Source organism: Globicephala melas, chromosome 10 (assembly GCF_963455315.2).
Source record: "Globicephala melas chromosome 10, mGloMel1.2, whole genome shotgun sequence".
NCBI lineage: Eukaryota > Metazoa > Chordata > Mammalia > Artiodactyla > Delphinidae > Globicephala > Globicephala melas.
In genome coordinates, this window is record NC_083323.1 from 24,865,522 (window position 1) to 25,153,879 (window position 288,358).

The window sequence follows — 288,358 nt, forward strand, 5'->3', positions numbered from 1 at the left end:
TTATATGTATCTCCTGCATCCCAAACTCCCACCATCGACTAGGAAACCGGTCATAGGGGAGGCGTCTCCCACAGCAACTTGTGCTTCCCACACCCCCTCACGGCTTCTTCACCAAGCATGTGAGGGGCAGAGCTCCAGGTACCCCATGCTTCTAGCCCGTGATAGCGATGTGCACTGTTACCCTTAACCTTCTGACAAGGGGTATCTTGAGTTGATCTATGTTGAATACAGTAAAGCCTCATTGGTCCAGGCTCTATTAACTTGAAATAGGTGATCATTTGGGTACTTAATGTTTACTTCTCTAGTCATTTCTTCATAAATAGGACAAAGTTTTATCATGCAGTTGTGATTGTAAGAATGATCAAAGCGTTTAAAAACATTTCAAGTAAACACATGGCTTTAGAAACACTCGTTTATATAATCATCCACTTTTTCTTTATGTAATCCACTTTCTTCTGTAATTTGTTCATTTCCTAAAAGGTTCTAATAGACACCACTGACTGGCTTCCAGGGCTGTAAACAACAACAATAATAGTGACAGCAAACATTTATTGAAAGCTATAGATTTTTTTATACATTTGTAATGTGAAGAATCAAAAACTTTAAAAAAAATTACATTATTGGATTTGGTCAAAATGCATCCATTACAAGAAGGTCCCTATACTTGTGTACAAAATGACAAGTCCTGAGCTCTGCTGTGAAGCTCTATTGCAAGGGTTGAGAAGAAAACAGAAGAATACCCTCCCTCAGAGGACCCTAATGCATTCGAAGAGCATCTAGAAAGACACACTGTGTGGGGAAAAGAAAAACTATTTGCTTATTACAGATGGCTACATTTTAGCTTAGTTTGTGGCATTTGACTTGGATTTCCCACTCCCCCCCACAATTTTCAGTAAATACAGTTTAAGAATTGAAATTTGAAAAGTAGAAGCACAATTGGAATTTTAAGCCATGTCTACCTATTTGCCAATCTGCATTTCCCCACAAAGGCATTTCTGTGATACTCCATCATATTAATCTGCAGAATATTTATAGAAAATCTTTGTGAAGTAATTTAATCCTTTGAGATTATCATCACCAATGGTTTACTTGCTTATACGTCCAGGTGCACATGTTAAAATAAGTGAATCCCCTGGGTTTTTCAAGTGGATAAACAAAATACAGAAATAGATTTAAGTGACATCATTCTGGTAAACTACTAAGGTATTTTAACTTTTAATATAACTGTATTGACTTAAACAGTAGAACAGTGTGCTCTTTCCTTACAGATCAATCATTTTTTATAGATGACTTTTCCTTTAGCTATAACATAATCAATTAATTCGTGATGGCCTCCAAACTGGTAAATCAAATGCTCCCATCTAGAAAGAAATCAAACATAAACGGATACAAGTCAAAATTATCACTCTGTCAATAAATGCTAATTTCAAAATACATTCTCTAAAAATTTTTTTACACTTAGTAGTTAATATTTGGGCTTTTTAAAAAATTGTAGAGTACTATGATAATTAGTCTATGATAAATCCAATATTGTTTAATGATATTAAGTATTTGATCTTAAAATATTTGATTCACATTAGAACAATGACTCCAGATCAGTGCTTCTCAAACTTTAGCATGTATCTTTTTCACCTAGAAGACTTTTTAAGACAGAGATGCTAGGCCCACTCCTGGAGTTTCTGGTTTGGTAGACTGTCCAAGAGGCCTGAGAAGTTGCATTTCCAACAAATTCTCAGAGGATGCCCTTGCTGCTGGGACTGCACTTTGAGAACCACTGTTCTGGGCTAGCAGTTGGCAAACTGTGGTCTGTGGGCCAAATCTGGCCTGCTGCTTGCTTTTTATTGTCCTTGAGCTAAGATAGTCTTGTTTGAGGTTTTCTAAATTAGGACTTAAAATGAAAAACAAAGACAATAATATTCTGTGACATAAAAATTATATAAAATTCAAATTTCAATGTCCATAAATAAAGTGTTATTGGAACAGTAAAAAAAAAAAAAAATTTGCTTCAGTTAAATGATGCATGAGTGGTAACACCAGCATCACTCTCGATAGAGACAATGGCTTATTACCCTTGAGAGTAGAATTATGATGGAGACACTCTCTTCTGTTGAACATGAGGTCCAAGGCCTGGCAGAGGCTTGCTAGGGTCCAGACACCATAGGATTCACAACTTTAAGATTTAGAACAATAAAACTCAACTTGTTACGCTGGAGGCCCAGGAGGCAGCAGGCTGTGAGTGAGTAATACAAAACAAGAGGCAGGAAAACTGAAGCAAGGCTTTTGGGATCCAGCAGGAATGAGAAGTCAGAGAGGTAATGAATCAGAACCAGGATGACAAGCCAGAGCTGGGACCTGCGTGGCCCAACACAAGCAGAAAAGGTCAGAACCCAAGAAGAAAAGCAAACACAGGCCAGAGGGCACAAGTCCAAAGTCCAGGTAAACAGAGCAGAAACCTGGAGATCTACGAAAGATATAAGATGGATGAAGAGACCAGAAAAGTTGGTCTACCCTGCAGTTTAGGACCTGGAGGGAGACTTTTTGCTTAGAAAGGGGTGACACTAAGAAGACTGGGTAGCTGCTGAGCTTATACAGAGCCTGACACTAATAATCAGTGGAAAAGGGATTTAAACCAAGTCTCCATATTACAGTGGGCATACAATAAAATGGCTCAGCTGGGAGAACACGCACCTGGATGAATTGATGATAATGAGATCTCCCCGTTTGCCTACTTCCAAAGATCCATGAGTGTGAGATTTTCCCAGGGCATAAGCGGCATTGATGGTGGCAGCGGCCAAGGCCTCGGGCATGGACATTCTCATGTTCACACAGGCCAGATGCATGACCATCGGCTAAGACGGGAAAAGAAAAGCATTGGAGGAAAGCAACAAAACGGCAGCTGCCACCTAGGACATTTCTCAACACAGCACAACAAATAATGATAGTTAAATGTATAAGTGGAGCTGGCTAAATCAGTATGAGAAAAGTTACATTTACATTTACACGTAAAGATCCTTATGCTTTGGGAAAGATTCGTTTATTATAGAGATTACTTACCCACCCACCCCCTATATGTATTTAATATTTATTTATTACTTTTCCAGGCCACTTACTGTGTACAATGAAGCTCACTTCCACATTTACTCACTAAAACTTACTAAACTTCCTTGAGCTTATGCAATTCTGAGAGGGGAAATAGGTTACTATAAAACCACAAGGCCCAGAGGCTGCATCAAAGCATAGTATCAATAGAACCTTCTCTCTTCTCTCTCAGCCTGGAGGCATTCAAGTGGCACAGAAATACCCAATTACACTGCTGTCCACACTCTTTTCTTGTTTCACAGGAAAATCTTTTCAGATCTTTGAAACATTTTAACAGTTAGTGAAATATTTTAAAATTATTTATATGCTTCGTAGAAGTTTCATAGACTATGAAAGGCACATTAAAAATAATTACCATTGCAAAACAATACGCATTAGGGTTGAAATCACTGCCCAGAGCGACTATTACCCCTTCATCTAACATTTTCCTGGCTCGAGGCTGCTTCAGTCTAAGGAGAGGGAAAAAAATGATGTCAGTCTCTAGAAGTGGAACTTTTGAAGAACAGATGTTCAGAGTTGAAGCAGACTTAAAGATATCCAACCCCTTCGTGTTCTGGAAGAAGAAACAGAAACTCAAGCTTCAGTGATTAGTGGTGGCGTCCAGCAGAAGCCCAGGACTCCTGATTTTTATCAGCCTGCTTTTGAAATCACTTGGCTGTGGCTAGCTTTTTAAATTTGGGATTATCATGACAATCTTTATATATATTCAGAGGTTCTTGCAAAGGAAGAAAACTTAAAATTGTTTTCAAATGTAATAAACTTTTTTTGACTCCCCAATATAAACAATGAGGTTTAAATAATGCTTTTTAAATTAACATTTTACAATTTTTTGTTCATATCTCTCCCACTCCTTTTTTTGGGAGGGAGAGGGGGTCTCAAACATTATTATAGGTCCTTTAAATTTTTGAAGGCCCAAGAAACTAATATGTAACATATTTGTGCTTCTTCCTGGATTGGGTATCTCCCTGACCTCCTTACAAGCTTTTTTTGTTTGTTTTTTTTTGTTTTTGCGGTACGTGGGCCTCTCACTGTTGTGGCCTCTCCCGTCGCGGAGCACAGGCTCCGGACGCACAGGCTCAGCGGCCATGGCTCACAGGCCCAGCTGCTCCGCGGCATGTGGCATCTTCGCGGACTGGGGCAGGAACCGTGTCCCCTGTATCGGCAGGCGGACTCTCAACCACTGCGCCACCAGGGAAGCCCTTGCGAGCTTTTTAAAGTAACTGCTCTAAGAGGAAGTTCAGAGGCCTATCTGCCTGTCACCAGGTATTACTGGAACAAACAGTTAATTTTCCTGGCAGGTTGGGCTTTCTCAGACAGGTATTCTAAGGGGGCCTGGGCTCATTCTAGGGAGGCATCCTGGAGCTGTTAGAAACTATGCCAGTGTTTGTTCAAGTCTTATAATGTTGGGGAAGGTGGGTGAATAAAATCATTTGTGCTAAGAACCTGTAGGTTTATAGGCAAGATTGAGGCTTAGTGGAGAGAGGGGCTCAGAGGAGCCTGAATGAAGTTTGGTCAAGGAGAGACCTCCGCTGGAAAGCCTTCCCAGTCACCTTGTTGGCCCTCATTTCCTCTGGCTTCCCCAGCACCCCACACCCCTCCATTTTAGAAACAATCGCTATTGCTTCATGACAATGATAGTGGACTGGTACTCAGCCATTATGAACCTGTACTGGCCAGGAGCTGTCTTTAAATAAAGCTGCTGAGGGTAACCCTGACCCCTCCTTTGAGACCCTACTCTAGCCTTAAGTTCAATTTGATTGGTCGGTTGGTTGTAAAGTACTGAGACTATATTACACCTGCCCCTCTGCTGGCAAGTCCAGCAGGGGCTAAGGATCACTGAAAGGATTATTTCTTTTTCTTATAATTTGTCCCAGCACCCAGTCCTGTCTCTGGCTAATTAATATTTTTGATTGAATGAATGAATGATACTGTTATATTCTAGGAGTGTACTAAATATGGCAAAGAATGGAATAACTTTATTATTAATAATAATTATATTAATTATTAATACTAATTCTGTGCTCAGAGTAGGTTCTCTTTATGTTTTATACGAAGTCCACCTAAGTTTGGCATTCGAGGCTCCCCACAAACTGAGCCCACACTTCTTTCAGGCCCTCCTTTCTCATCCCTGCCCTACCCAATACTGCACTCGAACCACTGGGGTTTTCTATTTGTACATTTCTGAGTCTGCCGTTCTCCTTGCCTAGAATATCCACCTCTCCCTGAAATGCATTCATATTCCCAGGCCCAGCTCACCTCTCACCCACCCATGCTCACTTTCCCTGGTCACTCAGCCAGAAGTGATTATCCTTTTCATTACCTCTATAGGTATTACTGTCTATTCACTTATCATGTTTCATATGCTTAGACTGCAAATTCCGTGAAGGACCATGTGGGTCTTATTCACCATTGTGTCTCTAGTACCAGTACAGTGCCTGCTATTAATAGCTGATTGATTATGTTTTGTTAAAGGAATTCTTTAATTTTTTATTATTGTGTTTTCATTGCACCTCAGTTTTATTTTCTCCCCAAAATACAGGGACTTCTTGGCAGCTTCAATGAAAAGCATATGGTAACTAACACATGGAGATCAATAAAACTTGCCTGGTCATTAATTCAGCCAGAGTCATTCTAAAACCATCCCATTAGTGAAAACTCTGTGCCAGGTACTAAAGCCTCAGAGTCATCCTTGAGTCATTTCTCACAGTCCACATCCAACCCATCAGAAAATCTTGTTGGCTCCCCCTTAAAACTATATCCAGAATCCAACTCATTTTTATATCCCTCTGCTACCACCTTGGATCCAAGTCACCATCATTGCTTGCTAGGATATTTGTTAAGACCATCCTAACTGGCTTTCCTGCTTCTACCCTCAAGCCCCTTAAAATATATTCTCTTCCTAGCAGCCAGAGGGATGTTTTAGAAAAATAAGTTAGATCGTGTCGCCGTGCTTTGAACCACTCTCAGTGGCTTCCCGTGGGCTTGCTCTCTGCACAATGAACTCAGCCCTTCAAGAACTGCCCCTCTTTCTGGCCTCGTCTCCTAACTCTCTCTGCCTGGCTTGTGCCTCTCTGGCCTCACTCTTGCTGTTCCTCAAATACTCTCAGTGCATTTCTACCACTGCACTCACCATCCATCCACTCAGAGCACTCTTCTAGTTATCCCGGCTCCTTCCCCCAGATATGGCTTGCTCCCTCACTTCCTGGAGGTCTCTGCCCAAATGTCCCCTCCTCCAAAAGCCTTCCCTGACCACCCTAAAAACACAGCACCCTCCCCTCAAACACTCTCTATCCTCTCGTCTCACCTGGATTGTTTTCACAGCACCAAGCATCACCTGACATTTTCTATGTTCGTTGGTCGGTTTGCACATTGTCTGTCTCTCCCCATTAGAATGTAAGCTCCTTGAGGACAAGACTCTGTTTTACTCGTGGCTGGATCCACAGTGCCTAGAACAGTGCCTGACAAGTAGTGGGCCTCCAACACGCGTGTTGAATACAGAAATTAATCAAGGATTGGGGGTACAGAGGTGACACTTGCCCTTGAAGCATTCCCAATCTACGACAGGCAGTTTCCAGGACCACTTAAAATAGTGTTTCTCTGCTAGGACAATGCGTGAGAGAGGTGGGTGAAGCAGAGATACAGAGTGAGGAAAGGGTAGACGTTAAAATTTCCCTGCCAGTCACTCTGACGGCCTCCCCTCCCTTTCCCGAACTACTTAAGGAGGAAAATTATATGTATGTACAAGGCAGTAAAATTATAAAGGGGGCTCCAGATAAGCTAAGGTGAATGTGTCCTGAATAAATTTAAATATTATATACAAAGATGCATAAAATAATGATTAAAAGAAGCCCTTGAGTGGCATAAGGCAATGGTTATTCTGGAAATGAGAGTCAAGAAAGTTCAGGGCGCAGCGGGGAAACCTGCAGGTTCCTCCTGATGGAGAGATCAGAGAAATACAGAAACAGAGAAGCCAGAGAAGAGCGTGGCTTTCTCTTTGGTTGCCCCTGTCATCCAAACAGGATGTTAAACCCATCTTGTGGTGATGGCACGTGGCAGCTGCCACTGGCATAGGGACGAAGTGCAGACTTTTAATGCTGAACTGCCCTCCAGCACCGCAGGTCTCAGATTTTTGCTCTGTCTTAAGAGATTCAAGGTGAGTTAAAGGAATCCTTTTCTTTTGTAAAAACTTATTCCTTGGGTGGTGGAAAGTTAACCAGATTAAGTCTTGATTGATCACTCTGATGACTATTGAGATTTGCAAGAAAAGCAGCTGATCATACTGAGAATAGTTATTGATGGATATTTCCTGACGGTAACCTACATTATGTCTACTCTTTAAGAGAATAGTAATAAGAGAAATGTATAATATTTTATATATATAGGTGTATAAAATCATAATAAATTTGAAAAAAGCACTGCAATATTCCTTTCCTCTCCCTTATAAAAGTTACTTGAACCTGTTTTTCCAATCACTCAGGCAGAGTTTCTCAATCGCAGCACAATTAATGTCTTGGACTGGATGATTCTTTGTTGTAGAAGGTTTTTCTGTGCACTGTAGGATGTTTAGCAACATCTCTGGCCTCTACCCACTAGATGCCAGTGACACCCCCTAGTTGTGACAACCAAAAATGTCTCCAGATACTGTCAAATATCCCCTGAGGAGCAAAATCACTCCAAGTTTGAGAACCACTGTCCTAAGGCCATAACTGCGGAATCACGCCCCTCCCCACAAAAAACCATGTATCACAACCGCAGAGAAAGCACCCAGTCCTAAGAGGAAATCAACTGCCTCTTGAATGCTGGACCTTCTGACCACAACTTCGGTGGCTGTCATGGAAGTGGTTCAATGAGTCAGGAGACCTCAGGTCTCATATTTGAACTGGAGCAATGGTCGTGATAAAAGATGGACTACACGGACTCAATCCATTGAGGGCACACAGCCAAATCCCTGGGCAGATGCCACAAAATATACTTTAGACATCTCCTCTTTCCTCCCACTCCCAGGATTTATGAGGATTATGGTCCCCACTCGTATCCTCTTAGAAAGCAGCTCATTCAGATTCAGAATACTGTGAAATATCCCTAATATCTTATGCATAAAGCCTTTAAAGTATAAAGCCTATATCACTATTTTCTAATTATAAAAGTAATGCATATTGATTTTTAATTGGAGAATTCCAAAAATGAGGAAGAAAGAAAATGAAAGCGCCACTCTCCCCAGGAATCCCACCACTCAAACACAATTTGGGTCTAAGCTCCCTCCTCGGGGTAATTCATTACAAATATCATACCAGTATTAGCATCTTCCATGAGCTAAGTTTTCCTGATCTGCATTTTTTTTTTTTTTTTTTTTTGCGGTACGTGGGCCTCTCACTGTTGTGGCCTCTCCCGTTGCGGAGCACAGGCTCCGGACGCGCAGGCTCAGCGGCCATGGCTCACGGGCCCAGCCGCTCCGCGGCATGTGGGATCTTCCTGGACCGGGGCACGAACCCACGTCCCCCGCATCGGCAGGCGGACTCTCAACAACTGCGCCACCAGGGAAGCCCCTGATCTGCATTTTTAAGGGATTTGTAAGGGTGATGAATATTTGGGCATCTTGGAAGTCTGTGTGTCCACAGCTTATACTTGCAGCTCTCATGTTGGGGGGAGAAACAACCTCACCTCAGCATGTAGGCCGTGGTGGGCAGGAGGACAGCAGAGCACCTGGCCGCTGCCATGGCAGCAATGCCTTCATCACTCACTTCTTCCAGGTGACTGATTGCCTGGGCTCCCAGTTCCACCCCGAGCTAAACAGAATGGGCAGAGAGACAGAGAGAAGTTTCACCAACAGCAACAACAAATCGATAACGTGCCAGCAAATGGTTTTTCCTGCAAAAATAAACAGCACTCTATTATTAAGATTTCTTGCCAACTACCTCTCACGAGCACAAGCTCGGTGATCTGAAGTCGGCAGTGTGGTCAAGTGGATCCAGAGATATTTAGGAGGAGAATTGGGAGGACTTGCTGGTTGGCTGAAATGCAGTAGGTGAGGGGGAGGGAGGAGTCAAAATGATATCCAGGATCTCGACTGAGGCAACAGATGGATAATGACGTCATTCACTGGGGCAGGAAACACGGGACAAGATTTGGACCTGATATTAAGAGATCATATTGAACGCGTGGTGGTCGAGACACATGTAGACTATCTACATCTGTATTTATGCCCCAAGGGCAGTTGTTTATGTAGCTCCAGGGCTTAGAGGAAAGAGCTAGACCCCCAACTGCAGGGATCTGGTGCGTCTTACTGCTGAATTCTCAGTGCCTAGAACAATGCCCAGCACACAGCAGATACTCAACTATTTGTAGAAAGCATGAATAAATTAATCTGGAAAAGACACATAGATGTGAAAATCCTCCTGTGGCTATTAATGGTATGCTCCACTAAAAGCCCTCTGGATGCTGCCACAGAAAGACCCTAGAAGCTACCTGTGAAATTAACAGACTGAGCTAGGGTGGCTTTGCGTGCCAATCAAAATAGGTTGTGAATTTAGTGAATGAGATCACAGAGGTACTTCTTTTTTCTACTAGTATCACCAGGAGGAAATAATAAAAGTAAATGATCAGCTAAAAAGTCTGGGATTCCAAGGCTCAACCACACCAACCTACACATACTTCAAACAAGTTTCCCCATTCTCTATCTTTTCAGATGGTTACTCCTTCCTTTGAACAAACTCATTAAGTTTTCCACAGCACGAGTGTCGACAAAGGAAAAGCAAAAGGTCCCCCATACCTCAGCAGCCTTCATTGGGTGGAGTTCATCCCCATGGAAGTTAATCTGTAACCCTATATCTTTCCCACTTTGAAGAATCCTTCTGGTGGAATCGAGATCAAAGACGCCCTTCTCACAGAACACATCTATATTGTCAATGCGTATTTCCCCATTTCTGCCAAGTTCCTTCAGCTTTGGGAGGTGGTTATTGATGATGTCATCAGCGGCTTCAGTAGCAGTTTTTCCTCTGAGGGAAGAAGAAAGTGAGATTACCGTGGGCAAGTGTTTTTTTTTAAATTGGAGAAAGGGTTTTTTTGGCACTTGGAGAATCTGAGAAATTGTAGGTAAATGACCCCAAGCCTCAGAAAGGTAAAGAGAAGATCAAAGCTATAACTCAGGACTCTTAGCAATCCGGATGAGCCTACATAGCAGAGGTATTGATAAGACTTCTGTATACACTGACCCTACAGGCAGAGACTCAGATGGTTCATCCATTCTGGCACATCTGGGTTGCCTTTGGGAATGCCTGGCTGAAAAACTGAATCTTCTTGTCAAGGACACGTAGAGGACATCCTGGATGCTTCCTTGACAACCCAACCGTGAGCCCCTTATCTGGGCCAAGCTGTTTCTAGGAGCATCTGCCTAAGGCTTTCTGCCTCATCAGACATAGGGGAAGAAGATAGTAGGAGGCCCTGAAATTCTTTCTAAGATTCTGGGGTAGTTATATATGAGAAAGGTCTGGGCTTTTGAAGTCAGACACAGAGCTGCGCCACTTGCTAGCCGTATGACTTTGGACACATGATGTAGACGTCATTTGGCCTCCTCTGGGCCTCAGGCTTTATCTTCGGGGATCAGGATCAGACCTCAGAGGCTCACTGGCAGATGGAGAAATTTCCTGTAAAACTTTAGCCTTGTGTTTGGCACACAGAAGGCTCTCAGCAAAAACCATCTGGGTGGGTAGATAGAGGTGGGCTCTGAGGAGACACGTACTTATATATGCTGTTTCTAATTCTCGAGACAACCATATAGGATAAGCGTGTTATTTAGCTGGTTTAAAGATAAGCAATTCATGTTCAGAAAAGTTAAGTGATCAAAACTTAACTCAAAATCACCCAGCTGGAAGTAGCTAAGCTAGACTCAAACCCAGGTCTGGTGTCCCTCCAAAGCCTGAGACTTTTCTGCCATGTCCCATTGTCTTTCCTACTAAAAAAAAAAACAGACTATAATAGACAGGATAACCCAAAAGTCTTAGTGCAGTTTCAAGCCATAATAATTTCAGAAGTATAAATGCTAAAAACATACAACAAACATCATTGGAAATATTAAGTATTTATATTTCTTTTCTACTTAGTTCTGTAAATTTTTCATAATAATTTCAATGTTAATTTTTTTAGTTCCTTTGATTAAAGATGGTAAATGAAATATTAACATTAAAATTTTCTTTGTCAAAGTTCACAGAACTAAATAAATGTACACATTTTTTTAATGATTAACCTTAAAAGATTTAATTAACTTATTAATGACTTAATTAAATGGGCTATTTATGTGATTAAACCATTTTTGTAAGCCTGCAGCATTTATTATCTAAGTTAGTTATCACAACTTAAAACTGCACTAAGACTTTGGAGACACCTGCGAATTTTCAAGTTCTGGATTTCTTTTGGATCGTTTGGTTCTGGGAATGCAGGCTTTCTGATCTAGTAATTCCGGGATGGATGAGATGTAGACACAGAAGGGGAGAGAATTCTCTACAGCAAATCCATACAGGAGGAACTTTCTAGGTAAAGAGGAAAGTTGAAAAAAACATTTACAGCATTAAAACAAAAATGTTTGCTGCTAAACAAGCAAACAGATGAACAAAAATAAAAACCTCCCTACGTCATCTTGACGTCAAGATTTGATCTACCTCCCACGGGGTGTTACTCAATTCCTGAAGTGCCTTTGGGCTCACTGTCATGGGAAACTATTTACATAAATATCTGTCATTTTAAAGGACCTATCAGGGGAATTTCTTTTTGTTAACCAAGAGTTTTGAACATCTCCTCTTCCTTCACTATTAAGGGACTTGCAAACGAATGGGGTCTGGTGGGGCCCGCCTTCCTAAACCCATGTGTGTGAGATGCCTGAAGGTTGGAATCAGAACACCTTTCCAAAGGCTCTACTGGTCCCTCTGCAAGAGCTAATGTGCTGGTGCACCTTCACTCCCTGGAGAACACAGCCCCACTTAGGCACCACAGGAGCCTTTCTGCGTTCTCAGTACCCTGAGTTAAACCCCGGTCCCTTCGGCTGAGGTTACTTTGGCACCGAGTGAGCCCCGCAGTAAGTGGCTGAGATGCTGATGTCCAGCTCCCGCCGGGCGCGCTCAATCACGCGTAGCATCTTGAGCTCCGTCTCCAGGCTGAGGCCGTATCCGCTCTTGCACTCCACCAGCGTTGTCCCCGCCCTCATCATGCACCCAAGCCGCTGCTGGAAGGAACTGAACAGCTCCTCCTCCGAGGCCTGGCGCGTGCGCTCCACCGTGAAGTTGATCCCTCCTCCAGCCTGGTGGATATCCATGTATGTGGCTCCTGCCAACTGAACACACGGTTCACCCTTAGGTCTGCAAAATGCAGGGAGGTTGCAGGCAGCTCTACAGAACCTACGTACAGAGATGATATTCGACATGGCTGACAATCGATATGGCACAGACACCAACCGATCAGGAAGGATGGTGGGGCACCATCCTTCTGGAAGTCCCTACTCTGCCAGGGTGGTGGGGAGTTGCAGGGGTCAGAGGTGTTTCAGGAAGGGACTGGGATGGCAGAAATGGGAGATGTGGGGAGGACTTGGGGCCTCAGGCTAGCGACAGTTTACCAACAGGTACAAAAGTATTTCGGTATTTTAACAAGCCAGTCAGTCTCGGTGTGTACCAGCTAGTCTCGGTACCTATGAGAAAGCAAAGCTTAGGCGATTAGGGACCTCACTGTGGTTATTCAAGTCCCCACTAAGAGACCCAGAGCATTTCCACCCCTCAGTATCTGGCCACCTAGAGTTTCGGGCCTGACCTCTGTCACTCAAGCAAATAAAGAGGCTCTTTCTGGGATCCCACTGGACCCCTGTTACTCTGGGCAGCAGGGAGTGTGGGGCAAACAAAGTGTGCCCGCCTGCGGGGCTCCCTTAGTCACACCCTTCCCTTCTGTTCTTAATTCTGTCACGTTCAAGTTATTGCAAACTTGAGCTTTTAAGGAAAGTTTCAATGGTTTTATAATAAATGATCTTTGTTCATTTCGTGTTAAAAAAAAAAACAACACCTGATGGGTTTGGCCCTTTTTGCATCACTTTCTGCATCATCGAATGAGAGAATTGGACCGTAAATCTCTAAGGTTGATTTTTGGCTCTGAAATTCAATGATTTAAGAAAGTCTTAAAAACAGTTCTAGATTGTTGAAAAAGGTAGACAATTTTTGAAGAAATTTTTTCTTTTTCTGAAATAATCCAATTTAGTTGTTAGGCTGCCCAGGTTTTTAAAAAACAGTGTGAAGAAAAGACACGGAGGGAACAACCTGAAAAGGCTACGTACTGTAGGATTCCAAGTCTATGACATTCTGGAAAAGGCAAAACTATGGAGACAGTAGAAAGATCAGTGGTTGCCAGGGACTGGGGCGAGACAGGGATGAATAGGCAGAGCAGAGAAGATTTTTGGGGCAGTAAAATTACTCTGTATGATACTACAATGGTGGGGGCATGTCATTACACATTTGCCTAAAGGATGCACAACACCAAGAGTCAACAGTCATGAAAGCTATCAACTCTGGGTGATGATGATGTGTCAATGTAGGTTCATCCATGGTAACAAATGTACCACTCTGGTCAGGGATGTTGAAAATGGAAAAGGCTGTGCTTTGGGCAGGGGGCAGGGAGCAGTGGTATATGGGAAATCTCTGTACCTTTCATTCAATTGTTCTGTGAACCTAAAACTACTCTAAAAAATAAAGTCTACTAAAAACAAGGAAATAAACAATGTGAAAATGGCTCAAACCAGGGATTTGAGGGTTGACTGCAGCTAATTAATGACTGACAAAGACTACAATTTATGTTTCTTAATAAGTTTCATTTTTCTGGAAAAAAAGTGGGAACAATATAAGACATTTTATTTTTGTGATTAATAATATGTTTTTCCAAGTTTGACCCCAATGAATGGTGATTTTCAAACTGTTTCCTGGAGTCCCTTCAAAGGCTACAGAGGGATGGAATGAGGAAAAGAAAAGAGAGGAGAAATTAGTGAGCAAAGCAGGTCAGCTCTATTTTAAAAGGAGGATTCGGCAGCTAAAACAGCTTGAAAACTATTATACTTGAAATGACTGACAGCCCTGGGCACAGTATAAAGATTTGGTACCAAGTTATAAATTGGTTAATTTTGTTGTAATTGATTTCCATAGTCCAAGCCAGTAAAAATATCCGTTAAAAAGACATGTAAACATTTGTTGTAAAGCCTAACAGCCTACAAACTCTAGAAAACCACGTCTATATTTGTGCTTTATTTTGATTTGCTATCGTTTATTGCAGTTACCTTCATCGCAAACTCATGAACTCTTTCACCAGCCCATACTGGATGTGTGTGTGCATCCACTAAACCTGTAATCAATAAATCAAATCACGTTTAAAGTTAAGAAACAGAAAGCACTTAGACAGCAGGCAGACTCTACTATACAGTTCTTAGGAAAGCACGATGGTGGTCAGCCATCTTGGAGGAGGGTGGAGAAGGGAGAATTTGTCTGAGTGGTTCCAAGAAGACTCCCTGCATGGTTGGTCTAGAAGGCTCTAATGGAGGAGGGTGACTCAACATGATGAAAATATCCCCTAAAGAAATACAGCTCCTTTTGCCCAATAAATCCATGCTCACCAAGCAACCTTTTAAAACAGGATGTCAAATCTATTAGCTGAGCAAAACCAAGGAAGAATCTGGGTGTGAAAAAGAATAATACTATCCCTACCCTCAACTTTGAGCAGGAAAAGTATAAAATCAGAAAGATGAATCTTTCTTTAAGAAAGAAAAATATTTTAATTAAAGAGAAACTATAAAATGGTCACTTGAAACTTTTGTTTATCCCAGTACAATTTGGTAAAGTCCGTCCTTCCAGAACATTCAAAGTGCCTTATAGATTAAATGGCTCATTAGTGGTTCCGATCAGAGTAAAATCAAAAGTCCCTACCATACATTCTCTACCATATTCTGCTCTTTCTCATGAGGTTTCACCCTGACTTTCTCTCCTGACCCCCAAGGGCCAGATAGTAGAAGCTCTGTCAGATGCGCACAGCACACAAGTATAAATCCTAGCCTCTGTGTTTGCGCAGAACTCAAAATTTGTGAAATTTGTTTCAGAGGATTACATAAAGCCATAAAACATAGAAAATGTAGGAGATAATGGTTAATAAACTGATTCTGTTATCAATCACTGAAGATACAAATGAACTTCAATGAAATCTCTAGGGTTTCTTGGTTTATGTTTTTTCGCCTGGAGATGGGTCCTTTGTTTCATACTCTATACAAATTTAGAGTATATTCTGGAATTACAGAGAGCAATTTGCTGTCTTTTCCTCCCCTATGCCATGGATTAATAAAATTCTTCCAACAGCTTTTGAACCCAAGCCCAGCACAGCTGGTTCTCTTCAACATATGAGTGGGAAGAAGTGGAGTGAATGAATGGGTGTGACTCCCAGCTTGCCCTTCACCTGTTTAGAGATCTTGGGTAAGATATTTCACCCCTAAACATCAGTGTTCTAATCTGCAATGTGTAGATAATGATACTTACCTTCCAGGGCAGTTCGGTTTCATTCAACATGAAAGTGTGTTTGTAAAGCAGCTAGACATTTACTAGTAGAAATTCAATAAATGGTAGCTATTATATTTTCATATCATTGTGAAACCTTGTTTAAAACAAGCTACTACTCTTCCTCTTTACACTACTAAAACTGCTTTCAGGGCTTTACTGAAAAAGAGGTTAATACCTGGCAAGATGCATTTCCCGGAACAGTCAATTCTTTCTTGAAATGTTTCTTCTGAAAACTGTTTTTGGATAGCATCAGCAGGACCGATGGCTTTTATGAACCCATCTCTGGAAAAAAAATCAAGAAATTATTACTAACTTTGGGGGAAATATTGTGAAAATTTTGACCAATGATCACATTATTGATGCCTTTTGGTGTCAGTCAATATTTATTGTATTTCCTTCTCGAGTGTGTGTTTTTGGAAATTGACTCTAGCCACATGCAAGGCAAAAAGTCAAATCAGGTGTAGCAGAGATTGCTAATTGTTCCCCAAGATCAATGTTCCCTTTTCCCACAGTGCTAGATTCCTAAATTTTAGCTGGAGGCATGACCACCCAGAATAAAGACCACCTTTCCACGTCTCCCATCAGCCAGGTGTGGCCACGTGACTAAGTTCTAGCCAATAGGATCGTTTTCTCTGCCTACTTCCTACTGGCTGGAATGTAGACACCATAATGAGAGATGGCACAGCAATCCTGGATGTTGGAGTGCCTGTGAGCAAGAGGGCAGTGCTCAGCTGAGCAAGACAGTAGGGGTCGGGTCTGGATCCTCTGTGGAGTACGGCCATCAACTAGCTCTAGGTTCCTACATCCATGCAATTCTGTTAACTCATTTTAACAAGTTTTTGACAGTAACACTGGGAATGTTTTTATTTCTTTGTTAATTAAAAACAAACACACACAGAGTCCCTAAAAGCTGGGCTCTTACACAACCCTAAGCAGATTCAGATAAGGGATGAGACTTGTGTAATCGCAGTGCCATGGGCTCTCCAATCCAGATGGGCACCCAACCCCCATTACCACTCCAAGTCCACCCTTCCAAACTTTGGCTGTTCTTTTATTCTCAGAAGTGTAAATGAAAATAACTGAAAATGTCCTCTCTATCTGGTGGCTGAATCTTAATTATCTATCACCCCAAACCATCGCCATCTGAACGTTTTCTGTGGTTCTCAAGCTTTGGGGTGCAGACGAAGTGGGTGGGAGACGTGCTTTGTAAAAATTCAGATCTCAGAACTCCACCCATAGAGATCCTGATTCAAAAGACCTGGGGATAGGTGGGGACTGGGTGGAGGGGATTGGATGAAGGTAGTCAAAATGTACAAACTTCCAATTATAAGATAAATAAGTACTAGGGATGTAATGTACAGCATGATAAATATAATGAACACTGCTGTATGTTACTTATGAAAGTTGTTCAAAGAATAAGTCCTAGGAGTTCTGGTCACAAGGAAAAAATTTTTTTCTACTTCTTTGAATTTGTATCTATATGAGAGGATGGATGTTCACTATACTTACTGGTAATCATTTCAAGATGTATGTAAGTCAAATCGTGCTGTTCACCTTAAATCTATACAGTGCTGTATGCCAATTATATCTCAAGAAAACTTGAAAAAAGATCTGGGGATGGGGGGGCGGCATCAGAAGTCTGTCTTTAAAAAAAAAAAATCTCAGGCCGTCTGAGTCAGGTGGTCCCCCGTCCGCACTTCAAGAAGCATTGGAGAGAACCCCTACGCCTTCAGATTGCTGCAATTATATTTTATCAGCAGAAGCGGGATCTTGACGCTCCCCAGTGGGATGTGCAGCTTGAGAGAGGTTTCTTCAACTGAATGACAACCGGAGGCGGCCAAATACATTAGCAACAGGCGCCTAAAAGGCAGGCGTGTCAATGACTCCCTGGGTGCGAAAAGGCTGTTACCGCGTTCCCCTCCACAGCGCACAAGTTACAGAAAGAGCACCAAGCTGGGCCTTGGCTGACCAGTGCCCCACAGCACACGACCCGGGTCGCCAGCAGCTCCAGAGCGCGCGGCCACTTACGTGCCCACCACCAGGCTGGCGCCCTCCAGCACCGCCAGGCTGCGCAGCGCGTCCCGCGCCAGGAAGCGCTCGCCGCGGGCGCACACCAGCACCACTTGCCGCGCGTTCTCCAGCAGGAGGCGGTGGCCGTCCGCCATGTCGCTGCGCACTGCAGGTCTAGCAGAGGCTGTGCGGCTCCTGCCGCTGGCGGCTGGCGGTAGAGGGGACAGGTCCGCAGGCGGCGCCGCCCCGGGGCCAGCAAGGAGGGGCGGGGCGGGGGCGGGCGCTCGTAGCAGCTGCCAGTCCAGACCGCCGGGGATGCGCGCCTCCCCCCACTACGAACCGGCAAGAAGAGTACCAGCAACGAGAATGATGATTAGTAATAAACGTTATAATGGAATCTTCTCTTTCCTGTTCGCTTTGTTCATGCTCTGGGTAAATGTGGTAGAGAGTCCTGTCCCTACTTTACAGGTAAGGAAACTGCGGCTCTGCGAAGGGGAGAGAGAAAGGCGGGCTGCGACGATCACGTGACCTGGCGGAAAGGAGTCACCGAGGGCGAGGGGGCCCGGAGTGGGCAGAATGGGGGAGGAGGGGGACCTGGGTAGGGGCAGGGGCCGGAACCTGAGACAGAGTCCCGGGAGGGGACAGAGTGGGGAGAAACCTCTGACCAGAAACTCGCGGCAGCCTGGGACTCGGGGGGCCGCCCGCAGAGGGAACCCGGGGATGGGGAGGAGAGGGAGGCGGGGGGGGGGGGTGGTCGCTCCAGGGTCCGCGCGACCGCGAGTACCGCACACTTTGCGGTTGGCCCGCTCCGCTCCCGGATCCACTACCACACGGTCCCCGAGATGAAGGAGGAGCAGGGCAGGGGAGGATAGAGCCGAGACTAAAAAATCGATTGGCGCCTTCGCTCATCTTCCCCTATCCTTCCGCCTTCCTGAAGGATAGGTTGGAACGGCTCCTGAATGCAAACTCGTCGAGGTAAGATTGGTTTCAGCTCAGTGTCGCCCACCGCAACTGTATCCGGTGGGGCCTGCCCTCACCGAGATTGGAGACCGAATTAAGTTTGTTTAAAGAAGATGGTCTGTAATTCTTAGCCACATCTCTTCCTGCCTGTCAGTTGCTGTGAATACACTGGCAGGCACTGGGTTTTGAGTTTCTCAAATATTTTATTTTGTTTATACACTTTTATTAGAAGCTCTGTGTTAGGCCTTTCAGGACATTCAAAGATAGGAAGGCCCTTTCCCTGCCCAGCAAAAACTTTACAATCAGAAGGAAGACACTTTATGGACGCAAATAGCATACGATAAAAGAAAGCTGCGGCCAGCAAAACCACAAAATCTAGAAGTCCATTTTTTGTCACTATAAAGCCATTTAAAAACGAAGAACAGAAAGCAAAAACGCCTTTAAATGAACACAATAAATACGAATATACTTAAGCTTCATATTACGGCCATGAAAGAGACAGATCAGACAGGTAGGAAAGAGAGAAAAAGAAGAGGGGGGGAGAATTAAGTAGATAATGTGAATAAAAGAGACCCTAAAGGGGAAAAAAATTCATAGATTACTCACAGCTCAGACACACAATCAGAAACAGATGTGTGTCTTTCACAGTTTTAAAAAGAAAGGTATAATATATACAGAGAAATAATACTATAAGAGAAGTATAAAATCCAAACGGAACTTCTTGAACAACCATAGAAACAGTGGAAAACAGAAACACATAAAGTCACTAATTCATAGAGAAATATTAACATTTTGTTTATAAAATTTCTGCTAAAGACTAGAATCTGCTACATTTTGCAATTATAGGCATATTTGCAGATGTTGCAATTAGAGGTATAAACTAAGCACGGGGTGAAATTATAGGCACATAGAAGGCTGTGGGGTTCAGTAAACTTGTCGTAATCCCACTTCTGTAATTTATGAGCTATTTGACCTTGGGCAATTTACTTAATTTCTCTAAGCCTCATTTTCCTCATCCATATCATGGGAATAATTGATTCTACTTTATGGACTTGTTTGAGCTTTAAATAAGAAGAAATGTAAATCACTCGGCCCAGTGCCTAGCTCTAAAGAAGTATTATTATTATTACTGTTAGTTTATTTTAATCCTGCTATTTGCCTTGCTGGTCAATTAAGTTAAAGATTTGATTTCAACCAACAGTCCTTCAAAGAATATACCATGTTCTTAAAGCGTACAAGCTCTTGGTAAATCTAAAAGAAATCATACTTTTTCTTCACGGGAATTTATATCTGTGGGTGAACTGAGTGTATCCAATTACAGTCCAGATAGACAACATTCCCCAAAAAGCTCCTGCAAACAAGAAGTTTGCAGAAGCAAGAAGGTTAAGAGTGGACTTCTCTCCTCCGGTCATTGTTAAATAATCATAGAGGGGTGAGGATAACACATTTTTCCTCAGAAATAACCAGCATCCCTGTAGCACTTTTTGGTTCACAAAGTACTTTTCACATCATGGGACTCAAATTGGCTATTTCTTTCCCCTACTCTTCCTTCCTCTTGAACTCCAGTAATATTTTCAGTTTGCAAAAGGTGCCGTCAGAAATGTCAACAGAAAAGCCCATACCAAATAGCTAGCTTGACGCCAGCAGGTCCTTAAAGGTCAAGCTGAAGGTAATTTCCTCACCGTCACGCTCTGCTTCTGACCTAATGAAAAGAGGCGGGTCCCAGAGCAGGCCAAGGACCTAGTGGCTCCCGGCTTTCCTGTAAATAAAAAATTGCTAGTGCTGGTCTCCACACACTATCCCAGGACACAGTTCACAGCCCTTTCTCCTAGTATTTGTCCAACTGGGCCGGAATGAGGTGGGAAAAACTTGAAAGGCATTGAGTCTGAGAGAATCTGTCTAAATCTTCATTTGCACGTGGGGGACAAACAGAGCTTTCTATCTCCTAATAGGAGAATCTGCAAATCCATTTTCATTGAATTGTAGAGAGAGTCGTCGAGAAAATCAAACACAAACTGCTTCAGAAAACATGTGCTAGATATTGCTACTGTGAATTCATTTAGAATTGGTCTAGGACTTTAGGTTTGGACATTATAAAACCCCATTCCTAGGGCTTCCCTGGTGGCGCAGTGGTTGAGAGTCCGCCTGCCGAGGCAGGGGACACGGGTTCGTGCCCCGGTCCAGGAAGATCCCACATGCCGCGGAGCGGCTGGGCCCGTGAGCCATGGCCGCTGAGCCTGCGCGTCCGGAGCCTGTGCTCCGCGACGGGAGAGGCCACAGCAGTGAGAGGCCAGTGTACCGCAAAAAAAAAAAAAAAAAAAAAAATTCCTCTTTCTCCACTTCCACAAAGATTGGAATAATAAGAATCAGCCCTAAGGTGAGTCAGATTCCCAAATTTGTATGGATATTGGTGGTCAATTCCTCTCAAACGACCGGGTTTCAATAACTTTAATTCAGGGTTCCTTAGGAAAGCTAGTTGTCACTTACCTCTCCTATTCTTTTCAAGTGCTGTGGTTATTCACAAGACAAAGTGGACCAGAAAGAGGACAGATCTGGATATCTACTCTGAAGAAAGTATAAGCAATTATCTCCCTATCAGTCTATCATCAGTAGGCACTTCCCATACATTACCTGTGCTTGGAAATTGCAACAAGGCTGTAAGAAAGGTATGAGTATCCACACTTGATAGAAGCAGCAGCTAAGGTGCACTGAGTTTACTCGGGTAGGCCTAAGAGAAAGAGCTGGGTGGAGTCAGAGGCAGGATTCAAACCTGCCTGTTCCCAAAGGCCAGGGTCTTTCCACAGTGCCATTCGTGCTGCCCCTACGATGACACGCATCAAAGGACCTGACTCAGTCTTTTATATAATGTGGTAACCACGTGTGATTGCATCATGTTAGAATAATGCAAGAATTAAACCAACCTGCATGGTGTTCACTTGGAAGAACAGTATATTTTATACCCACATCCCCTTAGATGTCTAATATTGATAGATATCTCAAACTTACCATGTTCTAACCTGAAACTTCGCTCTTCCCACCCACCCCTTTCCCCAGAGACAGCCTTCTCTGTCTCTGTTGATGGCAACTCCATTCTTTATTTCCTGGGCTCTTTATCTCACACCCCACATCCAAACCACCAGCCAGTCATGTAGTCTCTACTTTCCAGATATATCTAGAATTTGAGCGCCTCTCACCACTTCCACTACTATCCCGAGACCCCATAAGCTCTTGCCTCTCGATGGCTGTAACCTCCCAACAGGCCTCCCGACTTGACCCTCAACCTCTTCTATAGTCTCTTCTCAGCTCAGCAGTCAGAGTGATTCATTTAATGATCTTTATTCCACTGAGTAAATGACCTACAGGGCCCTTGTTGTCTCTTTGGCCTTGGCTGTCACTCCCCTCCGTTCACTGTGCTTAAGCTCCACTGGTTTCCTTGCTGTTTCTCAAACACACCAAGTATCTTCCCTCCTTAGAGCGCTTTCTCCATGAGCTTACACTTACATAACACTTACTGTGCTCCTGATGCTGTCCAAAGGGCGGGACATATGCTAACTAACTCCCCTAACAATTCCACAAGGTAGGTGCTATTCTTACCATCTCTTTTGAAAGAGGGGGAAATTGAGGGGTGAGGATGAAGGAGCATAATGAGAGTCCATGCTCTTAATCACAAGCCTGTAAAACTGATGGCTTGCAATCACACACCACCATTTTCAATCCCTGGTTTTCTGAGCTCTTTATCTTTTTCATCCATCAGAAGTTGGATTTGTACGTCTTTTAGATGTGAATTTGCACGCATTTGCTGTGCAATCCAGCAACATTTCCCCTCTCATTTGGGTACAGAGCCTTTGTTTAGTCATTCTGCTATTTTTATTTTGCACAACGAAGACATTCACCAGCTTCTACTTATTTTTCCTGGTTGGTACACCATATTGGTTTAGTTCGGGAACTTTATAATCCCTTCCTAAGCATAGCTGGTTCTCTTCTTCTCCTTTATGGTCATCACCAGCCCTTCATTAATCAATAGGGGGATTAATACATATGGAAATATAGGAGTATAACAACTTCTAGAGACCACTGATTCTCTTTACGTGTGCTATGAATTACCCAAGAGATGAAGTAAGAGCAGACGTCTGCTATTAGCAGTTGGCTTAGAGGAAAGAGAACTTCCAGTTTTTCTATGAGTGAAAAAGTGCCAGAACCTATGGATAAAGGTGTTTATTGCAGATAGACTTTGAGGATAAAGGGAATGAGAGTAGGGATGAGGAAGGGAGTGAATTTAAATAGAAGAATTGAAGAGGGGGAAATGTGACAAGAAAGAGGTGAGCAGAATCTTAAGGGTGGGGATGAGTGCTGAGCATAAATTTAAGAAAATCTCCTGCAAATCTTTAGTATTAGCCATCCAAATTGCAAATACATCAACCCAACAGATTGTTATCAATTTTTCACCAACCTTGCTTTTCTACCTGTCAGAATGAACCTAATGCCTGTGAAAAAACTTCAGTAATCTGGAAAAGTATAGTATCAATGTTGTAGGTTTTTATTAATATTTTCTCTTTTATACGCTTTAATATATTTTTTTTCTCCTGTTCATCTTTGTGTTTATAGTCACTAGAAGTAAAAACACAGGCTAATGAGTAATGATTAACACCTGGTAGCTCCCATTTACTGAATTCATCCCGTATTCTAGGCATCCTGCTTGGTTGTTTATGTACAATCTCATTGAATCCTCATGAAAGCCTTAAGAGGTGGAACTGTTATTCCCATTTTATGGAAGGAAACTGAGGCTCAGAGATGCTAAGGGATTAAAATGTAGGCTCCATGAAAACAATGGTTTTTATCTTTTTTTGTTGTTCTTTTAAAAAAAAATTGCCCTCTCTCCAGCACCCAGAACCGTGCCTGACACACAGTAGGCAGAAATATATTTTGAATGTTAAATGAACTTGCTTACATATCTGTAAGTACCAAATCAAGATTCAAAATCAGATTTGTCCACTCCAAAGTCTGCATTCCTGATCATCTGCTACAGTGCTGCTGGGACATTTGGGTCTTAAATGTGACTCGTTGAGATTACGGAGGCTTATGTCAATATTTAAATGGGCAGGACTTCCCTGGTGCACAGTGGTTGAGAATCCGCCTGCCAATGCAGGGGACACGGGTTCAAGCCCTGGTCCAGGAAGATCCCACATGCCGCGGAGCAATTAAGCCCGTGTGCCACAACTACTGAGCCTGTGCTCTGGAGCCCCGGAGCCACAACTACTGAGCCCATGTGCCACAACTACTGAAGCCCGCTCACCTAGAGCCCATGCCCCACAACAAGAGAAGCCACCGCAACAAGAAGCCCGTGCACCGAAACGAAGAGTAGCCCCCACTCACTGCAATTAGAGAAAGCCCGCGTGCAGCAACGAAGACCCAACACAGCCAAAAATAAATTAATTAAAACAAAAGTATTTAAACGGGCAACCTGAGATAGGATGTTTTGTCCCATTGTTCCTGTTGTGAGCACACCCTTTTATATAAACTCCTGAATACCTTTTTCCCTCAAATGAAAACATCATTGCTATTTTTTTCATTGTAAAAATTACATAAGCTCATTGAGAAATTTGAATGATACAAAAAATATATATAAAAATCTGGACAAGGATTAGCGTGAGGCAAGTGAGGTACTTGCCTTGGGTGCAAAATTTAAGGGGGAGGCAAAAACTCAGCAATCAGAATAAGCAACATTTTAATTCACTATTGTAAGAAATTAAAATTAATGCAAAAAAATCCATGATGAATAAAATATCAAAATTTTAAATAAAGACAAGATCAGTGGGCTGGGACGAAGGTGTGGCAAGTAAGGCACTCACTCTCAGGGTCATACAAGTACAGAAGCAGATCCATGGTTCCGATTTCATGAGGTTTGCTTTGCTTATCACTAGAAGTAAAGGTTGATTACAAAAAATTTTTTAAATCCTAATTAGAATGAGGGGAAAAAAATCTAGAAATGCTTACTAACCAATTCAGCTGTGAGGTCATGGTTTTCTGCATGTGTTCTATAGTTTGAAAGTATCCGATATTGAGAAAAGATTCAAGAAATGGGAAGCCTGATTTTTTTTAATGTCTACTGGGGAGGTCCATTTGCTCTCAAGTTTTCAGTTCCACAGAACCAATCCTTTCAAATCGGTGGAATCTCCAAGAGACCTGCATTTTGAGCAAGACGAGATCGTGAAAATAAAACCAGAACACTTTCCAGTCTCCTGTTTGTGAAGTTTATGTTTAATCAAGGTTGAACGTTCCGATCTTTGTGCTCAGCTTCATATGAGAAGGAATTGAAAACTGGCACAATCCTTCAGACAAAAGAACTTGAAGTTGCTTGTTTAACGAATTAGTAATGAGAAAAGGGCTTGTTGCACATGATAATTTTATATACAATCACTATTTTAACACATTATTTTCGTATATTAGAAATTCTGTTAAACTTTTTCGCTTGGGCAGGAAAAATTTATGAACACAGCATGAAAATCTACCAAAAGTCTACTTTTTCATCCCGAATGAAGAATCGTTCATACCTGGGCCAAATGGGAATCTTCGCTGACACAGGTGGTACCTCAACTGAAAAACCGGGGCTAGATCCCACTCTTAGTCTCAGATTTACAGAAGGTAAGGCTAAATTACTGTTTGATTAAGAATATTGTTTTGAATATTTACTGTTAATGTTAGGTTTGGGGGCTTTTCTGGAGGTGAGAAAAACGAAGTATGCAGTCTCATAATATGGTAGCGGGTCTTTGTAAATGGGGGTTGAGAGTTGGGAGAAAATCTATTTTAAATAAGAAAACATACCTTTTCCAAGAAATAGACTTGGGTTTCCCTGGTGGTCCAGTGGTTAAGACTCCATGCTTCCACTGCAGGGGGCGCGGGTTCCATCCCTGGTCAGGGAAGTTCAGCAGCTGCGAAAAGAAATAGACTATGACTCATTTTCGTGGCTCTAAGGAAGAAGGTCACAGCCAAAATGATACAGTATTAGAGCTATTAGCTCTGCCTTTTACACTCAGTTCTACCTTTTACACTCATCTCATTTCAGATGTAGAAATACAGAAACTTTCTAAAGTGGAGCCTTGACTGTTCAGGCCGTGAAACTCTTACGTCCAGAATTGAGAAGCTCATAGAATTAAGCAAGTTTGCCTGTTGTTGAAAAAATCATAACCTGTTTTAATGTTCTTTGAAGTCAACCTGTTAAAATAGTACAAGCTATTCATTATTGCTCTATGAATGAGGGCAATCTGGTCATCAAAATGTCATGGGCGTTTCTTACTCATCAGATCAAGAAGTGTCTATAAATGAGATTGATAGCAGTTTGAAGCTAATGAGGTTAAAGTGGTTAATGGTACGATGATGGAGTCATAAAATCTTCCCCCAAATGTGTCTTGTCCAAATTTTTAAATTGAAAATTAAAAGGAAGGAAGGATGAACACACATGGAGTGCCCAGCATTTGCTGTGGTAACTAAAAAAAAAAATTTCTTTGGCTCCCAAAATCCATGTACTTTCCCAAATTGTGGAAAACAAAAAAATCTTCAGAGAACAAGAAAATCACTTAGGAAAGGACTTTGAATTCAATAATTAATGTAGAAGAAGGAAGCCATGTTAACTTATTTAGAAGCTCTTGGAGGTGCATATTCTGCACTGTAATTGTATGAAAAATAGGCAAATGCTGGGCAACACGGTGATACCAGGGACTATACCTTTCTGCCACTTGTTAGCTGTGCAGTCTTGGGCGAGCATCTTGACATCTCTGAGCTTCAGGACCTCACATACAGAATGGGGATAGTAATAAGAACCTTACTGGGGTTATTAATAGAATTAAATTATATATTTTAAAAGTCTAGTGAAGTTCCTGGAATATGGGCATAAAATAAATGGTAGCTAATATTATTAAAGTAATTTTTCAGTGGTTACGAAAAGGTTTATCTGAAGGTATTTTTTTTAAGTCAGATACATACTGTATGCAATAATTTAATTACATACCTTTTATTTTATACAACATCTTTGAGGGATAATGAATCAAACCTAAGTCTATTTCAATTTTCTTTAAAGGTGCAGACACAAAAAGGACTGTCCATGAATTTATTAAAGACCACAGAGACAGATTTATGCTCGAGGTAGTTAAAATAATTTCTTTCTCCCATTAGCCAAATAGAAGACTTCCTGCATATACCTGCCAAATTTTCACCTGGACATTTTATTTTTCCATTTCATGCCCCAGATACATTGCCTTTCCTACCTTGAAGATCTAGCCTCTTCTAAACCCACTTCATTCGGGGCTTTTGTTCTCATCATTCCACCAACACCACTTCCATTGCCAAATTCAAATGGTCATTTCACAGTCTTCCCTCTACTCACTTCCAGCAGGTATTGGCCCAGGTGATCACCCTCCCTTGAAACACTTTCTTCAGCTGGTTTCTGGGCCTCTCTATGTCTTGGTTCTTCCATGGCACTGGCAGCTCACTCCTTCATAATTTTCTTGTTCCTCTTCACCCTGATCTCCAAATGCTGGAATGACCAGGGCTCACACCTCACCCCACGCTCTATCTACCCTTCTCCAGGCTGGAGGCTTTAATTTCTACTGCCCTGTTAACAGCTTCCAAGTTTACTTCTCTAGCCTGATCTTCTTTCCTGAACTCCAGACTCACAAACGCAACTCCAGACTCAACAACTGTAATCGTAGTTCTTAACATCTCTACTTAGATGCTCCATAGGCATCTCAAACTTTGCATTGCCAGAGCTGCCCCTGCTATACCCTTCCTGCCCCTGCAGATTGGAATCTCAGGCAGTGCTCCCTATCTCTGTAAACAGCAATTCCATTTTTCCAGTTGTTTATGCCCAAAATATTGGAGTTATCCTCAACTCCTCCTTCTTACAGCCCACACCCAAATATCCTTTGGAATATATTTTTTTCCAACTATATCTGTAATCACACTATTTTTCATGACCTCCTCTGCTGCCACTGTGGTCCGTGTTGCCAGTAGCTCTCGCATGAATTACGTTAGACCTTCTGAACACAGGTCTTGCACGTTTGCTCTCTGAACTCAGCCTGTCCTCCACACCTGCCCCTCCTTTGCTGAAAACCTCTGGTGACTTTTCTGGTCCCCAGCTCACTCGCTCTCTGACCTCATTCCTACCACTCTCTACTCTGTCACTCTGCTCCAGCCACACTGGCCTCCTTGCTGTTCCTGGGACACACCAATCATGCTCTTGCCTCAGGACTTTTGCACAGGAGGCTTTTCCTTCTGGGAGGAACACTTCTCCCTCAGATATCTGCATGCTTTGCGTCCTACTTCCTTCCAGTCTCTGTTTAACGTTCACCATATCAGTGAGGCTTTCCTGGGCTAAACCCCTGCCCTTGCCCACTGGACCACTTGTTCTCCTTTAATCGACACCCTTGCTCTACTAGAATGAATACTTTGTAAAAGCAATGCTGTTTATTTTGGTCACTGCTCTATCAGTACCACTTAAAACAGACCTAGGGGGCTTCCCTGGTGGCGCAGTGGTTGAGAGTCCACCTGCCAATGCAGGGCACACGGGTTCGTGCCCTGGTCCGGGAAGATCCCACATGCCGCGGAGCGGCTGCGCCCATGAGCCATGGCTGCTGAGCCTGTGCTCCAGAACGGGAGAGGCCACAACAGTGAGAGGTCCGCGTACTGCAAAAAAAAAAAAAAACAAAAAAACAGACCTGGCACACACCTGGCACTCAGTAACTACTTGGCAAACAAAGTAATAAATGAAATATCTTGGGGTTTTAAACTTGGAGTATCTAACTTTTGGTTGTTGTTTCTTTAAAGTTATCTCATTTCCATATTCTAATCCATTTATATTATAATATATGTGGCTTTGTTTATACTTTATTTTTCATGCATGGCATTAAAAACCCAAGTGGATTCTTATATTATGTACTAAAAAAAAAAAAAAGCAGCTAGCTATCAAGGTTGTATTTGGGGATCTAAACAGGATGCTCTGAGGCTGGTTAAACACCCCCCCCACCCTCCTACCCCCTTGGAGGAATCACTGGAACCTGACTCTCCCATGGTACTTCCTACAGGAAAGCTTTTGTGGCTACAGACAGCCCAATTTCCCAAGGCCTAGAAAGTATTGGAGGGACACTGAATAATACTAAGTAGACTTGCTCTTTGGAGCGATATGGACCACCACCCCCTTTTTTTAGGATAGAGCCTGAGGGGATACGTAGCTATTTTGATCTGCAGAACCATTTTGGAACAACATTGAACCTCTTTATAAAAGTGAAAGAAAGGCATAAGTCCCCGTTCTAACTATCCTGAAAATAAAATCCCTACATGCAATGAAGGCTGTAGCCCCAAGATTGGGCATACTGTTATTTCTAATACAAGTGATCACAGACCAGGCCAGTTATTTTTCCCTTTGTTGTGAGACCATGGAAATGTGCTAGAAATGTGGAATCATGTTCTTGATGCACTTCTGTTTTCAATATTCCTAGTATGCTCTGTCAACCAAAAGAAACACAATTCAGAAGTTTGAAAAACACACAATAATGAAGGAAAGACAATTCATGAAAGCAGAAAAAAAGCTCGAAGAAGACGCAATGGCCTTTGAAGAGTTCCTTCGAGAAAACGACCAGAGATCTGTAGATGCTCTTAAAATGTTCGTTTTTTCACTCTGGCCAGATCACTTTTTTCCCTCCTTCTTTCTTCTTTTTAGTTTCTCAGAACACAGCCCAATACAAAGCAAACTAACAAATCTGTTTCTTTTCAGGGCAGCACAAGAAACTATAAACAAACTCCAAATGACAGCAGAGCTGAAGAAGGCGAGTATGGAGGTACAGTTGATGAAAAGGTGAGGCCGGGCACCGTCTTCTCCTCATCAAGTGTCCTTGCCCCACTGAAACCTACTTGTGCCTGGCAAGACCTCAGTGGGACTAATCCTTATCAGTTGATGATTTCATAAGTATTATCACATTTTAAAAATAAGTAATCTGTCGATCAAGGATTATCTCTACCTGGGTGCCAGGACACAGTGACCTCTGGCTGAAACATTTCTCTAACTTGTCATTACAGAAACCAAGAAATTAGTTGAAAAGAAGTAAAGCAATGTTAGGGGTAAACAATAAATTATTTTCTAAGTGTCCTTTTATCTTCATTCTAAGGCACTGTTCTTCCCCCATTTTACCATCTCTGAAATTGGGGTGCTTTTATATTTTTACAGTCATCATACAATTATAATTGGGAGTATTTTTTATATTTATACTTACACTTGGTTGAAACTAACTTGGTTGATATTAAAAACTGGATTTATGTACCAATTTTTCTTAAGTCAATCTCCCAAGGCAGTAGAAATAAAAGCAAAAAATAAACAAATTGGACATAGCCAAACTTACAAGCTTTTGTAAAGCCAAAGGAAACAATAGACAAGATGAAAAGACAGCCTACAGACTGGGAGAAAATATTTGCAAATGATGCAACGGACAAGGGCTAAATTTCCAAAAAATACAAACAGCTCAAATAAGACAATAACCAAAATACAACCCAATCGAAAAACGGGCAGAAGATCTAAAGAGACATTTCTCCAAAGAAGACATACAGATGGGGACTTCCCTGGCGGTCCAGTGGTTAAGACTCTGCGTTCCCAATGCAGGGGGCATGGGTTCGATCCCTGGTTGGAGAGCTAAGATCCCACATGCTGCCCGGTGCAGCCTAAAAACAAAACAAAACAAAAAAACCCACAGATGGCCAACAGGCATATGAAAAGATGCTCAATATCTCTAATTCTTAGAGAAATGCAAATCAAAACTACAGTGAGATACCATCTCACAATGGTCATAATGGCCATCATTAAAAAGTCTACAAGTAGGGCTTCCCTGGTGGCGCAGTGGTTGAGAGTCCGCCTGCCGATGCAGGGGACACGAGTTCGTGCCCCGGTCCGGGAAGATCCCACATGCCGCGGAGCGGCTGGGCCCGTGAGCCATGGCCGCTAAGCCTGCGCGTCTGGAGCCTGTGCTCCGCAACGGGAGAGGCCACAACAGTGAGAGGCCCGCGTACTGCAAAAAAAAAAAAAAAAAAAAAAGCCTACAAGTAACAAATGCTGACGAGGATGAGGAGAAAAAGGAACCCTCCAACACAGTTGATAGAAAGGTAAATTGGTGTAGCCACAATGGAAAACAGTACGGAGGTTCCTCAAAAAACTAAAAATAGAGTTACCATATGATACAGTAATCCTACTCCTGAGCATAAATCCAGAGAAAACCATAATTCGAAAAGATACACACACCCGATGTTCATTGCAGCACTATTGACAGTAGCCAAGACATGGCAACAACCTAAATGTCCATTGACAGATGACTGGATAAAGAATCTGTGGTACATATACACAATGGAATACCACTCAGCCATAAAAAGGAATGAAATAATGCCATTTGCAGCAGCATGGATGGACCTAGAGATTATCATACTAAGTGGAGTAAGTCAGAAAGAGAAAGAAAAATACCATATGTCACTTATATGTGGAATCTAAAATATGACGTGAATGAACTTATCTACAAAACAGAAACAGACTAACAGACATAGAGAACAGGTTTGTGGTTGCCAAGGTGGGGGGAGGGGGGAGAAGGAGGGAAGGATTGGAAGTTTGGGGTTAGCAGATGCAAACTATTCTGTATAGAATGGATAAACAACAAGGTCCTACTGTATAGCACAGGGAACTATATTCAATATCCTGTGATAAAACATAATGGAAAAGAATATGAAAAATAATGTATCTGTATATATATAATCGAATCACTTTGCTGTACAGTAGAAATTAACAAATTGTAAACTATACTTCAATAAAATAAAATTTTTCAAAAAAGAGTAAAAAACTGGGATTTATAATGACAAAAATTACAGGAGCAGGAGTTGGGATAAAATTATTCTAATACCAGCTACTCTTTTTAAACCTTGGATATTTTCTTCTATGGTCAAGTGGATGTCAACTTGATCTAATTTTAAATATCTCAAGAAGCTTCCTTCTGTCACATCCTTAAACAGAAATTTCACGATCCAGGAGACACTTGGTCTTGGTATCGAGTCATGCTAAAACTTGTTTTTTCTTTTTGAGGACTCAGTGTTTCTCTCTTTTCTAAAACTAAGTCCTAGACTTACATCCCAGACTTTTTTGGGAGGAAGACAATAGCTTGTCTGAAACACAGCAAATGAACTGGATGACAGTTTCTTGGAAACTATTGCTACTAACAAAATGTGTGTTTCAAACGCATTCTGGCTTCAGCAGCCTCTTTCGTCAGGAGCCTAAGGTTGAAAGTGCTCCAAGTTGAAGAATCCTGTCCTACCTTCCTTCCCTCCATGATGTAATTAGAAGATTCTCTTTATAGAACTAGAGTACCAGCCTCTATGTTTGCATAAAGTACAGTAACTATACACAATTGCCACCCAGTTAAACCTTCCAAACAGCCTGGCCATAGAGAACTAGCTTGTCGTTTATGTGTCTTGTCACACTAAAAAGGTGCAAAAGGTCATGAAAAACAGGCTGCTAACAGAGCAAAGAGATGCAAGCATCTGCTATATATTTCCTCTTCTCTTTTTGGGCTCAGGATGACCCACAGAGGCCCTCTGCTGAAGGGAGGGCTGGACATCTGTTTACACAGAGAAAGGGAGCTTATTCTGAAGCTTTTGCTTGGAAGCTGTGCAGTTGTAGCCATTTTAATCCTGTTCTTTGTAGAACATCAGAGAGGCTTTCAGTCTAAAAATACTGTGGTGGTAGAATGAGGGGTTCCCAACATCTTTTGACGGCTGATACATGAGCCCGCCATTTATTGACTCTTGAATATCACTCCCAGCAGGACTTAAGGGAGGTTCTGAGCAAAAGAAGTACTGAGGCTGAAGATAGAGGAGTAATATTGATAAGGGTATTGACAAGGGTATGGATAAGGCAGGCTCTGAAGGATAAGAGTGGAGCTCCCTTTCACAAGGACCTTCATTGTTATTTTCAACATTCCTTCTGGGTCCATTTTGTAACATGATTTTATGGGAAAGCAATGCGAGGCTGGGGGAAGGCTTTCTGTCCAAGTCACCGGGTATTGTTGAGAGTGTGAGCATCTGAGTCAGACAGACCCAGGTTTGTGTGCTGACTTTGCTCATTTACCACACAGATGACTTCGCAAGTCATTTATTTCTTTTTCCAAAAGATAGGAATAACAATATGTATTATTATTATTATCATCAGTATTATCCTGTACTGAGGATGAAATCATACATGCAATGTGCCCTGCATATTACCCGGTCCATAGATGCTCGCTGAGTGTTAGTTTCCCTTCTTCTTCTTACATAAGTGCCATCTTTTGCTGTCTTCTAATTTCTCCCTATGTCTGAAATTTAACACAATATTTCCCTCAGAAATAAGGAGAGTAAATCTATTGTTACCAAGCAAGGGCTCACTGCCTGATGCACATAGCACCCAATACTATGGCACGGGCTTTTGAGAAATGAAAGAGCTTTACTGCGAGGTTGACTGACAAGGAGGCAGGAGGCAGGGCTAAAATCTGTCTCCCTGATCCAGGGTTTGGGGCGAAATGTGAGGGGTTGGGGGAATAAGCTGATTGGCTAGTCTTAAGTCAGTCCACATAAGCTACTCGAGCTGCTAGAAGCCAGATTTTCCTCATTTAAGGACTCTTCTCTTTGTAAAGGGCTCTGGTGGCAACATTTCTATTCTTTAAGTTCGTAGACTGAAGATTCTTTGTTCTGGGGTCATCCTGGAGACATGGGTTCCTGTCTAGCACATGCACGGTGCCGTCTTTAAAATAACTCAAAGTTTGATGAATCAACAACCTATTTGAGGCAAACCAGTTTAAGTTGGTCAATGTTGTTGTTGTTGTTGTTTTTAATATTTATTTATTTATTTTTGGCTGCGTTGGGTCTTTGCTGCTGTGCGCGTGGCTTTCTCTAGTTGGGTTGAGCGGGGGCTACTCTTCGTTGCGGTGCGCGGGCTTCTCATTGCGGTGGCTTCTCTTGTGGCGGAGCATGGGCTCTAGGTAGGTGGGCTTCAGCAGTTGTGGCACGCGGGCTCAGTAGTTGTGGCTCACGGGCTCTAGAGCGCAGGCTCAGTAGTTGTGGTGCACGGGCTTAGTTGCTCCGCGGCATGTGGGATCTTCCCGGACCAGGGCTCGAACCCATGTCCCCTGCATTGGCAGGCGGGTTCTTAACCACTGCGTCACCAGGGAAGCCCCTGGTCAATGTTTTACATGCTGTTTCAGTTTCCTTTGTCTTTGTACACCTCCTCAGTCTTGAGGGAAAGAGGGCAAGACCGCCCTACCTGCTCCCTGCTGATTAAAGGGCTTAGATTTTTATAAGAGGAATGAAATTGTTTTGCACTTAAATGTAACTACTTATGAGTCCCACCTTGAACTCTTACGTCTTGGCAATCATCATGCGGTCTGGGGAGGCCTTTTTAAAATAAAATGCAGACAATAAGTACAAAATTTGATGAGTAAAAGGATTAACTCTAAGATACACAGAACTATAACTCCTAATTTTAACAGTCCTTCAAAAATGGACCTTATTTCTTTGGGAATGCAAGAAAATATGTTATTTTGAGTGATTGAATTTGGATTTATATAGGCCTGATCTGGACTCAGGTTGAAGCTGTCTGCATTTCTCTTCCTGGCCAGGTGGAGGCTTAGCTCTCCTGTTTCTTTTGGAGAAGTAATTTAAGGTCAGTTAAGGGTTCACAAGTGTAATGAGCGTGGGGAAATCAGTAGTGGGTTTCCCTCCCGTGTTAGGACGGTTGGGTCCTCCTGTTTCCTCCAGTCCATGGAGAGTGTGCCCTGTTTGGGAATTGTCCATTCCACTCAGGTTGCAGCTGATTCTCAGGGTGTTGATTTTTCCAAGTTTTAAGGAGGACCCAATCCCCTGAGATTATGCAGTGCAGGGGAATGTCTGTGGGAAACATTTATGGACTAGAAACATATTTAGATATAGCAGATAAAGTAACACCTAGAGACTGTACACATTCTATAGTATCTAATTCTTTTATAGTATGATCATTTTCAAGACTACAATAATACTTAGTCTTCAGGAAGTGTCTCCCATATAACATTTCATAAGGGCTCAACTGGAACTTACTTCTAGGGGCTACCCTTACCCTAAGCAGGGAAACTGGTATAAGACCTTAGCCCAAGTTAAGTGGATTTCCTTACATATTAATGCAATTGTCTTTAAAGGTACGATTCATCTTTTCAGTCTTTCCCGTAGACTGAGGTCTCCATGAAGCATGTAACTTCCATGGTATTCTGAGGGTTGCAGACACCCCTTGAGTTACCTCTGTTGTCATTTAATTGAATGAAGCAACCCCAAACGAGGGATAATTTCTTTCAGTAAGGCCTCTGTTACCTTGGAAGCTTTGTCTGTCCAACGTGGAAAAGCTTCGACCCATCCTGTGAAGGTGTCCACAAATACCAGCATATATTAAAGTCTATTTGCCAGTCATTTCCTGGTTCTGTCTGTCGGGTTTGCACCCCTTTTATTACTGTGGGTGGCCCGGTTTTAGTATTTTTCTGGCGCAGATCCTGCAATTCTGTATTACCTTTTAAATGGTCCTTTGCATCTGTGGACCAACAATAAACTGTCGTAGACAATGATAGGTTGCCTCCCTCCCATGATGCATTCCTTGATGTAGATGAGTAGTAATTCTTTCCATTAAATGAGCACTAGTCCCTATTCAGTATAAATCCAGCCTTGTTTGGTTGTTTGGTACTGATCACCCTCTAAGTCTTGAGAATCAGCATGAAATCCCCCTTACTCTGTTCTCTCTGAATCCATTTCTAAATACTGAGCTTGAACAGGAGTAAGTGGAATGAGTGCTAGGGCCTTAGGATCTGGGTTTGGGGTTCTGGCTGCCCATTTTGTAGCCTGATCAGCCAGAATATTTCCTTTAGCTCTATTAATATCAGTCTTTAGGTGGCCCGGGCAATGTACTATGGCTACTTCTTCCAGCATTATAATAGAGTCTAATAAGGCCAGTATCTCCTCTTAATTTCTTCCCTTCCTGATGTTAGTAGATGTCTCTCTTTCCACATGGCCCCATGGGCATGCATGACAGAGAAGGCATACTCAGTATAAATGGTTACCTTTTTCTTAGCTCTGAGGCACAGGGCTCTTACGAAGGCTGTGAGCTCTGCCTTCTGGGCAGACGTACCTGGAGGGAGGGCTTCTGCTTCTAAGGTTCCTGAGGAGTTACTACTGTGTACCCCGCCTTCTGGAGTCCCCAGTCCACGAAGCTGCTCCCGATCATAAACATATTCATATCTGCATTTTCTAAAGGCTGATGAGTTAGGTTAGGACAGCTAGAACAGACTTCTTCAGTCATTTGTATGGTATGAGATGCCTTACGGCATTCCACAGTGCACTTAATGGCTCATTGTCATGTCCTTCAAGAGCCTCGTACAGGGGTTTGGCCATGAGTCCAAAGTTAGGAATCCAAATATTACAAAACCCAGCCGTTCCTAAGAATCCTAGCAATCGCCTTCTGGTCGTGGGTACAGCTACCCTAGCTAATGCTTCCCTTCGATCCAGCAATAAGGGATCTTTTCCTTTTGATAACTCAAATCCTAGGTATTTTACAGTCGGTTGAGAAATTTGCGCTTTTCCCCTGGAGACTTTGTCCCCAGTCTGCCAGAAAGTTTAAAGTGAGGGTTGCATTTTGGTCTGAAGTTTCCTTAGTTTTACTAGAAGCAAAGTATAAGGATTTGGCATCACGGGATGTATATCCCCTACAGTTTGGTTAATGGCTTTCAAATTCTGTACAAAACAATAATCTCTGGCCCCGGGTTTTTGTACCAGCAGGATTGGAGAGTTATATGGGGATTGACGAGGTCCGATTAATTGGCATTTAAGAAAGGTGGTTATCAGAGGGTTTACACCTTTCTTTGAATGCCTGTTTAAAGTGTATTGCTTTAAATTGGGAGCCTTGGTGCCTGGATGGAGTTTTACTACTATTGAGTCAGGCATCTTGACTCTCCCTGGCCTTCCTGCGGCCCAAACATCCGCTCTTACCTTTTGTGGAATTTCCTCAAGGACGGGTCTCCCAGTTGTAATAGTGCAGCTCAGAGGGCGCAGGTTTGATCTGGGAGTACTTTAATGTCTGGTGAGAAAATCATTTAATTTTGTTAGTAGATCTTGCCCCAACAAGGGAATGGGGGCATCAGGCATGTACAGAAAGCTGGGCTTTAAATATGGTTTTTTTCCAGTTACATAGATCAGAGGTAGAAAAGGGGGGAGTGCACAGATACCAACCCCCTGGGTTGACCTTGGTCATCTAGATCGGCAGGAACTTGTCTTAAGGGATATTGCCCTGCCTGAGGCAGAGGACCACGTGGACTCAATTGAATACGCTGGCATGTACGGGGAGGGGAGTCGATCCCTTCTGACTCTCTGGTAAGGAGGGTATGAGGGTAGGGCTGGTTGTGGCTGTAGGAGGATTGCTGGTAGAAGTCTTGGCACGCCACGCAGGACTTCCCCCTTCGTATGGTGGGAGGGCCACAGGGCGCCCAAGGCGAAGCCAAATGGAGTAAGTCGAGATCATCATTAGGCTCTGACTGCAGGCAAGACAGGCTTTTCCTGAGGGTCTTGCCTCTGAACCATGATTTTACATCTATTCTGCAAATTCTTATTGTGATATAAAGACCTAATTTGGTTACACTGCTGAAAAAATTGCAAAATAAGTTAGAAAAAACAGTCAAGTGACTTGTACCTGCTACCTCTTGATCTGAGGAAAGTTGATATTCATAGTGCAAGGCAGAGCTGATGGTAGGACAGCCAAGATTTCTCCATGTGGAAGTCCATCCTCTGGAGGAAAAAAAAGCCCCTTCGTGAAGCAGGAGCTCTGTCGTTGGCTGACCGGGCTGCCTCCATCGTTGTGCTCCAAGCACTTTACTTCTTGGCCAGCAAAAACACGGAGGAGCCTGGAACAACTGCCGTTAGCAAATGCCTGCTGCCTCTTCCCAGCCTCCATGGATTGGGCCCGATGTCAGTCTTATCAGAGACTCGACGTCCGTGGGATGCAATGCTGGCTGCACCTGGAAAACCCTTGCGTTCATGGGAGATGAAGGAAAGCACCAGGGTTTGCCAATCTGGGGCTCAGGGCATACTTTGTTCCTTTGTAGGAAGCACCTGGGCACACTCAGGGCTTGCCCCCTCAATGATTCCACCTTAGTGCTGATTCTGAGGGGTTAGCTGGCCCCCCTGAGAATGGACGTTTGGAGAGAGTGTGCAAACAAGCAACTCATAAGTCAACAGTTAGCCGGTACCCCAGGTTTCAAACCCAAGAGCTGAGAACAGTCTACGGATTGCAAACCTCTAGAAAATGGCCTTCCCTCACTCCCGCCGACCCGACCCCACCCAGAACAGCAGACAGCCTCAAGAGGTGTGAGGGAGAAAGCAAGCACCGTACAATTTGGGAACCAATTTCTTCTCCTAGTTGGTTTCTGGAAAGAAGCAAGCAAATGAAGTAGTGACTATTCACAACTTGGCTGTATGAATTCCCCCGAGAATCCAATGAGGAGTCAAAGATGGCCAGCATGGATGTGAGGGTTCACTTAGGGAACGCTGGAAACTTTCCATTAGAGGTGATTGCCAAGAACTGTGGCTTGAAAGTCACGCATGCTACCAGCTGCTGAGGAAGCTGCCCGGCAGCTCCAAGCCTGTAGTCAATTTGGCCAGAGGCTCCTAATAATTCTCCCCTGTGTGCTAAGGGCAGGCTTGCCTATTGCAGAGGGGCCTGTGAAAGTCCAGACTGTCTCCCTCGCCAGTTCAGAAAACTTACCCGATGAGGAGGAGGGTGAGAGAGGTGACTGGACCACCTTGAAGAAAGTGAAGTGAGGAGGCTGTCTTAGACTCAGTTGGAGCTGAATTTGAGAGAGGAATTCAGGAAGATACAGGCTGAAATACCCAAGCCCTCACTTCCTTTCTGAGCATGTTGGTGTTTAATCTTCCTGGTAGACGACCAAAACATTTTACCTCCCCAGCAGAGATCACAGATGAGCTAATCTAGACGTCTGGGCTATTTCTAGGTGGAATGCATTCAGCCCAAGGCCTCCATGTATGTAGTCCATGGCCTTAAGCACCACCACCAATGTTTGTTCCTCCAAGCAAACTTTCCTTTTACATAGAGAGAGACTTAAAAGCAGTTCAATGCTAACTCCCTGTTAGTTTGGCTCATGCAAAATAGGGTTAAAATTCTCAGTAAGGGAAAACCAAAATGTGTCCAATTATATAGAATTCCTTTAACCCAAGAACAGGGTATGTTCCTCTGGGATGGAGGATTTTCCTGCTTTACACGCCCTCATTTCTCCTTTACCCTCTCACCCCAACAAGGTAATTAGGGCTGGTTCCATTAAGAATGCACCCCTGTATCAATACCTTCGGGCAATCATATTAGGGACAAGTGAGAAAAAAAACCCCACACCTCCATAAGGCAAGGTTTCTAGTCAGGGAGCAATGTCTTTGGTCTCCTGAGTCAGAGGGCCCTCATTCATATCTGGTTTAATAAAGTTCTGGTACAGTCATACAAGAGCCAACCGCTATCAGCCAATCCTAACAAATAAAACAGTCAGACACAGACAAACATAGATAAACAATGAAACCAAAGGCCTGGGACTCTAACCCCATCCTTTGAGTACCTCAGTGGCTAGAACCTTTTATATTGTCTCCCTTAATATGGGACTCTAACCCATGATCTTGGCCTTGGGACTCTAATCCAAGGTTTGGGAATCTAACCCAACAAAAATCTCCCCAGGTTGGAGCTCTAAATTATAATCCCAACAAGGTTATTAGACAGGCACAGGTGCATTTTAATGAGCTTACTCGCCCAAAAGACCTCTGATCCAGGAGTTGCTTCTTTTCTCAAAAGTGAAAGTAGCACCAAGGAAGCTGGAGTGCCAGGCTGGGGAAGCAGGAACCTGACAGGTGACCCTCTAGACAGATTCGGTCTAGGTAGCCACTCTGGATTGGTGGCAAGGCACACACTCCACTAAGGGCCACAGTGCCTCTGGCAGGCACTCAGAAGACCTATGTCCCTTTGTGGTCGCCAAAATTGTTCCAGGCAAGGGCTCGCTGCCCGATGCGCATAGAAGCCAATACTACGGCACCGGCTTTTGAGAAAAGAAAGAGCTTTATTGAGAGGTTGACAGGCAAGGAGACAGATTTGAGAGGCTTGCCTCCTGTCGTCTTGCCGCTCAACCTCTCAGTAAAGCTCTTTCTTTTCTCAAAAGCCGGTGCCATAGTACTGGCATCTATGCGCACTGGGCAGTGAGGCCTTGCCCAGTAACACGATCATCAGTCTATTCTATGTGTGCATATCCTCGGGCATGTTTTATTCAAATAACATTCCTACAGGTTTCTTTTTATAAATTTATTTATTTATGGCTGCATTGGTTGCTTCTTAGGGGCTTTCTCTAGTTGTGGTGAGCGGGGGCTACTCTTCGTTGCAATATGCAGCCTTCTCATTGCAGTGGCTTCTCTTGTTGCGGAGCATGGGCTCTAGGCACGCGGGCTTCAGTGGTCGTGGCACATGGGCTCAGTAGTTGTGGCTTGCAGGCTCTAGAGTGCGGGCTCAGTAGTTGTGGCGCACGGGCTTAGTTGCTCCGCAGCATGTGGGATCTGCCCGGACCAGGGCTTGAACCCATGTCCCCTGCATTGGCAGGCGGATTCTTAACCACTGTGTAACGAGGGAAGCCGTCCTACAGGTTTCTTGCCTCTTGTCTCATATCTTATTGAAGCCCATTTTTTTTTTTTTTTTTTGCGGTACGCGGGCCTCTCACTGTTGTGGCCTCTCCCATTGTGGAGTGCAGGCTCCGGACGCGCAGGCTCAGCGGCCATGGCTCACGGGCCCAGCCGCTCCGCGGCATGTGGGGTCTTCCCAGACCGGGGCACGAACCCGTGTCCCCTGCATCGGCAGGCGGACGCTCAACCACTGCGCCACCAGGGAAGCCCGAAGCCCATATTTTTATGGCCATATTTACAATATTTGTTAAACAAATTATTATTCAAATACATGACCAAGAAAATGACTTTTGTAAAATGTTTTTTAAAAAATGAACATGATTTCACACAGGTATATCTAATCATATCTTTATTTCTTTTGAGTAGTGAAATAGCAAAAACAGAATTCCTCCTTAAAGAGTACATGCACTATGGATTTTTTCTGCTGAAACTGTCTCCAAAACAATGGCAAATCCAGCAAGCAACGAAAAGGGTGTCAAAGAATAAAGAAAATGTGAATGTCAAGCTTCCAAGTATAATGACAAGTAAGTCCCATACTCTTAAATTCAATTAAGTAAATATCCCTAATTCTAAAATATTCTGCCTCAATGTTTGTTTTTTATTAAATAGTCAGAATTTTTATTTTAAGCAGAACCTGAACAATCCCACTATCCCACTATCTCTGATATTATAAATTATTAATTTGGAAATTCAGGTTAATTTCAGATATGAAGTAATAAAAATATATACATGGAGGGCTTCCCTGGTGGCGCAGTGGTTGAGAGTCCACCTGCTGATGCAGGGGACATGGGTTTGTGCCCAGGTCCGGGAAGATCCCACATGCCGCGGAGCGGCTGGGCCCGTGAGCCATGGCCGCTGAACCTGCGCGTCCAGAGCCTGTGCTCCGCAACGGGAGAGGCCACAACAGTGAGAGGCCCGTGTACCGCAAAAAAAAAAAAAAAAAAAAAGTATTTGTTTATCTTTCTAGATGAACCTCAGAATCATTATGCGAAGTTCTACCTAACCCAACACCCAACTCCCTGACCAATTTTTTGTAACATTTTTATTATAATTCCATAAAACATAATTAATTTCAGAAAAATTGGCAGCTTTACAAAATCAACCTTCCTATCTAAAAACATGACACATTTCTCATTTGTCAAATCTCCTGGTCACACAATTAAGGTTAGAGGATCTGGAGTAGAGTGTAGGGGAGGGGGGTGGAGGAAGTAGGTAGTGGGGTCAATGTCTTCTTCTCTTTAAAATCTTGAATATAGAAGTCACTCAGTTTAAATAACATCCCTTAACAAGACGTTTTAGTAATATGTGTTCCAGTATCAGTTTAAAAGCTTAAGATGGGCATTTATGGCGGTGGTAGAATCCACTGGTTCTTCATCCATTTTCTTTCCTTCCCCCACTCACCATGTATATATTGGAGGCATACAACGTATCGGGTTTTTTTAAGACTCTGAGTACACAAAGACCAATAGGACATAGTTCTGCACCCTGGACCTATACTATACAATACAATAGGGCAAACGATACAGCAGTGATAGTGAGGGGTCTGGGAGCAAAAGCAAAAAATGTGATCTATGCCTGAGGCATTTAGAACAGTCTTTTTATATATATATATAAATTTATTTATTTATTTTTGGCTGTGTTGGGTCTTCATTGCTGCACGCGGGCTTTCTCTAGTTGCAGTGAGCGGGGGCTTCTCTTGTTGTGGAGCTCGGGCTCTAGGCATGCGGCCTTCAGTAGTTGTGGCATGCGGGCTCAGTAGTTGTGGTGCATGGGCTCAGTAGTTGTGGCGCATGGGCTTAGTTGCTCCATGGCGTGTGGCATCTTCCCAGACCAGGGATCGAAACTTTGTCCCCTGCATTGGCAGGCGGATTCTTAACCACTGTGCCACCAGGGAAGTCCCAGAAGAGTCTTTAAGAGGAGGTGATGTTTGAGCTGGATTTTGAAGAATAAGTAGGAACTTCCCAGGTAGAGGGTGGGAGAGTGGGACCTGCTGTGGTTTCAAGACAGAATAGCAGAAAGGGTGACTGGAAGTCACAAGAGCACAGGCATGAGGAAGTGTGGCCTGGCTGTGGGGGGGACCTGGGGGTCAGTGGATGGAGAGACCCAAGACCAGTTTTGCCCACTTCTCAGTTTCAGACCAGGGTCAGGCCCAGACACTGGTGTCAGGGGAATGAGTGCATGGGCGACTTGTATGGGCCTATGGTAGGTCTCTCCACAAGATGTAAAAATTGAAGTCCATCATTTTTATTTTATATATTGATCTTTTAAAATCTCTGATTAGAAATATGTATGATTAGGTAAAAATAGAACCATGGTTTATATTTCACCATCTATGTCCCTGATTTGTGACCTTTAATAGTTGTGCCACGTTTTTGACAAAATGCACCCCCCCACCCCAAACAGTGCCTTTGATTTTATGCTTGGAACCAAAAGTAGTAGAATAAAAGAGCTCTATTTCCTATACGATTATTATTCTAATAATAATTTTTAAAAAGTAATGGGCATATCGGTGCAGAAAAAATGAATATCTTGTACCAAATAACAAGGACTCACTTCTAATTACGTTATTTTTTTCACTTCCACCATCACCAATGACATGGACTTCGCCTGGACATTTTGAACAGCAAAACCGCGCAAGACGACCACTCCCACCCAGGAGCAAAAGAAATCATCCTTATCAAAGTACAGTACATATTGATTAACTCTCTTGAAAACTGTGAATTTTTTTTTTAAGCAAATATTTCTTTTAGCCTTTCTTTAACATACGTACCATGTATCCACACCCACCGTTAACAGATGCCGGAGGTAGTGGTTCTATGTGCTCCTGAGGTGACCAAGCTTTCATAGGCCTCCCTGCATCCTTTGATGAGGGCCTACAACTGCTATCTGCAGAAACTGCCTGTGCCCTGCATCTTGGGTCTTTGCCTCTCAGAATTCACTGCCCAGTTGTTTGAATCCACTGCTGACTTGTGTGTTTGCAATTTTACCATGTCATTCAAAATTGCTGCAATGAGACTATAAAGCATTTTTTGTTTCTTCCCTTATTTGATTATTGACTCATTTATACTCATTATTTCATAAATTGGTAGTTCTCAACCCTAGCTACCCCAGGGGAGCTTTTAAGAAAATATATTGATGTTTAGGATGGGTACACCAGCCCCAAAGGAAGGATCTGAGCCAGCACTGTATTATCCATGACAAAAGCCAACACAGATACTGTGCTCTGAATTCCAGGGGCTCTGGGGTGACTGCATTTCTGTGGCATTTAGGAGTCACTGTTTTGTTGTGTTTTTAATTAAATTTTCATTTTGAGATCATTGTAGATTCACACGCAGTTGTAAGAAAAAAATACAGAGAGGCCCCACTACAGTTCACCCAGTTTCCCCCAATAGTAACATCTTACAAAATTGTAATATGATATCACAACCAGGATATTGACATCAACAGAGTCAAGACACAATCAAATACAGAATATCATAAGGATTCTTCATGTTGATGCACACAGTAATACTCAAACGTCACATTCATTCTCTCAGAAAGCTCACCACTCTCCTAGTTTCTTTCATTTACTCAGCACATATTTATTGAGTGCCCTGCAGGGCCAGCAATAAATAAAAGACAGTCTCTGCCCTCCAGGGGCTTACCATCTAGTGAGGGAGACAGACGAGGAATTTGTCAGTTACACTATAATGTGATAAGGCCATTGGAAGGATAAGCTCAGGGTGCCACAGGCATGCAAAGGAAGGACTCTCAGCCCAGATGAGAGGTGAGAGACTCAGAAAGCAAGGGCGGGATCAGTGAACACCCTCCAGATCAGGTGGCATCTAAGCTGCTCCTGGTGAGGAGGAGGGGTCAGTGAGGACACTCTGGAAGAGGGAGGGGCCTTCTGGGACAGGGGTGACGGCGTTTGGCTCTGTTCAGAATGGCTGGGCCGCAGGGTGCAAGTGGGTGAGGCTCGAGGGGTAAATAGGTATTGCATCATGAACAGGGAAGCAGTGGTGCCATCCAAAGGAGTCTATGTTTTGTTCCAAGTGCCCTGGGGAGCCACTGAGGGTTTTAGCAAGTGTGTGACAGAGACCCAATCAGATCTGCATTTTAGAAAATTGGATATGGTGGTATTTTAAAGAATAAAATGGACAGGGATGAAACTAGAAATAAAATGGACAGGGATGAAACTCCTAAATGGACAGGCCAGTTAGGAGCCTGTTGTCACAGTTCATCAGGTGAGAGATAATGGACTGCCTCAACCAGACAGTGGCAGCGGGAACGAAGAAGGAAAGGCTGTGGGACACATCAGGGAAGTGGTATTGACAGGCGTCCCCTACACTTTGGGGGAAGTGTGAGGAAAAGAGAGTGGCCACAGACAACTCCCAAATTTCTAGTGTGGCAACCGGGTGTATGATGTTGTCATTCAATGATATTGGGAACACAGTAAGGGGAGCAAGCCTGGCAGGAGGATAAAGAGTGTGATTTTGGATGTGTCTGTTTGAGCTCCCCAGGGGACACCCAAGTGGATACTGGTGTCCAGTTAGAGGCTGGCCATTGAAGTCCAGAGCTCAAGAGAAAGAGAGAGAGATGTGAGAGTTAGTATATTAGCAGTGGTTGAATCTGTGAGAGAGGATGAGATCAGCCCAAAAGAATGGTTAGAATGAGAGGCAAGAAGGCTGAGGAACCAGAGACCCAAAGAAAAGGAACCCCAAAAGGTAAAAGTATCAGAGAGGTGGGAGATTGATTAGAAAATGCTATCACTGAGTCCAAGAAGAGTGGCATGGACAGCAGTACCAAATGCTTTCTCAGGGGATGTTTCCCAAATATTCATTTACTTCTATGGCCCTTTCTCAGTTTTCCTACAATTTATTTCCAATTGCCTAACGGGCAGCTCCAGGTAGGTTATTTTGTCCCCTCAAACTCAACATGAACAAAGCAGATATTAATCTTGTTCTTATCCCATCCTTTAACCGTTTTCCTCCGTTAGTGCAACCTCCATTATTCCAGGCTCACAAACTACAAGCATTGGAGTCATCTTTGTCTCTTCTGTTTTGGCCCCAGTAGCTCTATTCTTGGTTACCATGAATTCTTTCTTTCATGCATCTCTAGATTCTCCTCCCAAGCCCCACCCATTTACTCACTTTTCCCATCATCACTACCCTCTACTTGAAAGTGTTACTTACCTAGATCACACCAACAGCCGCCTTACTCTCTCCTTAGTCCCTGCCCCTTTTAATATTCCAATCATTTTCAATTTATCCTTCTTAAAGGATTTTTCCAGAGCCACCTTGCAAGCCATATAATTATTCTTTAAGGATGTACCTCATCACCCACCCACCCCCAACCAACATTTCCTCAGCCTGATCAGAAGATATTTTAAAAGGTAAAATCTACTCTTAAAAAGACAAATATTGTGTTACTTGGAACACACGTTTTGTTTTGAGCACTAGAGCACATGTTTAGTTTCTCAAGAATACTGCCTTAAAAAGGACAAAGCAGATGTAGCAATGTAGATTGTCATGTGTTTGTTTTTTCTAAATTTTTTTAAAATTTGAAATTTTATAGATGCACCTCAAATAATTGGTATCATGTGGCATGGCCCTTCCTTGTGGTCTGTTTGCATATGTCACCCTTGTCTGGGACTGAATCTGATTTTCTTTTGCATACTCATGGAATCCATGGATTCCTGCAATCAGCAATTCCCTAAAAGGCTAAACAGGCTATTGAAAAGAACTATGTTACCGTTAGGTTCCAAAGACAATTTAGAAATGAAAGCGAATCTGTTGACAGAAAGTGGCTCAGAAATCAGGCATTTTCTTTTTCTTTTACAGCCGAGCTGAAAGTATCAGTTCAGAAGACAGTTCGGAATTCTTTTTAGATGATGATATGGACTATGATCTGGTAACCAGATTATCTTTCTTGATTTAAAAATTGTGTTTGGTGAAAAGTATAAATGCTCATTTCTTCTTTTGAAATTAAAATGTCCTATTCCAAATATTTCACAACTTTCCAGAAGAAAATATGATTTTGATACTGTTCTCCAGTTATATACAGTTCATCTTTGTCATCAGACATTTAATGAAAAATAAATGTCAGGACTTCCCTGGTGGTCCAGTGGTTAAGACTCCGTGCTTCCACTGCAGGGGGCATGGGTTCCATCCCTGGTCGGGGAACTAAGATCCCGCATGCTACACGGTGTGGCCAAAAGATAAAAAAAAAAAAATTAAAAATAAATAAATAAAGGTCTATAAGAAGGTAACAATTTAGGAGATATACATTATCTACAGTCTTCCTATAAAAATAACCACCTTCTGACTGTTTATCATTTTATTGGGGCTTGAGGTATGCTGGGCAGCTGGACTGTGAGATAAATTGACCTTCAACAAAACAGCCCTGTATGGCTACAACCCTCACTTTGAGCTAATCCCACACTATATACAACCACAGAAACTCAAAACGAATGAAAAACACTTGAAATCACCATCCATGTATTATGTATAACATACCTTATCCAAGTCTTTTTTTCTTAATTGTAGAAAAAACATAATTTACCATCTTAACCATTTTTAAGTGTATGGTACTGTAGTGTTAGCTATAAGCACACTGATGTGTAACAGACCTCTAGAACTTTTTCACCTTGCAAAACTGAAACTATACACCAATTGAACAACTCCCCTATGCCCACTCCCTCTAGCAACCACGTTCTACTTTACATTTCTAAGAGTTTGATTACTTTATATACCTCGTAAAAGTGGAATCGTGCAGTATTTGTCTTTCATGACTGGCTTATTTCGCTTAGTCTCATGTCCTCATGTCTTCCAGGTTTATCCATATTGTAGCAAATGACAGGATTTCTTTTTTTTTAAGGCTGAATGGATATACCACATTTTCTTTACCCATCCATCCGTCTATGGACATTTAGGTTACTTCCACCTCTTGGCTATAGTAAATATGATGAACATGGGTGTGCAAATATTCAAGTCATCTTGCTAATAATTAAATTTACTTAAAGTAATATAAACTTATACTTAAAATTTTGGAAAATAGAAAATCATTAAAATGTGGGGAGAAAATGACCTCCACTTAGCCTCCTGTCTTTCTCGTTCTTCTGTTCCTCTCCCCTTACCTTTCTGTAGACCTGCCTTTTCCCTTTTTCCTGCCCTTGCCTCCTCCTCTGCTCCATCCCTTCTTCCTTCTCTTTTCCTCACCCTCTTCCTTTTCCCCTTCCCTAATAACCTTGATCTCCCCCCAACACCCAAAGTGCTCTCTTCCTGAAGGCCAGCTCTCATGTGGAAATAGGCTCCTTTGTCAATCTCTGCCCATGTCTCCCTCATAATCAGAACGGTATTCCTTTACCCCACTGTTTCTTCCCTAGATGTCACATGTACACAGGTAGCATGTTTTTAAGCGAATTATATTCTTCATTATTGATTGATTAGGAGCCAGAACTTTATTTCAAAGAACCCGAAGAGTTACTTCAGGTCCTCACAGAGCTGGAAGAGCAGAATCTTACTTTGGTACAATACTCCCAAGATGTAGATGAAAATCTTAAAGATGTAAATAAAAAAGAAAAACTTATACAGGATAAAATGTAAGTCATTAAAAACAAGTAGACTTATTCTATTAACCGATTTCTAACCAGAGATAAAGTCCAACTCACTTATGCATGGCCCTTCCTTGTGGTCTCTCTGGATTTAGGATGGGATTTTTGTTAATAATAGTTTACACTGAAGAGTGGAAAAGGTAGAAGTTATATTTACACAGAATAGACTGGCTTTAGTTTAATTTTAGTCCCTACTTTTCACTTGTCAAAATATTTTCCTAGCTAGCAATAATAAGAGACAATTTAAAAGATTAGAAAGAATTGAAATGTCACCTACTGCCTTAATTTTTGTTCAATACAGTTTTATGCTATCATCTGGCTAATCAATTCATGCTTTGGATAATGCTAATAAATGCCTTTTACTTGGCTGTGACTCTCAGCAAAAGTTTTTTTTGTGTGTGACTTAAATATATCATTTTATAATGTACATATTGATATATCAGGGCTACTATAAAAAAGGATTTCTGTTGGGAAGGAGGCTGGATTTGATGACTCACAAAATTCCTTTCTACTCTAAAATTTTATATGATTACAATTTTGGAAAATAGCTTCAAGTTGCAGAGAATAGACCTTTATATCTACTCATTCTAAAAATGTGTAGAACCTTTTTTGGGAAGAGTCTTCTGGATTAGAAGACAGCAATCATTTTAAACAGTTAAGTCAAACTACATTGAACTTTGGAACATATTAACTTGTTCATAAGTTAAGAACCTAAAACCATAATCTCATAATCACCCAGTAGACTACTGTATCCTTTTAATCCTTGTCTCCTCTCTCCCAGTCCTCAGTGTATGGGGCCCCCGCCCTGACAATATGATTTGAGGGGATGGGGTGGGTATGGTTGGGCAGGAAAAGGGCATCTATATCAGAATCTCTAAGTGAGTAGTCAGGAGTCTGTACTTTACCCAGTGGCTCCTCAGATATTCTGATTATCAGCCAGGTTTGAGAACGCTGACATACTAGGTCACACAGCTTGGGCTCCCGATACCTCAGCTCTGCTGCTTTCTATTTGGGGGACTCGGGGGAACCACAGAAGTGGGGGTGGGGTGAGAAAAATGCTTCCTGATGGAAGTTAAAAAGCATCTGTGCATTTATTTTTCTCACTTTAACCTGAAAAGTTGCATGTACTTTGTCAATGTCTTAAAATATAAACTTGTATTTGGCTTGCTAGACATAGGATGTTGACACATGATCTGGAGGGAGTGCTGAAGCTCCTGACTGATGGCTTATTTCACTAAACCACAAATTACAGACAAGGGTCTCTTTCTTCTTTTGCAATAGAAATACCAACATAGAGTTTCTTTTGGAACACAAGGAAATGCTTAAGGTTAACTGTGTAAGAGAAGAGGAAAAAGCAGCAGAACTGGAATTAAGGTCCCGGCTATTTAGTTTTGGAGAATGTAATTCAGATGCTCAGGTAATCATTCTTTGCCTGTAGTAATTTTATTTTGGCTCATGATATTAATAATCTGCATTCCCTGTGTATTAAGCATTGGAATAGGGGAATTAAAGCAAACCACAAGTCCCAGGTTGATGATGGAGCCCAGAAAGCAGCTTGGAAATAATTACCTTGTCAATATGTAATAGCTAATTTCACAGTAGATAGAAAGCATTTAAATTGGCATTGGAGTTCTCTTAAAATGTTACAAAGTATGATGCTGAGATTTCCCCACCTATAAATACATTTCTTTTAGTCAGTATACATATTACCATACATATGAAGTATTTCACTACCTGTGATCATTTTGGTATTAATTTGAGGGGCAAATAATTAACAGAGGAATCACTGAATCAGCACTGAAAGGAATTATCTTCCCAACAGTGAGCTTGTAATAGATTGTGGCCTCTTTCGGGTCTGCATAGATCCACGTGTGCTTATCTGTTTGCGTGCTGGTTTCTCCCAGCTCCATGCAAACCCCAGGGTAGGGGTTGTCTTACCCTATCTAGTCAGCTAAGTTTAGTGTCCTCATAAAGTAAGTGCTCAATAAATGTTTGTTGAATGAATGATTAGGTTAGTTTTAAGACCCATAACAAACTCCAGCTAACATTGGTTTTCTTGTAAAAATCTCAAATGAATAAAATTCAAAACTCATATGTGAGACTAATATCACAATTATAGTTATGAACTTGATTTTCAAACACAGGTAGATTTAAGGGGACTCTATCAGAAGATGACTATGCTCCCCTGCCCATAGGTGGGCAGGGTTATAAAAGACAAACCTGTTTATGGCTCCTTCACAGCCCACATTTCCTAGGGTGGCATAACACCCGGAGGTAGGAGGGGATAGGACTGTGCACTGCCAGAGCAGGAAGTGTGATGACAGCCACCTCTCAGTTCTTCAATGCTGGGGGTTTTTTTAAACCTTTTTTTAAATTGTGGTAAAATATACACAACATAAAATTTACAAGTTAACCATTTTAAGCGTACAATTCAGTGGCATTAAGTATATTTGCAATATTGCATAAGCATCACCATTATCTATTTACAGAATTTTTCATCATCCCAAACAGAAACTCTGTACCCATGAAATAATAATTCCCCATTCCCCCACCTTCCAGCTTCTGGTAACCTCTGTTCTACTTTCTGTCTCTATAAAGTTGCCTCATATATATGGAAGCATACAGTATCTGGACTTCTGTTTATGGCTTATTTCACTTAGCATGTTTTCAAGGTTCATCCATGTTGTAGCATGCATCAGAATTTCATTCCTTTTTACAGCCAAATAATATTCTGCTGTATTTTTATACCACAGTTTGTCTATCCATTCATCTGTTGACAGACACTTGGGTTGTTTCCACCCTTCAATTCTGTTTTAAATAATTCTGAAACTGAGTAACATGAAAAATGTCAGGTAAATATCAGTGGTATCTCCCCGTGCCCTCCACCAAGCCCCTTTCATCCAAATTTAGGGTGGCTATGAAAAAAAGTGGCATTTCAATACTCAAACTTTGAAGCAACCAGAGCCCTAAATGGAGAAGATAGAATTGATCTGAAAATTACTTTTTTAAAGACTATGACATTTGGGTCACAAGTGTAATTTTGGCATCCGTGTATTATATACTCTGGGAAAATGGAGCTAATAATTCACAGTGTCTCCCAAAAATGTGAAATGTTGGGGCAGAGAAGCAGAGGCAGAGCAGGACAATTGGCAGGGGAAAGTATTCTTTTCTAAGAATTTTCCAGCTTCCCCACTCCCATTCTTTTCATATGTTGAAATGTGCAAAACATAATCCTTTATGAGTGAATAAGCATAGCTGTGTCTAATTTTAATATTCATAAATTATCATAGGTATTTTGGAGCTATGAGTATTTTATTCTTTCAAAATTTCCACTCTTAACTGTACTTAATCCCCTAAAAACATTTTTCCTTGATTCAATATTTTACTTTTAAAATAAAATTTTAAACTCAACTATAATGTAATACTGAAAAGTGCACAGATCCTAAGTTTATCTCTCAAGGAATTTCCTCAAGGTGAACACACCATTACCACCCCCAGAAGCCTCCCGCATGCCCCGTTCCAGTCTCTGCCATACACCCAAGATGACCACTATCTTTACTTCTCTCACCATCGATTAGCTTTCATGTTTTTGAACTTTATATAAATGGAATCATGTAATATGTCTGGCTTGTCTGGTTTCTTCCTCTCAACATTATGTTTGTGAGATTTATACATGTTGTTTTGTGCAGTTGTTTATCGAACATGAAATGGAATGTAAGCTATTCCGTTGTTCAACTTGCAGAACGTCCTCATCTCTCGTTTTATCGTTCTTGGGCACAGGGAGCTAATCAAGTTCAATTGCAAAAGTTGTTTACAGTCAGCACTCAGCAGAACATAACATGGATTAGAATTACAGAATCCTTGAGTTGGAAAGGACTTTAAAGGTCATCTAGACATCTACCCCCTCGCCTATCCAGTTTTGATACAACTATTTCTCCTAATCATTGCTCTGGTCAGATCACTTCCCATTCACTGCTGAAGGCATCCAGAGTTCCTATCCAGTATTCTGAGCCTTTCACGGTCCTGTCCCGATCCTGTCCCGCTACACAGCAGGAAGCAGCATCTCCTCCCACTTCTTGCAGCCTCTCTTGGCTGCTCCTCCTCCGAGGTGCTCTGGGCTGGGCCCGCCATCTGGTGGCAGCTCCAGGGATGGGACTGATGCTTTACTTCTCTGTCATCTGTAGGCCTGTGCCTTGAGCTCCCTTTTTCCTTGTCCTTCTGCTCTGTTGGGCCAGGCCCTCAATCTCTTTTTCATACATGAGTATTTTCTTTAACCTCATTCCCCAATCCTACTTCTTACACTGTTCTTAACTTGTTATCTTAATAAAATATCTCTACTTGTCTTTTCCTCTCCTGTTTGACAGGCAGAACTTAAAAAGAAAACAAGACATGCTGAAAGGTCGCTGCCCATCCATCTCTAAAGCTCTTTCTAAGTGTTCAAGAGGTTTCCCCACAAAACTTCCATCAACGTACTAATCATTCTCATATTAAAGATGTTTTCTCAGAATATATATTTTTAATGACCCACATTACAGTAATTTTTTCCATATCCAAGTACAATATTTTAGCCCCTTGATGAGTTATACTTTTTTCTTTTATATTTTTCTATACATCTAAAGTTTCTAAAAGGAATGTGTTAATATAAATAGGAATACAATAAATGTTATTTAGAAAGGGAAAGAAAAAAGCTTTATGGCAAATAGGACTTTTGCTTTTTTATACTTTTTCCTTTAACATTATTTTGTATTTCTCCAAATTTCCTAGAAGAAGCATATTTTAAATATAAATAGGGAATACAGTAAGTGTTACTTTAGAAGAAAAACGGGGGACTTTATGGCAAACAGGACCATCAGAAAGCTTGTTAAACTAGGTGGGACAGACAAGCTGTTTGAAGTAAACTATTGGTAACAGATCTTGACTTGTAATTAAGTGTTGGTGGCTCTGTAATGAGTCTGTGGTTTCAGGAGGGGCCTCCCATGGCTCCTGGAGCTACATCTGTCTTGAGGATTATTTGTCCTTGGCTTTATGGTGATTCTCATCTTCCTGAGCAGAAGCAGGAATGAGGGCAGGATGCTACCTGGAGAACGATTTACTTTGCTCAGTTTATTGAGATCCTTTTATCTGCGAATGCCGGGTACACACTGGAGAGACAGAAAGTTTCCTTACGGTCCCGAAACATGTTACCTACAAGCTCGAGCATCTCTACCAACAGTTAAAATGGCACAGTGGCCAGGTACAGGGATCAGCAAGGTTTGGCCTAAGCCTCTGCTTAGACTGGAGTACTAGAATGGCTTCCCAGTGGAGAGAATGAAAAAACTCCTCAAAAGATTTTACAGGCCAGCTTAGGAATCTGTTTGCTTGTAACTTTTTTTTTCCTTAGAGAATGCATTCATTTAATCAGCAAACATTTATTAAGTGCACAGTTATGTGCAAGGTGCTGCTTTAGATATAAGTGTAAAAATAAGAAATAGCTCCTGCCTTCCAGGTGCTTACAGTCTAGGAGGGGAGATAAGGCATGTATGCAAATAACTATCATACAGGATTATAGTTTTAGCAAATTAGAATAGTAAGGGCAAAAAAGGGAGCTCACACACTGTGCTGCTAGGAAATGCGTTAGAGTGGGGAAAAAAAGGATTTAAAATGTTTATGTAGTGTCTACTTGAATGAGAATGATACAGAAAACATTCAAGCAAAAAGACAATCTGTCCTATTAAGTTATTTTTATACCTAGACTGAAATATTTTTAAAGAAAATAATCCAAGGTGTTACTATAGTAATGATCTGACTATAAATTATAACATAAATTCAATGCTGCATTTTCTCACTGTTCTATGTTGTACTAAAGTTTTTCTTTTAAAAAAGGAAATACTTAGAAGAACATAAAAGCCTTTTTCATTATAATATAGTAAAAGGGAATTTTACGTTTATTGAATGAACAAGAAAATAGTAATGAAATTTTATGTTTTCTGCTCTCCTTTTCTTCTCAACCTCAGGAAAAACTGATAGACTCTCTTAGTAAAAAAATTAATCAAGTATACAAAGTCTGCATTGGAGATGCTGAGGTTGGCAGCCTCAACCCAGTTCAAAAGCTGGTAAAAGTAGAGTCTCGCCTGGTGGAACTGAGTGATCTCATTGAATCCATTCCCAAAGAAACCGTGGAGGCAATTGAGAGGATGAAACAGAAAGAACGACGGCAAAAGTACAGTCACTGTCTTATGATATAAATGTAGTGAAAGACTTAATGAGAAGCTGTTTTGCTTGGATTCCACACACATTAAGGAAGTCTATTATATAGCAAGTCTCTATTATACGCAATATAGAGACACAGTGGAATCAAACCCAGCCCTGCCCTCCTCATGGAGCTATTATTTAGTGTGGAGACACATAACATCCATATTCTTACGAAATAAACATCTCGTTGTCAATGGTAAAACTAGCACTGTGAAGGAGAGAGTTCATCAGGGGCAAATGACATAGTTTCGGATGGGCAAGGGGTCCTTCTAGCCTGAAAAAGTGAATTTTCAGAGTGAATATTCACTACTTACATGAAAATTTTCAAAGGGCTATAATGTAGAAGGAGAACTATACTTGTGGTGAAGGGCCCAAGACTAGAATTAGGAGCCTTTCATTGGAAAACTACAGGGAGACTCAACCTATGAAGGAATTGTTTGAAAGTTAGAGCCATGTAATGAGGGTTTTCCTCAGCTCCTAACTGCCAACACTTACATACATCACATTTACTCATTAACTCATTTATTCCTCAAGATAATCTCATGAAGATTGCCATCCCTGGAACACATACCACCACCCTCACCTCCACCCCTGCCCAGCCCCCATGTCCCCACATCTTTGCCTAGCTTGGGGCCTTTCCCGGAGAATTCACTGATTTAGAAATTTCCATACCAAGTTAAATAAGGATTTTATGTACATACTACCTTTGAGGCAATGATTATTATAAATATAATATGATCCCTAGTATAATGTAGCATATAGAGAATGCTTATAGGTGGAATAATGTTCTTGTTATAGCAAAAAAACATGTTGGCAGGCATACTAGAACTATGGCTATGAGCATGGGCATTAGAGCTGACCTGCCTGGGTTCAATCCAGGTTCTGCCATTTACAACTTTTGTGACCTTAGGCAGGCCACACAACCTCTCTTAAGTTTCAGTTTCCTTATCTGTAAAATGGCAGTAATAATGGAACTTATCTCACAGGGTTGTTGTGAGGATTAAATTAAATAATCTATGTAAAGCGCTAAAGCATGCTTGGCATATAGTAAGTACTCAAAGAGTAGCCATTAATATTAGATACTTTGTTACTGCTTACGTTACTGGGGTGGGGGGGATATGGTTTCCTCCATATAAAAACAAAGTCCAGAATATATTAAGGTGATCCTGATGGGATTTTATTGAATATGAAGCAATTTTTTTAAGAAATCATAAATGAAAATCACTTCTTCCAGAAGATGACCTTTGACTAATTATACTAAGAGCATTTGCATCTTGTAATTACTACTATTTCCAGTACTGATACATGAACCTAATTCCAATTACTTTTCTTATCAAAAGGAGAATTTTACTGGATTTTTCCCATGGTTTGGAGGCACCTAACATAACACCTAATTTTGCATAAAAAATGTTCAGTGAATGTTATATTGATAATTATATACATCCATACAAAAGCTATCACTTGTCCAGTGGTTATTCTGTACCAGGCATTGGACTAGACAGTTTGCATAAGTCAGCTCATTTAATTTTATCCTCATAACAACTCTGAAGAGAACAAAGACAAATACTATTTCTTGGCCTTAATTTGAGGATAACATTCAAAAAGATTTACTGGAAAGTATGTTTTTGTGGTTATCCATTGAACTATATACACTTGTGATCTGTGTACTTTTCTCCACATTATACTTCAATAAAAAGGTTTAAAAAGAGGGGGAAATAGCTGGAAATTAATTCAAGTGGCTGCCATACGGATTAACTGCGAAGTACCGAACTGTAAATGGAGTGATGAGAAAACTTTGCTGAGGTGCTTGTTTTAGACCAAGATTTGGATAGATTTTACTTCTTCCAAAATGGTGACATGCATTTTCTTCCCATTTCAACACAAACAGGATTTGTTGTTGAAATTTCACCTGAATATTCAAAACCCATAGATTTGGGTGAAGATGAAGTATTATTTTCATTTAACCTTAAAGGAAACTTTATAATATTTACATAATTCTTTACCAAATAGTAATGATGTAGGTCTTTTTTACTTTCTGTGATTTATAGTTAGAACAATGTCTTCCCCTCTTGACAGGTTGCGTGAAGAGAAAGTGAAAGAAAAACAAAAACACCAGGAGGAAAGGCTAAAAACTGCTCTGGAAAGAGCAGGAGCACAACCAAAGAAAAAGGTTTGTGTTTTGTTATTAATAGGTTCCACTACATCAATGTGTGAGGGCTTCTGTGGTGCAAAAACAAAATACCTAACTCATCTAATTTATCCAGGTTAAACTTCAGTAAGATTGCTAACAGCTTAAATTGATCTCTCTCTGGTTCCTTGCTACTTTTAGAATGATTCAAATTACTGGTTCTACAGTTCTCCATTAGACTAACTTTTTGGTAAAAGAAACCTCTCCCCTCTCCTCTTTTTCTTTAGCTCCAGGTGCCATGAAACTAGAGAATTTAAAAAATAATAGTAAGTGAATTACATATTACTGGAAGGGTCTTTTAATCCTCACACTGTAAAAATAATGAGACTTATAGTTGAAGTTAAAATAATTTACCCAGAGTCACTTCAGATTTAGCAGCAGAATCTGACCAGAAGCCAAGGTTCTTCATATTTCAAGATTACCTGTTCAGTAAGTTTAGAATTGGGCAGTCACAGAGTGCACGTGGTCTATGACTCCCCCTAGGTGTGAAGAGCCTTTTGTTTCTATATGCCACTCTCCCTCCTCTGAGCTAGAGTCTGAAGTATGTTCCAGGAAGGCAATCTCATAGTTAACTGCAAAGCTAATATGGACATTGATTCTCACCATAGTCACAGCTAACCTATAGTGAATGCTTCTGTGCCTCACAACCAGCCTTTGAGGTAAGTACTTAAAGTTCTGAAGTATGGTAACTGTTAATATGTACTATGTCAAAAAGTGATGATTAATTTTATTTAAATAAGCATTTCATCTTTAAAAGGGTCTGTACTTATCTAGTTCAACTCTGCTTCTCTTGAGAAGTTCAACTCTAACTTCTCTTCTTCTAAGAGAGAATTAACCATTCATCACCCTGCTACATGTATATACTATTATTTACTAAACTCACCAAATTAAAGTGATTATTTTTTAATATATCCATCTTTCCTTTTACACCATGAATGAGTTTTATGATCTTTGTATCCCCAATGCCTGGCACATAGTGGACACTCAATAAATGCTTACTGAATTAACAGACTAAAAATGAGAATGAAAACTAAATCTGGAAGAAAATTGGAGAAAGAATGTTGATAAGTCAACAATGTATGAAGACCTCTGAAAGAAGACTTTACTCTTTCAGAGGACATTTAGGACATTTCATCACTGGCAATTTTCCCAGACAGAAATTAATAACAAAGGTTATCAAAGGAGATCATCACCAGTGAGGGAAAAAATATGACACTAGGAAAGGAATTCAAGGATTCCAGTCATCTAAGGATATTTTTGTTGTTATAATGAGGGGAGGACTGCTAGTGCTATTTAGTTCTCTGGAGTCAGGAATGTCAAACATTCTGCAATGCAGGGTACAGTCACACACAGGGTTGGTGCCCCTTTTGAGGCACAATGGAAATGTCCCATCAAATTTCATGTCTAACAGAACAGTTTTCTTATACATTTAATTTATACAAATTCAGATATAAAGGCAAAACAAAAAATAAATAAATGAATAAGGAGAAGGGGGAGAAAAGACTCAAAGAGAAAGATTAGTATGATATACTTGAGTATATGCTCCAGAGAGAATAAATAGGTATGAACTGGGGTATTCCTAAGCCTCTCCTGGTGGGACCAAGAGCCAACAGGATTTCTCGTGCCTAAGAAAAGAGTACATGGTTTTCTCAAGGTTTTGTTTAACAGGATTTTTTTTTTTTTTTTTTTTTGCGGTACGCGGGCCTCTCACCGCTGCGGCCTCTCCCGCCGGGGAGCACAGGCTCCGGACGCGCAGGCCCAGCGGCCGTGGCCCACGGGCCCAGCCGCTCCGCGGCACGCGGGACCCTCCCAGACCGGGGCACGAACCCGCGCTCCCCGCATCGGCAGGCGGACCCTCAACCACTGCGCCACCAGGGAAGCCCTAACAGGATTTTTAAATGCCAGTCAGCTGTTGCTTAGCAGAGGAAAGTGGTCTCTTTGAACCAATGGAGTAGAAATTAGCTATGGCAGTTACTGAGAAATGAAGTGTTGGCCTCAAACATGGAGTTTCTCTAAGCTTAGCATACCTGAAACACAAGCTATCTGATGACTTTATCTAAATCCTCCCACTTGCCCATAAAACCTAACTGCCCTGTCTTCTGCATACCATGGTGCTCCATTCGTTACTTAACTTTGCCTGCATTTGGACATCCATTAGGTTATCAATCCCTTTGTAATTGAGATTATTATTTACTATTTTAAACTATATTATTCTTCAGAAAAATCAAGTTAGTATTAGTATTTTAGTTACACTTCAATAGAAAATGGTTATATGAAAATATTAACTACTTTTTCTTTTGTTTCAGCTGGGAAGACAACTTATGTACCGCTCAAAACCTCCATCTGCTAACAAACGTGAACTACTTTTAGTCAAGGATACAAGAACAAAATCACTGGAGGAAGAATATTTTTTCACTTGAATAGGAGCAGTAAGACATTTATAACCAGAATGCTTTAGGCATATTTTGCAGATTTTTGCTTTTCAGTAATGGCAATATTCTGCCCCACACACAGGCCTAACCAATTTCAGGAAGACAGGTCCTTACTCTAAAAGGCTCTTAGGATTGGAAATGGGAGTTATTTTCTTTTGTTGAAGACCTTTATTATCCACATCCTAACCATTATTCCATATAGCTAAACATTTATACTTTCTGTTGTCCCAGGTGGGGATACACATCCAAAGTGACCTTACTGATGTAACTGTATGGTGAATGACCATTTAAGTGCAATAATGGCATTCTGACAACCTAAGACTTTAAATAATCTTTTTTTTTTTCAACCAGTCCACAGGAAAGTCCATAGTGTCAATTTTATCACTGTGGAGTATACATTTTAACAATGTGCAACTCTAAAATACTGATTTGAGGAGTTTAAAACTTAAATGAAAACTACTAGATTATGTTCTCATGAGAACATAATGAGACATAACCAACCATGAGACTGATTTTTAATTCACATTAAGGGGTTCTGTTCAGAAAACTTAATTCTCTTAAGTGAACAAACAGTATGTCTTCAGCCTACATGTCAGTTCACAATTTCTGTTGTGTTCTATACTCAAAACCATCTTAATTTTCAGGTGACGTTTCAATTTTAGCTGTAATGTGCATATCATTTAGCTCACGTTGATATAGAATTAACATGTAATTTATTGACTAGTAAGTAAAAGTCTATATTAACTCTAATAAAATATTTAACTTTATATGTGTCAAAAGTGGCTCAAAAATAACTCTAAAAGAAACAGTTGCTTTTAAAAGGTCTCAGTTAATATACAATTACAAGGGATAAAATTGACTTTCATAAACATTTATAGAGCATATAAATAAATTTCCCTTATAGAAAAAAAATACAGCATTGGGCTTACATGAAAACCAACTTGAATAAAGTTGGGTGGCTTTTAAAGCATTAGTTCTGTGAATAATTTTTCAACTGTTTCAACATTTGAGCTCTGCATGTAAATATCTGAATATGAATAGCTCACAGTCAAGTTGAAAAACAAACAAATCTTTATTGTCTACAAATATATATAAAAAAAATTCCCCCCGAAAGATGCTATTCTCTCATTTCCCCATCTTCTTCTTCTTCTTCAACACCCCTGATATAAAGGACATTATTACACCTGTAAACAGAAAAACAGTCCATTTTGTTGTTCCAACAAGAAACCATATAAGATCTGAATTACTACGTTTATTAGATTTTTTCATTACAAAAATATTAATGCTAAAATTACAATACATCATTTCTTTCTCTTTTAAAAAAAATTTTACCTTTGGTTTGTTAAAGAGCACATGACACTCATTTTTATACCATGCAGTTGTTATAAAATGGTATCTTTATGATCTTCCAAAGGGAATAATGACTAGAATTTGGAGATGTGAAGCTAGTTCTAGAAAATAAGTGTAATACGAATCCCTAATAGCAGCCAGACCCACCTAAAATTCAAAACCAAGCTCTTGCAACTAAAACCACTGAAAAAGGTACAGTTAAGAGCTAGAAAGTTTAATATCAACACTAGAAAAACCTTAAGAATGAACAACTCCCAAATATTTAAATCTGCTTTGACAAGTTTAACAATTTCAAGAATCTTGAAGTCTAGTTGTAGAATGTTATGTTAAAATTAATAGTGATTAAAAAAAAGTAATTCTGAGATTGGGGCACTAATAGTTTATTTAAACAGGTATTTTTACTGCTCACCAGTAACTCCTTATATAAACTACTGATGTTTTGTTACCTTATTAAAACTTCACCCAGATGTCCAGATAATGCTCCATCTATGTATTCTTCTGTGTTTGCAAGCTTTAAATAAAAAGAAAATATATTAGTATAATCACACAAGAGGAAAATAGTATTATACACCTAATATTGGTGAGAGAACTTATTAACAGAGAACTTTCGGTACCAATGACTCACATTTACCTACAATAATTAGAAGATCAGTTTTCTATTACTACTGTAGTACTTTTTGGTTTCATATAAACATTCAGTAAAGTTAACATTGATGGATGTAGAACTGATATATAATAAAGCTCATTTCAACACAATTTTTTAAATCTCAATAATGTAATATTTCTTTCTATTAAACATTAAAACAACATGTCAAGGAAGACAGTCTCCAATTTATGAATAAGCTGTGAATAATTCAGGTCTAAAGAAACAGACGTTAACTTTTCTCAGAGTAATAGCATTATATCATATTGAGGAACCCAAAGGGTACAAAAGCTATGGCTAAAATACCAAATACTCTTATATTAGTCAACAACCAAACTAAAGAACTGAATAAGAATTTTTAAAAATTATGTGCTAATAAATAGGAAAAAAATAAGTTCTTAAGAGGAGGTTTAATTAAGAGTGACCTTTATAGTTACTTTAGAGAACTCTATTATTTCTAATTTTACATCAAAATGTTTAGCTTTCCTTTTACATAAAGATAATAAACTTTACTTATAATTTAAAAAAATTACAATCAGTGCTACTGGGACTCACAAAAGAAATGAACAAGATAGAAAGGAAACAGGGAAGTTTCCTTCATTAACTAGGCAAGTGGGCAAAGGGAAAGAAAAATAGGTCTTAGAGAGGATATAAGGTAAGGCATTTAAAACATGTTAATGAATTAATAATGCTACTGGATATTATTCCTTCTCCTATAGAGAACAAAAAATAACCTCTTATACTCAGGGGATATGGTTTTGTCTGAAATTGTTGCCAACAATTAGTTTTGTATGCAATAGCTCTCAGAAATAATGTATTAACATCAACTAATTTTTTTTTAAAGTGATTATTTCCGGCAGATGTTCACCACCAACATTTAAACTGGTTTCTAAATTATAATAATGCTCCAAAGGCCTTCTACCACACTTTAAAAAAATTGAACTATAGCTGATTTACAATACTGTGTTAGTTTCAGGTGCTCAGCAAAGTAATTCAGTTACCCCATTTTTCAGATTCTTTTCCATTATAGGTTATTATAAGATATTGAATATAGTTATAGTTCCCTGTTTTATACAGTGGGTCCTTGTTGTTTATCTATTTTATACACAGCAGTGTGTATCTGTTAATCCCAAGCTCCTAATTTATCTCTCCCCCACTCCTTCCCCTTTGGTAACCATAGGTTTGTTTTCTGTCTCTGAGTCTGTTTCTGTTTTATAAATAAGTTCATTTGTATCATTTTTTAGATTTCACATTTAAGTGATATCATGATATTTGCCATTTTCTGTCTGACTTCCTTCACTTAGTATGATCATCTTTAGGTCCATCCATGTTGCTGCAAATGGCATTACTGCATTCTTTTTATGGCTGAGTAATATTCCATTGTGTGTGTGTGATACATATGTACCACATCTTCTTTATTCACTCATCTGTCAATGGACATTTAGGTTACTTCCATCCATGTCTTGGTTATTATAAACAGTACTGCTATGAACACTGGGGTGCATGTATCTTTTTGAATTAGTGTTTTCTCCAGATATATGCCCAGGAGTGGGACTGCTGGGTCATACGGTAACTCTATTTTTTGTTTGTTTGTTTGTTTTTGTGGTACGCGGGCCTCTCACTGTTGTGGCCTCTCCCATTGTGGAGCACAGGCTCCAGACGCGCAGGCTCAGCGACCATGGCTCACGGGCCCAGCCACTCTGCGGCATGTGGGATCTTCCAGGACCGGGGCACGAACCCGTGTCCCCTGCATCGGCAGGCGTACTCTCAACCACTGCACCACCAGGGAAGCCCACTCTATTTTTTAGGTTTTTTTTTTTTTTTTTTCGGTACGCGGGCCTCTCACTGTTGTGGCCTCTCGCGTTGCGGAGCACAAGCTCTGGACGCGCAGGCCCAGCGGCCGTGGCTCCGGACGCGCAGGCCCAGCGGCCGTGGCTCCGGACGCGCAGGCCCAGCGGCCGTAGCTCCGGACGCGCAGGCTCAGCGGCCATGGCTCACGGGCCCAGCCGCTCCGCGGCATGTGGGATCTTCCCAGACCGGGGCACAAACCCGTGTCCCCTGCATCAGCAGGCGGACTCTCAACCACTGCGCCACCAGGGAAGCCCTATTTTTTAGTTTTTTAAGGAACTCCCCCCATACTGTTCTCCATAGTGGCTCCACCAATTTACATTCCCACCAACAGTGTAGGAGGGTTCCCTTTTCTCCACACCCTCTCCAGCATTTATTATTTATAGACTTTTTGATGATGGCCATTCTGACCAGTGTGAGGTGATACCTCATTGTAGTTTTGATTTGTATTTTTCTAATAATTAGTGATGTTGAGCATCTTTTCATGTGACTTTTGGCCATCTGTATGTCTTCTTTGGAGAAATGTCTATTTAGGTCTTCTGCCCATTTTTTGATTGGGTTGTTTGGGTTTGTTTTGTTTTTTTGATATTGAGTTGTATGAGCTGTTTGTATATTATCACATTTTAAATAAAATCCAAAATTCTTACAGTCCCTTAAAAGGTCTTCCATGACTACCATTCCAATCTTTCTATCATACTTCCTGTAACTCACTCTGCCCTCACCTTCTTGTTGTGCCTTGAAAAGAAAAAGCATGTTTCTGCCGCAAAGCCTTTGCAACTTGCTGTTCCCTCAGATTGGGATGCTCCTTCCCCAAACACTCTCTTTAGTTGCTCACTCAATTCTGGTCTCTGTTTAAATTTACTTCCTCAGAGAGGCTTTCCCTGGCTATCCTATCTAATACTGTACACTCTTGTCACCCTCTTCCATTTCTGCTTTTTCTCCATAGCATCTATCATTACCTGATACCATATCACATTATATTACCATCTCCCATCACTAAAACACAAACTTCTTGAGGATAGGGACTTTTGTTTTTGTTCACTGGTGTATTCACAGTGCCAGGCACATAGGGGCTCTCAGTAAATATTCACTGAGTGAACAAACTCAAAAGCATCACCAATGCGGTTAGTTACTCAGAGATACATTTCATAACTCTGGCAGGTTCACTAGGAAGCCATATTACTTCTAAAACCAAGTATTTGGTGGGTATTCTTTATCCCTTTCTTTTAATGAGATATAGTTCTTTATAAAATTCTCTTTTAAAGTATACAAGTCAGTGGTTTTTAGTATATTCATAAAGTTATGTAATTATCACCACTATCTAAGTCTGGAACATTTTCAGCACAATGGATATAGTCTTCAGATTTCTCTATGGCCTTGGTAAATGATTCCTGCTTAGGGAATTTTCCAGACCAAAATCATGCTCTATAAGAACTTTGGGGACCTGAGCATTGTCTGTTCAGGTGGTAAACTCTTAAATTAAGGAAAATGTCAGCTTTGGGCCTACAAGTGCTCCTATTAGTACTTTGCCTACTGCACTATCAGTTTGGAATACTTGGGAGTCATGATTGGTTTGACCACCTATCTAGGTACCCTTTAAAGTTCACTCATCAGCCATTAATCAGTCACATAAATACCTGCGCTTCAGGAAAATATAACCTCAAACTCTTTCTTCAAAAACCTGGCTGAAAACTATTGAATTAAACAACAAAAAAACCAAACACCCCAATTTAAAAATGAACAAAGGACATGAACAGGCATTTCTCCAAAGATATGTAAATGACCAATAAGCACATAAAAAGATCTTAACATCACTAATCATTAAGTAAATGCAAATCGAAACAATGAGATACCACTTCACACTCATTAGGATGACTATTAAAAAAAACAACAGAAAATAACAAGTGTTGGTGAGGATGTTAAGAAACTGGATCCCTTGTACATTGTTGGTGGAATGTAAAATGATGCAGCTGCTGTGGAAAACAGTCTGGCACTTCCTCAAAAAATTAAACAAAGAATTACTGTATGATACAGCAATTCCACTTCTGAATATAGACTCAAAAGAACTGAAAGTAGAGACTCTGATATTTGTACACCTATGTTCACTGAACTATTCACAACAGTCAAAAGGTGGAAACAATTCAAATATTCACCAACAGAAGAACGATTAAAATGAGGTAGAGTTGACCCTTGAACAACACAGGTTTGAGATCGCATGAACAAGCTGATGCAGAACCACAGATACGGAAGGCCAAGTATGGACTCAAGCATCTGTGAATTTCAGTATACCAGGCAGGTCCTGGAACCAATCCCCCAAGGATACTGAGGGACCGCTACACACAATGGAATATTTCAACCATAAAAAGGAATGAAATTCTGATACATGCTACAACATGGATGAACCCTGAAAACACCATGCTGAATGAAATAAGCCAGACACACAAGGACAAATATTGTAGGATTCCACTTATATGAGGTTCCTAGAATAAAGACAAAAAGAACAGTGTTTACCAGGAGGCAAAGGGAATGGGGAGTTATTGTTTAATGGGTACAGAGTTTCCCTTCGGGATGATGAAAAAGTTCTTTAAATGGATAATGGTGATGGATGCACAACCATGTGAATGCGGTTAATGCCACTGAGTTGCACACTTGAAAATGGTTAAAGTGGTAAATTTTCTGCTATATATATTTTACCTCAATTAAAAACAAAAAACAAAACGTGGCTGAAACATTTACAGAAGCTAGTTTAATAGACAAGTAGCCAGTTCATCAATTCTTTTGGTCAGTCTGTCTTCTCCCTCAAGAATTGCTTTTATCGGGCTTCCCTGGTGGCACAGTGGTTGAGAGTCCGCCTGCCGATGCAGGGGACACGGGTTCGTGCCCCGGTCCGGGAAGATCCCACATGCCGCGGAGCGGCTGGGCCTGTGAGCCATGGCCGCTGAGCCTGCGCATCTGGAGCCTGTGCTCCGCAACAGGAGAGGCCACAACAGTGAGAGGCCCGCGTACCGCAAAAAAAAAAAAAAAAAAAAAAAAAATTGCTTTTATCAAATTACTTTGATGTTGTACATTTAGCATTCATCAAAAGACTTAAGAATTTCACTGGAAAAGTTTCTCTCAGAGCTAAGTGCTGGGAAAAGTTTTGCTTTTTCTGCGAACTCTAGTGTATTTGTCTTATGGCATTGTGAATCAAATGTCTGAGCTCTTCTTACTTTTAACCGCTAGGAGTCAAATCCGTGCTTGAATTTTGCTTTAATATGTCTCATACATAGTTATCACAGTTACAACACCCTCCTTGGCCTTGACTTTATTCCTGAATTTTGCTCTGTGTTTGTCAATTAAACTAATTACAACTTTGTAAGTCACACTAAACCTTTGAGGAGTCAGGTGAAGAAAAATAAATACAATTTAATGATCTTTGTAACTCTTCAGCTTACCTGCATGTTCATATAGCCATCTACAGACACCAGGTAGCCTTTGTACTCCATTCCCCACTTAAGCTTCACCATTACTGGCTTTCCTGTTAATCCATTGAGGAAAGGTTTGGGATTGAGGGGCAAACTCTGCACAAAGAACAAAAAAAGAACCCAATTGATTATTTTTCCTTAGTTTGGCTTCCATTACCTACTCTCTTCTCTATCAAATCAGCAATATTTTATAGTATCCAAATGAAGCAAAACTCTTGTTTCCCTCTCACATTATTACATAATTTTCACTTTTGTTGAAGAGCATCAGAGAAACTTAAATACCCAGTTAGCCAATTTCACCTTCAATCCATCAAGACTTGTAGAAGTATTCATTGTTCACTTAAGAAACACTGAACACCTAATATGCATCACTCACTGTTCCAAGGCCATAAAGAAACAAAGGTAAAGGCAGAAAAAAAGAAAAAAAAAAAGCAGATAACAGTCCCTGTCCTCAGGCCCACAGTGGGAGGGGGGAGGGCCAAAACACATGCAAATAGACAATTATTTTGCAATGTAGTAAGAGGAGATATGCTATGTACAAGGGTACCAATCAATCAAACAATCCAGGTTAAAAGAAAAGGAAGAGTTGCCTGAAATATAAGTAATGCCTCTGTTTTAAAGGATGAGAGGTATTTCCAGAGGGAAAAGGGCTGATCTGGTGGGGTGGGGGTGGGGGTACCTATGTAAAAGGAGGGAAGAGTGAATGAACAAGGGATCTCAGGGTCACACAAATTAGTTTTGTATGAGGCTACAGGAGGAGGCAGGGACAGATCATGCTCCACGATCTTCAACTGAATTCCAGGAGCTAGGACTGGGTCTTCTTTGACTTTGCAGTGCCTCCTACATATGGGCAATCACTTAATGTTTGTTTATTCAGCTAACCGGTAGTACCCCCAGTGAATTCAGACTTTTCTTCCTTTCCTCATCTGCTCACTCATCGGCCAAAGAAAGAAAACCAATAACCTTGGCTACTAAACCCTCTAGAATAAGCACATTCACAGTGATCTCAAATGGGTCTCCAGTTTTCACTCATCTTTCTCCAACTTATTAGCCACATGGCAAGTATTATTTTTATCATACCATGTCTCTGCTTAAAATGCTCGATGGCTTCCAACTGCACTTGGAGTGGAACCCAGACCTCCTAAAACGGCCTAAGAGGTCTTGCCCGACCCCATCTCATGACCACTATCCCTGCAGGCGGCTGTGGCTTTCTCAATTCCTCCAGCTAGTCAGGTGTTCCTTCCGGCCTCACAGCCTGTGTTCCTGTTCCCTGAGCTTGAGGTACACACGCTTCCTCCTGCTCTTCACGGGGCTGCATTCCACATCTCTTAGATTTCAGGTTCAATCCCTCCTCCAAGGGATGCCACCTGTAACCACTCTTCTAACGTACCTCGGCGCCCCCTCACAGCACCGTTTGCTCCCTTCTTAGCAGTTAACGTTATTCGAAATTATGTATTTATCGTTGTTTGATTAATGTCTGAGTTAACCTAGAGCAGGGTCCGCATCAGTACTTTTTATCCTATATTCCTAGCACCTAGAACGTTACCTGGCCCTGGCAGGCGGCAGGCGCTCAGTAAAGCTTTGCTAAACGAACAGGAGAATGCTCAAAGCCTGGGCTCTGTATTCCAAAGGGCTGCAGGGCCCCCCAACCTCACGGGACGAAAGCGGATTGTGGAGTGTGATAAATGGGACGTGAAAAACCGCTGCATTTTTACCCCAGCCCTGTGGCCCCAGGCAGCAAGGACACCTCAGGCTCGGATACAAAACGAAGACGGGGAAGGGGGCAGGGGCACTCCTGGGGAGGGGAGCGCTTCGGAAGGAGGGCGCGCCTCAGACACCCAGAGCAGGGAGAAAGGGGCTGGCCACCCGGCGCGCCGCGCCTCACGCGGATGAATGGGAAACGCGCGAACCAACCACCAGGCCCGGCAAGGCTGGTCGCCCGCCCTCTCTCTCTCACGGGACGCTGGCCGCTCTCTTTCTCCTTACCATCGCGACTACTGCTGCAGTAGTGTGCAAATGCTGCAGGCTACTCGCCGCCGACCCAGCTGTCGTCCGACCCTCGTGACTGGAGTAGCCACAGCAGGGTCCCCAGCCGCGTAGCTTCCAGAGAAATGGCCGCCAAATAGCAGCGTGACCTTTCACCTCCGACTACCTCTCTTCTGGCTTCTGTGATTGGACGCAAAGAGGTGCGTGCTGATTGGAGGAGGTGGCTGGGCATGTCTCCGGGCAACCAGCTGCGCCGAGTGGGTGCGCGCCTCCATGGCAGTGCGCGGGCCTCTGGGAAACCGGCTGCTCCAAGCCAACGGGAGGATATCTGCGAGGCTGCAAATGCCGTGAGGCGGCTCTGGTTTCTCGTTTGCTCACCTACCTCGAGGGTGCACTGTGTACCCTGTAGAGTGGACGTGATGTCTTGCCAACTTGGCTAGTGGGGGCTTCCTTTGTCCTCGTACACCTGGGAGAACGAATTTGGGGCTCTCGGGTTTCCTCCTCACTTTCCCACAGAATCTGTGCTGGGAGGTCTCCTCTGACACGGTCGCCTTCTCTCTGTTCTGTAATGCTCATGTCAACCCACTTCAGGGGAAGTGGGAGAAGCAAGACTAGATAGGCTAAGGGACGTGAAACGCACCGAAGTAAGTCAAGTACAGAATATATTTCAGATGAGGTTACATGGAGTCTAGAACATGGTGTGGTGGGCTCCGGCTCCATCTGTTTCTTTTGCGTTGTGAGCAGAGGCCCGCTACAGTCTTTATACTGCACTTATAGCAGAAGGTGGAGGATGTTTACGCTATCACGGATTGATCCTTCCAATATAAGAGTGGAATTGTTGGGTCATACAGTAATTCTGTACTTGACTTTTTGAGGAGCTACCAAACTACTTTCCACAATGCCTGCACCATTTTACATTCCCACTAGCAATGTATGAGATTTCTAATTTCCCCACATTCTCACCAACACTTATTTACCATTAAAAAATATTATCATAGTCGTCCTAGTAATCCTAATAATAATAAGCCGTCTCATTGTGGGTTTGATTTGTATTTCCCTAATGACTAATGATGTGGAGCAACTTTTCATGTGCTTATTGGCTACTTGTATATCTTTGGAGAAATGTCTGTTCAAGTCCTGTATGCCTTTTTATATGTTCTATTTCTGGAACCCTTGAATGTATTGCCTAATTTGAAAAGTCATGTGACCATTCTGGGTCTCAGTTTCTTCGCTGATAACAATGAAGAGATTGGACTCGATCGGGGTTTTCAACCTCAATACTAGTGACATTTGGGGCCAGACAATTCTTGTTGTGGGGACTGCCCTTTGTATGGTAGAATGGATGTATTGTAGCAGTATCCCCAGCCTCTACCAAGTAGATGCCAGTTGCAACGCCCTCCCTCCAAGTTGTGACAACCAAAATATCTCCAGACATTGCCCAGTGTCTTCTGGAGGGCACAGTCGTCCCCTGTTGAAAACCACTGGATTAGATCCATGATTTGTAAACACAGGCCACAGACTTGGATCACTTTGCAGGTAGTATTGAGGCTTTGCAAACTATTTGTATTATTAAAAAATAAACAAAACAACTAACAAATCGTACATTTATTTAACAGGGACTGTATAAGAATGATGAAAACCTGATGCTTCTCTGCTTTTGATTAGAATGAAATCAACTCAAAATACAAATACTAGTTGATAAATCATGGATCAGAAGCTCTGATTGACATTTATATGTATCTGATTTATAAAAATGGGAAAGAAAATTGTCAATAAATGATGTTTTTTAGCTTCATAAATCATAGATTCAGTTTGGGGGGAGGGTAGATAATAAAACCCTTTGCGGGTAAAAAGCTGGGAACCCCTCAGCTAGCTGACCAGTGTTAAATACTGACTTTAAACACAGTTCGGTTCTTTGCCGTACTTCCACAAGGTGGCAGTGGTGAGTTTTGAGTAAAATTTCTAATCATACAGGCACTTGGAAGTTAATCTGTTCAAAAGGGGACTTCACTGTTCTCAAAACACAAACGACCCACTACTGGGCATATACCCTGAGAAAACCATAATTCAAAAAGAATCATGTACCAAAATGTTCATTGCAGCTCTATTTACAATAGCCTGGAGATGGAAACAACCTAAGTGTCCATCATTGGATGAATGGATAAAGAAGATGTGTGGCACATATATACAATGGAATATTACTCAGCCATAAAAAGAAACGAAATTGCGCTATTTGTAATGAGGTGGATGGACCTAGAGTCTGTCATACAGAGTGAAGTAAGTCAGAAAGAGAAAGACAAATACCGTATGCTAACACATATATATGGAATTTAAGAAAAAAAAATGTCATGAAGAACCTAGGGGTAAGACAGGAATAAAGACACAGACCTACTAGAGAATGGAGTTGAGGATATGGGGAGGGGGAAGGGTAAGCTGTGACAAAGTGAGAGAGTGGCATGGACATATATACACTACCAAATGTGAAATAGATAGCTAGTGGGAAGCAGCTGCATAGCACAGGGAGATCAGCTTGGTGCTTTGTGGTCACCTAGAGGGGTGGGATAGGGAGGGTGGGAGGGAGGGAGACGCAAGAGGGAAGAGATATGGGAACATATGTATATGTATAACTGATTCATTGTTATAAAGCAGAAACTAACACACCATTGTAAAGCAATTATACTCCAATAAAGATGTAAAAAAAAAAACAAACGAAACAGAACAAAACCACATAGAACTTCTCCCACAGTCTCCTGTGCTGTACAGTCTCCATCCCCCTCACCCCTCAAATGTTTCCAGTGAATCAAATTTTTAAAAATAAGCTTGTTATTCTACTTTTCATCTGTTACCCACCTTGTTGCTAGAAGTATCTCTAACCTCCCCTCCTCCAAAATAAAATGAAAATCTGGACATACTACTCTGCTACCTTTTTTTGGTTCCCATTTACCAGCGGCCTAAAACAAGTTCCTTCCCAAAGTTTCTTTCCAGCTTTATGTCTTTCCGTTCTGTCCCACAAACCACAAAGCTGGCCTTTGAATCACAGGCCATGTTTGTTTTTGTTTTTGTTTTTTTACAACTCCATGTACTTACACATGATACTCTCTCCATCTAGAAATCCTTTCTCCTGTTTGCTTTGCCTGGAAAATTCTTATCTCCATGATCCAATTCAAATGGGCACTTTAGGTCTGAAGACTTCTCTTAAACTTCCCCAGGCCATTAGTTATTCTGTCACATGGTTCTACACCATCTATCCTGTTTTAACACCAGCTACCCTCTATTTTAGAGAAAAAAAGATTTTGTTCATTAACTCATTTGTTGCTGTTACATTTCATTCCCTAGTGCAATACACATCATTTTCCACATTCTGTTGGCTAGAACACAGTCACATGACCTCACCTAAGTCCAATGGAGGCTGGGAAATGTGCTTTGTCAGTGCACAGGAGGAAAAAGGCAACGTGAACACAGAGTGGTCTCTGCCACACTCAGAAATTCTACTCTAACAATTAGGTTAGTTTCTACAATTTTGCCTAACCTCTTATATGCCATCTGTTTACACTCATTCCATTTTAGGCTGTATATCAATATGTTATCCAGCTTCATTATCACCTTTCATTGTCCTGGGGTATTTATCAACTATAATTCCAATGCTGAAATAACTACTGTTAAATTTTGTTATCATCTCTTTTCTCTATGTATAAGTGTATGTATTTTGATATAGTTGGAATAATATATAAATTTTTATCCTATTTGACTTAACATTACAGTAAAAATAATTTCTCTTTCTTAGGAATGTTTCAGTGTCAATATTTTTAATGGCTGCATAACATTTATCATATATTTAGATATACCCTAATTGTTGGGATTTAAGTTGTTTCTTGATTTGTTACATAAAATATCAATCTAGGAATATTCTATTTATGTATGTATATTTCTTTCCTTTATGTCCATGTATCTCTGTACAAGTCATTCTGTAACATGGGTGCCTCTGTGCTACTAGAGGTAGTTTAGCGCAAAGTGTGTGGACTCTGGAATAGGCACTGCTTGAGTTCAAGTTCCTTCATGGGCCTTCTGACTTTGAGTTCTTCATTTGTATAGTGGGGCCAACGGTAGTCTCTACCTCCTGAGGTTTGGGATGACTAAATTAGTTAATAATTAAAAGAGATCCTTTCCTTCTTGAAACTTTCATTCATTTATTCAGCAAATATATATTGTGTCACAACGTGCTGATCATTATTCTAGGGGCTGTGGATGCAACTGTTCCAAAAGGAAGGAACAATCTGTGGGAGAAACCCAACCAAAAAGCAAAGAAATAATTACAACTATTATGTGCTGAAAGGAAGTGAACTGGGCGGGGAGATAGAGAAACGGTATGGTGGAAAGTGAAACCAACTCAGATAAGGAAGTTCTATTTTGCCTAAATTTGTCTAAAGACCAGTCTGCCAAATGACGAATATACCAAAAATTGCTAAATATCTAAAACAGGTTATTCAGAATGTTCCCTACAATGGTTTCACTGTCAGTGAGTGGCCAGGGTAGAGGCAAAGCTCCAGTTTACAAAAATAGAGAAGACAGCAAAACCTTTCTGATGGAAAGTTTACCCTCAAAGAGGGCTAGGCATCCTCAGATGAAATGCACGCAAAACTGATAATCAACTGAGCTGAACCCATAAATCCTTGGAGGAAAACAGCTGTGGCAAAATGACTGCAGTGAATCTTGCATGTAATGAAAATTTCAAAAGCAATCAGTAATTCAGCAAGTGTGCGTTTAGTGAATTGACTTCCTTCTGGAAGTCAGAGAAGGCTTTTCTGAGGAGGTGATGTTTAACCTGAGGCCAAAACTATGAGAAGGCATAAAAACTCCTCTATTCGTAATAATTGGACTACTCACATAGTACATGTTATAGATCGTTCTGTATTGTGGTATTCGTGTACATGTATTTGACATCCTACTATAAGTTCCTTAAGTGCAAGGTAAACAAAAATTCAGTATTTGGTTACTGCTAGATGAGGACTGAGTGTGGTGAGACAAACAAAAGTGTCTGCGGGGCCATCCCTGTGGCTGTCTGTGGGTTGCTTGGTAGTAAGCTTGCTGGGCTTGGTGGCTCCTTGCCCTCTCTCTGCAAGGGTTCCAGGTGCTAGCACAGCTAGGCAACTAGCGTTCCCAGCACTGGTATGGAACAACCCTGAGCAGCCGGCAACCAAGCTCGAAGACCAGTTTTCCTCTACATGCAAGGCTGCTCTCGCAAGGAGGGGGCAGGCAAGTTTGCTTTTCTGGAGCACAACCCTTGAAGTATCTAGCCATGCCAAGCCCACACATATCTGTCCATGGGATGCCAAACAGGCCGCTGACCCTTCTGCCTGCAGATTCCTGCCCGCAGTGTTTGGCCCTAGCCCTTCACTCAACTGGATAACACCCAAGGCAGTGTTTCACTTTGCCGATATTGAGTGAATGAATGAACACATGGAAGAAAATGATGACCAGACTCAGCTCTGATCTAGATGATCCCACAGGCATACTACAGTATAAGTATAGGTGAGGAAAGCAATAAAGCCTTGAAACTGCAGTCTTAATGCTTGTTTCTCTTCTCCCAAACAGGGAGCTCCGCTGAAGATGCTACATTTGTTAAGCATAAGGTATCGCTGCTCTTTCTAGTCTTAATTTAGGTTGATGCTTTCAGAGAAGGAAAACCTTGCCAATGGTATGTGGCTTTTTTTTTCTTTTGCTTCCACCTATAATAAGTTAATTGTGTATGGAACATAAAATAAATATTAAAGAATACATTGATAATCTGTTATGGTCAGTTATTTCCTCTTTTATTCCCATCTTTTCTCTTCCCTTTTCTTCTCTCCCCTTTTGTTCCTTTTCTTCAGTAAGCATCTATTTATCACTGACTCTATTACAGGCTCTGGGGATACAAAGATTAACAAATAGAGGCTTGGTTCCTGCCCATGTGGAACTAACTGGACCCAGTTAACAAAAGGAAGAAGAAAAAACACTTTCAAGGCAAGGAAAGGAAGGCAGAGTAGAAAAAAGTGAACTACAAGGGACTAAGCAACATCTTTTATTTTTTCCTACCTCGGTCCTACTCAAATCCTTACACAGTTTTTCCTTGCTATGTGCTGTCTTCTCCCAGCTTCTCATAAATCCCACTTGCAATAATCATCAAAGGGTTCCACTGATATTACAGCAAGTTAACCATTTATTTTATCATATTTTCCAAGATGATCCTCAAAAACTTCTAGGAAAAGAGAAAACAGTACCTTTACAGCAGAGAAACTGGGCAAACACTGCCTTAACTAAGCAATGAAGGTCAAGATGACCAGTGATGTCTGTGGATCTCATTTAATCTGCCAAATGTGTATGCTCTCCTTTGCCGGTTAACGATGAATGAACCATCTTTGAAACTAAAGGAAGTTCTGTGCGCGAAGGGACTTCTGAAAGTTTTGGGGTCCTCGGTTATTTGCTTTCTCCTTCAACCCTCTCCTCATCCATCCCTGCTCTCTGCTGAGACTGTCTTTTCTACTTTGAGCTTGATTTAGTGCATTTGGCCTACCAGTCAGGGCCACTTCCATTGCCATCATGCTTAACAGAAGTTGCTTTAAAATTGTTTTTATTAAAGTTTCAGACTATGTCAAACATACAGAAAAAGTGCAGAAAATAATGTGGCAACATGAAACACACTCCATCTCTGATTTAGCACATTCTAACATTTTGCCATATTTGTCTCCCACGCCACCCCACACTCTTTAACGTAGAGAAGTTCCATCCCTTCATCTCATTTTACAGCTCCCGACCACAATGCCAGTACTGCCCCTTTGAGAGGGACTGCAGGCTGCGTACCTAGATCTGAAATTGACCACGCCCATCTTTAGCTTTTCTAGAACTTGTTCAACTTCAGCTTTTCCCGAAATTGCCAAACTGTTCTTCAAAGTGAATTTGTATTATTTAGGGTTCTTCAGAGAAACAGGATCAGGAGGTTCTGTGTATATACGCACGGACACATGACACACAAAAACACAGACACACACACACACAGATTATATCATATACGTATAACATGGAGAGAGAGACAGACAGAGACAGACAGATTTTACTGAATGGGCTCACAAGATTGTGAGGGCAGACAAGTCCAAAATTTGTGGGGCAGGCCAGCAGGCTAGAGATTCAGGTAAGAGTTGATGTTACAGGCTTGAGCCTGAAATCTGCAGGGCAGCTCAGCAACTGAAAATTTAGGCAGGGCGGTCTTGGGGCAGAATTGCTTTTTTCAAGAAACCTCAGTCTTTGCTCTTAAGTCCTTTAACTGATTGGATGAAGCCCATCCACATCATGGAGGGCAATCTGCTTTACTCAAGCTCTACTGATTTAAAGGTTAATCACATCTAAAAATATACCTTCATAGCAACATCTGGACTGCTGTCTGACCAAGCAACCAGACAACATAACCTAGCCAAGATGACACATCAAATTAACGATCACAGGGTTGTACCAATTTACACTCCTACCAGCACTGTTTGAGAGTTCTTGTTGCTTCACAGCATTACAAACCCTTGTAATTTTGCCAACCTGCTTAGTGTGAACAGGCATCTCGTATTAATTTGGATTTCCCTGACTACTAGAAAACTGAGCATCTTTTGTACGTTTACTGATCTGAGTTTTCTCTTTCATTATTTGCCTGTTTAAATCCCTTGTCCAATTTTACATTGGTTCTTTGCCTTTTTCTCATTGACGTATAAGATTCTTTTATAATTCTGGTTAAAAATACCTCATAGGTTATATACATTGCAACTTTCTTCATCTTGGCTGTAGATTTTAGTCACCTGGGGAGCTTTTAAAACTCTAGGCACCTCAGCTGTATCTTCATCCACGTAAAATCAGAATCTCTGGGAATGGAACCTATGAATCAGTACTTTTAAAAGCTCCCCAGGTGGTGACTATGTGCTTCTGAGAAACACTGTCCCAGACTGTCGCCTGAACTTTGATTTTGCCTATGGTATCTTCTGCCACACAGAAAATTTTGATTTTAATGTTTTCATTTCACTAATCATTTTCTTTATAGTTTCTGCTTTTCATTTGGTTTACTTTTTTTCTTTACCCAAAGTCACTAAAATATTTCCCTATATTTTCTTCTCCCCATCTCTTTTGTAAATTAAAATTTTGCGACAAGAATTTCTCTACATATATGACTAAAATTCTTATTTTGACAGATTATCAGCATCTTTTTTCTAATGTGCTATTATGGAACTAAGAGTAATTTTAGTAAAAGTTGTGTAAGATATTTATTTTTATGATGTGGCTATGTTATAGGTGAGAAAACTTTTGATTCTAATCGTTGTGTTCCAGTTTTAGAGCTTCATTTTCATTTGTGTTAATATCAAAACTTTTGAAGGGCTATGGCTTTGCTGATATACTCTAATCCAGCTTCAGCAAGAGCTATTAATAATACGTATTGTCCCAATAAGAAATGTTTTAATTACCATTGACTAAATTGGGGAAGACGGAATACTGATAAAATATTTGCAGAGCTGAAATAGTATAAAGTGAAGTGACTAATTACTACTGGGTTCAACTCTGAACACAGGAGATATTTAAAGTAGTGGGAAGGTAGATTTGAAGAAGCATAGGTTGAGGCTGCAGTCTACACTTGATAAACTTTCTTAATGGAACACTATTGAGTGGACGCCTGCATTTAGCTTCCTTTGGGACTAACACCAGAAAAAGAAAATAAATCTTCACTTCTATCTTTAGTGTTTTTTGAAGCATGTCGCTTCATATTGTTTTGTTCTTTCTTCTCCATACAGCCCATGTGTCAAATTTTCTTATTTTCTGTGTTTCTGTGTCCAAGTTTCTTTGCTGCCCCTTATATTTGTCAAGACTTTTGTTGCATGTAACTGAAACCGAAGTCAAACTAGCCTAAGCAAAAACAAACAAACAAACAAAAACCCTAATTATAGTTTCTGTTTTCATTTTTGTTGCAGCAGTATGCATGTTGGCGAGGAAACTAATTGTTTGGAATCATTCACTAGTGGATGAAAGAAATTTGGAAGCAAGTCAAGAGAGAACAAAATATGATTTAATAGAAGAAAGTAAAGTTGTTTGCTTTATTAATGTCACTTTATCAGATGCAGAGTCTTTTAGCCTTCCTAGAAGTACTGAAATACATTCCTTATAAAAGGACTCTCGGTGATTTAAAGCTCTCAGTCTCAGCACTATTGATTACTTTTTATTGTGGTAAAATATACACAACATAAAATTTACCATGTTAACTATTTTTAAGTGTATAGTTTATCGGCATTAAATACACTCACATTGTTGTACAACCATCACCACCATCAATCTCCAGAACTTTTTCACTACTGACATTCTGGATCAAATAAGTCTTTGTTGGGGTTGAAGCGGGGTGTCTGTCCTATATATTGCAGGATGTTTAGCAGCATCCCTGGCCTCTACCCATTAGATGCCAGTAGCATCCCTCCTCCCCCTGAGTCTTGACAATCAAAAATGTCCCTAGACATTGCCAAATGTCCCCAGGAGGCAAAGTTGCCCCTAGTTGAGAAACACTGATTTAAAGAGGAAAAATTTTCATTGTAAATTGCGTCATTTTAACTGTGAAGAAATAACTTTGGAAAAATGCATTATAGGCATTCATTAATATCAGACACAGAACTATTTGTAACTTGACTATGTATCGGATCAGTCATGCTTTCAGTAGTAAACAAATAGAGCATTTAATTGCCACAAGAGTGATAACATAATCACTCTGATTGGCATTGCTTCAGAATAGCTAAGACTAATCAGAAATAGTCTAGATTGGAAATGACAGCTTTACATGCATGACTGAACATGCATGAGTAAAAAATTGTTGAAGTGTAAGGTTAAGAAGTCTATTTTAGTTTTTTATGATAATTACTGCCTATTTTATAGAGTGACATCAACTGGCTTACAGGAAAATAGCCATTCTGTGTTATTCTCAAACACAAAGAATATCCTTTGTTAAAAAATTATTTTATTTGACCTTGTTAGCCAATATATAGTAGAGTTACAGTGAACAATATAGACAAATATTTGAGTGATATATTAATATATACCAAGAACTGTGAAATTTCCCAAAGCCAAATATGATTCTATATCTTTTTCTATCCAATGTCTAAAACGATGGACTTTGAGTAGCACTTTAACTTTTTTTTGTTTTGTTTTGTTTTTTGCGGTACACAGGCCTCTCACTGCTGTGGCCTCTCCTGTTGCAGAGCACAGGCTCCGGACGGGCAGGCTCAGCAGCCATGGTTCATGGGCCCAGCCGCTCCGTGGCATGTGGGATCTTCCCGGACCGGGGCATGAACCCGTGTCCCCTGCAACGGCAGGCGGACTTTCAACCACTGCGCCACCAGGGAAGCCCTAGCACTTTAACTTCTAAGGCACTGAAGAACATGTCCATGTGTTGTAGAAATGTAGTGGGCTGTTATTCAAGGAGCTGTAGAAATGAAGCACCTAATTTTATTCACAGTGTCCCAAATAGCTGATATTTAACCCCATGTGTGAGAACCAGTTAAGATTTAAAAAGTCAGATTTATTCCATACCAAGTTAGTTCTATTATTTACTTCTAGCAATTATCAGGTTATATTATTTATAGCTGCTGCAATTCTGAAAACAAAAAAATTTTTAATATTACCCTTGGTCCCATTGATATTTCGTGAAGTCCCTTGACTTCTGTAGGCCTTAGTTTTGCATTAGTCAAATTAAGGGATTGAAATAGATCATCTTAAGGACTTTTCCACCTTTAATATACTATTATTCTCTGACAGTTTAAATTAATAGCTGGAGTGAACTGAAGAGTAAAATAAAGAATATCCCTTGAGTTGTAACTATGGCTTCAATTACAGGAGATTAACCCTTCATCCTCCCAAAGACAGAATAGCTTTTCAGTAAGTGTCTCATAGCTTAAATCTTTAAGTTTTCCATGTATGTTGAGAATGTTAGGCAGTAAAATATAATTCTTTTAAAGCCATACACTGTAAAGTGAGATTTTGCAATGCTGCTGTTAACATCTGTATCTTGATTCTCGACATATAATAGAGCAATCAGAAATGTAATAATTTAAGAAAGGGAACTGAAACTGATTCTGTTTCTATCCAGTCATAGATAAAAAATTAGATTTTATTACTGACAAAAGATTAAATTTATCAGCAGAAAATATTTTTATTCATAATATAATTTACTTATCCATAATTATTTAGACAATAAAAATTTGCTTCTCCTTACAGGAACTTATTATGCTTGGAGGAAAGCCTAGACTGTTCTTGGATCTGTATAATAATAATATTTAAGCCAGCAGCAGCATCATTATGACTGCCATTTATTGAGCACTTATGTGCCTACACTTTACATATATTATCTCATTTAATCCTTACAGCAATTCTGTTAAGCAGTTATTATTAGCTAGAATTGCTAAATAATTTGCACAAAGTCCCACAAGGAATAAGCCTCAGAGCCAGGATCTTTCTCCTAACTTTGCTCCTTAGCACTTCTAATCCAAACTGTAAGAAACTCAGGGAAAACAAACACACACAATCAATCTTAATCCTTAATTCCGCATGTAATTAATAGCCTAAGTAAGAGCGAAATTTCTATACTGCAGACTGAGTGTGAATTATTTTGACATATGTGATTGTCCACTTAATTACCCATACACATGACCTTCTGTATAGTATCAGATTCATCTGTCAGTCTCCAAATTAGGTTTTGGTGAGTGGTCAAAATTAAGATCACTCTTATATCCGAATGTCTGCTATTCTTTATTTCATTCTCTGCCCGTAAGCAGATAGAGTGCCCACAGAAAGCTCCTGGGAGTTTAAATTAGAGGAAGACTTTCTTAGCTTCTTACAAACCTACCCTCTCTTTTGAATGGTAGTCCTTCATAGGCTTGCTTAAAGAACAGACATTTTCCCACAGCCCCCTGCTGATTCTGACTGAACAGATTCTCAACCCCCTGCTGACTGGTGAATATATTGCTTATCCTTATCTTTACTCTTTACTGACAGCCTTCATAATAACTTGTTTAGAAGACAAATGGCATGGCAGAATCTCTGACAACTCATTAAGGAAGAATACAGTAGATTTCTGCCAAATATCACTACCATTTTAATGTGAACTAACAGCAGTTTTTGTCATGATGGAAGAAGGAAAAGATGCTGCCGACAACTGCTGCCTTCTGTCAAAAGCAGCATAATGTCTCTTTGCACTGTTTTTAAAGAGAGATTTAATGACACATCAACGTTTCGATTATCTATAGCGTTTTGCCTCAGCACATCCCTCTTCATGGAATGCCTTTCTCTCCCTTCTCTGCTGACCTTTCCAGAGCCAGCCCAAATGGCACATTCATTATGATCCCTTCCCTGTCCCCCATGGCATCACTCCTTCCTCTGGGATCTAGCAATGCTTCTTTTTTCTACCTCTGTTATAGCAATTAACATGTTGCAATATAGTCTGTATAATCTGTATAATTCTTTGTCTGTCTTGAGTCAACCAGAAGCTTCTTGAACACAGGGACCATGGCATACTTATTCATCTTTGCATCCCTGGCACCCAGAACAATGCACAGAGAAGGTGCTGGGTTACTGATTGTTAAATAACTTGCCTACCATAGGATGAGTCTTTTCTCATTGGGGTCCAGACCTACTTAGAGTATGGTGATTGCGATCATGGAAACCACTGACAAGTCCCAGCTCTGCTAATTCTTTGACATGTAGCCTCTTCATTCTATAAAATGGGGGTTGTAATGGTACCTACCTCGTGGAAGTATGGTTCTGCAAGTGTTTTCAGTTTTCTTCATAGTTATAGATCTATTCAGGTTTTCTACTATTCTTGAGTCAATTAATGTAATTTATATTTTCCTGAGAATCATTCATATCTTGTTTTTATTTACTTTCATAAAGTAATAAGTACTCTGTTGATTTCACCTATGCATTTGGTCATAGCCCATTCCTAATTTGTATATATATGTGCTCACCTGTCTTTTCCTCTTTCTAGAGAGAAATATGTCAAAATGTTAATATTTGGCTCTCTCTGGGTGATATTATAGGTTGTTTTTATATTTTTCTGTTTTTTCCAACTATTCAGAAATCAGTATATATGTTACTTACATATTTGCAAAAAATACTTAAAGAAAAAAATTCTTTCAATTCCTGTATTTCCAAATAAGAAAACTGAGACCAGGAATATCACTTAAGTGGAACATGGTCTTAGATTGCTGTTGGTTCAGCTACTTTTTCCTGAGCCATGAGATAAGAGTCATGAAACCACCATGGTTTCTCTAGTTCTCATCTGATATAAAGAAAATGAGCCACAAAACCATCTCACTTCCTCTTGTTCTCATCTTATATAAATGTGAAGTTTGTTAGAGGTGGGTAAAATATCACGAAGAATTATCACTGGGGCCTAACTCACCTTATGTGGTGGATTGAATTTTTTGGTGACTCAGCACATCGTTATCATAGAAGATCATTACTGTAGTGATAAAGGACAACTTAGTTAATATGTGAGGATAATACATGTGGCAATGAGTGAAACATCTGAATGTGTAATTGCAAGGTGGATGCTATTTATTTAATGTTTTAAAATTTCCTGTGATTCTATATTAAGAGTTTTAAAGGAAAACTGGTTTTTAAAAAACTGTCTGGGAGAAGGCCCCATTTGGTTTCCCAACTCACAGCGAACTAGAAAGAAGAGATATGCATCCCAATTTGATTCGACAAATATTTTTGGATTATCTAGTTTGAATCTCTTACTAGACCTCAAATGGAAATGTCTTAATTACCTTGTTAGGGACATAACTACTTTCAAAGAGGCTTTCTACAATTAGATTTTAAATATTAGTTAACTAGGTTACTACACTGTAAATCAATCAAGGAGAGGCAAGTCATCTTAACTCACCTTTTAACTCAAAGTGATTTGCCTGGTGCTGATCACATAGTAAATACAATAATAATTGTGTCCTTTTCTCCTAGGATATATATAAGCGTTATGAGAGCAAAATCTTTTCCTTATTTCATTGTTTTAAGGTCATTACCAAACCTTAGACCTCTGTGTGACACAATGGAGGCGTGTAACAGACTTTTTTAAACTAATAGTGATAATAGTGGATAATATTTATCAAATGTGCCAAACATTGTGCTGGTCCCTTAAATGAATTATTACATTGAATCCTCATGATAACTCTGTGAGTTACTGTTAACATCTTCATTTGACTGAGGTTTAGAGAGATTAGGTACCTTATTCAAGGTCACATAGCTTGGAAATAGTTTGGGCAGAATTTGACACAGGTCCATCTGATTCCAGAGTTTTTGCTACTTTGATCACCAAACTCAAGAAATTAGTTAAAAGAGTGAATGAACTTTCATTCACAGAAATTTGTATTTATTTCATCACTTTTCTTAAAAAAGAAAAGGATTTCTGATTTTACGAACACCTTCCTATGGGCAGGAACAACTGCAAGTGCCTATGAGATTTATTTTATTATACTTCAAAGACATACCATTGTTTTATGTACCAGTTATGTTTCAGTTATAATTATAGGTATCATTTATGTATCAATATAGGTGTCAATTATAATTGTAGACCCTATTGAGGGTTGGTAATATCCCAATTTTAGAGATGTTGAAAGATGTGCCTTAGAACAGGTAATTTGTGTGATATGTACATACATGTGTTTATTGCAATGTGAAATTTTTTCTGTAAGTTCTGAGGCAATACAGTGTAGTAGTCAAGCATGAAGACTTTGAAGCCAGTCAGCTTCTTATTTGCTTGCAGGCCTGGGAAAGTTATTTAATTTCTCTGATTTTAGATACTTCATCGATAAAATAGGGATAATAATATTTCCTCTGGATCATTCAAAGCACACTTCATTAGACCTAGCTAAGCATTTTTAGTTTGATTTCTAAAGCCTTTTGCAAAAGATGGATCTGGTTCTTTGCTTAAAATATCTATCAGCTCTCAGAAGAACTGCACCCATTATTTCTGCCTGTATTTTATTTTCAAATACTATCTTTTAGTTCAAAGACTTGTCATTGTCTTCAGGAGGTCTCCAGTTCTATGATGCCCTAAAAACAGCCATCCTATCAGGTTATTGACACTAACTGAGCTCATGGTAAGTACATGATTTTGGGACTTCCCTGGCGGTCCAGTGGATAAGTTTCCGCGTTCCCAATGCAGGGGGCCCGGGTTCGATCCCTGGTCGGGGAACTAGATCCTGCATACATGCCACAACTAAGAGTCTGCATGCCGCAACCAAAAAAAAAAAAAAAAATCCCACATGCCCCGCAATGAAGATCCCGCGTGTCGCAACTAAAACCCGGCACAGCCAAAATATAATAAAATTAATTAATTTTAAAAAAGAATGTGATGTTAACGAGACACGTTTCCATGCATTCACTTCCCACTGTAAACCAGTTCATTTTGCATAAAGAAAACTTCCAATCCATAATTACAGCCTACACTTCTCATTCCAGCCATCCAGGCAGGTTCTTGTTCCATATCTCTTTGCAACTGAAAGACATAAAGTCATTCATATTTTCTTGATCTCTTGCTCTCTCCTCTTCTGTCTCACCAGTTAGTTTTTGTACAAATAAACCTCTTAGCTCTATTCAAGTAGCAACTGAATAGAATTTATTTTTGTCAGATGAGGCCCTCATGGGTCCAGTGGATCTATTTGGAATGTGCCAGGCTATTTGTTAACTAAGGTGAGCTATAATGAATTTTTGGAGGCAAAAACATGATGTCTTTTGCTGTAAGACTAGGAAATATTTTCTGAATTTAAGTTTAGGAACTCTAAGATGTGGGGTTTTTGTTTGATTCTGTTGTATGCAATCCTGATGGCTAAGAAAGAATAAAGATGTTGACACGTGTTAACTTTGGACAGAGGATGTAAGAATGACTATTTTCTTTTCGTTTCTTCCACATTTAAAGCACTTCCTCTAGGATAAGAAGCCTAAATTTCTGCTCCTCTTTGAAAAGGTCAGAAACTACTTCCCTAAAACAGTATTTGATCATTATAAAACAGTGGTCCTCAACCCTGGCTGCTCATCAGGTCATCTGAAAATATTTATTTTAATGATGTGCCTGAGACCAAACACAGGGATTCAAATTTAATTGTTCTGAGGTGGGACCTGGACATTGTTATTGTTTAAAAGTGCCTCTAGGTGATTCAAAATTACAGGCAGGTGTGACAGTCACTGAGGTAACTGTTGCTTTATGTAAACATCTCCCCAATCTTTTAGTAGCTCCTTGGGAAAGGAACTGTTTGTAATACTTCATTTTATTCCTTATAGAACATTTGATTAATATTTGTAGTTTGATTGAAGATAAAAAGGAAGAAGGAAAAGATATGATCTCTTATCTGAACTTTATAATACAATGATGTAATTGTGATCAGAGACTCAGTTGATTTTTGAGTATTTATCTTAGTGCCACACACTTATTTTATTATCAGGCTTAAGCTAAATTTCAATGCCTATTACTGCTATAGGAACTAGAAATTTTACATCCATGAACTGAATAATAATAGAACATGTTCCAGGACCCTTGTCAACCTGTTCAATGAACAGGTGATTGGCCATATGCCAAAGGAATCTGCTGCCCTCTAGAGGGTATTCTGCTGTGACAGATGAAAACAGAATTTCCCTATGTATATTCCAAAGTATGGGAAAAGTTATGAAAAAAGAAAACAAAAAGTTTCATGGTCAAATCATTTGGAAGATACTATACTATCTCTGTATGGGGAAATAACAATGCAAACTAACAAAATAAAGATTGAGAAGTTCTATAATAAAGAAATTTGTTTCCCACACTAATTGGATTATTTTTTCCCCTACCTAGCTCCTGTTGATATTTGGGGAACTAATATTTACACAAACAATATTTTGTGTTAATAATGTACAAATAAGAGTTGGGATTTGGAGAAAGTAAAGGAGAAAACTTAATGAAAGATTTCTTAAATAAGCTATAAAAAGGGAACAATTGATAAAGTAGATGCAATAAAATGAAAAGATCCCACATCCATGCAGTGATGCTTTGACTGGAGGGATACAATCTGATGTGGCAGTGTGGTGTGCCATGCTATAATATTCATGTTTCTCTTTATTCTTAGTTTTTATCCTAATGAAACATTTGAGATGTTTGTACTGTTGCAAAACAAATGGAATTGTGACTTTTGCTTTATAATATATGAAGTTGACTTCATACACTGTCAAATGTACCAGGAATAACATTCAACCAAAAAGGTATGAACAGCGAGAGGCTAGGTGTAATGAGGTTCCACCCAGAAGTTCAGTTAGTACAGAGGTGGACCCCATGTATGCAACTACAACTGTGCTTTCCTCAGGCTAGAATGATAGCAAGTTTAGTAGAAATAAAATACTTTTAGTCAAGAGACTTGGGTTTCAATCTTTTGTGTCACTAATTTTGTGATCCTTGCCAATTATATGCAACTCTCCTCGTGTATAAAAGGAAGACATACAGAGCTGTTGTAAGTGTTCAGTGAGATACTATATGTGAAAATGCTTCATACAGCCTCTAATATAGTAGGTGCTCAACAAATATAAGTTCAATGTAAAGATGATTGGTGAGCACAGAGATAACGCCAAATTAAAGAGTCAAGGGGTCAGTATAGGAGGAAGCTGAAACTGAAGGTAAAAACAAAAGTGACCTACTGTCCCATTCCAGTTTGCCAAGAACTGTCCCAGTTTTTGCACTTAAAGTCCTGTTTTGGGAAAACTCTTCAGTCCTGGGCAAACTGGCATGGTTGGTCACCCTAACTCAGAATCCAGAATAGGAGTGCAAACGGCAAGGGTATGGACTGCAAGAAAAGAAACAGTGGTGAGAACACAGACACAGTCTGGGAACATTAGGAAGAATGGTGCTGAGATTGACCAATATTTCTCAGGCAGATGGCAAATCAGGCTCAGCATGTGAGTAGGGAAAAGCCCACAGGTGGAATGTGTCAGTAGATACACTTGACTCAATTGAGGGAAACTCAAGGTCCTATTCAAGTAGCGCCATACAAGAGAAATTTGACACAACTAATTTCTACAGTGAACAATAAAGAAGAGATCGTCTCTTCGATGAATAATGCTGGAACAATTACTATCTATAAGAAAAAAGAAAACAAATTCACAACCTCACACAATACACAAAAGTTAGCAACATGGACGCCTAAATATGTAAATCAAAACTTTAAAACATTCTAGAAGAAAATAAAGGAGGAAAGCTTGCGAAAGGATTTCTTAAGCTATAAAAAGGGAAAGATAGATAAAGTTGATTACATTAAAAAGAAAGGATCCTATGAACATAGTGAAGAGCCGAGCCATAAACTGGGGAACAATATTTGCAGTGCATTAAACCTACAAAGTACTCATAGCAAGAGTACGTAAAGAACCCCAAGAATTCGGTCAGGAAAATGCTAGCAATCCAACAGGCACATGTGAGGTACAGGCAATTCACAGTGGAAACTTGGGTGGTAAAAACATATTTTTTAAGAAGCTCAGTTTTACTACTAATCAGGGAGATGCAAATTGAATATAAAAGTATATACCTGAGGGCTTCCCTGGTGGCGCAGTGGTTGAGAGTCCGCCTGCCGATGCAGGGGACACGGGTTCGTGCCCCGGTCCGGGAGGATCCCACATGCCGTGGAGCGGCTGGGCCCGTGAGCCACGGCCACTGAGCCTGCGCGTCCGGAGCCTGTGCTCCACAATGGGAGAGGCCACAACAGTGAGAGGCCCGCGTACTGCAAAAAAAAAAAATATATATATATATATATATATCTGAGCACTACTTCCTTGGCATTCAGACTACAGAAACTCTCAAACGTGTGCACAAGGGTGCTGTGAGTGAATATGAGTGTTCACTGTAACATGGTTTAAAAGAGCAAGACACTGGAAACAACCCAAATGTCCACCAATTGTACCATAAATTGTGCTATAATTTAGTCAATGGATTACTACCACACAGCAGTTAAAATAAATGACTAGAGCTAATGATCCATATGAATAAATCTGAAAAGCATAATATTGAAACAGAAAGAGCAAGCTGCAAGGACTTATACAGGATGGTATTATTTATATCAAGCATAAAAAGTACAATATTATAAATTTTACAGGTACATAAATATGTAATAAAAAATATAAAAACAGTCACAGAAATCGTAAACCAGATAGCGGTTACTTCTGAGGAGAAAAAGATGAAAATGAACTAGGAGAGAGTTCACAGGGCATCAAATGTGTCTATTATGTCTTACTTTTAAGCTATCTGAAGCAAATACAGCAAAATGCCAACACTGGGTGATAGATCCATGAGTGTTATTTTATTCTCTATGCAATACTTCTCTCTGTGCTTTGAGATTTTTTTTATGAAAGTAAAAACAAGGTTATCGACATTTAAATTCAGATTATTTCAAAATTACTCTAAAATGTAAAAAAGAATGAAAACAAACTATGCTTTTAAGGGTTGGTCAAGCCAAGTTTAACATTATTTCCAAAGAATAAGTTAAAGCTACAGTGCCTTTATACATATTTCACTGCCACTTAACCAACGCTAGATGTCACTTTACTTCATTCATTTAGTTTAACGTGAGCGCTTTTAGTTGAAATTAGATGAACTTGAGTATGTCTTATACATTTTTTTCCTCCAGTTGATATAGAGAACAAGGAAAACTGAGAGTGTCTTCTGCTATATATCCATCCTGGAAGGTGAGGGATATGTCTATTTTGGTTCATCGTTTTTATCCTCAACATCTGCACATAATATATCTGCAAAAATATTGTTAACTGAACAAAGGATATGAGACTTTAACAGAAGAAATGTTTAATATTACCAAAATCTATAACATTACATTTAGAACAGTTTTTCTTGCAAATGGTAGCTAGGTATTTGAAGGGTTTTCCAGGGAAAGTTTGTGGTCAGCGGGGATGGGACATCATTTCAAATCTTTCTCTTTTTTTTAGCCATGTCCTGAGGCTTGCAGGATCATAGTTCCCTGACCAGGGATTGAACCTGGGCCCTGGCAGTGAAAGCGCCGAGCCCTAACCACTGGACCACCAGGGAATTCTCATTTCAGATCTTTTAATCCAAAATTGTATTGTATTTTTTTTCGTTGTTGTTGTTTGGTTTTTTTAAATTAATTTTTATTGGAGTATAATGGCTTTACAATGTTGTGTTAGTTTCTGCTGTACAGCAAAGTGAATCAGTTATACATATACATATATCCTTCTTTTTTAGATTTCCCTCTTTTTTAGATTTCCTTCCCATTTAGGTCACCACAGAGCACTGAGTAGAGCTCCCTGTGCTATACAGTAGGTTCTCATTAGTTATCTATTTATACATAGTAATGATTATATGTCAATCCCAATCTTGTATTGCATTTTATTGGAGCACTGGATCTTCCATGAACAAAGACTCCCTAAATCAATAATTGTTACCTTTTTAGGGGGATAATGACCTTTGATAATCATGAAAAACATGGAGGGGCTTCCCTGGTGGCGCAGTGGTTTAGAATCCGCCTGCCGATGCAGGGGACACGGGTTCGTTCCCTGGTCCTGGAAGATCCCACATGCCGCAGAGCGGCTGGGCCCGTGAGCCATGGCCGCTGAGCCTGCGCGTCCGGAGCCTGTGCTCCGCAATGGGAGAGGCCACAACAGTGAGAGGCCCGCGTACCGCAAACAAAACAAAACAAAAAAGGCACTCTCTGAAAAATTTCATATAAACACACAAAAATTTTTCATGCAGTTTCTGCAGATTTGAAGACCTCGGCTCATTAAAGCTCCTGCAGGGGCCCCAGATTGAGATCCCCTGCTTGAGATAGGCAAAAGCACTTGCCTAGGTGCTTTTCCTGAGCCTCTTAAACGCTGCTTTCGCTCTGGCAATAACCAGAATGTGCATCTGAGGCCTGCACACATGATGGGGGCTTAACGATTTGATCGTGTGAATGAAAGGTATAGAAACAAACCCCGTAAATTCAGGTATTAACCAATCATGGGCAATATCTACTTTGGAAATATCTGGCTTATAGATACGAATCAAAGTATTTACATATATATATATATGTTTTTCCTATAAAAATATTTAAGAAAAGAAAAAAATGTAATAATATATTTATTTGCTAAGATATTTATTGAAAGGTTATTCTTCCTTGCGGAGCAAACTAAATCCCAGGAATTGCTCCACAAATTAAAAATATTTCCTGTGCCCCCTTGTCCAACTCTTTTCATTTTATGCATTCTAAATGGAATGAACTATTTTAATTTTTTATTATTGATTTTCTTGCATAATAAATAGTTCAAAAGTAATCTTTAGCACCAAACTAGGTGATAGTAGTTGATTTTATGAATTCAAGTTAATGAAATTTCACTATATAGTGTAAAGATACTCAAAATCAAATAAGTCTGAAACCTCTTTATCTTCTTTGTTTCAAATTCTTCCCTTATTCAAAAGGCCTCCCCTCTTTCTAGAAACTCTCAGTTCTGTTAGTCATTCTCAATCTACCAATAGCAGGTGTTGAAAGACAAACAGGATTCTTCTTTAACATGACAATTCTTTTTATTTAAACAACTTAGGCCATAGTTAACAGTAGATATATTGGGCCAGTTTTTTTAAATTGTAGTTTTACTCAATAGAGATTATGTTAATGCTGTGGGAATTGCACCAGACTTTATTTTTCTCCTATTATGCAACCCTACTACATGTGTAAGGCCATGGTAAAATAAACTAAGAGTATTTTAGAGTCCTGATTTGGTGCAATGACTCTGTATAGAACTATCCAGTTATAGCACCCATTGTGAAATTACATGTAGAAAATGGAACCTGCTATAAGAGAACAGAATCTGTCTTGGGTTCTCATTATTTGTCCACCAAAAACTTTCACAATCCTAATAGAAAAGAACATATGGCCTTTATCAGAGGTATAAAAGGCTGCATTGCAGCTGTTTTATTTGGGCAATTAAAAATTAAGAGCTCTGTTTCCTTAAAGCAAAGACCTGTATTCTGATCCTTATTTATAATTGACAATGCCCCTAGGATGTTTTCTTAAAGAAAATGATCAATATAAACTTTTTAACTCTATGGAGAAAAACATATTTTCACAGCTAAATATTTAATCATTTACCCAATATAATCTCTAAATTTTCAGTTATTGATTTAACTATTTCTCTCTGGCCTTAGAATTTAGAAACATTTGATCTTCATAAAAACTATTAGCATAAGTGCTTAATTGAAAGACCAACCTTTTCCTAGGAGGAAATCATCTATATGAGCCATGCCTTAATCAATAGAATCGTATTTCCAGTTCTATAGCCAAAATCTTGGAATAACATTTGATAATTCTGTCAATTTCTGGTTCTGTGATAAAATATTTTGCTTTTATATGATAATACCATATGCTAAATTTAAGTGTTTACCATCATTATTGACACTTTAAAAATTATTAGCATGTTTTGTTTAGAATTTCTCAGTTTGGGGAGTTCAGTGAGGACTGTTGGGAGATAGCATCAGACCCAGGCGTTCCTAAAAGCTGGCTCCACCTCCTTCCTCATGCTGCTCCTTGGAAAAATAGACTTTCTTTCTGTTTCAAGTTATGTCTCCTTTTCCTTGCATTGTAAGCGTACCTCAAGGTCTTACAGTCTTTTCTCCTTCTTATTAACATAATAGAAGTAATTGGGGGCAGATGGGAATCCAATAAAGTATAATTTTGGCCAAACAGAAAATATGTTACACTCCTGATTAAATCCCACCTGTATCCCTCACCCCCAAAGAATGTTAAACGTCACAAGAGCAGAAACCTGGTCTGTGTTATTTCCCACAGAATCTCCAGTGCCTGAAAGAATGCCCGGCACATCGAGAGAACTCAGTCAGTATTGACTGAATGAATGGGTGAGCGAATCCAGTGTTCAGGATTGTGTGACTCTGGCTTTGGGAGAAGAAGCCTGTCTCAGTTCTCACAGTCTCCACTCACCAAGCAACATCATGATTTTTAAAGATTACCAAGAAGCATTCTTAATTTTAAACATTCTTTAAATTCACAGAGAAAGGGCTTCCCTGGTGGCTCAGTGGTTGGGAGTCCGCCTGCCGCTGCAGGGGACACGGGTTCGTGTCCCGGTCCGGGAAGATCCCACATGCCGCAAAGCGGCTGGGCCTGTGAACCATGGCCGCTGAGCCTGCGTGTCCGGAGCCTGTGCTCCGCAACGGGAGAGGCCACAACAGTGAGGGGCCCGCGTTCTGCAAAAAAAAAAAAAAAAAAACACCCATTCACAGAGAAAGTTCTACCTCTGAAGTGATCATGATAAAATGGTCTTTATATATTTTCTGGTATCCTGAGTCACTAGGTTGTTTAAAGACTTTCACAAGTTAATAAATCAACTACATTTAATTTTGCATACAGAATCACTAGATTTTGTCAAATTAGATTCATTTTATATATTTTAAGAGAATTTTTTAAAAATCATAGACACCATTGGTTTTGGTATCAAACAAATACTAGGTAACTTTTGTGACCACTTTAACTCACTTATATGGAAGGTCCCCGATTTATGATGGCTGGACCTATGATTTTTTGACTTTACAACAGTGCAAAAGCGATTCACATACAGTAGAAACTGTCCTTTGACTTTTGATCTTTTCCTGGGTTAGTGACATGTGGTACAATTTCTCATGATGCTGAGCAGTGGCAGTGAGCTGCAGTTCCCAGTCAGCCACACAATAATGCGGGTAAACAACTGACACACTTACAACCATCCTGTTTTTCACTTTCAGCACATTATTCAGTAAAGTACATGAAATATTCAACACTTTATTATAAAATAGGCTTTGTGTTAGATAATTTTGCCTAACTGTAGGCTAATGGAAGTGTTCTGAGCACTTTTTTTTGTGTGTGGTACACGGGCCTCTCACTGTTGTGACCTCTCCTGTTGCGGAGCACAGGCTCAGAGGCCATGGCTCACGGGCCCAGCTGCTCCGCGGCATGTGGGATCTTCCTGGACCGGGGCACGAACCTGTGTCATCGGCAGGCGGACTCTCAGCCACTGCGCCACCAGGGAAGCCCTGAGCACATTTAATGTAGGCTGGGCTAAACTATGATGTTCGGTAGGTTCAATGCATTTTCAACTTATGATATCTTCAATTTACAATGGGTTTATAAGACTACAATCCCATCGTAAGTCAAGGAAGACCTGCACTCAAATCCTTAGAGTTCCACAGTGTTCTTTGCTTGAAATCTGAATTTGTATGAGGCGAATCTATATCACAAATAATGCTGAAATATAAGAAAAATTTTAGAAGCTTCTCAACCTCATGTCTAATCATTTGAGCTGGCCAACGGTGGAAGGGCCATCTGCCCTGGAAAAGGGTAGACACCTGGCTAGAGTGTGGACTCTGCAGCCAGACCATCTGTATGAGGATCCTGGATCAGCCACTTACCAGCAACGTGACCTGAGGCGAATCACCTATCTTCTCCTTGCCTCACTTCCTTATCTGTAAAGCAGGGATGATGAACATACCTTGGTCAGAGGGCTGTTATGAGACCACTTGAGTTAATGTCTGTGAACTCTTCAGAGCAGTACCTGGAGCATAATTAGTGTTTTGCTAAACAAACAAGAAACGTGTAACAGTAGATGTTAAATGACTATCATCCAGAGATATTATAAAAGAGATTTTTGCACGTTCAGAAAGATGACATCTAAGCTCCCTTCCAGGCTAAATTCTATTATTCTACTCACCTCTGTGTACCCTGCTCCTATGACACGCCTACCCAGTGTATCCCAAACATTCCTTATTCACTTTAAACCTTCACTCCTGCCTTTGGAGAATGTCTTCCCTGCCCTTCTTTAGCTTATCCAAATCTTAGCTGCCCTTCTTCTTCTTCTTCTTCTTTTCTTCTTCTTCTCCTTCTCCTTCTCCTTCTTCTCCGTCTCCTTCTCCTTCCTCTTCCCCTTCTCCCTTCTCCCTTCTTCCTTCACCCTTCTCCTTCCTCTTCTTGGCACACCAGTCTCTGGTGTGTTTTATTGCTTTATATCATTCTCTGTTTGTTTTACGTGCAATTATTGTATTCTCAATCAGATGTAAGCCTCTTGAGAACAGTCTTACGCTTCACTTATGTTTCCCAGCACATAAATAAATATGTATTAAATGAATAAATGGTAGGGGGAAAGCAAATCAGAAATCAATTCTTTAGTGATAATTAAATGCAATTAAAGTGGATTATATAGCCAGTGTTTATATTATATATTATATATATATAATATATATCCAATAAGCAGTTCTTATTCCTAAAGAAACATTGGTTCATAACTCCTCCTTCACTTTTTTTGTGGTCTGATCTACTGTTGGTGAAACATTTGTAGATTAGCTGGTTTCCCTTCATTCCTTCTCTTCTGAAATGTGTGGTAAAGTAAAAATGCCTAGAGCAATAATTTGTGGATAAAAAACAGCTGCACATGAAAAATAATTGATGTGGTTTTAAAATTACCCTGAGATGGAAATTAAAATGCCTTTTCAACCTATGCTCTAAAAAGAGTGCTGAAACTAATTCCTTGTTAATCATGAAATGGAAGCAGAAGAAGACACAAATTTTTGAATAGTCAATTGATTTTGGATAAATAGAGGTTTTAAATTTTGTACATTATATTTTAAAATCTTCAGTTCTATGAAAGGACATATCTGTAGTTAAAGAAAGTCTTATCTATACCGTTAGTAATGTGAGTAAATTGTTTTCCATAATTATAAATAAGAAAGCTGATCACTCTGACTTCTTTATAAGTTAATTTTCTTTTAATTTTTTTTGTAGTTTTAATTCTTTTTCCTATTATGCCTCTGATATTTTCCGAGGAGTGAACCAAATGGCAAATATTCTTTATTCATCTTTTTCCAAGGGGAGGTTATCAGTGTGTGCTGCCTTCATGCCACCTATACCTGGTATGCAGGTATGTGAATGATGCCAGACATTGGGACAAGACTGGAGAATTCACAAAATAATATTCTATTAACATGACACAGATAACACTTGACTGACTCTTTAAACTCTAGATCTACAGAGACCTATCCTTTCTAAACTCATAAAAATACTTTTTCTCTATTCACTTTCTCCTTCATCTGAAATTCTTAGCTCTAGAAGATATGCCTGTTAAGAGAATTCTAATTTCCTGGTTTTATTTTTATAGAGAATGCCTGAGAAATATTTAAAAACAATACTTTCCTTTAGAAAGAAATCAAGCAGGAAATAGAAAAGGTTTTATCATTATTATTTAAATTGCTGTATCTCTTAGCTAATTCACACAGGAAGCCTAAAAATTAAGCAGCATTAAAATGGGATGCGGGGCTTCCCTGGTGGCGCAGTGGTTAAGAATCCACCTGCTAATGCAGGGGACATGGGTTTGAGCCCTGGTCCGGGAAGATCCCACATGCCGCGGAGCAACTAAGCCTGTGCACCACAACTACTGGAGCCCGAGCTCTGCAACAAGAGAAGGGACCGCAATGAGAAGACCACACACCGCAAGTAAGAGTAGCCCTCACTCTCCGCAACTAGAGAAAGCCCGCACGCAGCAACGAAGACACAACGCAGCCAAAAATAAATAAATAAATTTATTTATTATTTTTTTTTAATGTGATGAGTCACTGGCATATTTCTCTTCTTGATTTGAGCCTGTTGTTAATTTCAATACTCATAAACGGTACTTAAGCATAAAATTTAAAAATATGTACAAAAAAGTACATGTATTTTGCTTAATTTTTGAGCTCTAAGACTTATGATGTTTAGCAGAGTCTGTACAAAAAATAAAATATTCTAAGTACTTATCACATTCACTATATCTTAACAGTTTGCTTTGTTAGTAAGGGAAATTGCTATAAAATTATATAAACAAGTTTAATCTCAAATAAACAACCTAACCTTACACCTAAAGCAATTAGAGAAAGAAGAATAAAAAAACCCCAAAGTTAGCAAAAGGAAAGAAATCATAAAGATCAGATCACAAATAAATGAAAAAGAAATAAAGGAAACAATAGCAAAGATCAATAAAATTAAAAGCTGGTTCTTTGAGAAGATAAACGAAATTGATAAACCATTAGCCAGACTCATCAAGAAAAAAAGGGAGAAGACTCAAATCAATATAATTAGAAATGAAAAAGGAGAAGTAACAACTGACACTGAAGAAATACAAAGGATCATGAGAGATTACTACAAGCACCTATATGCCAATAAAATGGACAACCTGGAAGAAATGGACAAATTCTTAGAAAAGCACAACCTTCTGAGACAGAACCAGGAAGCAATAGAAAATTTAAACAGACCAATCACAGCACTGAAATTGAAACTGTGATTAAAAATCTTCCAACAAACAAAAGCCCAGGACCAGATGGCTTCACAGCCAAATTCTATCAAACATTTAGAGAAGAGCTAATACCAATTCTTCTCAAACTCTTCCAAAATACAGCAGAGGGAGGAACACTCCCCAACTCATTCTATGAGGCCACCAACACCCCGATACCAAAACCAGACAAAGATGTCACAAAGAAAGAAAACTACAGGCCAATATCACTGATGAACATAGATGCAAAAATCCTCAACAAAATACTAGCAAAGAGAATCCAACAGCACATCAAGTGGGGTTTATCCCAGGAAGGCAAGGATTCTTCAATATATGCAAATCAATCAATGTGATAAATAATATTTACAAACTGAAGGATAAAAACCATATAATCATCTCAATAGATGCAGAAAAAGCTTTCGACAAAATTCAACACCAATTTATGATAAAAACCCTCCAGAAAGTAGGCATAGAGGGAACTTACCTCAACATAATAAAGGCCGTATATGACAAACCCAAGGCCAACATCATCCTCAATGGTGAAAAACTGAAATCATTTCCACTAAGATCAGGAACAAGACAATGATGCGCACTCTCACTGCTATTATTCAACATAGTTTTGGAAGTTTTAGCCACAGCAATCAGAGAGGAAAAGGAAATAAAAGGAATCCAAATCGGAAAAGATGCTACCAGAAAACTACTAGAGCTAATCAATGAATTTGGTAAAGTCGCAGGATACAAAATTAATGCACAGAAATCTCTTGCATTTCTATACACTGATGATGAAAAATCTGAAAGAGAAATTAAAGAAACACTCCCATTTACCATTGCAGCAAAAAGAATAAAATACCTAGCACTAAACCTACCTGAGGAGACAAAAGATCTGTAGGCAGAAAACTATAAGACACTGATGAAAGAAATTAAGATGATACAAACAATGGAGAGATATACCATATTCTTGGATTGGAAGAATCAACATTCTGAAAATGACTCTACTACCCAAAGCTATCTACAGATTCAATACAATACCTATCAAACTACCAATGGCATTTTTCACAGAGCTAGAACAAAAAATTTCACAATTTGTATGGAAACACAAAAGACCCCGAATAGCCAAAGCAATCTTGAGAAAGAAAAACGGAGCTGGAGGAATCAGGCTCCCTGACTTCAGACTATACTACAAAGCTACAGTAATCAAGACAGTATGGTACTGGCACAAAAACAGAAATATAGATCAATGGAACAGGAGAGAAAGCCCAGAGATAAACACATGCACCTATGGTCAACTAAACTATGACAAAGGAGGCAAGGATATACAATGGAGAAAAGACAGCCTCTTCAATAAGTGGTGCTGGGAAAATTGGACAGCTACATATAAAAGAATGAAATTAGAATACTCCCTAACACCATACACAAAAATAAACTCAAAATGGATTAAAGACCTAAATGTAAGGCCAGAAACTATCAAACTCTTAGAGGAAAACATAGGCAGAACACTCTATGACATAAATCACAGCAAGATCCTTTTTGACCCACCGCCTAGTATAATGGAAATAAAATAAAAAATAAACAAATGGGACCTAATGAAACTTCAAAGCTTTTGCACAGCAAAGGACACCATAAACAAGGCAAAAAGACAACCCTCAGAATGGGAGAAAATATTTGCAAATGAAGCAACTGACAAAGGATTAATCTCCAAAATTTACAAATAGCTCATGCAGCTCAGTATCAAAAAAACAAACAACCCACTCCAAAAATGGGCAGAAGACCTAAATAGACTTTTCTCCAAAGAAGATATACAGATTGCCAACAAACACATGAAAGGATGCTCAACATCACTAATCATTAGAGAAATGCAAATCAAAACTACAATGAGGTATCACCTCACAGCGGTCAGAATGGCCATCATCAAAAAATCTACAAACGATAAATGCTGGAGAGGGTGTGGAGAAAAGGAACCCTCTTGCACTGTTGGTGGGAATGTAAATTGATACAGCCACTATGGAGAACAGTATGGAGGTTCCTTAAAAAACTAAAAATAGAACTACCATGTGACCCAGCAATTCCACTACTGGGCATATACCCTGAGAAAACCAAATTCAAAAACAGTCATGTCCACAATGTTCATTGCAGCTCTATTTACAATAGTCAGGACATGGAAGCAACCTAAGTGTCCATCGACAGATGAATGGATAAAGAAGATGTGGTACATATACACAATGGAATATTACTCAGCCATAAAAAGAAATGAAATTGAGTTATTTGTAGTGAGGTGGATTGACCTAGAGTCTGTCATACAGAGTGAAGTAAGTCAGAAAGAGGAAAACAAATACCGTATGCTAACACGTATATATGGAATCTTAAAAAAAAAATGGTTCTGAAGAACATAGGGGCAGGACAGGAATAAAGATGTAGACGTAGAGAATGGACTTGAGGACACGGGGAGGGGGAAGGGTAAGCTGGGACGAAGTGAGAGAGTGGCATGGACTTATATATACTACCAAATGTAAAACAGATAGCTAGTGAGAAGCAGCCGCATAGCACAGGGAGATCAGCTCAGTGCTTTGTGACCACCTAGAGGGGTGGGATAGGGAGGGTGGGAGGGAGATGCAAGAGGGAGGAGATATGGGGATATATGTATATGTATAGCTGATTCACTTTGTTACAAAGCAGAAACTAACACACCACTGTAAAGCAATTACACTCCAATAAGGATGTTAAAAAAAATTATATAAGCAAGTTTAAACCTAAGCATGGATTTTAGGAAAAGTAACAGGCTGAGACAGTAAAAGGCAACTACTCCGAATTAAGTATCTGAGGATTAAAATAGAATTAAAGCAATAATTACAATATACTAAAATTAGACAGATAGAAAGGCTTGAATTTCAACCACATATTAAATATATTTTAGGCATTTAGAGTAGGGGAATTTGAATATTTTCCTATGGACATTTTGCTGATAGATTTTTAAAAATCAATTGACAAAATACATTTTTCAACTATATGGAAAAAGTATAAAAGAAATAATAACTCATGTAAGTGCAGACTATGTGCAAGGCATATTCCTAGAACTTTACTTGTAATGACTCATTTAATCCTCATAACAAGTCTATGACGTAGATACTATTACTATCCTAATTTACAGATGAGGAAACTGAGGTATACATAGGGTAGATAATTTGCCCAAAGTCACTCTGCTAATGAGTGGAAGATCTGGGATTCTTCTAGAGTTAGAATGCCAGAGTCTGGTCTCTAAGCATCTCACTATTCTGCCTTTGCAACATGATCAATAATCTTTTAATTCATTTTTGTTAAAGCAATATGAATTCCTGGTTAAAATAGTAAGTTAAGGTATGTTGTATTACAACATGGTATATCCAAATAAGTTCTATAGGATTTTAAGAAATATGAGTACATGCTAGAAATCACATTCTTGGGCTACAGGAACTGAAAACATGTAGTGATATTGTAATTTTTTTAATTGTAATTTTTTTGTAGAAAAAACAATCCACTGCCCCTGATAGGAAAAAAATAAATAATAGTTAACTCTTATTAAATGCTTCCTATGTGCCAAGCATTATTCTCAGTGCTTTAATTAACTTATTCAATTCTATGGAAACCTACAAAATACATGTTATTATTACTCCCATTTTATGAATGAGGTTAAGTGGGCAGTAAAATGCTCACTGTCCCCTCCCACCTCTATTCTTTATTCCTGGAGATTTCTGGATCTTTGGTGTTCTCTTGTTTTATATTGTTAGGTAATTAGAAATGTTTAGATGGCTTTTTCTGGTGAGGAAGGTTGGAATCGTTGATTGAGTTGAAGGATAACGCTGCTTAATGACAGAATAGGGAAAAAACCCATGACAACTTTAAGGCATTTTACTTTCTACCTGCCATGTAACTACTGCATAATCTAGTTTAGCAGAATGGTAATAGCCACAGGCTCTGGAGTCCAATTTTTCAAATCCTGGCTCTGTCTCTTCTTAGGTGATCTTGGGCAAGTTACTTAACTTCCAAAGATAGTGCTCTTGAGTGGATTACAGGGCAACATCCCTGCCTCATAGGGTAGGGATGGAAGAGGTCAAGGGGAATAGGAGAAGTCAACATGTGAAAGGGAATGAAAGGAAGGAGGTTATAAATTATCTAGAAATGTCTTCTCCCATCATCATTCAACATTTTCCATTACCTATTTGATGTTTCCTATTTATTTAATGATGAAATCTGTTCAATTTCTGTTAGCGTCTTCTTAGTCATATGAGAACTTTCTAGAATGAATGTGCTTGTATGAGAACTGACCTACCAGGCCCACCCATGCTGCTTACAGTGAGATCACTTTTTTACAGCTTGTTCTCAGTCTGTTTGCCATCTTTCCTGATGTGTCACCAATGCTGGCTGAACCACACCTATAAAAACAACTCAGAAACAGATTTTTCTTTAGCCACATGTGACATTTGTGAGTTGGGATATTTTATTTTATTTTATTAATTTATTTATTTTTGGCTGCATTGGCCTTTGTTGCTGGGCGTGGGCTTTCTCTAGTTGTGGCGAGTAGGGGCTGCTCTTTGTTGTGGTGCCCTGGCTTCTCATTACGGTGGCTTCTCTTGTTGTGGAGCACGGGCTCTAGGCGCACAGGCTTTAGTAGTTGTGGTATGCAGGCTCAGTAGTTGTGGCTTGCGGGCTCTAGAGCACAGTCTCAGTAGTTGTGGTGCATGCTCTGCAGCATGTGGGATCTTCCCGGACTAGGGCTTGAACCTGTGTCCCCTGCATTGGCAGGCAGATTCTTAACCACTGCACCACCAGGGAAGTCCCAGAATATTTTAAATTAGGTCACATAGGTATCTAATTGATCATCCTTCTTCCATTTTCAACAAGTATTTATTGAGAACTTATTCTGTGCCTGGCACTGGTGATATAAGGATGAAGTAATACAGTTGATGTCCCTAGCCACCTCATATTAGTGACAAGCCTAATATACCTTACACATTGCCAGGGCAGACTGTTTTTATTTTTTTCATTTAAGTTGCTTTCGAACTCTTGACTATTCATAACTTTTTCGTATAACCTGTGGTCTCTATTTTAGCCCTCTGTTTAGCTTCTATGCTAGCATCATTATTTGCAAATGTGTCCAAGCATCCAAACTTTATCCTTTTCTATCAAGGTCATGATTGATCTACACTCTTCTTTTGGCTCCATCCAGTGCTTTTTTTCTGATAGCGCAAGCTGGTTGCATGCGCTTACTTTGCACCCAGTACATGTTATTCCCTTTGTGGTATTACCTGCTGTGAGGTCTAAAACTGTGCTATCCAATACTGAATGAATGAGCAAGTGAAATATATATATAACTTAAAACTGCAGATGTACAGCTATAAAGATGAATTGGCTATAATCTTTGCCCTTTTTAGTCTATAACTAAAGACCTGCCTTTCTAAAGAGAACTTTATGGGTTCAGTCAGATAAAATTAACTTTGACATTGCTTGGGCACGAGATGATAGTTCAAACAGTTGAGAATCTGGTATCATTGTATGTTTGGCATACATCATTAACACTGACATTTCTTAGTGAGAAAGTAGCAGCTATGCTATATAATCCTCTCTCTTTCTCTGTCTCTCAAGAACTTTTTATGGCAGAAACTAAGCCACAATGCAGTTTAAATTTGGAACTAAGCCAAAGTCTACAAATAACAAATGCTGGAGAGGGTGTGGAGAAAAGGGAACCCTCCTACACTGTTGGTGGGAATGTAAGTTGGTGCAGCCACTATGGAAAACAGTGTGGATGTTCCTCAGAAAACTAAAAATAGAATTACCATATGATCTAGCAATCCCACTCCTAGGCATAGACCAGAAAAAAACTATAATTCAAAAAGATACATGCACCCCTATGTTCATATCAGCACTATTCACAATAGCCACAACATGGAAACAACCTAAATGTCCATCGACAGATAAATGGATAAAGAAGATGTGGTACATATATACAATGGAATACTACTCAGTCATGAAAAAGAACAAAATAATGCCATTTGCAGCAACATGGATGCAACTAGAGATTATCATACTAAGTGAAGTAAGTCAGAAAGAGAAAGACAAATACCATATAATATCACTTATATGTGGAATCTAAAATATTGGCACAAATGAACCTACCTACAAAAGAGGAACAGACTCACAGACATAGAGAACAGATGTGTGGTTGCCAAGGAGGCTGGGGGGTGGGGGAGGGAAAGACTGGGAGTTTGGGATTAGCAGATGTAAACTATTATATATAGGATGGGTAAACAACAAGGTCCTACTGTATAGCACAGGGAACTATATTCAATATCCTGTGATCAACCATAATGGATAAGAATATGAAAAAAAGTATCTATATGTGCATGACTGAGTCACTTTGCTGTACAGCAGAGATTGGCACAGCATTGTAAGTCAACTATAACTTCAATAAAAAAAGGGAACTAAGCCAAACAACTACGATTCATTATTATCATTACCACCTTACCATTATCTAATCACAAATATTATTACTACTAGTGAGATTTGTAATTTATTAGTTTTATGTTGACTCTTCCCCCAAGCAATTCACCCAACTTTCCTTGTGTTTTTTTTGTGTGTGTGTGTGTGCGGTACGCGGGCCTCTCACTGTTGTGGCCTCTCCCGTTGCGGAGCACAGGCTCCGGACGCGCAGGCTGAGCGGCCATGGCTCACGGGCCCAGCCGCTCCGCGGCATGTGGGATCTTCCCGGACCGGGGCACGAACCTGTGTCCCCTGCACCGGCAGGCGGACTCTCAACCACTGCGCCACCAGGGAAGCCCCGACTTTCCTTTTTTTTTTTACCTCATCCTAATTGTGTGTTTATATAAACGGAAGTGACAATTTACTTAATTACATAATACTAAAGTTAAAGAACACTGAATCAATACTGATTTGGGGTGGAAGAAGAGGCTACCCTACTAAAGCTGTATTATCGTAACCCATCTCCTAGACATACTATTTTTCTGCTTGCAGCCAAAGAATCTTTTTGAAACACATTTAGGGTTATTTTTGGAGCCAGACATTTGCAGATTATCACTACTTGCTTGAGAGAGAACCCACAGTCCTAATTAGACAGAAAAATGAAACACACAGGCAAGGCCACTACATCAGCCTTGCAGGTTGTGCACTGAAAATTTCAGGAAACGCCATTCACAGAGACAGTGATGTGAATGGTGCCTCTGATGTTGTGCAACAAAGCAAGCTGCACATTCGGAAGTACCGGAAATATTGTAGGAAGATATAAAGAATGCTTCATTAATGTGCTAGGTAGACCCATGGTCATCTCATTGTCTTTGAAAGTACTTTCATTTTTTAATTAAGTTTTTCCTGGAAGCCATGAATATTAAGAGGTAATTTGAATGTAAAGAGAAAGATAATTTCTCAATAGGGTATTGATTTCACAATCAATTTCAAAAAAAAATACACCATTGGAAATGAGAAAAGTGATTTTAAAACATGGACTTAGAAAGTGTATAAAGAGCAATTCACCTAGTAGAAAAAGAAGGTAAGGGTATGGGAAATGATTAAGGTAGGATATGACTCTAGCAATAGGGCAGATTAGACAACTTGATTTCTCTCAGTGCAAAACACCTAGTGCTGGGTTAAAAAAAATCTTTTAAACACATTGCTTACCTCACAAAATAATAAGGGAAATCACCAGTCTTCCAGTATTGTGACTATTCAAAATGTACTAAGTGTTCTAGCCAGCGTAGTTAGCAAAGAAAAACAAAAGTTTTAAGGATTGGAAGTAAACCATGTGTATACACATATGATATGATTGTTTATACAGAAAAATCCAAAAAGTAAAAATATCAGAACTATGAATTTAGTAAGGTTGCTAGATATAAGATCAATACACAAAAAATCAGTTATGTACCATTATACCAACAATGATTTTTAAAATATTATTTTTAAAAAGGTATTTATAAACATAACCAAAAATAGTGTCTAGGAATGTCTGATTAAAGATTGACAAGATTTTTATGAAGAAAAGCATAAAACTCTATTGAAATGCCTTAAAGAGGACTTAAATACATGGAGAGTTATACCATACGCATAAAAATGTAAATTCAATTTCCTAAAAACGTAAATACTCCTAAAATTAACTTTTAATGTAACACAATTCCAATTCAACCCAACTCAACAGATGTGAGTAGTGGAATAGAATTGAGTTGCTGGTATTTGAAGTGATTCTGGAATTCTCTGGGGAGCCTAATATAATTAACGGTACCTCTGATAGAAAAAAAAATCCCTGTAAAGTTTGTTATCAGAAAGATGAATGCTCAGATATATGTACACTGCAAAGAGAAAAGCTGTCTTATATACCAAGAACTGGATCGTAATGTCAACATTAGGAAATTAGGAATGTGATTTCTTGGCAAAGGAAGTGCTATCTCAGTTGCAAGATGGCATTTTTCATCTATGACTCAGAAGGGAAGTCTGGAATACCAGCCCAGTGCCTAAGATACAGACTCTAGGTTTCCAGATCTAGAGAGGAGAATGTTTTAGCAAGTGTACCCTGCCACACATGACAGCATCCAAAGCATCCAGAGGTATCTGAATGACTATACCTCACCCAAAGGCCACTTGTTAAACTATAACAGACATGCCACCTGTTCCTTCAGAGGCCAATAAGTGATCTTTGAACAGGGTTGGAGTTAAAAAGTAAACCTATGGTTCACGTTTTTGGATTGCTGTAACTAAAGTGCAACAACTGACTTGATATAAGTATGCAGTCAGTGTTTGCTTCTAAGATTGGCTCAGTGTTTACTTTTTTTTTTGCGGTACGCGGGCCTCTCACTGTTGTGGCCTCTCCCGTTGCGGAGCAGAGGCTCCGGATGCGCAGGCTCAGCGGCCATAGCTCACGGGCCCAGCTGCTCCGCGGCACGTGGGATCTTCCCGGACTGGGGCACGAACCCGTGTCTCCTGCATCAGCAGGTGGACTCTCAACCACTGCGCCACCAGGGAAGCCCAGTGTTTACATTTTAAAGGAAGAACACATATATTATGAAAGAGGTTTTCCAAATAGTCTGATTGCTTTTGAAGGAGCTCTTAAAACTATAACACTATGTAATCAGTCAAACTTTCTGTACTACAGTTACCTTTACGACTCTATAACTGTGATTTTCTGGTATTTTACAGTGAAAACAGGGTCAGTTCAAAATATGGATTATAGATGTTGTTTTTAAGAGTTATTACTTTTTAATTAAAAATTATGAATTCTCAAGAAGACAAAGATAAAATAAGCTTTTTCTTTTTCAATAGGCATGAAACCATCATTTAGAATACGGAAAAATCTCAGACTAGTGACGTGATTGGTGTTTCCTTTCAACATTTTCTTCTGTGTTTCTGACTTACACTCTCACCCAGCTTTTCCTCTCATACATCCTCTTCATTGTTAGAAAGAGGTAATAGGCAAAAATGAAAAACTTCATGAAAAGCATGCATGGAAATCTGTTTCCTCCATTATAAACTTTAAGTGTAATTAAGTTTTTTAATTTACTTTTCTCTTCTGTTGTTTTGTTCACTAGTTGTATAAAGTGAGTATAGGACTTCCCTGGTGGCGCAGTGGTTAAGAATCCGCCTGCCAATGCAGGGGACATGGATTTGAGCCCTGGTCCGCGAAGATCCCACATGCTGCAGGGCAACTAAGCCCATGTGGCACAACTACTGAGTCTGCACTCTAGAACCCGTGAGCCACAACTGCTGAGCCCATGTGCCACAAGTACTGAAGCCTGTGCGCCTAGAGCCCGTGCTCCGAAACAAGAGAAGCAACTGCAATGAGAAGCCCGTACACCACAACGAAGAGTAGCCCCTGCTCACCGCAATTAGAGAAGGCCCGTGCACAGCAATGAAGACCCAACGCAGCCAAAAATAAAAAATAAACAAATAAAATTTTTTAAGTGAGTATAATTTGAAAAAGGTGAAAACAGTAAGGGTATATATGACGTGAACAGATCAGTCAATTTGATCGAGTTGACATTTACAGAATACTCCATCCAACAACAGCAGACTCACAATAAGTATACACCAAGATAGACCATATTCTGGGCCGTAAGACACACGTTAATAAACTTGAAAGAATAGAAACCAAACATGGTATGTTCTCAGACCACAATGAATTAAAGTAGAAACAAATAACAGAAAGATAACTGGAAAATCCCCAAATATCTGGAACTTAAACAGCATACCTCTAAGTAACTCATGAGCCAAAGAAGAAATCTCAAGAGAAATTTTAAGATATTTTGAATTAAAGAAAAAATAAAAGTACAACTTATCAAAATTTGTGGGACACAGCAAAATCAACTTGCTTAGAGGAAAATTTATAGCATTAAATGTGTATATCAGAAAAAGCGAACTAAAAACAATAATCAAAGCTTCCACCCTAGGAATCCAGTGAAAAGGGTAAAATAAAACTGAATAGCAAGCATAGAAAAAAATGTTCAACTTTGCACATAATCCAGTAAAAGAAAAGCAAATAAAAAAATCACTTTTCACATACTGAACTAGGAAATTTGTATTTCTAAAGTATAATACCCAATGCTGGTATGGGTGAGGTGAAATAGGCACCACATTGGTGGTAGTTGTACAGATTGATGTAATCTTTTTGGAAAATAAATTTGGCAATGTGATCTTAAATGTATTTAATGTGGCCTTTAAATGTATGTATTTGACCTGGTGTTTCCATTTTAATGATCATAAACAAATAATCCCAGATTAAGAAAATATTTAATTCACATAAATAGCTATAAAAGTATTATTTATAGCAAAAATTTGAAAATAGCCCAAGTGTCCAAATAAGTGTGGCATTAAGTTGAACAAGGAATATCCAATCACTGGAATAGTTAATGGCCATGAAAATTGATATTTTGAAATAATTTCTAATAAATTAATAATAATAAGTGAAAGAGTATGGAACAAAAATTGTATGGATAGAAATACAATCAGAAAGAAATATACCAAAATGAAAACTGGTTTCTTGGTATGATGGGTTTGTTCTTTTTGCCGCTTTTCCATATTTTCCAAAGACCCATGATGGACATAGTGGCTTTGGAGAACAGTGGTTTGGATTACCATCTCAGCTCTGCTGTGCGAGTCTCAGTTCTCATTTGTAAAGTGAGGATGATGACTGAAGGTCTCTCCCTATTGTGACTGTGAGGACTGAAGGTGATAATGTATGTCACCTGTTTAGCACAGGGCTTGCTGTGCTTTAAGTCCCCAGTAAACACTAGCTATTGTTACCGGTTATAATAGTTTAAAAAACAATGTCCCATCGAGAGTAAGCACATTAGGACAGGTTCATCCAAATTTGCATAGGGAATTTTTTTTTTCTATTTACGGATCCCTTTGGATTACATGCATATTCAAGATATTTGTTTACTGATTGCAGGATATTTTGAGTCCATAGAGGGGCCATTAAATATCCTTTTGTATACAAAAAAAGTACATACTAGAAAACCACAAATGTATTTGACTCTCTTCACGTATTTAAAAGTATGCATATAGCTGATTCACTTTGCTATACAGCAGAAACTAACACAACCTTGTAAAGCAATTATACTCCAATAAAGATGTTAAAAAAATAAATAATAAATAAATAAATAAACAAAAGAAGCATCAAAGAGGCATGGGAAAAAGCAAAAGTACTATATACCCAGGACCACACCAGTGAGACTGAGAAAAGAATTCAAAGCTACTGTTTAGCTACATATTACTTCAAGTCTGCAGGTTTTGATTTTTTTTTTCCCAGAGTAAGAGATAGTAATCTGTACCTCTTTCTTTTCCCCTGTTGGGTCGGTAGGAAGACAGAGAATATGATAATTTCAGAGCAAACTTCCTATAGGGTCATTAGTAGACTGAGAAATCTCCTACTGCTTCAGGATTCTTTTTAATATAAATTCTAATACTGCTTTAAAAGTGTTCATATAATTCTATATGCTTTCATTACCAAAAGCAGAGTTCTGTCCATAATAGGGATATCATGTATTCTAACAATAATCTATCATTTTAAAAGAGGATTCCTTCTTTTCTGTTTGTAATAAAACCTGCCTTCATTCAAACATTCTTTTTTTTTTTAATAATTTGTTTAATTTATTTATTTTTGGCTGCGTTGGGCCTTCATTGCTGGGCGCAGGCTTTTTTTTCATTGTGGCGAGCAGGGGCTACTCTTGGTTGCGGCGTGCAGGCTTCTCCTTGTAGTGGCTCCTCTTGTTGTGGAGCACAGGCTCTAGGCGCGCCGGCTTCAGTAGTTGCAGTACGCAGGCTCAGTAGTTGTGGCTTACGGGCTCTAGAGAGCAGCCTCCGTAGTTGTGGCGCATGGGCTTAGTTGCTCTGCAGCATGTGGGATCTTCCCAGACCAGGGCTCAAAACCACGTCCCCTGCATTGGCAGGTGGATTCTTAACCACTGCGCCACCAGGGAAGTCCATTCAAACATTCTTGAAGGAAGGAAGAAGGTGGGAAAATGATGTACTATTCCTTTATGATGAAGGAATCTTCTACAGTTATGTTAGAGAGACTAACTGCATACATGAAAAATTGCTTAGACTTCACCAGAGCAATGACTATTTTCATATTAATTTTGTATTAACTTTGGCTTTAAGGCCTTTATTCCTCAAGTTTAATAGGCACTATTTCTGTGAGTAAATAGCATTTATAAGTAGAGAAGGTTTAAAGTAGAACATTGGAGGTGCTATTTTGAATTTTGCAGGAACATAAATGAAATTATTTTTATTGTAACCTTGAGTGGCTATAGCCTTCCAATTTCCTTTACTGCTCAGTTTATAGGCTTTCGAAATGTATTAATACCCTGAAGCTGTTACCTTGAGCTCTGAGGATGGTGTTATGGTTCGACATTATTTAATGAGGTTCTCTGATGTTCCTGGTAACTGAATCTCTCTTCTACAATGAGGTCCGTTATACTGAATTTAGGGTTAAAGCAAATTATGTCACCATTTTGCCCTCTAAATTGCATTGTAATCTTGTGAGATTTGAAATAAAAACATGCAGAAAAGTGCTTGTGTTTGAAATCGCAGCCCAAGTTTAGTACTAAAAAATATCCAGGGCTTCCCTGGTGGCGCAGTGGTTCAGAGTCCGCCTGCCGATGCAGGGGACGCGGGTTCATGCCCCGGTCCGGGAGGAACGCACGTGCCGCGGAGCGGCTGGGCCCGTGAGCCATGGCCGCTGAGCCTGCGCGTCCGGAGCCTGTGCTCCACAACGGGAGAGGCCACAGCAGTGAGAGGCCCGCGTACCGCAAACAAACAAACAAACAAAAAAAATAAATGTGATCATAACAACTATATGGTATTGCTGAAAGTTTCGAAGCTAGAGAAACATGCATCTCTAGTATTTTTGATACATTCCATGCCTTTTTCATATGTATGTTTCCCATAGTTCTAACTAAAGCATAAATATAATTTTGCTTCCTGTTTTCCCCACTTAATATATAAGAAAAAAACTATAATTGAGGATAATGAAGTGATCCATGGGATGATAGAGGGGGCAACTAACCCTGCTGGAAGAGGAGAGAGCAAGAGAGAAATGTGTCATAGTAGTTATTGTCTGAACTGAATTTCCGAGGACCTGCCAGAATTAGCCAGGAGAAGAGGAGGCAAAGGAAGGGAGAGAGCATGCAGAAACAAGAGGCATGAAGCCCGTTACCCACTCAGAGACTGCAGGAAGTTCACTCTGGGTGCAGCCAGAGACCCTGTGGCAGGAACTGGTACATCACAGCAGGTTTGGGTGCCAAGCAGCATGAATTCCATCTGTCAAAGGTGTGGAGCCATGAAATATGTTAATAGGTGCTTGGGCCAGATACACTAGTGAAATATTACTAACAATTTGATGACATACACAGTACGTCTACTTGACATTCAATCTCCTCTTCCTTCTAATAGAAGCAGCCTGATTTTTTAAGGGTGGCAATGTGCCCAGTTAAAATATTCACCTCTTCAGACTTCCTCAGGGTCTGGAAAGGCCACATAACCCAGTTCAGGAAATTAGATATAAGCAGGTGGGTGGGGCTGCTGGGGAAGCTTTTTAAGACTCAGATGGCGTACATTCTTTTTCCTTTTCTCTGTTCCATTTCTCTTGCCTAGAAGGGGGATACAAGTCCTGGAGGTGGAATAGCCTTCTTGTGACCATGAAGAAGAAAGCCACGCAAGTCCTGATGACTTCCTTGAGCAGCTGCACTTGTTCTGGACTGTCTACCTCCTGACTTCCTGTCATGGGAAGAAAATCAATCTCAATTTGGTTAAGCTAGTGAGTTGAGTCCACGCAACTGAATGCAATCCTATGTAATATAATGTTATGTGCATTTCTTAAAGATTGGCAATGAACTTAGCATAGGAAAGGTGCTAAGTCCTATTTAATTTTGTTTGACCTAATATTGATATCATTTGACAATAGAACTGTTTTTCCTCAGAACACTTAGTATATCTCACCGAGCATGAGTATTCTGCAGAAGTTTGGAAAATACTACTCATTTGTGTTGATCCAGTAGATGGATAGCTGTGACCTTCTACTAAGATAGTAAACACAGGAGGAGTAACCTGCTAGGGGAGAAAGATAGTGAGTTTAGTTTTAAATGTGTTGAATTTGAGATGTCTACGTGGAGGTGTCCATTGACAGCGCTGAGGCCCACGAGTGACGTTAGGGAGTAAACAAGGTAGGTGGTAGTTAAATCCATGGCTCAGTGGGTTCAACGGTAATTGTTAAGGTAGAAAATATTCTATGAGTGTTTTTACCAATGAGGAAATTGGCAATCTAGTCTCACACACTTTCTTTAACTGCCTTGTTATGCCACCTCTCTTGAAAGAGGAAACGGAAAGAATACTGTGCTTAAAGTCAGACACACTGGGGGTTCAAATCCTGCATTGTCAGTTTACTTAGCTGTTTGAACTTGGCTCAGATATTTAACTTCTCTGAGCTTCAGTTTTCTCATCAAGTGGTTGACAACCTAACCATATACAGTTGCTGTGAGAATTACGAAGTATTCAACATTGTGCCTGGTAAATTGCAGCTGCTCCATCAGTGCCAATCCCTCTTTCCCTCTAGTTAAAAAAGATTTGTTGCTTCATACTTTCACCTCCTGTGCAATGCCTTTTACACAGCTAAAACAGCACTTAAAATTAAGCCAGGGCAACGATTTCATTTCTGCCTATTAAATATACATATATAACTTGAAGATGGAATTCTAGGGCAGGTCAAAAGAGACTGTATGTACTTGATGGATTTGTAGTTTACTATATTATGTATTTAACAAAACTTAAAGTGCTTCCAATGTGTCTTGCTCTTTTCTACCATTTCATAAATATAAACTCATTTAATATTCATAATAACCTTATTAATTAGATACTGTTATTATTTCCATACAGCAAATAAGGAAATGGTTGCACCAAGAGGTTAAATAACTTGCCCACACTCACACAGCTAGCAGGTGGCAGAGCCAGGCTTAAAATCTGGGGAGTCAGACCCCATTGTCCATGCTCCTAATTACTATACTGCTATATAAAAGATATAAATAAGAGAAATTACCCATATTGCTTACTGTTCTTTCATCCTCATGAGGCCTTTGGTAGCTGTTTCTTTATCTATTTCCCTACGTTTAAAAAAGTAGTTATTTGTCTCTGAGCATCTTTTCATTAATGTCAGAAATAGAAATATGTATAGAAAGTTTTAGCTAAGAGCTATTTTGAAGAGAAAATGTTTAAAATTCGTGCCAATACAGTGTTGTCCAGAGTAGCTATCTCTGTAACAACAACAGAACTGTTCTTGTTTATTTGAACTTTCTAGACTCCATATAATTAATTTGAACATGAGAGAACATGTGTGCATTTTTTTTTTTTTTTAAGGAAAGTACTGCTTACCTTCCTGGAAGAGCACATGTGTTTTCAAAGGCTCTTACTCCCTTCCTAGGAATGAGCAGCTGTAGCCAGGAAGCAGATGAAATAAGAAACACAGTGCCAGTGGCAGGAGGCTTAGATTAAAGCTTAAGGAAATTCCCAGGACGGTGTTTTTAAAGGGCATTTGAAGGGCATAGACCAGGTAGAAAACAAAATATAGGATTATTTCAATGGAAACAATTCTCCATTTCATTGTCTCCTAAAAGTCTTCTAGTTCAAAAAGAGAAGATTGTATTCACGGAAAATTGATGGATAAGCAATGATGAAAACAAACAAACAAATCTGGAAACCCATGTCCTATCTCTGGTGTATATTTATTGGATGATCTTAATTTGGCATTTATATCTTTCATATCATTTTCTCTCTCTGAAAATGTGCAAAATTATACCTGTTCCTTCCCACACATTGATGCTTCCAGGATAAATGAGATACTGTTTATAGTTCCATGGAGGAAAGATAGTAGGTATACTAAAAATATCACTATTTCAAAGTCCCTGCTTTCCTTGGAAATGTATAGTAATACCAATGTATACTGTGTTATTGAATCAAATTTTCCATAGAAGTGATGATTTTTATAGAAAATAGATACTTATCCCATTCAGGAGTAACAGTTTCCTTTTAAGAATTTAACCATTTTTCAAATTTAGCAATTTGAATTTGTTGCTTTTTTTCCTTAATATTTATTGAATGCTTGCTATCTGCAGTGTATTTTAGTGGAACTCTTTCCTTCTGGTTAAACAAAACATGTTTTATGTTTTATTAATGACTCTTTAAGACAGCAGTATATAAAAAGGGGGTTTTAGTTTGCTTCAAGCATAATATCAGCTGACATCATAAAGCTTCTAATACATTTTTAGGCTAATGAAATATAAGCCCTAGACCTAAGTTAAAGGAACTACTAGTTCAGTTTTATTCCACACCGATTCAGACAAACCTGGAGTTGAGTTCTAGATGCAAAGTATAAAAGCAACATTGACAAACTGTAGTATATCTGAAGAGGGGTGAATAAGATAGTTAAAGGTTTGGAAATCATGCTACATGGGCAATTAAACACTTGAAGAAGAGAATAGTTAGGAGGAGCAATAAAACTTGACTTCAAATTTTCAAATACCTATTAGAAAAGAGATTGGACCTATTCTGTATTGTTGCAGACAACTAAACTATAAACATAGGAAGAATTTTAAGAAGAAAGATGTCACAGTTAAACAAAATAGTACCAAAAATGAAAAGGGCTGCTTTTGTTTACTGAGATTTCTAGAACAGAAACTGGATGACCATTGGACAGAGATTTTGTGGAGAGAATTCACGATGGGGTAAGAAGTTGGCCTCAAAGACCCCTAAGGTTCCTTTTGATGCTAAAATAATCCCATGATCCATTAGAAACCTCATTTACTGTACTAAGTTATACTCGAATGATACCTTTGCAGCCTTTTGGTGCTTTGCCTCTAAACTAAAAGTCTTCAGATGGCTGTGGGGTTTTTGGTCCTTATGGCTACTTTTTTCTTACCACTTTGCAACTCATTCCTTGTTTTAACAGGATTCTGCTTCATTCTACTTTGTTACTTCTAATATGCTATGGTCTAGGATAACAGCATAACCAAACTTATTAACATTGCATGAATAATTTAAGTGAAGACCTAAAGAGCTCTCCTGTGAGTAAGGTCTTTGGTGCATGGACTTTTTGCCATCTATTTTAGTTCTTAAAGGCCCTTTTATCTTTCTTTCAAGTTCTCAGGAGTAGTCTAGATTTGTCAATTATGTGGCTTCTGAAAACTGGTTATCAAAATTCCATGCTAAGCTTCCTACTAATTCATAATTTTTTAAAAAAATTCTAAACTCATTACTAAAATTTTCAAAAACACTTAATCATAGGCAATATATGCTGATCACTGAGCAAGATTTTCCTTAGGTAGGTAAACTTTTCCTGTATAGTTTCTTCAAAATGAAAATAGAAAAAAAGAAAAACAAAATTTTTAAATGAAAATAAAATTTATAACTAAATTAGACTATACCACCAAATGAACTTTATTAGAATGCTAATTACTTCTCTCCTGAGCTGCTTCATCTTGGTATAAACATACAGATTTCTTTAGACTATGGAGAATCATTCTGATTTCACTGGTTTTCTTCTTAATCCCTGCTCTTAGTATATAGTAATAATTTTAACATTACTCAGTCAAAAACATTTAATGAAAATTTACTATATATCTAGCAGGTGTTCTCAGTTACGAATAAAAGAAAAACATAATAATGTTTTATATAGACTAAGTATAAAAGACTGCTTGACCATTAAGGCATTTACTCTCTTGTTAAAGGAAACAGGAACCAGTTACAGAGCAATCAAGGAAGTATATTATCAAGGCAGGATTGGTGCAGATATTATGCCCCTAACACTTGTAATGAGAAATGGAGTAGTTCTGCTTCAATATAGTAGAATCAGAAGTTAATAATAAAAGTGCATTTTCTTTCTTTTTTTTAAAGATTTGCTTTGTTAATTAGGTTAATATTGGTGCTTAGAGCCTTTGGTTGTTATAATTTCCTATCATTTATTTGGTAAGCAAAATAATTTGGGGACGTATTTCACTGACTTCATCGGGAACATGTCTATAAGATATGAAGAAAGCCCTAACACTACCAATATTTGAAAAATTCAAAGGGTTTATTTTCTAAAGTGTTACATAAATTGCTGTTCCACACCTTTTGCCACTTCCCAGTGTTGGCCAGAATAATTTTAATGTCTCCCAAATGGATGATGCTGACCTTGCCCCAGTCCCTCCTGGGAGATATAAACTTCTTACGTGTCCCCAGCTGAGTCATAAATAATATCTACATATGTCCCAGAGCTCTGAACTGTCGTCATCAGTAACACACACAACTGAATGGTATCTGTAAAGTAGATAATTTTCTGGAAAATATTTAAAGGCACAAAATGAACACTGCAATAAAAAATTGCTTTCTACTTAACTTTAACCAATTTCCCTGGATGTGTACGTAGAATTATATCTTCACAGAACTTGCAAAAGTCCCAGACTCAAGGGCTGTGTAATCGTCTTCCATAAGCAGCAGCCCTGAGCAATCCTATCCACAATTAGCTGCTTGCCGTCGCTACTAAATTGTTCCCCATACGTTATTACACAACATTATTGTTTCGCAGCACAACTGGAGAGAGAGTGCTTGGAAGGACCAAAGAGGTTGTCTTTGTCGTGCCCCTGCCCCTAGACAAGGATGTTCTTAAACTGGGTACTAGCTAATCCTGTGACCCTTTTCTTTTAGCACCTTGAGTTTGAATTAGGGAACACGTTTTACATCAAAACAGATACACCTCGGATGAAGTAAGCATTGATTGTTTAGCCAGGATGCCCTCCCCCACCCCCCAAAAGTCAGCAGAGAAGCGGCGAATGCCACTTAGCAGTTAATGAGCTCTCCCTTGCCCTTGACCCCGGACTGGATCAGGGGTTCCATCCCTGGGTCGTTAGACTCTGGGAGAAGGGGTGGCGGGAGAAGAGGAGGGCTTGTTTTTGTTGGGGGAGGTAGGAAGTAGGAGCTAGCCTGTTTCGCGGTTTTTTAAGCCCCTTGGCATGCCCTGACCTGATCAAGAGGGAGTCAACTGCTCTCTGGAATGTTCCGGGAGAAGGTGGGAGACTGCTTCCAGAGGAGGCCTGTGGGTGCTGGAGGGCACCAGGGGGGTCACACAGGGAGATGCAGGGCAAGAGACGGGAGGGGCACGAGAGAAGCTGGGGTGCGAGGTGACGGACGCGCGCGGGGGCTGAGGCGGGCGGGTGGAGCTGGCAGCGAGGCAGCGGGGGCGGCTGGTCGGGCGAGAGGATCCCTCCCCGGGCGGCGGCGGCGACCCGACCGCGAGGGCTACTGCGCCCGGGCTGTCAAGCGAGCGCGGGGGGCGGGCGGGAGGAAGGGGTGGAGGTGCGAGGGGAGGAGGGCTGGCACCGGAGCGCCGCGGTGTCGGTGCAATAAAAATGCATCCCATGGAACTGCCCATGGAGAAGGACGGGACCGAGACGCAGCAGCAAGAGGACGTGGTAAAAGCGGAGGAGGACGCCCAGGAGGCGGTGGCGGCGGCGGCGGAGGCGGCCGGGAAGTGAAAGGTCTCGCAAAGTTCAGCGGCTGCTGCGGGCGCCGAGCCCCGGGCTAGCGGCGGAGGAGCTCGCAGGACCGCTCCGCGGGGCAGCGTGGCCAGGCGGGCTATGGTGCCGGGGCTCCCGCCGCCCCCGAGGTGCCCGCGCCCCTCCAGGCCGGTGCGCGAGGGTCACCCCACCGCCCGGCGCGGCCCCAGCCCGGAGCTCCCCGCCGCCGGCGCCCACTGACCGAGCCTGGCGCCCTAGAAGGAGGAAGAAATAAAGAGCCCGGTTCCTCCCGAGGACTGCTGGCGCTTCATCCCGCGGCCGCGAGGGCTCGACTCCCTCCCGCACCCGCCCGGCCCGGGTCCTCCCGGCTCCTCCCGGCCATGGGGAGCTGCGCGCGGCTGCTGCTGCTCTGGGGCTGCTCCGCGGTGGCCGCAGGTGGGTGGTGACGCTGCCGGGCCCCCAACCCCCTTCCTTCGCCCCTTGTGTGCCCCACCTCAGAAATCGGGGGTGCAGGCGAGTGCAGGTTGAGAGCGCAGAGCTCAGCTCCCAAGGATGAAATGAGTGGCCATGTTCCGCCTCCTTTCCCCGGGTCTCAGCAGTTTAAAATACTACTGATTTCTTTTTTTTTTTTTTTTTTTTTTGCAACTGCGATACACATGCCTTTGGATAACCCGATATCCTGGGTGCGCCCTGCCGGAGACAGCGCGACCTTGGTTTTTTTTTCTCGGTTTGGACTTGTAAAAAACTGCCTTTCCATTTTGTGAGGGAACAAAGGACCAAGCTCGCCATCCCCCGGCACTTCATGGCCTGAGGAATGATGGGGAGGGGTGGCCCAGCGACCCTGGGCGCGCGTGGGCCGGGGCCGCTCTCTTGTTGAGAGCGATCGCCGTTGTCCCCGACCTCATGCTGGGTACTAGGGAGCCAGGTAGGGACACCTGGGGCGGGGTGAGTGGCCTCTCCCTGGGCAGTGGCTAGAACTCAGTGAGACCACGGGCTGGGACGATAGGTAGTGATCGCCCCGGGTTGCACGGAGCCGGCCTGCCGCCCTTGGGGAATTGGTACCCTGGCCGAGGCTCCGCGGGAGGTCGGAGGCGGGTCTGCTTCCTGTCTCGGTAACTGGACGACCGATAGAGGCGTCGTCAGATGCGCTCTCCCTCCCACTCCCGTCCCGGCTGCCTTGGGTTGCCCTTGGCCACCCGTTCCTAGCTTGCCGTTTCTAAATTTGGGAACCCCTTTTGCTCCTCTCCCTCCTCTTGCAGGTCACCTGGTTTCCAGCTAGGCGTAAGTGCGGTTCAGGGTGTAAGGGGGAAAGAAAGTGAGGGACTCTTTGGCCACTTGGTCTCTCAAACGCATCTCGCTTGCTCCAGAAAGGGGAGTGTGGGCTGGAGGGACGGACTGGTGGAGAGAGAGCACTGGCACACTTCTCCCTTCCCTTCGGTTTCATCCACTCAGCCCCCAGAGACGCTAGCATGAAGTAAAAGCCAGGCTTGGAGTCTGCATCCCAAACGCGTCGGACTCTTAGGAGCATCCTTGCTATACTTGGATGGTCACTTCTTTAGGGATCTCTAAGTATTGTGTCCACCGATTATTTATCTGGCTCCAGTCTTTTCTGGATTTCTTCCTAGTTTGGGGTGGGGACATCTAAAATTATTCAGTACTTTTCCCAAGGAGCCGTTAAAGGTCTAAGCTTTTACTTTAATTCTTGCTACTTATGCACCCCTGCATGCTGTTATGCATGGTCCCCCAGCCACAAGGTGAACTTTAATAAACCTTTCCCTTTTCAAACCGTGTTATGGCAAAAACATGCAAGCAATCAAGAGGTTGTAAATAAATATCACAAGGCAAGTGTTTCAAGTCAAAAATACTTGTACAGGCAGTATATGATTTTCCCTGAAATGCTTTACAGGTGAGTCATAGCACACTGTGTGTTTGGGTGATCCTGGCCACAAGCAACTGTTGCCCCAGCTAATCAGAAAAGTGGCAAACAGAGTCCAGGCATAACGCACACTTGAATTTGACATTTAAAAAATATGCCTAAGGAAGCCCTTTCTTATGGTTGCAAAGAACCATAAGGCTCGTGAGGCTCGTGATAGTCAGTTGAGTGTGTGAAATGTCTCTCTTTTGGTCTAAGCTGTCATTTGGCTTCTCCAACAGTATAGTGATAACGATTCAGAGATGCTCCCTCTTAAGAAGCAGAAACGTTCAATTAGCCGGAATTTGGGGTTTGACTTCTTTTTCCTTTTTTTCCCTCTCTGTTTTAACTTTTAAAATAGATAATTTTGCTTCAGGTATTCATAATTAAAATGACAAGCCCAAATTAAGGATTATATTATGTAGTCAGGATGTTAGTAGGTGTATAATGTTTATCATTTTAAGTAATTTTGAAACATTAAAGTCTGTTGGACCTTTGTTTGGGTGGAAGCGCATGTTTCTTTAGGAAGGTGTTTTAGTTCACAGATTATGTTTAAAGGTCCTGTTAGTGGCTGCCAGACTGTAAACATTCTCCTGTTAAGCAAACAGGTAACTACTGTAGAACCTGTCATAGGTAGAAGCACTCAAGAGGCAGAGAGGGTGTCAAATAAGCTTTTCTGTCATTTGGCAGTTTAGAGGGTTTTTTCTTACTTACATTTACTTGATATTAAAAATAGATATTGCACATCTTGGCTCCAGTGGTCTCTAGCTTTGTATCCCTAAATGAGATCCCATTGTATACCAATACCTCATATTGATTTTCTTAGGGAATTGGTCCTTTCATGTTTTCGTCTTAAAAATATAGTAGAATTCTACATTTCCTCCTTAATGCATTCTCATAAACATGTTAAGATAATGCTAAAGACTCAAATTATATCTGAAAGACTAAATTGAGTGATCTTAAAAACATTGTTGGTTTTTGGTATTATTTATGTCATGACTTCAAAAGCAAATGAGTGTATTTCAAAAATAGAGACTGTTAGAAAGCAGTCCCATTATCTTTACCCAATGTTTCCACTTTCCTTCCTCTTGCCCTTTACCCAAACTGATTTTATTTTCTTCTATGGGAATTTTACATGAAACGGGCAGGCAGGCACACACTCACACACACACATGCACATTCACACACTTGCATATGCCAATAGTATAAATGCAGAACAGTATTCATGCTCAAATTCGGTAGCATTTCCTCTTTACTGAAAGCCTTGGGGCAATATGGGGATAACTCGACTGTTGAAGATGGACTAGGTGGACAAAAGAAGTTTCCAGATGGGTTTGTCTTGAATAACATATGCTCTCCCATCTCTAGGACTGAGTGGAGTGGCTGGAGTGAGTTCCCGCTGTGAAAAAGCCTGTAACCCTCGCATGGGAAATTTGGCTTTAGGAAGAAAACTCTGGGCAGACACCACCTGTGGTCAGAACGCCACTGAACTGTACTGCTTCTATAGTGAGAACACTGATCTGACTTGTCAGCAGCCCAAATGTGACAAATGCAGTGCTGCCCAGCCTCACCTGGCTCACCTGCCAGCTGCCATGGCAGACTCATCCTTCAGGTTTCCTCGCACGTGGTGGCAGTCTGCTGAGGATGTGCACAGAGAAAAGATCCAGTTAGACCTGGAAGCTGAATTCTACTTCACTCATCTGATTATGGTGTTCAAGTCCCCTAGGCCGGCAGCCATGGTGCTGGACCGGTCCCAGGACTTTGGGAAAACATGGAAGCCTTACAAGTACTTTGCAACTAACTGCCCGGCTACATTTGGCCTGGAAGATGATGTTGTCAAGAAGGGAGCTATTTGCACTTCTAGATACTCCAATCCTTTCCCGTGCACTGGAGGAGAGGTAAGGGCACATGTTTAACTCTACACTGTAAGTAAGGTAGAAAAATGTTACCAGCCCACATTTTTTTTAAAGCATGAAGGTATACTTGTAGCAACATGAGTGAAATTAGAATTTTTCATGAGCTTTATTTGTCTAAATTATTTCTCACCCTTAGACATGGATGTGTAATCATTTTCAAGCAGGTTGCCCACTGGCTAGGTTTAAGTCAGATTTCTAAGATTTTAATATTTTTCATTTTAAGAAAGAGGAAATATACAACATTATCATTTTGCCTTAGAGGTTTAAAAGGCTACTGATTTCTTCAGTTAGCAGGACTGATTACTGTGCTTCTGAAGAGGCAAGAGTTACTGAGACAGCCTGTTCCTGGAGCCCATGCTGGTATCTTCCTGAAACTGTTAGCATAAATAGGAAGTAAATAAAAACAAAACCAAGGGAGAAAAAAATATGTTTGTCAGAAGGATACTTTTATATAACAGAGAAGTTTTACTGGTAAGATTGCAAGAGTGCATAGCAAACAAATGAAGGTAGTTTCTTTTAAGATGCAGAAACTCTTTTTGGACACACATACACAATAGTTGCAGCTTAGAGTCTGGGGTCTATCCTGGGCGCAAGACCATCTCAATATCATTCTGCAAAACAGCCTCCTTAGCTACTAGTCCAATTTCTGTATGGAATGTTTACTCTTTGTTTCATATTTCCCCTCTCCTAAGGGGGAAACATGTCTTTTTTAACTTGTACAGATGTACCTAGAAAGCCCTCCCCCACTGAGATATGTGAAAACATGGAATTTAGAGGCAATTGAGAGAAAGCAGATTAAAAGAATAAAATACCTTCAACGTGTAGATCAAGAAATATCAATGCAGGAAAAAAGAGAAGAGAGAGTATAGTATTTCTAATTCTAGTACATGACACAAACACACAGAGTAGATAAGTGGTTCTCAACAAGGAGTGATTTTGTTACCCCCCCATCACGAGGGGGACATTTTTGCTGGGGAGAGGGACACTGTTGGCATCTAGTGGATGGAGGCCAGGGATGCCACTAAGCCTCCTACAGTGGGCAAGATAGCATCCCTCCCACTCCTGTTCCCAACAAAGAATTGTTAGCTCAAAATGTCAATAGTGTCAAAGTCGAGAAAGCCTGGACCAGGTGTTAAGCATATATCCAATGCATGTATTACAATGGCTTCAGAGACTAACATAATCATTCTTCTAGCAGTCATTTATATTACTGTTCACAGGCTTCCCAGATGATTATATTTAGTAAACATTCATTGAGCCCCTACTATGTGTGTCAGGCATTGTACTCAGTGCTGCTAATTCTGTCTTTGGTTTGGGGGACAGGGGTGCTTGCCAGGGACTTGATGGAAGGACTGGTTTGGAAACTTCTTCTCCCTCCTACCACAGACCCATATGGACTTTTGCCATGTTACCCAGCTACTTCTTCTTCTGTGGACACTCCCCAGACCAGGAACAGAGTTGCTGGCACCAGAGCCGAGCAGGATGTGGTACAAGCAGCACACAGACTATTTTCCATTCTTAGTCTTCTTTCCATTCTTCTCTAAAGTTGGCTTAATATTGTAAACCTGCATGCACCCTGTCATGATGGACATTTTTAAAGATACCAGGACAGGAAAGAGACAGATAAGTTAGACTCATTGTTTTCTTCCGTGGAGAACACTTTGTGTTGCAAACAAATGAATGGCTTGAACTCTCAAATTGCTTTGGAATTGATCCACAGGCTCCTATCAGTTGCCTGCATCTCAGTGCTACTGGGCCATGTGTACCTATGAAGTAGCAAAAATAGAGTTTCAGTAACCAGATGGCAGGCATGCTTGCTTAGCAAATATCATATTGAATGTATTACAATGGCCCAGCAATTACTTAGAGATGACTAAAGGAACATTTATTTAACCTATAGCAGAGCAAAATCTTGTCTTCTTTAAAGCCAAACTACTTATTGTCATCAACGCTTACATCAAATTTCAAGCAGAGACTAAAATTTACGTTAGATAGATCTTTCAATGTGCAGTCACCTTTTATATCCAGTTAAAAAAATTTTTTTTACTGTAGTTGTTATTTCAGCAGACATATTTCAACGGCAAGAAAAACATCAAGGGCCACCTAGTTCTCTCTAGAGCATTATTTGCAAGTGTACATTAAACCATCATAGAATTTCTTCCCTTCAGAGACAGGTTTGAGAATGAATCTTTCCCTCCTGAGTTAGAGAGTAGAAGAGAGTCTTCCTCAAAGGTAAGGACCAGAGGAAGCCCCCTAGGAAATGATTATTATCTACCTCTCGCATGTTGCTTTGGAATATAAATTAGTGCTGAGCTACAAATTAATTTTTCAGTACAACCCTGTATCCTCAATCACTCTCTTTGAAAACTGAGTGATCAGAAAAATAAGCCAATTAATCTAGCATCAAATAAGTAGTCTCAAATTTCATTTACTCCTTATTTATAATACTATAGACCTGTATCTTCCTCCATTCTATATAAGACTTCTCAGGCTTTCTCTAGGTATTATCCTACTACTCAGACTAACATAAATATATCCCAGACTTAATTTGTTTCCATTATTCATTCTAAAATATTTCTTTGGGCTTTTAGGGCCCTAGAGAGTCCTGTAGTTTCATGTCTAAGAAATCAGATATGCCCATCTTCAGAGTGGAAGGCACCAGTCATCTGAAAAAGGACTTTAAAAATATAGGCCCGAAAAATCCACCCAGAAGAATACTTTTTAAATCCAAGAATAATTTTTAAATTTAAATACTTTTTAAATCCAAGTCAAATCTACTACACAGAAACTTTCTAAACTGGTCAGCAGTTTCAAAGAATAGGATATGGTTATCCTAAAATGTGTCTCCTTTACAGGAGAGGAGATAGGCTCAGAGGTAGGGCGATTTGCCCAACGACATACAGTTAGTTAGTTATGTGGCAGCGCTAGGACTAAATCACAAGTCTTCTGACTTTAAGTGTAGTATTTGTTTCAGAAAACCATGTTCTCTCTCCATTACCTCTAAGAATTGCTAGCAAAGAGCTATCTGCCTTTCTCCTCGCTCACTCTCTCACATTTGCTATTCATTTGGATGTGACATGAAGGTGAAAAAGAATTTGCCAGATGGCTTTCTCCTGAGCAGGAATGTCCTCTGAGATGTCAGTGGTGTTCTGGGAATGAAAGTCTCCATGGCCAAACCAGATTGGGAAACACTGCCTGGGTTTAACAAAATTAGACATTTATAAGTATATAAATATTCTCATTATGTGTCCTCTGTCTCCAAGTGGGAAGTATAGGATGGGACATCCCCAAACTTACTTGCCCATGCAACCCTCTTTTTGCAGAACTCCGATGACTATCTTTCAGAACTCTAGAGATCCTCAGAGCACAACTTGGGAAATGCTGGGGTGGAGGTATTAAGTGCTCCCAAAATCCTGGTAAAAGGCACAGATGGGGAAGGTGTTGTTCAAGGGGTACGAAGTTTCAGTTATGCAAGATGAACAAGTTCTGGAGATCTAATGTACAACAGTATGACTATAGTTAACAATACTTTATTGTGTACTTGAAATTGTTAGGAGGGTGGATCTGGAGTATTCTCACCACACATACCGAAAAGTGGTGACTATCTGAGGTGATGGAAATGTTAACCTGAAAGTGGTGATTATTTCACAATATTTATGTATATCAAATCATCAAATTGTACACCTTAAATACATGCAATTCTTAATTTTCAAATATACCTCCATTTTATTTTTAAAAAAGGCACAGGCAGATGTGGTGCTTGGCATGGTACTGGGAATGGGGGTGGGGAAGGGGGAGATAGAGAACAAATAACTAAGTAAAATATACAGTATGCCAGAGTGTGATAGGTAGTAAGGAGAAAATAAAACAGGGTAGGGGATAGGGAATGCTGGCAGGGGAGGGCTTGCTGTTTTTAAAACAGGTTGAAGGATTTGTGTTTGATGGAACAGACAGTGACAAGAAATCTGAGTTCCTGGCAAGTTTTCTTGAGTGAACAAAATCTGTACTTAAGGGTCCCATTCTTTCAACCTGTTGATATGGAAAAATGAAGTTGTGTATTAAAATGACAAACACTGGTAAAAATCCCTCTTGCTAGTGTTTCTTAAAATGAGAGCATTTGAAAAGGAACCTGAATGTCATTGATGGAAAAGCACATGACTGATGAGTAATCTGAAGCCTGAAGAGAGTTAAGTGACTTGACTACAATTACTCAGCTGAAATTCGTACTTCCTGACTTCTAGCCCAGTGCTGTTTCCATTATCCTAGTTTGAAATTCCTTTGTACCAAGCTGTGTAGTATGAAAGATACAAAAACTATATACATTCCTTTCCTTCGTAATCCTTACAGTCCAGTGGGTGAGAGATTACATGTGATAATTTATGGACTGATTGATTAAATAATATGAGGTAGTGCATGATTAATTCCCCAAGTATGTTGTGAAAATAATGTGCTTTGCAAGATCTGAGTATCTGTTTGTCTCTTTAGGCCATTGAAAAGGAGTATATTTCAATACCTTGTGATACCTTGTGATAAAGTCAATATGGCACAAATGTGCAGAAAATGATAAATTAATCAGGTTTTTACAGGTATTTATATGTATAATGTCCTAGACAATATTTAGGATTTTTAAACTGAAAAGATAAAACAAAGTAATACATGAGTAGAAATGCTTTCTAAACACTACTCTTTGGTTAGCTACTTGTTTTCTTCAGTCATTGAAATGCGCTCATGCCTCTTTTTTCAGCAGCATCAGTCATGAGTCATAGTGGCAGCTCTTATCTACTGAAGCTTTCCCATCTGCCAGGCATTCTGTAGAGTCCTCTGCATGCCTTATTTTCACAAGAACCCTGTTAGTTGGGTACAAGTATTGACGCCATTTTACAGACAAAGTACCTGAGACTTAGTGAGTCAGAGTAACTTGGTCAGAGTAAGTAAGTAATGAGCTAACCTGTGCCAGAGCTGGGATGATTAGCTTGCTTTAAAATTATTTATATGATTAGGTTTTATTATAACTCCAAAATTAAAAACAAAACAAAACTAAAACTAAATTGCTCTGGTAATTATGAAACTGTAAAACTTACAGTTTAATTGATAATTTGTAATATGGGTTTGTGAACTTTGCATAATAAAGTTAATTTTTTTTACATTAGATAGAAAAATAACAAGTAAAGATTCTTTGCACTTAATGTTACCCAAGATCATTTAAAATAAACTATATGGGAATGAGTATTACAGTTCTTCAGTACCATTTAGCATACTTTTTATTTGATTGATTTGTTTGTTGGGTGGAAGGGAAATACTTTTTATCTAGTTGGTAACCGCTTTAAGTAATTCTTCTAAGTTATTAATGTTATGCTTTGAAGCATATTCTCAGCTACAATTTTGTTGAACTTTTTTGAAAATAAAATGTTGTATATATTTGTTTAGAGTGTTTCAATTATCCACACCCTGGGGCTACTCCCTTCCTGTAGGGGTGAGGCTAGAGACTTACAACAGCACATTTTAAAAAATGGCTTTAGTTTAAGGAAAACCCACAGGATGGTTATCAAATAAAATTATTCAAAGGAGCTACATTAAAAATTCGAACAAACCCAGAAATTAAATCAATAAACTTTGACTTATTGATTTCAATGGGTGAATACCCCCCCACCAAATACCTTCTTTCTAGCTATTAAAAAAATCTGTTTAGCATCTGCTTGCTTCGTATTTGTTCTACTTGATGGTTTAACTTTGCCAGTATTTGGTTGTAATTTTCTGGAAACTTTGAGAGATCAGATTGCAAAATGCTGCGTTAGTAACTGATGATTCATATTGAAAAATTAAGGCCAGACAATGAGGAACAGACACCTGGAGGTCAGGTATATCTGGGCATACAAGGTAACTTCCTACCAAGGAGCGGAGAACATAAACCAGGCTGGGAGTATTAGAGGTTGGGGGCTCTGGAAGATGAGGAAAATGAATCATGCCAGAGAATATGGAAGTTGTTGCTTCTGATCAGTAATCAGAATTGTCTGAAAAGTCACTGAATGTAATGTCTCTCTGGTCTGCACTCCCATGCACCCTGGTCACTCACATGTAACTATAATATCATGTCCCCCGTCTCTTCTATTCCTACAGTGGTCACTTCGTGAGGAACTTTGTCTCCTCTCTCCTTGTATTCACTCTGTGGCTCCCAGGCCCCCAACCTCTGAACCTAGCACAGATCCCCACAGGGCATGAATGTCCAGAGTACATGTGGAGAATACTTCAGGACAGCGAGGGGGCTGGTGCTGAACTGAATTATAGGAAAATAACTGTAAAATGATAATACTGTTGACTAATTGTGTTGGATGTTACACGACTCCTAAGTATCCTTTCAAACTAGTCATGATTCGTTCATTCTTCTTACAAATATTTATATAGTGTCTCCTATGTGCCAACTATTTTAGGAGTTGCGGACACACAGCAAAAAGTCAAAAACTGCTGCCCCTGAGATTACATTCTAAATGTAAGGTGCTAAACAAGTTAAGTAAGTAAAATATATGGAATGTTAGATAGTATCAATAATCAGTGTAAATTAAGAAAGAAAAAAAAAAAGCAGGGAAGGGGGCTAGGAAGTAGGAAGGGGGTTTTAAATGTTTAGACAGAGCTCCCAGGGAAAGCCTCACTGTGACTTTTAAATTAGGAACTGAAGGGAAGCAGAAATGAGTCATGGGCATGTCTAGGGGAAGAGCAAAGGCCCTGAGGAAGTCTGCCTCCTACTGATAGGACTGTGAAGAGGCTGGTGCTGAAGCAGAGGGGTTGAGGTGTAGTATAACAGGTGAGGTCAGAGGTCAGAGGGATAACGGGGAGGTGTGGGAGATTATGTGGAGTCTGATAAACAGGTGCCCAGGATGGCCCAAATTTACACCTAGATCACTTAAATCCTGTTCATTATTTGTAGCATCCCCTTTCACTCTCAAAGAGATCCCAGTTTGGACAATAAGTTATTATAGTCATTGAGTTTTACTCTGAATGATACTGGAAGCCAGTGGAGTCTTGAGCAGAGGGGCAATATGATCAATTTATTTTTAATAGGATTTCTCTGGTTTGTGTGTTAAGGAAAGACCAAAGGGGGAAGCAGGGAGACCAGCTAGAACGCTGTTGCAGTAATTCAGGCTAGATCTGATGGTGCCTGGACAGAAGGTAGCAGTGGAAATGGTAAAAAGCTGTTGAGTTCTGGATTGGTTTTATGGATAAAAGCCAACAGCATTTGCTGACAGGTTGGATGCAGGGTATGAGAGAAAGAGAGAAGTAAGCATGTTTTTAGCCTGAGCACCTGGAAGAATGGGATGGCCAATTACTGAGATGAAGAAGACTCTAGAGGGGACAGATTTGGAGAGGAATGCCAGGAGCTTATATGTGGACACGTTAGGTATGAGTTGCCTGTGAGACATCCAAGTGGAAATACCGAGTAGGCAGTTGGATCTGTGAGTTTAAAGTTAGGAGGAGGGTTCTGGACTAAATATATAAACTTGGGAGTCATCAGTGCAGAGATGATGTTTAAAGCCATGAAACTGGATGAGATCATCAAGGGAATGGGTGTGGATAGAAAAGAGGAAAGTCCAAGAACTGAGCCCAGGAGAGGATCAAAGTTAAGTCCACTGATGCTGCCATTACCATAAACGCTTGGAACTGCCCAGGCTTATACAAGAACCAGTCTTACCAATCTGCGGGTTGGTAATTAAATGGTTGTTTAATTAAGCAACAACATGAATTCGAATAACATTGACTTGCTACAGTCGAAACAGAGGGTACAAATCTAAAATGAAAAGTCAGAGGGAAGGCATGAGAACTGCAACTTTAGGTTTTCAAAAGATGAACCGAAACAAATGAGGAGAAGGGAAAGCACTGAGCAGGTAATAAATGATGATAGAAAAGGGAGAGGGAACAGTATTGAAGGAGAATGATAACCCTTGAAAATATCATGCTGAAAGAGAAATGTTGATTTTAGGTGCTTTCAGATTTTAAGGGCCTCACATTCCATTTTATCTTGACCCATCCAACTTTTAATCTTTTTTTGACCCACAATTCCAGCTATAGGAGCAATTTTTTGGAATGATTTTTTTAAAAGGCATTTTTTAAATGCCCCTGAGCTATTACAGTATTGGAAATGAAATTAAAATATAGCATTGTACACATTTTTTCTGCTTAGTGGGTTGTGAAATTTAATTTGCAAAATGTGATGGAGAACATCTACCTAAGGCAAGGGTGCTGTGCAGTTAATCCCGTTTATGTAGAAGTATTTACATTTTCACAATCTTGAAAAATATTAATGTTTTTATTAATGCTTATGTATTAATGTTTAGTTGTTCTATTAAGGAGGAGAAGAGAAAAGCATCATTTAGAGATCACAGTATAATGTGCCAGTTTCTATTATGTTGGGCATTTTGTACACATCTCACTTTATCTCTAAGAAACAAGCTCTTTTCCTGGATAGTTTGTCTTGTTAACAAACAAACAAAAACAAAACACCAACCCTCTATGTCCTATTTCACTCGTCTTCCTAACTTTCCTGTAACTGACAGGAGCAGAAGTCTTTCAAGGCATCAGCTATGTTTGCCGATGTTACTTTACACTTCATAATCACAGTTCCTAAAACAAAACAAAAAAAGTATGAAAAACATTCAAATGCCTTCTGCGTGACATCATCTGTGCTAACACTCTGTCTTTCGGCAGCTACTGAAAAAGGTTTCAGTGTTTTCAAATTAAATCAAAGAGAGAAAATGTAATCACTCCCTTATACTGTTTAATCTCCATTAAGAATTTGTGTTTCTTTTTATTTCAGCCAACCTGACCTTGCTGAGGTCTTTGAGGCTTTCCATCAGTTCCTTTTGTAATTGATGCCTACATTTTTCTCATATCCTGTGTCCCAATGAATAACCCTCTGACTCCACTCCCACCTCCAAATAAAAAGCAAAAGTAAATGGAGGCCACATCAACCACTCCTCTGTCAGAAGAACTAGGCACCTCACTCTCCAACAACCCATGTTCACCATCCCAACACACCCAAAGGGGGAGGACACTACACTCAGCCTGTTGTAACAATAGCTCTCTCTCTGATGATTACCAGAGTTCAGAAGAACATAGGCCCACTGGGGAATCCTTTCTGGGGCAGGGGACGTAGTGAAGAGGTATAGTTTGCAACAACAGAAAGGTAATCGTCAACTCCTGACCACATGCTCTATCAATCCTCTTTGTTACTTTTGGCCATTTTTCTTTCTAATTTTTATTTCTTCTCTTTAACAATTTAGTTATGTCACATTAGACCACTTCTTTTATCTCTTCTTTGGCCCCCAAATATCTATTTGTCTGCAAAAATGGACATGATACCTAGCCTGCTCCCATGATTTTCTCTCTGGAATCTTCTGTCAGTTCTCTCAACTCCATTGCCCCCTTGTCTGTCCATCACATCCCCATTCTAGATCAATTCTACTGTTCGCCTTCTCGCTCCTTCAGCTAAATAGCTGAACTCTAATGGGAAAAATAATAACACAATTGTGCTGAGAGATACCTCTACAGATTTATGTTTTCCAGCCTGAATTTGGCCCTCAAACTTCCCTGGAAGTCCTTTTTCCGTCAGCTCCCTTTCATTCCTGCAATGACTCTTTCAAAGTGTCTTCTCCTCTCCCTAAAACCCCTTCTCACACCCATTGCTTGCTCTCAGCCAGAGTTTGCCTCTTACCTCACTGAGAAAATAAAGACCTAAACAAACAGCATCACTGTCTAACCCAGAAAGACCCATCAAGGCGAAAACTGAGATTCATTCTCGATTCTTTTCTCTCCTTCACCCAGCCTCAGCCAGTCCCCAGGGCCTGTCCCATTCTGCTACTGCAGTGTCTCTTGAGTACGTATGCTTCTCTCCATCCCCACAGCTACAAATGGTGGTGCAAATCATTTCTATGTATTATTGCAATGTTCTCCTGAAGGTTCTCTCTACTCTGTCTTGCTTGCTTCCCAATCTGTTCTCTGTACCACACTCTGAAGGATCTTTATGAAATCTAAAATGTCACTTCTCTGCTTAAAACCCTTCACTGACTCTCCAGTTTCCTCATAACGTAGTCCACGTTGTTTAATGGGGCACGCTAGGTCCTCTCTAATACCTGCTGCCTCAGCCTCTTCACTGCCGCTTATACCCCAGCCTCCAGCTCTATCTATTGAACCATCGTATTACCCCAAGGTGCCATGCTCTTTCTTATCCTCTGACCCTTGCACACATGCTTTCTTTTCCTGAGATGCTCCTCTCCCCAAGTCCTACCTCTCATCCACTTAGCTAAGTTGTCACTCAGATATTTTTGGATGGATGGATGAAAGGATAGATAATTGCTATTGATCCTTAAGGACTTTCCTTAAACTTCACCTCTTTCCAAAATCCTGGGTTAGGTGCACTATGTATGTGCCTTACACCTGTGCACCCTTATCACACGCTTACCTCTGTCATGGCGTTTATCGCATTGTTCTGTGAGCTCCTTAAGGCAGTCCAGACCACACTTCGAGAAACACTAGACTTGCATCTAACATGTTGCCTGCTAAATAGCTGTTTATCAAATATATGAACTCTGAGGCATTATTATTGTTAAGATTATCTATAATAACTATTTGTTACCTTTTGTTGTTCATCTTTATGGCAGAGCACCTGGTCTGCAGGCACACTAAACAGTCTGTTTGAGAGATGACTTGCTAAATGTCTGTTAAGTTAGCCATTTAGGATGACAGATCCTAAGGCAGATAGTTAATTAGTACAATTTCTCAACAAGAACAATGTCGTAGCCTCCATCCCTTTGCAAACCCAAACCATAGGCTCTATTTCTAATCTGCAAAGGCCTGGTACAAAGGGTTGCAGTTTAGATGGAAAGGTACAGATCTATCAACACCTGTTGGAAAACAGCAGAAGGTGCACGTAAAGGTTAACTGGGGGATTTTGTTTAGTTTTTCATTGAAATCATTGGAAATGATTGAATAGAGGGCCTCATGCTTCTGCTCCTGCAGTGCTTCCAGCTGGGCTTCTTTTCACAATGCTGTGTTGGGTGCAAAGGTGGGTTTTTTTTGTGATTCTGGAAAACAATCACCTTATGACATGGCCTCTGGACAAACCTGTGCAGCTATCTGGTTCACTCAGATAAACTGCCAAAGTTGTTACTCCCTATCCCTAAGAAATATTATTTCAAGTAAGCCAAACCCCACTCACCTGCATTTCTAGAGCTGGGAGGAGAAACTAGCTTTGAAGAAAGAGGTTTAAATATTCTTTTCTTTGAAAAATCGAACCAAAAAAACTTAAAAATATAAAACTTGTAAGTTATGTCTCTTTCTTATTATCTGAACATCACTGTAGTATATTCCTGCCTTCAGGGAGCTCACAGTCTGATCGGGACTTTTAAATTGCTGTCTCTTAAAGTATAAAAAAATAATTGAAAGGTGGAGAAGGAAATTCCATGGAAAAGTGCACATGTGTGAAGAAGGTCAATGCTCAGAATGGTTGGAGAGTATGGAATGGTGGGGAATGGAGAAGAGAGAGGGATGAGGGAAGATGAGGCTAACCCTGAAGGCTCAGTTCAGATTATACAGGGTCTAGTGTGCAGAGTATTTTGGACTTGATCCTGTGGGTAGTGGAGATCAATCAGTAGCTCTGGGTAAGGATAACATAATCAGAACTGTTTAAGAAAGACAACTCAGGGAACGTTGTGAAAGATTCTTGAGCAAAACTTATGAGATTAAACTTAATAGTGATAAATTCCTCTTTTCAAAAATCAGCTGTAATACCACCAAAGAGGTGTGACTTATCAGCCATTCATGTGAAAAAGACCTGAGGGTTTCGTTTGACTGTAATCTCAATGTGAGTCAACAATACATCACGACTGCCAAAAAAGCTAATGCAGTCTTAGGCTGCATTAATAGAAAAATAATGCTCCAAACAAAAAGAGAATAGTCCTTTTGTTGTGTTCTCTAGTCAAAGCACAGCTAGAATATTATGTTCAGGTCAAGATATTCCTATTTACAGAAAGCTGAGCAGAATTGGTGAGATCAATTAGAAACCTCATTATATCATGAACAATTAACTTGGGATATTTCGCCTGTGAGAGAGGATTTATGGATGTTCAGGAATTGCTAGCATTCTTCAGATGTTTGAAGAGGGATTAAATGGACTCTGATGCTTTCAGAAAGCAAGAGTTTGACCAAAGAAAGACTTTTTAAAAAAAACGGATGTATCCAAAAGACAAAGTGAGATCCATTGAGTTTCTCATCCCATGAAATGTTTCAGCTAAGGCTGAGTGAGCCTCTATGAGAGATGTTACAGAAAGGATTTGTGTACAGATTTGAAGATTTGTCTCAGGACCCCTTAATGTCTCATCCACCTCTGAATACATGGGTTATGCCATAGAGTGAGTAAATGACAAGAAAATTCTTTACATCCAAACAACTCCAATAGCAGGGGTCTTGGGCTGGATACTGCTTAGCTAGTCACATCAGTCTTCCTGCTAGCTAGGCAGGAGCCCTCAATTTTGGTGTAATCTTTTTGGAGAGATCTCATTTCTTGCAAGGTGAATGGGTCCTTCTTCTTAACCACTGAACATAAGGAAGTCACTTAACTGCTAAAGAAAAGGGTGTCAGCAGAAAAAGAAATGAGTCCCTACTCTCTCTGAGTCTCTATTTTGTATGTATAGATGATATTTTATCTATAGCTTGTATTTCTAATGCAGTGTGATAGCATAAGTGTAGGAGTTGGAGGCCCATATCAGGTCCATCACCAGGTTCTGGTGGTTCTATCTCTAATTGGTTCTCACCTCCACTGTTACCACTTTAATTCAAGTTCCACATCTCATACCCAATCCTCTCAAGTAGCTTCAATGGCTCTCTTTAATTTAGGGGTCTTAGACTCTTCATTTGTAAATTGAATCAATGTGAGAAAGGACAAAATAAGGCACATATAAATGTGTTTTATAAATGGCTAAGTGCTCTATAAATGCTAATTATTATTAACAATAATATAGTTCAATCACGTTATTAGTGAAGTGCACTTTTAGGTCACTTCATCCAGTCAATCAGCAAATATTTGGATGCCCACTATGTGTCTAGCACTATCTCAGGCTCTGGGGATACAGTAGTAAACAAAAATAGACATAAAATGCATTCTAAAGGCCAGGCAACTGACTTACAAATAAACTTTTAGAACACAAACCACTTGTAAGTTAGGGACATCCTGTACTAACATTGGTTAACTGTCAATGTTTTTCAAGAGCATCAAGGGTCTACATTTTTGCTTAGTGCTTTTGGACAGCTATTTAATTAGAGAACACATCAGTCTTGGTCATTTCATAGTAGAGTGAATATAAAGAATTATATACTTTTTTTATTAAAGCAGTAGCCCAGTCATCTTCACAAACAGGTAAAAATAGACTAGAAGGAGTTAGATTTAGAGAAAAATGAACAAATCCGATGTACAAAGAACAATTCATGTCTCTTCATTCCATATTTAGTTCTACATATCTATTGTGACTCTACAAATTCTTTTAAAACTATATTATGAATGTCAAGTACAAGATAAAGAACTAAGTTTTAAAAGATATTTTTAGATGGCAAAGTTATGTTAAGAGATAAGTATGAGCTTAAAGTAAAACTTCTTATCAAAACTGAAAAAAAATGTATCCACCTACACCTTGTTGGTATTTCGGACTCCAAGGAGGAATCTCCAAGTGATCCCAGTAAGAGGTTGCTCTGTAGGGAACTCAGAGTGAGTGAGCAAAGTTCAGTTCCTGACCCTGGTCTGGATTCCCTATTTGGACTTGTCTTTATTCTTTTGTTAAGAATAGATACTCTTCATGACTTTGTATGGTAGGTTTGTTGTTAAAATAAATGGTCTTTTAAAACAATATGCTTGAAAAAGTCTCTCTTGAAGTCCTGTTCAAGTTAGTCAGGGAGTTATAACATGTTTAAAAGATTATCAGTTTGAAATACTGTAACCAGAACAGGTGGGAAACACCTGCTTTCCAAGAACTTTATAAAATATGCACCAGGCGCACGTGGAAATTCATGGGCCAAGAGTTCAGTGATGTATTATTGCTGTTCCTTTTTAGTTCTCCTTTTTAAAAAGCCCAGTTGAGAAAGCATTTAGCTACTTCTGGACGTTCTAGCAGGTGCCGTAAGTGTAACCAGAAGGCTATGTTACTTGTGGAGCTGGCCGCTGGTACTTTCATCCTCAGAGGCCATTTTAATCTCCTGGTCAGTTTCAACCAGTCACCTTCATCCCTTCAGCTGCTTATGGAGACAGGGGGAACCAATTCTGTTCATATGTACCTACTGAATATTTAGACTGCTGTGGCCACCCCCAACTCCGCTTCGTTACGTCAGCCTTACCTGCCAGTTTGCCTGTCAGTTTAGTTGGTGTGTAACCAGAAATATTATTTTCTCATGAACTAAATAATACAATGACAGATACTATGGAAATATGCAGATAATGTTACGACATTCTATTCACATATAGAAGTGACTCTTCCCTTCCCTACCTCCCAAAATAATGACACTGGAATGGCAATCTTGCCTCCCTGTTTTACCGTGATTGTAGGTGCGTGCTCAGTAGGCTACATAAATAATATTCTCATGGCGAATTCATTTTTTTTTTTTACTTTCATACCACTGTCCCTACTCATCAACTCCATTTCTTCCCAAATAGCTGTATTGAAATACTATAGGTGTTTTAAAATCTGAATATTCCTTAGGTTACAGAAAAACCTTTGAAATGCATTTGGATTGAAAAAGAATTGGGAAAAAATGTTCAGCAGTAGAGTTTAGAATTTGTTTGACATCTTAGAGGGGGAAATGTGAGGAAAATAGTGTCATTGGTTGCTTACATATATAAATAAAACAGAGGTCATTTGCTACCTAGCCAGAGTGGTAAATGGTCTAAAAACTACATGATATGAGACACTGTAGATATTTTACCTGGAAAATGAAAGTGAAGTTGGTGGCTGCCGTTAAATGTTTGAAGGACTTGCTTGTTGAAAGTAAAATAGACTTATTTTGTGTAGCTTCAAGATCAGTATTAGAAGTTACAGAGGACAGATCTAGCTTAACACAGAGAAACTTTTTGATAATTAGAATCATCAAAAAATGAAATATGCTGCCTGATGAGGGTGTGGGATCTAATAGAGAACAGATGGGTATCAGCCATTCTAGAGGAACTTCCAGCATTGAGAAATTTGGTTAAACGGCCTTACGTGCTCTTCTGATTTAAAAAAATAATATTTGGGGCTGTTTTCTGACACCGCTTTTCACAGAGCTCGCTCAATTTTCAAGAATTCGGGAACAACTGAAATCCTACGCATGACTGATTTTTCTTATTCAGTTTTGTATCCAGAGTACCTAGCACAGTGCCTGATACAAAGTATCTCCTCAATAAATAATGGTTGAATGAATAAATGCTTCTTTGATTAAAAGGCTTAATGTCACATAGACCTGGAATTTTATCTTTAATCACAGCTCTGTCATCACTCAGAAATGACACTGCTGATAAGAGACACAATTAGGACTTATATTAGCCAAGCTTGCAATCTATCCAGGTTGGAAATGTCTTTTTCTTATCTAAAGTATGAGAAAAAAACATTTTTAGAAACTGAAATGAGATTTAATTTGTTTCTCTTTGGAGGTCAGGATTTTTGTTATGGGCGTTCATGCTCTGTAAGCTCAATGGCTTAAACATCCTGAAAATTCTGTACTTCCAGTTCTTCTCTATAAATCTCTACTCTGGAGTGGAAGGAAACATAGACTAATTTTATAGTATTTATTGTTTTCCATCTTTTTAAAAATTTTTTATTTATTTATTTTTGGCTACGTTGAGTCTTCATTGCTCTGTGCGGACTTTCTCTAGTTGTGGCGAGTGGGGGCTACTCTTCCTTGCAGTGTGCAGGCTTCTCATTGCAGTGGCTTCTCTTGTTGTGGAGCATGGGCTCTAGGCGTGCAGACTCAGTAGTTGTGGCTCGTGGGCTCTAGAGCACAGGCTCAGTAGTTGTGGTGCACGGGCTTAGTTGCTCTGCAGCATGTGGGATCTTCCCGGAGCAGGGCTTGAACCCGTGTCCCCTGGATTTGCAGGCGGATTTTTTTTTTTAATAAATTTATTTTATTTATTTATTTTTGGCTGCGTTAGGTCTTTGTTGCGTGGGCTTTCTCTAGTTGTGGCGAGTGGAGGCTACTCTTCGTTGCGGTGCACGGGCTTCTCATTGAGGTGGCTTCTCTTGTGGATCACGGGTTCTAGGCATGCGGGCTTCAGTAGTTGTGGCTCGCAGGCTCAGTAGTTGTGGCGTACGGGTTTAGTTGCTCTGCAGCATGTGGGATCTTCCCAGACCAGGGCTCGAACCCGTGTTCCCTGCATTGGCAGGTGGATTCTTTTTTTTTTTTTTTATAAATAATAATATTGTGAAAGAACTTGGCTCGTTGACGGAACATGGTGTTTTTGTTTTTTTCCAGATGTTTGGGGTAGGAGTTTAATTAATTAATTTATTTTTGCTGTGTTGGGTCTTCGTTTCTGTGTGAGGGCTTTCTCTAGTTGTGGCAAGCGGGGGCCACTCTTCATCGCGGTATGCGGGCCTCTCACTATCGCGGCCTCTCTTGTTGCGGAGCACAGGCTCCAGACGCTCAGGCTCAGTAGTTGTGGCTCACAGGCCCAGCCGCTCCGCGGCATGTGGGATCCTCCCAGACCAGGGCTCGAACCCGTGTCCCCTGCATTAGCAGGCAGATTCTCAACCACTGCGCCACCAGGGAAGTCCCTTGTTTTCTATCTCTACAAACATATAAATTAGGGATACCAGTCTTTCAGTTGAACTGATTGTACTTCATTACATGTAGGTCAAAGTAGAGAAAATAATATCTACTTTTTATCTTTTAAGCCAGTTTATTGGCTTTTATTTCTGCAAGTTTCTCCTTCTAATTAGCTTTCAGCTCTCTTCTTTAATTAATCTCTTGCAATTAATCCTTGTATGTCAGACTAGAACTTAATGGGAAAAGGTGTATGAGATTTATCTCTACTGGGAAAACTTTTCATGGTGGCGATCAACACCTATCTTCAAGGTCTCCTACAAGTGAAGGACAAAGTGGCCCTATGCTACCTATTACCATAGTAATAGCAAATATTTATCTGTGGTTTAGAGAAAGTCAGGAGGTCCCTTTGAAGTCTATTTGTTTTGTAGCCAGGATCTCCCCTCCAGGGTAACAGTGTTTAAAGTTTGATATATTTTTTAAACCTTAAGCAGTACATTTTGGTTGCTCCTGATTAAGTCTCTTGAATGAAAAGTTGAAAGCACATTCTAGTGGAGGTTTGCATTATGAAAATCCTCCAATAGGCACACAAATGTTCAATAAGAAAGCTAGTTTTAAAGTCAAACTAATTGGGACTTCCCTGGTGGCACAGTGGTTAAGAATCCTCCTGCCAATGCAGGGGACATGGGTTCGAGCCCTAGTCCAGGAAGATCCCACATGCCGTGGAGCAACTAAGCCCATGCACCACAACTACTGAACCTGCACTCTAGAACCCACGAGCCACAACTGCTGAGCCCACATGCCACAACTACTGAAGCCCGGGTGCCTAGAGCCTGTGCTCTGCAACAAGAGAAGCCACCGCAATGAGAAGCCCATGCACTGCAATGAAGAGTAGCCCCTGCATGCCGCAACTAGAGGAAAGCCTGTGTGCAGCAACAAAGACCCAACCCAGACAGATAAATAAATAAGTAAATAAATTTATAGTAAAAAATAATAAAATAAAATAAAGTCAAAACTAATTGCCATCTGTGGTTTTCTATGGTACATAGTTAGAGAAAGTGTTTGTTTTTAACTTATACGTATATATGCATTTTTATAAGGAAGATTAATTGAGGAGATAAACAGAGGGGAATAAAAATTTTAAAGCCTTTAACATGAAAAAATGGCTGAAAATTTTTGCCACAATGGACAATTTTCCTGGCATTCAGTCTTGTTAGCGTTTAAGAGTTGTCTTACTCTTTTTTTTTTTTTTTGAGTTGTCTTACTCTTAAAGAGGAGGATAAAAGAAAAGAACTACGTATTTATAGAAATGTAGATATAGTAGACTTAGAGAATTCTTCTGGGTGTTAACAACTGAGTGTTCATGGTTTACCTTTTTTCAATGTGGGTAGGTTTTGTAAGTAAACTGGAGATCCAAGGCTGACTCTTCTAGTGCACTTCATTTAAAGGAATATCTCAATTGCTGTGCTTCAGGAAAATTCACTTTTCCGTGTGCACAATTTTACATTCTGCATTAAAGTACCTTGATATTACAGTTAAGCAACTGAGGCATAGAAGAGGGTAAAGAGCTTTGTTCTGATCATGTTGAATGACAGCAGGGCCAAAGTGAAACCCTAGGAACTTTTAATTCAGTAAGTGAAATAGCTACCCAGAGCTATTGTAATATCATCTACTTTGAAAAAAAAAAGGGGGGGATATCTGCAACACTATGGTTTCTGCTCCTTAAATACTGAGTACACCTCCAAATACAACAAATTATAGAAAGCAGTTTCATTTGCAAGTTTCATTTGCTCAAGGGAAAGATCTCAGGTAGAATCCTCTACCCTTTAGGGAGGAAAGGGAGATGGATAGGGAAGGAATAAGAAAGAAAGAATAATTACATTTAAGTATTCAAAGTGATCTCCTTAAAATCAGTTAGGTTTTCCCTTTTGTCTCATTTCTGACACTCAAGAAGTTGCAACATATTAAAAGTTAGCAATTTGAAATGGGATTTCTTCTTCTGCTTGTGAAGGATTAACTGCTGTAGGAATTACCTTTCCACATTAAAAAACTAGAAGACGAGGAAAAAATATGTGATACAATTATTTCAGACTGGCCAACAGGCAGCACAAGACTGATCTCTGAGAGGGGAAACAAATATGACAAGCCCTGTGACTGTCCAGCTTATTGATGGGGCATTTCTAAGGCATGGCATAGGAAGGGGAACCCAGAGTCCAGTGATCTCACTGACTTGAGGAGATCAGTGCTCAAGGAGGCCAAGGCAGCTAGAATTTGTGGGGAAGAATACTGGAAAAGAGGAAGCTGCAGAAAGAGAGAAGTCCAAAGATCTGTCCAAAGGTCCCCTCAAATCTTTGGCTGAATACTGAGCTGCTTATGTGTGAACTAAAACTCTATGAGAGGGGGAAAAGAACTGATAGAATGCAGAGGCTAGCTGAACAATTCCTAGTATTCCCAGAAGGCTGAGAATAGTTCATGTTCCTACCACCCAAAGTGGAAAGACCTCATAATTCACAGGCACTGGGAAGGGTTCTCAGAAGGGTCCTCAGATGGCCTTACTAGTGGGGTTAAATTAGCTCTAGAATAAAGACTAAACTGGATTCACCCTAACGAAAATTAAAAACAATGCTCAAAACAATTTGACCCCAAGTAAATTAACTGCAGAACAAAGTCTAACCCTACTTAGAGAAATGCATCAAAATCCAGCAACCAGCAACATAATATTTACAAATGTCTAATGATTAATCAAAATTAACAACCATGACACACTACTATATACAAAATAGGTAACTAATAAGGACCTACTGTATAGCACAGGGAACTCTTCTCAATACTCTGTAATGACCAAATGGGAAAACAATCTAAAAAAGATTGGATATATGTATGTGTATAACTGATTCACTTTGCTGTACAGCAGAAACTAACACAACACTGTAAATCAACTGTACTCCAATAAAAATAAAATAACATAAAAGATCAAAAAAAAAATAACAACCATGAGAATATGACTCCTGATCAGAAGAAAAGTCAATTAATAGAAACATAATCAGAAATGACACAGCTGATAGAATGGGCAGACAAAGGCAATTAAAGCAGCTATTATAAATATGCTCCATATGTTGAAGAAAACACAAACACTGAAGATAGAAATAGAAGATATAAAAAAAGATCCAAATGGAGCTTCTAAAGATGAAAAATGCAATAGCTGAAATGAAAATATACTGCAAGGGGTTAACAGCAGATTAGATAGTGCAGAAGAAAAAACTGGTGAACCCAACAACATAACAATGGAAACTATACATTAATGAAGTACATAGAGACAAGAGAATTAAATGAAAAGAGTATTAGTGAACTGTGGGACAATATTGAGTGATCTGACATTCATGTAGTTGGAATCTAAAAGGATAAGCAGAGGACAAAAAAAATTTTTTTTAAGGAATAACAGGCAAATCTTTTCTAAACTTGATGGAAAGTATAAATCCACAGATCTAATAAGATCAATAAACTTCAAGCAAAAGAAACATGAAGAAAACTATACCAAACAAAGCCGTCAAGGTGATTCAATGAAGAAAAGCTAGTCTTTCCAACAAACAGTGCTGGAATAATTGGATATCCACATGCAAAAAAAGAAAAAAGAAGAAGAAGAAGAAAGAAAATAAAGAACTTAGTTCTCAGCACTTAGTTCACACCATATAGAAAAATTAACTTGAAATGGACTGCATATCTAAATGTAAGAGGTAAAACGATAAAACTTCTAGGAGAAAATATTTATGACCTTGAGTTAGGCAAAAATTTCTTATCTGGGACACAAAAAGCACAAATCATAAAAGGAAAATATTTATAATTGAATTTCATAAAAATTAAAAACTTTTGCTTTTAAGACACCATTAAGAAAATGAAAAAGACAAACCTCAGACTGGAAGAAAGTATTTGCCAATCACATATCTGAATATATATTTACATATCACAACTCATAACTCAACAAGAAGAAAAACAACAAGAATAAAAATGGCAAAAGATTTGAACAGATACTTTACCAAAGAAGATGTATATCAAATAAACACATGAAAAGATGCTCAACACCATTAGTCAACAGGGAAATGCACATTAAAACCACAATGAGAGACTGTTCACATTCACTATCAAGGCTAAAATTAAGAAGACTAACAATACCAAGTGCTGGTGAGAACGTGTAGCAACTACAATTTTCATCATACATTGCTAGGAGAAATGCAAAATAGTACAATTACCTTAGAAAACAGACTTGCAATTCCCAATAAAGTTAAACACGCTCTTATCAAACCACCTAGAAATTCCTCTAAGTACCCATGAAAAATAACTTAGGTTCTCACAATGACTTCTATGTGAATGACCTTAGCACTTTTATTCATAATAGCCAAAATCTGTAAACAACCCAAATGTCTATCAATGGATGAATGAATAAACAAACTGCCAAAATTCTTCAATTGCTTCTTTCTTGCTTCCTTTACTTTGTCCCTTATTCTTTCTTGAAACCTTTACAAACCGTTCCTTATTCCATCTAGGCTCTCAAAAGTCTTCTGTGAGCCAGCCAACCCCTCCCCCATTTTTTTCCTCAATCTTCTTCCTTGCCTCCTGAATTGAATTTGCCATTAATAACTACATTTTCTTTCTTTGCATTCTCACTTCCTTTGGCTTTTAGGAAAATGAATTTTCATTATTTTCCTACATTGCTCACTGATCCTTCTTTTGTATTATTTCTGGCTCATCTCCTTTCTTCTGGCCTCTAACTATGAGTGGCCCCTAAAACTGAGCCTTTAGTTCTTAGTTTTTGTTCTAATATTCATTTTTTTTGCCTCTCACCTATGGGTGTTCTGCCCCGCCCTTCCCCCACTGCCTCCACCATGGTTCAAGCTCTTCTCTTTGCCAGATTTATTCTCCTGCTCCAATTATTTATATCCCCTGATCACTTGCTTTAGACTTTTAATTATTCTATAACCAAACAAAATTAGTTGTGATGTAATGGTAATAACACTGAACTTGGACTCCAACAACCTGGGTTCAAGTACTAGCTCTGTCACTTACTAGGTAGGTAAGTTTGGACATGTCAACTAACAACTTCTCAGGGTTTCTATATCTGAAAAATGGAAATGAATAATAACCATACCATAGGTTCACTGTAAGGATGAAATGAGATAAATAAAGGTGAACGCAGTTTGTGACATGTAAATCCTTATCAAGCATGAGTATTGTATTTCCACAAATATGTGTTAACTCTTCTATGTGCCAAGCATTCGCTGTACACTGGTAGGCAAGCAAACAAGGCCCTCTGTACTCATGGGGCTCACCGTCTAGAGAGGAATATAAGCAATTAAAATAGACATGGTTAAGTTTTAAGTCTGAAAGAAATAACAGGTGCTTGAAGTAGCACGTTGGAAGAACATCTTGTCTAGGCGTGCAGTGGAGAGGAATGGTGAAGAAAGTGACATCTAGGATGACACCTAAAAGATAGGTAATGAGTTGGCCAAGTAAGGGGGTCAAGCAGTGGGTGACAGTGGCAAAGAGGTGTGAAAAGTATTCCAGGCAGTAGAATTTTATGGGCATAGGCTGGGAAGGGAAGGGAGAGAGACCGTGGCGCTTTCTAGGAACAGAAAGTGTTCAGTATGACTGGAGTATATAAAGTTGAGTACACAGAGAGGGAGCAAGAATTGGAATTTTCACAGGCAGTGAAAGCAGAGAGATCATGCATGCAATTTCCAGCATCGGTGAGGCAAACAGAAGGTATCAGGGACCCAAGATGAAGCAGAGGGTATTCCAGACTGTAGGCTGAACATGGTTCTAGGAAACAGAAGGTAAATGCTGAGAAGTTACTCAGGTTGACATACAATCCACATCTGAAGGGCCCGTCAATGAATCCTAGCCACTGGGCTGCATTTACTGATAGGGCTCAGTCCCAAAGAAGAGAGACTGGCAAAAACAAGGCAGGTCCCTAATAAAAAGCTATTCACCAATCAATTTTATTTATAAAGAGCAGTAATTTTTCAAGGTGTTTTTATATCTGATATCTTTTTAAAAATCTTCACTGTATCCCTGTGAGCCAAACAAGAGTAGCTATCGTTACCTTTATGAAGGGTACAGTTATTCACATCCATTAATAAAATAAAGGTGGCAGGCACAGTTAGTCCCATCCATTATTAACATGACAAGTGGAAATGGGATAAATCATATATAATATTTTCCTTAATCCTCCACTTTAAATTTAACTTTAATTCAGGAATGGCTAGCTGCCAAACAAGTATAAAGTGGGATATAATGGAAAAATCATTAGACTGGAGGTCAGGAAACTGGGTACTAGTCTTAGCTCTGTCACAAGCCTATGGATTGACCTTTGGCAAATCACTTTAAGCACTCTGCGTCTCAGTTTCCACTAGTCGGACTAGATCATCAATTTCTAAGGACTCTTTTGACACTCAAATCCTATGACTCCAAGTACTGAGGGCAAAGGAAAAGCTGGGATTCCAAATGTATTGAAAAATGTTTTAAATTTTATTTTTAGCCTCAATCTTTATTTTTATTTTGGTCTTCTGTCTTGTTTCTTGTTCCTCCTTGCAGTTCTGTCGTTTCCCTTCCCCCTGAAGATATTTAAGAAGCTGCCTTTTCATCATTTTAAAACTGTAAATATGCCCTTGAAACATGCAAAGAGGCTTTTGTGTACTTACAAATCGAGGTTATTATAGTACAAATAAGTCACTTGAGTGCACTGCATTCCTCAGCTTGCTCCATTGAGAGCTTTATTAGCTTATATTGTCCTATCTTAGAAGAACTAGTTGAGTAGATAAGACTCTCCCACTTTAAAAGGTGGGCTATCTGATGAAAAAGGGTGCTTAATGCTCTAGAGTGTAAGCAAAAGGATTTTGGCACTGCCCAAAGACAGACACACTTCTCTAAGACAAGCAGGTGCTCCACTTAAAGTGGCACAGACAAGGACAAATGTTCTAAAATTAAACCAACCAGCTGCTCCGCCACAGATGCCCACCTGTTAATTATGCTATCTTTTCCTTGTCCAGCCTTCTCTCTCCATGAAACCGGAACTCTCCACTCACGGCAACCCTTAAAAAGCCTGAAACTTCACATACTTTCCCAAAGGTTACCTACCCAGGAAAGCAGAAAGCTGGTTTCAGAAACATATTAGGGTACATGTACTCAAAGAATCTGTGCTCTTTGAGCTTTTCGTCTCAAATTCCTAAAACCTCAACTTAAATGGTGCCAGCAACTAACTTCAGAAGTCAAGTGACATAAAGCCATCCTTGTTTGCGTGGTGACAGTATAAAACTAGAGTGTGTGGATCGCACTAAATTTTAGGAACTTTTTAAGTATGGGAATTTGCACTTTAGAGATAGCTTGATAAACAGCAGAAATGAAGACAAATATATCAGTTTCTGTGTTTAGGTCTTAGGTGTGTCATCAACCTAACAATATACAGAACAGTTGTCAATGTGTAGTAGTTATGAGATTCAAATGAATTTATCAGATGCTATTTGTAAACAACTAGTAAACAACCACATAAAACAAATGATGGCTTTATAATGTAATTGGAAATATTTCTTTTTTTTCTTTTTCCATTGAAAAAGAGGTAAATATATTTTTATATTTAACATAATTTTTAAGAGAGAATAAAACATATATATATATATATTTCCAAAAGAAACACTGGAAGGAAAACTAAGAACAAATAAAAGGCACTGCCTTCAGAGGAGGGAGAGGACATCAATAATATGAGACTTTTCTAGATAGACTCTATATTATAGTTTTGCCTATGGAAGCAAAAATGTTTTACATATTTTAAAAAAATGAAATCAAGAAGAAAAAAGGCATCTGTAAAGGAAATATTTCTTAATACAGATGTTACTCTAACCAGGCTTAAGTAGAGTAGGGAAGAAGTGTGATTATTTTTCTAATATAGAGTTAGTTATTACTGTAGATTATATTAGGCAAAAGTACCAGGGATTCCTCTCTAAATGGGTTGTCATCCTGGCAGTTGGTGTAAATTTATTACTGAAAATACATTATTCAAATTTGGCACTCAAAAAGTATTTTCATATTGACTAATAGTAAATCCATTTTTTTCAATAAAGTAAAATTTTTAAGTAAAACTTTTAAGTGGTATAAGATTAGCAAACAACTAAGATACCTTTAAGATGATAAAGTTTCTTGTGAAGTACTATGTGCCTAGTATATTCTCTTATGAATAAAATTCACATTATATAAATAAAATTTTATTACATTTATATTATTATTATTTTGGGGGGTGGCCACACCATGCAGCGTGTGGGATTTTAGTTCCCTGACCAGAGATCAAACTCGTGCCCTCTGCAGTGGAAGCGCAGATTCCTAACCACCAGACCGCAAGGGAATTCCCATATTATTATTCTTGTATCAGAAAATAAAAATAAATCTGTCTTAACATGATTCTATATTGACTCAGTCTTTCAATATGTATTGTTGAGAATCTTTCAGACAGTAGTACATGGGAATACAAAGATGCATCACAGCATAGCATAAACATAAAAATATAAAGTAGAAGATTATAATAAGTATCATAAATTATAAAGAAAGTTATAGTGAAGGTTTACCTGTCTATTAAAATATACAAATTACCAAAATTGAATTATCGAATAAACTTATAAAGTTTAAATGCTTATGTTTTCAATTATTTTTCCTATTTCTTAGTTTGATAAGCCCCATAAGAAAACTCATTTGTTCTTCAAGCCTTTTTAACTGCGGAATGGAACCACACTTCTAGCTTTATTATGAAAATTTCAATATGTCATTTCTATGATATTTTTATACAAAAATAAGGGCTTAGTCCAATTACAGTTTTATAAATTGTATTTTATACAATTAAGCTCTCTTGGTTCTTTAGACTTCAGCTCTCAGCCAAGATGCAATAACGAGAACCAGACTAACCCTACTGCCTGAAACAACTTGGAAAAAAAAAAATGGACAAAATATATATGAACCATGTTTTCAGGTGCTGCACATCAGGCAGCAGAGGACAGTGATCCCTGGGAGAGCAAAAGCAAATGAGGTGAACCCTATGATTGCCCCAGCTTATTGCCTGGAGTTTCCAGGCTGGAGTACAGGGAGGAGGAACCTAGGAGGAGCCTAATGGATTTCCTGAATTAAAGAGCTGAGAGTCTGGGAAGGCCAAGGTGGCTACAGTTTTCAGGGCAGAGTACCAGAGAAGAAACAGCTGCACTGGAAGAGGCTTCCAGAGATCTACAGATGGTCCCCCTCAAGTCTGCAACTGAGTACTGATCAACACATGTGTTTAAGAAAACTACCTGAGGCCAGAGAAAGAACCACCCTAAAGGACAGAGGGAGAAAATCCTCAGAGGTTATATAGGACCAGGACTAGTCAGCCAGAATGGAAAACCTTATAATTCAACCTTGTGATGCATCAGTAGAGTAATTAGAAGGGTACTGCCTGAGTAAAAGTACAGAGCCAGCCCAATACTAATGAATCCATCGGCCCCACCTAACAAAACTTAAAAGCAAGCCTCAAAAGGAGCAAGCTATTTCCAAGTAACTGCACCCCAGAAAAGAACTCAAGAATACAAAAATATCCCAGCAATCAACAAGGTAAAATTCACAGGCTTCCCTGGTGGCCTGGGTTTGATCCCTGGTCAGGGAACTAAGATTCCACAAGCTGCGTGGCACAGACAAAAAAAAAAAAAAACATGGAATGGGATTAGTAGGTTAGCCACTACAGAAGCGAAGATTTGTGAAGTTCAATATAGAGCAATAGAAATATGATCCAATATGAAACACAGGGAGAAAAAAATGCAGAAAAATAAATAAATAAATCAGCAATTTAAATAAATCAGTGAACTGTGGAACACCTTCAAGCAATCTAATATATGTGTAGTTGGAGTCCATGAAGGAGAGAAGAGAGAGGAGGGGAACAGAAAATTTAAGAAATAATGGCTGAAATTTTTCTAAATTTGACTGTAACTATAAATCCACAGATCCAAGAAGTACAACAAACCTTAAACACATGAAACAGGAAGAAAAATGCCCCAAGGCACATCATAATCAAATAGTTTAACAACCAATAGTAAAGAGAAAACCTTGAGGCAGCAAGAGGGGGGAAAAATAACACATTATGTACAAAAGAACAAATACAAGAATGGCAGCTTTTGTACAAAAACAATGCAAGCCAAAAGACAGTGGGGCAGAATCCTGAAAGCAAAAAAAATTGTTAACCTAGACTTCTATACCTGGCAAAAATAGCTTTCATAAATGAAGAAGAAGGGACTTCCCTGGTGGCACAGTGGTTGAGAATCTGCCTGCCAATGCAGGGGACACGAGTTCGAGTCCTGGTCTGGGAAGATCCCACATGCCATGGAGCAACTAAGGCCATGCGCCACAACTACTGAGCCCACACGCCGCCACTACTGAAGCCCGTACGCCTAGAGCCTGTGCTCCGCAACAAGAGAAGCCACTGCAATGAGGAGCCCGTGCACTGCAACAAAGAGTAGCCCCCGCTCAGCGCGACTAGAGAAAGCCTGTGCGCAGCAGCAACAAAGACCCAATGCAGCCAAAAATAAATAAATACATAAATATTTTTTAAATGAAGAAATAAAGAATTTTTCAGGCATAAAAAGCAAAAAAACAAAAACAAAAAACCAGCAGAGCTGCACTATGGGAAATGTTAAAAAAAAAAGTCCTTTAGGCAGAAGAAAAATGATACCAGATGGATATCCAGATCTGTGCAAAGGCATGAAGATCATCAAAAAGGGAAAATAGGTGGCTATATGTAAAATAATTGTTTTCTTATTTTTAAAATCTCTTTAAAAGATAATTGACTTTTTAGAGAAAAAATATTAACAATGTGTTATGGACTTTATAATATATATAGAAGTCAAATGCATGAAAACCACACAGATTAAGGGGAGGAAATGGGAGTACACTGCTGTAAGTGTCTTAAAGTATATGTGAAGTGATAAACATTAGTTAAAGATAGACTGTGCTAAGTTAAAGATGTATACTATAAACCCTAAAGCAATCACTATTTTTTCTAAAAGAGTTATGACTAATAAACAAAAACAGAAGTAAAAAGGACCCTAAATGTTCAATCCAACAGAAGAGAGAAAAAGAAGGGGACAGAATATAAAGCAAAAAGCAAGATGGTAGATTAAACACAGCCATATCAACAATCACATTAAATTTAAAAGGTCTAAACACTCCAATTAAAGGCAGAGATTATCAAATTGAATAAAAAATTTTAAAAGACACAATTATGATGCTTATAAGAAATCCACTTTAAATATTAAGACATAAGTAAGTTAAAAGGAGAAGAATGGGAAAAGATATACCATGCTAACACTAATCAAAAGCTTTTGATAGTGGCTATATTATTATCAGACAAAGTAGATTTCAGATAAGAGAATATTACCAGGGATAAAGAGGGACATTTCAGGGCTTCCCTGGTGGCGCAGTGGTTGAGAGTCCGCCTGCCGATGCAGGGGACGCGGGTTCGTGCCCCAGTCCGGGAAGATCCCACATGCCGCGGAGCGGCTGGGCCCGTGAGCCATGGCCGCTGAGCCTGCGCGTCCGGAGCCTGTGCTCCGCAACGGGAGAGGCCACAACAGTGAGAGGCCCACATACCGCAAAAAAAAAAAAGAGGGACATTTCATACTGATCAAGAGCCAATTAATCAAGAGAATATAACAACCTTACATGTTTATGCACCTAATAACAAGGCTTCAAATTGCATGAAGCAAGAACTGCAAGAAGGAATAGATAAATTGATAATTATAGTTGGAGATTTCAACAACTTTCTCTCTGAAATTGACAGAACAAGTAGAGAAAATCAGTGAGGATATAGATGATTTGAATAACACTGTCAACTAGCTTGATCTGATTAACATTTATATAACACTTCACCAGCAACAGTAGTATATACAATCTTTTCAAGGGCACGGGAGCATTTATCAAGATAGACCATATTCTGGGCCATAAAACAAGTACCAATAGATGTAAGAGGATTCAAATCATACAAAGTATATTCCCTGACCACAAAGGAATTACTTAGAAATCAATAATAGGAAGGTATCTGGGAAATCCCCAAATATTTGGAAGTTAAATAACATATTTTTGGATAACCCATGGGTCAAAGAAGACATCAAAAGGAAAATTAGAAAGCATTTGAACTGAATTAAAAATGAAAACACAACATAGAAAAATTTATGAGCTGCAGCTAAAGAAGCACTTAGGGGAAAAGACGGTCTCAAATCAATGATCTACAGTTCCATTTTCAGAAACTAGTAAAAGAAAAGAAAATTAAACCAAAAGGAAGCAGAAGAAAGTAATAAAGATAAAAGCAAAAATGAAATAGAAAAATAGAGAAAATCACTGAAACCAAAAGCTGCTCTTTTGAGAATATGAAGATGTCTAGGGTTTCAAAAACCATTAAATAACAGTTGCAGTTATGATTCTGAAGCTTCTATTTTTGGTAACTAAGAAAACTAGACCAGAAACCATGGGAAATATCTAGTATTTGTATGTGTTTGGGTGCTTGCTCATGCCTGCCTGATTTGTTTTCTGAAGAACGTGAAAGATCTTGTGTGCTACTGAAGAGAAAGAATCCATAAAGCCGTTTGAAATGTATTACCTATTTTTACATAGGTATTTATGCAAATGTGTGTGTTCACATGCTCCTCATCAAGAGTGCAGAACTGGTGGTAAGACCATCTTGCTTTCTTTATTTTTCTAAACCCTATTCCCTATTTGGCTTCTCCTTTTAAAAATGCTATTTAGAGAAATCATTCATTCATTTATTCATTCAACATAATTATGAAATGCTACAATATGCCAAAGACTGTGGGACATGCTGGGGGACACAGCTGTTAACCAGACAAACAAGATGCCTGCCCACTGAGCAGAGTCTAATGTGAGATACAGACAAGTAAATAGGCAATAACAATGTACTAGTGTAAAAATGCTGTCATGGAAAGAGCAAGTGCCAGAGGAGTCCGTGGGATGGTAATGAACTTGGACCTGAAATATTCCTCAAGCTAGCAGCTGAAAAGTTTTTTTTTAATGTGATAACTAAGTTTCTCAAATTATTATGATTCAACACAGGCAATAAAATTTTAGGTACAAAGCAATATGTCAGGTATGAGTTCAATACTGAAAGAATTCCTTGATTATTACGTACCAAATACTTCCTCTACTTCTTATTCTGTTCACACTGTGTTAATACTCTGTTGAAATTTCTATCTCAGAGTATAACTAAGACATAAAGAATACAATTTTTACTAACTTTCAGTATTATTGAGAGTTTTTTGTAAGTATTCTAGAAAAGAAAGAACATATAGGTGATTCTAACCTGTTCAGAACTTCTTAAAGATCTCTTTGTTTTAGTGGGGCATAAGAAGTGGCAGAACCTAAGCCAAGATTCCAGATCCTTAGGCAAAGTTTGAGGGATTCCAGGATTAGAGAAGTGAGGCAAGACCAGAGAAATGTGAAGATTCCAAAGATTATGTAGGAAAGGGTCCATGATTCATTCAAGAAACTCAGATAGCTTTTAAAACTATGCATTCCGGGGCTTCCCTGGTGGCACAGTGGTTGAGAATCTGCCTGCCAATGCAGGGGACACGGGTTGGAGCCCTGGTCTGGGAAGATCCCACATGCCACGGAGCAGCTAGGCCTGTGAGCCACAACTACTGAGCCTGTGCGTCTGGAGCCTGTGCTCCGCAACAAGAGAGGCCGCGATAGTGAGGGGCCCGCGCACCGTGATGAAGAGTGGCTCCTGCTTGCCGCAACTAGAGAAAGCCCTCACACAGAAATGAAGACCCAACACAGCCAAAAAATAAATTAATCAATTAATTTTTTTAAAAAAATTAAAAAAAAAAACAACTATGCATTCCTTTAACTCTTGATTTTCTCATTTGAAAATGTGTCAGGATATTATTATAAACTTCCATATTCTAGCTACAAGACTGTACATTGTAATGTTATACTGAAAAGTTGGAAACAGCTTAGATGACTAACAGTAGCAGTCTGGCTGAATAAACTATGTCATATCCACACAATGGAATTCTAACCAGGTTTTAAATTATGTAGCAGTGTTTCTCTAAATTTATTGTGCATCAGAATCACTTGGAAGGCTTGTTGAAGCACAGATTTCTGGGCCCCATCTCCAGAATTTTTGATTTGTCAATCTGGTGTAGGGCCCAAGAATTTACATATCTAACAAGTTTCCAGGTTGATACTGATGATATTAGTCTGGGGGCCACACTTTGAGAACTACTGATGTATGTAGAGTTATTTTTAATGATTTGGAAGAATATTCACAAAGTGTTGCTAAGTTGAAACAACGTTGTTTACATTATATTCTGTATTTATACATATAGAAGTTTAGATGGAAAAATATTATCAAGCTGGTATCCCTGGTTGCCTTTAGGATGGATTGAATTGTAGTTTTTTAATGTCTTCTACATTTTGAGTGACAGATTTTTCTGTAATGAGCATAGTATTAATCACTAAAACATAATCAAATTTCTTAGTTAAAAAAATAAGATCATGAAATCCTGGCCAATGGCACTAACAAGCTGGAAACATCAAAGTGGGCTTGATCCTAATCCTCCTCTGGCTTTTTAACTATGTCTTGTTAGGAGTGCATCTTCAGAAGCAATCACAGGCAGAGGAACAGTGATGGGCCCATAGGTACATCCAGTTCCTGATGGGGACAAAAACAGAAGAGGCTGATATTATATGGAGGGCTTCTACACTTTTTCTTCCTTCATTTGAGTAGTGCCATACAGGCTTCTTCTGGGGATATTTGAAGAAAAACTGGGTGGGACCCAAAAGGCGACCTGCCAGAAGTTTGAAGCATCTGGATTGGCACACTCTTTGTTTCCTGACACAGGGTAGATCCATTTCCCAGGGTATCAGATTAAGGCGTCTCCTTTCTGGAAAAAAGATTTCATGGTTTAAATTCCCATCCACTTTTGTGTCTGTGGCACTCCGCTGTCTCCTTTCCAGCACGCAGCCTCAGGGGTCATGATGTCCGTTCCCTGCTGATATCAGCGTGCCAACTGTGGTGTCATGCACACCAAGCACAGAGCCGCCATTCAGCTTCCACAGTCTGGGTCCAGGAAGCAAAAGAGCTTCTAAGTTCCTACAAACCTTGACAGATCTTCCTGTAGTCCTGCATGTGCTGAACAATTCTCACGGGGAGGGAGACAGAGGGAACTAGGGTAAATGTCAAGGGTAAATATGTGCCAGGAGCAGAGACAGCAAACAGTTGCCACCAATGTTCAGGAAAAGGATGGGTGGGTGACAGTGTAGCATGCAATAGACTTTTCAGTGGAATACGTATTTAGTTAGCACTGGTTACCTTTTTCCATGTCCTTGCACCACTGTGCTTGATAAATTGGGAGGCAGCCACATCACTGATCTTATTTAGAGCAAGAGTTCTTCACAAATGTCTAACATAATGCCAGTGTTTGGGAGTCATATGGAAAATAAACCCCATGTAAAGCTCACAATGGATTCAATGCTTTTTAAAACTTTTTTTTAGTGATTCAAAATGTGAAATCATGTTCTGATTTAGGCTGTTGTTAAAAGAAAAAGACATTAATTCTATATTGACTTTCAAATAGGCGACATATTGTTTATTGGAAAATTTTATTCCATACTATGTTGCTTTCTACCACTTTCCATGTGAATAAATGGTGCAGAATATTGTTTAAGATACAACTTTTTTAAGTTTTGCAAGTTCAAAATTAGCTACATATGCAGATACTGGTTAGTAATTCATTATTGGTAACTATTGCTTTAATACAACTTCTCACCTGTCCCCTTCTGGTGCTATGACATGAATTCAGTGTGTCAATCTGTTTAGGACCCTGTAAAAGGAAGTTATTTGAAATTCTCACCTATTATTTGAGTGCCAAGAACAATGTTATAGTTAATCAATTCATTTACCAAAAATTTATTGAGTAGCTATTCTGTGCCAGGCACTGTCCTGGGATACACCAGTGACTCCGCTCAAGAAGTTTACATTCTAGGGACTTCCCTAGTGGTGCAGTGGTTAAAACTGTGCTTCCATTGCAGGGGGCACCGGTTCTATCCGTGGTCTGGGAACTAAGATTCTGCATGCCACGTGGCCCCCCCAAAAAAAAAATCAAGTTTACATTCTAGACGGGGAAGACAGTAAAACATTAAGCAACTACAACTAAAATGTGCAGGTGGTAATAGCACTAAGAAAAAAAAATAAAGCAGGGCCATTATAAGGACTTTGTATTTTATTCTGAGAGACATGGGAGGTCTTTAGGTGCGTGTAGATCTAAGCAAGGACATGGTCCAATTTCTGTTAATAGAGAATCACTCTGGCTGCTGGATGGAGAATTGGCTATAGGAGGCCTAGTGCTGATTATCACCTTCCCTTAAGTTATATTTCATTGAGGACAGTTCTGTACCAATAGACCTGGAGATGTGATCCTACAGAGTAGATTCTTGCCTTTTCATACTTTCCGTGCAAAAGCAATTTATAAAATGAAATTTTTCTATCCAAAGTATTCCTTAAAGAAAAAAATTTTTTTTCTGGAAAGTTACTTTTAGGTACATTCTCTCTAAATGGGAGTTTATCCAAAGCTTACTTTTTAATAATTACTTTACTTTCATACTACAGTCAGCCCTCTGTATCCACAGGCTCCACATCTGCAGATATGAAGGGCCAACTAAGGGACTTGAGCATTCGCAAAATTTGGTATCCAGGGGGGCCTGGAACCGATCCCCCACAGATACCAAGGGACGACCGTTATGTGGTTATCAAAATATTTCTGTTTTTTTGTAAATAGGGTTTTTTTGACATATTTTTAAAAAGTCAAGAGATGCTTAAGAATTTTTCAGAGGAGCTTTGTATTTCTTACTATATAAATCAACAAGATTGATTGAGGTGTTTTTTTTTAACTGCATAATGAGTTGTAACAGTGTTGCCCTCCTTATAATAATGCTTCATGTTACATTATATTTATATTCATTGGTTTCCATGGGCAGTGATTTCCCTTTCCACTAACCTCTACTCCTCCAAGGTAACAGGTCCACTAGAGAATTTGCACCACCCCACCCCAAGGCCCATTTTATTGCCCCTGTATAATGTATAGACTCACAGACATGTCCAAAGTCTGTCCCTTCTGAGCCTTCCTCCCTCTGGTTTCCTCCTCATAACTAAAGCCTTAAGTTGCCTGTAGAGTCTGTCTATAACCTGCACAATAAAAAGTCTCATTACTTAGTTACACCTTGCATTTAACCAAAAGTGCTGTTAACTAACTTGATCAGGTACATTACTCACTGCCTTGGATTCAAGTGACTTCTGACTAATTTTAGAAATCAAATCCACCCTCAAAGGGTTGTATATTTACTTCCAGTAAAAATATTCCAAATATATGCCACAAGTTGCAAGGCAGATCCAGAAAAGGAGAATCAAAAATACTCATAGCGAAAGTGGTCCCAATTAATAACTGATGAGTCTTTGAAAGGGTCATTCCTCATTTAGAAATATAAGTGCCTGGATCTTTATTTTGCAGTCACTTCCTAACTGGTCTTCCTGCTTCTATCCTTTACCCTTTATAATCCATTCTCCTCGCAGAAGCAAGAGAGAGTTACCTTTTTTAAAAATGCAAATCAGATCACATCACTTCTCTGCCTATTACCTTCCAGTGGCTTCCCACTACAGTTAGGATAACTCCACCACGGCCTACAAAGGGCTCTCTATTCATGATCTGTCATACGTGGCCTCTGTCCTCCTCTCCACTGCCCCCTTGTCCCCTGAACTCTAGTCACACTGGTCTTGTTCTTCCTTGGATAAGCCAAGCTTGATTCCACTTCAAGGCCTTCAAACTGGCTGTTCCTTCTGCCCAGAATGCTCTTCCCCCAAGATCTCTGTATGGCTGCCTTCAACCCAAGAGTCAGATTTCTGCTGATTACTCAATTTATACTTCTTCTGCATCCCAACAGGCAGCACATCTGTTCCTTAGAATAACAGGGCAGCTCTTCCCCAGGGGTGATCAAGGTCTGAAAACCTCTTGTTATCTTATCACTTGCAGATAATAAAAGGTATAAATCAAACCAGGACTACACGGGGCAAATAGTTCAGGGTTTGCACACAGTCCTATATATGCACAGCATTTTCTTTTTCTTTACAGGTTATTTTCAGAGCTTTGTCACCACCGTATGATGTGGAGAACCCTTACAGTGCCAAAGTGCAGGAGCAGCTAAAGATCACCAACCTCCGTGTGCAGCTGCTAAAACGACAGTCTTGTCCCTGTCAGAGAAACAACCTGAATGCAAAGCCTCAACATTTTACGCACTATGCAATCTATGATTTCATTGTCAAGGGCAGCTGCTTCTGTAATGGCCACGCTGATCAGTGTATACCTGTTGATGGCTTCAGACCTGTCAAGGCCCCTGGAGCATTCCACGTGGTATGTAAAACAAGTCCTCACTTACGAAAAAAAATCATTTGGTAGTCTAAGTTCCTTTAGAGTGCGTCTGTGCTTACATGGTTCTTCTTCTTTCTTCCTCTGCTGATTCACTCCTCTGACTCCATGCCCATCCTATAAAGTGCCTATTAACTTGTTTTTTAATCTTCCATTTTAGAATTATAAATAGTCAAGTATGATAACCAGATTCCTTGGAAAACATCCATGCCAGTTTTTAGTACCATGACTTCCAGATATAAAGTGTAAGGCGAGCAGTAGAAGAGGTTGGCATAATCATATTTGTGGCATTATCACATGGAAACCAGCTTTGACAGTAAATGCGTGCCATTGTTAAGGAGATTTTAGAGTGTAAAAAATAAGAACTTCAATTTAATGCCCAGCCAGTAGAATGAACAGTAATTTTCCTCTGTAAAGAGTAGCCTCTCACCCTAAGGCAGACTTAAATGCTCTCTCCTCTAGGCTCACACTTCTCACTGCGCTTTCCTCTGAACTTTTACTTGTTTGCATCTCCCAGGAGATCACGAACTTCCTGAGGACAGGGACTGTGTGATCTTCATATCCTCAGGACCAAGTGTATTACCTGAGCCAGAAGAAGGTGTTTGGTTGAATGATAGCAACATAGGAATAGGGAGATGATGAAAATTACTGTCATTGTCTTCACCTCATCTTCTTCCAAAAAAGATACAGAGTGGCTCAGACAGCAAGTACCTTGTTGGGATGCATCCAGAGCTGTGAATGAGGATTAGGCAAGTAGGAGAGCACTCTAATTCTTTCTTTTTATGTTTTGCTCTGATACTTCTAATCAAACCAAACCAAAAATAAATAAATAAAACTTAAAAGGCCTCAGAATATCCTTACTTCATTACCTAAAGAGTACATTTGTACATTTACACATTTGTTTTCTTTCTCCCAGCCCTGATATAGGTACAGCCGTGAGGGACCATGAACCAGTTAGCCAGCAGGACAGTCTGTGTTAGCTGGGCTGAGTTGCTGGGGTGCAGAATAGCATTGGGGTAACTGAAATGACTAGGACAGTAGCCAGGAAGTTACAAAAATAGAAACAATGCTGTTACTTCTAGAAGTGAAGCTGGGGCTTCCAAGTTGAAGGGAGTGCCATACTCATTCAACAAACATCTACTAGTTTCTACTCATTAATGGACTTTTGAACCAATATTGTTTCAAATAAAGGATGGAATAATTTGTTATACCTAAGTTAATTGGGTTCAGGTATTATTCAAATAGAAAATAACCTAGATATTCTAGATACATGCCAACCAACTAGACTGAAACAGGAAAATTTGCATGAGGTAAGATGCTAATAAATTTCTGCCATTATATTTAAGTGCATTAGTGAAGGAGAGCCGGCTGGCTGCAATGTTCTGAATGTTTTTGTCCCCACCCCCAAATTTGTATGTTGAGACCCTAATCCCAATGCGATGGTATATGGAGGTGGAGCCTTTGGGAAGTAATTAGGTCATGAGAGGGGAGCCCTCATGAATGGGATCAGTGCTCTTAAAAGAAGAGGCCAGACAGCTAACTCTGTTTCTGCCATGTGAGGACACAGTGAGAAGTCTGCAGTCTACAACCTGGAAGAATGCTTTTACCAGTACCTGACCATGCTGACACTCTGATCTCAGACTTCTAGCCTCCAAAACTGTGAGAAATACATTTCTGTTATTTATCATCCGCCCAGTCTATGGAACTTTGTTCTAGCAGCCCAAACGGACCATGACACTGGCCTTTTGTTTCCTCAACTATCTTTGTAATCCAAGCCTTATAGGATTATTTCAGGGTAGAGTCCTGAGCAAAAGGACAGATACAAGCTTAGAGGCCCCCAAAACATGGCCCAGAATAGGCCATATCTGATTTGTCTCATGACCTATGAGACAACCTGAATGGCTCTGGTCAACCGAACTAAATTACCAGAGTTCTCAAGAGCCTTATAAAGCATTCATGAGTATGCGTTTAAAAGCAATAGTTCTGAGACTTCCCTGGTAGTCCAGTGGTTAAGACTCCATGCGTCCACTGCAGGGGGCATGGTTTCGATCCCTGGTTGGGGAAATAAGATCCTGCATGCCACATGGCCAAAAAAAAAAAAAAAAAAAGCAGTGGTTTCTTTTTTTTTTTAAAGTAAATCCTCTGAATGTAAACTTTCAAAGAGTTAGCAACACTTTCTTAGGCTGAAGAGAAAATTCTGGAAGTTTTTTTTATATACTCTGGGTATATGCAAATAGACTGTCCAGGGTGAGAGCCACTGGGGGTGGGTATCTTGCATTTGCTTCTCACCCGATAGCAGCAATCCCATCATCATCTCCTGTGCCCGGGACAAGCTGGTCAACATATGGCACCTGGAATACTGCAAACTGAAATCCAACCATATCAGCCCCCCGGGCCACCTGAACACTGTGACTGCTCTCCAGATGGATCCCTCTGTGCTTCTGAAGGCAAGGGTGGCCAGGTCATGCTGTGGCACCTCAATAAAAGCAAGCACCTTTATATGCCAGATGGTGGGGACATCATCAATTCCCTGTGCTTCAGCCTCAACCACTGCTGGCTCTGTGCCACCATGGGCCCCAACACCCAGCTCTGGGACTTGGAGGGCAAGGTCACTGTAAATGAACTGAAGCAAGAAGTTATCAGTACCAGCAGCAAAGCAGAGCCACCCAGTACACCTCTCTGACCTGGTCTGCTGATGGCAAAAGTCTTAAAATACAACTGTTCTCTACAATCATCTGCCAGCCTACCAAGGCTTGGACAGTGGTGATGGTAACATGGATGTCTGGGCTGTGCACCACTTCATTCAAGAGGGCATTAGTGTTTGTCTCTGACGATCCTATGCCAAGAACACGGGCTTACATGGTGAGCATGTGGGAGCCTTCACTGTGGTCCTACAAAGATGGTGATGAAGCCAAAAGGGTGGAGTCACATTTGAAGATCTCGATCCATCCCATGTATTCTCAATGGAGCCCTGACTGCCTTAACCATTGTGACCAGCCTGGATTTGCAAAAACAATGGTTGCAAGAAGTGAAAGGCATGGCCAACTGTGTCATTAGATTCGGATTCAGCTTGTCTCCAGCCTCAAGAAAGAGGGCTTCTCCCACAATGGGCAGCAACATCGCTAACCAAAGTGGCATGTTTTATTTCACAGGGCTAATGCCTGAACAGGTGGAGTGGCTGACCAAGGAATTCTCCATCTACGTGACAAAGGTCAGCCACATCTCTGTGGCAGGGGACACAGACAACTGGGCTACCTTGCTCATGACATCCACCAGGTCACCAAGTGAGTTCCCTGATGAGAGGGAACAGAGACAACCTTCCTGTCTTCAGCCTCTGCAGTTGTGAGATTCACACAGAGGATGCGGGAGGGTGAATCATTTTTTTCAGCCACAGTGCTTAACACTCAGCAATGTGTTTCTCAGAAAAGAACCTGTAGTGAAATGGGGCAGAAACATCGGTGGCTGGTGTCTGGAACTTTGTGGCTCTAAACAAAATTTTCCCCATACTTATATTTCCAGCTTTTCTGTAAGAATTTACATGTGTAAGGAAGTAAGAGCCCCCCCAAACCTGCCAATCATTCCATTGTAATATTTCAGAAGCTTTAACTGAAGCGCCCTGCAGTGTCGGGGGTTCCTCTGTGGATCCAGCATGTGAAATAGCCCCTGTCCAAGGCTTCGTGAGAAGACCTAGCTCTGACATTAACGGTCAGCCTGTTTGTCCTCCAGTGGTTGAGGAGCCTTGTCAACAGACCATATTACAGAAATCGTGTTCTGTGAAAACCAGCAAGTCTGCTGCCACTGCCACAAGAAAAAGAAAAGATGCCGTCTCCTGTCTTACATAAATGAAAAGAAAGAAGGCTCTCCTTTTTAATACTTGCAGGCATTTTTAATGTTCCTCTCTTTTCCCTTATCACTGCTGTTCTTCTCCTTAGAAAGATCTAGAACTAGCCTAGATTTTCATCCTGTTCTACTACTTGATTGACCATCAACCCCATCCTATCAGGATTTACTTACTTGAAGAATGAAGAACATCATTTACTGCTCATCCCATACCCTCACCTCTCTCAGCAAGGAGTAGTGGAGAGTAGGTAACTGCACTTTATTTCAGCAACCTCTTCAGTGATTATCTCCTGTCGGGATGTTGCCTCTGGCCAGTCGGACCTCATACTTTCATTCAACGTGGTTGTGCAGTCACTCATTTCATATCATGAATAGGCCAATGCAGTGTTGTACCAGACAAGAGAATTCCCTGGGCTTTGGTGTTAATCTTTGTGTGCTGCCAGCTAGGCTTAGGCTTTACCCTTTGGAAAGGTAACCTTCATCTGCTCTAATCATGTAGACTTATTGCAGCTTGGTTTCTCTGCTACACTAAAGTTACTGTAGACCCTGCCCCCCGCCACCCAAATAGATAACTATCAACCTAAAAAGAGGATCTGGATAACCACGAAAAGGGGATTGTATAGTAAATGGTTTTTTCCATTTCAAAAGGATATTAGAATGAGAAGTCTCCATCCTAGAAGACCCTATGGGATGGAAACCTCATTTCCTTACTCATCTCAGGCTCCTTTGAAATTGGAAGCCATATCTTCTTAAAATAATACTCATCTTGTGACATCCTACTCCCCAGCTTACGTACTGATTTCAACTTCTACAACAATGCTGGTAGCCCCCAGTGCTGTAACTATAGCATGTACCAAAACCAGGCAAGACCAAGTCACACGTGGAGCTAGGGCCAGGTAAGGGGTTAGAAACAGGTAAGTGGCCAAGGCCATGATGGCTTGCAGGGATCTGGTTCCAGAAGAATTCCTGCTGTCTCGACTCTCTTTAAAAAAAAAAAAAAAAAAAAAGCCATAAGCAATTGGACCAGCAGAGGCTTATGACTGGAAATGTGAATGGTTCTGGTTTCAGATTTTTCCCATCCCTAAGCTTAGGTGCATTTTATTTTCATGTATATATTTTTTCTGGATTATAAAGAGCTGGTATTAAATTTGGACATAGTTGCCTGGTTTGAATGTGATATTCTTATCCCTATGATTGCTTAGCTGAGCAAATTGCACATTAAAAGCATAGTCTTTTGCTTTATTAAGAGCATGGTCATAAGGTCAATTGTCCTCCCATATTTGTGTATCTGAGAACACCATTCATTATACATATGCAGCTGTAAATAACCAGATTCATAAATTGTGCCTGCAGAACAGAAGGTAGCCTCTTAAGACAGCATTCTTTTACTAGTCAGCTTGTCATAGGTATGTGTGTATAAATCTGACTTTCTTTAGCACAGTTTTTCTTTATATCAGTCATTCTCAGCGTGTGGTCTCTGCACCAGCAGCATCAGGATTACCTGAGAACTTGTTATAATTGCAAATATATATCCAGTCCTACTGAATCAGAAATTCTAAAAATGGGGCTCAGGAATCTGTGTTTAACAAGCCCTCAGGTGATTCCAGTGCTTGCTAAAGTTTGAGAGCTGCTGCTTTATAGACTATGCCAAATCCCCTGCAGCCAATGTTGTGAGGATGAGTAATTAGTTAATGAAATCTGGTTTTACGGGCTAGAATTTTTGATGGCTAATGACAGAGAACTAGGGAAGTTAATGGAAATGATACTTAGTCTGTTTCTTAAGCTACATAAGATTTTAGGGCCATTTTCCTTCTTTGGAAGAGGCGGGTAGGAAAAGGCATGAAGTGGGGTACCAGTTCGCAACCTCATTTACCTTTAAACACTCCTCCTGTGTCTTTTAAAGTAGTACCACCTTTTCCATGTTTCCCCTTCTTCCCAATCCATTCCATTTAGCCTTCACCAGTTCAGTTTTTCCTTATCTGTTCATGTCACTGGAAGGCAGAACAGCACAGTGTTTAAGACCCTAGCATTGGAGTCAAATAGATCTGGATTTGACTCCCCACAGCATTTACTAAATTAATGTCTCACTGAACCTCAGTTCCCTAAGAAAATGAGAACAATGTCTACCTTATATAGTTATTGTGAGGCTTAAAAATATGATAGCCAGTGCCTGGCGTATGGTAGCCTCTATCTACATTGCTGCTGTTATCTTATATTATCTCAGCCTTTTCTACCACATTTCTCACAGACACTTTCTCCCCAGTAGCGACAGGAATAAATCATAGTGTATGTGCTTTTTGACATGTTTACAAGGCTAGAGTTTTTGTGTCAAGGAAAACTGTACTTTGATTCCAGCCTGCTGGGATCCCAGAAAATATGTGAAGAGGAGATCTCAAGCTTTTTCTCCTTGCAGCTGGGGAGAACTGATGTAGTTCTCTTTTTCCCAGCAGCTGGTGATTTTACAGCTGTTGGATGATGGATGGTAATAAGAAGGAACATGGAACGTTTCATTGTTTTACTAAAATATCATTCATTGGATAACAAGAGGCCATAGAATGCCGTGGAGAATTGTTTAAATGCCTTGAGTTACACTAAGGTTAAAGTGGATTTTTCTTTTGTAACCAGAAACTCATTATAAAAGAGTGTCAACATTTTGACTAATGTGTTCTAAATCTAAAAGAAAACATTAAAACCTATGGAACCATAATGTGGGTTTTGAGGAAAATATTACTTAGCCTACCTAGCTGTGTAAGGCAAGTTTCAGAATCATTCATAAAGTTTCATTACAAAAATTTTTCTCATCTGAATCTGAATACATTTATTCATGTATTATATTTGCATATCTTATATGTCATGTTTTATAAATTCAGGACAGATTTAAGACCATAGTTTTCTTTTTAAAAATTCTTTATTGTACTGTGAATAAGCCAAATGGACAATAATAATTAGAAAGCTCTTGGCTCTTCAAGGTATTAAGGAAAAGAGCAGAGGGTTTAAAAACAATCAGTAAAGTTATTAAATGAGAATATTAAATCAGAATTTTAAAATATTTTCATAGAGCAAACATGCATGTATATTTGGAAATGAACATCTATAAATTAGTGTCAGGTCTTCTCAGCAGAGAAAAAATAATTATCATGGATTATAAATACTGCTGATAATAGTTACAACTTTTTAAATGCTTATAGTGTGCCAGGTCTTGTGCTGTCATGTTACAAATGTTATTGAATTTAATCTCACAACAACTGCATGAAGAATCATCATCATTTTCTTTCATAGATGAGGAACTGAGGCCTGAGGCTTGGGAATGCTAACTGATTTCCCAAAAGTTAATAAAAAGTAGAGCTCAGGTTAAATTCACCACCCATTCTCTTTTTGTTGTTGTGTTGTTAAAAACTTAATCTGTACTTAATCTATCTTGATATTATGCCAAGAACAGAGTAAAAAAGAGGGGAGAAAGCACAGGAGGGCAAGTGTGGTAGGGGTGGGCTCAAGCGATTGATTATCATCATGGATCATGGAATCTAAACTGAGCAAAGGGAATTCCCTGGTGGTCCAGTGGTTAGCTTTCACTGCCGAGGGCATGGGTCTGTGTGGCCCAGCCAAAAAATAAATAAAAAATAAACTGAGCAAAGAGGGAAGTGAGGACACAAGAGAGCAAACACTAGTCCCACAACCAAAGTTTCCTTGTTTTATATTTTATAAAGCCCTTTCCCATGCATTATTTCACTTGATCCTTACTACAATCCTAGAAGATAAGCATTTTTGTTTCTATTCTGCAGATAAGGGGAACTGAGGTACAGATAGATTAATTTACCTGCTTGTAGTCACAGTGATAGGGAGCAATTTCTCACATTCAGAGTTCTTACTACCATACCCTACCTCCACCACCAATATGGTACCAAGAAAAAAACTCTCATTAAAAAGACTATTTTTATAGGAATAGGTAATCTATCCAAGTCATCTAATTTCTGTTGAACCAGAAATTATCATTGATTCTCTCTTCTCTTCTATTCATTACTGAAATGGCCCAAAGGGAAAAAAGAAAGAGTAAAAGCAATAAGTTTGGAAAATCTACAAAGAAAATAATTCAGAAGTGACTATCTTTTGGGGGGTATGAATCATCTTTGATCAGTATCTTTGGTTTTATTAGGAAGAGGGATTTCTGGATCTACCATTCTTTACTTCCATCTTTAGCCATAAATCATTTTCACTGCTACTGAAAGGCGGCAGCAATCCCAAGCAGTTCACTTGTCACATTAGACCAGGAGGAATGGGTAATCCTATCACCAAGGGGCATGCAATGTTGTATTCCTAATATTAACAAAAGAGAAACTGTCAGCTTGATGCAGTTAGTGTGAGACTATTCTCAATTCATTTCAAGGTCTCAGAGTTCTTCTTTCACTATTCCTACGTTAGTATAGTATAACTTTGCCAGTCGTTCCTTGGCAGTGAATAACTACATACAAGGTGTACAGAGTGTTCTTTATACTTCATTTACTACCTTGTGTTTCCTAGTATCAGGGCAAGTCAGTAAAACATGTTCATGGCTGCAAATTGTTAGTGTTTTGACTATAAGATTGCAAATGAATCTAGCCTTATTTTCCCTCTAAACAGTAAGACACACTCTCTTCTAATGGCAAAAGTTGCCTGAGATTACTCTTTTTATTTGATGATTAGGAAACCAGAAGACTTTAAACCTAGAGGCGTTACAAAATAATTTTTGCACTCAGGAAAGGAATTCCCTGTGGGGTTCCTTTCAAGGGTTCCCCCAGAACATTTAAGTATTTGTTTATAGGCTTTTGACTACTTCACAGAGAGGTTGCAGGATAAAAATACCAGAAAGCTAAAATGTTAGTGTGAGAGCTGACATCTCTGAAAGTAAAATATAAGCCAATAGGAAAGTAGGTTGATTCTCCAAATAGTATAATATTTGTACATTCAACTTTTCATGAACATGCTTTACAGAAAGTGAATCACGTGTATTTTTAGGTCAAAATTTGGGCACTGTAAGGATACAAAAATGAGTTTCTTTAACAGGTTTAAGCTGCTAGTTCTATAGATTGGGAAACAACAACTTAAATTTGGGCACTGTAAGGATACAAAAATGAGTTTAACAGGTTTAAGCTGCTAGTTCTATAGATTGGGAAACAACTTAAATTTGACATTTTTCCTACTGTAAAAGACTCCTCAGATATTCAAGGCATATCTCACTTTGCCGATTTTCTTATGAATATTTCCTTTTCAGTCCAGTAGCATTTGGGGGTCCATCCTGTGGATAGCTGGGAGCCTAGAGTCAGATCTCTGGATCTGGAAAGCCTAGTCTCCCTGTTTAATTGCTAAGATAATGGAGTGAGTGGAGGGTGAAGCTACATGGAAAGAGAAAAGCTGAGGTTACAGATTATCTGACTTCTGGTTCACAACCCCAGGTCTCATATCTCTGTGGTATTTCATTTGTGTCTTGCCAATTTTGTAAGAGCTGGAAATGTACTTCAATTTGTCTTAAAACAATTACATTCAGTAGAAGATAAGTTGTAATTTAAGTCCTGTTCCCTCTTATGAGGCGAATTTTAGTTAAAGGTTAAAATACACACACGCACACACATACAGACAAGTATATAGATATATATAATAATTATTCCACAAGATGGAGGAACCTCACAGCCATTTCAAATAGTGAGGAAGACAAGGTCTCTTAATCTTGGCATTCAAAACCTTAATGCTATAATTGGAGCTAGAGTCATCTTAGCAATGTAAATATTTAATGGAATAAAATAGTACATGTGTGGGGATACAGAAGTAGTACGGTATTTGTTAATTCTTAATAAGATTTTTTAATCATATTTTTAATTGATTAATAATTATTAATAATTAAATAAATAAATAAAAATAATTAATAATTAATTATATTTTATTTTAATCATATTTTTTAATCAAGAATTCTGATACTTTTTTAACTCTTGAGCTCTTTAGATAGAAAAAGCAGAGAAAATTATGGTTTCAAAAACTACAGTATATTGTATATGGAAATGGAAAAATGATTACTTTTTCCTACTATTAAATATGTTATATATACAAACAATTATGAAATTTGTAAAAGTAAACACTGATCAAGTGTCTTTGTCCTTCAATTTTTGCATCTCTAAGGGCACCAGTACCAGGCATGTAACTTAGCTGGCTCAGTCAGCTCTCAGAATTCCTGAAGGGCAATGGTTTCATTGTTTCCCAGATAAGCCCCTAGTAGGCATTAAAATTAAAGGAAACATGGAATTGTAGTATTTCCATATGCTGAATAGAGGCTAAAGATCATAATTGTAGTATATTTATCTTCTAATTCTCATTTGTAATTTAATTCAATTCTCATATGTAATAAAAAGAGAATTACACTTAGGCATCTAACTTCACTAACATGCAAAGCAAAGAATGACAGTCTATTTTATCAAGCAAGTAGGTTATTAATGGCCTTGACACAAGGCCTCAATCATTCCTCAGACCTCCAAGAGTCCGCTGTACTTATCACGATTAAAATATTTACTTCACTCTGTTATTTGCTTACATATCCAGCTTTCCCTATCTGCTAAACTATCTGATTTTTTAATGGCAGATACTGGGATAGTCACAATGTCTAGCATATAGTGGGTTCAAAAAATCCCCAGTCAATATATGAATGAATTAATCAATGGCGTTGAAAAAATAAGAGATTCATTTCAGATAATAATGTTAAAAATATCAATAATAATGACTGTTCTTGATTGTGTCACACATCTACATATATTTTCTCTTTTAATCCTCAAATACATGGAGCCAGTACTATTATCCTTATTTTATAGGTAGGAAACTATGTCTCGTTATTAAGGAATTTATCCAAGATTATTAAGAGCAGGGATTGGAAACCCCATGTATCTAATTCCAAAATTTATTCTCTTTATGTCACATTTATCCACATAATGCTAAGAAAAGAACCCAATTTAAAAATGGGCAAAGGTTTAAATAGGTATTTTTCCAAAGAAGACATGCAAATGTCCAATAAGCCCATGAAAAGATGCCTGACATTCGTAGGCATTAGGGAAATGCAAATCAAAACCACAATGAGATACTGCTTCACATCCACTAGAACGACTATAACCAAAAAGACAGATAATAACAAGTGTTAATGAGGATGTAGAGAAATTGGAACCCTCATACATTGCTGGCAGGAATGTAAAATGGTGCTGCTGCTGTATGGCAGGTCCTCAAAAAGTTTAATATAGAGTTATTATATGATCCAGCGATTCTACTCCTCAGTATCTGCCCAAGTGAATTGAAAACATATGTCTACACAAAACCTTTTACATGAATATTCATAGCAGCATTATTCATAGGAGCCAAAAAGTGGAAACAACACAGTGTCCATCAACTGATGAATGAATAAACAAACTGTGGTATATCCATACAATGGAGTATTATCCAACCATAAAAAGGAATGCAGTACTGATACATGCTACAACGTAAATGAACCTTGAAAACAGTATGCTAAGTGAGAGAAGCCAGACACAAAAAGCCACATATTGTATTATTCCTTTTCTATGAAATGTCCAGAAAAAACAAATCCATAAAGACAGAGTAGGTTAGTGGTTGCCAGGAGTTGGAGCTCAGGGAGGAATGGGGAATGACTGCTTAATGGGCACAAGTTTTCTTTTTGGGGTGATGGAAATTCTCTGGAATTAGGTGATGGCAATGATTGCACAATTTTTTGGATATTCTAAAAACCACTGAATTGCATGCTTTACAATTGTTAAAATGATGAATTTTATGCTATGTGAATATAATCTCAATAAGAAAAAAAGCAAAAGCTAAAAAACAAACCAACCAACGCATGGCTGGTTATAAGGGAACTTTACAAAATGAATATATTTCTTTTCAAGTCCCAGTCATTAAGCCGACTGTTTTAAAAAGCAGTACCTTTGGATGGATGGGTATTGAAGAAAACCATCTTTCAGTATCTGTGGTTGTTGTTTCTGGACATATTCAAATGATCACAGATGCGGTAATGACTGCTTTCTGATAGAGTTACCAAACAAGCATAAGTTTTTAATATCAGTACTTCCACCTTAATCTTTCATATGAGCATACTCAATAATGAAGACAATATTTTACAAGATTCACCTGGAAACAAGCAATTTTCCCATATGAAAAGAAGCACCTGAATGAATTAATTCAACAACAAAAGACTATGGAAGAAAACATGCCCTAGCAACTGGCTTCTTGTACTATAATCAGGGGCTCATTTATCTTAAGTCAACTTTTGTAACACCCTCTGCACTGTATAGAATACTGAGTGACAGTTAAACAGAACTGTCAAGAAAAAAGGAAAACAGTGGGAAATGTGAACTAGAATGAATTTTAAAAAAAAGAAAGAAAAAACTTTGTATAAGAATGCAAAATAGTGGGTGACAAGGAATTTTCCTTTAAAATAACCAAAAGCTATGTGAATACATTGAGCAAGCGAATGTCAATGTGGTGAAAAGTACTTAATAATCCCCCACAGCATTTCTAATAGAATTTACCTGGTCCCCAACTAATTATAAAAACCCATCTAAATCCTCAAAGACATTGAACAAAACCCCACAAGACCTTCCTTCTTTCTTGCATCAAATGCTGCTTGACAGATAAGTTGCTTACAAAATGAGTTCTAGTTTTTCCCTTCACTTAGTTTCTTAGGTTCTTGTCTGATAGTTTTAACAGCATAGGAGAAGTTATATATTGTTAATTCTACTTTTGCTATTTCTTTCTAAGATTATTCAAATTAAATAGATACTAAAAAATTGAAATTGATATGATCCCTTTTTCCCTCCAGAGATTTTATCATAAGAAGTTATTTTAGGTGTTTGTGGGAAGGAAAAAAAAAAATCTTCCTGATGACATCACTGTTCTAAGATGGAAGCCTCTAATATTTTAGAACTCTCTTGGGAGTTCTGTTCCCTGTTTTGCCACTGATTTGTGTTGTGACCTTGGAAAAGTTTAAATATAAAAAGACAAGTGCAAAGTGAACTTATGAAACCAAGACTTAACTGAGATCAAACGAAGAGCAGAGATGGATTGGTCACACGGCTATGTATGACAGCAACTGTCCCAGTGACTCAACACAGTAACGCAGGCAGTAATCGGGCTTGAAAGAAATTTCAGATGCCGTAGCTGTATACTAAGATAGTTTCTTATATAGTATTTTAGGAAAGTCAAAGTCTGCCTATAAAAAAGAACTGCAGCAAGACTCTAATGATATTTGTCAATCTTATCTTGAAGAAATTGTAGCTGTTATAGAGGAGAAAAGGAGCTAATCTGATATTATGAGGCAATTCCTTAGATACACTGAAATAAATGTCTTAAAATCAGAGTACCTTACTTTATTGCATTGTACACATGCAAATCTGAAACCAAATTATGCATGTAACCTAACTATTCATTTGTAGGATTTATCCAAATAAATATACCTGTTGGACAGACATCATTTTTAAAAGCCCAGTAGTCAGAAATAATTTTTTAAAACCATTGGAAACAAAAAGCAAATAAAAAATAGTTTTATGTAAGGAAGTAATGATAGAAAAAACATCACATAAATTGGTAATAGTATGATCTTATCTAAATATAATCTTCATAAGCTTCCTGAGCATCACAATTTTTAGTTTAATGCTATTTTCACTTTTTTTTTTTTTTTTGCGGTACACGGGCCTCTCACTGTTGTGGCCTCTCCCGTTGCGGAGCACAGGCTCCGGACGCGCAGGCTCAGTGGCCATGGTTCACGGGCCCAGCCGCTCCGCGGCATGTGGGATCTTCCCAGACCAGGACTTGAACCCATGTCCCCTGCATTGGCAGGCGGATTCTTAACCACTGCACCACCAGGGAAGTCCCAAGGATACATTTTTAAAGAGTAAAGCCATGACTGTCACACAGATATAAAATAAACATGTGTCAACCATTTTACTTAACTCAGTATTTAACGAGGTACCGGTAAGACCTTATAACTGCTTCAAAGGAAAATTCGAAGAACCACACATACACTGGTAAATGAAGAAATATACAAAGAGGTGCAAAATAGGTCAATATGAAGGGCAATGATCAATTGCATTGTCAGACACAACTGATTTGCATTTCTATGGACAAGAGTTATTTGAATTATTATTCATTTTCTACAACTTACAGAGTTGTAAAATGGTTCAGTGATATGATAATAAAATGCAAAGATGGGCAGAAGACCTAAGTAGACATTCTCCAAAGAAGACATACAGGTGGCCAACAGGCATGTGAAAAGATGCTCAACATCACTAATTATTAGAGAAATGCAAATCAAAACTACAATGAGGTATCACCTCACACCAGTCAGAATGGCCATCATTAAAAATTCTTCAAATAATAAATGCTGGAGAGGGTGTGGAGAAAAGGGAACCCTCTTGCACTGTTGGTGGGAATGTAAATTGATACACCCACTATGGAGAACAGTATGACAGCTCCTTAAAAAACTAAAAACAGAACTACCATACGACCCAGCAATCCCACTACTGGGCATATACCCTGAGAAAACCATAATTCAAAAAGAGTCATGTACCACAATGTTCATTGCAGCTCTATTTACAATAGCCAGGACATGGAAGCAACCTAAGTGTCCATCATCGGATGAATGGATAAAGAAGATGTGGCACATATACACAATGGAATATTACTCAGCCATAAAAAGAAAAGAAATTGAGTTATTTGTGGTGAGGTGGATGGACCTAGAGTCTGTCATACAGAGTGAAGTAAGTCAGAAAGAGAAAAACAAATACCGTATGCTAACACATATATATGAAATCTAAGAAAAAAAAAATCATGAAGAACCTAGGGGTAAGACAGGAATAAAGACACAGACCTACTAGAGCATGGACTTGAGGATATGGGGAGGGGTAGGAGTAGGCTGTGACGAGGTGAGAGAGTGGCATGGACATATATACACTACCAAATGTAAAACAGATAGCTAGTGGGAAGCAGCCGCATAGCACAGGGAGATCAGCTTGGTGCTTTGTGTTCACCTAGAGGGGTGGGAGGAAGGGAGACACAGGAGGGAAGAGATATGGGAACATGTGTATATGTATAACTGATTCACTTTGGTATAAAGCAGAAACTAACACACCACTGTAAAGCAATTATACTCCAATAAAGATGTTAAAAAAAAAAAAAAAAGCAGAGATAACCCACAAAAGTATGCTAGCCAGAACACTTAGTCTTTTTTTTTTTGGCATGGGGTTGGAGCGGGGCGGGGTGGGGGGGGGGGGGGCAGCATTTCGAAGTTTATCTGAATTTTACCAAACAAAAAGAACATTATTTGTTAATTAGGGAAATATGCAAAGAAAATTATTCTGATAATGTTGATAATGTTGTTTCCCAAAACTTGCTACATTTGAACCTTTTAAGCCCATTGTTATAAATAAAAGTAGTCCCTACACCTGGACTAACAGAGAGAGAGATTTTCTTTATTCTAGGAAATCATCACTGAAGGGTAAGAGAGAATCCTACCTAAAATTTACTGAAGAACCCAAAATTTAAACTAAAGTGCTCACTTTAAAACCATTGTTGAGCTAATAGTACATTTTAAAACAATGGGAATATTTTAAAACCTTCTTTCATGTGGCTTTTAAATAAGGTTACGTTATTAACCCTATTTTTTAACTCAAAAGTGTTTTGAAATTTATTTGGAAAGCCCAAAATGCTTTTTTCTGTCCTGGAGCAGTTTCTGCCTTCCTTTCTGCAGGGAAGTTGGTTTGGAAAGTTTGTTTGGGCTTTGTTTTGGTTTTGGTTTTGACCAATCATCTAATTTCACAGAAAGCGCCATGATGAATGTTCAAAGATAAACCACAAAACTTGATTTTAGTTCTTAGTTCTAGCTGTAATACTACAAAACAGAGGTCTGCTGAAACACATCTTTACGAAATCTTAAAATTAATGTCCACAATTTGGAGTACACAGATTTAGTAGCATTTGGAGATTGTGTGTGTGTGGATTCACGCTTCTGAATACTACTTCAACTCCTGGTTTCATATGATAAATAGCATGCACAAGGGCACAGAAAAACTGCCATTTCGATATATAAATAAAAGCTTTGGGGCATACAAAGTTTTGTACATGAAAAAATGGAAATAAGCCAGCAACCTGAATCTAAAAATGAACCTGAATCATTAGGCTATGCACAGTGTTCTCACTTACCATTCTTTATAAATTAAAACTAACTGTTTAAAAGCCATCACACTACATAATATTACTATCTATCCCTACCAAATCATATCTCATAGGGAGAGCACATAACAAAAGGGAGGCTGTTCACAAAGAGCAAATCTTTAATTAGAATTCATTTACATTCCTATTATCTCCATTTGCAAATTTATTCAGGGGAGTTTCTGATAAGTTAAAGAGTTGTTAATACTTGCAGTGGCCCAGAAATGCCCCTAGGAGGCATCAGAATTTTCAGTGTACAGACAGATTTTACACTGAACCAATGAGAATCTAAAAGTATTCTCCACCAGTACATGCACTGAACTTATTCATGCCAGGTATGGGAAATGGGGGCCAATCTTCCTATATTCACCCATCTTGAAAACTGCTAGGTTTCTCCCAGAGGAATAGGACAAATAATCCATTCAAGAACTTAATACCCTTGAAATGGCTCACTTTGAGTCCAAACCAGCCTTTGTCCCAAGGAGCTCTTCAAGGACAAATTGGTTTGAAACATACCAATATTATTTAAGTAACACACTGAAGAGATCTGGCCAAAGTAGATCCCTCAAAAATCCTACTCCCCAGGGTCTTCAGAATAGTATAGTTTAAGGGTTAAGATGGTGGCTCTGGAGTCAGATGGCTAGAATTCAAATAGCTCCACCATTTACTGGCTTTGTGACCTTGGGCAAATTACTTAAACTCTTTGGGCTTCAGTTTCCTCATTTATGAAATGGAAGTAATATACCTACCTTATTCTTGTGTAAATCCAATGACTATTTATACAATGCCTAGAACAGTGCCTGGTACATAGTAAATGCTAATCAATATTAACTACTACTGTTAATTGTTATTATTTATCATCATCATTATCATCATCTTCTTCTTCATCTTTATTGTCCCATTTCCCTCCCTGACTAATCCATGTTCCTTGGGCCTACAGTAGTTCTCCCAGATCAACTATAGACGACCACTCTATGTAACATCATATTTACCAATATTCCTTGACCAGAAGCACTCTGGACAAAGCTGAATGTCTTTCAATCCTACTCTGCCCGAAATCCTGCTCTGTGACAAACAAAAGTATCCTATTCCCACTTCAAGTGAATAATTAGCACCCTGCTTTCTTGGGAAGTTTTTAAAATGGAACTAAACTCAATAACTAAGGTTCTCAATGCTCATTTGAATATACATTGGCTGAATAAAATTAACACATATTGATTGAAAACCTATTATATGCCAGTTACTGGGGATTCAAAGAAATTTAAGCCACAGTTTCTTCCCTGCAAGAGTTTAGTGGAGAGAGGTATATAAACACGATTACCATACAGTGTACTTACATGCAGTTTTCCTATGAAATTTGTATTGGCTCCATGCATGTTTTTTGTTTTTGTTTTTTTTCCAGGTTTGTCAGCCAGAGCAAGGTTCTTGGCAAAATAGTGAAGTAGGCACAGTTTGTCTTTGGCTCCTTCCCTCTCCCCTTTAGACATTCCCTTTCCTTCCACCAGGAAACTACTTCCTCCTTTAAGCAACTCTGAGTACAGTTTTAGGATTGAAAACAGATGGTTATAATACCTGCTGATATGTTTGTTGCTAATAATTTAAGGATTTACGCCTTCTGAGCTTAAGTACATTTTTGTAGGGAGCTCTTGAACCTAAAGCACCATTCAGAAGCTAAAGGAATGAGTCCCAATAGGAAGAATTTCAGGCAACAGGCTGACAGGGAAGCCTCTCGTGGCTGATTTTCATTCTTTACTCATAATTGTTTCTGCTCTATACCTCTATTTTTTTGCCCATGCTTTCTTACAAGACCCGTTTTCTCTAGTGTTAAAGTATAGACCAAGGAATAGACTGTAGAGCTTTTCAACTTCTTACATTCTTGCTATATATATTACTGGGCAAGGGTTTGGAATACTCGGGCTTCAGCCTATTTTATCTCATTCTGACAGTATGTTTCAAGCCCCCTTTTACCAAACTCAATTACTATGCTTTATATTCACCATAGAACTCCCGCTTCTTCTGTTAAATTAAAACATGCAAACCTTTAATAGGGGTAGAGGAATATTTTATTTGTTAATGAAAAGACGCGTTTTCCTCACAATGCTTTCTATTCAAAGGTTTATGCTGTAGCATTGTTGTGCCTGTTTTTGCCCTGCTTAAGAGGAGCAGGTTCTAACAGGCTGGCCGTTATTAGAATTTATCTCTTTTCATGCATAAGAAGTTCATTCTTTTAGAAGTTAATCCTTTTCTCTAAAAGGGACATACTATCTCTTTAGAAATTAAATCAGTTTTTTGCCTTTACATTTTGTCTTAAGGTGCTACAAAGCATTGTTCCACTTTCTAAATCATTTGTCATAGCTAAATGGAGGTCTGTGAATTGCCACAGCTGCCTTTAAGTGGGCATTTTTCTTAGGTTCATAGAATAGGCACTGTTTGTATCCTTTTTTCACAAACATTTTTTAAAGTTCCAATGATGGTATGAAAGAATATTCATTTCCCATTGGAATTCAAAGAATGAAAATAAAATCATGTATATGTAAACAATAATGGCACAGAGCTCAAGGAAATTAGTCAATTGATGAAATTCAGGAATTTCTGAATATTTAGCTGTAAAATCTTTTTTTCCGCTAACTTTCATTATAAAGTTTAGTAGGACATGAACAATAGTTGGTCCTTTCTTTCTTGGAAAGCAGTTGGGAAGTAAATTTTATCAGACATTCACTAAACAATTCAGTTAATTTGAGTCCTTCAAAGCTTTAACCAGACTGATTATTTGCTTTGGTAATTCCATTATGGTGAATGTCTGTGGTGAGCATCACTAGATGATGAAATATACCTTTATTTGGAAGGCAGGTGCTAGAATGGCAGTCTACAATTACTTTAGTCACAAGCCAATGGGGAAAATGCAGTTCAGAAGGAGGAAAACAGTAGAAGAAAAATCAGAAAGAATACAATTTAGTTTAGGTATAGTCATTATTGACAAATGCAAATCCATCTTCAGAGACTATTAACATTTATTTTTCATTTGTGCCACATCAGGTAGTACCTGCAAAAAAGACGAGATATTCTCCTAGCTCTCCCTTGTTTGACTTTCACATCATTTGGAAACATGCTGCATTGGAGAGATGCCAACAGGACCCAGCCATATGACATTTAAATCTTATCTGGTAGCTCAGAAAGGATTATGGGTAGTTGCCTACAACCAGGCAGTATTCACAATACAGAACAGCAGGGCTTAGAATCATAGAACCTTAAGACTAGAAGGACCTTACAAGTTGTCAAAGCCAATCTTCCATCTAATGTTTAAATATTCTACAACATCTTGATAAGTGATTGTCCAACCCATATGCTTGACATGGCAAACAACCAGATTCTCACAACCTCCTGCCATGGCCAATTTCCTCAACTCTATGTTTGCTGACTACTAGAAGGCCTACTGCCCCAAAGAGAACAATTAAAAAGCAGCTTTTCGGGCTTCCCTGTTGGCACAGGGGTTAAGAATCTGCCTGCCAATGCAGGGGGCATGGGTTCGAGCCCTGGTCCAGGAAGATCCCACATACTGTGCAGCAACTAAGCCTGTGTGCCACAACTACTGAGCCTGCACTTTAGAACCCATGAGCCACAACTAGTGAAGACCACGTGCCTAGAGCCCGTGCTACGCAACAAGAGAAGCCACCGCAATGAGAAGTCTTCACACCTCAACGAAGAGTAGCCCCTGCTCCCACAACTAGAGGAAGCTTGTGCGCAGCAACAAAGACCCAACAGAGACAAAAATAAATAAATAAAAAAAATAAAAAAGAAAGCAGCTTTTCTAAGCAAGATGTGTATCTTCCAATGACGGATTTGAAAGAATCATTTCCTCATTTTGCACCCACCTAGATTCTTACTTCTATAGCCTTACATATGAAGGAGTGGTATTTTCTCTTCCATGTCTATTTGCCTCTAATATATAATATGTGTCAAAGTGCACAGGTATTAATGAGCAAGCTGTTCCAGTAATTCCTTAAATTACTGGTTCAAAGTTTGTATGATTCCCTCCCTGTAAGACAAATATGCTAACAATGACTTGCAAGTAGGTTAATATTAGTAACAAATAAATACTATTAGACATGAGGCTGAAAACTTGGCCTCTGTGCACCGGTGCTGAATCAAATCTTGGAGACAGAGTTTTGGGTGAACTAGAAAAGAATAGCTTTATTGCTTTGCCAGGCAAAGAGGGACACAGCGGGCTCGTGCCTCTCAAAAGTGTGTGTCCCAACCTGGGAGGATTTGGTGAGGAGTTTTATAGCAATGGTTCAAGGGCGGAATTGTTGATAAGGGTCAGGGTGTGTGCAGGGCCTGCACTCCTTTAATCTGGCCTCAGGTAGTCTCTCTTGATAAGCTTCTCTGGAATGAAGAATGCTAACATCTTCCATTTGTTGGGAATTTTAGTTCTGTAAAGAGCTTAAAGATATTGTTATGTGCGTCCCTTGAGGCAGAAGCAGGACCCTGCCCCAAGGCTGCACTACTGTTTCTTGGCTGCTCCTCCCTTATCTTTGCATCGCCTCCATTCCTTGATTAGCAACTGTTTGGACCTGCTCTTTGGAACTCAGGGAAGGTCATGGAGGCTGAAGACTATTCCCTGCAAACAAAAAACAGGGGACACAGAAAGGCTTTCATGCCCAGGAGTCCCACAGGGTCTTGCTTGGTTTCAGATATAGGTAGGAAAACTTTTGACATCAACAGAAAAAACATACTCTCAGCATAGCAAAGGAGTTTATGAAATTCATAGAATATCCAAAATGCCAAGGTATTATCTAAGAGGTATACCTCTTAGATAATTAGGAGTTGTAGATTTTTTTGTTGAAATAGATTTCTCATTTTCCAATTATAAAGCCAGACACCACTCTTCAACTAAGCCTTAAATACATAATCCCATTTTCCTGCTCTTTATCTAGCTTATGTTTGTGTACCAAATAAGAGCTATGTTTAACTTGTTACTAAATTTTCCTTTTTCTGTTTTGTTTTTTTTTTTCAGTGAAGACCTAGTTTTACTTGCACATTTTTCACGAGCATCAAATAGTGGGTGATCTTTCAAGCTTGAACTGTAACAGTTGTATTGCTGAGGAAGGATTTCTTGTTTCAAATGGTCTAGGTAATGATTTACAGCTATTTTTGGTAATTCTCAAAATGACAGCTCCTTGAATTTTTCTGTGTGTAGAAATACTTGCTGGGCTGGCATCTTTCAGACCCTGGGAGGTTCATCCCAATCCTTGGCATGCAGGAATGAGGGAATGCTCTGAAATCTTTACTCCAGAGGGAACTGACCTGTCCACATTATCTTGTGATACATGTGAATGTTTGATGAGGTTTCCCTAAATGTCTGTGGCCTCCTGAGGCCTGGAATTTGTGGGCCAGGACTAACCTATGAGTTGGGTGAAATTACATATAGGCCTTGGGCATTCCAAGACCAAACCAGATAAACTGACTTATGATGATAGTTTAGTTCCTCTAAAGAAAAGTAGCAATAATTTGCAGCATCTATGTTTATATAGTATTCAATAAATGGTTGTTTTAAAAGTAGAAAGGATACAAAAAAGCAATAAAATAAAAATTAACAACCTTTTAAAATTCCAAACATTATCAGAAAATACATTTGACTGCCATTGGCTGTTGGAAGGTATAAGCTGGGGTACAAATTTTGGAAAAGAAATAATAAAGGAGGGGGAAGAAACAACATAACAGACAAGATAGGAGATAAAAGGAAATCTTTTAAAAGAGAGGAAAATGAAGTATATTTAATATACCTTTCAATCACTTCCTACTCAAAAATCTTCAATGGATCTTCAGTATTACAGGATAAATTCATCATTCTTAAGCTCTATAATGTATTCCGTGGTCTAGATAGAACGTACTTATTCAACACATGTCCTCTGGTTTACTTACTGACTATTCAGAATGTTCCTTTGGGGTTATCTTCTTGTCTTTGCTCCCTAAGGAAAATCCTATGTACTCTTCAAGACACAACCTCAGGGACCACACTTAGAGTTTTATACAGATAGCAATTATTGACCTTGGTCTCTACTATATTTACTTTGGATTTCTTAAGATTGTTTCAAATGCCCTCCTCAGATAGTATTCCATATAATCTCCGTAACAGCAATGATGAATTAGGGATGGTTTATTCTAGGAATTTGGACTCTAATTCTATCAAATATTTGTATCCTGGGTGTTTTGTACGTAGTGGTTTGTTTTTTATTTTTTCACAGGTTATTATAGAATTTAGACAGTTACAAAACTGCTTTTTCTGCTAATCTTCATTATGCTACTAACTTGTGCCAGCTACATAAGTATGCCTTCGCTTCACTAAATTCTTCAACTTTGGAAGATTTTTCTTATTCATTTTTTCAAAAGACTCCATTTTGTTTGAAATCAGGATCTAGTACAAGTAAACAAAGGATCATCCATCTTTTTAGAGCCTTTAAAGAATCTTACCATTCAAATCTAGAATATGACACAAATGAACTTATCTACGAAACAGAAACAGACTCACAGACATAGAGAACAGACTTGTGATTAGCAAGGAGGAGGGGGTTGAAGAGGGAAGAAGTTGGAGTTTGGGGTTAGCAGATGCAAACTATTAGATATAGAATGGATAAACAAGGTCTTACTGTATAGCACAGTGAACTATATTCAATATCCTGTGATAAACCATAATGGAGGGCTTCCCTGGTGGCGCAGTGGTTGAGAGTCTGCCTGCTGATGCAGGGGACACGGGTTCGTGCCCTGGTCTGGGAAGATCCCACATGCCGCGGAGCGGCTGGGCCCGTGAACCATGGCCACTGAGCCTGCGCGTCCGGAGCCTGTGCTCTGCAACGGGAGAGGCCACAACAGTGAGAGGCCCGCGTACCACAAAAAAAAAACCCATAATGGAAAATATGAAAAAGAATATATATATATATATATATACACACACACACACACGACTGAATCACTTTGCTGTACAGTAGAAATTAACACAACATTGTAAATCAACTATATTTCAATTAAAAAAGAATCTTACCATGCAGAAGTTATTTTATAGAATAACTATTTATTTGATAGAATAAATTTCTAAAAATTAATATTTGGGATCATCTGGAATACTTCCTAATAACTAAGTATTGCCCTGAATTCCAGTAGCAAAATGCATTTATTGACACATGATGTCATGACTGTACAAATGAACGTTTTGTAAAGCAGCTCAGAATGGGATTCCCAAATTTGGATCTATGAGGTATTGTTGTTGTTTTCTTGAGAAACAGTATAAGAGGTAAATCAGCATAAAGGTAATAAATTATATCAACCCGTCAACAATTATTTAATGAATATCTACAAGAGAGAGTTGCTATGTTAGGCAATGTTTGGTACACAAAGCATTACAAAACATTTTTTCTGTCTTTAAGCAAAGTATGATGTAGCTGGAGAAAAAAAAATTTACATAGAAAAAAATTACAGATAAACAAGACAATAAATAAATACCTAAGAAACAAAATGATGTTGGAATTCAAAGAACGCAGAAATCACCATAGATTAGCAGTTGTTGAGGACCATGAGAGGGACTGGGTTTTGAGATGGTTCTTGAAGTTGGGCAGTATTTCTGACAGGCAGAAGGGAAGAGACTTTCCAGGAAGAGGAAACAAAATTAACCAAGCTGCGGTGCTAGGAGGCTAGGGGAAATCTGTGAATGTGTGGAGACTTACCTGGTGGTGCAGTGGTTAAGAATTCGCCTGCCAATGCAGGGGACACGGGTTCTATCCCTGGTCTGGGAGGAGCCCACATGCCGCAGAGCAACTAAGCCCGTGCACCACAGCTACTGAGCCTGCGCTCTAGAGCCGGCGAGCCACAACTACTGAGCCTGCGAGCCAAAACTACCGAACCTGTGAGCCACAACTACTGAAGCCCGCGCACCTAGAGCCTGTGCTCCGCAACAAGAGAAGCCACTGCAATGAGAAGCCTGAGTACCGTAATGAAGAGTAGCCCCCACTCGCCACAACTAGAGAAAGCCTGTGTGCAGCAATGAAGACCCAACACAGCCAAATAAATAAATAAATAAAATTTTTAAAAAAGAAATTATTGGTGAGATAATACAAAAAATATTAAAATTCTCATAAAACTCTCAGATCCCAGATAATTCCACTAAAGTATTCCTCCCTGTGAGAAATACTATTTTAAAAACCCTCAACTATTCTGAATTGTGGGATTAAAAGAAAATGCCCAGTCATTATGACAAAATGTGTTCAAAGCCTTAAAAATATACAAATGTTGACTGTTCAATTTTACCTCTAGAAAACACATTCCTAATAAAGATGTACACAAATTGTTAGCTACAAGGATATTCGTTATAGAATTAAAATACAGTATGTAAAAATATTTTAAAGCCTAAATGACAAAAAATAGGTGATTGGTCAAATAAATTTTACATCATACAAGGGAGCCATTAAAATGTGTGTTGTACAAGAATATTTAATGACATGAAATGATGATCTCAATCCAAAAAAGAAGTTTTAAATATAATTGTGTTTTTTTAAATTTTATTAAATATAATTTTATTTTTAAAGTGCCTCAAATATATGCTTCAAATGTTGATAATGATATCACTTTGTGATGGGATTACAGATTTCTAAGTTTTCTATATTGAAGATGTATTACTTCTGTGTAAAGAATAAAATAATTTAAAGGTATTAAAAATTTAAGTAGGGCTTCCCTGGTTGTGCAGTGGTTAAGAATCCGCCTGCCAATGCAGGGGACACGGGTTTGAGCCCTGGACCGGGAATATCCCACGTGCCACGGAGCAACTAAGCCCATGCACCACAACTACTGAGCCTGCGCTCTAGAGCCTGCGAGCCACAACTACTGAGCCCGTGTGCCACAACTACTGAAGCCCGTGCGCCTAGAGCCCGTGCTCTGAAACAAGAGAAGCCACCACAATGAGAAGCCCATGCACCACAACGAAGACCCAACGCAGCCACAAATAAATAAATAAATAACCAAAAACAACAAAACAAAACAAAACAAAAAAATTTAAGTAAATGCCTAGCCAGTATCTCAGAACTGCTCATTAGGGTCACATATTCTATAGCCAAGGATATGAATTAACAACAAGACAAACTAAAGAAAGGATCTTTCATCTTGATGACTAACTTCTCAGCAAAAATGAATGAATATCATATGGCTAAAGCCAACCAATGAGATGAGGTTGTGGGAAGAGTGTTCTTTCCTAGCACTGTTTGTGCTCATAGTGCTTACTTATTTTTGTTTGCAGGTCCATGGAAAGTGTATGTGTAAGCACAACACGGCAGGCACCCACTGCCAACATTGTGCACCTTTATACAATGACCGCCCCTGGGAGGCAGCTGATGGCAAAACAGGGTCTCCAAAAGAGTGCAGAAGTAAGTACCAAACCACAGACTCAAAGCCTTCTTTGTAAAGTAAACATCTATGGACTCCTTGTTGTCTCTAGAAACACAATATAAGGTAGTAGCCCATATCAAACATAAACCATATCACTGCCCACTGTAACTTCAGCCATTTGGAAACAATTACTGCTTGCAAAATCACCGATATACTATTTTGCCAATAATGTGTTGCCCATTTGCTAGGACACTATGTGGGACCTAAGCACCCTCCCTGAGACTTTGACATAATAAAACATGGCTAGACGCAAGAGCAACTGAGGATTAGAATGTGCAGTTACCATCATAGCTGAGATATTGAATTATAATCATGAAAATAGCTATCTTGAATTCAGTTCTCAAAACAACCCTATAAAGTAGGTGGTGTTAATCCCATTTTAGAGATCAGGAAACTGAGGCTCAATAAGATTAAGTAACTTGCCAAAGTTAGTAAATGATAGAGTCAGGACTTGATCCCTGCTCTTCAGACTCCAAATTAAATGCTTTTTTTCCTGTAATACCATAATGCCTTTCTTTTCACTTATGATACTTGTAGTGACAAATTAGATTTAAAACTAAGCCAGTTCGTCAAGAATGAGACTAACATTGCCATGGCTAACTTTGGGTTTGAGGTTGGAGATTAGATAGAAGGGTAAAAACTATGGGAACATGAATCATTTTTTTTCTTTGCAATTCAAAATGAAATATACATGAAATAGAAATACACATGGCCTTAACAATGTTTACACTCACAGACTTCAGTTTTACTAGGATTTAAAGGAAAGTACAGTGGGTAAAACTGTGAGAAGTCTCTTCCCTTACATAATTTGGAATCATAACTGATTTATTTTAGTTTCTAGGAAATGTAAAGGATTTCCTCTAAGCATAACTCTTAAATTACCTTACCATATGCTTTTTAAAGACTATGAGTCTGGTCAAAGTATCATAACACATCAAGGAAACAATGAAAAACAATAGCACAAACATTTTCAAATGCAGTTGACCTCCAGAAAAAAGTCTGGATCCTTATTCAAATCACTCATCAAGAGAATCTAAAGAATTTCTCCTAAATTCCTAGAGTGCCATTCTGGCCCTTTCCACCGAAACCAGCTGCATATCTAAACACATATAGAACACAGAGACTTGTCACTTGGCACTATTGACTGATAATCTTAGAAATGCCTTTGAGAAATTGTTATACGAGAAACTCTGCAAGCCTCTTCTATAAGAAAATTAAGGCTTCTATAGGAGACTACCTCGTACTCACCAGTACAGCAATAGCTGAGGAATAGTACTTCATGAAAGGTAAATCAATCTATCTGCCAAGTTACTAACCCCTGTCCACCAGAAGGTTCCTTCTAGGCTCGGAGGAAGGAGGGAGGGAAGGAGGGGAGAAAGAGAAGGAAGGAAGGAAGAAAGGAAAGCAGCTGCTGAAGGCCAGAGGAAATGGGGTGAAGGAGTTCTTAATGTATAAATGTTTTTATACTGTTTTGAATCTTGTACTGTGAAAATGTATACTACTCAAAAAACTAAATTTTTTTTAATGGAAGTATAGTTGATTTACAATGTTGTGTTAATTTCTGCTGTACAGCAAAGTGATTCAGTTATACATACAGATAGATGTATGTACATATATATATACATTCTTTTAAAAATATTCTTTTCCATTACGGTTTATCACAGGATATTGAATATAGTTCCCTGTGCTGTACAGTAAGACCTTGTTGTTTATCCATTCTATATATAATTGTTTGCATCTGCTAACCCCGAACTGCCACTCCATCCCTTCCCCATCTCCCCTCCCCCTTGGCAACCACAAGTCTGTTCTCTCTGTCTTTGAATGTGAAAAACTAAATTTTTAAAAATTAGGAATCAGCTTACCCTACTTTTAACTGCCTGAATATTAGAGAACCTGTCATTTTATTTTTAATTCTTTGTTTTCCTCCCATGCTTCTTTTTCCCAGCCTGCAAGTGCAATGGACATGCTGATGCCTGTCACTTTGACATTAATGTGTGGGAGGCATCAGGGAATCGTAGTGGTGGCGTCTGCAATGACTGTCAGCACAACACAGAAGGTCAGCATTGCCAACGATGTAAGCCAGGCTTCTACCGGGACCTCCGAAGACCTTTCTCTGCCCCAGATGCTTGCAAATGTAAGTGAATTAATGGTTACTGGAAAAAAAAAAAGGTCGATTTGTACAAAAGAGATGACTCTCCATCCTTCATTTGCTCAAGCATGGGAGAGAAGTCATGAAATTCTCAGACAATCCACTCACACCCATCAGTTAACTTCATTGATAAGGGGTAAGAATTTTCAATCTGTTAGGTGGAAACAGTATAATATTCTTAAAGACAATGTCCTTTACTCTCCATGAAGTAAAATTGTTTCCTATAGCACCACATTTTGGAAAACAAGATGTCTAATAAGAGAGAAAAAAGAATGATGAAGAGGGAGATATATTTAAGATCATCTTAAGACCAAACATATGAGTAGGACGCAGACAATAATGGACTCAAATAGACGAAAGAAAGAGTGGTTATCTGCACTTGGGTCACTCTAGTGTTCATCTCTGCAGTGAATTTGAACACCTGAAAAATGACAGGTTTTGGTTTCATTGTGAATGCAATTTGGTTGACTCTGCTCTAATGTAGCAATAAATTTAGAACATAACAATAATTCCCTACTCTCCCCCCAAATACTAAACTGTTACAGAATGGTTCTGCTTTTTTGTTGGTATAACTCCAAGAAGAGGTTTATTTGAAAAAAGAGTAGAATCTTCAAAGATCTGCTCAATTAATGAGACATTACCTGAAACATGACTGTGAAAGATATATGCAGAGCTTAAGTAGAAGTCCAGTGTGGATGAATAGTCATTTAACTACATGAGCATTTCCACGTCTGTCAACTCAGAAATTATTAGATAACAGAAACCACTCAAGACTGTTAATGGAGATGAATGATCATGCCCTTCCTTTCCCTGCCAAGGACTCCATGTTCTAGATCAAAAACAGTGACAGGAAAGGAGCAATACAATGGGAAACAATCATTTAAAATCTTGGGTTCATTTTTAATTTAAAGGAAAAATTCTATTGCTCTTGAAAATACAGTTTTAACCTCAAGCAGGAGATACCTACATGAAATATGAGTGGTCTTCCTTGTTACAAGCTTTCTCTCTTAGACTGTGGAAGATAGAATGTGCAACAGCTCCCTTTCAACCTTGAGCCCCAAATTTGGATTTACGTCATAACATTTCTCCAAGAATTCTGTTTTACTCCTGCTCCTTATTGTACTCAGACTTTCATTTTAATAGGTTTCAAACAGATCTAGAGTAGAAGCTTTCCCTGCCCCTTACGGCCGTGTCATCCTACGCCAGCTGTTGAAGCTCTTTGCACTTCGATTTCCTTCTCCCAACAGGGTTGTAATGAGAACTACATAAGCTAAAGTATGTGGAGTGTTTAGCGCGTTGCTTGTCATATAGTAAGCCCCCAAGAAATGAAAACTAGTATTATAATAACTGTTGTCCTATAAGAAAGACAGTGGGAAATAATACTATAGAGTTTCTACTCTTTATTGACTAAATATACCTTATGTCAAAGATAATTACTTCTTTAAAATCCACAGTACCTTAGGGACTAAAATGTAGTTTCCTTAACTCCATGTGCTGACTGAAGGGTCTGCTTATGAAATTTCAATCTAGAATATATTCAGCCCTAACACCATTTGTACAGGATATATTTAAATAGATATGTATGTGTGTATTCCACATCCTCAGACCACTAGTAGAAATGTCTAAAAATAAGAATGTATGGACTAACGAGCAGATGAAACAGGAAAGGAAATTCATTTGTCATTGAGTAACTTAGATACTTGTAACTGTCTTGTATAGCAACAGACAACATTTTCAAAAAGATACTGTTATATAGCACTGACTTGAAACAGTATGTTGTACAAAGTACCTAATGTATTCATTCCTTCATTCATTCATTCGTTCATTCAATGGATATACATTGAGTGCCTACTATGTGCCAAGGGCTTAGGATGTGTTCAGGAACAAAACCAAGACCCCTGTGCTCAAGGAGCTTATATTCTAGCAGAGAAGACATACAATAAATATAAGTAATAAGTGAAATATATAGTATGTTAGAAGGTGATAAGTGCTTTTATCACCAAAACAAGTTAAGAAAGATCCAAGGTGCCAGAGATTTGGAATGAGGAGTGACAAGATGCAGTATTTTTTTTTATTTTCCCCCAGTTTTATTGAGAAATGATTGGCATATAGCATTGTATAAGTTTAAGGTGTACAACATAATCATTTAGTATATGTATAATGCTGAAATGATCACCACAGTAAGTTTAATTAACATCCATCACCTCACATAGTTACAGTTTTTTTCCTTGTGATGAGAACTTTTATGATGTACTCTCTTAGCAATTTTCACATATACAGTATGGTATTAACTATAGTTATCATGTTGTACATTACAACCCCAAAACTTATTTATCTTGTAACTGGAAGTTTGTGGGGTTTTCTGTTTTTTTTTTAACTTAGTTGAAGTTAACAAGCAAACCAGTGATTCTCAAAGTGTGGTTGCAGGGCCATCAGCAACAGCATCACGTGGGAAATGTGTTAGAAATGCAAATTCTCAGACTCCAGCCCAGACCAACTGAATCAAAAATTCTTTGGGTGGAGACCAGAAATCTGAGTTTTCCAAGCCCTCCAGGTGTTTCTGATGCAAGCTAAAGTTTGAGAAACACTGGTCTAGTTGAAGGTTCCCCCAATTTTACTTACATTGGTTAAAACAAACCCAGTTTCTAATACCTAACTAACATTCAAGTATCTCCTATGTTCTGGTATAGCAAATGGCTGGTCACTTTCATTAGAGTAACAAGTAGAAGATCTACAAGAACAGTGAAAGAAAACTTTGAAACATTGATTAGGGCTAGATTTTAGAGAGTCTTGTATGCTATCCTAAAGATTTTAGTATTTATTCCCTAGGGTACTGGGGGCCAAGTGATTTAATTAGGAAAGTTTCATATATTTCAAATATATTTTACTGATATAATGTTCAGATTAATTTGAAAGCATTGCATATTATGCACTGCATTTTACTTTACTAATCAAACTTTAAATTCTGCCGCTTTATAAAATTGTAAGGTGAGTAAATGTACAAAAGATTAAAACTGTGACTTTTTTTTAAAATGTCTGTGTCTTACCAATAAAAAGAGAAATAGAAAGGTTTATTGGCAGACTTGGAGCCAAGATAAATACCTTGTGTTTTGTTTTGTTTTGTTACTGTTCTATGTTCAAGCTACTGCTCATATTCTTACAAAACGTAAAAAGGTTGCCAGCTCTAACTATGTAAATCCTAGAGGGCTCATGGCTTCAGAGTTTTATAAAAAGAGCATGAAAGAGGAGATTATTTTAAAAGTTACCCCACTACTTATATAGCTCTTCTAGGGACTTGTGCCGAAAAGGCTTTATAGGTTTTTGGTCCCCAAACTACAGTTCTATAAAAACATAAGCAAAATTTGAGAAGGTAGCTAAAACTAACAAAACACATAACTTTTTATTATTTTTTAGCCTGTGAAAATGTCAATAGAGACAGTATTTTCCATATTATAGTGTTTGATTTCCAAGGTCAATAGACTTGAGCAAAATTAGGACATTTAAAAAACTTATTCTTTCATTCTACAAATTCTTATTGAACACTACTGTGTGCTAATTCTTGGGAATTATAACAGTGAGCAAGAGACATAGTCTTTTTAAAGAGCTTATGAGTGTGTGTGTATGTGCATATAAATGTATATATATATATATATATATACACACACACACACACATATGTGTGTGTGTGTATGTATGTGTGTGTGTGTATAGGCAACTAGTGGTATATACGTGTGTGTGTTAGATCACACAAGTATGACCAGTGTTGTTTAGAGAGTGTACAGGGCAGCTCATAGGAGGGGCAATGAACAAGAGTTAATTTTTTGATTAAGGAGACCTGAAGTTTAATAGGAATCAACATAACATGGGTAGGAATATTCCCAGCAGAGAGAACAACCAGTGCTAAAAAGGAGCAGAAGGAAGAAAGACTATAGCATGTTCAAAGAACTGAAAAAATTTCAGAATGGTTATAGAGGCAAAAAAAGAGGGGGAGGACATTAGAGGAGTATGAGGATGAGAGAAATAGAGAAGATGGGTGGTTGGCTAGAGGTGCCCTCATCTTGGACGCCTCAGTCAGTGAGATGGTGTGGATTGAACTATCCACAAGTAGATGATAATCAGTCAATAGGTACCTTTAGTATAATTACCTGGACCCTGCCAATTGATATTTATAGGCAATATCCAAGTGTCCGAAGACCAAAGGTATCAAAGCTATTTTAATGAAAACTGCATGAAGAGCACATTAATATATTTAAAAGAAAGAAGGAAAGAAAGAAAGAAAGAGAGAAAGAAAGAAAGAAAGAAAGAGAAAGAGAAAGAAAGAAAGAAAGAACGGAAGGGAGGGAGGGAGGAAGAAAACATTATAAGACAATTGTAACATACTTGTCTGGATTAGTTTCTCAACCCCTTAAATTATAGAATTCCCCTGCATCTGGGGTACTGAAAGACTTCAAGCTAGAAGCTACTACCAATAATTCATATTGCTAATCATTCCTAGTTAAAAACATGTACACAATACTTGCACCAAGTAGGGGGATTATGAAAATAACTGGTACCAATTTAGTCCTTTTAGCATAATTTGTAGGTGGTGGATGGATTAGTATGGAAGATCTGTATTTCCTTTTTTCGTTTTCTAGACATACCCTTGATCCTGGGTAGGCTGCCTGAGGAAGGCGTATCTCCATTCACTTTATGACTATTCCAGCATATGTTTGGGGCAGAGATGCCTGTGTCCACTTCCCTAGCATGGGTTTTCTTACTGGCACCTTCTTCCAGAACATTATTCTGGTTATTCCCTTCCCTTTTCTGCGCCAGGGGTAAATTCCACCACTTATTAGCACATTCAGTTTTTTTCTCTTTCAAGTATTTTCTATACTATACTGTTTGATTGGCAATGTTTGGCAACATTTTCATTTTTATTTAGTAATATTTTCTTATCATTAACTCTCTCCTTAGCAGATGTGTCTCTATATCACCTTTACAGTTACCAAGGCTGATAATAAAGTGTATGACAAATAGGTTAATGTACTTAACAGTTATTAAGTACCTACAGTACACCACATTTCACGCTAAGTGCTGATAGAAAAATCGCTAGAGCTACAACTTTTCTGCCCATTGGGTCCCACTTTACTTTTATGAGGAAGGTAGTATCAAGAAAACAAGTGGATATCTCTAAAAATTTAAACTATCTCAGTGTGTGGTTCCATCAACAGCATGTACAATGTTATTCAAAGTAACAATTTTATTATATTTACTCTACTGTGCTTACCAAGGCAGAAAAGTAACCTGATACTCAGTGTGTGGTCCAAAGACCAGCTGCACTGGCATCATCCAGTTGCTGATTAGAAGTAGCAGAACCTCTGATCCCACCCCAGACCTACTGAATCAAACATGCGCTTTACCAAAATTCTCAGGTGGTTGTGTTATATTAAAGTTTGAGAATGCTGAAGAGTACTTTTCATCAAGGGTTAAATGCAGTTAGCATTCACTCTACAGTTAATTTTAAAAAATTAGTTAGCCAGACAGAATATCCCACTATTCCCTTAGCATCCAAATTAACCAGAGTTTGCATCTCTGTTTGTATGCACATAGACTTAGATTTTTTAATGAATTACATAGAGATTTATTGAGGAAAAAAATGGAAATCTGGATAAATGTGTTTCTATGATATAGCATTTTCCAAAGTTTGATTCATGGAACACTAACTCCGAAAGGTGTTTATAGGAACTAGATTCGGGGAAATTTTTCTACAGACTTCAAATTCAGGAAGTGGTGAATTAATCAAAGGTTTCTTTTCTTCAGGATTTCTCTCAGAGCTTTTAATATGCTAGTGTTCATGATAAACCTCCTATAGAGCTCTGAAGTCTGTCTCCCAAATCTAATCAGAGAATGCTTTTCTTACAGAGCATCTTTTAGGACCAGCATTCTACAGAATGCATGGGAAATACTGCTATTGTCTTGTGGCCATATCTATATGAAGAGTCACTTACAAAGACATATCCTAGAAGATTCCTTCTGTATGTTTGCTCCTCATTTCTAAGTGCTAGAGCCTACAACTGTTTATCAAGGAAATAATAAACTTTATATTTCTATCAGTGAAATAATTACAAACATAATATTAAATAGGCCTGGACAATTACCGTCTATTGGATTATCAGTGACGATGTATCAAAACCCTTCTCACCCTTATTTCCTAGTTTATGTCTTCTCAGGAGTTGGAACTATTGAAAGCCTGAAACAGCAGGTCGAAGTTTATAAATCATAGCTCAATTTAGCCAAAGAAGCACTTATTGGAAAAACATCTCCTCTATGGCAGGCACTGCAGTAAGCACTAGCTCTGAAAAAGATGAAAAGGTCTTCCCTAAAGGATCTTACATTCTAGATGGGGAGAAATCTATAGTAACAGATCATTTCAATACACTGTGGTGACGGTAATGATATAATAGTAATAGCTGACATTTATTGAGTGCCTACTCTTTTCTGTTCACTGTTCAAAGGGCTGTATATTTAGTAACTCACTTAACTTTCACAAAAGCACAAAAGTATTAATGTCCCCCCATCATATGAGGAAAATGCAATGAAAGTGACACATGAAGTGCCTCAAGGAGAGTGTGGGGGTGGTGTGAGGGCAATTAAGGGGAGGCTTCCTTAGAAAGATGCCTTCCATACTTCCTTGGTGGCTGTTTTTATTTTTTCCTTTTAAAGTGCTGAAATACAAAGTTTGTCCTACTTTCTAATCTATGATTGCCTTTGTTGCCTTTAACGAGATAATCTAGAAAAGGGAATGAATTGATGTTTATTCTTCCTCACAGAATCTATATACTATACATTGAACAGAATACTCAGGACTTACTGGCCCCATGGATGTTCTAGGCTATTTTTTTCCTCCTGACAAACATCATGCTAAATACTATGGTCCTTATGTGTACACTTGTAGTTAATGGCCATAAGTTCACCAAAGCTGAATAAACAGGGCCCTGAACCAAATCTACTAGCCAATAGATTTATTCCTGTGAGAAATTAAATCATCTTTGTTCTCAATTCCTCTTTATTTTAACCTTAACTAGAGTCAACTGTGGGACCCAAACAATCAACTACACATTTTCATAGTCAAGAAATTACTTCTGAGGATTTTAGAGATGTTGTTTGTTCTTTTTTAAGACTAGTGGAGATCATTGAAACTGAATTTATTTCTACAACTCAGAAAAAAAAATTTTTTTTTTAAAGACAGTGCATTTAACGTCTATAAACACAAGAGACAACGTGAATCTCTCCAGCTGAATCTAGGGCTGAGAGCAGAATGGAGGCGCAAACTGGTTGTTAAGATACATGAGAAATATAACTATCACTGTGTACTGAGACACTTGGAGGAATACTGTCTCTTTGTTCTAAAAGAGAAGTCTCTTCTACACAGATGTAGAGACAGACGTAGGGACACCAAGGGGGGAAAGTGTGTGTGTGTGTGTGTGTGTGTGTGTGTGTGTGTGTGATGAACTGGGAGATTGGAATCGACATATATACACTAATGTGTATAAAATGGAAAACTAATAAGAATCTACTGTGTAAAAAAATAAATAAAGAGAAGCTTCTTCTAGAGTAGCTCACTTGAAATCTTTAAAGTCACTTATGTGCCTTTAGTAGCCTATAACCTAAGTAGATTTTCCTATGGCAAGCATATTAAAAATAGAATAATCCTACTGGACAGTGGCACGCTGGCTTTCTAGGGGGGAGAAAGCCCTGATTTGTAGCACTGGTCAATTTCTATGGTTTAAATATTCCCACCATGGGGATTTCCCTGGTGGTCCACGGTTAAGACTCCACACTCCCAATGCAGGGGACCCAGGTTCGATCCCTGGTCAGGGAACTAGGTCCTACATGCATGTCACAACTAAGAGTTCGCATGCTGCAACTAAAGATCCCGCGTGCCACAACTAAAAGATCCTGCATGCCGCAACAAAGACCCCACACGTGGCAATGAAGATCCCATGTGCCGCAACTAACACCCGGCGCAGCCAAATAAATAAATAATAAATAAATATTATAAATAAATAAATATTCCCACCATGGCCTATTTCAAGCTACCATATATATATTTTTAATATCAGGAACTCAGACTCTAAACCAAAAGTGGATGGTTTCTCTCCTTTGAACAAAGTCTGGCTTCCACTTTCACAGCCCCCTTATCTGATCTCAAGCACTGTTGCTATCTAGTAACTGGTTCCCAAACCTGTATGTGGACCAGAATCACTTGGGAAAAGTTGCTGAAATATGAAATTTCAGAGCCCTGCCCTAGATCTGCTGAATCAGAATCTCCAACAGGGATGGAGACAGAAATTTGTATTTTATTTTAAAAAGCATCATTGGTGATTCTGACTCAGCCTTTTGGTCTCCAGGCTAGCATGTGAGAACCACTACACATACTATTCCTGTTTCTAGTGTGAACTCTGTTCACTTTCATCCTTGGATCAAAGATTTTGAGCTAATTATCATCTATAACTTAATCCACTCCCTGAATTAGCCATATCTCTGGTGGAAAATCCTAAAGGATTACTAAAACTCTGGCTAGACATGTTTTTCCTGACTCAATGATAGATATAAATGCTGGTAAGCATTCATTCAATTATCTTCTCCCACATAAGGCTGTCTAACTCAGAACCTCTGTTTTTCTCCAAGAAAATTTCTGGAAGAATTCTAGGATGTCTGTTTTTCATGTAACAGTTTCAAAATAAATACCAAGCAATTCCATTCACAGGACTCCCTTACTCATAGTGTACAGGTTTATTTACCATAAATACCTCATACTTTAAAGTGAATTATTATAATGAGATTAGAATTTATAATAAAATTAGCTTATCACTACATTGACAATTTGCTTTTACTTCCATGTTTACATATTCCAGAACATAGCATTAAACTAGTATAAGTATGTTATGTTGGTATTGAAATAAATATTGAAGCCAGTACTTCATGAAGTCCCATCCTCCCCCGCTTCCCTATTCTTTTAACACCAAAGGATATGTTAAATGTTCAACGGGTGGGAAATTGATTGGGTATGGAATATTGACAGCTAGTCCATGACATTTTTCTATAGAAAATTTCCCTTCCTTTAGTGGGACACGTGGATTGAAACAGATGTTTTATAGAACAGAAGAAATGCTTTATAGAACAGAATTAGTTCTCTTTTTGGGAAATAGCCAGTTAGTTACTTTACAACGAATGAATTGACTTTTATGTCAAGACATATTTTTGACTATTGCATAGTCTCTTTCTACATATAAAGAAAAATCAGCAAATGGAAAAGAAAGTATCATTCATTCTCTGTCAGAGTAAACAACCTCTTGAAGAACTGACATGCCCTTCCTTCTTCCCTGGTGGGACAAAATAAATGTATTCAACTGCCTTTTAACAGAGAGTGAATAGAAATAAACTTAGTCCCTCTGCCCTAAAACCTAAACCAAATGTTTACCAAGATAGTGTCTGGTTACTTGGTTACCATTACCCTAAGTAGCAAGCTATCTCTGTAAAGAAAGAGTTCTATCATCCATTCAAATCTCTCTTGTGTTCCTTCTTGCTTTTTATTTCTTCTTTCTTCTTTCTGGCTTAGATGAAAACTGTTCAACTGATGGAAATACAAGTGCCTTGAGTGGGTGACTATCTTGCTGCAGACCATCTTTCCATCCTTCACAGTCTACTCAGATATCACCTTCTCAACATGGTCGCAAGAAGAATCACTGTCTCTCTCTGCTTGTACCTCTATTTAACAACTATTTCATTCTACCTTTAGCATGGTTATTCTTTACCTTCAAATTGTCTTTGAAGTATAATTGTTAAATTAATAAAATCCAGAATACCTTATCACAATATCACCTTCCATTTTTCATTCTTGAGCCTGTATTCCAGTCCATCTCAGAAAAGAATTGTTCCCCAAGGGTCATTGACATTTCTTCCAGGAGTAGCTCAATGGGCTTTTTCTTTCAAATTGTAGTTTTAGCAAATCCACATGAAGTCATCTTATGTCATATAAACAACATAGACATCTTTGTTTTATTTTGGAAGCAACTGTGAATGATTCCAGCATAGAACCAATATGAAGTAACTGTTTTTGAAAAGCAAACTTTAAATAGAACAGTGACTTGGCAATAAGAGTTGGGAAACTTTAATCTCAGTTTTAAAAAAATCTAGGATGTAAAACCGGAAGGTTAAGAAGTGAAAGAGCTAGGTAAAATACATATATCATTATGTAATAATCATATTAGGACTATCCTTTAAAAAGCTTAAATAACATTAAAATTCACCACAAAAAGGAGACATTTTATGAACTGATGAATAATAAAAGTCAGTCAAATTTTGGAAGAGAAGTGGGAGAGGTCATGGAATTCTCTAAAATGTCTCCAGAACAGTTCACTGAATAAATAAATAATATGCTATTCTGCATTTGATGAGAAGAAGCATTAAATAATCAAGCAAATAATTATAAAATATCTAAACTCTCAGAAAGCCTAGACAAAACTAGATGGGGTATAAAGAAGAGAACTAGCATTTGTTGAGTGGCTATTATAGGTCAGACACTGTGCTGGGCAATTTACATAAGTTTTCTCATTTAGCAATCTTTACAAGTTAGGTGGTATCTTTTGTATTTTATAAATGAGGACACCAAGGCTTAAATTGACTACATAATTTGTCCAAGTTCACACAGCTGGTCAGAGGCAGAGATTTGAACCCAGATTTGTCTGACCCCAAAGACTTTGATCCAAAGACCTATAAAGATCCGAAGAACTTGATTCCATACTGTGACCTAACTGACGAAAACAAAATGAGTAAACAAAAGCAGAAATAATCGGAAATTTTATATATATATATATACACACACACACACACACACACACACACACACACACTTGCATTCTTGAATCTTAAGAGCTGTATTTATCTTAAGGAATCTTAGTATAAGAAAGGTGAAGGTAAATGGAGAGTGCTTCAAATAGACCAACAAAACAGTCAGGAAAAGAGCGATACTAATGAATAAATATGAAAGAAGATAAATATTCTCAGATCAACTAGTAAACTGCTCAGGGAGAATACAACAACTTTTTACATATACTTGAAAGGTATAAGGGGACATAGGGAGGGGCAAAGAATAATTTAACTTACCTAGAACAATGAGTCATAATTATATATAATTGGATGAAAGTGAGGAAAGGAATTTCAGATTGATTAATGTGAAAAAAAATGCTTTGCTGCCAGTGAGAGGCATTTAGGGGTGGGGAATCTCTCCCACAGAGTTAGAATAAAGAACTTTTCTTGCAAATAATAAATAACAGTACTTGACTGAGTGTAGCATTAAATGTAGGAAGCAGTCTTGCACTCATGCAGGGAACAGTCTTGCACTGGGAAGATTCAGAATATTCTGTTCTGTTTGACCATTTCAGTTCTTTATGAATTTGCTGTGTTTGTTCTGTTTCTAATATCTTAGTGTTGCAATGCTATGATGCTAAGATACTAAAAACCTGTAAAAGAAATAGTATGAGCCTTTTAGGAGGTTCATCAAAACATAAAATCATTTCCTGGTTGTTGCTCATTGAGAGGCACATTCATTCAACAGAGATTAAGTTCTGAAAATGGGTCAGTCATGGTCCTAGGTTTTGGGGATACAGAGATGAAAAGACATGGCCCCTACCTTCTAGGCCTTCACAATGTACTATGGAGACAGCAATGAGGCGAAAAATCATAACAAAATTACATTGGAGGCCAGAAGACCATCAGTCATTAAGAAATATCTATTAACTGGCTATAATTAATCCATTTTTAAAAAACTCAACAAGGATTTACTCAGTGCCTATCATGTGGCAGCCCTATCCTATTCACGGTATATACAACAAAACAGTCCCTTACCCCATGGGAACAAACTATAAATAAATTTACCCAAGTAAATATGTAAATTAAAAACTGCATTAAGTATTAAGAAGAAAAGGGTACCATGACAGAATCTAGCAGAGGCTAACCCATCAGTTCCATGGAGATAAATGGAGTCAATAGGGATTCTTTCTCCAAAGGAAAAAGGAGTTAGAGATGACCCCAGTTTCTCACTAGATGCCTAGCTAGGAACTAGGCACCTGAGTGGTACCTGAGTGGCCTGGGAATATAGAAGACTGTCTTCAACAAAAAAGATAATGGTGTATGATCAAACCAAATTCTCCAAAGCAAAATACATTGTCCAAAATTATACTAAAAAGTTTTCCCATAGTAAAATTTGTCTGTACACTCAAAAGTACTTTCTTCAATTTTAACTAAAGTAGCAACCTAGGAATATAAAATCGGCTATTTAGCTTGCTAAGATCTCTTAGATATACTCAGAAATAAATAGGAACTGGCTCAGTTACAACTAGTAAACAGGAAAGGAATGATACAGAAATCAAACTGAGGGTCTGAGCAGTGGTCACATAGTGAAGCATTAAAAATAAAGGGCATTGGGACTTCCCTGGCTGTCCAGTGCTTAAGACTGTGTGCTTCCACTGCAGAGGGTACAGTTTGATCCCTGGTAGTGGAACTAAGATTCTGCATGCTGCGTGGTGTGGCCAAAAATAAGTAAATAAATAAAATAAAAATTCAGTGGGAGTATATTCAAACAATTGAATTTAAAAAAAATTTTTAAAGGGCATGACTTTTGTATTTATTTGCATTGCCCATTTAAAAGCGTATAGAAGACAGATAGGAAATACACTTAAATACCTTATATTTATTTTTAAAAAGCATTTAATAGAGGCAAGAATGAATAGATCTCATGCATAAATGGATCTCTTTCTTTTGTGTGTGATGTACAGTTCAGGAGATATTACATTTCAGTACCTGATAGGCAAATCCTAATTTAGATTATTTTCTTATTAAATTTATTCTAGTGTAATTTTTTTTTTGAAATTAACATATTGAATATTGTGGAACAAGCTATCTTTGAATACAATGTATATAACATTTAAAGGATGAATAAAAAGATGCTCCTTAGGAGAGTAAAGGGGTAAAAACCATATTGTCTTTGAGTAAAGTTCATTTAGTTTTTTCTCTATTATTTGTAGCTATCCATCCACTAGCAAAAAAAAAAAAAACCAGTTGATAGTAGAAGGAGAAAATAATGCCCAAAAAATGTAGAAGACTTCATTTTATCTAACATTTAACTTCACACTTAATATAGTAATGACAGTTCATACTGTCTCCTTCTGTTTGGAGCTGCATCTCAAAGTCATCTTCTGTTCCTTCTAAGAACCTCGGCAGGAAGCTGGACAGCTTTCAAAATGGCTTTGATATTAAAAATTCTCCATCAGAAATTCTGTAGGGCCTTGGCCTTTGCAGGAGAAAACAATGGTGGGAGGCTGGGAGGCGCAGCTGAAGGAGTGGCCACTGAGCAGTGGTGAAAGGGCTTGACGAGCAGTTTCTTTCACAGCTGAGGGCCTTGAACTTTGAGTTCTGTTTTTAGAAAAGCTAAATCAGGAGCAAATACTTTCAGGGTATTTTGCTCCAAGTGTAGCTTTTACTAATAAAATGGCAAAAGCTAGAGCCATCAGGTAATACTAAGGAGTTCGGGCAATTTAAAAAAGGTGAGATGCTAAACTCAGCAGGCTGTTTCTGCTGCACACTTGGCACTGTGGATCACTCTGAGTGAAAGATGTGAAGACTCATAGAGCTCAAGTGAAGGTGGGAATAAAGATGAAAAGGCAGCAGTGGTCTCCTGCGACTCTACCACCAAATGCTTTAGCAACCCCATCAAAATAAAGGAAGCCATAACTCTTCCATTATGTTCCTGGCCATTTTGTACCCATGTTTACATGCTTATTATGTTCATGTAGATTGACAGCTGTGACTTTTGTCCTACATTCCATGGCAGGGTATCTCCCTATAAGCAGCAGGATCATAGATAATACCCTACTTTTTCTCAACATACTGTGATCCAAAAAATGAAAGTAATAGCCGATTAATTTGTTTTTTAAGCAAAGAAAGGAACATGTAACAAGAGAGTAACCTAATTCTATAGGATTTAGATTAGTCAAGAAAGCTGTTTGCCACCAGTTCCTCACAGGTGCAAAGCAAGGAATTTCAGCATATTTTGAAAGCCAGTTAGATCATTAATTTCCTTAAAAAACAACCCATATCTATAATGAGGCAGTTATTATTCTTTCTTCTGTGTTTCCATGCACCCTGGTCTACCTCTGTTTTAACATTTACTGCCCTGTAATTATTTATTTGCATATCTCTCTTCCCTCTCTGAAGAGATATGACTGTATTTGTCTTTGTACCTTCAGCCCCTAGCATAATTCATGTTAACACTAAAGCTCAAGAACTCTTTGGTAAAGGTATAATGAATGAATGAATGAATGAATGATGGACATTTTAAAACCAATATGTTTCATCCAGATAACAATAATAGTTATTATCTAAGCATATGGTACCACTAAATGCCTGAAACATTGCTACACATATACACTATCTCATTTAGTCCTCACACAAACAACTCTATAGCCTAGGTATTTTTATTCTTCCTTCATGAATGAGAAAACTGAGACTTGAGGGGGTTAATTTCACAGTCATATAAGGAATAAGCCTCATAACCAGAATTTGAACTCTTCTAGTCTGACTCCTAAGTTTGTGCCCTTACCAACTCTATTACATTGCCTTTGTTTTATTTTATGTCTTCCTGAGATATTACAAGTACTTTCCAGACAGCTGTATTTATTGTCAGCCTTTGTGATTGAAACAATTATTAGTTTAGAGCCTTACAGATACACAAGGTTATTTAAAAACGTGTTCACCCATTGCTTCATTAATAGTTATGTTTCCTAGGAGAAAAGCAGCTCATGTCCTCTTTTCTGTGCATGCTCTATGGAGGGACAATACTTCACAAAATAGATGTAATTACAAATATATATCTGTAATATATATTTGTAAAATTTGTACAACATTTAGCAATTATCTAAATTCATTATTTGAAGGAAAATTGTTGTGAAATCTTTTGTAAAGTACCCATTTCCTCTATCTCATCTGTTCTGGAAGTTTTGTATTACTATGTCATGTTTTCTTATAACAGGACATACCAGTATAGAACATACTGTTTAAAATAAGATGTTTTCATTATTAAAGAAATCTTGTGACAATAGTGAGGAATTAAAATGACATTTTTAATAATTTTGCTTTGCCAATATGATTATGTGAGAGCAGCCTAGGGCAAATTTTCTTTTGGGGGGTAGTGGTAATAATTACTCCAGTAATGATTTGCTACCTAGGTAGACCACATAGTTTCTAAACATATCTGGTTACCAGGCAATTTTCGGCTGTCAAGAACAATTTACCACAGCTGAATATACCAAAAGTGGTAATGAAACAAATAAGTTTAGAATAATAGTATATGATGTTAGTTCAATCTTTACTATTGGGTTTTATGTCTAACAAGGAGAAAGCTGAAGTCAAGGATTTATGTCACTGCAATTGGGTTCTAATTTGACGTTCATCATAATGAATGCATAAAAAGTAAGTGCTTAGGTTGCATTTTAGAATCAACAATTGGTAAGAAATATATGTTGGGGCTTCCCTGGTGGTGCAGTGGTTAAGAATCCACCTGCCAATGCAGGGGACACGGGTTCGAGCCCTGGTCCGGGAAGATCCCACATGCCATGGAGCAACTAAGCCCATGTGCCACAACTACCGAGCCTGCGCTCTAGAGCCCGCGAGCCACAACTACTGAAGCCTGCGTGCCACAACTACTGAAGCCCACGTGTCTAGAGCCCGTGCTCCGCAACAAGAGGAGCCACCGCAATGAGAAGCCTGCGCACTGCAACAAAGAGCAGCCCCCGCTCGCCACAACTAGAGAAAGCCTGCGCACAACAACGAAGACTCGTAGCCAAAAGTAATACATTAATAAAGTAAATAAATTAAAAAAAAAAAGAAATATATGTTGGAGGATCAGAACCTGAACCAGAATCTAAGAAGAAACTTTTTTTTCCCCCCAAGCAAGAAGAAAATATATTTGCATTTTGGAAGAAAATAAGAAATGTAGATTATGTGTGTCAGATATTGCCTGCTATACAAACTTCAAGAGATAGGTATGCAAGGCAATCCTCCGTGTGCAGTCCGAAAAAGTATGCCATGAAAGGTGTCAGGGCCTTCTGCCTGAAGCTAGTTCTGCATAGTTTCCAAATGGTATTTTTATCTTGTAATTATGTGAAAAGTCACATTGACAGAAATCCACTAGCACATGTGATAGAATCACATTCTTCTCTGGCCATTCCTGAAATGTGTGTAGGTTTTAAAATATATGGCAGGGCTTCCCTTGTGACGCAGTGGTTGAGAATCCACCTGCCAACACAGGGGAAACGGGTTCGAGCCCTGGTCCAGGAAGATCCCACATGCCACGGAGCAACTAAGCCCGTGCGCCACAACTACTGAGCCTGCGCTCTAGAACCTGCGAGCTACAACTACTGAAGCCTGTGCACCTAGAGCCCGTGCTCCGCAACAAGAGAAGCCACCGCAATGAGAAGCCCACCACACCACAACGAAGACTGGCCCCTGCTCACCGCAGCTAGAGAAAGCCTGCTCGTAGCAATGAAGACCCAACGCAGCCAAAAATAAAATAAATAAATTTATTTAAAAATTAAATAAATAAAATAAAATACATGGCAGTACAGAGAGGTCAAATCCTAGAAAGGATTGGATCTTCTATTAGAGTAAAAGATAATGGTGGTGGTGGTGGAATACCATATAATAATAGATGAGAGTCCTACATTGTCTTTCTTCTGGCTCCCTGTCTGCTGTCAAGAACCAAGTTGACTTAACTGAATCATACAGTAACTATTGGTTTAGTCACCTCAAAATGATGAAATGTTTATCCTGGATTATGGGATTTAATTTAAAGTCATAGCATTTTGATACATTCATGTTACATATTATATAATACCTCCAAATTATTTAATTAAAAACAAATGAAAAATCAAAAGTGCTTTGCTATCTTAAGAGAAAATGCCTAATGTTTTCATAATGAGGCCCAACCAAAAGAAAAAATATCTGGGGATTTAATGTGGAAATAGTGATCACCGTAACTGTATGAATTAAAATAAAACTGGTCTCCTGAGAAATTCAGCGTTTTAGAAGCAAAATGTTTACTTCTCTCTTGTGTTAGGTAAGTTTTTTTTTAATCTTGTAATAATTGTTCTTCTAAATTATGAATCTCTTTAAGGGCCAAGACTGTCTTATCCCTAGGAGTTTGTTCAGTATTTAGCACATAGTAGATGCTCATTAAATGTCTGTTGAGTAAGTGAACAGATAAATAAATGCTGCCTTAAACAAACACACACATTGTTATCCTTTCCAACAAAATCTATTATGGTGTTTTCCTCCTCTGTCCTTTGTAAATAGTTTCTTTTATCACTGCCTTTTAATTCAATTTAACAGTCTGTTTTAGAACAATAATCCAATAGAAAATAGGGAAAGATCAAGAAGACAGACTTCACAGAAGAGGAATAAGAATAAAAACAAACAAAAACAGTCTTTTTTTGAGCAGCCATAATTTGCTATCTGCTAATTGCCTGTTAAGTGCTAGGGACATACATTATGGCTCATTTAACTCTCGGTACCACCTGGTAAAATAGAAATGTGGGGCTCATAAAGGTAAAAATTTAGCTAGGAGTTGAACCCAAGTCTACCTCCACTAAACCCTTCAGGGGATAGGTGAGTGAGACCCATGCTCACCTTCAAGGAATTTACATACCGGTTTGACAGAGAAAAGTAAACCTCTGACTGTCTGAAATGCAAAGTAGAAGAGACCAGAGCGATAAGAAGAAGTGTTATTTTTAAAGCACTAGAGGGTTTCAAAGAAAGGATGAAATCATATTCAACTGTGCTGAAATAAGGAATGACTTCTCAAAGAAGGTAAACTTGTCCATTAGATGGGTAACTGGAATGGCTGCTTTGGGCTTCATACTTGGTGAGGTGGGAGAGGGTAGCAGAGGGAAGGGTGCTGCATCTCTTTTCTGAATATCACTGAATATGAGTTTTGAAGTTCTGTCTTTACAAGAAAGGTGCAAACAGAGCTGCTATCTTGAGCACTTCCACTGCTCCAAATGGTTGAATCGCTTTGACCATACCCTTCCAGCGACAACTTTAGGGGTGACACTTGAATAGATCTTAAAGGACGTGTAGAATTTTGGAAGATAGATATAGGAGAAAAGATTTCCCTATTGAAATTAATAAAGGTACAGAAACAGGAAAGGTTGGGGGTTCATTTAATTAGAATAAAGGCTAGCTGCAAGAATTCATCCCATTCGATTAGAATGAGGGCTATAGGCAAGAGAGTAATGAAAAGTAAGACCGGAAAAGTGGGCTAGGGCCATAGTATGAAGGATCTTAAATGTTTGATTAAGGGGCAGTTGTGTTTTGTAGACTACAAATGCTTCGTAAACATTAAAATTATTAACTAACACATGTTGTTGAGTAAGCAAATAAATGAATATTCTCAAGAAGATAATTTATACCTTTTGTTTAAAAAAAAAAAAAGGCAATATTCCATGCCCTTACTGTAGTGGTTCTCAACCAAGGAGAGCATAAGGGAGGAGAGGAAGGGTGTGTTTCACATACGTAAGATGTAAAGAACTTTTGCAGACTTCTCACATTCCTGCTGGTTTGGGAACCACTGCACTAATGATTATAGGCTTAACAAAATTAAAGAGATCTAAACAGAGTACTACACCATCAATACCTGCATTTCGTCAGCTCCTGTTCTCACAAGTCACCAACACCTTCCTGTTTGACAGCATTACTGTCCTATTATAAATCTTATGTGACTTACTCATTCTGTGTTGTCTTACATTGTTAATCACTTGAAACTTTCTCATCCTTTGGTTTCTATAACAACACCTACTTGATTCTTTTCCCTCTCTATCTGGTCCTTATCTGCCTGGACCAGTGTTCCACCCTTGGTTGCCTTCTCACTCTATACACTATCCCTGGGAAATCTCATCCAGCCCTCCTAGTTTCAACCCCCATCTGCTGACAACTCTCAACACTGTATTTGTGACCCCAACCTTCTCCTACACTTCAGATTATTATTTCCAGTTGTGTATTATAACTTATTGGTGCATCCTTCAGACATCTCAAACTTAATATGTCTAACCCTGAACTCACTCTCTTCTCCCTCCCTTCCCTATCTCCACCCCAACATGGATTCACCTATCCCAACCTGCTCTAGTCATTCACTTTCATAAACTACAAACCTTAAAATCTTCCTCAGTTTCTGTTTGTCCCTCAACAATGCATTCTTCCTCCTCATCCAGATGGCCTCTGAACCCTATCAATTCACTATTAAAAAAAATAAGGTTTTCTCCCATTCCTTCATCTGCTGTCTTAGTCAAGTTCCTTGTTCTCTCTCATTTCTTTGGTTTCTCTGCCATCAGTCTCCCCCTACTGCAGTCTATTTCATACAATGATGCCAAAGTAACTGTCAAAATTAAATTATAAGCATGTCGTAGTTCTGCTTTTTTAACATTTTACTTCCTATGATTCTTTATACCCATAAGACAAAATTCAACTTCTTGGGTTAGGCCCTGCCTCAGTCTGGCTCCAAACGTAACTCTATAGCTTTTTCTTCAGGCTCATCAGCTCCAACTGCTTTCCACTCAATGCACACTCTAGACACAGTAACCTTCTCACAGTCCCCAAATAGGCCCTTTCACATATGACTCCTACAGCCTGGAATGTCCTTCAGGTCAATTCCGTAAATTCTTATTTGGGCATCTACTATGTACCAGGCTCTGTTCTGGGGCATAGAAAGCAAAAATAAGAAGATAAAGATCCTTCTGTCAATGAGTTCAGAGTCCAGTAATAAGGGAGACAGGCACATAAATAATAATGCACTGTGATACACACAGAATAGAAATACATACAAAGAACAGAGGCAGCATAGAAGAGAGGGTGGTTAATTGTCCGGAAGGCGTGGGACAAGGAAGGGTAAAGGTAAAAACAATGCAGGCACAGCCAGGGGCACTGAGGCATGAAAGAGTTTCACGTTTTCAGGAAGCAGGAAGAGCTTCCACATATAATGCAGAAACATAAAATGCAATGAGGATGAACCATACACTTAAAAATGGTTAAGATGGTAAATGTTATGGTATGTGTTTTTTACCACAATTAAAATTTTGTTTTAATTATTTAAAAGAAATGCAACAGGGAGAGAATCTAAAGACAGGCTGAAATAAGCAACTGCCTATCTTCCCCTCCTTTTCACCTTGCAAACTCCTACTCATCTTTTAGGATCAACTCAGATGTCTAAATGACCCCTCCTTTGTGGATCCTATGTGAGACCCTCAGCCTGTGCACCCCTCCTCTGTGCTCTTACAGAGCTCTATCAGAGTGCTAATCACAGATTATGGAAATGTTTTGTTTATTCCTCTGTTTCCCCCACACGGATATGAGCTCCTTGACTCATATCCGTGAGTCACCATAACTTATACAGGCATAGACTCTATGCTTCTACAAGAATTATCTAATGAATTCATTAGTTATTTAACTCACGATTAACTAACCATATGCCATACACTATACTAAGTGCTTTATATACGTGATCTCCTTTCACCCTTACAACTGTATGAGGGTAGATATTGTTCTCTTTTCCATTTTATAGAAGAGAAAACTGAGAAAACGAGAGGCTAGGTATCTTGCCAAAAGTCACACAGTTAGTAGTTGATGTGAAGCCAGATTGAAGCCAAACAGAGCTTTTAATGACAAAGAAAGTAATCAATAGAGTAAGTTTCCAAGGGGATAAAGGAGGGAGTGGGATCTAGAAAGTTAATTGAGAAGATTCAGAAGGAAGAGCCGGCCGGCAGGTGTCAGACTCTGTGCTATGCACCTTGCTGAAGTAATCTCATTTAAAATAGTTTCATCCTCATCAAATCTCCGTGTAATGTAGATACCCAAATGAAGAAACCGACATTCACAAAAGTTAAATTTTTTGTCCAAAATCACAGAGCTTGTGAGAGACAAGGCCATAAAGCAAGATCTCTTCCAGCTTTCTCATTTGATTCTTAGAGAAAAGCGTGGAAAGTTGAAGATAAAGAGATTTTGAGGTGGAGAAAAGATTACCTGAGGACCTTATCAGTGAATCAGAATCTTCAGACCAAGTGGTGAGGGTGAATTAAAAAGTCTGGAGAAATTTTGGGACACCCACTGTGAGGAATTTTATTTTAAAAAAATAGGCAGGGACAACTGAATAAATAGGGCTAATGAGCATCAGTTAGGGGACCCTACTGAGGTTAGGGTACACAAATTTGTGATAAACCCAACAAGCACATTTTTTTTTTACTTTGTTCAGCTACTCTTGCTAGCCCATGAACAAAGAAAGTGTTGGGGATTGTCAAACTGAGCAGTAGGCAATCGCAGGAGTTGGGAGAGGGCTGAGGGGAAGGACTTTTGATTAATAGAAAGGACTTGCAGAAGTGGCTGATTATAGATTCTAGTCTGAGGAGCTGTCTTAGCCCATACAGGCTGCTATAACAAGATACCATAGACTAGGTGGCTTAAAAGGTAAACGTTTATTCCCCACAGTTGGAGAAATAACTGGAGGTTGAAGTCCGCAATATGGTACCAGCATGGTCCAGTTCTGGTGAGAGCTCTCTTCTGGGTTGCAGACTGCCAACCTCTGTTGTTGCCTCACATCCTTCACAAAGAAGAGAGCTCTGCATTCTTCATTCCCTTATAAGGGCACCAATCTCATCTCCCCCAAATTGTATCCAAACCTCCTAAAGGCCCCCCACCTCTAAATACCATCACATTGGGGATTAGGCTTCAACATACAAATCTGAAGCCGGGGGACACAAACGTTCAACAAATCAAATTAAGCTTTCTTCCTATACCAAACCTGAACTCTCCCACTTGTATAGGGTTGGAGAAACAACCTATCATTTTATCTGGGGTCACTATAAATTGATGACTACTAACCTCAAAAGGTGGCCTTTATGCTGCTGGCAATTATACTTCACTTCCTAAGTGTCTCATTCACTCTCCCACTCCCATTCTTCATCATCTCTGTCACCTGATGACCTTGCTTTCTATTTCATCCAGAAAATACAAGCAATCAGGGGACTTCCCTGGTGGTACAGTGGTTAAGAATCTGCCTGCCAATGCAGGGGACACGGGTTCAATCCCTGGTCTGGGAAGATCCCACATTGCTGCGGGGCAACTAAGCCCGTGCACCACAACTACTGAGCCCACGCACTGCAACTACTGAGCCCATGTGCCACAACTACTGAAGCCTGCATGCTCTAGAGCCTTCATGCTGCAACTACTGAGCCCGTGCTCCACAACGAGAAGCCACTGCAATGAGAAGTCCGCACACCGCCACGAAGAGTAGCCCCCACTTGCTGCAACTAGAGAAAGCCCGGGCACAGCAACAAAGACCCAGCGCAGCCAAAAAAAAAATGCAAGCAATCAGAAGAAAAATCCCACCGGCTCCCACCACTGCATTTATTCACTTCCCTGCATTTGTATCCATATGCTCTGCCTTCTGTCCTATTACTATGAACTAATCATGCTCCTACCCAAGTCCAACACCTCCTCTTCTACACCAAATCCCATCCTTTTTTTCCTCACTCAAGTATCCCTTTAAAAATTCTCCCATCTCTCTTCTACTCATCAATTTTTCCCTTTCTACTGGATCATTTCCATCAACATCAAACATGCTGTAATTTCCCCTATCTTAAAACAATCAAAACAGACAAAAATTCAAACCTTCACTTCAGTTCATATATCCATTCGGTATTAGCTACCACCACATTTCTGTGCCCTTATAGAAAAGCTCACAACAGAGCTGTCTGTTCTCTTGCTCAGATTACTCTATTCCCATTCTCTCCTGAGTTTTCTTCAGTGAGGTTCGCCACTCACTGTTACACTGAAACCGTTCCTGCCAAGGACACCGGTGGTCTTCATGCTGTCAAGTACAGTGACCCATTCCTGTTCCTCATCTTCTTGGACCTGTCAGCATTTAACACAGTTGATGTCAGTCCACCTCCTTGAAACTTTGTTTGGCTTCCAGAACACCATGCGCTCATGAATTTTTTCCTTTCTCACTAACTGCTCCTTCTTTGTTTTCTTTGCTGATTCATTCTCATCACCCCAAACAAAAGCCATTCATATATAATGCCTTTAATTTTAGGATAAATTAGGTGGTTTAGCAGCAGATGTGCTTTTCTGATGATATCTTCTTATCTGTCATTTAATTAGCTTTCATTCATTGAGCATACACCAAGTGGGTAAAGGAGGAGCCTCAGAGATATGCTGTGTGGTAAAGGGAAGCCAGTTTGGGATGGCTGGGCCTAATCTCCACAGATAATCTGGTTACTCATTGGTCCTTGTGTGTCCTCTCTGTTGTAGTGTGTTCCTGTCATCCAGTTGGATCAGCTGTTCTTCCTTTCAGCTCAGTGACCTTCTGTGACCCCAGCAACGGTGACTGCCCTTGCAAGCCGGGGGTGGCAGGGCCACATTGCGACAGGTGTATGGTGGGATACTGGGGCTTCGGAGCCTATGGCTGCAGGCCTTGTGACTGTGCAGGGAGCTGCGACCCTCTCACAGGAGACTGCATCAGCAGGTGAATGTGCATGGCTCTTGTTCTCACCTCTGTGTCTTTCAGATTCTTTTGAAGATCTGGTAGTGATTTGGAAAACGTTGCATGCCGCTAGTGGACAAAGATGTATTTGCACATCTCTTTAAAAAATTTTTGTTAAAGTGCAGAGTCAAGTAATTTGTTCTTGCAAGATTCTAGAGATGGCCTGGTTCATTCTGTAAAATAAATTATTCTTTTTAACAATAAGCCCTTTACAACACTATTTCTGAAAAGTGAAAGGATGGGAAGGTAGCTAATAAGGTTTAAATCTCTAGAAATACATTCATTTCATTCAAGTTCTAAGAAATTCCTTAATAAGTTCTTCATCATTTTCTATTTTATTAGCAGCACAGACATAGACTGGCATCATGAAATTCCTAACTTCCATTCCATGCACAATAAGAGTGAACCAACTTGGGAGTGGGAGGATGAGCAAGGATTTTCTGCACTTCGACATTCAGGTGAGACAATAGATATTACTGCGTCTAGTCATATTTCCGGGTCTGGTCTTGAGTAACAGTGATTCATGACAAACCAGAGAACAGATTTTGGATCTTACAAGGGGAACTCTAGTTCTAAGGTTAACAAAGTAGTGACCCCCGTAAGTATAAAACTCTTAAACATAGCTAAATGGTATTTAACAAGCTTTTGTTTATTTTCTGATTGTTAGAATAACATGTAATTAGTACAGAAAATTTGGGAAATGCAGAATATCACAGTAAAAAAAAAACTCCAAATCTCACTATCCCACTGTTAATACTTTGGTATGTTTCCCTCTCTCTAAGATTTTTCTTTTTTTTTTGCTGTGGACCATTTTTAAAGTCTTTATTGAATTTGTTACAATATTGCTTCGGTTTTATGTTTTGGTTTTTTGGCCACGACGCATGTGGGATCTTAGCTCCCTGACCAGGGATTAAACCCACGCCCTCTGCATTGGAAGGCGAAATCTTAACCACTGGACCGCCAGGGAAGTCCCTTCCTCTCTCTAAAACATACTGTTTTACACAGTTGAGAGCTAACTCAATGGAAATGTACAGATTCATTTAAAGGAAAAACATTCTTACAGACCTAGTGTATGTAACTCAGTACAAAGCAAAAGCTAGCTGTGAACTCCTTATGTTTAAAGCTTTTAACCAACTATAAAACAAAAATAATTTTACAAACTAAATATAAGCCAAATAAAACTAATAAAATTCAAATTAACATTAATTGAATATGAAAAATGATTTTTACTGAAGCCAAAACACTGTTTACTACATAAATATGATTCCTTGAGTTTATCAAGTCTATACTCCTCTTTATTCTGATTTAATTTTCCTGTGATGTTTACGTGTTCTGTCATTTGAGGAGCAGGCTGTGATACTGGCGTGAACACATAATTTCTGTGTTCATCCTATCTCTATTCTTTTCTCATAGAAACTCAAGTGGTTCTATTTAGCATCAACTTAAATCATGTCACAAATACAAATGCGGACAAGAAATCTTGTTGTCAGCATTTGGTTGTAAAGTGCTCACCAAACCATCCAAATAAAACTTAAAATAACATTAAAATATTTTTTATTATTAAACATGACAAACACCAAAAATGTGATATGAACACCCATATGAACACCTTCTAGTGTTATCAAATCTTGATTTTGCCATAATTGCCTCATATTTTTATTTAAATTCTACAGATGCATTTGAAGCCCCTGATGTACCAATCTACAAGTTGACTAGCCTTCCTTACTCCACAGAATAACCACTAACCTGAATTTTGGTGTTCATCATCCACTTTCACATTTTTAGTATTTTACTATATATATATATTAAATAGTATATAATTAATATATTTATATATTTATGTAATGTTTTTAAAATCTCATGTACATGATAACTTACCTACCCTTTAAATTTTTTTTTTTTTAGTTAAATGTATACTTTTTTTAGATTTATCCATTCTATTATATGAATACAACACTCTGTATTCTCCCATTGTTTGCCATTTAGGTTATTTCCAATTTCCAATTTTCCACTATTATATATAATGCTACCATGAATGTTCTCTTATATGTGTTATATTGTGTACTTGAGAAGGAGTTTCACTAGATCAGGGGCTGGCAAACTACAGCCCTCAGGCCAAACGTGGCCTGCCATCTACTTTTCTACAGGCTAAGCTGCCTGCTCTAAGGTTTAAATGGTTATATAAGTTATTTTAAATGGTTATATAAGTACCTACATAAAATTTTTAATTTTTCCCCATGGCCACAAAGCCTAAAATATTTATTATCTGTTCCATTATAGAAAATGTTTGCTGACCCTTGTTCTGGGGTACAATCTAGACACTGTTGGGTCACAGTGTGCTTATTGTCAAATTTACCATTTATTGCCAAATAGCTCTCTCAAGTGGTTGCATAAATTTCCATTCCACCAGCAAAGTATGACACCCTGTTGTTCCACATCCTCACAAATAAGTACTTTGTACTTATTTAACAAATGTCTATATAGCACATACAAGGGGCCAAGCAGTATTCTAACGCTTTAATAACTCAGGCACAGTTTAATTCATTCAATATTTATTGGACTTCTAAAACTGATGTTATCAAACCTCTAAATTTTTGCCAATCTGATGGGTGTGAAATGGGATCTTGTCATTTTAATTGCATTTTCCTGATTAGTAATTTTTCATGGTTTCTTGGATTTCAGGTTTCTTTTTCTGTGAATTTCCTATTTGTAATTTTCTTACTAATTTATAGGAATGCTTTATAGACTCATTCATTTGACAAATATTTATTGAATACTCATACTACGTGCCAGTGCTGTAAATCTAGTAATTGAACAGACAAAAACCTCAGTCTCCAAGGAGTTCACATTCATGCAGAGGAAGACAGCTAATAAACAAGGAAAATATTTAATGATGTTTAATATAATAGACAAATAAAGCAGGGATGTGGGATAAGAAATACTTGAGAGGGACATACTTTTAAATGGGGTGATCAGAAAAGTCCTATGAAAGGACTTTTGAGAAAAAAACCTGAGGAAGGTAAGGGATGAGCTATACAGATAACAGAGGAAAGAGAGTTTAGGCAGAAGATACAGCAAGTACAGAAACCCTGAGGTGAGACTAGGCCTGACTTATTTAGGGAACAGCAAGGAGGCCAGTGTGGCTGAAGCAGAGTAAGAAACCACAGTTTTAATACCTTCTCATAGAGAATTTATGGACCTTTCAAGAATCAAGAACTCAAGTTATAGAAACACTTGGTATCTGCAATTCCATATCATGGGGTTTTTTTTCACTTAACATAATCTTATGATCATTTTCCTAATTGGTTTCATTTTAATTCACAACAGGAAAGAAGGTGGGAAAGATAAGGTAATATGAAGTTGTCATATTTATCTTCTTTATCATTTGAAAAGGAAAAATCTTTCCCATTAATTTTGTGCCTTAATGCTACGTAGTCTGAATTCTATGATGTTAACTTTAATAACCACTTTTGAAAGATTTCTTCTCTTTTTCTAACACAATCGTTTTCAGAATTCTCCAAGTTTGTCTGCCAAGCCAAATCTGTAAAAATCAAGGTTCTAGTGCCATAAGACATTCATTAAGCCAATCATCATGTTACTAGGGAGGGAGCTGGCAGCACACTAATGAAGCACATAACGGTGCTGGCATCAGACTAACTCCAGACTCTCACATCCATAACAGCTGTTAGGTCTATGATATCGCCAGAGAGTCTCTGAAATTCATCTGGATGAGCTCCGGATTGAGGAAGAGACTGTTCAGTCTCCTGCTACAGCAGTATTCCCAATGAGTATAAAATAGTGCCCCTGCGTACCTTTTTCAACAGAAAAGTGATAATCAGTTTTCTAAGCACTGTGGTTCATTTTCAAATCTATGTGCCTACATACCTATTTACCTGCCATAAGTTTCCATAACTAGGAATATAATGCACTATACCAAGATACTCTTAATTTCTACCACTTCTTGTGGGGTAGAGAGCATCAGATGTAAAATTTCACTTCCTGTCCAACAAAACTGGCTTTAACTAGTACCAGAGAACTGTAAGCAATACTTTTTTTTGAAACGTTCTAACAACCCAGTATAACTAAATAGGTTTTCCTCTTCTTCCAAATTTCTTTTAAGAAAACACATCTGGGCTGAAGCCTAATCAAAAAAGATTTATTCAAAAGCAAATTTTAATGTCTGATTTCTTAACATATGAAAAGGGAGTATTGGAAAGCAGCCAAGGAAAGGTCTTCAAGTAACAGACTTATTCATGTTCTTTTTATTAAATTTTTTTTTCTTTTTATACAATTTTTAAGGGTTACTTTCCATTTACAGTTATTACTATATTCACTATAAATATTCACTATATTCCCCATGTTGTACAATACATCCTTGAGCCTATTTTATACCCAATAGTTTGTACCTCCCACTCCCCCACCCCAATATTGTCCCTCCCTACTCATGTTCTTATAGGCTCAAGGACAAAGGGAAGAGCATTATGTTGAGGAGTAAGATATGCATGGTAGTTACCATACTCTTCTGCTTTGGTGGAATCATCAAAGGCCATGAGCTGTCCACTCAGGTTACTACAGTTTCTGAAAGAGCAATCCTCTGCTTTGTTTAGATGATAAGCAATATTACTTAACAAATCACAACAGCTCATTTTAAGCATCTTTGATTTAATCTTTCCCACTATTTAATTCCACTGTGATTTTCTACTTGCAGATCTCGTTCTGGTTTCTCAAGAAACTTTAGCTAGAGCCGATATGTCAATATTTTCCATTTTCCATATCTACCTACCTAGTTTCACCAGAATCACACTCTCATTTCCACATGTATGTCTGTCAGCATCTCTAATTCATTATATTCTCCTCGTACTAGAACTCTGTTGTTTTTTGCCCGACCAGATCCCTTTCCCCTTCTTTCTTGCTATTTCTGTGGTAGCTCAACCCAGTTTCTCTTTGGGGAACCACTCTTCCGCCATTTAATACAGTCTTAGAGAGGTCAATCAGATGTTCTGTCCCTAGAGTTTAAATCTTGAGCTGAAAGTGGCAAATTCTGAAAATGATTAGAGTTCATGATTCCAATGGCAAAGCCGTAAAGAGACTGCCCAATAGATCTCTGGCGCTCTCTTGTTTCTTGTCCTTTCAGAGTTCTGGTTCTTCGGCTTTTTCTCCTTTCTATGAGCTACTCAATAAACTTTCAATAATTAAGTTAGACTATTGATTACTACAAAAAAAAAATGTAATACACTCCTAAAATGCTCTCCTTCTCCTAACTTCCCTATTTCTGTTAGTGAAACTACAATCTTCTCTGTCACCTTGGGTGAAAATTTCAAGTACATTTTTATGCTTCCTCATAAAATTGGATGCTTGTCCTCATCCAATGCAGTGACAGGATTTGTAGACCTGTAGACCCTAGCTCTGCAGCATCCCTTGATATTTCTTCCTATCTACACCCATGGCCACCTCTCAGACCCACATCCCATCTGCCTTAGAAAGACAGTACAATGGAAAGATTGGGGGCTTCAGATTCTCCCCAACCCAGGCTTAAAATCTGGCTTTTCTACTTGTTAGCTATACGCTGCCTTGAACAAGCTAATTAACCTCTCTGAGCCTTCCTTTTTTCATTTGTTAATAGTACCTATCTCATAACCTAACTGTAAATATTAAATAAGATCATATGGATAAAATTCCTTATAAAGTTTATGGCTTATAGTTGGTATTCAATTTAGTTACTGTTGTGTGTTACCAATTTCACGAGTTTCTAACTGGTCCCTGCCTTCATATTTTCTCCATTCCAATAGTTTTGATACAGTAATGCCAGATTAATTTTCATATATATATTTTTAAATTAATGTAACTTCTTTAAGCTGATAGCTTTGAAAATTCCCCTTTATCTAACAAATTAAATTCAGGCCCTAACTGCATATCAGTCAAGGTCCTCCATGATACCTTCTATTATCCTCAACTCAATCTGTACCCAGGATAAACAGAACAGCTGGTTCTTCCATGAACACTCTCTCCTCTTTCTCTTACATTTCTTTGCTCATCCTTTTATCTCTGTATTCCTGTCAAATTTCTATTTGTTAGAATCTCAGACTATTGTAAATAGAAAATAAATAATAAATAAATAAATAATAAATAAATACTTAGTAAATAAATGTAAAAGACTTAAAATAGTGTCTGGCATGTAGTAAGTGCTCCCCAGTAAATGTTACCTGCTGTTATGCCACTCAGTGCCTATAAAATGCAATGTGTGAGGGTAGGAGGGGAGGGGTTAGGGAAGAGGTAGAATTATATCTAATTGTTAAATCAGTAAGAATGAAAATCCTGGGGAATTCCCTGGTGGTCCAGTGGTTAGGATTCTGTGCTTTCACTGCCAAGGGCCCGCGTTTGATCCCTGGTCGGGGAACTAAAATCCCACAAGCTGAGCGGCATGGCCAAAAAAAAAAAAAAGAATGAAAATCGTATCCATTCTGGGCTTTAAGCATATAAAGATGAATAAGATATAACCATCGTCCTCAAGGATCACAGTCTAGAGAGGAAACAGGTACATAAATAAGTATAAGAATGCTATTATAGACCATGTACAAAGGCATTTTGAAAGTCTTCCAAAGATTTCTTGAGTTTACTTGCGATTGTTGTTTGTTTTGTTTTACTTTTTTTCTAAATAACTAACACCATGTTCATTTACTTTCTGTAGGTAAATGTGAGTGTAAGGAACAGGTGTTAAGAAACTCCAAGGCATTCTGTGGAATGAAATATTCATACGGTGAGTTTGAAGTGCTTGAATGCTTCTAAGGATCTATTCAAACTAAGTAGGAAGAGTTTTTAAGGAAATGGGTGGCCTGGTTTATCACATTCACAGTAAATCAAAGCACTAGTCTTATATAATAATAGTCAACGTAATAGTCTGGCCTTGACCTAGATTCTCCTAATAGAGATGGTGTTGAATGTAATGGTGAGAGCAGGAGGCTTTACAGCAAAAGCAGGGTTATCCTGCTATGTGGAAAAGAGGCAAACAAGAAAAAGAAAAAAATCATGACACGTAATCCTTTCTTATAAATGCTTCTTGTATTAGTAATCTAAAAGGGAAGTCTCTAGCCACTTAAATGATTTCTCAGCCAGTTTATCCTGTAGTACTACTAGGCAGAAATCAGTTTAAAGCTGTATATTTCACAGTGATTAAAAGCTCAGGCTTTGGGCTCAGACCTACATGGGTTTTATTTGTGGTTTATTGGGTGGGTAACTTAACGTCTCCAGACTTCCTCCTCTGTAAAATAGGGATGACGCCACCTTCCCCATGAAATGAGATTTTTGAAAAGCACACAGCACATTACCTTGCACATACTAGATGCTCAGTCAGTGTTAGGGAAGGAAGGGGAAATATAGTGGGGAGGCCTTGAGACAAGCTCTCTGCCTGAATCTCTTCCCTGCCCTCTCTATATACTCTAGACTCCTCCACCTTCCAAATGCCAGGAAAATACAGTGTATGGACAAAGGAAAATGCCATTGCCCTAAGTAAAGACTGTTACTATCTTCATATTCTAAATGGCTTTATGTTTATTATTAAGTATATTAAAGATGCCTTATCTTGCCAACATATCATTGACTAGTGTCTGAATCTTTTTATTATTCCATAATGTATACAGCATTATTTATTATTTATGCATTATAATGAAGAGAAAGTTTTAAGTCATGATCTCTGAAACAAAATGTTTAGGTTCTTGATAACATTGTATTTATTCTCATAAAAGATAAAAACACAAATGTTAAAAACCTCATAAATCTTATCTAAAATTATGTGCATATTTCCCTCCTTTCACCTGCCAACTTGGTTAAATAATAGAAGCAAACTTTTGAAATGCATAGTGCCCAGTAAAGAAAAGTCAGTTTAGAGGGAAAGGTATTTACTATTAAAAGCAAAAAAATATGACAATTTAGTCCAAAGTCATTCAGTTCAATAGAAATATCAACTGGTTTTCATTATCACATAGATTCAGTAGCTCTTTGACTGAATTTACAACCACATTGATATCTTTTAATACAACTGTATTATTTTCTGCTTAAGAGAACTTGAATGCTTTTAATGATGTCATGAAGTATCTTGGTCTTATTAAGTGCAATACACCTACAGACTTGGGGAAAAATGGTCTCCCCCTCCCCATTTTCTGACTTAATAGAAAAAAATACTCGATTCATTTTTATTCTTTTAGCAAATATTTATTGAGTTATAATAGTGAATTGATAAGGTTCCTGCTCTCTTTGAGCTAGAAAAATAATAGTGAACATTTATTGAGCATTGGCTATGTGCAAGGGGCTACTACAATATGTACCCTTCATGCATTTATCTTATCAGAGTTCTAGTCCAAAGTCTACCTCTAATCAATCAGGCATACAGGTTTGAGCAGTTCACTTAAAACTTGCTTCCTCATACATAAAACAAGACTAGATGAGCTCTTAAGAGCCCTTAGACGTCTAAAATTTGGTGAATCTATAATTTGGTGCATTTGGTGAATCTATAAAGAAAACATGGCCATCTGACAGCCATATTCTCAGGATATGGTACCAGCCAAGATAGGGTTCTTTTATTACACACAATCTTCCATCATCTTCCAAGATATAGATGAGCCAGTAAGAACTCTCCTAATAATACAGAACGTTGCATTCAGTGTTCCTTAGGTCTATGTTTTTCCCCACCCCAATTTATCCCATTACTTGATCCCTATCCACATCCATTTCATAGATGGAAGAACATAATAGAATCAGGAGTCATATCGAAAACTGGAGCTCTGCCATCACGTAGGACAGCTTCCTAATCCCAGTCAGCTTGCATTACACCAGGGAAGAAAATTAAGTAATCAATAATATTATTTAATCTCTTTAGAATACGTAAAATATGTCCTGGCAGTAACATTTTGCTTTTTGTCATAACATTACACAAAGCTAGCTATAAGAGTATAATATAGTCAGAATCTAAATAAAAACCAGGATAACAATTCTACTTCCTGTGCATCTTTTTTCTATTTAGATTTGATAGCTGAATGTGTTTAAGATTTATTTGCAGTAGGCAAATGGCTGATATTCTCTTAGCATAGTGATATGGACAGAAGTAGCAGTTGAAAAATGTTAAGAAAGAAGAGGATAGTTAATACAGATAAATGAGATGAAGTCAGTGCAAAATCAATGAGCCTAATGATTTTCTTTCTTTTTATTGAGGTATATACAGTTAATGTACAATATTATATGTTTCAGGTGTACAGCTAACGATTCACAATTTTTAAAGGTTATATTCCATTTACAGTTATTATAAAATATTGGCTATATTCCCTGTGTTGTACAATACAATATATTCTTGTAGCTTATCTATTTTATACATAGTAGTTTGTACCTCTTAATCCCTAATGATTTTTAAAGCAAATTTCCACATTATCATCATTGGTTCACTTTTCCATTATACTCTGAAATGCATATTTAAGTTGTTCAGAGTTCAAAGGATAGTATGAAATTCTATGCATTTTGACTTTTGGAATTGTGTTGTTACAGTGCTAAAAATAAAGATTTTATCAGCTCATGATAAAGGATCTCATGCTGAGGTCAATGTGAAGATTAAAAAAGTCTTAAAATCCACCAAATTGAAAATTTTACGAGGAAAACGAACATTATATCCAGAATCATGGACTAACAGAGGCTGCACTTGTCCAATCCTCAACCCTGGTGAGCATTAGTCTCTTCTAGCTTGTTACCTACCGTGTTTCTGCTGATTTGCTGCTTGTCCTACATTCTCTGAACCACAACCTAAATAAACTCAGCAAGAGTATCTCTCCTTTTCACCATCTGATCTAGGGAAAATCCAAATGGAATTCTTTGAACTGACATCAAAAAATTTTTTCTCTTTCACATGCTCTATAAAAGTAAAATATTTTAAAATCCAGCAATATAATATTTTCTGTCCTGAAAGAGAAGTCTCAGATTGGTTCCAGGTGTCAGTAGCAAGGAAAGCACTTTCATGAATTTATCTGCCAATAATACTGTATTGGAAAGCTAGGTCCTATTATGATGCCCTGGTTAGAACTTGCTCCCAAAAGGAAGTTCAAATGCAAAATTCCATCTGTGCAAATAATATCGAATTCATTTTTACTGTTGCATGAGAAGCATCTGTTTCTCCTGGATAGAAAACAACTCTCAAGTTCTCATCATCTTCTTTTTCATTAAATGACCTTTTGGTTTCAAATTAGAAACAGCAAAAACAAACAAACAACAACAAAACTACAGAATCTTAGAGAAACTTGGAGTGGAGGAAAATTTGCACTTTAAAACATTGTGGCAGACATAGAGGCAAGCAAGTAAGGATGGGATTCATATCTGTTCACTCTACAAGTACACTCATACTGTGTCGTAAGCTGCTTATTTCTGTCTCCCTCATTAAATTTGAGGATGGGATTTAGATTTTTGACCTTACTATCTCCAGGGCCTACCATTAGTACCCAAATAATAGTAACAAAGTACCCACAGAGTAAGTTCTAGTAAAACAAATAATATATTTTTTAATCTTCTGTATTTCCTCGTTTATGAAGTTGCCAGCTGTGTCTTAATGGCACTGCTGAAACAGGTGCATAATTTGTGTTCTGGATCTAATTCTTTTCAAATTTAAGTCCAGGAAACCACAGTTATGTTAAGAAGTCATTTATGGGTTTTGGTTAATAAATTTGAGAGAAATAGATAACTGAGTGAGAGAAAGAGAGAGAAAAACTATCAATAAAATACTCCCCACAACCTAAACGATCTACACAGTGATATAAAACTCTTGGTCAAAACTTTTGACCATTGACTAATCTCTCACACCCTTTTATACCTCTTCATATTTTATTTAAATTAATCTAAATTTTAATAAGGAAAAATTTAAAGACATTTTAAAATAAATATGTTTACAAAGAACAAATGAAGTAATCAGAATCTTGGATTTTGAATACCGGAGACTAGGAGTCATCAATTTAAGTTCTGTTTCCCGGGGCTCTTTCTATAAGCACTTTCTACTATCTTGGCAAAAGAAAAAGAAAGAAAGAAAGAAAGAAATCCACTCAGTTTTTTAGTAAGACATTATAAACAAAAGCTTTGACAATCTGAGCCACCCTCCAGGAAGTGAATTACACTTCCTAATCAGATTTCTGCCAAATAGAGTAAAAGAATCAACTGAGCTCATCACAATTGAAAACATAAGCACAATTATTCAAAGAATTCTTGAAAACACGTTTATTCACTTTGATGAAAAGACCAGAACCTGCCAAAGCAAAACCAGACACTCTTTCATTTCACTTTGTTTTTCCATTTTACAAGTTCAATAGCTAAGGCCAAAGAAAGCTGATAAGAAAACTCTGAAACTTTACACGCCAACATTTCCTTTGCTACTTTTGAAAAGGAGTAATCTAATTGGCATCCCTGCAAATTCATTCATTCCTACATTCATACATACATTTACTCATTCATCAATCATATATATTAGAATACCAAGACTAGCACTAAAGTATTATATTTTCTTTCTCTATGGATACAAAGTAAACTTTGCACCCTCAAACTTATAGCAAGGTTGGGACTTCCCTGGTGGCGCAGTGGTTAAGAATCTGCCTGCCAATGCAGGGGACATGGGTTTGAGCCCTGGGCTGGGAAGATCCCCACATGCCGCAGAGCAACTAAGCCCATGTGCCACAACTACTGAGCCTGCGCTCTAGAGCCTGTGAGCCACAACTACTGAGCCTGCGTGCCACAACTACTGCAGCCCGCGTGCCTAGAGCCTGTGCTCCTCAACAAAGAGAAGGCACCACAATGACAAACCCGCGCACCGCAACAAAGAGTAGGCCCCGCTCACCACAACTAGAGAAAGCCCGCGCACAGCAACGAAGACCCAACGCAGCCAAAAAATAAAAATAAATAAATAAATAAAAACTTAGAGCAAGGTAGATGTCAAAAGCATAGAGATAGGAAGATAAAATGTAAATGCTAATAAGTGATACAACAGGTAACATTGTTTTCCACGCTAACGTTTGGCATGATGCTGTTCCATAATTTATGGATTTATTCAGCATCATTTTTATTAGTTTAATTTATATTTATACTTCAAAGTAATGGCAAACTCCTATAATATTTGTTCTATTTATAGTTTCAAAGTAAATTCATTTAAAATACTAGACTTAACACTGAAAGTTTCCTAAAAATTGTTTATCGTATTTTTAAATGAGGATTTTATTATTTTAGAGATGATACAAACAATATCAAGATGATTACGTTTTGGGTTTTTTTCTTTTTTTTTTTAAGACGATTATGTTTTAACTAGTCTGTTAATCAAATATTGGGATTCTTTTTCTTGAAGAAGCTAAGGTTACCCTTTAAAGAATTTAAATACCTTATAATCCATCTTATGTATATATATATGTATATATTTTAACAAAAATGAAATCATAAGTATATGCTTCATTCTGCAACCTACTTTATTCAGTTATTATCTTTACCTTCAGTTTTAATTTTCATATACTCTAATACTCAGATCATATTCCAATTTCCCAACTGATCCCAAAATGTTCTCTAGACGTGGTTTGTCCTTGCCAGTATTCAATCCAGAATCACACATTGTATCTAGTTTTTAAGTCCCTCAAGTATCTTTTATTCATGCAGAGTTTCTTTTTAGTATTGAAGAAATTATTATTGTTGAAGAAACCAGGCCAGGTGTCCTGTAGATTATCCTGCCTTCTATATTTGTCTGGTTGGTTCTTTGTGGTGTCATTTAGCTTGTCTCTCTACTTCCTATATTTCTTGTAATCATAAAGAAAAGCTTGACAGACTCAAGATAAACATTTTGTCTAGAATTCATCATAGATATTGTTGTGTGCTTCATGTTAAATCACATCATGTTAAATCACATCACAAGATATATAGTACCTGGATGACCCACCGTCAGGGTTGCTAAACTTGACTCTGGGGTTGGAGTGATTACAGCCTGATCTCTCCATTGGGTTCCCTTTTGAGACTAGAAAACAATGAGTATGAGTTACTTAGTCACTAAGCAAACATCCAGTTCCCCATTAACTATTCAATTTAATGATTTTATCATTAAATTCAATTGCCAATTCAATTGGCAATCCCTTCCTCAATGAATAATTTCATTAGAATTTTGAGAAATTATGTTTTTCTAATTTCACCTAATTCCCTTCATTTATCAATTAACATTATTCTGTAAGAGGACTTTCTCTCCCAAGCTGGGCTATTAGGTTACCATGAAATATAGTTCCTATTATAAAAGCACGATAAATGCTAAATTTTTTCGTTTAATTTTCAATTTCCAAAGTAAGGAATGGTTTTAACAACTGTCTCAAGACGACAAGTTAATTTTTCTCTGGATTTCTCTTTTTTGAGTATCACTTTGGAATTATGGATTTTTGTTGATTCAGTATATTAACACACACACAATTATTACATTCTTGGTGCTCAAATTATCACAACTTTGGTGAGTTATAACCCTCCCTTGCTGGTTCCTGTATCCTTTTAAAATGATTCCCATTAAGCTTTGAAAGCTTCCTTGCTTTTTTTAGCACAATAAGAAATCCCATGCTTACCTTGTATCTTCCTGCCCTGGACCTAAAAAAAGCATTTCTTCAAGAAGCCTTGTTTAGTTTTGTTTTGTCTTTAGTGAGACCTGTTATTAGAGACATTATGTTTGTTGCAGGTGTTCATTACCACTGGAATGACATTTTTAAAGCCATTTTAGTGAATGAACAAGACTGTATATATTAAACCATGAGCTTAAATTGATATTTTCAATTGAATTTTAACATCTTGTGTTTTCCCTTAACTTGAGTTTTAAAGTATATGTCTCTTGATCTTATATAGGAAAGTTTTATTTTATAAATGTAATTACTTATTTGCTCTACCCTATAATATTAAAGAAAATTGTTTCAAAATACTAATATTGATATTACTACAGACATGTACCGAGGGAGATTATCACATTTCTTTTTATTAATGTATGGATAATGAGATTGTCCTTTTGGATTCTTATGTTTGTTAGCCAAAATTTTTACTTGAAGCCTGAAAAGAATTTTGAATTATAAAGTCAGCACTAGTCAAGTCTCATCTTTTTTTTAAGTATGACAAACAAACATTCTATATTCCAAAAACACACTGACTTTTTATAGGAGATATGTGTTATTTTGTATAATCCATAGCTCTCTTCCAATACGTTTTCCCACATGATTGTTTCACTTTTATAAAATCCTCCTTAATATACACTACTATACATAGTGAGTCTCCAAGAAATATTGAACTGTAGCAGCATGTTAAGTACCCACAGAATCCTCACTTCTTCACCATAGAGGGAAAGAGTAAAAGTTCAACAATCAGACAGGCCTGAACTTGAGTCAGCGTGCACTGCTTACTGGCAAACACTGTTTCTCAATCTTGCCAAGCCTCTGTTTCCTCATTTGTAAAACAAGGAAAGAAGAAAGGTAATACCTACTTCATAGGGTTATTTTCAAGATTAAATGAGATAATACATTTAGAGCACTTAGCACATAATAAATATTTACTAAGTGTCAGCTATTATTGCATATGACTCCCTATTTCAACTATGAATTTATAAAACCGTGAACCATGTATATATAAAACTGCTAAAGTCACATCTCTCCCTTCACTAAACTATGATACTACATAGTCCCTAATTTTGTTCTCTTTCAGGTTTGGAGTACCTTGTAGCAGGACATGAGGATGTAAGAACAGGCAAACTAGTCGTGAATATGAAAAGTTTTGTCCAGCACTGGAAACCATCTCTTGGAAGAAAAGTCATGGATATTTTGAAAAGAGAGTGCAAGTAGCAGAAAAGGTGTATAGCACATAATGGCAATTCTCTATGTACAAAACACAAACTTAATGGAAAGGAGACCTCAGAGATGAAACTGGAAATTTTTTTTAGTGCCAAAATATATAGAAATGTTCCAATGCATGGCCCTTGTCTACCCTATCTCTTTTGGGCCCATGTTTAAATACAGTTTGTTTCATAAAGTGGAATGAAAAATCCAATACCGATACCTATTTTCTATAGGACTGATTCTGAAATTCATAACTATTAAGAATATTTTAATAGCAGTAAGATATTTAGCAGTAATCCATTAAGGGCAATGCATGTAACAAGGACTCCTCCCATCTTCAGATATGTTACTTACATTTGTGCTACTTGGAGTAATTAATGAGATTTTAAGGAATCCCCAACCCTACTATCAGAAAAGGTGTTTCTTAAAAAGAGCCTTCTCTTGCGTGATGTGTGTGAACTTTGGTCTGTGGGGTGTTAAATGGAACCTCTCCACATGTATATAGTATTTCATTGTATAAAGCACTTTACTACCTACCACTTGTGTTGTGAAAGTTTGGAGACTGCCGTTGACAGAAAAAAAAAGAAGAAAAGGGCACGTAAGAAAACCTGCTGAAACAGAAGCACTATCACTACGTGTGGAAAAAAAGTGGAAGTTGTACTCTTTAAACTTGAACACTTGAGAGTAACTATGTGAAGATGCAACCTGAAAGGAGAATATGTTTGCATGAAGTCTCAGCTTTGGGATAGAGGTTAGATTCCACAGATACCAGCCATGATGAAACTTTTAAAAAAACTGAACAAGAAGAGACTCTAAGAGAAAGGAGTCATAAGTGTAGAAAATGCTTGGATAAAGAGAAAATGGACTTTAAATTTTAAAAGCCCATTTATTTGCAATGCACTTGTATACACTTCAAAAATTATTGTAGACACAATTTGTTTTATTTTTGTGTTTAGTATTTAAACCTGAATATGGAAACAGTTTCCTCCTTGTCTTTATTAACAGTATATGGTCATTCTATTCACTCATTTTTTGACTCAATGTATGTGATAGTTCACCAAATTACAGTTTTTCATTATTATTTCTCTTCTGTACTCATGCATAACCACTATACATATCATTTCTTCTGTACTTGAATATATAAAACCTGAACCACAGTGCCATAAGATTAACTTCACATACAGAACATATTTTTCCTGAGGTCCTGTGGACTTGCAAAATATATATATATATTGCTCTGTTAATTTTTTATATTTCATATATGTAATAAAGGAATATGATCTCCTGATTTTTGCCTCATTTCCTGATCAACTCTTTCACTGATGCTAAAGATTACCTTCTCTTAATGAGGGAACTCAAATCTAATTCCTTAAACTAAGAAAATCAAATAAGGACCTGGTATTTCTACTCTTATATTCTAGGGTTTGGGGATGGAGTGGAAGCTAATTCAGATGGGTTTACTTTCTGTAGCTGTTGGACGTGAACTTTTTCATCAGATGCATTGCATTTTTTTATATTACATTTACTTTTTTTTTTTTTTTTGCGGTACGTGGGCCTCTCACTGTTGTGGCCTCCCCCGTTGCGGAGCACAGGCTCCGGACGCGCAGGCTCAGCGGCCATGGCTCACGGGCCCAGCTGCTCCGCGGCATGTGGGATCCTCCCGGACCGGGGCACAAACCCGTGTCCCCTGCATCGGCAGGTGGACTCTCAACCACTGCACCACCAGGGAAGCCCTTACAATTACTTTTTAACTAATTTAAAAAGTAATAAAAGTTCACTGTTGAAAATACAGAAAACCATAATGAGAAAAAAAAATGCCTATATTCCAACAATCGTGATAATAGCTGTTAGCAGTTTAGTGTAGATGCTGCTAGACTACTTTGTGTGCATATACATACCTCTTATAGAATTGGAATTATACTATACATACTCTTATGAAGTCTGCTTTTTTTTTTTTTTTTTTTTTTTGCGGGGTACGCGGGCCTCTCACTGTTGTGGCCTCTCCCATTGCGGAGCACAGGCTCCGGATGCGCAGGCTCAGCGGCCATGGCTCACGAGCCCAGCCGCTCCACGGCATGTGGGATCTTCACGGACCGGGGCACGAACCGGTATCCCCTGCATCGGCAGGTGGACTCTCAACCACTGAGCCACCAGGGAAGCCCTATGAAGTCTGCTTTTATAACCTGTAGCATATCTCTTAGTTTCTTACCTATTCCTATCTTATCCTCATAGATGGAATGCTAACTAGTAGACATCATTTACAAGCAACTTATAAAACATGGTGGTAAGTACATCATACCAAGAAAAATATTTTAAGTATGTCAGATATAGGATTTTCTTAAGTTTCAAAATTGCCAGGTTGCCTTCTTTTCCATTTCACTTTATATAAAATAACTACTACACATTAAAAAGAATATAAATAATGTCTATTTTTTAAAAGAGTAGAAAGATGCCCACAATATACTATTCAGTGAAAGAAAATGACAGAACAATACTTATAGTATTAGCTCCCACCCCCAAAACACATTTATAATAATATAGCATCTCGGGATTCCCTGGTGGCGCAGTGGTTGAGAGTCCACCTGCTGATGCAGGGGACACGGGTTCGTGCCCCGGTCCGGGAAGATCCCACATGCCGCGGAGCGGCTGGGCCCGTGAGCCATGGCCGCGGAGCCTGCGCGTCCGGAGCCTGTGCTCCACAACGGGAGAGGCCACAACAGTGAAAGGCCCACGTACCACAAAAAAAAAAAGAAAGAAAAAAATAATAATAATATAGCATCTCAAAAGTTCTGACAGATAGATTATAGCAGTATTTACCCCTGCAGGGGAAAGAGAATTCTCACCTTGTATTTTGCATATGTCTGCATTGCTTGACTTTCTTTCATTGGTCACGTACTGCTTTTGTAATTTATTTTTTAAACACTTAAATTTTTTTAAAAATTTATTTATTTATTTTTGACTGTGTTGGGTCTTTGCTGCTGCACACGGGCTTTTCTCTTGTTGCGGCGAGCAGGGGCTACTCTTCGTTGCGGTGTGTGGGCTTCTCATTGCGGTGGCTTTTCTTGTTGCGGAGCACGGGCTCTAGGCATGTGGGCTTCAGTAGTTCCGGCTCACGGGCTCTAGAGCACAGGCTCAGTAGTTGTGGCGCACGGGCTTAGTTGCTCCACGGCACGTGGGATCTTCCCGGACCAGGGATTGAACCCGTGTCCCCTGCGTTGGCAGGCGGATTCTCAACCACTGCACCACCAGGGAAGCCCTAAACACTTAAAATTTAATCCACTGTTTTTAAAGTATGTTCAAGCAAAATCATAACTGAAAGTTTAATTTAGCTAGTTTACCAAATTGCTGGGCCCCTATATGGTTTTCCAGTCTTTTTTTTTGTTTTTTGTGGGTTTTTTTGCGGTTACGCGGGCCTCTCACTGTTGTGGCCTCTCCCGTTGTGGAGCACAGGCTCCGGACGCGCAGGCCCAGCGGCCATGGCTCACGGGCCCAGCCGCTCCGCGGCATGTGGGATCCTCCCAGACCGGGGCACGAACCCGCGTCCCCTGCATCGGCAGGCGGACTCTCAACCACTGCGCCACCAGGGAAGCCCTTCCAGTCTTTTTGATTAGAATCTTCATTCGGTGCTGTTTCAACACCTTTTCTGGCAACATTCCAAAAACATAGGTCACTGTTATAATCATTTTTAATCTTTTGATTCTTAAATTATTTGCAGCCCTTTCACTGCAGTTTTAATTTCCTATGAGCATTATTGGCTTCCAAAGTGAAAAAAAAAGGAAAGAGAAAGAAAAATAGAAGGAACCTCACGTTCCTCTTTGTAAAAGTAAACAGCAAAATGAAATGTGAGCAAGCCGCCCCCTGACCCCACTCCCATTCCATCATTCCATCATTCTGCCACACTTCTGTATACTTTCTCACCCTTGGCATCTTTCAAAATAACCATCACAGTACCAAGGCAACAGAATCACATAAAACTTCCATCTATGGCTTCAGATGAACATGAATACTTCCTTCACGAGCCAGTGGGAAAGTCTCTGCCCCCAGAGCTTTATTCTCTGTACTGTGGGGCTTTATTAGCCAGCAGATTAGTTGCATAATCTCCACATACCTATGTGCATAATTTGTCTGAGGTCAACCCAGTCTATGCCTTCTTATTACATCACTTTCCCCATAGAGGAATGTTACTAATATTTGGTATTTGATGCAATGGAAATTCTCAATCGCAGGATAATCTTTTAATAGTGAGGTCAAATCTGTAGGGATATGATGGCGAGTCCAAAAAGCAGTGTGCACCTGGCTATATTAAACAGAGAGCAAGGCCTGTTACGGGTAAACATAGTTCTTTGGGATACTTTGGGTTCTTGCAGAACAAGTCCCTTTCTAAATGATTAGAAACTTATCTACTCTGAAGGGTGGGAAAAAAAAAACCCTTGAAAATTCCTTGTGCTGGCTGTCCCTTTGCCACTGCTCTGGAATGCCTGAGAACAAGGAGCACGAACACCGCCTTGGCTGCTGAGAGTTTTGTCAGAGGCCCCAGGACTGAATCGCCTTTGTGTTCATTGTTTCAATGAGAAGCAGTCCCCTAACCTAACTTTATCAAAGAGCCAAATTACTCACGATTTATTTCCCACAGTTTGGAAGGAAAATATTTATGAATAACCTCAAGTTTGCAAGGGAGATTGGTATGATAAAAATGGAATAGAAGCAAAAGGGTGTGTGCCTTGCATGACGGATTTTTTTAAATCTCAGAGAATGATTTGTCTGAGAATACTTTTTGAAAACCGATGCCCTTGTTCCTGCTTTCCTACACTTGCGCCAAAGGGATTTAAACATTTCTCTACTTCTTGAGCATTACTGACTGTGTTTGAGACCTGCAATATTTTAAATGACAAATTCTCAGCTTTATTATTAGTCAACTCACATAGGGTGAATGACCCAAAAAAGCAAAATACTAGTGAGAGAGAAAGAAATATGCACGGGGCCAAATAGATAGTTCCAGAATTGAGAAGCATGTTCTGTTAAGAGAGAGTTTTAGTAAATGCTGAACACATCTCTAGTTTCTTACTAGGTAGTCACAGGTGGGTGGCTGTGTTCCAAAGTGTGATCATTAATAATGAGTCAATTTAGAAATCCAAAGCTCTCCAAGATTTACTGGGGATGATCAAATCATAGTGCACTTATCTGAATAGAGGGGAATGGCAGCCAGGCAGGGAAACTTGCTTCCCAGAAAGAAAAATAACCACTGTCAGCAAATTTTCACAGTGTGAACAACATGGTCCACCCAGAGACACCCTGGACACCCCCTCCTCAGCCAGGGTACCGTCAAGGATTTCAAACGTGGTGAATAAAAAATAAGAAAGATAATATATCAGTAGAAATCAATAATTAAGAAGACACTTTTCAAAATGTTTTACATGTGTTATTCTTATTTGATCCTCCTAAGCACACGTAAAGGACATATTATTACCTCCATTTCCCAGATAAGGAAACTGAGGCACAGAGAGACTAAATTGTCCAAGGACACTCAGCTAATAATTGTGACACCTGGGTTTAAACCCAAGCATTCTAATTCCCAGAGTCCGTATTTCAACCACTAAAAGGGGATCCTAGCACTCAGAAAGGAATTCACATGAGATGATGCCAACTGCACCATTTTCTCCATTGGCCATTTCATTTATTTATTTATTATTTATTTATTTATTGAAGTATAGTTGATTTACAATGTTGTATTAGTTTCTGATGTACAGCGAAGTGACTCAGTTATACATATATATACATTCTTTTTCATATTCTTTTCCCCTATGGTTTATTATAGGATATTGAATATAGTTCCCTGTGCTATACAATAAGACTTTGTTGTTTATCCATTCTATATATAATAGTTTGCATCTGCTAGTCCCATACTCCCAATCCGACCCTCCCCTGCCCCCCTCCTCCTTGGCAACCACAAGTCTGTTCTCTGTGTCTGTGAGTCTGTTTCTGTTTCATAGATAAGTTCATTTGTGTCATATTTTAGACTCCACATGGCTGTTTCTTTTAGATCATAGTTGAGGGAAGAACACTGAAGGTCAGCATTTCTCCCAATTTTCCTTCTCTATACTCCAGATTATAATGTATCCCATTATTCCACCTTGCGATTACATAATTTTCTACTATCCTTCTCATTATTACATTGCCATTAGAGTAAAACTGTTTACCATAATTTATACTAAGTTGAGATAATGAGTCCATTTTTATCTTTGCTCTTTTCCTCTTGATCTGATTTTCTGAGATCTATTTAGGTATAAGGTCCACTTTTGCATTTATCAGTAATGTCCCTGAATAAGCTACTATACAATTCAACAGCATTTCAATCAGTTCTCTCAGCTCTAAATTTTGCTGTGTAGAGCAACTCTGCTTGCAAGATAAATGAGAAGGAATCACACCAGAAAGACACAAGGAAATGGAAAAAAATAGAGAATGTAGGCACTTGTCAACCAAGGAGAGAGAGCAAGAGGCAAGAAAGAAGGGGTAAAGATATAAGAGAATAAAGGAAAGCAACAGCTGGAAAAGGAGCCAGGTGATCTGTTCTAGTAAGAATATGCAAAATATTTTAAAGTAGAACATACTCAGTCAACCAATTCTTCCATAGATACTTCACATAGATATCCATAGATACTTCCATAGATACTTCACATAGATATCATGATTTATATGAGATCACTGCAAATATTTATTACAAAATTTTTCCATCCAACTCTTTTGCTATCAGTTATGTTTGAGGAGTCAGAAAAGCTAAAAAAGATAAAGCAACAGAGAAACCTTAGGTGATAGTAATTAGGAAATTAGGAAACCAATTGGTTTTACCATATATTGAAATAGAATTTTAAATTTACCTTTTACAAGGTACATAGTCATCAAAATATTTAATACCAGTAAGCACTGCCTAAGACTCATCTTAATAATGATTATCACTTTTGCCCTTATTAAGTGCCAGATGCTGTGCTAAATTTTATACGACTTACCTCAGGCCTCAGTTAACAATCTTGTGAAGCTGGTACTGTTATTAGACAGAAACTGAGGGCCAGAGGGTTACTTGTCCAAGGTCACCAAACAAGTAGAAAAGCTGAGGTCTGAACCCTGATTTTCCTAGCTTTAGAACACATACTTTTAACCCCTATGATCTACTGAAGCCTCCAAACCAATGATTCTCAAATAATGTCCATAAAAATCAACAGACATGTTTGTTAAAGTGCAGAGTCCCAGGCCCCTATCTCACAACATCTGTTTCAGAAGGTCTGGGTGGGGACCCGAGAGGGACAATTTAATAAGCACCAGTGGTGACGCAGATACAGGTGGTCTATAAAAAAGACTTTGAGAAACACTGCTCTAGACACTTTTACAGAATAGTCTCAACAAAGTCAGAATTATCACTAGTTCTGCTTCTACAAATGCATCTCCCTCTGGTCATAAATCTACTTGGCCTTCATCACACATATTATTTTATGAATAACCGAATCATTAGTCCTGTTATGGTTACCCAAGAACTAAAATGGTGGAAAAAGGGAATTGAAAAGAGATTCCTCCAACTATTATATACCCTACTTCTTAACCTAGCCTGAAACGGAATTACGAAATGCCTGAATTTGTCTTTGATATCTTAGCTCCTTGGTCCATTTTGGGCAATCTCCTCCCAAATGCCTATTGGCTTCATACTGCTCAGAGTCTACACGAAGATGCTACACAAAACTCTGAACTCCCAACATTCCCTCCAGCCTTAAACAGTATACTTACTTGTCAAGATGCTACTCTTGACCAAGAGATTGGTAGATTGATAAGATAAAATAAGTCATTCTAATGAGATACTTTCCCGTTTTCCCACTTTCCTTTTTCCCAAACACAATGTTTTATTAACTCAAATAAACCATGCGTGTCTGCAGAAAACTTTTAATGGGTGATTCTTATCATGGGAATTTCAGGCACTGATGGCAGGCCAGTGGAAGAGATATTTTTGGTCAGCTGTGCCTTTCAATGCCTCATAAATCAGGACGCTTAGGCAGCTTCCTAATTACCCTTTAGGCAGTGCCAGTCCTACTCACACACTCAATTGTACCCCACTCAGAAGCTTAAGAAGTTAGGAGAAAGGTAAAAAGCAGTGACATTGGGAAAGGAAAGCATTGGGGACCATCTAACTTACCCTCTCTCAGAAGTAAGGATTCAAGCCACAAATAAAATACGAATCCACACAGACTTCACATTTTGCTTTCCCATTCCTGTAAATGAGAAGTAAAATCTAGGATAACATTTTCCTTGATACGTATGGGGAGAAAAACCAAGGAAATGTACCCAACTTGCATCACAGCGAATAGAATTCCTTAACCTCGGTTAATACTCATTATACATACACACACGCTCCAACCTCTTACACAGGGACACTTGCCCAGAAGTGACCTTCAGCAGCCTTGAGAGCTTTTTATAACAATTGAGAATACACAACTGGATATTTTTATCAGCGTGTTCTCTGCCTTTGATAAATGTTGCACTAAGCAGTTTGAAGCAAAAACACAGTGATTACATTATTTTTAATGCAGTATCTACAAGTATACTTAATTTGCATCCTCCAGAATTTCACAAGTCTCGCCAAATGTCTCAGGAAAGAAGGCTAACTTTAAGAAAGATTCCTCTAAGTTTTCACTTGTCCCCAAATGTTATCCTACTTGGATTAGGTAAAAGCTATTTGAGAAGTGATGTTTTAAAGCCTCATATAGGCCACAGTTGATTTTTCAGGACTCTGATTCAATATCTTTATGAAATGTGTTTTCAGTTTTTAAGTAGAAAATAAAAATAACACATGTATAAAAACAGAACAATAAGTACCTTGCAACCTGAAGAGTTCTTTAAAATCTATTTTTACGGCAGTAAGTAGATGCTAGCCTAGCTTACTCTCCCATTGAGTAGGTCGTCCATTGTGTAAATTCTTATTAAAACAACATGATTTATGGAAGGTAGGGGTAGAACCAGCATTTTCAGAGTGCCAAACACCATCACGATCCTCATCTCAATTAGTCCTCAGAACAAAGTTTTGAAGACAGATCTTTCTTATGACCCTCCTATGCAGTGGGCATTGTTCTGGGTCCTGGGGATACAGTGGTGAACAAAACAAAATTCCTACTCTCATAGAGCTTACATTTTAGTAGGGGAGGCCATTCAGAAGATAGATATAATAATCCCTGCTCTATATCCACACTGTAGGAATTATTTATGGAGCACTCAATGCCCTAAATGATTTAAGAGAAATATTCTTTCTTCATCACTAAAGGGAAAATTCAATGCAATGGACCCTATCCTCTTGATTGCACTGAACACTGTTTTCCCCCAGATGAACTGAAAGCAGTAAATGACTAAATTCTTCAGAGTGGAAAGCTGTTAAAATTGGCTAATGAACACAAAGCAGGCGTTCTGAGTTACACTAAATGCCTGGGGGGAAGCAGCAGAATTCTTCCTCCCACCACCCATTATGGAGCTGACAAGGTCCTGCTCTGTGCCGTGCTCATTAATTTTCCTGTTGGCTTTAAAGATTTACAACAGCTCTGACACTCATGCATGAGAATCACAGGGATCCCATGTGCCCAAGCTGTGGTGCACTGGCCAGCTTTGCTCCCCACAAACCTGCTGGGGGCTCATGTACTCCAGTCACGAGAGCTCGGGAAGATTCACTTGCCTCTGTGAGAAATAACAGTGATCATAATAAAAAAAAGAAATTCTAAGCATTCTTTCAAGCCATTGGGAAGTTCCAGCACATTCCAGCTGCAAAAGAATTCAAGTTCCTCCACTTATGTCAAAGCTTCAGCACCATCATTGTATGCTTTGTACATTTAATAGACCGAGGTCTAGTAATTAACTCTACAAATTCTCTCCCTGCCTTTTTTTTTAAATCATGAACCACAAGCTGATTCTATAGGGAGGTCAGTCTGGGATTTGGTGAATTATCCTCAGGTTTTGAGCAATGACTTTTCAGAGGTTCGAAGATTTTCAACTTCAAGGATTGCTATTCCAGAGCAGAGTCATCGTTTGTGATCTGGAAATTTTGCAGAACAGTTTATTCCTTAAGCTTCAGAAATCTACATCTATGACTACTGATGGCTGTTCTAAGAAGTCTTCACTCCTTTCAGGGTCCTGAAAATCAAATGCTCCTGTGTCCTTTTCTAGGTCCAACTGCATCCTCCAAATCATCCTTGTTTGAATTTCTCCTGCAAATTTCATTCTCACTTGTGATTCTTTTGCGGAGCAGTGGGGGAGGGGGGGCACCGCAGGGCTTGTGAGATGTTAGTTCCCCAACTAGGGATTGAATCAGGGCCCTCTGCAGCGAAAGCCTGGAGTCCTAACCACTTGACCACCAGGGAATTCTTTTTAGGAGACTCACTTCCTGCTTACCTCCTCTTTGCTATTTCTTCCTCTATAAAGAAAGGGAGGAAAAATAATAGAAAAATATGAGAAGTTGCTCCAATTTTTCTTAAGGCAAAGAAAAAAAAAATTATCCCATCATTAAGAAGTGTCCCAAAGGAGCTTCAACTGATACAAACTTAGGCTACTGTTACTAGGAGTCAAAAACACTGACCTTGATAACAGAGCAGGGATAATTATTACACTCTGCAAACAGAAACTTATTTTTGGCCACACTGTGTGGCTTGCAAGATCTTAGTTCCCCAGCCAGGGATCAAACACAGGCCAGGGCAGTGAAAGCGCTGAGTCCTAACCACTGGACCTTCAGGGTATTCCCAGAAACCATTTCTTTACAGAGCCACAGATTGAGTATATATTTCCTCCAACATAGAGTACACATGCACTTATTCTAATAATTGAGAGGTGGAAGGGGGGGAGAAAACTAATGCAATTCAAACACTAGCAAATACAAATCTGATTGAGAAGATAATACAAACAAGCAACAGTATGTCACACCGGGATAAGTGCTATTAATGAACCACAAAAATGCATGCTGAGGAAGCCCTGAATGAGAGATTCTTAGAGACATTAAAGAGAAGGTGATTTGGCTGTGTCTAACAGCAACTTCCCCGCTTTTGAATTTCACTAGGCAAAGGGGATAGACTCTACATTGTAGTTTTTTTTTTTTTTTTTTTTTTTTTTTTTAAACATCTTTATTGGAGCATAATTGCTTTACATTGTAGTTTATAATGACTAGGATGGCTCTAATGTCCTGACTCCCCTGAAATCCAGATACTGTTGTCATTGAGATCTGCTTTATATGCATTATCTTCACAACAATGAGGCCGGTGCTATTATTATTCCCATGTTACTCCTGAGGAAGAGGAAGCCCAAGTGAGCAACTAGGCCCTTGTCACAGGCAGTAAGTGATAGAGCAAGAGTACAAGCCCAGTTCTGAGCCCCAGAGCCTGTGTTCTTAGTCATTATACTGTAGTCCTTCTTCTTTAACATGTGCTTTCTCAGTCTGCAGAGGCAGCCAACTGCTCTGACTCTCCCTGAATCTCTCTCTTCCTTCTGGCCCTCTGCACCATTTGCTGGAAGAACTCAGGAACTGAGTCCTGAGACAATGAACTGGTAACTCTTCCTGCAGCTAGGCACCATCATTAGTAGGAGCTTCAGCATCTCCATTCTGTTCTCCCTATTAAGCCTGGCAAATGATGACTTCCCTACAATCTTTTTTAAAAAAATCACTGAGTGTAGGGAATGGTGCCATCGTGGCCCCATTACCTAAGAGTATGCCCTATGGGACTGGTACGGGTGGTACTCTGGTTGCCTAAAAATGAAACCAAACATCTTGGACAGCAATGATAGTGATAACTACTTCTAGACCACCACCTTAGAAGGATGGAAAATAACACATCATAATAAGATAATTACTCATTTTCATACTTAGTCTATTTTCTTCCATTAGGTTGTACAAGCTCTTTGAGGGCAGAGATCATATCTGTTTTGTTCATATTTTATCCCCTATGCATACCAAAGTGCCTGGCAGATAGCAGGTACTCAGAAAATATTTGTCAAATGAATAAATAGGTGATATCCCCCAAAGCATATTCAACTATTCCCTTTTCCTTATTTATTCAATCATTCAACATTTATTGAACAGCAGCTACAAAAAGAAACAGCTTATTGGCGTGGTTAAGTACACAGAATCTAAACTCTGATTTCCTGGATTCAAATACTGGTTCTGTCACTTACCAGCTGTGTGGCCCTGGGTGAGCCAACTAACCCTTCTGTATTTTATATTCCCAATCTGTAAGACGGGGGAAGTAATAGTACCAACCTCACAAGGCTGTTATAAGGATGAAGTGAATTCACATAGATAAAGTATTTAGAACAGCACCTGGCATATAATAAATAGTAGGTGTTTACAAGGATGAAGAAGATGAGGATGTTCTAAGCTTCAGGGCACTGGAGGTACAATAGTGAAGAAATCAGACAGGTCCCTGTGTGCATGTAACTTACATTCTAGTGGGAGAAACAAACAATAAACTTACAAAGAATCAGTGAAACCATTTCAAATAGTTTTAAACACTGTGAAGGAAATGACACTTTCCTGGTGTTGAGAAATGAACACTGAGGTGGAATTTTAAGAATTTTACTAAGGAGGGATCAACCTCTGTGGAAGGGAGGAAAAGGAACCAGAAGCAGGCAGAAGAAGAAGCTGCACTGCAAAGCAGCCCCAACGATAGCCCTAGCCCATGCTACAAGGAGAGCTGGAGTGGAATGACGCTTTGGGGAGGTCCCGAGTGGGGCTGAGGTGACCAGACCTTTAGACCCCTCTCTGGATGTAGGCTACCCTAGGAAGGGTGATGACCTTGCTCTCTGCAGCTGAAGCAGTCCCTAAAGGGGCTGACAGCTGAAGACTGCCTGTTGCCATCGAAGGGAGATAGGGCAGCACAACACAGTATGCATTCCACCCAGCAGATATGATGGTGGGGGTGGGTCACTACCTAAAAAATGTGGTCATGGAAGGCCTCTCTGAGGAGGTAATATTTAAGCTGGTAACTATACAGTGAGGAGGTGGCAGCCACATAAATAGAGCAGAGAAAGCATTCTTATTAAAGGAAATAGCCAGTACAGTGTCCCCCAGGGCAGAACAAGTCAGGAGTGTTCAAAGTTCAAACAGCCAGCCAGGCCAGAGAGTTGTATAAAATGAGGTCTGAAGAGGCAGGCAGGGGCCGGAGCATGAGAACCTTGCAACAGTTTGGATTTTATTCTAGATAATGATGAGTAGCAACTGGAGGGAAGAGGCAGGATCTGATTTATTCTTTTAAAAGATCCCTCTGGCTGATATGTGGGGAATAGATTAAAGAAAGGATACAAGTGAAGGCAGAAAGGCCAATTCAAAGGTTGTGGAAATTTTCCCAACAGGCAATGGTATGTTGATGAAGATGAGAAAAGTGGCTGTATTTATATGCAGTATTCTGCAGGAAACCCCACAGGGCTTGCTAATGGATTAAATGAGGAAAGTGAAGAAAAGGAGACTCAGGAATGACTCCTAGTTTTTTCGGCTTGAACAACTGGAAGGATGATGGTATGTACTGAGATGGCAAAAGGCAGATTTAGGGTTGAAAATAAAGAGTCCATCTTGGATTTTTTTGGTTTGAGATACCCACTAGACATCAGTGGAGATGTCAAGTAGTCAGCTGGATATAAAACTCTGGAGCACAAAAAAGAGACGTCAAAGCCTAAATATTTATATTTGGGAGTCATAGGTAAATAGATGTTGCTATTGCCACGTAACCATTCCCAACACTCAGTGGCAAAAAAGAACAACAATTTATTTTTGCTCACATCTGTAGATTGTCTGGGGTTTAATCTAGGCATCTCTGCTTCTATCTGCAGGTATATGGGTCAGACAGGTGGCTCTACTCTATGCGTCTCTCATCCTCCATCAGGCCAGCCAGGCAAAGGCAAAGGCAATGGCAGAGGCTCAAGAGGACAAGAGGAAACATGCGAGGCCTTGAGAAAGTCCTAGGAAATGAAAACAGGATGTGAAAAAGATATCTGCACTCCCATGTTTACTATAGCACTATTCACAGTAGCCAAGATGCAGAAACAACCTAAGTGTCTGTCAGTGAATGAATGGATAAAGAAAGAAGATGTGGTATGTATGCATACACATATATACATAATATTTTATTATATATAGTGGAATATTATTCAGCCATGAGAAAGAAGGAAATCCTGCCATTTGCACAACATAGATGGACCTTGAGAGCTTTAGGCTTAGTGAGATAAGCCAGACGAAGACAAATATTTTATATCATTTACCTGTATAATCAAAAAAAGCCAAACTCGTAAAAATAGAGAGCAGAATGGTGGTTAGGCCAGGTTCACAATTCCAGGCTGCTGTTCAGACTTATCCCCTGAGTCCCTGCTGCTCTCCTTCCCCGGTCCCAGCCCTGTCTGTTCTCCCAGACTGCTCACCGCACACTGAAAATTCACGGAGTTCAGAACATGGCGATAGCCCTCACCGTGCTAGCATAGGCTCTATTCTTTCTTCACCAGTCCTCCTCATCTCTGGCTTGACATCTTTCCACCTTGTACAAATGCTTTTCCTACTTAAAGTCCCACTTGGCCCCTCTAGGGACTCTTAGCAGGGGGTTGAGGTGGGGAGAGGGTGTGAGCAAGTAATGATCCTGAAAGGCAGCCATTCTGTCTACTACATGGCTTAATCTGCACCATTTTCCAAGAATCCTAAAAGGCACCAACAAATATCTCACATAATGAAATATTATTGTTGGTATTATATAGTAGTTTGGCTTGGAGAATTTATCCTACATTCTCATGCCAGGGCTTCCATCAGAACAGGTGTTGTTTCCTGGAACACAAGGATTACTTGAAATGAGCTATAGTTTAAAACAAGAAGTCATTATTGGATAGATGCTAGGATTTTCCTTGTTGATTTTAAGGGACCATGATGTTTATCTATAATTCATACATCTTCAGTTGCTATGCATGGTATTTTCCTGTTGTCTGTTAGCTAAATATTCTTTCGCTGACTGGTCCTAGTGAGATATGGAGAAAATCATAAAACGAAATTAGGAAATAATGACATCAGCTTTCAGATCGCAAAAGACAATATGGAAACAAATAGTTATTCCCTGGTACATGTGGGGCACTGGTTCCAGGATCCCCCACAGACACCGAAATCCACAGATGCTCAAGCCCCTTACATAAAATGGCGTGAGTTGCATAAAACCTACAGACATCCTCCCATCCTCCTGTATACTTTAAATCAACTCTAGATTACTTATATACCTAATACAATGTAAATGCTATGCAGACAGTTGCCAGTTTACGGCAAATTTAAGTTTTGCTTTTTGAAACTTTCTGGGATTTATTTTTCAAATATTTTTGATCCTTGCTCGGTTGAATCTGCGGTTGCAGAAACCGCAGATAGGGAGGGCTGGCTGTATTCTGCTTTAATTCTGGTTCACACTGTTAACAAAGGATTGAATTTGGCAAAGCTGGAAACTGCTAACTGCTTGGTCACTGCCATTTAGTAAAAATTTATTTCCCTAAACTCAACAGTACTTCATCTGGCTGTGGTGCTCACTGGGAAATTTCCAATAACATGTGAAACTCTCTCAGATTTCACCACTCCTGGGTTCTAGTTATACCTCCTTGCCACAAAATCATTTTGTGGTCTCTGCCTCTTCCTTCATTCTTTGCCCTGAAAATAAGGCAAAGAGTAACTATGCTGCCCACCTGATGACAGAGCCACTCAGAGCTTCCTGTGCTTCCTGTGCTCACAGGCATCTTCAAAAAACAGCTTTAACTTTGGTCCCTGCTCTCAGGCTATTTCATTATTTGATTTACTTGAAAGTTTGTGATACCCAGACTGAATTATTTTTGCCTGGTGGGGACCAGAGTCTCTTTAGTCTCAGGCTGCCTGTTGCTCCTTTCAGCCATGGCTTGCCCCAGTGGCAAAGCTCTTATACACGCTGATGCCCCTTGTTGCCTCAGGAGTTGGTTACACTTCTTAGAGGGACACTGCAATACCTTTGTCAAAGGGTGGTTCATAGCAGTTTCTCCACTGAATATACATATTGCTTGCATAGATAGTATCTCACAGCTCTTCCCAAAAAGGCTTTTTTGAATTGAACTTGTGTAAGACCCTAAAAATAATTAAAGTGGGGAAGCTAAAGGAACACACCACAGACACACTCAAAGCTGCCGTTTGACTTTATCATTTGGGTCTCTGAGGCAGGACATGGGCCCACTGACTCTCTTTTAGCTCATGTCTTTGAGTGTGTTCTTGGCCCTTCCTGCATGACTACCAGCCCTAATACCTCCCCCAGATGAAAAAGTGATGCATGTGCAAAACAAGCCTTGAGTATTTCTTAGTTCCCCCAACACAGACATACAACACCCTAGGTTATACTGGTAAAGGAATGGAGTCTATGACTAGAGCCTGTGTCTGAGTCAGTTCACTTCAAATATTTACTGAGAACCTTGTTTATGCCCAATACCAAAAAGTTCTTGGCACCCAGCTATCATCACTAGTCCCGACAGCTTTCTCTGAAAGCGTCAGTACATCACATGCTTTTCACAGCCCTCACTGCCCTCCAGTAGCTATGGTGCAATACTGGGTAACTGTTGACTGTTGAATGGAGCAAAAGCCTGGGCCACAGATGGACCAAAGACAGACGCAGTACAGCTGACTCCTCCATCCCTCCTGTATCCTCCAAAAGACTCCGAGTAAAGAGTACCTCTATGTTACCGTCATTATTTTGTACTTCCCTCCTTTGTTTCATTACTTCATATCTGTTACTTAGATTGTAAACATAGACCAAATGCCAAGACAGAGATCAAGTCACTAGGAAACCCAGTTCCGTGTGCCAGACCCACCTTTGTGCTATGTTTATTTAGAGATGGCAGGAAAAAGGTGCCACATGGCTCAGTGCTCATTTGCTTCCTGCTCTGTTAGGTATTAAATCCCAGAAACCTGCGCAAGGTTCGGTCTCCCTGACTATGGCCAACTGACTAGAACACTAACCCCCGGCTTTATGCCCAAAGAGTGTTTTCTCTTCTCCTCTCCTCTTCTCTTTTCTTTTTACTTCTCTTCTCTTCCCAAGGGCCTGTGAACCAAACACCATAATATAACAAGCAAGAAGTATATGTTGCAGAGACTTCTCTTCTTTATGGTTCCACTCATAGAAAAATAAAAATAAAAAAGAACTGTTGATTATCTTAACCTGCACATAACTTGTAGGACAAAAAGATTCCTGTGAAATAATCCTCCCTTAGTAAATTCCCTTCGCCATTGTAAACTAAGACATGACCTTCAAGCATTAATAACCAGACAATACAACATTTGTGTGCTATTTAGCTTATTGCTTTTGTTAATGTACACGCCTATGGTTACACTACTTTCCACTCAAACTTGAAAAAATTTTTTTACCAATGCATCTATACTTTTGCTCCATTTTTTAATTATTATTTTTTTACCTCCTAGCCAGGATCTTTTAATGTTTTGAGATTATCTCATAACAATGGCTAATGTATTAAGTCCTGGAAAATTATAACAGTAAGTTTTTTTGCAAACTTTTGGCATGCTGGAGATTTTTGGTTAAAAAAAAAAAAAAAAGATTGTGACAGATCCAGCAGAGACCACTGTCATTTTTGTACCATCTGATCCCCATTATGAAGTGATTTTTATCAAAATGGGAAGTGATCTTCGGCAGCATAAACAACACTGGAAAAGCTAATTCAATACATCAGAGGGGTTATTCCATGTCATCTACATGCTCAAACAAGAGGGAGAGCACAGAGCTTTAATAAATACTCAGTTTCTAGCCAAAGGCCTTTCAGAGCTCTTGGCTGCCTGATCATTTGTCTGGAATTATGAAAGAAAGGAAGCTTTTGGAGATGAAGGAGGAACTCTGATTTACCATAAAAAGATTTGGACTGTACAATTTGCTCAGTATTCTACATGAGTATCTAATAATCATGTAATTATCTAATAATTATTATCTCATTTTACCTATGAGGAAATAAGACTAAAAAGAGTTAGGAAATTTACTCATTGTCAGGCAGCTGGGAAGTGATGGATCTGGAATGCTAACCTTTCCACAACGTCCACATCATACAAGAGGATATCGGGGGTGCTGCTGGTCTTTATCAGTGATTCCATTTCAGTCCTACACATTGCCTGGTTACTGGGCATGATGTATATCACTGGTGACTCAGATCACAGTGTTTATGGGGCCCATAACAAACATTATTGAGAAACTACCATGTGCCAGGTACTGTTCTAGGTGCAAGAGATACAACAGTGAATAAATGGACAAAGTCCCTGTTCCCACTGGGTTTACATTCTAATAAGGGGAAACTGACAAACAAATACGTACATAATAATGTCAGGTAGGGATAAGCACTATGAAGAAAAATGAAGAAGGTTAAGGAGGAAAAGAGAAAACTTCAGTGGGGGTACTACTCAATTTAGATGGTCAGGGAAACCCTCTCTGATAAGAAGACCTCTGAGCAAAGAGTGAAGGAAATGAAGGGAGGGAGAAGAAAGTGAACCGTGTGATATCCATGGAAAGAGAATTCCAGGCAGAAGGAACATCAAGTGAAGAGCCTAAGGAGGGTGTTCTGTACATTTAGGGGAAAGCACTGAAGATGCCAGTGTGGCTGCAGCAGAGTAAACAAACGGGAGAGTTCAAAGAGATGAGGTGGAATGGGTGGCAGGGAGGGAAGATCATTAAGGACCCTGCAGATTCTGTAAATGTTTTGAATTTCACTACAGTAAGTCCCCTACATACGAACCTTCAGGTTGTGAACTTTCAAACATGCGAACATGTGTTCCATTAATGTCAGGTGTGAGTGAAATTGCAGCTTGCCCTCCACCTCCTATTGCTGACGATCCTTCACCTCTACCATCTCCCACCTCCTCTCCCTCCTCCAGTCAGTAACTCTTCTTGCCTGTTCACTTGATGCCAGCTCCCGTATGCCAGCTGTTGTGCTGTACTACTGTACTTTTCAAGGTACTGTACTGTAAGATTAAAAATGTTTTCTTGGGCTTCCCTGGTGGCGCAGTGGTTGAGAGTCCGCCTGCCGAAGCAGGGGACACAGGTTCGTGCCCCGGTCCGGGAAGATCCCACATGCCGCGGAGCAGCTGGGCCCGTGAGCCATGGCTGCTGAGCCTGCACGTCCGGAGCGTGTGCTCCGCAGTGGGAGAGGCCACAACAGTGAGAGGCCCGCGTACCACCAAAAAAAAAAAAAAAAAAATGTTTTCTTTATTTTTTTTGTGTTTGTTTTTTATGTACTATTTGTGTGAAAAGTATTATAAACCTATTACAGTAGAGTACTATATAGCCGATTGTGTTAGTTGGGTACCGAGGCTAACTTTGTTGGACTTAGGAACAAATTGGACCTACGAGCGTGCTCTTGGAACGGAACTCGTTCGCAGGTAGGGGACTTACTATATATGAGATGGAAAGTCTTTGGGAGGTTTTCATCTGAGGAATGACACAGTCTGGGTTATGTTTTAGGAGAATCACTGTTAATTAGCCTATTGACTTGGCTGCCTCTAGTCAGTAAGGCCCCAAACTACACATAGAATGAGAAGTAGGATGGTAGTACAAAGAACATGGGCTTTGGAATGAGACAGGTCTGGGTCCAGACCTTAGGCTCAATCATCTGCTGCTTTATTAACTTTACACTAGTTATTTAAACTCTCTGAACCTCAGTTTCCTCAACTGCAAAAGGAGAATAACACAACCTACTCTACAGAGCTATTAATTAAATGAGATATTTATAAAGCACCTGAAATATAGTAGTCAGCACTAAAAATATAAAAATAACTAACCATTGTAGTTATTTAACTTAGTAATTAAGTTTTGGATTATTTTATCATTATTACAAATAATACAGGCAAGCCCCAGGTTAAATTATATTTCTTCTCTGCTATGAGAATAATAACAATAACAAATTAATGGGAAAAATAAGGAAGTGCTCTTTCTCCCTTCTTAAAAAACAACTTTGTATTTGGGGAAATTTCCAAATGTATACAAAATTAAAGCAAGTAATCTAATGAATCTCCATGTACACAGTGTCAATAATGAGCATTTATTCAATCTTATTTCACCTTATTTTTCTGGAATGTTTTAAAACTAAAATATATTATCATTTCACCTATAAATACTTCAGTTTGTATCCCTAACAGGAAATAACTTTTTTTTAAATATAACCCCAACACAATGATCATATCTAACAAAACTAACAATCATTTCTTTTTTTTGTTGTTTTGTTTTTGTTTTTGTTTTTGCGGTATGAGGGTCTCTCACTGTTGTGGCCTCTCCCATTGCGGAGCACAGGCTCCAGACGCGCAGGCTCAGCGGCCATGGCTCACGGGCCCAGCCGCTCCACGGCATGTGGGATCTTCCCGGACCAGGGCACGAATCCGTGTCCCCTGCATTGGCAGGCGGACTCTCAACCACTGCGCCACCAGGGAAGCCCAATCATTTCTTTTTTTAAAAACAATCATTTCTTAATATCGTCTAGTACCCATTCTATGATCAAATTTCTCAGTTGTATCAAAAGTATCTTTTTACAGTTGTTTTGCTCAAATCAGGATCTCAACCAGGCCCACAGATTTCGGTTGGCTGATATGGCCCTCAAGTCTCCTTTTATCTGTAACAGTACATCCTTCTTCTTCTTCTTTTCCCCCCAGGATGTCTGTTTTTGAAGAAACTGTCATTTGAAGGATAAGCTCATTTAATGACAGGTTAATAATGTCCCCTCCATATGCAAAGGATAAGAAACCTACATATTGTACTGTAGACACATTCCAAATGTTTTCAGAGAATAAGAGGAAAGTTTTATCTTTCTAAGAGAGGAGATTGACACTAGCAACTCTTGTAGAGAAAATGCCACTTAACATGGTGAGGAAATGACCAAGAGTGGACTTAGACTCTTTAACATGGACATAAAGGACTATTGTGGAAATGGACCATATTACCTGAGGGCTTTCTTCCAGTCCTAGAATCCTCTGAAACCTATCTTTAGATATGTATTCAGATGATCACCATGGGATAATGACCAACACAATTCCTGTTTTATGTTAAAGAGCAATCAGAAATTTTCCTTGTTGGTAGGAAAAGACAAGATTACTTCCTGTCCTAGTGAAAAGGGGATGTCAGTTATTACTATGGAAGGCCTATATTGCCCTTAGAACTGATGATGCAATTGGGTTGGTTTAGCTAAATTCAACTCTGAAGTCATAGCTAGAGCTAGTTGGGTTTCACTAGTTCTTTCAGGTAATTATTTAGAGCAAGACCCAAAAGAATTAAAGGGCTACTGATAAATTCTGATTGAGCATAAGTGATTTTCTGAGATGGGAGGAAAGAAAACCAGGTAAAGGTAGGCTCTATTGATTCCATATCATGTTATGAATAAGTTTTGCCAAAGGCTCAGTTGTAGAAATAACTACTGAGGAGCTAAACTGGCAAGATCTTGTCCAGGAACTGACTTCTGGAAGGAAGTCAAAAACTTAAATTTAGATATTGGTTCCCACACACTTTATTTAACCATCAAGTACAAAATTCCTTTATAGACCTCAATTAAAGGCCAGAATTAGAAATTAAGTATTTGTATTCATTGCAAATTATTTTGGACTTGGGGAATCCTTTGAAATGTCCATGTGAGTCAACATGAGGTGGGAGTTGGAAAAAGAAAGCATGGTCTCCCACTCATAGCTAATTCTGGCTCTGGTAATCAGGGAAACACAAGAGGCAGCCAAGTATGGACTGGCAGCTCCGACTAGCTTATTTTGTTATTTTGTCTTTCGCTCAATAGTCAACCTTCTTTCGGCATTCACTGGAGTATGACCTAGCACTAGGCCCACTGTGTTCTGAGTATAATAATTCTTCATCAAAACATGAAGCCAGGAGTCTGGTTTAACACTGACACTCACTCTTAATTAAGATGAATAATTCAGAAAGAGATTATTGTTGGCAAACAAATCACAGAAGGAAATTAGTGGCCTACAGCAGCGGTCCTCAACCTTTTTGGCACCAGGGCTGCCAGTTTCATGGAAGACAATTTTTCCATGGACTGGGGTGGCAGCGGGGAGATGGTTTGGGGATGATTCACACACATTACATTTACTGTGCACTTTATTTCTGTTATTATTATATTGTAATATATAATGAAATAATTATACAACCCAGCATAATGCAGAATCAGTGGGAGCCCTGACCTTGTTTTCACTTGCCACTCACTGATGGGGTTTTGATATGAGTCTGAAAGCAATTGATTTTATTACGGTCTCTGTGCAGTCAAACCTCTCTGCTAATGATAATCTGTATTTGCAGCCACTCCCCAGCGCTAGCATCACTGCCTCAGCTCCACCTCAGATCATCAGGCATTACATTCTCGTAAGGAGCGCACAACCTAGATCCCTCGCGTGCACAGTTCACAGTAGGATTTGCACTCCTATGAGAATCTAAGGCCACTGCTGAATCGACAGGAGGCGGAGCTCAGGCAGTAATGCGAGCGACGGGGAGCGGCTGTAAATACAGATGAAGCTTTGCTCGCTCCACTCACCTCCTGCTGTGCGGCCTGGCTCCTACAGGCCATGGACTGGTACCGTCCGTGGCCCAGGGGTTGGGGACACCTGGTCTACAGGACACAAGGCAGAATAGTGGAGAGAAAACAGAATGACAGGAGAAGAACATAGGAGAAAGAAAGAACATTTTTTTAAAATATACCCCAAATATCTGATGAAAAGGAAAATATAAGATAGGGGGGGAAAATGTAGGAAAAGAAATTACAGTGATAACTTTGGGTACAAAGATGTTTTTAAAAGTTGGCACACCTAGGATTATGGGGGGGAAATGTCTAGTCTCTTCTGTGCTGGGCTGGCTGTGGGGAAGAGCAGGAGAGGTCAAGCATAGCCTAGTATGTGCTTCATCAGTACTAACAAAAAGAGGAGCGAGTGAGGCTCTTTCTTGGGTAAGGCCTCCCCTGTGCAAGCAAAGGCCTGAACTGTCCCACCGGGGCTTGGTCTCTGGGGTATGGGGAAGACATGACCAGCCTATCCAACCTATGTATGCTTTTTATATTACTATTCATCTCTCTTAAAGCTCAGAATTGATGAAAAGCAGAAAAAAAATTTTAAGTCTTTAATTTTAAATTTCAATGGGAGGAATTTTGGTTAGATTTAATCAACTTGATAATAAGTTGCTTTAAAAGAAAAAAATGAAAAGCTGACAACTAATAAGGGCTTTTCCTTGGAAGAAAGCATAATGTATTGATTCTGTTTCTTCCAACTAGAATCAGTAAGACCAATGGGAAAATATGGGGAGACAGATTTCAACTCAATACTCATAAGAACTTTTTAACACTTTTATTGGCCCAATCATGAAACATGCCACCCCTTGAAGAGGTGAGATCTATGACACTGGAAACAGTCAAGATGGGATGACTTCCCATCAGGAAAATTGAATACTAGTGGTTTCCAACATTTGTAGGTATAAGGACCCCTTTTAGGTTTAGTATTTGTGCTCTTAGTATCTATTAAGAAACTGTGATGACTAATGCCACAGAACTATCCACTTAAAAATGGTTAAAATGGTAAATTTATGTTGTGAATAGTTTACTACAACAAAAAAAATCATGATGGCAAAATATGAATTTAGTAATGCTTTTAAAATAAATTTGTATTTTTATTACACATATGTTAGGAAAAACATGTTCATTATTTCCTTTATTTATTTATGTATGGAATGCATAATATATCCCAGGCACCAAGTGAGGCACTAAAGATACAAGAGTGAGTAAAAACCAATATGGCACCTGACTTCCTAAAGTACATATATATGCAAGACTTGTTATTTATTGATCCACAGACAGTGCTGTTTCACATGCTGATTAGAGAACACTGTCTCTAATTCCCCAGTATCTCAGGAGTCCTCAGCTCACAGTTTGAGAACTACTGGTATAAAGCAATCTCCTCCTTCTTTAACCATCAAATCTCTACTGTATGCATTATAAATGAAAACACAGGTCAGGAACAACACTTGGCTACAGGTAATATGTTAAAGTGTGAAAAGTTCATCCCATGCTGACTTGGTCACAAGAAGATAGATTTAGGATCTTTTTCATGGTAACCCAATAGGCCCTTGACAGGAATATGAAGGTGATTGATACATGTTGATTTGTTATTCTAAGTTTGGACTTTTGTTGCTATAGTACGAAAGCTAAAAAAAGAAAAGCACACTTTTTTAAAGTTCTTATGAAGGATTATTTAGGGGCATCTAAAATAGGACTATGAACAACTAGTTTAAAATAAAGAGGTTTTGCTTTAACATCACACTCAATTTTGGTGTTGTAAAAGAACGGTCAGATAGTTAACAATTTACCTGATATCTTGGGTGTCTGCCAAGGTACCTGCTGATTTCATTCTAAAATGTGTTCTGCCAGGGGCTACAAATGAGAGGGATTCCTCTGTTTTGTATCTGTGTTTGACACATGGTTTTTTAGGAGAGGAGTCAGGGGAGAAGGAGGGTCTTTTTTACTCAGCTACACACTTTGACAACGCAGGGCCCCTGAATAATCAGATTGTTTTTTTCCTCCACTTGGCCCCCAACTGAGCAGGTTGCAATCCTTTCCTAACTGGAGCGCTGCAGGGGGTGTGACAAGTGGAGACTTTACTGGACATTTGCATTCAAAGAATTAATAAAAATTCCTCATTTGCCTGAAAGCCCCATGAAGTTTATAACCTTGACGCTTTATAACCCCCTACACTGGTTTCTCTCCTGGTATGGCCAAACAAACCAACATAAATCTGTATTTTAAAGAATGCAATTAGTAATGTGCTACTGGACCTCATACTGGAACTATGCAGTTCCCTGGCCACAGAATTTCACAAAAGGGAAACAAACAATACAGAACAATGAAAAGCATTCCCTGGGCTATATTAACCTTTAGGTCACCCATATTAATGGCAGCTATTCCATGTGAACATTTCTTATTTCAGGCAAAGTCTATTGAGGACAAAAGGTCAAAATGGCCTTTCTTTGGGGTTGACAGAGAAGAACTTTTTTTCCCTTATTCTTGGTTGGAAATTGATATTATTGGTGCTTCCTGGGAGTGATTTTCTAGGTTTAGTTTGCAAATCTACCTTAGGGTTCTCTGTGATACATTTCTACAGCAGTACCTGATCCCAGTCTGCCTCTGTGGTCCTCCTGTACTCTACTTGGGGCAACACAGAAAGAGGTAATTAGGGCTGTTGCCAAATCCACAAGACTCCTGAGAATGGGTCTGGCAGGAGAAAGTGATAGACTCTACCATCAACACCCTGCAGTGCAGGGGGAGCACCAGGAAGAGGATACCTAATGGAAAATTCAAAATCCTGAGCCAGGGGCGAGAGAAGAAACCTGGCCCTGAGCATGGCACTGAAGAAGACAGAGAGCACAGGACATTGATTAAGACCCCACAGGGCTGCCTCTCTTGTGTAACCTTAAAAAAGGAATTTCTTAGAAGTGGAATCCCAAACTAGCTAGACCACTGAGGGCTTTGATAGAGACCCAGGCGCCCTCTAGAGGCGACACTGAGGTTTCCAGTCACTGTGTGGCTTGAGAATGTTTGGGAAGGGGTGGGGGTAGTTACCAAACATAAACTGGAGAAAGTCCCCAAGAGCAGCAGTACCATTGGGAGCTGCCAAGAAAGCCCAGCTGATGAGAATGGTTCCCAAGAATAGCAGTGTCGGGCTCTGTCTTCTCTTCCTGTTTGTCACCCTTGAGGGAAACTGAAGTCAGTCTTTACTGGCTACATATACCTGGGGATGGAATAGGGAACGAGAAAAGGTGGTCTTCCCTTCTTTTGGAAACCACTCTGTGATCTTGAGCCCTAAATTTATCCTAAATTAGCTAAATCCTTGACTCCAAATTATTTCCTCTTATTTCTTCCCCTGAAAAACCCTTGCAGACTTCAACACTGTCACCTCCCCAGCGGCCTAAGGCTGCTGCCTCTCACAATGCCCCTGATGAGACAGTTACTCTATTCAGCATAGCTTTCTTCAGCTGGGTCACCACCACTGCTCCCACTGCTCTGGCCTTGGGATGCAGCGTCATTCTCCTCTTGGCCATACATTTTAAAGCATGCAACAGGCCTTTCTAGTAATTCATCACAGCAGACTACCACCTGTAAGAAGACTTCAACAAAGAATCAAAAGTAACCAACTGGAAGAGACCCTAAGATTATCTGCTAAATTTTGAACTAAATGCATTAGAATTATCTGAAGTGTTTGTTACAAACAAGATTAAGGGCCCCACTTCACACTTAATTAGAATTTCTGCAAATGGCTCTGAGATATCTGCATTCATAACAAGCTCCCCAGAAGATATATATGCACACCAACATTTGAATCACTGGCATGGGAAGTAATTTATGACTGCTATAAGATGTGGCTTCTTTCAGAGCCCACAGGACCAGCAACCAACAGGGGGAACCCTCAAGGCACATCCATGCCTCCTGGTTTTTAACCTGCATCCATGTGGCAAACATTGGCTCACCCCCACCACTGGTAGTGTACTGGCATGTCCATGCAGCAAAACCCAGTCAAAACACCAAGAGGTCCAGTGAGAGAAGAGTTCTCCCCTCATCCTGTCTAAGGCTCATCCAAGTGCTGCTTTATTTCCAGTCCCAGGAACTGTTTCTTTCAAGATGACTGAGTTTCCAACATGACAAATTTCCACTGGCATCATGGAAATCACCACCCCAAACCACAAAGGTATGGTCTTACCCTGAGAATCTCAAGGATAATCACTTCAATACACTTCCAAAAGCCTGGGTCATTCCCTTCCCAAATAACACCAGAGCTCAGGCATAACAGTCCAAGCTGACTTCACCAATTTCAATCCAGTTCTTTTTAGAGTCCCGCCTCTCTTCTAAGATAAAGATAGTGCCTATATCCCCTCCCTATAGTTCTCTTGGTCCTGGCTTGGACTATGTGATTAATCTTGCTTAACTAGAATACAACAGATCTTCCCAAGAAAAAGAGGTAACAGACAGAGGAGTCTTGATCCATACCTGTAAAAGAGACATTCCAAATTCTTTGATTCTAAAATGTCATCAATTCTCAGACAGAACATCAATATAATGCCGTTTTTTTTTTTCAGTTACTTGCATACTATCATAAGTATTTAAATTTAAATTTGGGTCCCTCAATGTCACTTAAAATAATTTCAAGATTACACGTTAATGTAGCATTGAAAAGTTGTGTATTTAAAAGGGCATGAAAATAGAACAGTACACTAAACGTACACAAAAATGTTTTACTAATTGACAAATAGTATATATTTATGCATATAATTATTCTACTTTATTATACAATATTACATAGTTTGAGACTTTTTTAATTTATAAACTTCCAAATTACTTCTTATAGACAGCATGATATGTGACATCAAACACTGATCTCCATTTGGCCTAACACTTGCTGATTCCCTTTACCACTTTTAGGATTAACAAGATAATTTCAAAGCATAGTAATTAAAGAATGCCAGGATGGAGAGGGCAGATAGCAGAAGCAAGAAGAACCACAATCCCGCAGCCTGTGGAACAAAAACCACATTCACAGTAAAGCAGACAAGATGAAAAGGCAGAGGGCTATGTACCAGATGAAGGAATGATAAAACCCCAGAAAAACAACTAAATGAAGTGGAGATAAGCAACCTCCAAGAAAAAGAATTCAGAATAATGACACTGAGCATGATCCAGGACCTCGGAAAAAGAATGGAGGCAAAGATCAAGAAGATGCAAGAAATATTTAACAAAGACCTAGAAGAATTAAAGAACAAACAAACAGAAATGAACAATACAATAACTGAAATGAAAAATACACTAGAAGGAATCAATAGCAGAACAACTGAGGCAGAAGAACGGATAAGTGACCTGGAAGACAGAATGGTGGAATTTGCTGCTGCGGCACAGAATAAAGAAAAAAAGAATGAAAAGAAATGAAGACAGCCTAAGAGACCTCTGGGACAACATCAAATGCAATAACATTGGCATTATAGGGGTCCCAGAAGGAGAAGAGAGAGAGAAAGGACCCGAGAAAATATTTGAAGAGATTATAGTCAAAAACTTCCCTAACATGGGAAAGGAAATAGCCACCCAAATCCAGGAAGCACAGAGAGTCCCATACAGGATAAACCCAAGGAGAAACATGCCGAGACACATAGTAATCAAATTGGAAAAAATTAAAGACAAAGAAAAATTACTGAAAGCAGCAAGGGAAAAAGGACAAATAACGTACAAGGGAACTCCCAGAAGGTTAACGGCTGATTTCTCAGCAGAAACTCTACAAGCTAGAAGGGAGTGGCATGACATATTTAAAGTGATGAAAGGGAAGAACCTACAACCAAGATTACACTACCTGGCAAGGATTTCATTCAAATTCGATGGAGAAATCAAAAGCTTTACAGACAAGCAAAAGCTAAGAGAATTCAGCACCACCAAACCAACTCTACAGCAAATGCTAAAGGAACTTCTCTAAGTGGGAAACACAGAGTAGAAAAGGTCCTACAAAAACAAACCCAAAACAATTAAGAAAACGGTAATAGGAACATACATATCGATAATTACCTTAAACATGAATGGATGAAATGCTCCAACCAAAAGACACAGGCTCTCTGAATGGATATAAAAACAAAACCCATATATATACTGTCTACAAGAGACCCACTTCAGACCTAGGGACACATACAGACTGAAAGTGAGGGGATGGAAAAGGATATTCCATGAAAATGGAAATCAAAAGAAAGCTGGAGTAGCAATACTCATATCAGATAAAATAGACTTTTTTTTTCTTCTTTTGTGGTATGCGGGACTCTCACTGTTGTGGCCTCTCCCATTGTGGAGCACAGGCTTCAGAAGCACAGGCTCAGCAGCCATGGCTCACGGGCCTAACCGCTCCACGGCATGTGGAATCTTCCCGGACCGGGGCACGAACCCGTGTCCCCTGCATCGGCAGGCGGACTCTCAACCACTGCACCACCAGGGAAGCCCAAAATAGACTTTAAAATAAAGAATGTTACAAGAGACAAGGAAGGACACTACATAATGATCAAGGGATCAATCCAAGAAGAAGATATAACAATTACAAATATATATGCACCTAACATAGGAGCACCTCAACACATAAGGCAACTGCTAACAGCTATAGAAGAGGAAATCGACAGTAACACAATAATAGTGGGGGACTTTAACACCTCACTTACACCAATGGACAGATCATCCAAACAGAAAGTTAATAAGGAAACACAACCTTTAAATGACACAATAGACCAGATAGATTTAATTGATATTTATAGGACATTCCTACACTTTCTTCTCAAGTGCGCACAGAACATCCTCCAGGATAGATCACATCTTGGGTCACAAATCAAGCCTCAGTAAATTTAAGCAAATTGAAGTCATATCAAGCATCTTTTCTGACCACAATGTTATGAGATTAGAAATCAATTACAGGGAAAAAAACGTAAAAAACACAAACACATGGAGGCTAAGCAATACGTTACTAAATAACGAAGAGATCACTGAAGAAGTCAAAGAGGAAATCAAAAAATACCTAGAGACAAATGACAATGAAAATACGATGATCCAAAACCTATGGGATGCAGCAAAAGCAGTTCTAAGAGGGAGATTTATAGCAACACAAGCCTACCTCAAGAAACAAGAAAAATCTCAAAAAACAATCTAACCTTACAGCTAAAGGAACTAGAGAAAGAAGAACAAACAAAACCCAAAGTTAGCAGAAAGAAAGAAATCATAAAGATGAGAGCAGAAATAAATGTAACAGAAACAAAGAAAACAATAGCAAAGATCAAAAAACCAGAAGCCAGTTCTTTGATAAGATCAACAAAATTGATAAACCATTAGCCAGACTCATCAAGAAAAAAAGGGAGAAGATTCAAATCAACAGAATTAGAAATGAAAAAGAAGTAACAACTGACACTGAAGAAATACAAAGGATCATGGGAGATTACTACAAGCAACTATATGCCAATAAAATGGACAACCTGGAAGAAATGGACAAATTCTTAGAAAAGCACAACCTTCTGAGACTGAACCAGGAAGAAATAGAAAATATAAACAGACCAATCACAAGCAGTGAAGTTGAGACTGCGATTAAAAATCTTCCAATAAACAAAAGCCCAGGACCAGTCAGCTTCACAGGCGAATTCTATCAAAGATTTAGAGAAGAGATAACACCTATCCTTCTCAAACTCTTCCAAAATATAGCAGAGGGAGGAACACTCCCAAACTCATTCTACAAGGCCACCATCACCCTGATACCAAAACCAGACAAAGATGTCACAAAGAAAGAAAACTACAGACCAATATCACTGATGAACATAGATGCAGAAATCCTCAACAAAATACTAGCAAACAGAATCCAACAGCACTTTAAAAGGATCATACACCATGATCAAGTGGGATTTATCCCGGGAATGCAAGAATTCTTCAATATATGCAAATCAATCAATGTGATAAACCATATTCACAAATTGAAGGAGAAAAATCATATGATCATCTCAATAGATGCAGAAAAAGCTTTCGACAAAATTCAACACCCATTTTATGATAAAAAGCCTCCAGAAAATAGGCATAGAGGAAACTTACCTCAACATAATAAAGGCTGTATATGACAAACCCACAGCCAACATTGTTCTCAATGGTGAAAAACTGAAACCATTTCCTCTAAGATCAGGAACAAGACAAGGTTGTCCCCTCTCACCACTATTATTCAACATAGTTTTGCAAGTTTTAGCCACAGCAATCAAAGAAGAAAAAGAAATAAAAGGAATCCAAATTGGAAAAGAAGAAGTAAAGCAGTCACTGTTTGCAGATGACATGATACTATACACAGAGAATCCTAAAGATGCTACCAGAAAACTACTAGAGCTAATCAATGAATTTGGTAAAGTAGCAGGATACAAAATTAATGCAGAGAAATTTCTTGCATTCTTATACACTAATGATGAAAAATCTGAAAGAGAAATTAAGGAAACACTCCCATTTACCATTGCAACAAAAAGAATAAAATACCTAGGAATAAACCTACCTAAGGAGACAAAAGAGCTGTATGCAGAAAACTATAAGACACTGATGAAAGAAATTAAAGATGATACAAATAGATGGAGAGATATACCATGTTCTTGGATGGGAAGAATCAACATTGTGAAAATGACTATACTACCCAAAGCTGAGCACATACCCTAGGATGTCCCTCCCCTCACCTGGCCTTTAAAAATTTGCTGAAACCCTTCAAGGAGTTAGGGTGTTTTTTTGGGCACGAGCCACCTGTTCTCCTTGCATGGCCCTGCAACAAACCTTTCTCTGCTCCAAACTTCGACGTTTCGGTTTGTTTGGCCTTACTGTGCGTCAGTCACAGGAACTTGCGTTCAGTAACAGAAATAGAATCTTAAGCTAGTCAGTCAGGAACTACCCAATCAACACTAGTGAGGTAATCTGCCTGACAGACCCGTGCCATCCTGTAAAAGAACGTGACCTTGACACAAACAATCCACTTTTTTTTTTGTATACATCAAGTTCTTATTAGTTATCTATTTTATACATATTAGTGTATATATGTCAATCCCAGCCATAAAAAGGAAGGAAATTGGGTCATTTGTAGAGACGTGGATGGATCTAGAGACTATCATACAGAATGAAGTAAGTCAGAAAGAGGAAAATATCGTATATTAACGCATATATGTGGAACCTGGAAAAATGGTACAGATGAACTGGTTTGCAGGGCAGAAATTGAGACACAGACGTAGAGAACAAACATATGGACACCAAGGGGGGAAGCAGCGGGGGGTGGGGGGCGGGGGGTGATGAATTGGGTGATTGGGATTGACATATATACACTAATATATATAAAATGGATAACTAGTAAGAACCTGCTGTATAAAAAAATAAATAAAATAAAATTCAAAAAAAAATAAAGAATGCCAGGATATATTCTGTACTCTGCATTTGTTTCTATTTTCTTAGTTGAATTACATATGACTGTAAAAATCAGACAGGTTTCCTTGACTATTATCTAGAAAATTTTGACTTATATTTAGTGCCTGAATCTTTCATGATGTGTGAATCAGTCAAACCAATCTCTCCTATACTTGGCAATTTCCAGTGCCTTTAACTGCATTGTCAGGCCTGTGACACATGTCACAGTAAGAATATTAAACAGTATTTGTGTGCGGCTCCCCTTCTTGGAATCAAGCATGTGGCTTTTGCTAATCAAGAAAATACAGTCAGCAAGCCAGTCTTAGAATGACAAACTTTTGTTCCCTCATAAAAAAATTTATATCCCATAGATTTTTTTCCCATGCCCTTTTGAATAAACAGTAACTTTACAATGCTACATTAAAGTGTAATCTTTTTGAAATTATTTTAAGTGACACTGAGGGACGTAAATTTAAATATTTATGATACTATGCAAATAACAACCAATGTGACAATCAAATGACAGAAATTTCTATACAAGGCTAAGTTTCCATGTACCTATTAAATGGTAACTACGTAAAATGTCTTTTGATGCACAGCTCTGTTGGCAGTTAAGAATTTCAGAATCATTGAAATGTAAAGAGGGAAAAAAAGCCTGGAAAGATACGACTCTACTTGCACCGTTAAAAAATCTATTTTTTAACATTCAGAACATGTTAATAAGTAGTTTTATATGTAGAAAAAATAACTCACACTATACACACACAAATCAGCTTCAGGAAGTTTAAAAATTTAAATATGAAAAGCAAAACTTTGACACTGTTTAGAAAAAAAATATAGGATTTAGAAAAATGATCAGTAAACATCTAAAGAGATATTCAATCTCACTAGTAATCAGAGAAATGTAAATGTAAGCAATGAATGAGATGCCATCAGATTGACATAAATTAAGAAGTCTGATAATACCCAGCGATTTGAAGGGGTGGAAAAAATAGGAACTCTAATGCACTATAATTTGCATAACAGAGCAATTTGGCAATATCTAAGTTAAATGTACATCCCACTTGCTGGTTTATACCATAGAAAAGCTCTCACACATGTGCATAAGGAAACACATCAAGTAAAAAACCTAAACATCCAGCAAAAGAAGAACAGGTAAATAAACTATGGTATATTTAAACAATGGCACAGTGTACAGCAGTTTAAATAAATGTATGAGAGCAACATCTGTCAACACATATAAATCTATTATGTTAAGCAAAACATATAATAATTTGCAGACTATAGGTACAGTATACCATTCATATAAAGTTTAAAATCATGCAAACAACCCTACCTACTGTTTATGGATGCATAACTCAAAAAAAAAAAGAGTATAAAACAGGCAAAAATAAGACAAAAACAAAAGCAGGCATGGGATGATAAACACCAACTTCAGGATAGTGGTTATCACAGGAGAAGGACAGAGGAGGGGAACACACCATATCTCAACCAGTATATATTACTTTTTGGTACTCTTATGCCAAAAAAAGAAACAAAAAGATCTGAAAGAAATGTGGTTAAATGCTAAGATTCTTTTAAGCTAGGTAGTGGTCATTTATTATTTGTCATATTATTTTATATACCTTTTCTGTATGCTTACTATATTTTATAATTTTATAAAGGGGAAAGACATTATATAAGATAGTAACAACAGAACTTTAAGACAACTGATACCTTGTTAGCTTTGTCTTCCACTGTATATGAGAGTTACTCCAAGTAGATAAACGCAAGTAAGTCAAAAGTTTTCTGTGACATACTTTAAACTTTAAAGTACTTTAAAGCATCAGCATAGGTATTAGGTATTGTAGCATATTGATTATTTCAACATAGAGGAACACAGGCTATTTCAACTAGACATAGCCTCTTAATCAAATCTGGACATTGAATTAGTTCATCTCAAAATTCCCTTCCTCTTGACTATCAATATGTTAATTTATCTTGAACCGTAAAGTATATAGTAAGATGGTGGTAAGTGAAAATAAAAAGCAAAGTGTAACCTCCAAATGAAAGGTAAGCATTTCAAAACTCCCAACCAGTGGCCTAATAGTCTAAATCCAGAGTACAATTTATTTAGGCATCAAGTAATAATCAAATCAGATGGTCAATTGGATCACAGAGGTATTTCTAATTTAACACTATCTGAATGGCCTTCTTGGCGCTTTTGGGAAAAACTGAATTGTGGACAACTAAAAAAATTAAGAGAAGGACACTATAATCTCTTGTTCTCAAACTTTCTAATGTATCAGAACCACCTGTGTGTCTTGTGTTAAATACAGCTTCCTAGGCTCCACTGTAAAAATTCTGAAGTTTGAAGTGGGACTTAGCTTTGTCCTTCATGAGCCCCACAGATGATTTTAATGTACACAAATATTTGAGAAAGATACCAGCAGATTTACTGGTCATTTTACTTGGTTATTAATTACAGAATTGAAAACACATGGTTACAATTGTTCAGTTATTATTTACCTCCTCACTTAAAAAAAACTGATGCAACAATGATGATAATGATAGCAGTTAATAGAAAGCATATATTAATCTGAGGCAGAAATCATCCTACAATACTCTACATTATATAATCTCTTTAAAACTTCATAACAACCCCAGGAAATAGGTAGTATTACTATTATTATTCATAGTAGTAGTAATACCATCACGTGGTCTGACTTAACAGTTAGTGAGTGGCAATGCCAGGATTCCAACTCTGGCAAATTGACTTCAGAGCCTATACTATCAGCCACTACCTTACACTGCCTCTATAAATGGTACGATTACTAACAATAGCTCTTAATAACAATAGCTCTCACTTTATAGAGTACCTACTATGTGCTGAACTCTGTTAAAATATACATTATCTCATTTAATCCTCAAAGCATCTCTGCAAGTATTTCTATCCCTGTTTTACAGATGGGGAAACTGAGACTGAGAGATGGAGTAACACAGCCGTGAGGTGGCAGAACCCAAAGTTTAGGTCAGATCTGCTAACTCCTAAACCTATTACCTGTTTGCTACACCATGTTGCCTCTTGAACTATCAGCGGTCAGAACCCCAATTCCTGCCCAGGTTTCTCCTTTTCCTGGCATTTTACCCTTGTCCTGCCTGGGTCAGTCATTCTCTATGATACAGTGACTCTAGAAATGTAGTGTCCATTATATCTGCTTCTGAAGGCCAAATATTCATTTTGAATACAGACCTGCCCCTTCAGGATAAGTTTTCATTTTCCCAGCCTTCTAAGGCTGTGGTTCCCAAATTTTGTTTTGACTGCTCAACCCTATCAGTAAAACATTTTGAGCACTAGTCCCATTCATATTTATTTATAAATTATATCATACAATAGGTACTCACATATCATGTATTTCATAAAGCATGAAAAATGTACATTTTAAATGAGATTTTAAAAATACAAATATTTCTAATATTTTTTTCTAACATCCCTACTTTGGAGACTATATAACTTTAAGAAACTCTACTAGGTCGATGGCCAGAGTCCATGATCACAATTTAAAACGATAAAGCTTCAAGACAACAGCTCCTAACCTGACTGAGTTGAAAAACTTTTTTAAAAGATAGAATCTCAAGTCCCCTCCCCGCAAAGATTCTGACTTAGAACGTGTCAATGCCTCAGCTGTAGCTGATGCTCAGATGTGGAAACCACAGCTCTAAGAGACACAGCCCTGGCCAGAGGACCACAGGGACAGTGACAACAGGGATCGTCTGTTTGGTCCTAACATCACCTCTCTCTATCACATCTCTCTGATAAACTCTGTCTCACAAGATTTCGATTATCCTTCTTATCTCGCTTTAATTTGGGAGGAGGGATTATTTATGCCGATTCTTTGGTTTTAGATGGAAGGAAGACTGTCCTAGGTAACAACAACTTTCCTGGTGGGCTGGTGCTCTATCCCTTTTAAAGAAAATTCCTTATTGTTCCATAGTATTACAGCAATGCAAGCACAAAATAGCTTTTACTATTTTTTTTTTTTTTTTTTGGCTGTGTTGGGTCTTCGTTGCTGCACGCAGGCTTTCTCTAGTTGTGGCAAGCGGGGGCGACTCTTCGTTGGGGTGCGTGGGCTTCTCATTGTGGTGGCTTCTCTTGTGGTGGAGCACGGGGTCTAAGCGCTCATGCTTCAGTAGTTGTGGCACTCGGGCTCAGTAGTTGTGGCTCGTAGGCTCTAGAGCACAGGCTCAGTAGTTGTGGCACACGGCCTTAGTTGCTCCGCAGCATGTGGGATCTTCCCGGACCAGAGATTGAACCCGTGTCCCCTGCATTGGCAGGCGGATTCTTAACCACTGTGCCACCAGGGAAGTCCCACAAAATAGCTTTTAAATCTTCTGGCTTTGCTCAATGCATAAAAATTATTTATTAAAAATTAATTATTGCTTGTCCATGACCTTTGGGTTACATTTGCACTCAAAACACTACCACTTCTGAAGTGAATATTTTTAATAATTATTTTGATTCACGTGGCTGCATTTTTGGGCACGTTGGGGAGAGGTAAATGATTGAAGCGGAATACAACTGTGCAATCTGTTCCCAGGGCCTACATCTTAATAACTAAACTGTATCCAATACTCAAATGTTTGCATAAGCCTTTGTATTTTGGCACATTAGGACAAGACTGTCACTAAGCCAGCTGATTAGCATTCATTAAAATAGATTAAATTATCTACTCTGGTTCTCAGACCCATTCTGACCAGCCTCAGTTCTCACCATTTATTTAAGTCCTTCTTGCCTGATTTGGTATTAATTCCTAATCTACCTTTGGTCACCAGTCTTTGTCTCTACCTCCACCCTCCAAAACCCTGCCCAAATGACAGGAGTGATAATGTCAAGCCTGTAGCTGCAAATGGATTGCTGTGAATGAAGCAATGGGGCACTCATAAAGAAGGGGTCTCCAAGGCAATTTGTTCCCCAAATACATTTTGCAATGCTTACAAAATCACATACACAGAGTCACTGATATAAAGTTTCATTTGTTGGACAAGCCAAAACTATCTTTACCATTAAAAAAGAAAAAAGATTATTTTGTTAGAGAATTTATTTCTCACATACAGAAACTGAAACTATTGACTTGAAAATAATAATTTTTTTTTTTTTCTTTTTGCGGTACGCGGGCCTCTCACTGTTGTGGCCTCTCCCGTTGTGAGCACAGGCTCCGGATGCACAGGCTCAGCGGCCATGGCTCACGGGCCCAGCTGCTCCGTGGCATGTGGGATCTTCCTGGACCGGGGCACGAACCCGTGTCCCCTGCATCGGCAGGCGGACTCTCAACCACTGCGCCACCAGGGAAGCCCGAAAATAATAAATTTTAAAATTATTCACCCATTAAAGTCGAGGTGACTATAACTTTGGACTCACTAATGTTAGACTTAGGAACTTATCCTAAGAAAATAATCAAGATGCATCCAAAGATTTATGTTCAGTGGTATTCTGCTGAATGTTACTATAAAAAGGAAAAATTGAACCCAATCTAAATGTCCAACAATAGATATTTTGTTAAATAAATTGTGGTATGTTCGTCTGATTAAGCTTTAAAATCATGTTACCAAATAATACTGAAAGAAATAGTAAAATGTATAAAATATCACATCGTGAGAGCAAAAGCAGATAGTAAAACACTGTTGGATTTATATAGATTTTTATATCAATTAGGTAAAAGAGAAAATGGTTGTGTGCATTTTTTAAAAAAGACTAGAAAGATGTAACAAAGTATTTGTTTTTATCTCTGATAAAATTTTAGGTGAAATTTTTCCAAATTTTCTACAACAAGCATTATTTTACTTACATACAGATATACACATATATTTTGGTTTGTTGAAACACTGAAAAATGATTTTATTATGGAAGTATGCTTTGGTCCCTAAATCACTTTAATTTGAAAATCAGTGTAAATATAACTTTCAACATTTTATTATGGAGACCACTCAGTGATTTCATATTATTATTCATATTACTAATTTAATTGTCATAAAATATTTAAGCCTTATTCATTTACATAGACATAATAAATAATATTCCTATGTTGTTTTTATCTCATCTGCTTTTTTTATTAACTATGCGTGAAAATAATATACAGAAAAATATTACCTGATATCCAGTACTAAAGAATAATAACAATAAGCATTCAAAGGGGCCTGCTAATAATAATATTGTTTCTTCTGTAGGAAAAGATAAACTTTAAGACAGTTAATCATAACCAATAGATGACTTTTGCTATGCAATGATACAACTTGGGTTTCCCATGATTCCCATGTATTATCTGTCTTTATATTAAACAATGTCAGCTTATATAATTGGGGGGCTTTAAATTACTAACACTAAAAATGATCAAAAAGAGAGCTACAGCTTATTCCTCAAGGTTCTTAATCTTTTAGAAACAGTAAAAAAGGAATAAAGTTTTCAAACAGATATTTAAAAGTGTTGGCTTTTGTAATTCTTAATAGACCATCTCTTCACGGGATTTACACCATTGAAACCACAGATAAATCACAGAAGGAAAGCACCATCCATCTTATCATCCCAATGAGGATGTGGCAGAGAAAGGAAAGGGAAAGTTTCCACCCAACAACCCAGCTTCAAGGCTTCATGGGTTGTTGGGACATAACAGCATGACCAGTTTTAACACGCCCATAAAACGGTATTCCTCTGACCACTTATTTAAAAGATTAATGCCACATATTGGAGGGAGGGTGTGAGTGTGAAGGTTGAGTTTAGTTGGTTTAGTGCGGATCATTAAACTGAGCCATCAAATAATAATAATATTTTTCTCCAACTATGCAACATAGGACAAAATGGGAAGCTAAAAGAGCTATTCATCAGAACAAAATCTGAGCTCTGAGTCAACTGTTTACACATTGTAAATGTATTTCATCCACTTTAACACAACACCACCCCTGGGTGGCAATGCCTGCCAAGCTGGAGACTGTCAAGTTTAAGGGCCCAAAGAAGTTGACTATGGACTTTAAAATGTCCCCAAATGTACTGTTATCTCAGATGAAAAGGAAGCACCTGGATTTGGGACTAGCCCTTCTCATAAATCTGCTGCTGTATAAACTCCCAGCTTGGAATCTCTTCCTTCTACTTATACAGATGGTATCGTAACTGGAAAGGGTTTCCCAGATAAAAAGTAAGCATGGTTCAAGGTTGAGACCTTATTAGCATTTCCAAAGAGCTGTGAAAAGCCTCTATTCTCTCTCCCCTGCCAAGTAAATTTTGTTTTGCTGAGCTTTGGCACTGTTCCTCTGTTGTCATGGTGGGGCATTATTGTCACAGCTGTCTCAGGGGATGCTGCCTTGAATATGTTTAGAAAATAACACACAAATAAGGAACATGACATTTGCTATACCGAAAGAACTTTTATAAGGCAACCACACCTACTACTGCAAAAATCCAAACTGGTAATATAAATATCACTTGGCACTTCTAAAACTATAGAGCCAAAAGATGAAATTAAGTAAATGAATAAATGTGCTATTTACAACAGAGATGAGAACACTAAACTGAGTACACACTGATGTCTTCACTAAAAAGAGGGCAAATAAAAAGAATACTCTGAAGACCTTTTTAATATGAACAATCGATGCAAATTTTCTCAAAAAAAAATTATAACCCATTCCCTCCAACCTCCTGCTTCATTTAGTAAATTTTCTTTTTCAAAGTGACCAATTCTTTTGTTGTCATTATCTTGCTCTTCAGAAAACAGTGGGCTATCAGCAGCATGAAAGGAAGCTCTTCTCAATTTCATATTGATTATGAATAAAGAAGATGGTCAGAGAAGTTAATAGTGCATACAAGGCCTTAAATGATGGGCAAAATGTAAATGTTATGCAACATATTGGAATTTCCTTTACAAGCATGCTGCCTTTAGGATATTTACGTTTAACCAGGATTGCAGGTAAGAACCTGCAACTAATGTGCATTTAATGAAATGTTATTCATTATATCCTTATCAGTAAATAAATGGCTCAGAGGTCATCTGACATTTCCTTAGCACTTTCACAATGATTTCAGGTTAAAAACAAAAACAAAAAACTTTAGTTGTTACTCCTGACATCTTCAAAATCAAGGGAAATGGGAGCATTCCTCAATACCATCACAGATTTGCCATGGGATTTTGAGAAAGTTACTTTCCAAATCATTGCTCTTTTTTTCTAGAAATAGATTAATGATTAAAATAAAGTAATAATACTTCTAGTGGATCATGACTACAAATATTTAGGGATTTCTCACAATAAGATATAGTTGCATTAAGACATTCGTTTGAACACCTTAACAGAATCCAACATAACAGTGACTTAAGTAAGATTGAAGAATTATTTCTCCTTCACATAAAAGTCTGAGCTAGTAGATGATGTGGACTGTAGGGTGACTTTCTTCCATGAGGTCGTCCAAGGACCCAGATTTCACCTATGTTATTGTTCCACTAGAGCAGGGGTAGAGAAACTACTGTCAGTAGGGTGATCGCTTGTTTTTATTAAAAAAAAAAAAAAAAAGTTTTATTAGAACACAGCCATGCCCAATTGTGTAAGTATTGTCTATGGCTGCTGTGACAGCAAAACTGAATAGTTGTGACAGAGATCCTATGGCCTATAAGTCAAAATATTTCCTATCAGGCCCTTTAAGAAAATTTGCCAACCTCTGCAAAGAAATATACTAAATGAAGTTCTCTACTGCACAGTCAAATCTGGTTCACCACCACACTGCAGCTTATGTAAAAGGGTAGAAAGATAAGTAAAGATATTTTCTTTGGCCAGAACTTAGCTATATGGCCTACATTCAGAGGAAGCTGGAAAATGCTGTTTCTAGCTTGAGAGCCATGTTCCCAGCTAAAAACTGGCACTTCTGTTAGTAAGAGAAAGACTGACAGAATGAATATCAGAGGCCAATTAGTAGGCTCTTCTACAGACCACCTCTGGCCACCCAAGTATTGATACATACCCTTCTGATACATAAGAACGAATTCACCTCCTTCCCATGGAAACCCATCCAACGTCCCACCCAGTTACCACATCTATTGGAGTCCGAGATCTCCGAGTGCTAAGCAGTCCTTTCCATCATATTTGGATGTGGCTCCTTTTTGGAGTAGTGACTCATAAGACAGCCAAAGTGCAGTGGTATGACAAGACGAGCCAACCACAATAAAAACTCCAAGTCAGAAAAGGGAAGAATGGGAAATACATAGTAATCACTAGTCCACAGCAACTGTCAAATCCTAATGAGCAAGAACTGCGAAGATTCCCTGCCCTGGCTGAGAGTAAGCCCCTTGGTTGGCCTTTCTGATCACCCTCGATTCTGCTATATGGGGGTTCTTTCACCATTATCCTCTGTGGCCACATCTGAAGTTGGTATTAGAGACTATGGCCTTCTTGGAGATTTGACATTTTCTCAGCCTGTTTCCTGCTGGTGTGGGCTCCAGGTGTTGTATTGGGGATGAAAAATCATAGGTTTATGGTTTCTTGCAGACACTTAAAAGTTTTCTGTGAGTGGTGCACCTGAAATTGTATGGTACACAAACTGCAAGGCTATTTGTGATGACCCCAATCCTGATTGAGGTCAGATTACAGGAAAGGGCAAGGAGACCTTTTAGAACAGCAGTCCCCAACCTTTTTGGCACCAGGAACTGGTTTTGTGGAAGACAATTTTTCCACAGACCGGGGGGCAGGTGGATGGTTTTGGGATGATTCAAGCACATTACATTTATTGTGTACTTTATTTCTATTATTATTACATTGTAATATGTAATGAAATAATTATACAACTCACCATAATGCTGACAGGAAGCGGAGCTCAGGTGGTAATGCGAGCGATGGGGAGCGGCTGTAAATGCAGATGAAGCTTTGCTCACTCACTTGCTGTTCACCTCCTGCTGTGCGGCCTGGTTCCTAACAGGCCACGGACTGTACCAGTCTGTGGCCTGGGGGTTAGGGACCCCTACTTTAGAAGACACTCACTGTGAAGGTAGAAGGAGTCTAGACTCACGAGCCAAGCTTCCCAAGAAGAGTTGAAAGTCAGAGTGCGGCTTCCAAGTACTTTGCAGTTAATACCAGAATCCATCCGGAACCAGCCACATCAGAGCTGTGAGTGTGCCTATGAGGGAAATAGGTGGGGACTTGTAAATTGAGTAGAGCTCTACCTTTCGGGATCCAGGGCTTTTGCTGAAGTCCACCCCCGAGTGAGCATTACACAGCAGGAGGGAACATTTTCTCCTTCTCTCTATTCCACCTTCAACACAATGCCATCCTAATTATATAAATATTTTACCCTTCCTTCCAAGCAAAGTAAAAATGCCCCTTCTCTATGAGATCTTATTATATCCAGGTAAGAATTAATCAGTTCCTCCTCGGGGCTCCAATAGCACTTACAAATTGTCATCATTTACTGGCTGGTTACTGGTTACTTAACTTCCCTGTGCTTTGGTTTCCTTATGGAAATAATAGTAAAGATCGCACAGAATTGTTACGAGAATTAGATCTGTTAACACACAGAAAGCATTTAGAACAATTCCTGTTAAGGGGGAAGCACTTGATAAAATTTGGCTACAATTATTATTATGAACCAGTGAGTTCCACTTTTGCATAAGCAGTTGGGATTGCGTTTCTGTAACTTCCAACTTAAAGTGGCCTTACTCAGTTTTACTTTTGTAAGAAACTGGCAAGAGACAATAACCAATCCCTCTAACACAAATTCATTTTTTCACTTCTAATTTCACCAAACTGTGCAGAAATTGGTTTTGAGAACATATGAGATGGAAGAACCTAACATTTTAAATTGCACACTGAACCTGTCATGCCTTTGTGTTCAAAAAGCATAATGGACATTGTTAGTCAGTTATCTAAACAGATCCATTACCTTCCTGATAGTACCCTGATGAGTTCAAACCTATGTCCCCATCTGCCTTACACAAAGCTGATCCTCCCTCAGCTTCTGGAGTAATCCTAAACTATCTAAACCAGTGTTTTTCATTCAGGGTGATTTTGCCTCCTAGGGGACATTTGACAATGTCTAGAGACATTCTGGTTGTTGCAACTGGTTGGGGAATGCTCCTGGCCTCTAGTGGGTAAAGGCCAGGGATGCTGTTAAACAACCTACAATGCACAGGACAGTCCCCCATAACAAAGAATTATCCAGCCTAAAATGCCAATGGTGTCAAGGTTGAGAAACCCTAGTCTAAAGGGAATCCCATCCCTTTATGAGAGGGAATATGTGACCCTGATACCGACCAGGGTTCTTGACCTTCCCCAATCAACAGAAATTGACTCGAGGCCAGACAAGAAATTCAGGCCTCTGGGGCTCCTGCATCAGCTGCAGGAGGGGGCGAAAACAAGTAACAGTTTCCCTTGCTTGCTCCCCAAGGAAGGGGTGAGCTTGTTCCTTATATGGGGTGAGGGTAGGGGGTGTGTCCAGGGGTTGGGCCGGAGGGGTGGCTTAGGTGTTTTGTCCACCCTTTAGGTAGTGTTATGTGCAGAGGGGCATGAGCAGTCCCTTGCTTTTGTTCCTGACACCCAGTTTTTGCTCCCAGCTCTTCAGAAATGGCAGTGGGTTTTTTTTGTCTTTTTGTATATTTTGGGTCCAGATTTTGCCCCAACTGCACATGCACACAGTTATTTTTAGTCCCATATAGTTTCTTTGTATTTTGCTGCTTGAGGAGAGGTGTGTCTAGGTGCAAGCATTGCAGCACTGCAGCAAAGGGTCCCAGGTCCCAGGTCTGTCTCAACCCAATTCCAACCAATGAGATATGAGAAGAGGTTTTCTAGATGCTCTGGGAAAGCTTTTCATCTCTCCTAAGAAAGAAGCTCAGGAGAATCTCTCTCTCTTTCTCTTTCCCCTTCTCTCTCTCTCTCTGTCTCTGTCTCTGTCTCTCTATCTTGTCACACACCAAGTTTGCATGCAGCCTAATTGCTCCAGTAGCCATTGTCCAACACCAAAAGGAACCAGCCTGAGGATTAAAACAGAACAAAGCAACATAAAGACCCGCTGTCTTTTTTTTTTTTTTTAAATGTCTTTATTGGAGTATAATTGCTTTACAACGGTGTGTTAGTTTCTGCTTTATAACAAAGTGAATCAGCTATAAATATACATATATCCCCATATCTCCTCCCTCTTGCCTCTCCTTCCCACCCTCCCTATCCCACCCCTCTAGGTGGTCACAAAGCACTGAGTTGATCTCCCTGTGCTATGCGGCTGCTTCTCACTAGCTATCTATCTTACCTTTGGTAGTATATATAAGTCCATGCCACTCTCTCACTGCGTCCCAGCTTACCTTCCTCCTCCCCATGTGCTCGAGTCCATTCTCTACGTCTGCGTCTTTATACCTGTCCTGCCCCTAGCTTCTTCAGAACCTTTTTTTTTTTTTTTTTAGATTCCATATATATGTGTTAGCATACGGTATTTGTTCTTTTCTTTCTGACTTACTTCACTCTGTATGACAGTCTCTAGGTCCATCCACCCCACAAAAAATAACTCAATTTTGTTTCCTTTTATGGCTGAGTAATATTCCATTGTGTCACATCTTCTTTATCCATTCATCTGTGGATGGACACTTAGGTTGCTTCCATGTCCTGGCTATTGTAAATAGAAATACAGTGAACACTGTGGTACATGACTCTTTTTGAATTATGGTTTTCTCAGGGTATATGCCCAGTAGTGGGATTGCTGGGTCGTATGGTAGTTCTATTTTTAGTTTTTTAAGGAACTTCCATACTGTTCTCCATAGTGGCTGTATCAATTTACATTCCCACCAACAATGCAAGAGGGTTCCCTTTTCTCCACACCCTCTCCAGCATTTATTATTTGTAGATTTTTTGATGATGGCCATTCTGACCACTGTGAGGTGATACCTCATTGTAGTTTTTTTTTTTTTTTGTGGTACGCGGGCCTCTCACTGTCGTGGCCTCTCCCATTGCGGAGCACAGGCTCCGGACGCGCAGGCTCAGCGGCCATGGCTCACAGGCCCAGCCGCTCTGCGGCATGTGGGATCTTCCCGGACGAGGGCACGAACCCGTGTCCTCTGCATCGGCAGGCGGACTCTCAACCACTGCGCCACCAGGGAAGCCCCTCATTGTAGTTTTGATTTGCATTTCTCTAATGATTAGTGATGTTGAGCATCCTTTCATGTGTTTGTTGGCAATCTGTATATCTTCTTTGGAGAAAAGTCTATCTAGGTCTTCTGCCCATTTTTGGAGTGGGTTGTTTGTTTTTTTGATATTGAGCTGCATGAACTGCTTGTAAATTTTGGAGATTAATCCTTTGTCAGTTGCTTCATTTGCAAATATTTTCTCCCATTCTGAGGGTTGTCTTTTCATCTTGTTTATGGTTTCCGTTTCTGTACAAAAGCTTTTAAGTTTCATTAGGTCCCATTTGTTTTTGTTTTTATTTCCATTTCTCTAGGAGGTGGGTTAAAAAGGATCTTTCTGTGATTTATGTCATAGAGTGTTCTGCCTATGTTTTCCTCTAAGAGTTTTATAGTGTTTGCCTTTACATTTAGGTCTTTAATCCATCTCGAGTTTATTTTTGTGTATGGTGTTAGGGAGTGTTCTAATGTCATTCTTTTACATGTAGCTGTCCAGTTTTCCCAGCACAACTTATTGGAGAGGCTATCTTTTCTCCATTGTATGTTCTTTCCTCCTTTATTAAAAATAAGGTGACCATATGTGCATGGGTTTATCTCTGGGCTTCTTCTCCTGTTTCATTGATCTATATTTGTTTTTGTGCCAGTACCACACTGTTTTGATTACTGTAGCTTTGAAGTATAGTCTGAAGTCAGGGAGCCTATTTCCTCCAGCTCCGTTTTTCTTTCTCAAGATTGCTTTGGCTATTCGGGGTCTTTTGTGTTTCCATACAAATTGTGAAACTTTTTGTTCTAGTTCTGTGAAAAATGCCATTGGTAGTTTGATAGGGACTGCATTGAATCTGTAGATAGCTTTGGGTAGTAAAGTCATTTTCACAATGTTGATTCTTCCAATCCAAGAATATGGTATATCTCTCCATCTGTTTGTATCATCTTTAATTTCTTACATCAGTGTCTTATAGTTTTCTGAATACAGGTCTTTTGTCTCCTTAGGTAGGTTTATTCCTAGGTATTTTATTCTTCTTGTTGCAGTGGTAAATGGGAGTGTTTCCTTAATTTCTCTTTCAGATTTTTCATCATTAGTGTATAGGAATGCAAGAGATTTCTGTGCATTAATTTTGTATCCTGCTACTTTACCAAATACATTGATTAGCTCTAGTAGTTTTCTGGTAGCATCTTTAGGATTCTCTATGTATAGTATCATGTCATCTGCACATAGTGACAGCTTTACTTCTTCTTTTCCAATTTGGATTCCTTTTCTTTCTTTTTCTTCTCTGACTGCTGTGGCTAAAACTTCCAAAACTGTGTTGAATAATAGTGGTGAGAGGGGACAACCTTGTCTTGTTCCTGATCTTAGAGGAAATGGTTTCAGTTTTTCACCATTGAGAACGATGTTGGCTGTGGGTTTGTCATATATGGCCTTTATTATGTTGAGGTAAGTTCTCTCTATGATTACTTTCTGGAGGGTTTTTATCATAAATGGGTGTTGAATTTTGTCAAAAGCTTTTTCTGCATCTATTGAGATGATCATATGATTTTTCTCCTTCAATTTGTGAATATGGTTTATCACATTGATTGATTTGCATATATTGAAGAATCCTTGCATTCCCAGGATAAATCCCACTTGATCATGGTGTATGATCCTTTTAATGTGCTGTTGGATTCTGTTTGCTAGTATTTTGTTGAGGATTTTTGCATCTAGGTTCAACAGTGATATTGGCCTGTAGTTTTCTTTCTTTGTGACATCTTTGAAAGACCCGCTGCCTTTGATGAAATAGTGAAACTACTGGATCCACCCTACCACTGGAGTTCCTCTTATGTGAACTAACACACTTCCCCATTTTTAAGTCAGATTGAGTTGTATATTTCATGAGTGCCTCAACATCCAGCTTTTATTAAATATCTACTGTGCCAGGGACAGTATTTGGCACTGAAAACATAAAAGTGAATGACAGTCAATTGTCCCATTGTAGAATTTTTATTGTAAAAGAGGACATGGATCCTTAAAGAAATAATTATGATGGACTTCCCTGGCAGTCCACTGGTTAAGACTCCACACTTCCAATGCAGGGGGCACAGGTTTGATCACTGGTTGGGGATCTAAGATCCCACATGCCATGTGGTGCCGCCAGAAAAAAAAGAAAGAATTATGATTTGTGCTGTAATTGAGATAGGTGCAATGAGAGCCTAACGGAAGAAGAATTAGTTCTGCTTGTCTGGGAAATCAAATCTACCTCCCTTACTAAATTCTTAAGGGCAAAGAATCAAATCATTTTCATCTTCTCATTCTCGATATTTGGCATGATTTCTTGTATGCAGGTGTTGAATGATATTTGATTAATTTAGCTTAAGTACTTAACAAAAGGATCATTTTTTACTAGATCCTCTAATGTGGTTGTTAATTTTTTACAGGATAATATTGAGTCCAAATTGAACGTATGTTTCTGTTAATACTTCCTCCTATTTTGCAAGAAGTCTCTAGCCTGATCTAGTATGTATGTGCATATGTGTATTTATTGTACTTCCAAAATGTGGTTAAGGTATTTTAAAATATAAACACACCTGGATAGGGACTTCCCTGGTGGTGCAGTGGTTAAGAAGCCACCTGCCAATGCAGGGGACATTGGTTCGAGCCCTGGTCTGGGAAGATCCCACATGCCACAGAGCAACTAAGCCTGTGCGCCACAACTGAGCCTGCTCTCTAGAGCCCATGAGGCACAGCTACTGAAGCCCACGCGTCTAGAGCCCGTGCTCTGCAACAAGAGAAGCCACCTCAATGAGAAGCCCACGCACCGCAACGAAGAGTAGCCTCCTCTCGCTACAACTAGAGAAAGCCCACGCACAGCAATGAAGACCCAATGCAGCCAAAAATAAATAAATTTAAAAAATATATATACCTGGATAGACATTTTTCCAAGAAGACATATAAAATGGCCAACCATTATATGAAAAGATGCTCGACATCACTAATTATCAAGGAAATGCAATTCAAAACTACAATATGGGAGATATCACCTCACAACTGTTAGAATGGCTACTATCAAAAAGTCAAAAGGTAACAAGTGTTGGTGAGGATGTGTAGAAAAGGGAACCCTTGTGCACTATTGGTGGGAATATAAATTGGTACAGCCATTACAGAAGACAGTTTGGAAATTTCTCAAAAACACTATGAAAATAGAAATACCATATGATTCAGCAATCTCAGTTCTGGGTACATATCTAAAGGAAATAAAATTACTATCTTGAACAGATATCTGCACTCCCATGTTTATTGCAGCTACTCATTAACAGCCAAGGTATGGAGACAACCTAAGTGTCTCTCAACGTATGTATGTATATATTCCGTTCGAATATTGTAAAATATGGAATTCATAGAAACATGGAGTAAAAAATTGACTGGTTGCCAGGGGCTAGGGGCTGGGAAAAAATAGGGAGTAGTTGGTAAAAGGGTTCAAACTTTCACTTATTTAAAAAATAGCCTTCTGGGAATTCCCTGGCGGTTCAGTAGTTAGGCCTCGGTGCTTTCATTGCTGGCGCCCAGGGTTCAATCCCTGATCAGGGAACTAAGATCCCACAAGCCATGTGGTGCAGCTAAAAAAAATTTTTAATTTTAATTTTAATTTAAAAAATAGGCTTCTTCTTGGAAATGTGAATGACAGTTGTTAAAATTTTAGAACAGAATTTTCATATAATTTAGTAATTTTTCAGAAGGTGAGAGGGCCAGAGCTAGAAGTGGTTTCCTTAATCCAGCCAGGTAGAGCCTTGTCTTACAAGATTCTCCATCCTAATCTTCTTTCAAAAAAATGTATTGCTACCCACTGGGAAGTTTTAGACCAAGAAATATGATTGTAGCATCTCTTTAGCCTGAAATATTAGAAATATAGAAACCAGAGAAATAATTGGAATTAAGGAACTCTGGCATGTACCTCCTTAGGAATGCCTCTTGGGGACAGGTGATAGTGATTTCAAGATGTGCTGAAGATGTGATGAGTCCACTGAGCATAAGCTATCTTCTGATGGATGTGTCAGGAGAAGTGAAAAGGACACTTCTAAGTACGGATGATCAGTACCTGTTTTTAGTTCATCTTTTTTTTTTTTTCTCTTTTTTTTTTTGGCAGTACACAGGTCTCTAACTGTTGTGGCCTCTTCCATTGCAGAGCACAGGCTCCAGACGCGCAGGTTCAGCGGCCATGGCTCACAGGCCCAGCCGTTCCGCGGCACATGGGATCTTCCCGGACCGGGGCATGAACACATGTCCCCTGCATCGGCAGGCGGACTCTCAACCACTGCACCACCAGGGAAGCCCTTTAGTTCATCTTAACTGTCAGCTTTGTAATTATATGGGGTTTTTTTAACCGAGTACAATTTTAATTTTTTTAATTTTTATTTTTTTTTCTTTTTCTCTCTTTTTTTTCTTTCTTCTTTTTTGGCTGCATCGGGTCTTAGCTTCAGCATGCGGGATCTTCGCTAAGGCATGGGGGATCTTTCATCGTGGTGCGCAGTCTCTTCATTGTGGCACTTGGGCCTCTTGCTAGTTGTAGTGCTCGGGCTTCTCTCTGATTGTGGCGTGTGGTTTTTTTCTCTCTGTAGTTGTGGCCTGCGGGCTCCAGGGAATGTGAGCTCTGTTGTTGCGGCACGCAGGCTCCAGGGTGCGTGGTCTCTGTAGTCTGCAGCACGCAGGATCTCTAGTTGAGGCACACGAGCTCAGTAGTTGTGGTGCTCAGGCTTAGCTGCCCCAAGGCATGTGGGAACCTAGTTCCCCAACCAGGGATCAAACCCGCGTCCCTTGCATTGGAAGGCAGATTCTTTACCACTGGACCACCAGAGAAGTCCCTGTAATTATATGTTTTTATCTTTACAAAGAAAACTGCCATAATCCTCCAAGATTTTCCAAGTTTGAGAATGTCTTCTCCCTTCTACTTCTTCCCTTCCCACTTTTTTAACTTGAATTTTGCCTGTTCACTTTGATTAGTGATTTTCAGTTTTAACTGTCTGAATTTTATCTATCTATCTACCTACCTACCTATGAATGACAGATAAAAATTGTATATATTTAAGGTGTACAACATGATGGTCTGACATATGTATACATTGTGAAATGATTACCACAATCAAAGTAATTAACATACCCATCACCTCCCATAGTTACCTTGTGTGTGTGAGTGTGTGTGTATGGTAAGAACACTTGAGATCTACTCTTTATGCAAATTTCAAGTATACAATACATTATTACTAGCTACAGTCACCATGCTGTACACTAGGTCTCCAGAAATTAATCATCTAATAACTGAAAGTTTGTACCCTTTGATCAATATCTCCCCTTTTCCCCTATCTTCTAGCCTCTGATAACCACCAGTCTACTCTGTTACTATGAATTTGACCTTTATTTTAAGATTCCACGTGTAAGTGGTACCAGGCAGTATTTGCCTTATTTTACCTAGCATAATACCCTTCAGGTTCATCCACGTCATCTCACATGACAGGCTTTCTTTCTGTTTTAAGGCTGAAAAATATTCCTGTGTGGGGGGGTATGGGGGTATGGGTGTGTGTGTGTGTGTGTGTGTTTACAGAGAGAGAGAGAGAGATTTTTTTGATCCAGTAATCTGTTGATGGACACTTACATTATTTGCATGCCTTGGCTATTGTGAATAATGCTGCAATGAACATGGGAATATAGATATCTCTTCAAGATAATGGTTTCATTTCTTTGGATATACACCAAAAAGTGGGACTGCTGGATAAGAAAGGAATTTTTAAGGTTGCATAAATTTTCCTTAAAGAATAGGTTGCGATTAATTGACTCAATTAAAAATGATTCAAACACAATTAAAATGAGTTTAAGAAAAAGAGCAAGTGACTAGGTTAGCTGAGAAGTTTAAATACAACTATATCCAGGGACCAAACCAATATCGGCAGCTTTCATTTTCTCTCTGTTTCTCCACTCTGCTCCTGTGTGTTAGTTTTCTCTTAATATAAGACAGACTCCATGAGGCCAGAGAAGATTACTATGTGTGGCTCCATGGTACATCCTAATCTAGCAGCTTCTGTAGAAGGAATCCTCTCTACCATCATCCATCAGTTGAGTGAAAGTCTCTGATTTGTCCTGCTTAGGTCAATGTCCACTCCTGAGCCAAACACTGTGTTTAGAAGAAGAGGTTACTTTGAAAGGCCAACCTTGGTTCATGTGCCATTACTGTGGCCAAATGACTTAGCCCCTGGGAAATGTAGCCCATAAGAATCACAGGAAGTAGAGGAGAGGCAGTTCTTGTAAAGAAACGATGCAGGATAGAAAAAAAAAAAAAGAGTCCAGTGTAGTAGGAAAGCAGAACTTTGGGTAGACGATATTACCCCAGAACATTTGTATTCAAGTACTTAAGGAGCCTGTGACAACTAGTGCTCTTCCAAGTTGAAAGGTTTAGTGCGGAGGGAAAACACTGGCCTTCTGCACTGGAACTAGTAACCTTACATCATAGGAATTTGCGTTGTGTTAACCTTACAACCTTATAGTTGTCCCATAGATCAACTCTTCTATTTTGCTCTTACCTCAGATAATATATTTAGCTCCTAGATATTCTGAGTATATCATCTGTGAGACAGGATAAGTGGACCCTAATATGGCATGCAGTCCTTTTCCAAAGCACTTTGAAATTCTGGGAAGACCGGGGTTATAGCATATGCTCCAGTGAGCCTGTTAAGATTACTCATGATGACTCTAGGCTATGTTTAGAACTCTTTCTGAAGTGAATAAACAGATGGTCAGCAGTGGCTAAAATTGAAAGTAGTTTAAAAAATGCTGAGAATCAATTACTTTAATACTCTCCAAGCTTAAAGGTCCTTTAAAAATGACTGGACAATATTTACTAAGAAACATGTTCCTTCTGGAATGAATTCAGCTCAAGGAGAGCAGATGTGCTGTAATATTCTGAGACGTGATGTGAAAAAAATTACTGGTTTCACATCGATATCACAGAAGTCCTGAGGCATAATTAATTGATGATGATTGCTTCAGAGAGTCTGAGCTCAGACTCCACCAAAAAAGGGAAATATTTTTCTCATTAACTTTCTAATAGCACATATTATTCACAAGAAATTCACATGGATGGACATGCTATGTCTTGGAAAAGTGACCCATTTAGGAGTATTCTTGAGCCAGAAACAGCAAAATGGTGGGAAAGGCGAGTTTCAGGATTCTGAATCCTAGAAACTATGCCAGTAGGATTTTCTGAGAGCCAAGAAAAGACAATGAATCAGCCAGTCCAGCTGTGAGAATGCAGCTGTGAGATTGCTGAAGGAAATGATGAAGTAAAAAGCAAGCTCATAAAATGGACACACCAACAAGCTGAGAGCAGTATTAGCATGCTGGAGGATAAAAATCAGTATTCAGAATGACTCTGGCAAGTTAGAGACTTGGGTCTAAGGAAAAAAAAAGAAAAAATTTCAACAAGAACAGTCACAAATTGGTATGAAGAATCTGTAGGACCAACACAGGGCTGCAGGCAGAAGTTGAGTAGCAATGTGTTGAACAAGGTGGACCACACTCTAATTGAGAGTTTATGCTATATGGAAATTACCTTGTCCAACTAATTCATTTTACAGATGAAAAGAAGTCTTGCATAGAGAGAGTGTTTCAATTGTCTTGCTATTTAACAAATTACCCTGAAAAACAGTGGCTTTAGAAAGTTGTTTGTTTGCCTATAATTCTGCAATTTTGGCAAGGCGAGGCAAGGAAAACTTGTCATTGCTCCACATGGCTTCAGATGGGGTGGTGCAACTATGATTAGAGAATACATCTCCTTCCAAGATGGCCTCACTCATGGGCAGTCAAGCTGGTGTAGTTGGCGTGGTCGGTTAGATCGGTGAGGGCTGTTGGCCGGGGATTTGGTCTCCTCCACAGGCCTCTACCATGTGGCTAGGTTGGGCTCGTGGAGAGGCCATGTGGAGCACAAATGTTCACAGCATGGCAGTCTCACAGTAGAAATATTACATAGCAGCTGGCTTTACCCCAGAAAGCGGCGAGGTCTTCTTAAGGCTTAAGCCTGGAATGAGCAGTGTCACCTCCTCTGCATTCTATTAGTTAAAGCAGGTCTCAGTGCCAGCCCACATTCAAGGGGAGAACACCACACAGGGGCATGAATAAACAGGAGGCATGGTTCAATTTACCACAGATGAGATGTAACTTTTGTAAAGTTAACTGTATACTACTATCAATTAGAGTAAAAGTTGACTCTCATATGTCTGTATAATAAAACATAGGGGAAAAAAAGAGTATTGTTTTGCATGGCCAACACGGGAAAGAAAGAGAAAGAAAAGGAAGAGAAAAGAAAGAGGAAAATAGGCAGAAATTGTAAAACAATGATTCTGCTTTAAGGACCATGTTCAAATCTCAGCTTCACAGCTTAAAAGAAACCTGGAAATTTTGGAGATAAGTCTGAGGAAAGCAGTAATTACAACTGGAGGATAGGAAAATAAAATTTATGATGAAAACTTTAAAAAAATTATATAGCCTAGAGAAAAGAAGACTGGAGAGTGACTTAATGATCCTCAAAGCCTGTATATGAACATTCACCACCAATTCCTATTCTCCAAGAAGAGAAAAAGAAGATATCTGTTTAAACCGATCATATAAGATTTAGGTTGAAACAACTTCCTGGAAGAGATGATGGATTAGAAAAAGGGGACACAAATTTTTCTTTCTATATGTGGAAGTTTTCTCTGCCCTGGACAAAAGGGAGCCCTCCATGATGACTTCCTCATGTTAAGCTGTGAAGCTCCTAGGGAGGGTGATGCTCTCTATAGATCAATTGTCTATATCTTCCCACCTGCATTATTATTAACCCTTTAATGCCCCTGTCTTTGCTCCCTGCCCTACATCCCACCTATATCAAAGGTTCCTTGAGGGCAGGGACTATGTCTTGATCTTCTTTTCTCAGAGCCTAAAACTCACTCTTTACAGAATATGTGCTCAATATATAAAGTGGTTAGATACCTTTGCCCATGCTAACTGATTGGATGCTAAGCACAGTGATTAAATAATTGTCCATTTATTCAATTCAATTGATATTCACTGCACATTGACTCTGTGCCAGGCACTACACTATATGCAATGATATACTGTGGTCAGCAAAACATAGTTTCTGTCCTTATAAGTAAGAAACTGTATGTATATATAGCTTTTGAAGAAAAGCTATAGGATGATATGAGAGGTAAGTAAGAAACTGTATGTATATATACAGTAAGAAACTATATGTATATATAGCTTTTGAAGGAAAACTATAGGATGATATGAGAGGTTAGGGGAACTATTACAGAATAGTAAGTGATTGTATTAGCACAGGTTGTGGAGTTGGGCGGACTGTAAGTTTCTTAATTTGAACACTAAGTTTTTTGATCTGTAAAATGGAAATAATAGAATCTATCTCATGAAATTGTTTCAAAATGTAACCTTGGTATAATGTCAGTGTCCACTGGACTCATTTTTGATTTTTGAATTTCTTTTTTGAGCAGTTCTATTTGTAAAGATTAATTTTTCATAGAGGTCTTTATTTAAGAAGATTGATTTTTTATCTTAGAGGTCTTAAAAAACAAGGAGAAATTTTGCTTTTTTATTTTTTAGGATAAAACTCATTATATCTTGCAATTACCAAACAGGTCCAATGAACTCTTTAAAATCTAACATAGGGTATCTTAGAGATATTTTTCTCATATCTTCAATTACTTTGCTATGTCACCATCCTTGAAATTAGTTCATCATTACTGACCAACTATTCTCAACTGTGATTTTTTTAAAGAATAAAATAGTAAGAAAATGGAAGAATATTATTAAATTATCTAGAAGCATATGCACTAGTAAAATAAATCACCACTGATATATCACTCTTCAGTTTCTTATTGTACTAAACAAAATGTTGAATCATCTTTCAAAAGGTATAAAAGATATAATAAAAACTATTTCTTTTGTTAAGATTTTTTAACACAGTTGAGAGATTTGAGTATACAAGTCAAGTTCTGGAAACAAGAATGTTCAGAAAGGGGGAAGTAATACTTCATGTAGTACACACGACAACAAAGAAAAATAGTAAATGAATAATTAAGGTGCAGAAACACTCCCCTTGATCATCTTAAAATCTTTCCAGTCCTGGGCTGTGCTGGGTTCACAGTATGTTTTCAATAAACAATTGATTAACTGAGAGGAATCAAGGACTCAAACCCTTGAAGGACTCAAATCAGTCCTTCATGTCAGTAAAGTGGAATGATTAGAAATATGAATCTTGCAGCCCAATTATCCTGGGTTCTAATTCCTGTGCTGCCCCTTGACTAGATGTTTGACCTTAATCAAATTACCTTTCTGAACCTCAGTTTCATCATCTATAAAAGAGACAGTAACAGTATCTACCTCAGAAGACTGATATATGAGATAATGCAGGTAAAATACTTAGAAGAGTACTCAGTAAGTATTATTAGCTTCTTTTCTTTTCCCCCTGGTTAACAGATATTTTTCATCAGCATACAGTCAAATGTACAAAACCAAATTTCAACAGCATTAACACAATAGTCTCACACGACTATTTTTTCCTAGAGCAGAAGCTGGCTTTTCATTTATTGTTATGATTTATGATGGGATTACATTTGTCAAGGGAATTAATTTAAAATCTGGGCCTGGGCTTCCCTGGTGGCACAGCAGTTGAGAGTCCGCCTGCCGATGCAGGGGACACGGGTTCGTGCCCCGGTCCGGGAAGATCCCACATGCCGCAGAGCGGCTGGGCCCGTGAGCCATGGCCTCTGAGCCTGCGCATCCGGAGCCTGTGCTCCGCAATGGGAGAGGCCACAACAGTGAGAGGCCCGCGTACCACAAAAAAAAAAAAAAAAAAAAATCTGGGTCTAACTTTTTTCTTAATAAACCAGGAAAGAGAGTTCCTTAGGAATCATCAAATGACACTGAATTATAGCTTATAAAATCAAAAGGGAAGAATAAAATTCTCTTTATCATATGAAAGGGATTACAGGAAAACAACTTAAAATTTGTAACTTTTTCAGGATAAACTTAATATAATGTATGTTCAACAGAAATGTTATAATATTCTTTTCCGCTTGTACCAGCTCTTCTCCATGCTTAATAAAAACAAAGCTTGGGAAATTACACTATGTTTTTTTCAAGACATCTGCCAACTAGGTGAGAATAATAATTATGATAATGATAGCTAGCACTTAATAAGCACCATAAGTATTTCACGTGACTTATCTCATTAAAGTACCATACTGATATGATTATGTAATGGATTACATATTTAAAAAAATGACACATAAATGGTTTTAGAAATTGATCCCAAGAATAAGAAGGGTGCATGAGGTAGACATTGTGGTGTGCCACCCAGATTCTTCTTCGCTGATGGACTTGTTGCTTCAGCTAGGAGTACTCGTGGCAGACAGCCTTACCCTATGTTAACACCTTTCAGGAATTACCTCAATCAGTCTTCTGCTGTCAGCCAGCCCCTTTCAGGATTGCCTCAGAAGCAGAGACCCTTGCCTGAAACCTTGCCCAAAACCATGCCCCTTCCAGGGTGGCCCCTTATCCAATGACTGGTTGATGTGGGAGTATAAACACTTAGCCACCTAGGGCCAATTTAGGACAATCCCGAACGGCCATTCTAGCTTCAGAGCTCTTTGTGGGGTCAGCTGAGACTGTGGTTGGTGTGCACCGCAGCTGGATTTATCCCTCTGCTTCCTTCCCCATGTTTCAACAAGCTTTATTCCCAAGGGCACTGCTTAATAAACATCCTGCATGCTAAGCTATGTCTCAGAGCCTGCTGCCTGAGGAGCCCAATTTGCAACACTGCAAGTACACTACCAAAAAAAAGCCATCTTTACTCACACAAAATATCTCACATCTTTAATAATTTATGTTACTACATTTAGTTATTGTAAAATATGGAATCTCAAACAAGTTACATTATTCTTAGTCTTATTCTGCACATTTGTACAGCCTGTAGGCCGGAAGGAAGATAGTCATGGTGTAGCTGTGCTTTGACATGCATAGCACTAGTTCCAGCTTACAGTTGTAGATGAATATTGGGAAACAAAATTTGTCAGACTGATAACTGATCCTCTTAACCAAAATAAAGCAAAGTAGGATCTTCTTCTGGAATAAAGGACAATTGTAAGAAATACATTCTGATTGGGGAAAATTTTAATTACAGAAATTTTATAAAATCAAAAAGGAATGATACACCTCTTTCCTCACCTCAGCCCCTGTCCCATTCCCCAGAGGTAATCGCTGTTGGTTTGGTGTGCATTATTTCCAGAACTTTTCTCATGGGTACATATTTATATGTGTGCATATGTTTGAATATGAATTTTTAATAAAAACGGAATTTACTCTGTGTATTACTCAGCAACCCACCTTATGGAAGGTAATTTGCTTTACTCAAACTATTGACTTAAATGTTAATCACATCTAAAATACCTTCACCACAACATCTAAACTGGCATGTAACCAAACATCTGGGCACCATAGACTAGCCAAGTTTATACATAACATTATTATCACAAATCCACTACTTGTCAATTTGGTACTCTTTAAACCATACCTGATATCTAAACAAAGATAATAACAAGTGTCTTAGTTCAGGCTGCTATAACAAAGTATCCTAGACTGGGTGGCTTATGAACAACAGAAATTTATTTCTCATAGTTTTGAAGTTCGGAAGTCTGAGATCAGTGTGCCAGCATGGTCAAGTTCTGGTGAGACTGCTCTTCCAGCAACTCTTCCAGTTACTAAGTGCTGATTTCTTGTATCCTCACATGGCAGAAAGCAGGAAGGGATAGGAAGCTCTCTTGTGACAGTATAAGGACAGTAATCCCACTCCTGAGGGCTCTATCATCATGACCCCATCTAATCCTAATCCCAACGGCCCCATCTCCTAATACCATCACACTGGGGGTCAGGTTTTCAACATATGAATTTTGGAAGGACACAAACATTCAGTCCATAATAATAAGGTTATACTTCCAGCTAATATAATACAACTATACTTTGTTCAACTGAAAAAGCACTAACACTTTCTCCAAAAGAAGATGCAAAGTTCCTGGGTGATGTTCACTCTTCTTGATACCATACAACTTAAATATTATAGTGTAAAGTCAATACATCTAATGTTATATGATAAGAGGATAAGAGAGAGAAGAAAATGAAGATACTTGCTAAGAATACACACACAAACATATTCATAACAAAATAAGGAAGAAATACTCATGACAATTACAATTCTTATTATTACTGGTCATGTGGTCACAGCTGGTATTAATTAATTTATTTTAATAAATTTATTTTATTTATTTTTGGCTGTGTTGGGTCTTCGTTCCTGTGTGTGGGCTTTCTCTAGTTGCAGTGAGCGGGGGCTACTCTTCGTTGCGGTGCGCGGGCTTCTCATTGCGGTGGCTTCTCTTGTTGCAGAGCACGGGCTCTAGGCACACGGGCATCAGTGGCTGTGGCATGCAGGCTCAGTAGCTGCGGCTCGCGGGCTCTACAGCGCAGGCTCAGTAGCTGTGGCGCACAGGCTTAGTTGCTCCGCGGCATGTGGGATCTTCCTGGACCAGGGCTCAAACCTGTGTCCCCTGCATTGGCAGGCAGATTCTTAACCACTGTGCCACCTGGGAAGTCCCATAGCTGGTATTTAGAATACATTCTTCCACTCCCTATTCTGTATTTCCCTTGTCCTCAGCAAGCACCTCAGATGGTCGTGGTTCTTTACCAGGTAGATAACTCAAACTTTCATTCCTAAAGGGTCTGTGTCATTACTAGTCCTGCCTGAATTAGGTTGCTGTAGTTTTCCATCAACTTTGATAACAGGGCATGGTAATAATAAGAGATACCCTAAGAGATCTGTATGCCAGACATACACTTCCTTACCTCCACTGTGAAGTAGTAGTCCAATTTCTCCTTGGTTTTCAAGATCAGTCACCCCAGCCAACACAGTAACTCTCTTCTTTGCCTGTTCAGAGGCATGAGGAGCCCAAAGTGGCCGGGTGGCAGTCTTAACTTCCAATCCATTGTTGTGTCTCCTGGTAAAGTTATTCTTCCATTTAAAACCAAGACCTCTAGGCCAGCAGAGTATGAGCTCATGAGGACAGGAAGAAAAAACTTTGCTAGTGGGTCACCAGGGGAAAAATGGTACTGCTCCCATTTCCACCCCTTGATTCCTGGACCCATGAATCCTGGCTATGGGAGAACAGCAGAAAGTACAGAGCACATAGAGCCTCCTGGTGAACACTGTCCTACAAGATGCTGCCACCTAGCTGGCACTATAACTGAGTATTCAAAGGGTCATTCCACCATTCTATGAAGCCAGCTGCCTCAGGATGATGGGAAATATGGTAAGACCAATGAGTTCCATGAGCATGGTCCATTGTCACACTTCATTTGTTGTAAATTAAGTTCCTTGATCAGAAGCAATACTGTATGGATACCATGACAGTGGATAAAGCATTCTATATGTCTATGGATGGTATTTTTAGCTGAAGCACTACATGCAGGGAAGGCAAATCCACATCCAGAGTGTCTATTCCAGTAAGAACAAAATGCTGCCCCCTCCATGATGGAAGTTGTCCAATGTAATCAACCTGTCAGCAGGTAGTTGGCTGATCACCCTGGGGAAGGATGCCATATCGGGACTCAGTGTAGGTAGCAGACTGAGCACTCAGCAGTGGCCATAGCCAGGTCAGCTGTGGTGAGTACAAGTCCATGTCACTGAGCCCAGGCATAACCCCCATCCCTGCCACTATGGCCACTTTGTTCATGAGCCCATTGGGCAATGACAGAGGTGGCTCAGGAAAGAGGCTGACTGGTATCCACAGAATGGGTCATTCTATCCACTTGATTATTAAAATCCTTGATTAATAAAAAAAAAATTAAATTAAATTAAATTAAAAAATAAAATCCTCCTCTCCTGAGGATATACTTTGGTGAACATTCACATGACACACAAATAACTTCACATTTTCACTCATTCAGAGAAGTCTACCCACATACCTCTTCCCAAAATGTCTTTGTTACCAGTTTTCCAGTCGCGCTCCTTCCAAGTCTCTGACCATCCAGCCAAACCATTGGCCACAGCCCATGAGTCAGTGTATAGGTAACATCTGGCCATTTTTCCTTCCAAGAAAAATGAGCAAGCCGCTGTGCTGCTTGACGTTCTGCCCACTGGGAGTATTTCCTTTCCCCACTGTCCTTCAGGGATGTCTCAGAAGGGGGTCATAGTACTATAGCTGTCCATTTTCAAGTAGTGCCTGCATACTGCACAGAATCATCTGTAAACCAGTCCTAAGATTCCTCTTCCCCTATCAACTGATTGTAGGGAACTCCTGATGAGGTCACAGGCACAGGCTGGGAGAAGGAAGGTAATATAGTAGAAGTGGGAATCCTTTTACATTTATACTATAAATCTAGCTCATTCATTTTATCATTGTATTCCATTTTATCATTGTACCATAATACAACCATCCCACTTCAATGGGCTTTTAGCTTGTTTTCAGTTTTATTTTTTCCTTTTAAAATGTTCCAGGGAATTTAATAGGGATTGCATTGATTCTGTAGATTTCCTTAAGTAGTATAGTCATTTTTACAATATTGATTCTTCCAATCCAAGAACATGGTTTATCTTTCCAACTGTTTGTGTCATCTTCAATTTCTCTCATCAGCATCTTATAATTTTCAGAGTACAGGTCTTTTGCCTCCTTAGGTAGGTTTATTCCTAGGTGTGTTATTCTTTTTGATGCAATGGTAAATGGAATTGTTTCCTTAATTTCTCTTGCTGATATTTTGTTGTTAGTGTACAGAAATGCAAATATCATATGATATCACTTTTATGTGGAATCTAAAAAAATGATACAAATGAACTTATTTACAAAACAGAAAACAGACTCACAGACATAGAAAACAAACTTACGGTTACCAAAGGGGAAAGGCTGGGGGAGGATAAATTAGGAGTTTGGGATTAACATATACACACTACTATATATAAAATAATCAACAAGGACCTACTGTATAGCACAGGGAACTCTACTCAATATTCTGTAATAACCTATATAGGCAAAGAATCTAAAAAAGAATGGATATATATATATATATGGATAACTGAATCACTTTGCTGTACACCTGAAACTAACACAACATTGTAAATCAACTATACTCTAATATAAAATAAAAATTAAATTAAAAAAATGTTCCAGGGGGACTTCCCTGGTGGTCCAGTGGTTAAGATGCCACACTTCCAATGCAGGGGGCACGGGTTGGAAAAAAAAAAAGTTCCAGGGAATGAATATATATATATATATATATATATATATATATATATACACACACACACACACATATATACATATATATGTATATATATGTATATATATACCCTTGTGCACTTGTGAGATTCCCATAAAAATTAGGTAATAGAAGTAGAAAATAAAATATTAACTGTGGCAACCAGATTACCTACCCTGAAACAAACAAAGATGCATCAAGATACTTAAACAACCATTTAGAAATCTATTACAGGTATCCCTGACCACTCAGAAAAGAAACTAATGAAATTCTCAAGAAAATGTGTGTGTGTGTGTGTGTGTGTGCATGCGAGAGAGAGAGAGAGAGAGAGAGAGAGAAAGAGAGAGAGAGAGAGAGAATCTACAGTTGACACTTGAACAACACACGAGTTAGGGGCATCGACTCTGTGTAATAGAAAGGCTGCATATAAATTACAGTCAGCCCTCAGTATCCCAAGTTCCTCTGTATCCACGGTTCAGCACCTGAGGATTCAACCAACCTCAGGTTGTGTAGTACTGTATTATTTACTACTGAAAAAATCCACATATAAGTGGACCCACACAGTTCAAACCCGTGTTGTTCAAGGGTAAACTGTACATATTTTATCACCTGTTTATATTATTGAGCTAACATTTAAACCAATAAAGGAGCAATTCTTTTCACCCACAATTTTGAGGTGGATTAGCAATTATTTTCACCCAGTGAATTTTGGGTATTCAACAGTTAGATAGTTGAATATTAATTCAACTAATTAATATTAATACTAATTAATACTAATTCGATTAATACTAATTGAATTAATATTAATTCAACTAATTGGACTAATTCAATAATCCAACTTATTTAAATTCTTCTGTTTGGGACTTCCCTGGTGGTCCAGTGGGTAAGACTCCGTGCTCCCAATGTAGGGGGCTTGGGTTCAATCCCTAGTCGGGGAACTAGATCCTGCATGCATGCCGCAAATAAGAGTCCACATGCCGCAACGAAGATCCCGCGTTCCACAACTAAGACCCAGCACAGCCAAAATAAATAAATAAACAAATAATTTTAAAAAAAATTCTTCTGTTCACTGCAAGCACAGCTCCACAAATTACCTACTCGATCAGTTAGGTATTTAGTACTCTCTGATGATTGCTTCTATCCCAGGAGAGGATCCAATCTTGGGGATAATTATTTAAAGAATGCATTTCAAATTCAGTAGAAGTCTTATATGTATGCATAATAATAGATCTTTTCTAACTTTGCCAAACTAGTGATCTTAACAATTTATACTTTATAAGTCAAAAAAACTCATTCCATTCTAGCCAAGAATATAATTTTTCAGTTTATGAAGGACTTATAAGTTTCATACTTTGGTGGCTGGTTATGTTTCATTTCACTGAACTGAAAATAGCCATCTCATAACATGGACAACTAAAATGTGTATCTCTATTTACAATTCATTGAGTTAGTAGAGATTTCACCTCTTACAGAGCAAAAACTTCAGGCAAAGTGCTTTAAATCTTTGTCAATTTCAAAAGAAACCAACCTCCAAGCTAGACAGGGGTCTCTTCTTTGGTGGGCCTTCTGCAAGCAGAGGTTGATTGTTACTCACAAAACCTTACACGTGAGTCACGTTGTGAAAAATTGCTCCACGTTTTAAAAGGATAGTTTAAATTCCATTATCTAAGATTTTATTAGGGGTCTTTAAAGCCTTTCAGTCTTCTTTAAAAAAATCTCTTAAAATACAAATTCCTGGGAGAGTTAATCCCTTAAGCCAAGAGAGCAGCAATCATCTTCATTAAATAATTTAGAAATGAGATACAGGGTTTGGGCAAGGAGATAAAATCAAGGAAGGAGGTGGCCAGAGAGCCAAAAAACAATTTTTGGCCTATTCTACAATATTACCAATAATCTACCCTCATAAGATTTCAGGTAATAAATGAATCATAAATATAAGCCCATACTAACTTAGTTAGGTTTGGATATGAATTTATCTTCTAAAATATTTCAGAATTTCGATCTGATAACTCTAGATGATATCTTATTTATAGATAGCTCTTCTCTTAGACACACTTTCTTTTCAACTCATGAACTTTCTATACCTTGTTCCTCCTAGAAATCATCAATACTTGGCTAACTCTGGAGAATGGATCTTCTGTTATTCTCCCATCACCCTAGAGTTAACCATTATCTTTACTTTTATCATAATTATGTCCTTGCTTCCTTTAGTTTTACCACTCATGTATGTATCCTTAAATAATATAATTTAGGTTTGTCTATTTTTGAACTTTATAGAAGTGGAATCATACTGTATGTATTCTCTTTTGCTCCATATTGTTGCTTATAGCTATACTTGTGCATTTTCATTTCTGCCTAATTTTCTATTTTCTAAATATCCTTTAATTTATTCCTCCACTGTACAGTTGATGGATATTTATGACGTTTCCATCTGGGGACTACTAAGAACAATGCTGTTATGAATACTGTTAAACATGAACTCTGATAAACATAAGCACATAGTACGTTCCTAGGAGTGGAATTCTCATGTCATAGGATATGAGTATCTTCAACTTTACCTGATGATGCGAACTAATTTCCAACGCAGTTGTGCCAATTTACATTGCCATTAGAAACCTATAAGATGAGCGCTCCGGCTGCTTCTTCCCCTGGCCAGTCCTTGATATCGTCAGATGTACTAATTTTCGCAAATCTGGTAGGTGTGTAAAGGTATCCCACTAATCTACACAGCCCTAATAGAAATGAGGTTGAGCATCTTTTTCATAAAATTTATCAACCATCTGGATATCCTTTATTGTGAAATGGTGAAATGTTATGTTTAGTGATTTCTGTGACTTGTTTAAGGGCACTTAACCCTTGAGGTATTCTCCTGTATTGTCTTCCAATAGCTTTATAGGTATTTTTTGTTTTTTTTTTTTTTGCGGTACATGGGCCTCTCACTGTTGTGGCCTCTCCCGTTGTGGAGCACAGGCTCCGGACGCGCAGGCTCAGTGGCCATGGCTCACGGGCCCAGCCGCTCCACGGCATGTGGGAATCTTCCTGGACCGGGGCACGAACCCGTGTCCCCCGCATCGGCAGGCGGACCCCCAACCACTGCACCACCAGGGAAGCCCAGCTTTATAGTTTTGACTTTCATATTTAAGTCATTAATCTACCTGGTATTGATTTTTGTCTATGGTATGAGGTAGAAGTCAATTTCATATTTTTCCATAGAGATACCCAATTGTTCCAGCACCAATCCTCCAGAGCAAGAAAAGAGGCTTCTGAGTTGTTTTTCTTTTTCTTTTAATCCAAGTGTAGGAAACCTCTAGCCCTTGACTCAAATGTTTTCAGCTCACAGAGAAGGTAACAAGAAGGAGTTCAATTTATTCCAATAGTTGTTAAAACTTAAAAGAGTTTTCTTTATGTTGTTAGTTGTAATAATTTAAGAGAGGCTAAATGTAGAAATAGGATTTTCTATCTAAAACTGAGATTTTGCATGCCTAATTTATAGTATAGAAAATAGGCTTGGGACTTCTCAAGCGATCCGGTGCTTAGGACTCCGCGCTTCTACTGCAGGGGGCACAGGTTTGATCCCTGGTCAGGGAACTAAGATCCCGCATGCCCTGTGTCACGGCCAAAAAAAGAAAAGAAAATAGGCTTAACTATATTAAAAATGAAAGAATATTATCCATAAATTATTCCTGGGCTTATAACATTTAACCTAATTCAATTCAACAAACACTTGAGAAGTAAAATATAACATTTATTTTATGCCTAAAGGATATGCATATTTACTTCTTTGCTTATTTATTTATTTTAACAATATTTGCAAATAAATTGAGTTTTGAGTTTTTTTACACTCAAGGCTTTGGCAGAATTGAGGCTATATCTCTATCTCATAAACTTTATCCTATTGGCATGGCATCTTTATATTGAAATCTTCTCTACAACATTACTGCCCAACAATGGCCAACTATTTGAAGAGCTCAATATTGAACCAAGTTTGACCAATCCCTATTTTTTACATTCACTGAATAAAATTCAACTTGGAGGGTCCTTCCAGAAGAAGCCTGATCCTTCTTCCTCCTCTTGACTCTTCCAGTCTTGCCTTCTTCAGACTAAACAACATTAAGATTCTTTCATTCTTCCTTGATGTCCTAATTTCATATCCCCTCATCACCCTAGCTCTTCTGAAGAAAGGGGCTGATCATAAAATTGACTAGCAGAAAGTAGAATAAACTGTCACCTTCTTTACCTCAGATATAATACTTTCATTAATGTATTTCCTTTTCTAAAGATTTATTTATTATTATTTTTTAATTTTTTTGGCCACGTCAGGTCTTAGTTGCGGCACGCAGGAACTTCGTTGAGGCACGCGGGATCTTTCATTGCAGCGTGCAGTCTTCTCTCTAGTTGTGGCATGCGGGTTTTCTCTTCTCTAGTTGTGGCGCGCAGGTTCCAGAGCACGTGGGCTCTGTAGTTTGCAGCACTCAGTCTCTCTAGTTGAGGCGCGCAGGCTCAGCAGTTGTGGCGCGTGGGTTTAGTTGCCCCACTGCATGTGGGTCTTAGTTCCCTGACCCGCATCTCCTGCACTGGAAGGTGGATTCTTTATCATTGGACCACCAGGGAAGTCCCAATGTATTTCCTTTTTTTGAAGCCACTTTCCACTGTTTTTGTATGCCATCTACAACTAGCCATAATAATGACATAAAATTAAATGTTTATTTTTTAACACTATCAAATAGCATTTTGTTCACATTTAAAAAGTGACTGAGTCTAATATTTCTACATTTCTCTCATTCTTAAAAAATAACCTCAGTTATGTTGCTTATGTACTTATAGATGATCCCAAATGGTTTAAAACACATACACATTTCTTGAGAGGAAATAGAACCACTTCTAGTATAACATGTATCTAAGAGACTTTTATATTTCACTCTTCAGGTAAAGATTTTTTTGGTCACTTTGTTTTCTTCACTATTTTTTTATTAAGTGGAACAAGGAAAATTGTTTCTCTGCTTATTCACAGTTCTCAGCATGTGAAGGGGACAACCCCTTTTCCCCTTTTGAAAGTTTTTTTTTCTAGCATAGCCAATTATAATTTTGAAGTCTTTCCTTTATTCAACTGTAGAGGGCTTTTTCTTTTTGAAGAATTATGACTGATGATCCAAAAAAACTCAATTATGCCTAGCAAAATTCCATTATCTAATTTCCCAAGGGTTACTAGTGAGCCCTGCCCCATGGCCAGGATACACAAGAACTCTGTTTTAAAGCAGTTCCACGTGAATGCCTGTTTCTTCCTTGTGTCCTCCATGACTGGGAATTACCTCTTTGAAAAACATAATGCCATGCTGAATGTGCGTTTTTCATTAAAATGTGGCCTGTTACTAGGCTGGTATCTGTGCTCCACATTCAACTAACCCTTTGGCCAAATTCACACCCACATATTTTGGACATTCTTCTGGCCTAAAGCTGCACCCAGAGCATCTGTTCTGTGAAAAGGATTAATGGAAAAAAATGTGTGTGCAGGTCAGGAGCAAGTTTAGTGACTGCACTTCCCCCTTCTGATGCTTGATCAGCCCACAAAATGTGAGACCACTATCAGCCACATGGAGTCTATGGCTCACTTTAAATCTTAAAATTTTTAAATTTATAGATGGGAAAACAGCAAAAAACAAAAAAAAAACTTAGAGAACATTTTCTTTCTTTGTTTTAGTTCTTGGCCATTTGATAACCTCTTAGGGTTTCTAATATTAGACTCTTAAACAAAGTCTTTTCCTTAGGATATTCCATTATAGTCAAGAATCTAAGAAAAGTTTGGGGTTTTTTCCCACAAGTGTAAAGAACAAGGAAAATACTATTTTAAATCTTAAAACTGAGGAGGAAAAAGCTTATGTACATTTTCCTTTACCCAGAACTCTTTCTTTTCCTCATTTCTCTGCATCACCTCTAGAAATAAATAAATAAATAAATAAAGGTAACCAATTATCGGAAGTGGAACTTAACATATATTTAAGAAAAATGTATTTTGGGGACTTCCCTGGTGGTCCAGTGGTTAAGAATCCGCCTTCCAATGCAGGGGATGCAGGTTCGATTCCTGGTTGGGGAACTAAGATCCCACAAGCCACAGGGCAACTAAGCCCTCGCGCCGCAACTAGAGAGAAGCCCACATGTTACAATGAAGAGCCTGTGCACCGCAACAAAAGATACAGTGTGCCACAACTAAGACCAGACACAGCCAAAAATAAATAAATATTTTTTAAATAATAATAAAATAAAATGAAATACCAATTACTAAAAAAAAAGAAAAATGTATTTTAAAATATAGATATTGA

At 39.0% G+C, this 288,358-nt stretch overlaps 4 protein-coding genes and 1 pseudogene across 7 annotated transcripts; 3 read left to right on the top strand and 2 right to left on the bottom strand.

Annotated features, from left to right (window-relative positions):
• Positions 1–557: 557 nt before the first annotated feature.
• Positions 558–17,867, bottom strand: AMDHD1 (amidohydrolase domain containing 1). The gene is made up of 9 exons (XM_030856345.3): positions 17,688–17,867; positions 15,835–15,941; positions 14,396–14,460; positions 12,144–12,421; positions 9,869–10,094; positions 8,761–8,885; positions 3,455–3,548; positions 2,689–2,849; positions 558–1,361 (listed from the first exon to the last, which is right to left on the bottom strand). Exons 1-9 carry the CDS (start codon positions 17,822–17,824, stop codon positions 1,274–1,276), a joined length of 1,281 nt encoding a protein of 426 aa, XP_030712205.1. The 5' UTR covers positions 17,825–17,867; the 3' UTR covers positions 558–1,273.
• Positions 17,868–18,068: 201 nt separating this feature from the next.
• On the top strand, positions 18,069–58,833 carry CCDC38 (coiled-coil domain containing 38). The gene is made up of 13 exons (XM_030856347.2): positions 18,069–18,137; positions 25,107–25,271; positions 26,704–26,768; positions 29,120–29,283; positions 29,395–29,475; positions 40,770–40,927; positions 43,028–43,085; positions 46,223–46,292; positions 47,831–47,982; positions 49,276–49,411; positions 53,988–54,193; positions 56,302–56,395; positions 58,720–58,833. Exons 2-13 carry the CDS (start codon positions 25,127–25,129, stop codon positions 58,831–58,833), a joined length of 1,443 nt encoding a protein of 480 aa, XP_030712207.1. The 5' UTR covers positions 18,069–18,137; positions 25,107–25,126.
• Positions 58,834–59,893: 1,060 nt separating this feature from the next.
• Positions 59,894–68,267, bottom strand: SNRPF (small nuclear ribonucleoprotein polypeptide F). Its single transcript, XM_030856346.3, has 4 exons — positions 68,137–68,267; positions 66,121–66,246; positions 60,642–60,706; positions 59,894–60,029 (listed from the first exon to the last, which is right to left on the bottom strand). Exons 1-4 carry the CDS (start codon positions 68,137–68,139, stop codon positions 59,963–59,965), a joined length of 261 nt encoding a protein of 86 aa, XP_030712206.3. The 5' UTR covers positions 68,140–68,267; the 3' UTR covers positions 59,894–59,962.
• Positions 68,268–114,947: 46,680 nt separating this feature from the next.
• On the top strand, positions 114,948–221,955 carry NTN4 (netrin 4). Of its 4 annotated transcripts, none has more exons than XM_060306728.2 (10): positions 114,948–115,033; positions 118,762–119,291; positions 154,268–154,546; positions 179,904–180,030; positions 181,998–182,186; positions 205,596–205,809; positions 206,170–206,285; positions 212,516–212,584; positions 215,359–215,529; positions 220,537–221,955. In XM_060306728.2, the coding sequence occupies exons 2-10, from the start codon at positions 118,818–118,820 to the stop codon at positions 220,671–220,673; spliced, it is 1,776 nt and encodes a 591-aa protein (XP_060162711.1). In that variant the 5' UTR covers positions 114,948–115,033; positions 118,762–118,817; the 3' UTR covers positions 220,674–221,955. The 4 variants fall into 4 exon arrangements, with proteins under 4 accessions (XP_060162711.1, XP_030712208.1, XP_030712209.1 ...); XM_030856348.2 differs by lacking the exon at positions 114,948–115,033 and adding an exon at positions 115,333–115,916; XM_030856349.2 differs by lacking the exon at positions 114,948–115,033 and adding an exon at positions 115,333–115,916 and having other exon boundaries at positions 206,173–206,285.
• LOC115852557 (small ribosomal subunit protein RACK1-like) lies at positions 154,787–157,618 on the top strand (annotated as a pseudogene).
• Positions 221,956–288,358: the final 66,403 nt, after the last annotated feature.

Coding starts and splice junctions, on each gene's coding strand:
- AMDHD1 (XM_030856345.3), bottom strand. CDS start 17,824: ATGGCGGACGGCCACCGCCTCCTGCTGGAGAACGCGCGGCAAGTGGTG. Junction 8,886..9,868: donor ACCCAATGAAGGCTGCTGAG/GTATGGGGGACC, acceptor CATTCTGTTTAG/CTCGGGGTGGAACTGGGAGC. Junction 2,850..3,454: donor ATGCGTATTGTTTTGCAATG/GTAATTATTTTT, acceptor TTCCCGTCTTAG/CCGATGGTCATGCATCTGGC.
- SNRPF (XM_030856346.3), bottom strand. Junction 60,707..66,120: donor ATGGCTATATGAACATGCAG/GTAAGCTGAAGA, acceptor TTTTATTTAAAG/CTTGCAAACACAGAAGAATA. Junction 60,030..60,641: donor CTGGGTGAAGTTTTAATAAG/GTAACAAAACAT, acceptor TTCTGTTTACAG/GTGTAATAATGTCCTTTATA.
- CCDC38 (XM_030856347.2), top strand. CDS start 25,127: ATGAAAATCTACCAAAAGTCTACTTTTTCATCCCGAATGAAGAATCGT. Junction 29,284..29,394: donor TCTGTAGATGCTCTTAAAAT/GTTCGTTTTTTC, acceptor GTTTCTTTTCAG/GGCAGCACAAGAAACTATAA. Junction 29,476..40,769: donor GAGGTACAGTTGATGAAAAG/GTGAGGCCGGGC, acceptor TCTTTTGAGTAG/TGAAATAGCAAAAACAGAAT.
- NTN4 (XM_030856348.2), top strand. CDS start 115,862: ATGGGGAGCTGCGCGCGGCTGCTGCTGCTCTGGGGCTGCTCCGCGGTG. Junction 115,917..118,761: donor CTGCTCCGCGGTGGCCGCAG/GTGGGTGGTGAC, acceptor TCCCATCTCTAG/GACTGAGTGGAGTGGCTGGA. Junction 119,292..154,267: donor TCCCGTGCACTGGAGGAGAG/GTAAGGGCACAT, acceptor TTTTCTTTACAG/GTTATTTTCAGAGCTTTGTC.